The sequence below is a fragment of the Amblyomma mixtum genome, chromosome 10, assembly GCF_055824585.1.
Source record: "Amblyomma mixtum isolate Tamu chromosome 10, ASM5582458v1, whole genome shotgun sequence".
Classification (NCBI taxonomy): Eukaryota; Metazoa; Arthropoda; class Arachnida; order Ixodida; family Ixodidae; genus Amblyomma; species Amblyomma mixtum.
In genome coordinates this window covers 157,400,216-157,688,573 of record NC_143021.1, presented here as the reverse complement: position 1 = coordinate 157,688,573, position 288,358 = coordinate 157,400,216, and the positions used below count along the sequence as shown (strand labels likewise).

The window sequence follows — 288,358 nt, the reverse complement described above, 5'->3', positions numbered from 1 at the left end:
ACGCTTTTTGAGGAAAGGAAATGGGGCTGTAATTCTCTGTCATCTCGGTGGACCCCTGAGCCGCACCGTACAGGAAGGGAGAAAGTGTGAGTGAAAGAAGAAAGAGGGGCCGTAATGAAGCAAATGAAAATTGTATTTGAGGAAAGGAAATTACGCATTAACTGTCTCACATATCTGAGTAGACACTAGTCGAAAATTGTGTTTGAGGAAAGGAAGTTGCGGTAACTGTCTCACATATTTCGGTGGACACCCGTCAAAATTCGCGCGCGGTGACGTCACGACAATTTGGAGCAATCTGAAACGCGGACAATTACGCCTTGCTCGTCGGTAAATTGGTTTCTGAGGAAAGGAAATGTATCTGTCTCTCATATCTCAGTGGACACCTAAACCTCACCGTAACGGGAAGGGAGGAAGATGGGAGTGAACGAAGACACCGTATTCACTAGACGCACCTTTGTTCATTCCAAACCATCGTGCTGGCATGGCGGAGTGGAAGCGTGCTCGACTCGCACTCCGGAGACCGGGGTTCGATTCCCAAGCTCGGCAAATTTCTTACTTGGTTTTATTTATTTATCTGGTCGGACTAGAAAGGCTAATTACACTAATTAGTTAAGTAAGCAATTAACTAAACTCAAACTTACTTGGAGCATCACTATACGACCCCTTAATTGGTTGCATGGTTAGTAGCCAAAGTACAATTGGCCCCGATTGAAATTCGCGCACTGTGACGTGACGACCGTTTCGACCAACTGAAAAGCGTGACATTCTCTGTCGACAACTCCTGCTTACAACGATGAGGCATTAAAGGCTTCCGCCTTAAAAATCGGTTCTGTTGTAATCTGGTATATTTATTGAGTTTTTTCTAGTGAGAACAAGCGCATTAAGAGTGATGTGCATCATTATATGGCCGCTTATCCTTTGCAGGAACGTTAGACGTGAGACCAAGTTGGGTGCAGCGGCAATTATAAGAACCAAGGTGTTGGCAGAAGTCGGTGTAGTACGCGTGGGGTAGTGTGCTAGTTCAGTAACGTTGAAATCGTGGAACAGGTTTAAAAATTCTGAAAATTGCGGAGAACTCTGTTTCACAGCAAGGGACTCATTCGGCAACACAACATTCGAAAAATTGAAGTCCCCCAGTATAAACCAGGGCGACGTAAGGTATCTAAAGATATTTACGTCATGAAGTTTGTGGCAAAATGAAATAGAGGCTGCAGGTGGTCTACACCTGGAGCACGAAATAAACACACGGTTGGCGATGAGCACTCGTACGCACAAAGGTTCAAATGATGATACGAACGGCGATGATGTCTGACACAAGTGTATCTTTGATAGCGATGAAAACTCCGCTCCTGATCAGATGTGGCCGCCATATCGGTATAGGACGCAAGTGTTTTCATAATCCAGTGTTTCACTGCTTCCTATTTTTGCGGATAGCCACGTTTCCGCTATGATAAAAATATCAGCAGAACAGCAATCAGTGGATGACGAGAGAGCTACGTGTTTTTGTAGTGCGCTTCATGCTTTAGTGAAGAGTATTGATGAGTTTTGAGCTTTTGGGCACACAACAGACAGCTATGGAAAATTATTCTGCAGGGACACTGCAGACCCAGGCTGTAACATTTGAAGAAGGACGTTTAACCAGCAGTAAACGTAATTTTTTTTGCTAATGATTAGTTTGTTGTAGCGAAGTGTTGAGTTTCGTTTGCTAGTGTTTCCAAGGAGTTTCTTGCGCAACTGCCTAGTACTGTTGCAGAAATCCTCATCCACAGTTTCACCAGAGCCTTATAGCTCTCAGGAAAAGATACTCTCGTTAATCTTAAATTGCCGAGAACATAATGGCCCTTCTTCGTAGAAAACGATCCCAATCGGCGCGCTCGATATATAACCGTGTCTAGAACAGAAATATTTAGATGCAATGACAATGTTTCCCGAACTCGGGTTTCAGGCTCAGCCCAAGTCTCTGTGGAGCTATCAGAGCAGGTTATCTGTTTTTGACCGATCCGCAAGATGTTCAGTGCGGGAAATATGGAAACTATTCTCATTTTTTACTTCTTCCTTGGTTTCAGCCATAGGGGGCGAATTCTCAAAATTATCAATGAAACATTCTACCGAAGTCAGTTTAGTTGCTAAAACAGTCACTTTTTGAGCAAGCGCATCTAGTTTTTGTTTACGATCACCCAGTGCACCCATAACTTCAGCGCCTCTTGAGTCAAATTTAGATGAAAGGTTGATGATTGCTGCAAGCAGTTGGTTATACTGTGTACTGGGATCATTGAGATTGGATCTCTACATCGCCACAAACTAGCAACATTTTGTACGCTAGTACACAGTCATAAAAAAAAATTGCAGTAGCACACTTGGGCAACGCATAAGCAGCAAGCAAACACTGTTCGATTGCTTCCCAAACTATGATGGTTGTTAGTTACCAACCTGCATGTAGAACAGAAACGGGTTTGTGAGCTACGAACGGATTGCCGCCGCTCTCTAGTGCTCGCTAAAGGCGGAAGCCGGATTCTTGGTGCTTTTATATCCTTATGACGGGACTGCCGGTGTCGATGCCGCTGCCCAGCCGGTGACTGCAGGGACGTCGTTATCCAGCAAAGTGATGGACTGCATGTAGAACAGAGACGGGTTTGTGAGCGACTAACGCAATGCCGCCATTATTCCGTGCCCACTATATGAGGTATGAAGTCTGTTTAATTCTTACGGTCACTTTTGGGACTCTTCCACGTCCATTTCCTGTGCTCCGGTTGTCCGCAGAAGGTATTCGCGATCCGAAAATTATTTCTTGCTGCTAACTCTTCTAAAAACTCCCCCCTGCTATTCCTAAAGCCTATGCCATTGTTGCCCACTGCCTGGTCTCCTGCCTGCTTCTTGCGTACCTTGGCAGAGAAATCGCCAGCCAGTGCAGTGTACTGTTTTTTTTTGTTTGCTGACTGCCGATTCAACGACTTCATAGAACTTTTTGGTGATCTGTTCATCATGGGTAGACGTAGCCATGTAGTCCAATCACATTCAGTTTATACCCCTTTATAGGCTTAATTAAGACAACTTCCGCACTCTCGTAAATATGCGAATGCTTTTCCTTTCTACTGGCTTTTTGTGTGTTATTAGGTATGTTTTTTCGTTTCATTTTCTTCTACCGACGTATAAGTGGTGTTGCCTGCTTGCTTGCTTTATGTGCTAGTGTTTACTTGATGTCGACTGCATATGTGGAGTTACCCGGTTCCATTATCATCCGGCTGAGCAGTGCATTCTGTGACGGGGCCTCGTCACAGAATACATACGCATACATAAACATGCCTACAAAAAATTATGCGCATGATTGCAAAAAGAAAACTAGCTGCAAGAAAATACATGATTTAAAAAAGCGAAGCAATACAATAATTAGGAATACCAATACCAAAACGAATAAATTCACAAAAACAGTCGAAAAACGTTGCAAGTAAACACAAAGGTATGAAGTAGAACATTACCACTCGCAGAAACATTGAACGGGTACGATGGCAGAAGGCTATTAATAAAACAAAGTGCATACGAAAAAAAAAGGAACAGAGCTAAATACACAATATTCAAAGCGAAGTGAACGAATTCAGGCTATGGTAAACCATATTGTAATGACAACAGTGTCCTAAACTCATCAACGTCCATTTCCAGCTACAATATGTGGCGGTAGGTGGTTCCACTCCGACGATGTTTTTGGAATAAAGGAATTTATGCAGAAACGCCAACTTTCCGTGAGTGATCGATGCAGGATGAAACATATGTTGGTGTTGTGATCAAGGCATCTTTCAGAGTAGAGTTCATGGTGTAAATTTTAAAAAACAGACACAGACGGGACACTTTTCTGCGCAGAGCAAGAGGGGTTAACGATAAACTATTTTTTATTTCTGTGACATTGGAAGCACGATCATAGTTGCGCACAATAAAACGCGCTGCTCTATTCTGCACAGCTTCTAGTGCGTCGATAAGTGTGGTAGTGAAAGGGTCCCATACAGAGTTAGCGTATTCTAATTTTGAGCGCAAAAGTGACTTATACAGAAGAAGCTTGACAGGGGTTGGTGCTAAGTAAAAATTGCGCTTAAGGTATCCAAGCATGCGGTTAGCGGAAGCTATGATAGAGCTGACGTGTGCTTTCCAAGTTAGATCTGATGTTAGAATGACGCCGAGATATTTATAAGATTCCACGGGTGTAAGCAAGGAAGTAGAAATAGTGTAAGCAACGGGACTTGAATTTTCGCGACGGGAAAAGCGCATTACTTTGCATTTAGTCGTATTAAGAGTCATTTGCCATTGTGAACACCAGTTAGAGGTAGTGGTTAGGTCTGTCTGAAGTAATTCAACGTCATTCATATTTTTTATTTCGCCGTAAACGACACAATCGTCCGCAAAGAGTCCTACTGAAGATGTTACCTTGTTGTTACATTAAAGATGTTAGATGCCAAAATAATACACATATTAATGGTGGAAAAATGCAAAGCGTACAAGCTAGTTTGCTCAAATCACAGAAATACATAAGGGCCAATGACAAAAAATAGAAGAGTGTGAAAAAAACAGATATCAGAGGAGAAGCAGCATTCTTTATACAAAATAAACGAAGTTGCCTTAGAAGTGATTATTCGATGATAAATATGAATAGCAAACACAACATCGACAATACATAGAATAATAAAAGACAAGTACCAAGCGATTTACATTGCAAATCAGGCAATTATTTGTGACCGAAAAAAGTTTTTCAGTGAAATATAAGCATTAGACGTTGCTAAGACTCCACAAGCAATTTTATTCCAAATTTTTACCCCTTGATACTGGAAGCGGCGCTGGCCATAAGGCTGATTCACATGGTGCGATTGTTGCCGCAACGCAGTGCGATTTCCGCCGGTGTGCGACCGAAACGCGCGTCGTTCTCGTCGCAGGGCCACTGCGACCGAGTTTCAACAAGTTGGTCGCACTGCCGCAGCGTCGGTGCGATCGCAGCAATGGTCACAGTAGTCAGCCAATAGCAGCTCAGTGACATGACAGGAAATGACGGAAGGGAAACCGTCGAAATTTGGTGTCGGCGTTATTTTGACTAGTTTGCTCTACGGGCAGGTCCATAGCGAAAGAAACGGAGGCTAGAATGATCCCTTTGAATACTCGGTTGAATACTCGGTGTCAAAGATCACTCGCCGAAGGCCGACCCGCACGCAACACTTTGGTGACTTTGCGGCGAGATGCACATAGTTGCGTATCCGGTAACAAAGGCAAAAAAAAAGAATCTCGAAAACGTTTTATGGAACATTATAGTACACCACGGATCAATATAATTACCCATGATTACGAAATCAACGCCTGCCACGATGTTTTACATTGATTGCAGCCAAAGAATTTTTGGCCACTGAAAGGCCGCACCGACTGAAATCGTTGGCATGTGAAACGGCGGCTGCGATTACCGTCGCAACGACAGTGCGACCGGGCCGTATTTTTTCGTTCGCGTCGCGCCATGTGAAACAGCCAATAGTTGTTGCGAGATGTAGGGACCAGAAATCTTCCCTGTGCTGCTGAACGGCTGTTAGTTGGGGCTCTAGGGAATGTGTTCAAAGTCAAGGGGGAGGCGCCGGAGAGGACTCTTAGTACGAGTAGTGCAACGCGAAAATCTCTAAACTGCGATGCCGGCATTATTCAGTGTCTACAAAACAAAGGGCGAGAAGGCGTATTCGGCGTTGTGCAAGTCATTATTCTCAATTCCCGCTTCTGCAGGCGTAAAACAGGTTCAATATAAGAAATGTAAAGGAACCCCCATGATTCTATACAGTGAGTTAATTGGGACTTGAAAAAGCTAAAGCATATTATTTTTAGTGTGTGTATTTTTATTTCATTTTATTTTTTATTTTCAATACCCTAAAGGCCCAATGCGGGCTTTACATAGGGGGGGATTCATCAAAGAAAACAACAGATATACAACACAGAATACAAACGGCTGAAAACAGAAGTAAACAAGTTAAGAAGGCAGGTACAAGTTAATAAGGGGAAGGAAAAAAAAAGGCTAATATGAGGTATTTGAAAAAATGCACATGTAGCAAACCGCGCAAAAAATCAAGAAAAATCCCGGCTTCGAAAGTTACTAAACACAGCATCTAACATTTTGCGGAACGTTACGGCCAGCATACACACACACTGGAGCACACACACACACTATTTCGATATGTCGCCGAGATTTAGCCAGACCGAAACATGCATACTTTCCAATGGCGGCTTGTCCGGAGCTAGAGCTTAAAGTCAGGTGGGTATCGGGGGATCTGACCCCGATCAATATTGACACGATAACTGAGAACCCTCGTGCTTGAACCTGGGGAGTGCATGAATTCAAAGTAGGAACCATTTTCTATTCTTCTCGAGAGTGGTGGTCAGAACATTTATTCTCTATTGTATAAAAATTTTCAGTGCTTTTTTGTAAGAATAATTGGGATGTTTACGAAAACCGGAGACGGAGAAAGATAACAAGTAGGCAGCACTACACAAAGGCTGGAAAGAAAGGAAAAAGGCCTGCCCTCTCACCCCGAGTCAGTCCAGAGCTGGGCACTCAGCAGCTCCAAGGCTACACAAAAACAACGCATAACAACAACGAAAATTACTGTGGCAAAGCGACAAGATCACTTGTTTCAAGTCTGTGTGATAAACTGAACAAAGCAACGCCGTTTAAAATGATTTTTCCCCTTTGTGTGAAACGATATGTAATAGAGGCCGACCGCTGCCTTTTCTCTTTTCCTCCTTATTTCTCTCTCCACCTGTCCTCGAATCATTAGAGACCCCCTTTGCGGAGCCAAACTTTAAGCACAGCTTAGCACCCTCCGCTGCGTCGTAAGTCTGACCGTCGCCTTGGTGAGTAGCGTGGCTTTTTGGGCTTGTTGGTACATAGTTCCAATACACTGTAGCGCAGCGAAAGACGAGGACACAAAAGACGAGAGGCGAACACCCCGAGCGCTAACTTCCAACAAATTTTTTTCTCCTGAAGCATCACATTTATACGCCAGAAGACAGGTCTCACCTGTGCCAACAGTATCAATTCCTTGGAAAAGCGAGTTCTTTATCTGAGAGCAGAATGGAAGGTGTGCTTACACACGCGTCAGTTGTTCCGCAGCGGCTGGTAACAGGTAATTGGTTTAGTCATATAGGAAGTTTTGGCTATAGTTCTACACCACGGTGGTCAAATCCTGTTCTGGTGAGGGATCGCGTTGTCGGTTCTGGCCACTAAGATCAGGCCGCACCCTGGGCCTGGTTATAGAATTATATGAACACGGTTTTTTTTTAACTCGATAGAGCATTGCGCGGCACCGGGATTCGAGCCCCGGTCCTCTTGCACGCGAGACGGATGCTCTAACTGTACGCCAACGGTGGACTAGTGGAAGCTAACTTTGTTTAAGGTGAATATAGCGCCTCCCGCGTCGAAAACAATGTTATATGGCCGTGTGCAGGTGATATCGAGCAAATGAAGAAACAACTACTACAAAGTTTAATGCGAATGTAGTTAACTCCTCTATGAACCAAATAAAGTGTTCATTGCGTGGCGCATGTTATTAATAACATTCTGGAATTCTGTGCCTCATGATTCACCTCTCCTGTCTTCAACTGTTTGAGAGCGTATATCTGTCTGTATGGTTAGAAATGATGATTATTTATTACATACATGCATACATACACATATTCTTTATTTCTCTAAAATAGAAAAAGGCCCCTAGGCAAAAAGCTACTTCAGAGTAGCTTGATTAGGCCCGGGGCCCATTACAAGGCAGCAGGGCATACAGAATTCAGACATAATAAAGCACAGGATCAATTTGGATAAGCACTGCAATTTCGAACGCAAGAAAGACGAAACATGTAAGGTTTCTTTTACCAATTAAATCAAATTGAACTTGACACAATACGAAAGGCAAGAAGAACAATAAATGAAATCATAATCAGACATCTAGAACACAACGTTACTAAATAGTTCTAAGCGACCGACATAAGTACAAAATAAGATGTTCGCTATGAGATAATAGAAATAGGCAGGAGAAATTTTCTGTTTATGAGGAGACACAGTGAGGATGTACAAGCATGTACACAAACAATATTTAAGAGAGAAAACTGTCATCCTCTGTACGACTGAGAAAATTTCTCATAAAAACATTTCTTTTACAGCCGGCATTCTCACACCACCATTAATTTTTAAGTGTATTAGGAACTCGGAACTGCATCATTTGCCTCCCATAGTTTGTGCGAGCCTGAGGTACCGACCATTTGTTTCTTTGACGTGTATATCTGGGTCGGTCTATTTTTTCTAAGGATGCAAGTTTGAGGAGGAATGTACTGCGGTGGGAGGTCGTGGATTTCATAAGAAGCAGGACGTTGTACTCAAACATTTTGTTTACTGGTAGAATATTGTGTAGGACCCTCATGTAATACCCTCATGTAATACCCCTGACCAAGAGGCATTTGAGGTACTAATAATAAATAAATAAATAAATAAATAAATAAATAAATAAATAAATAAATAAATAAATAAATAAATAAATAAATAAATAAATAACGGTGGTGTATGTGTCATGTAATCGGCAGAGGAAATAATACGGGTGACTTTTTTCTGCAAGATGAGAATGTGTTTAAGATGTGTACGGGCTGCGGTCCCCCAGACTAAGTGGCAGTAGTTAATTTGAGAGTGAAATGCATGATATATCAGTTTCTTAATTGCTACAGGTAGTATATCGCGAGATCGACAGATGAGACCTACAGTTTTTGATAAGTTACTTGTAAGATATTGAATATGGTCAGACAACTTAAGATGTTCGTCAAAGATGACTCCTAGATTTTTGTGTTTGGTGACTACTTCAATGCTATGGGTGCCCAGAGTAAGTTACGTAAGTGCAGATACTGTGCGGTTTACTGAACGGAAGATTACTGCTTTAGATTTTGTGCTGTTAATTTTTAAGGAGTTCATATTGGACCAGTGCAGCACTTTTTCTAGAAGAGAATTTCCTTTCACAAGTAATTCACTTGCAGATAATCCCAAAAGAAACAAACTAATATCGTCGGCATAAATTACCAATTTTGCCATATCTGTAACCTGTGTCAGTTCATTAATATATAAAATGAAGAAAAAAGGACCGAATATACTTTCCTGAGGTACACCACAGTTAATATATTCAAAGGAAGAACACAAGTCGTTATGGTAACACACTGCTGGCGTTTATCAAGATGTGATGCCATCAGCTGTAATGCACTTCCCCTGACTCCATACTTTGGCAATTTGTCTTGTAGAATATGATGATTACTGCAGTCAAAGGCTTTGCTGATGTCAATAAATATGCCTAAGGTTAACCTTTTTTCTTCTCTATTTTGTGAAATGAGTTCTTTTTGTGTCAGCAGAGCAGATTCAGTTGATAGGCCTGGTCGAAAACCAAACTGGGAATCATCTATGAGGGAGCGTCCCAGCTAGAGGTGTTTTTTGGTGCCATAAACGTAGAAAAGAGTCCAGATGGGTCAGTAGGCTGAAGAAACAAGGAATTTCTTACTTGTTTTGCAATGCAGCGAGCCGCTTCTTTATTGTAAGCAGTGTTTGGCAGGTTGATGAAGTATATTGATTGAAGCGGTTCGCTAAGGCGGCACCCGTTGCTGGCGATCCATCAATGACAAGTTCACTGATGTTCTCATTTGTATTTGGGCAATTGATTACGTATTCACAGCGCTCCATAATAGTTTCTGATTGTCGCGCCTATTTTCCTGGAACAATTGTTGATAATAGCCTTTTCGGGCCCTTCGTAGTTCTGTATTCAGAGTTCGTAAACTTTTTAAAAACAACTATATCTTCTTTGTTCCTGCATAGTGCACAGTGCATAGTGTGCTTCTTTGTCTATGTGTCTTTCTATGGGGCATGTACTCTCACATAGTGTATTTGCTCTGTAACCTTGTCTATTTTTGTTATTATCGTTTCTTGTTGCGGTTTGTAACTTCACCATTGTTGCTGATCCTAAGGCGTAGTACTTACTAACAAATACATGCACCCTCTCCGGCTTGGACCGATTCGGTCTGCAGTGTTCTGTAAATAAAAATAAATAAATAAATAAATTGCTGCCGGTGCGGGGCTCTAGCATGCCCTCAACCTCCCTTCCTTCCCTGCGTCGACACTAAGGTGCCGACGGAAGAAGCCGCAACTTCTCACCGTCGCCTATGCGTTTCCTACGAAGAACTGGCCGGCGCCGCTAGAGTGCGCAACGCATTCCACAGGACGACAGTCGCCTCCTCGTGCAGGAAGAGCCGCGAAGAGATTTGCGTAGCTGGCGCGCACCACGGCGAAGCATCATCGCGCTCGTTGTCGGCGCAAAAGACAAAAGGCGCGAAATCGCCGGCGTTGCTGTCGGCAGCGGCGGGTCGTCACAAAACAATGCCGCGCTCGCCAACCATAACAACCATAATGGCCCGTTCCGAACGCCGGCATGCTGCTTTGTCTCGGACAAAAGGCAATCCCGTTATAATAAAAGTCGGCCATTGTGTGCGCGCCTCGCAGGCAGCTTTCTCACGCCTGAGAAAGTCCATCACGTGAATGCTGGGCGCCTTCGCCCGGCCGCGACTTATTTCGGGCGCTCAGGTCTAATTGGCCGCGCCGCCACCGCCGTTTTCTCCGCACTCGGAAGATTATCGGGAGAAACTGTGGCGCGCATCGCTTCCTGCGCACTTTGCCACAAGTACGCTGCAAAATGTGCGAAGAGAACACTCTCCCCTCAGGTGACATGCCTGCGAGGAGGACCGCATCCTGAAACATGTCCTGAGAAAGGGCAGGAAATTGAGCGAGTGTGTAAACTTTCGCTGTGGAAAAATTCAAGCGCTGGCAAAAAAAAAAACAATGACAGGAGGGACCACAAATAGCACACAGGTTGCCATGTTGCCGTGAAGAAACCGGGAAGACAAGTTGCAATGTTGCCGTGAAGGTGTTTCAATATATATCCATAAACCAACAAGAACCCAGAACAATCACAGGCCACTTGTCAGTCTTCCGGCGGAAAAACAACGTCCTATTTTTAGGAGCGAGTTTTACGGCTCCCGTTGGGCAGAAAACCCGGAGTCGTCGTCGTAGGCGACTTGAGCCAAAAATCCCCGAAGAACCAACCTAGGTGGGCAATCTATGTCACGTGACTTTGTGGCGTCATGACAACATGCCCACCGGATTGTGCGGAAACTGACCATCACGGGAGGTGGCAGTTAAAAATATGATTGGTCACTAGAATTGCCCAGGAGGAGCAACCTGGGTCGCAAAGCCCCGTAGATGGCAGCACTTGCCATCGAAGGGCCATCGCTTGACCTTGCAGCACTGCGCCAGAAGTGGTATGAGGACTGCCAGGGATCTATGTATGTAAATTCGAGAATGACCATTTCTGCATATTCGAGCTGTTTGCCATTAGGCATAACGAAAAAGGAAAGAAAGTTATAAAAAGGAGTGCAAACAAGCCTCGCTTAAAAAGCGGCAGAAGTCCGCGATAAAGCGATTATCTTGAGTCCACTTGCGATAGTCGTCTGCAACGTCCCATCGAAGGGCAACCTTTCTCAGGAAACGTCGTCTCACGGAAGCTGTAGCCGGGCAAGTCCACAGCAAGTGTTTTTCATCTCACTGGTCGGGCGCAGCACCACAATGGGGACACTTGTCTGTCACTTCGTAACGTTTGTCACGCCACCGATGACGCACAGAAGGAGTCAGAGCCGCTCCTGCCCGAATCCGGCGCACAGATACCTCCTCCTCCCGAGTGAGACTCCGGGGGAGAGGGTACGAACACGGAGGAATTAGACGCGTGTTCGCTGACGCAAAGACTGTTTATCGGAAACATGGGACAGGAACGGATCTGAGGGAAGAGGGGAAGGTGGCGGGATATCGGATGTGTCAAGGTGTGTCATTGCATCCACATGAATATTATGCGGATCCTGGGCATGCCCGCGAATCCAATGTATAAGCACAGGACAGAGGTATTTTGTGCAAAGTTGGTGAATGGATTGTGTAACTTGGAATGTGCGCCGGACAGCCTTAAGCTGCTTAAGGGCGGCAAGGGAGTCGGTGTAAATGTGAACAATATCGAAAGTAGGTACGAGTGGAAGGGAAGCAATGGCACTGTGTATCGCCTGAAGCTCCAAGGCAAGGGGGGAGCAAGTATCCGCGCTATATGTAGCGCGGGAGTTGAGATGAGGATGGGAGGGACTGTAAACTGCAGTAACTCCCTGCACTGCTGTGTGTGATGCATCGGTGTATATCATGCACCCTGAAGGAAGATGGGCGGCTGATATCGGCGTCGAAGCAAAGGGGCGATTGTCTGCGAGCTGACAGTATGACCATGGAGGAAGAGTCTGTAAACGATTAAGCTGAAGCGACATCTTGCGTGCTCTGTTTGCCTCACGCTGGTCGATAAGTTCACTCAATGTATTAAGTTGAGCGTACTCTTGCAGAATGGGTATGGGTGTGATACGAGGAAGATAAGTTATGGCGCGCCTAGCCTCCCGATTGATTGATTCAAGGGAGTCCCACTGTCGGCAGGTGAGGCGATGAAATTGCGCCTGGTACACTATCCGCGGCTGAAGGATGGAGCGCACGAGCTGACGGGGAGTATCAAAATGCGCTCCGCCAGAGTGCATAGCTATGCGTCGAATCTGACCGAGAGTAGCGTGAGCCGATTTGCGGGTCGCGTTTAGCCACGGAGTCCCAGTCCCAGATGTATGAAGTAGAAGACCTAGAACACGCACACTTTCTACTTGAGGAATTGGAGAATTATCTACCGTGAAGGTAAAAGGCTTTCCGTAAGCCACTTTTGTTTCCAATGCGAATGAAACAAGATTTATTACACGAGAGGGTCAGACCCAAAGGGGCTAGTCGTGATGTTAAGGCATCCAGCGCTTGCTGGAGCGCCGACTGTTGCACAGACGCATCTGGATGACAAGACCACAAGGTTATGTCGTCGGCGTACGCAAGGACGCGTACAGAAGGAATTTTCTCTATGGCTCGGACAAGAGGTATAAAAGTTACATTAAATAATGTGGGGGCGAGGACGGAGCCCTGGGGTACTCGCGGTTGGGTCCCTGGGCATTCAGGGATTGACGGCAATGAGCTGGCCCATCAGGTCGCCCGCGACACACTTTTCCGGGCACCGTTGATTCCCTGGCCCAAGCCCTCGGAGGACGGTGGGAGACTCACCCTTCGCCGCACCATAAAAGAGGTCTACCTCGAGGTCTACCCGACATGCTCGGCCTGTCGACTACTACTACTACTATGGGCGCTAACCACTACAGCTATCGGTTCGTACCGTTATGGCGGAGCTTAAGTGGCACTTCCACTATTTCATTTGACGATGTAAAAAATTGGCGGACGATTACAATCGTCGGTAATTTGAAATTTAACCGCAATTCTTCCCGGCTGGCAGGTGGCGCGTTACGCTTATAACTGGCCACGGGGATCCTCCCGTGGCGACCGCCTTCTGGGTGTTCATTCCTCCTCTCTCGCCATGGCAGGTGGCATTTCGCACTCGAACCGGCTACGCCGACAACGCCGACGAGAACGATGACGACTACGACGCGGAACGCAGGAACAGGCGCCTGAGAGCTGCGCTCTAAAAGTATATGTCCCTACCTGAAAAGCTAAGCGATGGGTGGCTCGGACATGAAGGCCCTGTTTTAGATACGTGAAAAGCTAGGAAAACATTGGAAAACACAATCGATTACTCTCGGCGCTGTGGCTCGACAAAGTGTGGCATTTTCGACTGGTTATGTGCGCTGGAGGGGTTGCTCTGCCTGCAAGCTTTTAAAAAGCACGTGTTTGGTTTGGTTTATTGGGGTTTAACGTCCCAATGTGACCGAGGCTATGACGGACGCCTTATTGAAGGGCTTCGAAATTTCGACCACCTGGGGTTATTTAACGTGCACTGACATCGCACAGTACACGGGCCTCTAGAATTTGGCCTCCATCGAAATTCGACCGCCGCAGACAGGATCGAACCCGCGTCTTTCGGGTCAGCAGCCGAGCATCATAACCACTGAGCACTGCGGCAGCCCAATACGTGAAGAACTTCTACGTCACAAGGATGGGTGCTGTCCGCTAAAATGGAAAACGAGTTTTGTTCCGACCCCAGTTACGGAACAAAACACTCGTTTTCGTGATTAGCGGAGAGCATTCGTCCTTGCTCGGCTGCAGCTGCGACAGTGGAACACCAAATTGCTCGAAGTGTCACCACAATAAAGCAGTTCGCAAGCCTTCGCATTCCTCTGAATAAAACATCAGTTGTCAGTAAGCGCTGTGTAACCGTCTAGTCGATTTTGGCTAGGGCTTCGATTGTTACACAATAAATGCGCTGATTTCTTGAAAATTTCAAGCTTACGAGGCAAATAAGATTGCTCTCCTTGTGTCTATCCCTCACCCTAGCAATTCAGAAAATATCGCAATTACGCCCGTAATCTTTATTATTCGCACTTTGTGTGCCTTTAAAAGGTGCACACACGGAAGACAAACGCGCTCGCCAGATTAGTATTTACCTTGCGCTCGGTTCGCGCAATGTCAGTGACGAACAACAGCCTCCGCTTAAATCAGGACTTAGTGCAGTCCTCTGGGTGCTACAGGTGAACTGGAGATCGAAGCTATCCTTTGGAGTTGAGTTGAGATGCTATAAGCTACAGGTGGGGTTAGCCTTGCGGTTTCTGCCGGCAATTGCTCCACCGTAGCGACAGCTACAATAACTAAACCACATAATCCGGCACCGAACTCGAAACACAAATAATAGTCACTCCTGCTGTCACTATATGGAGACTAGGTCCATGTCCAGTAAGTATCTTAGAAGAAGACGTCAAGCCTCCTTTCTACAGAATTGGCTCCCGCGTGGAAAAACATCCTGAAGGGAGCTTTGAGGGAGTCCTGCCTTCTTGAGAGAGCCGAATGAATGCACCTTTCCGCTTTGTAAAGAGTACAGTACATTAGAAATGTCCTATATCACCGCCCACACCACACGTTGAACATGATGGAGACGGCGCCAGGCCCGTCTTATACATCCACACAGGAGTACGAGCAGAGCCCGTGCATATGCGGTACAGTAAAGTTGCTTGGGATCTTTGGAGACCCTTGGTCACACATGGCTGGTTGGGTGAGCCCCACAAAGTGAAGCGACTCAACACTGTCTCTTTGAAGAGTCTTTTATCATCTTGAAGAACTTTTCTCAAATGATTCCCAGACAGCGATCTAGGGCGAGGCTGCCCGCAATCTCGTTGCCTATGACACCTGTATGCAAGGCCACCCATTGAAAGCGTATAGAGAAGCCTCTGCTGCTCAGATTATGCAACAAGTCCAGAGAGCTAAGACACAAAGCATAAGTAGGGAACCCACGCTCAGACCTTTGAAGGACAGATTTTGAATCCAAAAGGATAACAACATGTTGAGCCGTACAAGACCCTAGCTACTTGAGAGCCGCCTGAATGGCAACACTTTCGGCAGCTGTGGAGGACACGAGGTAAGTAAAGCGAACAGAGCAGGTACACTTCAAAGATGGAATGTTAAAAGCAGCACTTGCTCCCTTATGGTTGTCCACAGAGCTATCAGCAAAAAATTGAAGATGACGAGCATATTCGGACTCAATGCGGTCCAATACGAGCGACCGTGTTGCAGCCAAAGTAGAAGACCGCTTAGCGCGGAGATGAAGAATTATCAACGAAACGGCTAAGGCTCGCAAATGACCAAGGTTGTTCCAACCTCTTGCTCCGTCCTCGAACGTCAAGACCTAGCGAACCAAGGGTATTAAGTGCCATGTACACTCGAGACTCATCTCTTTCGAAGGCGCTGTAGAAGGGCTCACCCGGCTACCTTCTCTACCTTGTCTAGCGGCTGCCGCACCCTAATTTTACCATCACTGACAAAAGAGTGAAGGCATCGGAAGAGATGTCCCTGTATGCCTTTATTCTGCAAACTATGTAGTATTGAGTTGTGAAAGACGCTATCATAAGCCTTTGATACGACTAAGAAAATAGCTAGCGTTGAAAAGCCAAAAGCTGTTTGATGGTGAATGTGGTTTAGTGAGTTCAAGGCGCTAGATTGCGCGCTTAAATCTGGGCGGAGTCTAGTCAAACATATCAGCAGAGCCTTTCTGTCCTCTAACCACCAAGATAAGCGCTTACTTGCCATTTTCTCCATTAATTTAGCCACACACTACGTCAGTGATACAGGATGATACAAGGCCAAGTCCGTCACCTCTTTGCCAGCCTTTAGCACTGGGACAAAACAAGCCACCTTCCATGAAGTACAAACGACGCCAGTCTCCCACACTCAATTGAGATAGCTTAGGAGCATCTTTCTGTGTACTAGAGGCAGGTTATGCAGCATCTGGTTGGTGATGCTGCCAGAACCAGGTGCACATCGTCGCCACAGGCCGCTGAGCGCTGTCTGAAGCTCTCGAAGCGTGAAAGGGGCATCGATAACAGACGTCGACGTAGCTGTTACAGTACAGGCGTGAAGTCATGAACTGGCGCGCACAAACGCATCAGCAAATTCCCCTGCCAAGCATGCGAGAGGTTTCTGCTGGCGCAATGCAAGCGCTTCAAAAGGCTTCGTAGGGCGAGAGACACCAGCAAAAAAAAGTTCGAGGCTTATCAGTGTTAAGCCCCGTGGATGCGAAGCAGCCTTCATTTTGCATTCTTATTATTAACGTCCTTAGCTTTTGGAGGCATCTTGACCGCATACACGCCCGGCGCAAAGACGCTGGCGCGGTTGCGGGCACAGAGACTGACGCGACAGCGGGCGCGCGCCGCTTCATCCCTGGCGTGACGTCACATATCACGTGATGCAGCAATGGTGGCGCCGCCGACGCGTCGCGCGCGACGGCGCGAACCGAAGCGGGGAGGCCATGGAGGTGCCGGTGTGACGTCATCACGTGACGTCACATCATGTGATCTCACTTCAAGGTCAATGGTGGCCACCGCCGGGCGTCGCCCGAAGGCCCGAAACCTACGTTAGTATGCTTCGCATAAAACAGTCAATGTTGCGCAGAGGAATGCCCAATGCGACCTGTACAGACAGTTTGTTCGTATATCGTCGAATGGCAGAGTTAAGCCTATTGAATATCGGCTTCAAGGCTTTGTCGTCCTTTTTGCGTATCAGTGGCCGTTCCGCTTTTTGACGCGCTGCGCAATGGCTTCTGGGTTTTAAATCCGGAGTCAGGAAATGAGTAGGCAACCTGACCGCCGTGGTTGCTGCCATCTTACTGGAAATCATTTTTTCTATAACATCACCAGAAGCACTTGCTAGGTGCTCCCTGTATTTGTCCCAATCAGTAACGTGAATGATTGTAGAACCACGCATTCGGAAGTCTGCAGTAAACACAAAGATTAGATAATGGTCACTTCCCATGCGATCAATGGCCATGGACCACTTCGCACGGAGGTCGGGTGAATGCAGGGTTAGGCTGTGACTGTGGCTGGGGGCCGAAGGAAAGTAGGACTTCCGTCATTGGCCAAGCACAGGTCCAAACACTCGATAACTTCTACAAGTTTGCGTCCGCGTGAATCTGTGTTCCGATTATCCAGACAGAATGATGGGCGTTGAAGAAGCCGCCAATATTTCGGGGCTCTGGACAGCGGGCACAAAGCTGCTGTAGAAACAAATCCAATGGTAGCTTCTTACGCAGAGACACTGATGCAACAGAGAGAGTTCGGGAGGCGAAGTGTGTCCTCACAGCCGCTACCTCAATATTTACAGTGCAAAGATAACTGACGTTCAAAGCCACATGAGGAATCTGTCGGCGCATGTACAGCGCGGCACTTCCTGCAGGAAGAGACTTCATCCTCCATTTTTATGGCAGAAATATCTATTCAACCATCTCCCACTTGGCAAGCCAGCCTCCGAGAGGGCCGAAATGGGAAGACGTGTCTTCCAAAAATAATTTCAGCTCTGCTAAGCTAAATATAATTCCCGCGCAGTTCCAATGCATAATAAGCGGCACTTTTTGGTGGTTTTTAGTAGCACGAGGATGAAGACCAGCCATAATAGAGGGTAAAGTTCGCTTCGAAGGCGATAATCATGGGATCAAAGGAAAGCATCAACTGCAGAAAGTTCTTCAAGGTGCCAGGCTGCATCGCTGGGACATGTGACTTCAGGGCTTACAACAAATAGCGCAGAGGGTCATAGAGATACCGAATTTTGACTTCCTTATTTTGTTCTACGCACTGGCTCACAACTCTACAAAAGATGCTGACTGAGACGCGCTCTTCGCCACTGCACCTGTTTTCCTCTCTTCTTTTGAGGAAAGGGAATCTCCATGTTGCAGAGTCTGGCTGTGATCTAATCGCTGAGTAATGGAGACACTTTTTAAGGCGAAAGCCTTTAATGCCTCATACTGTCGTTAGCAGCCGTGTCGGCATGTGTGTCCGCGTTTTGGCGGGTGTCCACCCAGATATGAGAGACAGTTACTGCGTAATTTCCGTTCTCCAAATACAATTTTCAGTTTCTTCATTACGGCCCCTACTTCTCTTCTTTCACTCCCACTTCCTCCCGTCCTGTGCGGTGCGGTTCAGGTGTCCACAGAGATGACAGAGATTTACTGCGCCATTTCCTTTCCTCAAAAAGCGCTGCGTTCAAAGGGCAAGGTATCGCGCCGAACGGGTGGTGGCGTTCCGCGGACTGCCTGGCAGCGCTACAACACGCTGTCGCGTTCCACTCCTAAAGACGAAGCTTAAGCGTCATTAATTAGCAGTCAATTAGTGTTTAGTCATTAATCATTAATTAGTCATTATTTTTTATTTTTCATTACTTCGTCATAAATTATGTGTGACGTCATCTGTTGGTGACGTCATCAGTGCCACATTGGCAAAGTGGTGCGGAAAACGCTTTCGCCTCTACGAACTTGAGACAGTCAAAGTGCCCCCTGAATTTTTTGGTGGAGCAGATTGAATAACCGACTCACGCGCAGAAGTTTTTGCTGTGTTGCCCAGGTCGAAATTTCTTGTTACCGCACCACGAACTTCCGACTCCAACGCGGGGAACTCGTCACGTCCAGGTACCGGCTTCTGATTAGGTTGTGGTTTGGGGTCACTAATAAAGGACATTTTACAGTGAAAGGCACTGACACGGTAGGGGCACCCACTGAAACTCGGTGGGTGGTCACCTCCAAAATTCGGGCAAGCAAAATGTGCTTTGCAAGCTTTCAATTCGTGGGCGCCACCACACCTCTTGCAACGTTTGTCCTGGACGCAAACATTGCCAAAAGCGCTGGCACTTGAAGCATCGGGGAGGAGTTTCACTGAACTCGTTGAATGCATGTTTGGTAAATCCTAGGTAATTTTTTTTTCAGGCGCTCGGTGTTGGCAGAAAATGCTATAAAAATATAGTTTGTAGGCTTCACTGCTCATTCTTTTGTCGGAGAGATGTGAAGGCCTGAAAAAAAAAACTGCAATTTTGGAAACAAAAACGTTTTTTTTTCGTTTTTTTCAAACGAGAAAAAATGAAAAAAAAAACATCGAAAACTTCACAATGCAATTTCAAGGTTTTATGATTGCTTGCTTTAAGTTTAGGTTTTTGTTTTTCCTTTGAAAATCATTACAGCGTGCATCGTTGAACGATTGGAGAGCAGTCGCCATCGCCGGTGCTAGGCAGTGGTTTTAAAACGTTCGTGCTGCGAGTACGCGGGTTGAAGGCCAGGTCACATATAAGATCTAGGCTTGACTTAAAAACACACTGATACTTGAACTCACGGCTGAAGTAGACTGAAATGGCTGCAAATTCTACAGCGCGAGACACACGGCATAAATAACATAGCCTGCTGTGCACGTAAACGGTTTTAGCCAAATAGAAACCTAGCTTCTTCTTGGGTAGGACGGCTACACAGTAACACTTGAAACTCTGGCAATACTAAGCGAGATCAAGCGTGATCATGGAGGAACGTGGAGGAAGGAAAAAAAGAGGTGAGGCCCTTTCCACACAGCACCCTGGGAGAAAAGTGTGGAGGAAATCACGTGGTTTTTTCTCAATTGGGAGGCCATCTTACTCCGGCAGCTTAGCAACGGCGTTGTAGTTGCTGTTTACAAACCGGGCGATAGCAGACGGCCGCGGCGTAGCATTTGAGGTGCGGAGTAGGCGTGCTTTCCTCAACTGCTCGAGTTTCTTTTTGATCGTGCTCACAGGCTGACTTTGGCGCCGTTCACTCATATCTCAGGTGGAATTCGCTGCAGAACTCTCGTTGTTGCGTGCTTTGATTTCAACGTGTGCACGGGTATTTCGTCTACTGCGTCACTGCTCGGAGCCGTCGGGAGACCGCCGCTGCATTCGCGCTGTCCGTTCAACAGTGATTCAATACGGCGTGCGCTAGAGCGGTCGTCGGCGCATTGTGCGGACGTTTCGCGTCCTTTATGTGCAGTGTGTGTGTGCCATTCGCACTCCCGTTTACATCGGCAGTGAAACCTCGTTGCTGCCTATGCGTGTTCTTGCAACGCTCCAGCGATTGTCACTGACGTCGGTATAACTGTCATTTTCGTTTTTCGACGATTGCGCTTGTTTGAGCGGCGGGGGCCATGACATGGGCAGAGAGAGATATTGTAAAGGAAACAGCTGCGCTCGCATTGTTCTTAGTATACAGAAACTTTGTTACATGCCAGTTTGAAGCGTGTAACGTTTGAAGCGTCTAGCGAGCTGTAAGGGTTCGGTAGCGTTCGCGGGGGTCATCGGAACGCGGCTGGGGGTGCTCACAGCGAAGCGTCTCCTTTCTTGGAACGCGGCCGCTCGCGAACGCGCCGGCAGGTATACCCCACGAAACACAGAACGTCTTAGAAACGTCCTGAAAGAGCTCGGAATGGCTTCACATGTCTTGCGCTAGAATGAAACGTCTCATATACGTCGACGGCAAGATGTCTTTTGGAAACTTCTTTAAGACGCCCGTTTAAGACGTCCGCGCTTTCTGAAACGTCTAACTTAGGACTTTGTTACGTACACGGGCCAATACGTTCAGGGGATTGGCGAAAAGCTGCCACCATTGATTAAACATGATACAGATCATGGCAAGCGTTTTTAAGCTTCACGTTTTATTCCAAACCATGAATGAAACATGCAAGTGTGGCACAAAAACTGTTAGATTTCTGTGCCCTGCACCGATATTTGCACCTTTTTAAGAGCAGGCGCACCGGTGCAAAGTCCGCGCTTTGTGCTCAAACTCTGACAGCGCATTTTGTCATATGCAGTCCGAAATCACGTTTATCACGGTCCACATCGAGTACAACTAGCCCACCACTTGTAAAGCTGCACTAAAGTTACGCGAATCATGAAATTTGTTTCCTGTTGCGAACGCCTCTTCGTTCGGCCTCGGCTGGCCACGAGCAAGGAATGTTGCCGTCGCGCCATCGCCGCTATCGCCGTTTTCTTCCATGCTGTCTTCGCCATGTTGGAGCAGTCTGCTCAGTGCTCGGGGTACTCGCTGCTCGCACGCATTCTTCCCTCGCCACGGCCGGTCTCGAGAGCGACGCGCGCCTTTGCCTGCCTTCCCGTCATGCTTCCCGTCCTGAACGCCTCAGCTTGCTGCTTGGTGTCGCTCCGCTCGGTCGCGATACAGTCTACAGTCTACGTAAATTTAACTGTTTCAAGCAAAAATAAACCTTTTTGCAAGTTGTAAATGCTTAGCGTCACATAAAAGTATGATATGCAATTTGTGATTATTTTTATGTTGTTGCTTTGTTTCTTTTGTATTTTTGGAATGTAGTACTTCGTCTGGCCATTTGGCGTTGCGGTCGCTAGCGGTTCCTTGCTACGCGCGCGAAGTGGACGCTCGCAACGTTTTTCTGGCTCCTTTGTCTCGTGCTTGTGGGCGCTTCACACTGCTGTTTGCAGTTTTCCCGCCATTTCTTTTACTACCAGGACTGCGCAGAAAGGTGCACCTCGTTTTCAGCAAAAGTAAGTCACCTTCCATTTCTCTCGCGTGTTGAAAGCGTCACCCTTACTGCGGCTTGCCAATGCGCCTCATTCAACCGTCGGCTGAGCGTCCCAACGTTCGTAGAGTTTTGCGTCCCTCCTTTGATTTGAAAATCGGAAAGCTCTCTCAGCCAGTGTTTTCATACCAAAGTGTAACATTCGATGTTCGAAAACAGGGCGTTTCCAAGCGTTTGAGTTCTCGTTCAGTGGGTACCGCTGTGTTGCTCTTGCATCATCCTCTATGAGCTGCTTTCTTACGAAAGTCGTCCATAAATTGGAACCATAGAAAAATCAAGTGTCATCATTTGTGACATAGCTTCAAAGCGACCACGCTTTGTTTAAACACGGGTAGGAAAGGCACAAATTTTTTTGTACACATTGAAGTGTGCTCGGTTGCATCCCGGTAGGAATTTTATTGTTGCAAACCACTCTGTTCTGTCCTTACGAATGTTCGTATTCAACTCAATTTGATGACTACCAGTGGCACTCGGATTAAGAAGGCGTTGGTTATCATTATAATGGCGGAATAGAATGTGCAGTGCCCATTATCATGAAGTGATCATGAAACCCGTCGTGGTGGCTGTGTGGCTGTGCGTTCGTTTGCCGTTCGCAAGCTATCTGACGCCGACCGCGGCGGCCGCGCGTCGTTAAAGTCAAAATACAAAGACGCCTGTGTGCTGTCTTAAGTAAGCGCACGTTAGAGAACCCCTATTCGTCCAACTTAATCTGGAGCCCTCCACTACGGCGACCCTCGTTGCCCATATATCGCTTCTGGGCATTAAATCCCTCAATTTACAAGTAATCATGTGGCGGAAATTGTATTGGTCTCATGAAATCCAGTGACTGCATGCATAATATATTGTCGATGGCTTGTTTTGTTCCAGGTTTTCATGAAAATATGGAATAATACTTTGTCAGTTAACTATGATTACCTGATTTCTGTTTATTTGAGCAGGGCTGCCCTGAGCTATTTCATTTGCTGTTTGCACTTGTATATGTCTTGTTGCTAAAGATTATGGAATTGTTGTGTTTTGCCTTAGGTCTCCAGTTGGTTGTGAACTTAGAGAAAAAATAATGGAGTTGAGGGAACCGTGAAAATCCAGATGCATTACTGCATATACTTGTTGGACCTGTCAAGCGTTTGTTTCACTATGATAGCTACGACACTGAGGAAACCTACTCGGTGGTACTGCTCTGTATGTGTGTGCTGGCTGTTTGACAATGTAAGGAAGTAACCCCTTTTCAAGCAGGCCTCCTTGAATTTTTTCGTAAGCCATTGCAGTGTGCACAGCTGGCGCTGTCGATGAATTCACCCTGTACATTTCTTTTTAGGTAGAAGTTGTTCAACAGTGGTTTCCGGAGAACCTCCTGGCGTGCTCAACTTCTAGTTTCGGTAAGCACTTTTCACAGCTGACAGTGTTTTCCCCGTTCACTTCATGCTTTCTTGTATAGGTGCCGGCAGTTAGCAAAAATTTATTTCAAGAATTCTGTTCTTTGCTTGACCTGACCTGGTTTTGTCATTGCGGTGTGCACAGCTGGTGTTGTCGATGAATTCACCCTGTACATTTCTTTTTAGGTAGAAGTTGTTCAACAGTGGTTTCCAGAGAACCTCCTGGCCTGCTCAACTTCTGAAGTTTCGGTAAGCACTTTTCACAGCTGACAGTGTTTTCTCCCTTCACTTCATGCTTTCTTGTATAGGTGCCGGCAGTTAGCAAAAATCTATTTCACGAATTCTCTTGTTTGCTTGACCTGACCTTTTTGGTTTTGTTAGACCTGCTACAGTTTGCCAAATGAGCAAGTGCTTTAGTTAATTTCAAGGAAGGAATGGAAAAGAGAGAAGGCGGTAATTGCCTCCCGGGGCCAGAATGAAAACTGTGCCTATGTGGACCTGTCTGAATGAATTCCTGCATGAGCACAGGTATGCATGCCAGCAGATTATGAATACTGGAAACTTAACTTTACATTTGTTCGAGTTTTTTAGACAGTAATAACTGGAATACTGAAGGGAAAATAGCAGTGTCATTATGATGGCTCAGCTAAGAGAAGTCAAATATGTAAGCCTTTCAGAAATAACTGCGGTTTATAAAGCGAGGGCATTTCGACTGATCTCATCCAAGTTTCAAAAAGTAAAGCAAAATTTTCGTTATTTTATTCTTTCACTCTACTTAAAGCAGCACGCATAAGAATCATAAATGGAACACAGTATACAGTGTTCCATGGTATGAGAAGTAGTGCAAAACGGGACAAGGGACAGAGAGAATTTCACGTGTTAACTGATCCCAGTGTCTCGCCACGATTGAGCACTTATCCAAAAATTGCACACAACCACACTTCTTACAGTGCAAAACCAGATTACTGCCATCAAAAGTTTTAAAGTTAATTTTGTGTTCACGAAGCCTCTCATTCAAGCAACGGCCAGATTGACCAACATACCGCTTGCCACAAGAGAGTGGGATGTCATAAACAATGCCTTCAGTCCATTTCACGAATTTTTTCCTGTGATTAATGGTGCACTGCAGCTTTTGGGGACGTTTATCGGCGGGCAAAGTTTTTTTGGATAGCGCACCTATTTTTTTAGGGGCTGAAAAACATTCGCCCTGTCCGAATTTTCTTGAGATTTTGGGTCTGGCAATGAATGTAGGGAATGACGACAATTCTGCCTTTCTTTCTTTCTGAAGGTACAGACGGTAGTTGATCTTCCTGGTGCTTCTACAGTATGTCTTCAAAGACAAAAACACAGATATCAGCTGGGTAGCCTGCTTCACTGAACCTTGAGAGTTGTTCGTGACAGCTCTGGCTGATGAGGTGGGGGCATGACATTTGCAGGGCATTTTTGAAACAAAATAATGACGTTTTACGAGTTTAGAATGTGCAGCAGTGTAGGGGAGTGCAGGCTGAATATAGGTTATTTCAGTAACGACTGAAATAACCTACCTTCAGCCTGCACACCCTTACACTTCTGAACATTCGAAACACGTAAAATGAGGCATTATTACTTTATGTTTGAAAGATGAACTGGAAAAGTCATGCCCCCACCTCATCAGCCAGAGCTTTCACGAACAACTCGCAAGGTTCAGTGAAGCAGGCTACCCAGCTGATATCTGTTTTTCTGTCGCTGAAGGTGCACTGAAGAAGAAGCGCCAAGAAGATCAACTGCCGTCTGTGCCTTCAGAAAGAAAGAAAGGCAGGATTGCCATCATTCCCTACATTCATTGCCTGTCCCACAATCGCAAGAAAATTGGGACAAAGCGAATGTTTTTCAGCCCCTAAAAAAATAGGTGCGCTATCCAAATAAACTTTGCCCACCGATAAACATCCACAAAAGCTGCAGTGCACCATTAATCACAGGAAAAAATTCGTGAAATGTACTGAAGGCATTGTTTGACACCCCACTCTCTTGTGGCAAGCGGTATGTTGGTCAATCTGGTCGTTGCTTGAATGAGAATCTTCGTGAACACAAAAACAACTTGAAAACTTTTACTGGCAGTAATCTGGTTTTGCACTGTAAGGAGTGGGGTTGTGTGCCATCTTTGGAAAAGTGCTCGATCGTGGCCAGACACCGGAATCAGTGAACACGTGAAATTATTGAAGCAGCGCGTATCGCTGCTTTGGAAGATAAATGTGTCAGCAAGCAATCTGTCTCCCTGTCCAACAAAGAACTGCCCTTCTTAAACAATAGCTGAGTCGTACGTGTCCGTAGTTCCTCGTTCACCTGATTTTCATTTTTTCCAGGCGCATGCGCCTGTTTGCCCTCACGGTTCACGTTCCTCTTGATCGCGTGGGCACTGTCAGTCGGAAGTTAGCGCCTGTGTTGTGTGCGTCTTTCTCTGTCCCTTGTCCCATTTTGTGCTACCTCTCATACCATGGATCACCGTTACCGACTCGCCCAAGTTTCTACCCTTGTGAATGATATACAGTTATTAGTTGCTGGCTGTCTTGTGTATTTTTCGTCTGCTTACGTGCACTTAAGTGAGAAAAAAATATTGAGTGCTGAAAATTGACATTAATTTTTCTGTTCACCCAGTAACCATGGCTTTTTTATGCCCGCTGTGGAGTGCGCCTGCAAACATCTGTGTTGGAGTCATCATGGGAGACGGCCTGGTGCCTACTATGTATATGGCAGACAGCTGTCAACTGTTCCTGCCATGTGGCACTTTTTGTTTTCTTGAGGTATTTGTCATGTGTTTTGATTCAACGTCACTTTTTTTAATCCTACGAAGCAGGTATGTATTACTGAGGCAATAAAATGTTTTATTCTTGGATTGAAGCCATTTCTTGCTCTTTTTTTTGCGCTCAGAACAGATCCTGCATTAAGAACCAACTACATTGGCTTTTTTTTTCTTTAGTCTGAATTTTACTTGTAGTTCTACTATGAATGAATTTAATTAGCACAGTTTGCCTGCCCAAAGCTTTCATCTTGTAGTAAGCATTGCAAGACTCAGATTTGCACAATTTACTTATATTTACGCAGCAGCCAAAGTTAAAGGTGCTTTACGAAGAGCTCATCTTGATGTCTCACGAGCAATAAGAGCTCAGTTTGAGAACGTACAGGTCTCTTGCACGCTTGGGAGAAAAAATGTGTATTGATGGTGTATGAGAAAACTTGTTGCTGTGCTCTCTTATCCTTCTTGCCTCGCATTTGGCCAGTTGTCTACAGATTAAAGGAGTGTTTGCATTTAGCAGAAGTCTAGCTACCAGGCAGTCAATACATGAAATGATGCAGCAGTTTCTTTTGCACTCTTGATATGCAAAATTTTCTTTCAAAAGAAACTACTGTACTTCTATGAATTAATTACCTGGTACCTAGACTTCTGCTGAAGAAAATATACTTTTAGTCTGCAGACAACAAGCCAAATGTCAGACAAGAGGGGCAAGAGACAGCAAAGCAAGTTTTCGCACACCCTCAATGCACATTTTGTCTCCCAAGCATGTAAGATGTTCGTACTTTCTTCAGTTCTTATTGCTTGTGAGGCGTCAAGGACGGGCTCTTCGTGAAGTGCCTTTCATTGAACAGCATTACATTAGCCCCATTACAAAACACCTAAAATACATTGATATACAGCTAGGTAAGACCTCTATTAGCCAACTACTAGCACCGGATACCACAGCTACAGAAGAGCTAAAACACCTCTTTACAGCTAAACAAGGTATCAGCTAGAAGTCTACAAGATGTCATCAAAAACCTCTTGTAGCCGACAGATAGCGTTGCATTAGCCTAGGCTACAGGAGGTCTTCAACACTTTGGACGGCTATATAAAATCTTGGCTATGCTTCTATAAGACATCAAAACGACTTGGTGTAGATGACTTATAGATTTCTACAAGCACTTTTTGTGTTTCGTGGGACGGGTGTTCCCCCACCCGCGGTACTGATTCGCACACGTGCTGGCACGAATGTCTATTTGTGTTTGTTTTTATTTTGTGGTAGAGAGAGTGCTCTACCTTACGGAAGCTGGAGGGCTGGCCATGCCCTGGATGGACCAATCATGTTAAGAGCGCAACATGATTGGAAGCTACGGAATGTGGGCCGGGCCTTTAGGGCTTTAAAACTGTGCCCCGAAGCCGTAAGCGGGGTTCTGCGCTAAGGTGAGATGCTACGCATCTTCGGCCACGCCGAGTAGGGGCCTCCCCTAGTGTTTAGCCAGATCCACCTTTTTGTTGTTTGGTTTGTCCTTTTTGCTGCTTAATGTCTCTAGTGCCTTAACTTGTATCTATTGTAAATACTGTACATAAAATTTGAAGTGTTCGCCTTACCCCTGCGTCTCAACTCATCACGAGAGCGTCTCTGACGTGGCATCCCAGGTGCAGAGATCAAGCTTCAATCTTCAAGTTAGATAAACCGTCTCTGGCGGTGCACCCCTGGTGCGAGGAAGATAAAGAACCTGTGAAAATTTACTGGCGCAGTCGACAGGATCCTGCGGCCATCGGAAGACGGCGCAGGAAGAAGACAAGGCAGGGAGAAAGGTGACGACAAGGCGACAGGTCAGCGTTCGTGAACGGACCTGCGGAGACACGGCGGCAAGGACGCAAGGACCACGGCAGTAGTCCAGCGACGCGAGACTGCGTCCGGTCAAGGAAGCAGCGCGTCGGGAACTCGACGATCACCGGCGGCGGACCAGCGGCGTGCGACAGCTCATCGCAGTGTCCGGGGAAAGTGGCGGTGGACCCCGACGCCAAGGAGCTGGCAATGCGGATCGACGCATCGAAACCGTGAGTTTCCTTGGTCGCATTGTTCACGTCCCTGTGTTCGAGCCGATAGGACATCTGAGGGGTACGGAAGGCGGTATGGAGAGCTATCCAAGCCTGCCCTCACTTGATGTGAGGTACCAAGTGGAATTAGCGAAGGCGCGCTTAGCGTACTTTCAGGCTGAACTTGCGAAAGTGAATGGAGGAAGGGCGCCGCTGTGCGAGGAGAAACCTCAGGATGTTAAGTGCGTCTTGGAGGAATTAGAAGCAAAGCGCCAGCAGCTAGCGCTGGAGCTCGCTGAGCTCAAGGAGTCTAAGAGAGCTAGTGAACTAGTGAGGGACAACTACTCCGAGTCGCGAGAGGAGAGGCCACCTGTGCTGGAAGGTAAAGCGTTATGCTTGTCAAGCACAGGTCAAGAAAACAGCCGGGCAAAAGTACAAAGTGAGCCAGATTTCTGCGAAGCTAGAATCGCAGTTGAAAGTATCGTGACGGAACGCAGCGTCGCGGTAGTCGAGGCGGTGAACGCGCACTCCGACGATCCAGCTGCACAAGTTAGCTCAACCCCTAATGAGACCAGGGACGCGGACGCGAGTTCAGGATTGTTGGAAGTCACTCTGACAATTCCGAAAACGCAGTCCCAAGCAAGCTGTGAAAAAGAGCATTTCGTGCCGCAGGAAACGGTCGGTGAGGACAGACGTCAGATCGGCGAGCGAGTGAAAGGAGGAAGTCTGGCGTCGCCGCAACCGCACACTGTGTCGGGCATAGGGTATGAAGTGCCCCATAGCGTTGATAGTGGCAGGAGCGTTCCATCCGAGGCAAAGAACGAAGGTTGGCCTGATGGGCCGACGGGACCGAGCGCCACGCATTTGTTGAACGCACTCGACGTGTGTCCCACCAGGTCCTTGGAGGACAAGGAGATGCGTGGCGAGTTGCCACAAAACAAATTCGGATCAAGCGACTGCGAGAGAGCTCATGCAGCCTCAGACTATGCCACGAAGCCGGCAAGCGCCGATCAGGCACGGAGCAGCGGTTTCAAAGTTTGCTCGTGCAGTAAAGGTGCAAATGGCCCCAAGCGAAGCAGAGTAGCTGGAGGCAGGTGCATGGCTTCCACGCTGAAAGTCGACGCGAGGAACAGTATGTTCCGTGCTAGAGGTCGGCATATCAAGTGTAGCGAGACTGACTGTACTGCTATATTTGAACGGGCCAGGGGCTATGCTATTTACGCACCACGCGTGTCGTACTGGTGCGCCGGAGAGAGAGTGCTCTCAAGTGCGTCGCATGGTCAGAGATTTTCACCTATCGATGAACAGGACGTTTTTGATCCTGGAGGGCACCGTCTTTTCAGTTCACGCCCCGTTGTGGCGCCAGCCTAATGAGTGAGTTACCGTTTAGGCGTTAATTGTGTTACTGACAACACGTGGTGGCTCGAATGTACACAGGGACGTTCGGTGCGACTAAAGAGGCTCACGTGGGCATTGTGCGAGTGCTGTGAACGCTCCAGTCGCGAGTGTCTGTGTCTGTGTGCTCATTCGCGAGCAGGACGACGGCGTGCATGCAGGCGAACTGGGTGCAACGCACCAACTTGGACGCTGTGTTACGGCGCACGGCAGGCATGCCAGTGTGTGTATTTAAGTGTGCATTTTGCGTGATGTTGTGTTGGTGCCCGTGTGCATTTTGTTGTTTTTGGTTTTGTTCGTGCCAGTGTTTGTGTAGCTGCGGTATGTCACCCACAGGGTGGTTTTGTGACCCGTACCGATCCCTTTGTTAGAATTCTAAAAGTGGCATTTGAGCCCTTTGTAGAATCTTGGGAAGGGCGTGTAAGGGTTCGGTAGCGTTCGCGGGGGTCATCGGAACGCGGCTGGGGGTGCTCACAGCGAAGCGTCTCCTTTCTTGGAACGCGGCCGCTCGCGAACGCGCCGGCAGGTATACGGGTGTTCCCCCACCCGCGGTACTGATTCGCACACGTGCTGGCACGAATGTCTATTTGTGTTTGTTTTTATTTTGTGGTAGAGAGAGTGCTCTACCTTACGGAAGCTGGAGGGCTGGCCATGCCCTGGATGGACCAATCATGTTAAGAGCGCAACATGATTGGAAGCTACGGAATGTGGGCCGGGCCTTTAGGGCTTTAAAACTGGGCCCCGAAGCCGTAAGCGGGGTTCTGCGCTAAGGTGACATGCTACGCATCTTCGGCAACGCCGAGTAGGGGCCTCCCCTAGTGTTTAGCCAGATCCACCTTTTTGTTGTTTGGTTTGTCCTTTTTGCTGCTTAATGTCTCTAGTGTCTTAACTTGTATCTATTGTAAATACTGTACATAAAATTTGAAGTGTTCGCCTTACCCCTGCGTCTCAACTCATCACGAGAGCGTCTCTGACGTGGCATCCCAGGTGCAGAGATCAAGCTTCAATCTTCAAGTTAGATAAACCGTCTCTGGCGGGGCACCCCTGGTGCGAGGAAGATAAAGAACCTGTGAAAATTTACTCGAGCTATTTGCCTCTGGGACGTGCCGGGCTCAAGTGTATTCGTTCATATTGTAGCGTGCAACGCGAAATCGAACACCGGAGCACGAAAAACTGCGGCGGTCCCTCAGTGGTCCGAGAGCGCGAGCGAGAGCCAACTAACTTCTTTCTCTTCTAGTGCATGCACTGCTTCTGTCTCTTCGAATGCATGTATCAATATCGTGGCCAATTCTGTGCTTTTGGTCACGCGCTATGCTTAGACCGGTTTCCTGTAGCAGGTTTGCAATTGCTTTTCTAGCTGATGTCATGGTCAAGAAGTGCGAAAAAGGCGAAGCTCTAACTGAATTTGGAGGCCTTTTCTCACATGTGTTCATTGTGCCCATGTCCTGTGATAGTGTTATTTGTCGTAAAAAGTACGTGGTGAAATGAGGATCCGCATGTGCGCTGAATTTCATCGATGCCTGTGGTGGTCTTTGTGTTCAGGAAAGTAAAAACAGCGCTAAATGTTACACAAACCACACAGATAGACGGACAGCGTCCGTCCTGTCCATCTTTATGTGTGGTTTGTGTAAAATTTATGCTGTTTTTACTTTCCTGAACATAACGTCACACCAACTAGCCCAGCAAAAGGACCTGTGGTTATGTTGAAGAAAAATAATTTGATGCATTCATTACGTACAACAGATCGACTTTCATTGCCTGTATTGTCGATCACAAGTAAAGTGTGCTACTATGCAGTGACATTACAAGCTAGTATGTCACCAAGTAGAGAAAAGCGGAGCATACAGCTGCAGCTGTGCACATTAAATATGAAACACAGCATTTAAATGAGGCACAACACCATGAAACTTATACTGCAGCCACTGGGGACTCCTAAACTTCTAGAAGTCTGAAAAGCTACGGTCACATATATTATGCACAATACTAGATCTGCAGACGTGAAACATATGCGATGTTGCCATGCTACAAAAGGTGGATTTACGGAGGGGGCAGTCACATTTTAAACGTATATTTTCTGAACTTTTTTAATTGAGAAAAAGATGTTCAGAATGGTTGTCCTATGTAACATTTCAGTCTTTTGGAGGGAAGCGACGCCCCCACCCTCCATCCATAAATCCTCCCCTGCCGTCTACTATATGCACTTTGGCCCTCTCCGTTTCTGTCGCCTCTATGAATGGCTTTTGGAGTTGTGAATCAAAACTCATTGTTGGCACGGCCACCATTACAACACGTTATGATACTACATTTTGTGTTCAGGGTCAAGAACTCAAACTTATTAGTATATTTGCCCATCCTCACTGCTCTATGAGAAAGCATTCCTTGCATGGCCAGTCGCACGAAAACATGCAATGAAGATAAGTATGGCATTCAACACCAACAAAAAAATACTGCAGAGTTTTTCTAATCCTCACTGCTGCAAAAGAAGGCACTGTTGTCACTGCCAGCTTCCAAAACATACGCAATGGAGGCAGATTGCTACATTCAGCGACAAGAGCTGCAATAAAAGGCAGGTTGAACTCTAAGGTGGAGTGTGGTCATGCATGGCAGCATTGTTCACTGCTGAATCGAAAGCAGACACGTGCACACTTGAGTGACAAAGATTTATTAAAATATCTGTCTTAGCTACTAGCTCATTTCTCGGCCTTTACGTTTTTCATATCAGTGGCATGCACTGCTTTGCTGGTTTCGGACTGATGTAGTTGTAGACTTCGCGTGATATTTTGTTTACTTAGTAAATACGCAAAAACATGGAAGCATTGGTATCAGTTAACATGATTTTTAAGGTATACAAATATACATTCTTTTATTTTAAAGAATACATATTTCACTGTTCTAGACAGTGAGCTTTATCTAATGCACAATGGCATTCTCAATGGCAATGCAGTTATTATTTTTTGCGTTTGATCCCTCCGCAAATTCTATGAGGAGGCCGCGCTGCAACACGAGCCCACCCCAAACAAAATATCTGGCTACGCCACTGCCAGGGAAGCTTATAATCTCCGCCGTCAGAAAAAAAGAAAACGTAGCCAAAAGTGGCGACGGGTACTGCATGTCAAGATGGGTCACCGCAGTAATTGAAAGCGAAGGTCACTTCCCGCGCTTGCAGGAGTTGAGATAAGCATTTTTCCCGGCTGCTACTAATTGTGACCAGGGCCGAACAGTTGGAGACAGCAGGAATACGACGCAGTACGAAGCAGTAACTGGAAGTAGTCGCCTGTCTCATACGGGTATTTCTGCTTTATTGACTTTTCCGCTGACGAACACCAGCATAGTTCACCCTAAACTGGCAAGCAGCCAAGCGCCACTCGCGCAGGGGTCTGTTCCCATGCGGTAGCACGCTCCTTCGTTTGATTTGAAACGCGCGCGCAACGGCGCGGCGGCGAAATGTAAACAGAAGAGCCCGCCGGAGTAAGATGGCGCCGAGCTTGTTTCCGGCTTCACAAAATGTCACGTGACGGCGTCTCCTCTAAATTTTCCTCGGTACTCCTTCCTTCGCAAGATGCTGATGAAAACGTTTATTAAAGCCTTAGTTGAAGGGAAGGCTGATCGGGTCCCTAGTCCGGGACGCCGTTGGTGAAAGCCGCTGCCCGTGCTCTGGCGACGAGGGCTTGTCGAGGTCCGAGCTGTACAGGGCCGCCTCCCAGCCCTCCCGCGTTGGCTGATTTATGATCTCAATGCTGTCATTTTTCTGACAAGCCCATACCATGTGGTACAATTTTGCCTTCTGGCCACAAAATTTGCACTGTACCGAAAAGGACTCGGGCTCAATGGCGTGAAGCGTAGCTGGGTTATTGAAAGACATAGTTTGTAGCCTGCGAAGGTGACATTCCTCTGATTTACTGAGACCCTTAGCGGGCCTCGGGAGTGTCTGCCTTTCAAGGCGCAAATGTTGCAATATTTCTGAATATGTCGTTAGCGGAGAGGGGGAGCCAGAATCAGGAAGGGAGGACGTAGAAGGATGCCGGGGAAGAAAAGCTCGGGCCGAAGCGTGTGCGCGCTCGTTTCCTTCAACTCCCTGGTGACCTGGTACCCATATTAATTCCTTCCGTTCAGCTGAAATCCTACATTGACTAAGAATTTTGCAGGCTAGCGGCGTGATTCTGCCACGCATATAGTTTCTATAAGCCGCCTGGGAATCTGTAACTATGTATTTAGATTCGGAGTGCGTTGCAGCTAGGGCTATCGCTACTTCCTCCATAGCCTGTGTATCCCCGTTACGAACTGAAAGCCCGTCCACGACTTGCCTTTGGTGCACCACTGAGATTGTTGATATTCCTTGTACAGGACCCGCAGCGTCCACGAAGAAGGCTCCTTCTTTTGTTGAATAGCACTTGTTCATCTTCTTGCTCCTCGCCACTCGTCTAGCATGATGATGCTCCGTGTGCATGTTTTTGGGAAGCGGAAGCGTAAGGAATTTGCTCTTCTACTCTTTAGGTATATCTTGTCTCCCAGCCACTTGCTGCGGAAAGCTAATGTTTAAATCTTCTAAGACCTTGCGGCCGGTCGTAGTTGTGGCCAGTCGCACTACCTGGCTTCTAAGATGGGCGCTAATCAATTCATCAGCCGTGTTGTGTACCCCTAGTTTTAGTAGACGCTCCGTAGATGCTTTCATGGGTAGGCCGAGTGCCTTCTTATAAGCCGTTCGCAAGGAAACTCTATCGAGACGCTGTACACTGCGTTTAGGAGTAGTGCCATCTATGGGCTGATGTGCGAACGGCTCACATAGTAGTTCATGGCATCAGGCACAGAGGACGCCGCTAATCCATATGGCTTGAAAACCAGAATAAACTAAAAGTAACGACACCTCCTCCCTCCTCCTCCTATGCCAACGCTCCTTCTCTCGGCTCTCGCCGGGCGCCTATGGTGGCGGCACCTAGGCAGGGGGAAGCTAGCAGACGCTCCCAACGCTCGCCCTTTGGCGCGCAGTGGACCGCGCGTGCGTTTTCTACCATGGCTTCGTCCGGAATGAGATCGTGGAATGAAATATTAAAAAAATAGTTACAAACATAACTGCCCCGAGCAACGCTGCACTTTTTTTATCGAAATGTTTTGTACTGCGATCGATTCGATTGCGGTGCACGCGGTGGAGGTGGCCTGCGCAGTCGAGAATATCCTCAGATTGTTGGAAACAACGCTCGTGGTTATAGTGCAGTGGACCGCGCGCCCGTATCAGCTGTTCGCGTTTTCTGCCTTCGATGCAGACGCAATGAGATCATTTCATGGGAGATAAAAAATTATACTTACCCAAACAACGGCCGCTACCCACGTTGCACTGCTTAATCGGAACGTTTTGTGCTGCGATCGCTTTGATTGCGGTACACACGGTAGAAATCGCAAGCGCGAGCGAGCTCGCGGCACAGCAGTGAAGATCCTCGGAGTGTTGCCTTCGACCGGCGTCTTTTGCCAAATATTATTCAAAATTTAACTCCTCCAAGAGGAAGGTACGACATACGACTAGACGTGCGGCCGAGGCTTTATATGAACGGATGGCGGTGCATTGCTGGCATAATAATTCTTCCCTCAAATATATGTTTGCACGTGCAGTCGGCTTGCGCAGGCTCCTACAATTCTAAATTTTATTTTAAATGTATACTATTTTCCGGTGGTATTTTCTGATGCAGCAAAGCTTAGCAATTATTTGGGAGTTACTATACAGCCTGGACACCTCGCAGGCTAACGTTAAAAGGACCAGACTTACAGTAGCCCCTTACTGTGTGTAAATAGGTGAATACGATGCCGTATAGTTACGCACTGCGACACGGTTGTGACAAGAAGAATTTTTATGTAGTTCCTAGTTTGGGCTGAGTACAAACAGCCAGAAAAGCTTTTAACCGCTGCTTCGCACGCAGATACAGCGCTGCATGAACTACAAGGATGTTGTTTCTTTAAGTGACTGTTATCTTGGGTTAGCCTATGCAATAATGGCTTCTCAGAAGACATTGTCTGCATGACCTAGAAGGATGTTTTTTTAGTGACTGTTATCTTGGGTTAGCCTATGCAATAATGGCTTCTAAGAGGACATTGTCTGCATGACCTACAAGAATGTTGTTTTTTTAAGTGACTGTTATCTTGGGTTAGCCTATGCAATAATGGCTTCTAAGAGGACATTGTTCTCTCATGTAACTGACATGTATAACGCGCAGCAGCCTGAACTGCCGCAGTTAATTAATCGCTTTCGGTCGAAAGAACGGGGAAAAAAAAATCAAGAGCTGAAAAGCCAAAATTCGAATTTACTCAATCCTGTTCGAAGCAAAACGTTGTTCGGTTAGGAAGTTGCTTGACGAGACAATTGAAAGCACAAGCAAACGTATACGATTATGTTTTGCTGAGGTCCACGCTTGCATTCGCAAGTATTACGCACGCAGATATCCGGTATTCAGAGATAGTTCGGTTACTGTGCCTATGCACAGTTGCGACCGATTTTGATATGAACCCTGCCAGAACAAATTTAATGCGTACAGCAATGCGCGCAATATGAATGCTAGACGTGCGCCGCGAGCAGCATGAAGAGAGGAGGCTTCAGCAGCGAGAATCGACTTTTTGTATTTAGTCCGTGAGCGAAGGAGTCCAACTGCAGAGAGTGAGAGAGAAATTCCCCTCCCTACTCTGCGTAGAAAGGGGAATTTGGGAGATAAAGACATTCCATAGGTAACATCAATACTCGCCATTGCACCCTTAGTACCCATTTCATGGCCGCATTTTATCGTTTTTTTTTACCTCGTCCAACTGCAGCAAAACAAATACATCCAGTGATGCGCGCAACATGAAAGCCAGGTCTGCACCACGAGCAGCGTAAACGGCGGAGCTAAAACAACATGAAGGGCAGTTTTGAGTCGAGCCCGTGAACGAATCCGACTACAACCAAACCAATAGCCATGTAATGTGCGACATCAAAGCTACACCCGCAGAACCTAGCAGAGCCATCAGCGTGAGCGGCGGGGCTAAGACGATGAGAAGCATGGCGCTTTCGTAGCCCGCGAGTGAACGAATCCATCTACAGCCATGCCAAACGCCATGAACTGCGAAGAAAGACTGCAGTCGCTCGCGCGTCACACCAAATCCTTCGAAAAAAAAAACACGACTTACACCTGAAGAACGGCTGCTCACATTGTAAAGACAGGGATCGACTCATTATCAATAGTGTTGCTTTCGCAACAAAAAACGTTTTTTCTCCATGGCTGCTCAGCCAAAAAGCGCGCGCTAACCGGTGAGCGCGGCACCTTGGCCAATGGGAGGCTCTATTATCCGGGGGGGCGCACTAGGAGAGAAGGAGAGCCGGAAAGTTCTAAGCTTTTCTTTATCTTTGCTTAATTGAGGGGCTTTAGTATGGCTCAAAACCCCTTAAGATTGAAACCGTGATTGAAACTAGCGACCTCTTCTCCACTGTCGCGCTTTCCTCCTCGATCAACCAAGGTCGCCGGCTGTGCGCGCTGCGCACGGCACGCTTGGAAGGCCATCGCAACGCTCGGAGGCCTGATGCGTTCGCTTGCACTCGTGAGCGCGCCAAAGTTGGTGCTTTTTTGAAGCGAAAAGTTTCTTTAGGCTCGTCAGCACCGGGTCTGGCGTGCGCCGTGATCAATTTTAGCCACAGCTGCGCATGCGCGAAACCAAGCGACGTCACGCGGAGCGCAGGTGGCCGCTGCTGCCGCAGCCGTCGTCGCCGCTGCGCGCTTGACTCCGTCGTCTGAGCGTGGCCGCTTCTCCTCACCACAGTTTTACCCTTCGCCGCTGCCGCGCGGTCGCCGCCGCCGTCCCAAGAGGAGAAGGTTCTTTCGCAAGGCGCTGCGAGAACGCGTGAGCGACGGCGGCGGCCATAGAAGAGGCGGCCATCCTCGCCACCGTATGACCCTTCGCCGAAGCCGTGTGCAGTGCACATTTCAAAGGAGGAGTATTTAAGGCGCGCTTTCCCATAGAACAGGCGCAGACACTCGCCATGGAAGGAGAAGAAGAAGCAACAGTCGGACGGCGCAGAAACACCGATCCAGAAGTGGTAGCTTGGGAGTTGGCTGAAAAGCAGCGATAGCTTTTCGGTTATCCAGGCTAACTTATCCACAGCCACAGGCTAAGCTTATCCAGGCTAAGACCTTAGCTAAGCCAGAGCCATTTTTTTCGTGCTATGTTATTGAAAACGATTTACTTTACTGATTTATGTTCTTCAATATTTCGCGGCAGACTGAGGCTCCGCTAAATCTGGACTTAGCCTAGCGCTGCATTTTCGCCGAAATACTGTTTATGACGCTGTTATTTTGTAATCGAGCGAGGTAAAGGTTGCCTTTCTTTAGGTAAAGGTGTCGTTTCACGAGTGAAGTTTCAGAACCACGACAGTGACTGCCAAGTTCCCTGGAAATTTTCTTTAATGCGCGTTTTACGTTTTTTAATTTTCAGACCGAAAATTTTAAGCTTGTTTCCTCGGAGTGATGCACACGGCACGGCTTTATTGCCTGGCCAATTAAAATTTCACGGCTGGTTGAAAGAGAGTTTTAATTTTTAGTTTTTCTTTAACTTTTTTGACTAGTGCAGAAGTGAGCCTGGCCAACGGGCTTGGCTTAAAATTTCTGGGTGATCAGAAATGATGTAGCCATTCCGTGACTAAGTTAGCCTCACGAAAAGATTCATACTATCTTATAAACTATGTAGTTAAAGATTCTGATGTTATTTAGAACGCAGCATTATATGATAACAATTTAGCCTGTGACAAGTTAAATCTATCTCTAAAAGGCATCTTTTCTGTGACTCGCTGTTCAGTTGGCATTAGATCTCGGAATCGGTGTAGAGTTGCGCGCAGTCGTGACGGTCGAATGATCGCCTTAATTGCTCTAAAGATTAACATCACCTAGAGCTCTGGAGCACATGGGAGACAGATTGCCATATACGCTACGAAAATCGCCATATTTGCTATTTTGCGCCACGTGAGAAGGGCGCGTATTTAGAAGAAAAAAAAATGCGCTCTTCCAAAATCAAGGGGCTTCATTATGTCTCAGTTTGCCTCGCTAAAACGTTGGATGCTTGAGCGCTTGATAAGGTTAGGCGGCATGCACCATTTTAACACCGTGCTGCAATTGTTTCATGTCATTTTGTAAAGCAATGCTGTATTCACGATTACCAATGACGTTATAAACGTCGCAGTCGCCCACGAAAGTCGGAATTTCTATACTGTTTTTGTTGGGAGGTCATTTGTGTAGAAGAAGAGCAACAGCGGTGATAACTCTGAGCCATAGGACACCAGATGTTACGTCAGTATACAGCCAGAGTAGTAATGTATCCGTGTTGCGGCTTCTAGTGGTGGCTGCCGATACGGGGGCACCATGGCCGCTCGCTTGCATTGGAACGGAAGCCAAATTTATAATTAGCGATAGAAAAACAGCCATCTATAGTTCTGGAAAGTGTAGGATCTCGCCGGAAGCGGCAAGGATTCTGGACAGTGGACGGCTAAACTAAAAAATTAGCCTAGTTTGTACTCCCGCACACGTGTCCGTTCCTGGCAACGACCCGAGCTCTCTAGTTCCGAGTAGCGGTGGAGTCGCCCGACTGCCGGAGCATGGACGAGCGTCTGCAAAATTATGCGGAGATTGTTGAAAATTATAGGTTACAGAGGGGACTGGTGCCACCCACGGATAAAAGTCTAAACAATAGGCAGGCAATCGCATGGCGGCGCCTCCAAGCTGGGAACAGCGCAAACCCGTTTGGTTGGGTGGTAAACATTTATTAAAACAATCAAGGGGCCGAAAGCCCAGATCTAGGGATCGGCCAAGACTCCTTAGAATCTGGCAGCCTATAGAGCGAGACCGATGAGGGCTCGTTGGTCGTCCAGGGTAGAGGTGCGTAGACGAGCCTCCCAGGTATGTTGTGCGGGTGTTCGCATGTCTTGTCATGGACAAGACCCCGCCTCTTGGAAGGCAAGTATTTCTCGGCGATCTCTGTGTTGCAGAAGCTGTTGGAGGAGAGCTCGTTTACAGGTGAACCCCCGGTCTCGGCATATCATGTTCAGAGAGATGAGAAATGAAACGATTAGTGCAAGCACTTTGGGGCGAGAGGGACCCTCGACCACATAATCTGGGAATGCGCTAGCTCCCCAGGGGCTCAAGCAAATATAATTTGAAGAGAAGCCTGGGAAGCCCTGCTGCGGAGAGAGCCCCTGCTCCACAGCAACAAGCTATCCGCCTAGCAGAAGAAGCCGCGAGGAGTCAAGACCTCTTTGCCTGCTTCTAACCGCGGAGGTCCCGACCCCCATCACCCAGGTCTGCGTGACAGGGACGGGGACTAGGGGGCCTCCTTATCTGGTGGAAAATAAAGCTGGTATCATCATCATCAGAGTGGTAATGTTTGCGGGATTCGAAGTGTGGAAAGTCTGGGAAGTAGGTGATTACGCGGAACACGGTCAAAGGCCTTAGAATAATTGAGAAATATGGCATCTGTTTTTGAGTCGTCGCCCATGTATTCGAGGATATCGTGGGTGAATTCGACAAGCGGCGTTTCTCATGGGCTGCCACGGCGTGGTTCAAAAATAGCGCGTTCTGTGACGTAAGATTCAAAGAGAGTGACCGAGTGGCTGCACAAGGGTGTGTGATAGGCCTCTGGGCTTAGCGGCGCTTGCTGGGCGAAATTTGAAAATTGGTTTTTGAGGAAAGGAAATGAAGCAGTAACTCTCTCATACATCTCGGCGGACACCTGAATTGCGCCGTAAGGGAAGGGGAGGAAGGTGGGAGTAAAAGAAGAAAGAGAGAAAGAGGTGCCGTAGTGCAGGTCTCCGGAGTAATTTCAATTACCTGGGGATCTTTAACGTGCACTGACGTCGAGCAGCACATGGGTGCTGTTTGAGTTCCGCCTCCATCGAAACGCGGCCGGCAGGGTCGGGTTCGAACCGCACTGGCAGGGCGCTGGCTTGAATTCTGGTAATTATGCTGAAGTGTGCAGAGAACCTCACAGATTAAAGATGGGTGACTAAATATGTTGCTATTACATGTACGAGGATTTTGGGCGGGACGCTGGAGAGTAAAATGGATCGGTAGTGGGCGGTTTTGGATCGGTCGCCTGTACAGTAAATGGGAATGATTTTTGCCTGTTTCAATAGCGAAGTACTGTGTCATTATTGCTGGCAGAAAAACTCCCACCAGGTTGCTTGGCCTTACAAAAGCATTATTTTAGAGTTTGGTGTTTATTTGGTCGCAACCAGCATTAATTTTTATTTCTGGCATTGCAGTCAGCGATACGTCAGAAACAGGAGCGATATCAATGTTAGTAGATAAAAATTTCCTTTAATAATTTTCGCAAATTATTAGCCTCGAGCTGCTTGTCATCGCATTATTTTGATTTTACTGGAAGAGAACTTGCAGAATTTCCTAGGGTTTGACTGATATTGATAATAGATCAGATAAAAACAGTTGCTTTAGGGCTTTGATTTATTTGAAATATTTAGTTATATTAAGGCGATACCACTCCCATGGCCAGGAACTGTTAAATAGTCAAGTTCCGATTTCGAGGGCATTACATTAACTGTGAGACAACTGTAGAGTGCTATAAACATATCGGTGGGGAGGGTCTAATTTTCAGATGCCGATCAATGTCCTGCTTTTAGAGTTTGTCGTGGCCTCGTAACGAGTTGTTCAGACTGCCACAGAAATCCAATGGGATGCGTATTTGACAATAAAAGCACATATCTGCAAGTGTCCCGAGTAAGGATCAGCCAGTATATTGATTTGCTCTGATACAATTCTACGATGAGCGCGAAAATTCGGTTCGTACTCAACTTCCTGTTGGAAAAACGCGCTTGTGCAGAATTTCTTGGCACGTTAGCATTTCATCATCATCAGCTTGACTATGCCCACTGCAGGGCAAAGGCCTCTCCCATGTTTCTCCAATGAACCCAGTCGTTTGCCTGCTGCGGCCACCATGTCCTCCTATTTCTGCATTGGGTTTTTTCTTCCTAAGGAGGTATTTAAGACGATTCGTTGTTTAAATTACGGTTGATAAGGATGTTGAGACTGTGTGAAGTTGGCGGACTTAGCATTGGATTCTTTATACTTTCCTTCTGATGTTGAGAAATCCAGCCGCGAATGAATAAAGTTCATTTAAATGTGTTCAAGGTTTCGGTCAATTGTTGTTGTTGTTGTTGTTGTTGCGACTGAAGGAAGGATGAAAGGGAAAGTGCACGGGCCTGCCCACTGGCTCGGACTGAGCCACACTCGCTGCTACGTGCATATGGAAGAGAGTTGAAAGATGCGAGAAGAAAGATCGAAAGAGAAGGCGTGCGTCGCAACAACCGCGTCCGTCGAAGCGACAATGTCGGCTGTAACAGATAGCCCAACCTCCCGCATCTTGTGCCAAAGCTGACCCTTTTATAATCAGTGATCACCTTTTGGGCATAATCCCCTTTTGATGGGCAACAATACACATGATATCGTCATCATCATCATCATCAGTCTGACTACGGCCACTGCAGGGCAGAGGCCTCTCCCATATCTTTCCAATTAACCCTGTCATTTGCCAGTTGCGGCCACCGTATCCCCGCAAACTTCTTAATCTCATCCGTCCACCTAACTTTCTGCCGCCCCTAGCTACGCTTGCCGTCGCTTTGAATCCACTTTTTTACCCTTAAGGACCAGTGGTTATCTTTCCTTCGCATTACATGCCCTGCCCAAGCCCATTTCTTCCTCTTGATTTCAACTAGGATGTCATTAACCCGCGTTTGTTCCCTCACCCATACCATCCGATTCCGATCTCTTAACGTTACACCTACCATTTTTCTTTCCATAGCTCGCTGCGTTGTCCTTAACTTAAGCTGAACCTCCTTTGTTAGCCTCCAAGTTTCTGCCCCATAGGTGAGTACCGGTAAGATACAGCTGTTATATATTTTCTCCTGAAGGATATTGGTAAACTACTTCCAGCACCTCGCTACCAATTGCGAACTGCTGTTCCCTTGCTAGGCTGTTGAATATGATTTTGGTTTTCTGCATGTTAATTGTTAATGTTTTCCCTTTTAATGATTTCAGTGAGATGATAGTAAAAGATGCAGTTTATTATCTCCTGTAGTAGGACACGTTATTATTGACGTAGGTTAAAATTTAGAAGTTAATCAAATAATTGGTTTGCTTGGCTCGATGATGATTTCAGAAGGTCTGATAGTAGAGGCCACTTGATGGCAGGATAGCTGAAACATCCAGAAAGAAAGATGGAGCCGTCATGTAGCTTGCTGGGAATTGATGTTATGCGTTCTACTGCGCTGCCGGATGAAGAATCGTAGAGGGAGAACATCACCACTTTCAGGGCTCAAATTGGCAGTTTTGCAATAGATGAGATCATCATATTGGTAACATCATATTGGTAACATAGCCAGGTTAGAAAAAGTCCAAATGACCGCGGCTAGATTTATTTGCAACAAATATAAAAGAACTGACAGCCCGACAGAAATGATCAGGTATGTCGGCCTTGACACACTTAAATCCAGATGCAGTGAATATCGATTAAGGTACCTATACCTAATGTACAATAAACAGATCCTAACGAACAATCAATTTCATTACCGCTAACACATCGTACGCAAGCCCCGTTTTGATAATGTTAAATTGATTACAGTATGCCGCTCTGATTAACACGTTTAAATTTTCATTTTTTTTCTAGAACCATAAGCGAATGGAATAAATTGCCGAAACATATTGTTGATAGCCCTAGTGTTGATGCATTTATTGCAAATTTGAAGAAAATGCGTATGTCATGTTCTTGTACTCCTGTGTCCGATTTCATTTGCGTATGTTCATGCCCTGATGTGATGTAGTTGATGCGTATTGTGGGGTGTAACTTTTATTGTATATAATTTTTTGTGCTCACTCCTGCTTGGAGACACGCGACTCGCCAGTATTGTTAATAAATAAATAAATAAATAAAAACTGCAGAAAGGTCCCATATTTGAAGGTAAAAAAATTTGCGATATTTGATTCAGAAGTAGCTGCTAAGAAAAAACAAAGAATTCCATCTCTTATCTTTTATAATGCTTTCAATACTCGGTTTAGTTCTTGTTTCAGATAATAATGTGTGCATACAACTAGAGATACTCATTAAAAAGTAAGTGCTTTGTTTCACAGTTCGTGAACAATACACATGAAATACCACTAGGAAATACCTGTGCTCTTGTTAGCATTTTTTGTGCGCGAATAAGCCGTTCGGAATGTGTACCTGACGTGACTGGGCATCTTTTTAAACCCTTCCTTTATTTTTGTGCTTGATTTTTCTTTCACTTAGTGCGCTTCAGCTTGGTAATAGCACTGGCATGTTGACAAATTTGGCTTATTGCAAAGTATTCTGCATACATTTTGAGCCTTAAAGGTGCAGTGAAGACGCGGGAACTCGATCTACGCGTTCCGACCATTCTTAGAAACTTCGACTTATTGCCCTGAGTGTCCGATTTCCCTAATTAAATCGGATTAACGTCCGGCTCCCGTGTTTATTTTTTTCATTCTCCCCGTACGGTGGGCGGAGTCGACCAACGCGTGGAGTGCTTTTCAGTCAGCTCCGCGGAGGCTTTGCTTTATTTTGTTTTTTAGGTTTCCGTGAATAAATAGTTTCATTCGCAGATAATATAGCCGCAAAACAAACCCGAAGAAATAAAAATACGCGCAGTGTATTTGTTTTGGCGTATTACTACGGATTACTCAATAATGCACTCATCATCGTAGGAGATTTCAACGCCATGGACAGGAGTTGGGGATACTAGAAACAAGACATCAAGGGAAGAACATTAGTAGAGTAGCGGAATACTTTGGCTGCAGTCTAATCACAGATCCTGCGACCCCCACGAGAATTGGGAATAGCGTGAGCACGGACACATGCCTGAACCTCACCTTCGTAAGGAAGAGCAGGGAGTCACAGTGGGAAAAGATGATGGAAAATCTAGGCAGCGATCACTTTATTCTCCGGACACGAATAGCATCCGACACCATAAGACGCCAGATTGGACAGGCGAAAATCACTGACTGGAACGCGTTTCGCGGGGCTTGCAACAAATCTGAAGGCGATATACAATCACTGGAGGAATGGAGCGGCATGCTGAGAGAAACACGACAACGATGCACAAAAAGTCTAAGGAGAACGACAGCAACGCCCGAAGTAGACGCCCACATCCTCAGACTATGGGAAGCGAGACGCAGTCTCACCAAAAGATGGCGGAAGCAAAAACACAACAGGAAACTAAAACTAAAGATAGCAGAAATTACGGCAAAGGGGGAAGAATACGCGATGCAACTCGCGAAACAAAATGGGGAACAACTCAGCGACTCGCTTAGGGGAACGCTAGGCACGGCCAGAACCTGGAATCTCTTAAGAGCACTAATCGATCCGACCAAAATAAAATCAGAAAACAATAAAGCCATCCACAGGTTCATCCACTCCTTCGAGGGATCAGACATCGCCCTACTGGAGAAGGCATGAGAAAAATGTTTCGGCGATCACAACCCTCCGCGATACCAAGGAACGTATCGAGGAGCCGAAAACGAGAAACTCGACCGCCCCATAACTGTGGAAGAGGTTTACGCGGCCATAAGAAACACCACCAGAAACACGGCAGCCGGAGCAGACAGAATCGACAACGCCCTAATCCGCAACCTGAGCGATGACCTCATTCAAGAGCTCGTCAGCTTTCTGAACAAACATTGGGAGGCGGAGACGGTTCCCGAAGATTGGAAACACGCCGAAGTAATAATGATACCTAGACCTGGTAAAAAGCTACAAATTGAAAACCTCAGGCCCATATCCTCACGTCGTGCCTTGGCAAGCTTTACGAACGGGTTGTAACTTTAAGACTGCAAAATTACATGGAAGATAACGACTGGGTACCACATACCATGTTCGGCTTCAGAGCGAAGCTCTCGACGCAGGACGTTCTCCTTCAAATACAAGATGTCCTGCGAAACGTACCTCGGACGGGAGGAAATGTCATAATGGCACTGGACATCAAGGGGGCATTCGATAACGGCAGCCACAAAGCGATCCTTACTAGCCTAGGCAACGTGGATTGCGGACGCAGAATCCACGGCTTCGTCAAAGCCTTCCTCTCCGATAGAACTGCCACCATCGGCATAGGAGACCTTCGATCGGACAAAATTCGCACTCCAAACAAGGGAACACCCCAAGGGTCAGTTATCTCACCCCTACTCTTCAACATAGCTATGATAGGCCTAGCTCGAATACTAGAGAACATCGAAGGCATCAGACATGCAATGTATGCTGACGATAAAACAATATGGACAAACACGGGCTGTCTCGGAGAGAAGGAAGAAAGGCTACAGCAAGCGGCCTCTTGTGTAGAGCAATACCTCGCCGAAAGAGGACTCGCATGCTCGACGGAGAAATCGGAACTGCTGAGAGTCTGGAGAGGCAAGCAAAACCGGACCGTCCCAACCAACGAGAACCTAAAACTCAACGTCTACCTAGAAGGGACGCCCATACCCGAAAAGACAACAATAAGAATTTTGGGCATGTGGGTTCAATCCAACCAGCGCAGTACTCACACTTTTACCCTACTGAAAGCAACAACGCTACAAGTCGCAAGCATGATCACCAACAGGCGACATGGTATGCGTGAAGAGGACACACTAAAACTAGTCAGAAGCCTAGTAGTTAGTCGAATCACGTACAGCCTACCCTACCAGTGCCTCAACAAAAGCGAAATACAACAAGCGGATGCCCTGCTACGCAAAGCGTATAAGACAGCGCTCCGACTACCACGCAACACGTCTACAGAAAAACTCATGGCCCTGGGATTACATAACACCTTTGAGGAGCTACGAGAGGCGCAGCTTGAGTCGCAAAAATTCAGGCTGTGGCAAACAACGACTGGAAGAGCGCTCCTGCAGAGGCTCGGATACCGCGAGCAGATGCGAGAAATGTCGAGGACGGCAACGATGGCCGTCGAGCTTCGCAAGACCCTTAAGGTAGCGCCAATACCAAAAAAACATAGATCCCAACCTCCATCGAGGCGGAAGAGAAGCGAGGGCAGAATTCATCGAAAAAACATACGCTCCTCAAGCCACGACCGTGTATGCAGACGCATCTTGGAGAGGAGGAGACACCAAAATCGCTGTGGCGGCGGTTGTCGATTCGTCTTTACGCGAAATGATCAGCGCGTCTCTCCGAGGCTGCACAGCTGCAGAGTCCTAGGAAGTAGCTGTTGCTTTAGCTGTGGCGAAGGGCTATAGAACCGGGTGGTCGCTAACAATACTCACGCACTCTCAAACAGCCTGCCAAAATTACATGAATGGCAGGATAGGTCGTCACGCGCTGCGTATACTCCTCGCAGCGAGCGACAAAATTAAAAACCAGGAAGAACCAAACGACAAGATCCCACACAAAATTGTGTGGGTACCGGGGCACACGGGGGCGGCAGGGAACCTAGAGGCCGACAGGATAGCTCGAGGATACATGACTTTCCGAGCATCCGACGAGACCGCGGAACTCGCGCCAGCACCCAGGGAATACTCGGCCATACTACAAAACTATAGAGGCAGAAGAATGCGGTATCCCCCACCGCACAAATCTCTCAGCAGAGAGGAAGCTGTCACTTGGAGACAATTACAAACAGGCTGTTTCCCAAACCTACATACACTAAACAAAATGCACCCTACGATATTCGCGGACAAATGTCCCTGGTGCGACCAAGAATCTATTATATACCACATCACATGGGCCTGCCGAAACATAGACGTGGTCCCCAAAATACAAAACCCGAGTGCGGAGCAGTGGGAGAGACTGCTGTCCAGCGACCTATGTGAAGACCAACAACGTCTGGTACAGCGAGCTAAACAGGCGGCAGTGGCCAGCGGAGCCCTGGACTGAGGGCAACAGACCACTGATTAGAGGCGGATGACTTCGACAGAGAAGGCACCTGGGGGTAGAACCAAGACGTCTCTGAAGATGCCCCCAAACCGCAGGAAAAACCATAAGGGAAAATAAAGTTTTCCCTTCCTTCCTTCCACCTATAGCAGAGCGGCAAGCCTCGACGGAGCTGGCTGAAAGGCACTCCACGCGCTGGTCAATTCCGGCTACCGTACGGGGAGAATTAAAAAAAAAAGGCGGGAGCCGGACGTTAATCCGATTTAATTAGGGAAATGGGCCACACACGGCAATAAGTCGATGTTTTTAAGAATTCTCCGAACGTGTTGAGTGCTGACGCGCACTCTCTCCCCGGGCTATCTCCCTGTCCTTGGAAGGGTACTCCCAATCAGACAATCTGGCCATTACATTCAAACAAATCACCGATTACTACAAGGAGGAGCACCGGCGCTACCCGTTCCCTTGTAAGGGTCTGGATCGCGCTGACGAGGGGAGCGATCGCCGGCCGCGTCTCGAGCGGACGCGCCTCATTTCGGCTCCGACAATTTTCGTCCGGATTACCGAAAAATTCCCTACGACCGCGAAAATTTTGCTTGTGCTCGACGGTTAACATCACCCGGCACCCGAAGACATCGCTCTCGACCGGGTGGGCCAATTTTTGGGCCTTTTAGGCCCATTTATGTCTTCATCCCGTGGGAGCCCTAGCCAGGCCTAAAGCCAAGCAGCCTGTCTCCAGCGTTCTCCGCGGACGCCATGGCGGCCTCCGCTCGCCGCGGGTACGATCCCGAGACGATGGCATGGACTGAAGTCGTCGCAGAAGCCCCGTCTTCTCGTGAAACCTCCACTCCGACGCAGGAGATCGTGGATGAAGGCCTCTTCTCGTTGGTGGCACTTCGCAAACGCCAACAGCGCCTGAACACCTCGGCAGTGGACGGACCCTCCGTGAGTGCCCCTGCTTCTGTGCATCAAAATACTTCAAGTTCAAACCATCAGCTCTCGCAAACAGCTGGATCGACGAAATGGCGGCCTACCGCTATGCCTCGACTCCGCAAAGAAGACTTCACGATCGTCATCAAGCCCAGAATGACGGTCTCCCTAAAGACGGTTCTGCAGAACGGTGAGCTTGGTGCTTTGCTCTCCGCCTATGTTAATGCCTCCTCGGTGGACACTCTTAGTATCTGGCCCATCTGGGACCAGAATATCGTTATCGCCACCACTCAAGACGTGAATGCGGCGAACGCGCTCGCTCGTGAATTTACTCTGAAAGCTTCCAAAGGCTCCATCCCGATGGTCGGTCACGCCAAAGTCAACGGTGAAGTCTGCAGGGGGATCATTACCGTCCATGAGCAGGAAACTTCTACCACCCTGAAATCGAAAGTCCAGTGGCGCGGAGAAGAGATAGCCTTCATCCGCAAGCTGGGGAAGTCGACGATTGCCCTGCTCACCTTCGTAGGGCATAAAGTGCCACGTTACGTGCACTATAACAGCGTGGTGACCTTGGTACGCGAATACAAGCGGACTATTCCCGCGTGTTTCCGATGCGGCACCATCGGCCACCGTGTGGACTTATGCCCGGATCCTCAACGCAATCGCTGCGGACACTGCGGCCAAACGGTCGCAGTCCTCGAAGACGGCAACTTGGAGACCCACGAGTGCACCCCTTCCTGCATCGTCTGCGGTGGCGCCCACCTTACGGGCTCGCAAGACTGCAAAGCGAAATTCCCGTGGCTGCAACGACCGGCAAACCCAACCGGTCAACGAAAGCAGCGTCAGTGTGCAGTGCCTCCAGGAGCTGACACCACTCCAAAAGCTCCCCCGCCTGGCAACAAGCTGGTGCAAGGCACATCCGGACCAGCGCCACCGGCGGGCGCGTTGCCCGGGTGTGTCTCCAAGTACCCTCCATCAACAAGCCAAAAGTCGTCACGTGGTCCAGGCGCACCCGTATTCCAGAACGGAGATTTTCCGCCTCTCGAGGGCCGTCCGCTTGGCACACCAAAGAAGACATCACAGCCAAAGGTAGACAGCCGAGACGGGCCTCCTCCGTCCCCCCGAACTCCCCTACGTTCTTCCCCACCAACCCTTCCTCCTCCTCCCCCCCTTAACTCTTAGGTTGCGGACCTCCGCCGTGAGCTCGAGACTCTCCGGGCTCAAAATGCTCAACTCCAGGCCAAAATTCATGCGCTAGAAACGGCTCGGTCCTCCCCGCCTATTGCCCAGGCAGCTCCGGAACCGATGCAACAAGTGCCGGTGGACCCGACATCATCTAGCTCTGACGCGCGTTTCACCGCCCTCGAAAACGCCCTTGCCGCATTAGCGACTCAGATGTCAAATTTCGGCCAAATTCAAGAAAACCTGTTCAAGTCAGTCACGGCCACGGTTACGGCCACCGTGACGGCCAATATTAAGACGTGGCTGGAGTCAAACCCCAGGCTTCTACGCCGAATGGGGCCCGTCAAAGACGCAAACCGCCCATCAATATTCAACCGCCCCATCGATCTAACCGAACTCAAGGAAGAGCCGGAACCGATCCAGCCGCAGGTGACGGAACCTGTGCCGGCTCTCCAAGGCAGTCTCCCTTCAAATCAACATGGCTGCGTCCCCTCCCAACCAACACCCTAAAGGGCGCCGCCCCCCGCAAAGACAGCAAGTTTTTTCCCTTGTGCAATGGAATTGTCGGGGTTTCAAAAACAGGACCAAACGCGCCCACTTAAGGGCGTACATTGACAACCTTGAACACCCCGCCGCAGTCCTTGCGTTGCAAGAAACCGGAGTTGCGGTTAAGCTCACGGGCTATAACGCTTTTCAACGAGACCCGTTCACCTGTATCCTAGTCCATAAGGGTTACACAGCGCAGGAGGTTGATCTCGATCTAAATTTGGAATATTCGTACGTGATGGTCTCTGTCCTCCCCCTGCGGCGAACAGATAGCCCCGCACACATACTTAATATCTACTGCCCCCCGAAACTCAAAAACATAACTTTTTTTAACATCTTTAGCGCAGCGCTAAGGATCGCGGGTCGCGACCCCCTCATGATAGTGGGCGATTTTAACGCGCACTGTCCCATGTGGGGCTATTGCAAGGAAGAGACGCGTGGTCGTAAGTTGGCGGAACTTATATCTACGCTGGGCATCACTCTTCTAACCGACCCGGTCCACCCAACACGTGTAGGGAACTCTGTCACTCGGGACACTTGCCCCGACCTTACCCTCGTGAAACACATCCAACACGCAGAGTGGATCAACACCGAGGACACCCTCGGTAGCGACCACTGCATACTGAACACTGTCATTTACACTCGGCCCTTACGTCGCCCCCTTGCGCAAGCCAAACTTCCCGACTGGAACGCTTTCCGCCAGGCCCTCCCAGTAACTTCTCTCATGGAACAGGACTACTCCACTTGGGCACAAGGACTCATGCAAACACTCCGTTCGCACGAAAACCATATCCAGCTTACGGAGCGTGCACCTGACGTGGATAACCACCTGATGCACCTCTGGGAAGCTCGCCGCAGCCTCACTAAGCGATGGCGGCGGCAGAAACACAACCGTAAACTCCGCGCTCGCATCTCTGGCCTCACCCAGCAAGCTGCCGAGTATGCTGCCCAGCTCGCAGACACTAACTGGGTAGATCGATGCAACAGCGCAGCAAGACATATGTCCAGCCGCAACACTTGGCGGCTCTTCAGGACTCTCATAGACCCCACACAAACACGCTCGGAAACACAGAAACACATCAATCGCGCGATACACAACTTTCAAGGAAACACGAAGCAGCTAGCGAACACCTTGCGCTCACAATACCTCAATCAGGATCAAGACCCGCGTGGGCAGGATTATTCGTATGCAGGCTGCGACAATCCGGAACTGGATCAACTTTTCCAGCTTCACGACCTTCGCGCGGCTCTTGCCAAAATGCGCAGGGGGACGGCGCCCGGGAGGGATAAGGTCACAGTCAAATTATTGGCGAACCTTCCTGATCGGGCATACGAAACCCTACTCGAATATATTAACGCCATTTGGACCGGGGACACTTCGTTGCCACCGGATTGGAAGACATCATTGGTAACCTTTATCCCAAAGGCGGGGAAACCGGTTAACACAGACAACCTCCGGCCCATCTCCCTCACTTCATGCGTAGGAAAACTGATGGAAACGATGGTCCGTGACCGCCTCTCAGAATATCTCGAGAGCAAGAACTCGTTTGCCGACACCATGTTCGGTTTCCGACCCAGTAAGTCCGCACAAGACATCCTTTTACAGCTTCATCACGAGGTTCTCGAACCCATAGAACACCCACACAACGACAAAATAGTCCTAGCACTCGATCTCAAGGGTGCGTTTGACAATGTTAAACACGGCGTCATACTAAAACACCTTAGCGAGATTAACTGTGGTCCTCGTACATTCAATTACATCAAACATTTCTTAACAGACCGCTTGGCCTATATACGTATACAAGAGACCGAGTACGGCCCGTTTGAGATGGGAACGCGGCGCACACCACAAGGCGCTGTGTTGTCCCCGCTTCTCTTTAACATTGCTATGATGTATCTCCCGGCACAGCTGGCGGCTGTCGGCGGTGTTCAGCATGCGCTGTACGCCGATGACATCACCATCTGGGCCACTACGGGAAATATAGGAGAGATGGAGGAATGCCTGCAAGCAGCGGCGAGCATAGTTGACCACTATGCCACGTACTGCGGCCTCCAGTGCTCCCCGTCCAAGTCTGAATTTGTGCATATTCGATCTTCTCCGAAATGCAAAATCTCCGTTCAGCTTTCTCTCGCAAGCGGCCCCATCCGTGAAGCGAAGGAGCTACGAATACTCGGTCTCTTCATTAATCAATATCGTAAGGCAGACACAACACTTTCCAAACTCCGCAAAGTCGGCGACCAGGTGGGCCGAATGGTTCGCCGCGTTTCCAACAAACGAGGAGGGTTGCGAAGTAAGGATGCGATGCGGCTCGCGCATGCCTTCGTAACAAGTCGAGTACTGTACTCGACTCCTTACCTCCGCTTACGGAAACATGACGAAGATCACTTGCAGATTGTACTCCGCAAAATTTTCAAGAGCGTCCTCGACCTCCCGATATCCACTTCCAACGCGCGACTTCTCGCGTTGGGGGTGGTGAACACCTATCGAGAACTCCGCGAGGCGCATCTCGTTAACCAATACACGCGTCTCGCCCAGACCGTGTCCGGTCGCCGCCTCTTGGACCGGTTACATATCAGACATGATCACCATACCATGGAACGGGTTCGAGTGCCAGAACTGTGGAGAAGCGCCCTCTACGTTCGACCCCTTCCGACTAAGATGAACAAGGAGGACCATAATGGCCGGCGCCAGGCGCGGGCGAATGCCCTGCACCGCCACTATGGCTCAAAGAAACACGTCTTCTACGTCGACATTGCAGGCCCCTACCGCTCCAGGGGGGAATGGTACACGGCTGCAGTCATACACGAGGGAAAACAGGTGGACGGCCTCTCGTTCAGAGCGCCCAACTCAACGCATGCGGAGGAGGTGACGATCGCCCTCGCAGCCTCCCATCCCGACTCCTAAATTCATCCTCACAGACTCTCGAGGAGCCTGTCGTAACTTTGAGTTCGGTTGGATCACTCCACTCGCTCACCAAATTTTGCACTGCAGTACTCGCGACGGCGATCCAACTCATCGCTCAATCATATGGGTCCCCGGCCACCAAGGCATGCCAGGTAACGAAGCCGCCCATGAGGCAGCCCGCGCACTCACTCACCGGGCACCAGGCGTCCCTTGGGAGGAGCTTAACCCAGATCACAGCCCTCTCCTTTCTTTTAAAGAAATTACTGAGCACTATCGTGCCGAACACCGGCGATACCCAGTTCCTATGAAAGGACTGGGTAAAGCTGGCGAACGAATTCTCCTCAGGCTCTTTACAAACACCCTGCTGTGCCCGGCGGTTCTCAAGCACTTTAATCCTTCTTTTGACGGCCGCTGCTCATTCTGTGGGGAGGTGGCCGACACCTTCCACATGGTTTGGGCATGCAGAAAAAATCCTTCTCTCCCCCCAATCACCCCTTCCCCTACCCGAGAGGACTGGGAGGCGGCCCTACTCAGCTGCCAGGAACTATCGGCCCAGCAGGCCCTGGTTCGGCGGACTTGTGTAGCGGTCTCGACCAACGGGATCCCGGAATGAGGGACTCCGACTAGTATTGTAAGGGGTGAGACCCACTAGGGGCCTCCCCCCGAGCACCTCTCTGTACATTACCAAATAAATGCTTTTCTCCTCCTCCTCCTCCTGACGAGCGCCTCCTCATCAAAATTCTTACTAACACTGTACTGTGCCCGGTGGTGCTTAAACATTTCAATACATCCTTTGATGGCGCGTGCCAGTTCTGTGGGGAGGTGGCTGACACCTTCCACATGGTTTGGGCGTGTCAGTCAAACCCATATATCCCCCCCCAACCCCAACCCCACCAGAGAGGACTGGGAGGCGGCCCTGCTCGGCTGTCAGGACCTAAAGACCCAGAAGGACTTGGTTCACCGGACGCGGGCGGCGTTGCTTGCCAATGGGGCCCCGGAATAGGGGCTCCACCTAGTAGGGGGGGCGCTAGCATCGGTGACGGGAGCGGTCACATACCGCGTCGGCTCCGTGACAAATCGCAATCAATTGCGATACACCAACTTTTTCCCCTGCAAGCCTGGTATTATCGTCTCCAGGAACCTCAGCGGCACCCGTCTACACCACGTTTGTTAAGGTGGGGCCAATTTTCGACCACTTTTCGGTCATTTGAAGCTTTCGTCACGCCGCGGTGGTGCTAAGCCTAACGGCGCCGGGGCCTGCGATGGCCCCGGTCGGGGATCCCTCGGCTCTGGCGGCTCAAAATCAAGTCACCGGATACGACCCGCAGTCCTTGCAGATCGTAACAATGGATACCCATCAATCCGAGGATACGACTGAAGGCGAAGATCCTCTACCAACGGAGGACGACTACCTACAAGATATGATCCGCGTCTGGCGCGGAAAGAAGAACGCGGCAGCGGCATCGAGGGACGCTGGTGCTGGTGCCACCCAGCAACAGGCACCGGCTAGCTCTGCGCATACGCAGGGCGGGAGTGCGCTGAACGCAGCCTTGAAGAGCTCCAAGCAACTCCGGTGGCGGCCGCAGAACACGCCGCGCATTGAAAAAGATGACATCGTTGTTGTGCTGAAACCAAGAATCACGGTCGACCTCAAGGCAACGTTTGGTCCTGGACAAGCCGGCGCTGCAGTCCGCAGCATCCTCGGGGACGACGCAAATGCTGGACTTGCGGTGTGGCCCGTTTGGGACCAAAACGTCCTTGTATGTGCACTGAAATCAGTCGACGCCGCGGAGAAGCTACTCCGGGATATTGTGCTGCCGGTAGGGGAACGCGAGCTACCGTTCCGAGGACACCCTAAACTCTCCGGTGCGTTCTGTCGAGGCGTCGTGACTGTTTCGCCAGACGAAACGTCTGAAAGCGTTAAAAGAAAGCTCAGTGCGGAACAAAATGTGGTGTCTGTGCGCAAGCTAGGGGGAACCCCGGTTGCGGTGATCACCTTCGCGGGGACCAAGGTGCCACGGACGGTGTTGTACAGCTACGAACGGCTCCCTGTTCGCCTGTACAAGAAAACAGTGCCAGCATGCCACCGCTGTGGCACAGTGGGCCATCGGGCCGATGCGTGCCCGCGACCGCAGCCGGGACGCTGCAAACGCTGTGGAGTCCAGGTTCCCGATGCCACTCCTGACGGCCTGGCGGAACATGACTGTGTTCCGAGCTGCCTCATCTGCGGAGGTGGCCACCCTACCGGAGCTCCTGGCTGTGCTGGGCGGTTCCGGAAAGCCATCAAACCGAGCTCCCCATCCGGATCGAAACCGAAGACAAAGACGGGGCCCAAGCAGGCTCCTCCGCCCAAGGCCAAGAAAGCGCCAGCCGATCAGGAAATCAAGGCCAAACCCGGCACATCGAAACCTGTCAAGTCCGCGACCCAGGCGATGCCCCCGGTCCTCAACGCCAGGGACTTCCCGCCCTTGGCACCCGTCCAATCACAGGTGAGCAGTTGGAGTAGGGCAGTCTCTGGGCCCCCTACCCGTCCCTCCCCTACCCGTCCCTCCCCTACCGAAACCGCCCTACAGCAGCAGGTAGAGGAGCTCAGGCGCCAGAACCAAATTCTAGCGCGCAAAATTCAGGAATTAGAGGCCAAACAGGCCGGGTCATCCGAACCAATGCAAGAAGCTGAGCCAGATGACGAGGATGACGGATCATCCGTAACATCTTGCCTCACTAGCGTCTCGCGGCAGAGCGGGGACACGGTAGTTGGATCAGCTGGTCGCGTCGCCGGCCTAGAGGCACTGCAGCGCCAAACCGAGCAACTGGAGGAGCAAGTGGCGGCCCTCCCGAATCAAGTCATGTCAGCAGTCCGCGAGTCCTTCCAGGACATGTTCAAGGCAGCTTTAACGCAAGCACTTCCCGACCTTATGGCCCAGGTCACTGACTCGGTCCTTAAAGCCGTGCAGCACTGGGTCAGCACCCAAATTCAGAACGCCACTAGCTCCGATTCCCTTCACCTCAAACGTAAGACAGCCTCCCGCCAGGCAGCGAAGGAACACGGTTCAGGCTCGGCAGCTGTTGGGTCGGTGCGGCCTCTCGCTGGGGTTGCGCTGGCTCCCGGCCAGAGCTAGACCGCTCCCCCGTAAATAAATAGAACAACATGGCTAGCACATCTAATAGGAATGATAAAAACCTTGAAAAATTCCAAATCATTCAATGGAACTGCAGGGGTTTCAGGGCTTGGAAAAAACGGTCACACCTCCAGCTCTACCTGCAGTCCCTAGGTGACATGCCGGCACTCGTTGCCCTGCAGGAGCCCGACATAGATGCTAAATTATCAGGCTACAGCACCTTTCAGGGGGGCCCCTCTACGTACATCCTGGTGAATAAGGCTTACACCGGGGTTCAGGTCGACTTAGACTTGAGTACCGAGCAAGAATATACAATGGTCCGGGTACTGCCTCTCAGACACCGCGACCCGTCAATACATATCCTCAACATATACTGCCCTCCACATAAGCCGCGCGTAACTTTTAATGAAATATTCCTTCGCGCGATAAAAATGGCAGCCAAAGAGCCTCTAGTGATCGTTGGAGACTTCAATGCTCCCAGCCTTCATTGGGGCTACCACTTCGAACAGGCAAGAGGACGTAAGCTGGCGGAGCTCATCTCCACACTCAGCCTCACGTTGCTCACGGACCCGGCGTATCCCACCCGAGTGGGGAATTCGGTAACCCGCGACACGTGTCCAGACCTTTCTCTCGTCAAAAATGCTAGAGCGGCTGCTTGGGAGAACTTGGGAGATTCTCTAGGCAGCGATCACCTCCTTCTCCGGATTACACTCATGGCGAAGGCAGCGCGCAAAAAATGGGGTCAGGCCAAGCTGACCGATTGGCACAAATTCCGAAATCACACTATCCCTCCCGTACTATTTTCCGGCGGCTACGCGGAGTGGGCTAACCACATATACAACATTCAGAAACAACACGTCACAACACTACAAACCACCGAAGAGATCCCCGCAGTGGACACCCACCTCCTGCATTTGTGGGAGGCGCGCCGGAGCTTAACTAAACGTGGAAAAAGCAGAAAACTAATCGCAAATTACGCGACCGCATAGTCAAACTCACAGAGCAAGCTGCAGCGTATGCTGCCGAACTCTCAGATTCAAATTGGATAGCACGCTGCGACGCCGCAGCTAATCAGATGAGCTCGAAGGGGACGTGGCGTCTCTTTCGCAGTCTAATCGACCCCTCTCAAACGAGAGGGGAGACGCAAAAGCAGCTCCGGCGGGCTCTGCAAGGGTATCAAGGTACGACGGCGCAACTTGCGGACACTCTGTGCGACAGATATCTTTGTCGTACGGAGGACCCGCCTGGGCCTGAGTACATGTACTCTGGCAGGCCTAATGAAACACTTGATGCCCCTTTTGAGTTGCACGACCTTAAGGCGGCCTTAGCAAAAATGCGCCGGGGTACGGCTCCGGGACGGGATCACATAACAGTGAACCTGTTGGCGAACCTACCGGACTCAGCCTACCTCCATTTATTAGAATACATCAACCAGATCTGGGACGGTCGTCCACTCCCTCCCGAGTGGAAAACGTCACTTGTGACGTTTATCCTTAAAACAGGTAAGGCCGTGAATACGGACAACCTGAGGCCCATATCACTGACCTCATGTGCGGGCAAGCTTATGGAGACGATGGTTCGGGATCGCCTCTCTCCATACCTGGAGAGTAAGGGCTTCTTTGCAGTTACCATGTTCGGGTTTCGCCCCCACATGTCTGCACAGGATGTCCTTCTCCAGCTGCACAGGGATGTAATACGACCCACAACTATGCAACACAATGACAAAGCCATCCTCGCCCTTGATCTGAAAGGAGCTTTCGACAATGTTAAACACGGAAGCATCCTGGCCAACTTGAGTTCTACCGATTGTGGGGCTAGGGCCTACGCGTATGTAAGAAATTTCTTGACTAATCGCCAGGCCTTTCTTCGGATTGAGGGCGAGGAATACGGCCCTTACATGATGGGAACACGAGGTACACCTCAGGGAGCGGTGTTATCACCGCTCCTGTTCAACATAGCTATGATGCACCTCCCAAGCCAACTGGCCCGGGTGGAAGGCATTCAACACGCGTTGTATGCAGATGACATTACAATTTGGACCACTGAGGGGAGCCTTGGGGACATGGAGGCCCGCCTTCAGCAGGCCGCTTCCATAGTCGATGCGTATGCCATTGACTGTGGGCTCCAATGTGCTCCAGCGAAATCAGAGCTTTTGCATGTCAGAGCGAACCCAAAGGATAGGACAGCAATTCACATCTCTCTGTCAGGAGGTCCTATTAGAGAGGTGGAGGAGCTCCGTATTCTGGGCCTTTTCATTCACCACAGACTCAGACCGGACTCCACCATTCTGAAACTCAAGAGAGTAGGCGAACAGGTAGGGCGCATGATCCGCCGCGTTTCCAACAAGCGGGGCGGTCTGCGGGGCAGGGACGCGCTTCGGCTCGTCTATGCCTTCGTGACTAGCCGGATCCTCTACGCCGTGCCATATCTCCGCACTACTAAGCAAGACGAGGCGCGAATAGACGCTGTCATCCGCAAGGCAACTAAGCGAGCCCTGGATCTCCCGGTGACTACCTCTAATGCCAAACTCAAGGCATTGGGGGTGCTAAACTCCTACCAGGAGCTGCGGGAGGCCCACCTCGTGAACCAATACACGCGGCTCATGCAGACGGCCCCTGGGCGCCGCCTGCTAAACCGCTTACACATCCAACACGACTGCACTCCAGAGGAGGCGGAGCGTATCCCAGTACTGTGGCGCCATATGCTCTGGGTCTCCCCGCTCCCCCGTAACATGGACACCGACATGCACGTAAAGAGGCGACAAGCGCGGGCTCGGGCTCTTGAGAGACAACACGGCTCCCGACCCGGTGTATATTATGTAGACGTAGCAGGCCCATCGCCCACGGGATTTTACACGGCCGCTGTCGTTCACCAGGAAATGCACGTTGATGGACTCTCTTTTCGAGCCCCGAATTCAATGCGAGCCGAGGAAGTAGCGATAGCGCTTGCTGCCGCCCACGCCAATTCGAGAATCATCATTACGGACTCCCGAAAAGCATGTGATCATTACTTGGCAGGGGAGATCTCCCCCTTAGCTGCTTGCATTCTAAGACGGACTGCCACTGATCCAACACCCAAAAGAATCATTTGGGCTCCTGGCCACCAGGGCTTACGAGGTAATGAGGCCGCTGACGCGGCTGCCCGAGCGCTTACTCACCGGGCTCCTCATCCCAGCTCTTCTGGCTCGGAGACTAACCAGCCGCTGCTGCGATTCAAGGAAATTATAACGCATTATAGCGACATTCACCGCCTTTTCCCGGCCCCTGCAAAGGGGCTGAGTAAGACGGAGGAGCGAACTTTAAGGCGCCTGCAGACAGGTACTCTACTCTGTCCTGCAATCTTAAAACATTACGATCCTAACACGGATGGGCGATGCCCACACTGTGGGGAGACCGGTGATATCTTCCACATGGTGTGGGCATGTACTCAAAATCCCCCCCTCCCCCCTTCCCCTACCCCTTCCAGAGAGGCATGGGAGACTGCCCTTCTCAACTGCTCCTCGCTTGAGTCCCAAAGGGCTCTGGTGAAACGGGCTAGAGACGGGGCATTGTCATGCGGTGTCCCGGACTAGGGACGCCGACCATGTAGCGTGGCCACTCTGTGGCTCCCAAACTCTATTTCAGAAATTAAAAGTTTTCACCACCACCACCCACCTAGTATTGTTAGGGGAAAGGGCCAATAGGGCCTACCCCAATCACCTCTCTGTAAATATTTATTGCATTATAAATGTTTTTCACCACCACCACCACCCGAAAGACGCGGGGTCGATCCCGGCCGCGGCAGCTGATTTTCGATGAAGCCGAAATTCTAGAGGCCCGTGTGCTCTGCGGTAAGTGTACGTTAAAGAACCCAGGTGGTCGAAATTTCCGGTGCCCTTCACTACGGCGTCCCTCATAGCCTGAGTTGCTTCGGGATGTTAAACCCCAATAAAACCAAAACCGAACTATGAGCCTTAATATCCCCTTCGTGCAATTATACCGGATGGGATTACCAGTATAAGTGAATAAATAGCATATGATACGAAAAAAAATTGGCTGTGGCTTAGCTAAGCTTAAGCCTCGATATCTCGAAGCGAAAAACTGCGGCAAGGCGGAGGAGGAGCCGCGCGTGTAGTGAATACGGTGCTGTCTTAGAAGGTTGCTTTAGAGACATCTACTGTGGCGTGCGTTCCTCTCGGGTGTAAACCAAGATATGAGAGACAGGCATTTGCTTTCCTTAAATGCAATTTTCATTTCATTTCATTTTCCTGAAGGCCCTTACGGCGCGGTTTGGCTATCCACCGAGATATGAGAGAGGCAGGAGTCGTCTCCTTTCCTTAAAACCAACTCTCTTTTCAATTTCCTTTCCTTACGGCGTGGTTCGGGTGTCCACCGAGATATGAGAGGTTCCACATGCACTGCTTGTCTTATTTATTTTTTTATTTGTGCAGCGTGTGAAGTCACTCCTTTCGGGTGTACACCAAGATATGAGAGGCAGGCATATGCTTTCCTTAAAATCAATTTTCATTTCACTTCATTTTCCTTAAGGCCCTTACGGCTCGGTTCAAGGTATCAACCGAGATATGAGAGAGGCAGGCTTCGTTTCCTTTCCTTAAAACCAATTTTCTTTTCATTTTCCTTCCCTTACGGCGCGGTTCGGGTGTCCACCGTGACGCCAGGCAGTTCGCGCATGCGCACCTGTGGCTTTTTCTGACGATGGGGCCCACGCTAGCCTCGGTGTTGACTAGCCTAGTGAAGCTATTCGCTTCAAAACTTTCTTGTTGGTTGATGCTCCCTATGTGCTCAACTGTATAACCTTCGCTCGGCGTTACGCGCCATTAAGAAACGAGAGGTAGCGGTGAGGAGATTTAGTTGCACATCGGCAACTGAGACCATAAAGTAGTTGAGGAGGACGCAGGCAGTGGCCCGGCAAGTCGAAATTGCAGGACGCCCACTGGCATTTAAATTATGTGGTCATAATTCGTGCTGTCATCGTGGGCTGCGCATGGTGTTTCAGCACACTCTACGAGTGACCTACCCGATCTTACCAGCGGCAGATTGTAATGTTTTGCATTCGTACAAGGAAAGCAGTTTAGATACGAGTTACGAGGTTACATGGAAAACCAGACTCGCAGACGACAAGCACATACATGTACTACCCGCAACACTTAAACTTGGTTAGTACCATACATATCCAGTAACAACCAATGACACATGATACCTATGCGCTCCCATTGTTTCTGCAGAAGGAAGATTTTTCGTAGTCACATTACTGCTGTTTAATGTGCCAGCATTTTTTGCGTCGTTTTTTTTTGAGTTTCGCCACGCAGTGTATAACTCTGTGAGCTTTGCTTATTTGTTTGTACAGCCAACCAAATCTTTAGCTGGCGTGTGCGGCGACTCCTTATTCTGCGCTCCTGCTCCTTAGGACGAAGCAATGTTGCGGAAAGCTCAATATTAAGCACGGGCTCAATGAGCCTCTGCTTATATAGATGTGATATTTTCGCAAGTTTGCTCCGTGACAATGTGCAGGAGCACGGAAAACGGGGTCGTCAGGCACGCCAGCTAAAGATTTGGCCGGCTGTACTCTCTGATCTGTTGCAATTGTGCTACATCTTTGTACTAACGGGGACAAAGGTGGTATACTCCACGCACCGGGAGCCGGAGCAACGGAAAAGTGCGGAATTTTGGCGACCTAAAACACGAAACATTGAAACGAGCCAAGCGACATGCCTGCTGATAATAAAGGTCACGCACTGGCTGTCTCGATCCCAGATGCCACCGTGACGTCACGCATTTCTTGCAACGCAGTTGAACACCTCATACTCAAACGTGATGGTGTCCATCCGGATGTCGATGCAGGCACAGTCACTCTTACTGAGGCCCTAATGTTTAAAGATAACAATGTTCATGTAAATAAGTCTGCAGTGGAAGTTACCAAAACCGATTGGAGGATTGGTGGCTGAAAAGCAGAGATGTGGCATAAGGTTAGAATTGTAGGAAACCGTAGGTAAAGATGATGGCGAATCTTAATGAGAATTGCCAAAGCAGTAAACAACAAAAAATAATAAAGAAAGAAAAGCTGAGCATGGTGGCAATTGCCACCACCCCGTTCAAAGGGGGCGCTCCCATCCATCCATCCATCCATCCATCCACCTACCCACCCACCCCCACCCACCCACTTCACCCACCCACCCACCCACCCACCCACCCACCCACCCATCCATCCATCCATCCATCCATCCATCCATCCATCCATCCATCCATCCATCCATCCATCCATCCATCCATCCATCCATCCACCCACCCACCCACCCACCCACCCACCCATCCATCCACCCACCCACCCACCCATCCATCCATCCATCCATCCATCCATCCATCCATCCATCCATCCATCCATCCATCCATCCATCCATCCATCCATCCATCCATCCACCCATCCATCCATGCATCCATCCATCCATCCATCCATCCATCCATCCATCCATCCATCCATCCATCCATCCATCCATCCGTCCATCCGTCCATCCGTCCATCCGTCCATCCGTCCATCCGTCCGTCCGTCCGTCCGTCCGTCTCTCCATCCATCCATCCGTTGCTCTGGCTCCCGCCGCGTGGAGTATATCACTTATGTCCCTGATAGGACATCTGACTGAATGTCTGTGGATTGTCAACGATATAGTCGCGCAGCTTCTGCTGCCAGGCGGGTAGCGTATCGTTGTATGCTAAGGCATACAACGATACGCTGCCCCTCCCCGGACGCCTGCGTGCGGACCCGGGGGGGCATGTGTCTTCTTGTGGCGGAAATAAAGTTTCTTCACCACCATCTGTGGATTGTCCTTTGTTGGGAATGTCATGTATTGGGGCGGACAGCCCAGTCAAGCCCGTTTAGAGGTTTTGTTCCCGTTTTAAGGCATCTCTGGTGTTGGAACTAAATCAAATGAAGTGGATAAAGTTCGCGGCACATGCAATGTGTTCCGAATTACCCGAATCTGGCAGGATGTGAGCGTTAATTTCTTGCAGTTTACAGGGATAATTTCTTTACAAGAGCCAGCATTGCGCAAAGCTAAGGAAGGAAGTGCAGTTAAGATGTCCAGTCGTAAATGTGCGGATACTGTAAAAGGTAATAGGAAGAAGAAACATCTGAGTCACGAATGCAGTACTATGAAATGCAATGAATAGACTAGCGAAGGATCTGGGATGAATTCAAGTGTATGCGTCATTCCTAAATTTTAAGAAACGTCTACGCACGGGTAATTTCGCGTTTCCTCCCCATGGAGAGGCATTTTCATGAGGAACCTCAGCAGCACGACGCAGTAACTATTAAGCTATTGGCCTGGCACTTTTCAGGTACTCAGAGGGCAATCAGACGGGGGGGGGGGGCAATCAGGCTGGAGGCAACGAGTTGTGTCCATTTTATTTAGCTCGGATTTATTAAGGACACTTGTTGTGCTGAGTAAAAACACTTTTGGACATCAACTTGGCGACCTGAAAGCGTAGCATTTGTGTCTACAGTCAAAAAGTAATGCGTGTTTTAAAACAAATCAAAATTAGTATCTGAACAATGAAGCCATGCTGCATGCAACGAAGTGAAAAGAAAGCGAGCACAGTACTCGGCTTTTCTCGAAAGCAAGCGTCATTAAATTGACATAAAGAGACGAAGCAAATATGGAAATCATGTCCCTTGATGTCCCTTATGCCTCGTTAATGTGGCGCATGCAGCAAGCACTCGTTATTGGACGTCAAGAGGGACATCTTGGCTAACCACAACGCATAAAAAGAATTGCTCATAACGGAACATGTCCGGTTATGTGTTGTCCTGCGTTGAGAACCAAGTGTCACTGGAACTGGTGTCGGTGTCCAGATTTTCTGTTGCCAAGCTTTCCGCCCTGGCCTCCATAAGCTCAATGCTGGAAGCAGCAGACCCATTCGTCGACCCAGCAGCCGAAAGCTGAAACTTGCTCGGAAGCCTGCAAAGAGACACACAGCAAGATTACGGTTGCAGCACCCGCTTCGGTTCCGCCTGGTATCCGCACTGCGTTCGCCGTCGTTGTGTGGGAAGTATCTCACACTGAATCTTTGTGTGCGAAGGCGTACCGACTAAACTAAAACGGCACTATCTACACAAGGAATTTGATGCACCAAGCTAAACACATGTTCTTGTTCATAGCAATGCTGCATATAGTGATTGTTCAACTCTGATAATGTTTGTAATTGATCCATCACAAGGCCTTAGGGCTAAAGATCCAGATAACTACGCAGCAATTTCTGTAACAATTTCTGCGTGAATAAACTTTCTGATTCTGACTCTCAATTTGGGCTACGCCCTGAAAGGTTTGGTTTGGTTTATTGGGGTCTAATGTCCCAAAGCAACTCGGGCTATGAGGGACGCTGTAGTGAAGGGCTCCGGAAATTTCGGCCACCAGGGTTTTTTTAACGTGTGTGCGCGGACAACTTTGGCGCGAACGCATGTGCAAAAGCCATAGTAGCGAAACCGCAACAGCGTCGTTTCTCTTTTCTGAAACGCCATTAAAAAACCTCTTAAAATGTTTAAGCAACAACATTTTTTTAAAAACATATTTACTTTTAAAAGTGGGCCTGTTATGGACGAAATTTTAGTTTTTGTAGTGTTCAACACTTGGCCAACAGGAGAGCTAGCCACCTTTTATTTTGGGCAATCTTTGCATTTGCATGCTTTTCTGCTCATTTGTTGCAATCATTAGACAGGATATTGAATGTTAGGACATTCTTAATTAGCGAACAGCATTTATTTTGCGTTATCTTTTGGTCAAAAGTTGCGGTCCTGCAGTCGGTAGCTCACCGGCCCATGCTGCTTTGAGCGCCCATGGTGGATGAAGAGGTCTTGAAGGGGCTCCACGGAAAATCCTATAGACGGGGCGCCAGTTTTCCCTCTCGGTAATAGTAAGAAACTCTGGTTTTCACCGGTAACTATGTCTTCTGCAAAATCACATGTGCTACAGCTGAATTCCACATGTCGGTCGCTGAATAGACTCATGAAAGTTATCTCAGCGCATGCTGATACGCAGCACTCACTGGACTGCATTAAAGAGATATCAAAGCACAGTAGTAAGTTAAGCCAGACGGTTAGATTTTTTCACAGAGTGCGAAGATGGTTTTAACAAGACAGTACTAAAATAGGGATTAACAAAAATGTGTCGTCGGCCATAAAATTCGCCCATTAGATGGTACGAAGTGACCGAATCAGAACGAATAATTCTCGTTGCCTGGAGGACAGTGGCGTCACCAGGCCGGGAGTGACGTCACTTCTAGGAAAAAGTAATGTTTCCAGAAAGCAACGTGGCCTAGAAGAATTCTAGCGTGCACTTCACCTGAAAAAAAAAAACGGCTGAGGCTTAGCTAAGGTTAAGCCTAGTCAGATGCGAAGCATATTGATGGCTACGCTTGGTAATACATGGCTTTCCTTGGTTGACGTTCATCCCGATCTTCATCGGTCTCTGTGGCACGCTGAAGCTTTCGCTTCTCGTTCAAATCAGCCCTGCTTCTAGGCGGCATCCCAACACCTGGCCGCCTCGTAAGTGCCCGGAGAGCGAGGCAAGCTCAGCTTTATACCGCTGCTGTAGCGTCACGTGGTCAGCTGCAGCGCCTCTGATGTGGAGCCTCCACCGCCGCGGCCGACCGCGCGAGCCGGCAGCCCATCTCTCCTCTGCTGTGACGTCATGTTGTCACGTGGTCAGCCGCCGCGCCTCTGATGTGGAGCCTCCACCGCCGCGGCCGACCGCGCGAGCCGGCAGCCCATCTCTCCTCTGCTGTGACGTCATGTTGTCACGTGGTCAGCCGCCGCGCCTCTGATGTGGAGCCTCCACCGCCGCGGCCGACCGCGCGAGCCGGAAGCCCATCTCTCCTCTGCTGTGACGTCATGTTGTCACGTGGTCAGCCGCCGCGCCTCTGATGTGGAGCCTCCACCGCCGCGGCCGACCGCGCGAGCCGGCAGCCCATCTCTCCTCTGCTGTGACGTCATGTTGTCACGTGGTCAGCCGCCGCGCCTCTGATGTGGAGCCTCCACCGCCGCGGCCGACCGCGCGAGCCGGCAGCCCATCTCTCCTCTGCTGTGACGTCATGTTGTCACGTGGTCAGCCGCCGCGCCTCTGATGTGGAGCCTCCACCGCCGCGGCCGACCGCGCGAGCCGGAAGCCCATCTCTCCTCTGCTGTGACGTCATGTTGTCATGTGGTGTCACGTGGTCACGCTAAAGGTCAATGGCAGCTCCACCGCCGTGCTCGACGGGCTGTAGTGTAGCTCTAGTAATATGCTTCGCATAAAAAAGTCCCCGACCGGCTTCGTTGCTGGGACGTGGCATGCCCTCCTGCTGATATTAGTTGATATTAGCTGATATATATAGCCCATTAGATGGTGCGAAGTGACCGAATCAGAACGAATAATTCTCGTTGCCTGGAGGACAGTGGCGTCACCAGGCTGGGAGTGACGCCACTTCTTGGAAAAAGTAATGTTGCCAGAAAGGAACGTGGCCTAGAATAATTCTGGCGTGTTCTGCACCTGAAAAAAAAAGTCCCTGACCGGCTTCGTTGCTGGCACGTGGCATGCCCTCCTGCTGATATTAGTTGATATTAGCTGATATAAATAGCCCATTAGATGGTGCGAAGTGACCGAATCAGAACGAATAATTCTCGTTGCCTGGAGGACAGTGGCGTCACCAGGCTGGGAGTGACGTCACTTCTTGGAAAAAGTAATGTTGCCAGAAAGGAACGTGGCCTAGAATAATTCTAGCGTGTTCTGCACCTGAAAAAAAAAAGTCCCCGACCGGCTTCGTTGCTGGGACGTGGCATGCCCTCCTGCTGATATTAGTTGATATTAGCTGATATAAATAGCCCATTAGATGGTGCGAAGTGACCGAATCAGAACGAATAATTCTCGTTGCCTGGAGGACAGTGGCGTCACCAGGCTGGGAGTGACGTCACTTCTTGGAAAAAGTAATGTTGCCAGAAAGGAACGTGGCCTAGAATAATTCTAGCGTGTTCTGCACCTGAAAAAAAAAGTCCCCGACCGGCTTCGCTGCTGGGACGTGGCATGCCCTCCTGCTGATATTAGTTGAAATTAGCTGATATAATAGCCCATTAGATGGTGCGAAGTGACCGAATCAGAACGAATAATTCTCGTTGCCTGGAGGACAGTGGCGTCACCAGGCTGGGAGTGACGTCACTTCTTGGAAAAAGTAATGTTGCCAGAAAGGAACGTGGCCTAGAATAATTCTAGCGTGTTCTGCACCTGAAAAAAAAAGTCCCCGACCGGCTTCGTTGCTGGGACGTGGCATGCCCTCCTGCTGATATTAGTTGAAATTAGCTGATATAAATAGCCCATTAGATGGTGCGAAGTGACCGAATCAGAACGAATAATTCTCGTTGCCTGGAGGACAGTGGCGTCACCAGGCTGGGAGTGACGTCACTTCTTGGAAAAAGTAATGTTGCCAGAAAGGAACGTGGCCTAGAATAATTCTAGCGTGTTCTGCACCTGAGAAAAAAAAGTCCCCGACCGGCTTCGTTGCTGGGACGTGGCATGCCCTCCTGCTGATATTAGTTGAAATTAGCTGATATAATAGCCCATTAGATGGTGCGAAGTGACCGAATCAGAACGAATAATTCTCGTTGCCTGGAGGACAGTGGCGTCACCAGGCTGGGAGTGACGTCACTTCTTGGAAAAAGTAATGTTGCCAGAAAGGAAAGTGGCCTAGAATAATTCTAGCGTGTTCTGCACCTGAAAAAAAAAGTCCCCGACCGGCTTCGTTGCTGGGACGTGGCATGCCCTCCTGCTGATATTAGTTGATATTAGCTGATATAAATAGCCCATTACATGGTGCGAAGTGACCGAATCAGAACGAATAATTCTCGTTGCCTGGAGGACAGTGGCGTCACCAGGCTGGGAGTGACGTCACTTCTTGGAAAAAGTAATGTTGCCAGAAAGGAACGTGGCCTAGAATAATTCTAGCGTGTTCTGCACCTGAAAAAAAAAGTCCCCGACCGGCTTCGTTGCTGGGACGTGGCATGCCCTCCTGCTGATATTAGTTGATATTAGCTGATATAAATAGCCCATTAGATGGTGCGAAGTGACCGAATCAGAACGAATAATTCTCGTTGCCTGGAGGACAGTGGCGTCACCAGGCTGGGAGTGACGTCACTTCTTGGAAAAAGTAATGTTGCCAGAAAGGAACGTGGCCTAGAATAATTCTAGCGTGTTCTGCACCTGAAAAAAAAAGTCCCCGACCGGCTTCGTTGCTGGGACGTGGCATGCCCTCCTGCTGATATTAGTTGAAATTAGCTGATATAAATAGCCCATTAGATGGTGCGAAGTGACCGAATCAGAACGAATAATTCTCGTTGCTTGGAGGGCAGTGGCGTCACCAGGCTGGGAGTGACGTCACTTCTTGGAAAAAGTAATGTTGCCAAAAAGGAACGTGGCCTAGAATAATTCTAGCGTGTTCTGAACCTCAAAAAAAAAGTCTTCGACCGGCTTCGTTGTTGGGACGTGGCATGCCCTCCAGCTGATATTAGCTGAATAGATTTCCTTGCTGTGTAGCTAGGGGCAATTGAATGCAGTACCTAGGCAGGGAAAGCAGGGCGATGGGTCGCAAAATTAATACGGAAACTAATATGACAGAAGCCAACAGCCACAGAAACCAAGGGGCACAGGGGATTTTTAATTAATTTATTTATTTTGTGGTGTTGATCAATTTATAATATTACTGAATATCTTATCGCTTAAAGCTAATTGATCAATTAGCTTTAAGCGATAACACATTCAGTAATATTATAAATTGATCAACACCACAAAATAAATAAATTAATTAAAAATCCCCTGTGTTTCTTGGTTTCTGTGGCTGTTGGCTTCTCTCATATTTATAACGAGCCCCTCATTCCCCTTTCCTTGTCTGCTTAATACGGAAACTAATGTACAGTAAGCAGTTTGCAATAGGCACGGAAGCGTTGAAAAAGGTAAGATAGAACTAAGAGAATAAGAATGAGATGGACTCTGTCGAGCATGGCAGTTGATCAAGAAGAAAATATTGACGATTTAAGGGGCCTCACCTGATCCATTATGGCGGCGATAAACTCGTGCGTGCTTTTAGATGGAAACAAACACTTTTGAGTCTAACAATCAGTTTTTTCAGTGGTGTAACGGAATCAATGAGAAACAACAAATAAGTCGGTGTCTATATTTTGAAAACAGCCAGCGTGGAGGCGTAGCGGTAGATAGTCGACGTGCTCTTTGGGGAGTACTTAAAATCAATGACATCGATGACGAGGCACTCCGCGCATGGTTGAAGCGGGTGAAGGAGAATATTTAGCGAAACCCAGCGATGCCAGTTCGCTTAATGTCGAGCATAAAAAATATTTTGGCAGTATTTTGGCGCTGTCTTCTCGGAACAAAAGGCCGAACTCTGCCCGCTGTTTTTTGCCTGCAGCGTGTAATGGAGATAAAGCCGCCACGACGCCATTATTTTCGTTCAGTTGTTTTCGATTCCTATAATCAGCAAATCTGCCTAACTGGTAGAGCGCATTAGGCAACCGAGGTGCAAAAATAACCATAATAAAATGGAATTCCAGTGAAACCATATCAGCCACCTGCGTGGGTAGGGCACCCTACGTCACCGTACGCGCATGCCGTAAAAATTACGAGGAACTTTAGCGGCTAAAGTGCTGAAAGGCGAAAGCCTGAGTGCTGCATTCTGCTACGTGATTGTTCAGTGCACATTTTGTTGGTGCATTAATTAACTGCCAATTAATGACGCTTAAGCTTCGCCTTTAGGAGTGGAACGCGACAGCGTGTTGTAGCGCTGCCACGGTCCAAGGAACGCCGCCACCTGTTCGGCGCGATGCGTTGCCCTTTGAACGCAACGCTTTTTGAGGAAAGGCAATGGGGCTGTAATTCTCTGTCATCTCGGTGGACACCTGAGCCGCACCTTACAGGAAGGGAGGAAGTGTGAGTGAAAGAAGAAAGAGGGGCCGTAATGAAGAAAATGAAAATTGTATTTGAGGAAAGGAAATTACGCATTAACTGTCTCACATATCTCAGTAGACACTAGTCGAAAATTGTATTTGAGGAAAGGAAGTTGCGCAGTAACTGTCTCACATATTTTGGTGGACACCCGTCAAAATTCGCGCGCGGTGACGTCACGACAATTTGGGCCAATCTGAAACGCGGACAATTACGCCTTGCTCGTCGCTAAATTAGTTTCTGAGGAAAGGAAATGTATCAGTCTCTCATATCTCAGTGGACACCTAAACCTCACCGTAACGGGAAGGGAGGAAGATGGGAGTGAACGAAGACACCGTATTCACTAGACGCACCTTTGTTCATTCCAAACCATCGTGCTGACATGGCAGAGTGGTAACGTGCTCGAATCGCACTCCGGAGACCGGGGTTCGATTCCCAAGCTCGGCCAATTTCTTACTTGGTTTTATTTATTTATCTGGTCGGACTAGAAAGGTTAATTAGACTAATTGGTTAAGTAAGCAATTAACTACACTCAAACTTACTTGGAGCATCACTATACGACCCCTTTAATTGGTTGCATGGTTAGTAGCCAAAGTACAATTGGCCCCGATTGAAATTCGCGCACTGTGACGTTACGAGCATTTCGACCAATTGAAAAGCGTGACATTTCTGTCGACAGCTCCTGCTTACAACGATGAGGCATTAAAGGCTTCCGCCTTAATAAGGTTTCCAGGCAGAAATAGTCTCGCACAAAACTCTTCGAGCTTCAAACGTGCCCTTTTGGTATCTGTGTTCGGCGATGTTTTATTTATATCTATAGTGTCGCGTATTTGCGCCAGCCCTTCTAGTGAAATCACATTTTCAGGTATGTAGAGTAGGTGCCCCATAAGAACTGAGCTTTCGTGGACTTGCGAGTATTTGAATGCAGCAGGGGGCGACTTCATTTTCGTAAGCTCTGTGTATTGCTGGCATCGTAGCAAATAGGGAGAAAATAGTGTTTCGAAGCCGAAGGACGCATTTCTGCAATAAAGCACTAGGCACGGACAATGACAGCTCTTTACTATCTGTTTGCAGGTGTCAGTGGCCTATGGGGGAGAGCACGAACACGGCTCAGGACTACAAAGGCTAACCTGATGCCATGTCATGGCTCCAATCTGCCTCCCTCGTTTAACGCTCGAAGTCCAGCAACCCACCCGGCCAGCATCAACCACTCGTGGCTGAAAACGAGTACGAAGTCGTAAATCATTGAAATAGTTGTTATTCTGGGGGTGCGAAATGTCTCCCAAAATGCTGCATTTTTAAAGGTGGAAATAAATTACCGGTATTTGCACTGCAATGCTTCGTACATAGGTCTGGCACTAAATGTTGCCCTTTAAGCGATCTGCAAATTAGATGTCTGATGCAAAACATGCCGAATACAAAGTGGCTGCTGATAATCATGAATCTAGACATACCGAAGCGCCAAATGAGCAGAAAAGCGAGTAGAAATCGGTGCAAAAATATCAGCAAAGAAAAAAAAAACGGGAAGAGCAAAAGAACAGACGCAAACGAGCGCTGCCTAACAGCTGGTAACTGGAATTCGTATGTGTCTCCTCTCTTCTGTTCCTCTTTTTTGCCCTGTTTTCGTTCGCAGTGCTCGGTCACGAACTCGGCCAGCAACGTAGAATAATGCAGAAAGCACAATAATTCAGACTATGTGGTAGTGGTAGTAGCAGTACTGATTGAGCAAAAACAACAAAATAAGTAGTGGCAGTGGTGGCTCAGTGGTTATGCTGCTCGGCTGCTAAACCCGAAGGCTGGCGGGTTCAATTCCCGGCAGCGGCGGTCGCATTTGCTAGAGGCAAGTGCACCGTACGATATGAGTGCACGTTAAAGACAGCATGGTAGAGGAAATTATCCGGAGCCCTCCACTACGGCGCCTCCTGAGCAGCTTTGAAACGTTGAACTGCATAAAACTAAAACAATCAATACGTGAGGTACACTTTAGCTAGGCCCTAAAATATTGCCACGTATCATTGTAGTGTCCGTTCGTTCGCGCAAGGCCGCAGGAAAGGGGTGTGAACATTTTTGTTCGTGACGCGAGAAGCGACCGGACTAATCTCGATTGATCACAGCCATGCCGAGCTGCATCTACGTGTTTCTAGATTACTCTAGATGATCTTGACCTGTTATCTCGAAGCTTCTTTGCCGGCTTTAAATTGAACGATGCCGCGAGCAGCTGGTATTCGTAGTTCGACGACTGACGAGCACGTTTGTTGCTTACGCCGCCGCCGAGTGATTCAGTTCTTTTGCGGGCGCAAGTCAGCCCAAATAAAGAGCTTCGTTTGCAAGCCTTGTTGCTGTATTCCTGACCGCTGGACTGCCGTCACTACAACGTGACATCTGGTGGAGGTGCTGGGTAGCCTTTCATGTTCCGGACGCCCCCTACAAGTCGTGACGCCAGCCCTCTGAGTCATCTACCGCAGGTCCTGAGCCCAGTCCACCGCGCAAGCCGACGCCTGCAAGGGGACGCACCTGAGTTCGAGATTCTGCCGGACCCTACCCGGAAGCGAAAGCCAGCAGCAACGTCTACCATGAGCTTGCCCCAGACGATGACTCCAATCATTCTTCAGCAGCCCCGGGAGCCACCAACCTTCGACGCTTCGCCTGGCGCCGACCCCGAAGAATGGCTGGAACAGTTCGACCGTGTGGCTGTCTTCAACAACTGAGATGATGCCACTAAACTTAGGTACTATCAGCGTCAATTGAAACGCGAACAAGGCAATTGAAACGCGAACAGCAAAACTCGCAGATATTATACTAGGGAGGCAAAATAGATGAGCAGTTGATTTCCCCATCGAAGCCGAAAAGACCGCTCTTCTGAAATGTTAATAGGCCACGCCTGTATTTCACCTCCAACCGCTAATATGCTTGATTTTTTGTGCTCGCGTTTCAGCTGTTTTGTTCGCATTTCATTTGACGCTGATAGTACGTCTTCTTTGCCTTGGAGGGACCAGCAAGAATCTGGGTTGAGAATGAGGAAGCTAGCCTGACGAACTGGGAAACCTTCACGGAGAAGCTTCTGAATACCTTCACAAACGTCGTGCGAAAAGAGAGAGCCCAGCAGCTCCTTCAGTCTCGCATACAACACACAAACGAGACCGTTGTAGTCTACACTGAGGAGATGAAGCGTCTCTTCCGGCGGGCCGACGCAAACATGAAGAAGAGAAGGTGAAGTTGCTTATGCGAGGAGTTAAAGAGCAACTCTTTGCCGGCCTCGTCCGCAACCCCCCTAAAACCGTCGCGGAATTCGTAGAAGAGGCATCCACTATGGAAGAAACTCTTGATGCCCGAGCCCGCCAATATGACCGCCAGCAGCGCGTTTTCTCAGCAAACTGCCTGGACACCGCTAACAACGATAACCTGCGGGAGGTTATCCGTCAAGTTGTGCGAGAGGAGCTCCGACGATTGCTGCCAACGGGAATGCAGCCGCAGCTTCCATCGCTCACTGACGTCGTTTGGGACGAGGTTCAACAGGCCTTGGGTGTGACGCCGACACCCACGCAGCTTCGGCAGCCCCCAGCAATGACTTACGCCGCAGCTGTGCGCCGTCCTGCCCCTCGACGACGGGACCCAAGACCCTATTGCCCTCAGCCAGCTGCGCTGGACCGCCGCCCTCTCGCCCCAACCCGCCCGTCCTACGAGCGACGTGCACAGCCGAGGAAATGCGACGAGTGGAGAACACCCGACCAGCGCCGACCACTATGCTTCCACTGCGGCGAAGCCGGTCACATTCTCCGGTACTGCTCATACAGGAGAATGGGCATCCGAGGGTTCTCTTACGACGCCCCACGACCCCGACCCGGCCAGCGACCAGTCGAAATCGAATAGTTCTTGCGTCGGGAAGAATACTCAACGCCCAGCCGCCTATCACGTTCCCCGTCACCATCATCACCGCGCTTCGTATCCCCTAGCCAAGGCTACGCCGTGCGTGGACGCTCCCCCAGCCCCCGAAGGTTAAATTGAATAAAGCAGCATCTGGAGGTGAGGTTGCTTCTAAGCGCAAGGACAAAGATCCTACACCGACGACAACTCCGACAACTCCGACGACAACTCCGACGACAACTCCGACGACAACTCCGACGACAACTCCGACGACAACTCCGACGACAACTCCGACGACAACTCCGACGACACCTCTGACGACACCTCCGACGACACCTACGACGACAACTTCGACGACAACACCGACGACGACGACGACGCGGCCAGACTTGACACCTTTACCGCTGGCCATAGCAGTAACGTCGGAGTACGCCCACCGCAGTCTCACTGCCCGACAAAGCCGAGATCGTACACCGAAGACAACGTGCAATATGAAAACACGAGCAAGTGACCTTGAAGTTATGGTCGACGGTCACACGGTTACTGCCTTGGTGGACACCGGAGCTGACTACTCCGTCATGAGTGGGCCACACGCTGTCCGACTCAGGAAAGTAACAACTACTTGGGATGGCCCGCTGATCCGCACCGCAGGTGTCAACCTGATTACGCCGTCAGGACGCTGCACCGCGAGAGTTACTGTAAATGGGAGAACCTATGCTATAACCTTCCTGGTCCTACAGCAATGCTCGCGTGACGTGGATTTGGGAATGGACTTCCTGAATGAACATCGGGCGATCATCGACCTTCGATCTAAGTCGATCAAGCTTTCCACGGAGAACGCCATACCTGCTGCAACGAGCGCAACTCATCACGTTGCCTTAAACGTCCTCGACGAAGCATTGAGCGTGCCGCCCCGATCAAGTGTTCTCGCCTGCATAGGTACAGGAGACATCGAAACTGCGGAAGGCGTCATCGAGGGGAACACCCAGCTACTCCTGGATCGCGAACTGGTCGTCGCATGGGGTGTCGCCCAAATCCGAAATGGCCAAGCCCAGGTGTTGCTAACCAACTTCACCGAAGAATACCAGCATCTCAACAAAGGTACGACGATTCTTTTTCTCGACGAGCTGGCAGACATCAGAGACATATTTGCCCTCCCCGACCAGCCCGTAGAACCATCTGACCAAGGCCAGCAACCCAGATATGATATCAATCCAGCATTACCCCCGAGCAGACAAGACCAAATACACAGTCTGCTTCAAAGATACAGCGATTGCTTCTCATCGGCATCGAATGTGCGACAAACCCGGCTTGCCAAGCACCGCATTGTCACAGACGAACACGCCTGACCACTGCGGCAGAGCCCCTACCGCGTATCACCGCTGGAACGCCAAGCCATTCGCAAGCAAGTAGAGGAAATGCTACGTGACGACGTCATCCAGCCATCGAGGAGCCCCTGGGCAGCACCAGTCGTGCTAGTGAAAAAGAAAGACGGCACCCTTCGCTTCTGCGTCGATTACCGCCGCCTGAACAGCATTACGAAGAAGGATGTCTACCCCCTTCCTCGCATCGATGACACATTGGATCGGCTGTGCAATGCTAAGTACTTCTCATCGATGAACCTGAAGAGCGGCTACTGGCAAATTGAAGTCGACGAAAGAGATCACGAGAAGACTGCGTTCATCACACCAGACGGACTCTTCGAGTTCAAGGTAATGCCATTCGGCCTCTGCTCTGCCCCAGCGACGTTCCAGCGAGTAATGGATACGGTGCTCGCAGGCTTGAAGTGGCAAATTTGTCTAGTCTACTTAGATGACGTTGTTGTCTTCTCCACAAGCTTTGAAGACCACCTCAGAAGGCTTCGGATAGTGCTGGAAACAATCAAGTCTTCAGGCCTAACACTGAAACCAGAGAAGTGCCACTTCGCCTACGAGGAGCTGCTGTTCCTTGATCACGTCGTAAGCAAGGATGGAGTTCGCCCAGACCCTCAGAAGACGGCTGCGATCGCAGAGTTCCCACAGCCTAATGGTTGGTTGGTTTATGGGGTTTAACGTCCCAAAGCGACTAAGGCTATGAGCGACGCCGTAGTGGAGGGCTCCAGAAATTTCGACCACCTGGAGTTCTTAACGTGCACTGACATCGCACAGTACACGGGCCTCCAGAATTTCTCCTCCAAATAAATTCAACAACCGCGGCCGGGATCGAACCCGCGTCTTTCGGGACAGCAGCCGAGCACCATAACCACTGAGCCACCGCGGCGGCTACAGCCTAATGATAAGAAAGCGATACGCAAATTTCTTGGATTGTGCGCGTATTACCGGTGATTCGTCAAGAACTTTTCGCGCATCGCTGAGCCTTTGACCCAACTTTCCAAAGCGGACGTGCTTTTTGAATGGGAAATGCCGCAAGAGGAAGCTTTCAAAGAGCTAAAGCGCCGCTTACAGTCCCCTCCTGTGCTCGGGCACTTTGATGAAAACGTCGAAACCGAAATCCATATCAACGCATGCAGTGTGGGCTTAGGAGCGGTGCTCGTTCAGAAAAATGGTGGAGAGGAAAAAGTTATCGCGTACGCCAGCCGTTCACTGTCGAAAGCTGGAGCCATATAATGAACGCTAAAGGACTAGAAGTTTGCATTCTCCGTGTTTATTTTTATTTTAAAGCATCCAGACGATGCTTCTTTGGGAGGGGGGTAATGCCACGTATCATTGCAGTGTGCGTTCGTTCGCGCAAGGCCGCAGGAAAAGGGTGTTATCATTTGTGTTCGTGACGCGAGAAGCGACCGGACTAATCTCGATTGATAACAGCCATGCCGAGCTGCATCTACGTGCTTCCAGATTACTCTAGATGATCTTGACCTGTTATCTCGAAGTTTCCGTGCCGGCTTTAAATTGAACGATGCCGCGAGCAGCGGGTATTCGTAGTTCGACGACTGACGAGCACGTTTGTTGCTTACGCCGCCGTCGAGTGATTCAGTTCTTTTGCGGGCGCAAGTCAGCCCAAATAAAGAGCTTCGTTTGCAAGCCTTGTTGCTGTATTCCTGACCGCTGCACTGCCGTCACTACAACGTGACAATATGACGCGATAGTTTAAATGCCTGTTTTAGTAGGCGTAGTTTTAATAGCCTTGAGTGCTTTGCGTATTACTTCGGAGACATGAGAACTAGGCGGTACAGGCCACATCTTGTGCGCCATCATTCATCGCAGCGGCGTTGCGCCACGTGATTTAGTTTTGGTGACCGCCGCATGCCGGCGACAAAACACCAGCCGGTTGCATTATACTTTCTAGCCTGCCAAGCCAGCCGACCAATCCAGGAATACTAACCTGGGTATGATTAATTCATTTTTTTTTTGCTCACGGCCAATGCCTAAGACGCCAGATTATTAACGCGCGGAACGCGACCGTGGCGGTCGCGCTTCGATGGAGGCGATAGCACAGGAAAACTTTTAATGGAGGCGGAACGCACCCTTGTGCTGTGCGGTGTCAGGGTGGGGGCCGAAATTATTCCGGAGACCTCCACAACAGAAACTTCTCTCGTTTTTCTTTGTTTACCACCTTCCTCCCTTCCCTTTCGACGCGGTTCAAGTGTCCACTGTGTCCACTGAGATATGTGAGACAGATACTGGACCAATTGCTTTCCTCAGAAACCAATTTTCAGGTCAGTACTGATGTGAGCGGGGAAAAGAGGGAGTGGGGTGGTGGTACTCTATACAGAAGGTAATATAGGTATACTGTATGTGTAATCCACGCGCGTGCCGTCTCCGGTCGCTTATGAAATCCGTGCGGCACCTTGCACATGGATGGATGGATGGAAAAACTTTATTTTCGTCAGAGAGCATGTGTGGACGATTCCGTGTTAGATGGCCATCAACCCATGGCTGACGGCGACCTGGGTGGCCCACTCCACGGCCCTGGTCTGGACGACCGGGTCTGAGCTGGCCAACACGGCCTCCCACTGCTCGAGGGAAGGATCACGCATATAATATCCGCCGGTGGCGGTGCTATGCTGCAGCTCCATAATATGTAGTCATAGGTTGCCAATTCCTGACACCATTTGCACTCCGGCTGAATGTCCGGGTAGATTTTGCTCAACACGTATGGGTTGAAGAAAAATCTAGTCTGCAATCGTCGCCAGACGCGTTCCTGCGCCTTCAACAATTGCTTGTCCGGGGGTGGGTAAATCCTCCGCTCAAGTCTGAAATGGTTAGTAATGTCATAAAAGGATAGCAGCCCATCTCTCGTGGACCTTCCCGGGACGTCCGGCTCACCTACTCGGCTGACGAAACCTCGAGCATTCATGTAAGCCGTCTCGTTCCCAGAGTTCCCAGATTGTGCAGGTACCCAGCGGGTCCGGACGGGGTTACTAATAAAATGCTGAGAAACCTGGATTTCAAGTCAGTGGGGGAACTCACCCTGCACAAGAAGCCGGGGAAGAGTGCCCGCATGCATATCATTCACAATAGCACACGCGGGGAGTACAGACCATTTCGAGCGCCGTGGCAATGGCGGTACTGGTCACGACACGTTCTGTTGTTACGCATGGAACTTGTGGTACCCATGGCTCAGTGCCACAGACAGCACGTCATCCAGCGTCCACTGGGTGCCGACGAATGTATTTTAGTGAAACGCCACCGCATATGTCTAGCTAGTGGACTCTGAAGAGCGGCTAGGTAAAAGCCCAGCGTACAGTGCACCAGGGAAGATCAGCGCGGGAGCGATGCCCGCGCACTTTGTGGTTCCGGCGGCGCGGACCATGAGGGTTCGCAGTCGTCGCTAGCGGCCTCATTCCGGACCGCTGCGGGCAGCGTTTCAGCAGTGATTGGACACAGACAGAAAGGACACACACAGCGCTGACTTACAACTAAATTTATTCATGAAAAATACATGTATATATACATATGGCAAGATGCGCGAGATCCGGAAAACTGATAAAATGCGCAAAAAAAGTTGAAAAAACCTAATAACGTGTCGCGTGCTTTACCAAGTATGCCCGTTTTTTTTCAGATAGCTCAAGAGAAAGAGTGTTGACGCAAAGGTCACCCAGAGCTGATATCCTTTGGGCCTCAATTATTTCCCTCGTGGTTCGGTCCATGCGTCTTCTGAAAGTTGGCACTTGTGAAACCGGTTTACACACTTCCTGATTTTCTTCTGTGCATTCAGAGCAGTGAAGCGGCAGGTTGCGGTCTTTGGAGGTAGCCAAATCATTTTTATGTTCCCTTAATCTGTCGTTGAGGCAACGCCCTGTTTGTCCGACGTATATTTTTCCACAAGAAAGTGGAAGTTCATAAACTATCCCTTCAGTGCAATCTACATACCTGTTTTGATGATTTTTCTTGCATGCAATCGTTGGCTTTGTCGCGGGACTACTCATACTACTAAGGATGGAGAGCTTACACGGGGCGGAAAAGGCTACGCGAACGTTTTCAACTTTTTTTGCGCATTCTACCAGTTTGCCGCCTCTCGCTCATATTGCCATATGTATATATACATGTATTTTCATGAATAAATTTAGTTTTAAGTCAGCGCTGTGTATGTAGTTTCTATCTGTGTCCTTGTCTTTTGCGCTGCTTTAAAGAATCATGGTTCACCGACTAGCCTGCACGTCTACCCTTGTAAGTTTCAGCAGTGTCTGGCGTGAGTGGCTACGACACCGGCGGCTGCGTGATTTGTGTAGTGCTTAGGCATTGGAGTGGAGTGTCTTGTTGTTTCTTCCGAGCGAAACTTTTAGAATTGGCCCTCCGTTGCGGAGCCCGGTGCTACGGAGTTGTTCAGCTAGTGTGAACGCTGCCCCCTTTGCTGGGACCTCGGTGCAGGCGAACTTGTTTTCTTGTTCATTACTGTGTTGTTCTGTTAGACCCGCACTGAAACGGTGTTGTCAGTGATTCCGGTGTGTAACTCGTCGGGCGATACTTTGGCCGGAGAACTGAAGTTCCCCTTTACCCTCAAACCCGAGAAAGAAGTAAAAAACAAAAACCATTTCTCATCATTTTATGACGAACTCGTCGGTTTGAATTGCTCCTTAGAAAACATACATATGTGGACATCCTGGTTTTGTGTGATAGCACTTTTACACTAGCAATCCTCATAAAGCCGATGGGTCCCTCCTTTATTCCTACCCTTGATGAGCGGTTCAGGTGTCAACCGAGATATGTGAGACAGATACAGCGCCATTTCGTTTCCCAAAAGCCAATTTTCAATTTTCTCTGAAGCCTCGACATTCCACTCTTCACCTCTGAGATGACATGACCTTGGCAGAACTTGACTGTAGGTGAACCTGGGTGTGCTCTGGTGGAAGACAGGCTTGACCGATAGCATAGTCCCTTAAGGACTCTGCCTATAGTCACAAAATGGAATTAGCCCACCTCCAAGAATGGGGTTGGCCCATCCCAAAATTTGGGAGGCCCACTTCCTAAGATTTGAAAACACAGGCGACCTATGTACGGAATTGCGTGCTTAGCAGTACTAAACCGCCAGCCATTTTTGACATGTTTTTATCAAAACAAAACCTTCGAAATAACGAAATATAAATAGTTTCGTGTCGTTCCTTTGGTGCATAACAGACCTGGTTGCTTGTGCGCCATAAAAGCGAGCATAAAACAACGCTTCACGTTTCGGCGACAACTGCGTGGGTTCCACCGATGGAGGCGAAACGGAAGAGGCGCCCGTGTGCTGTGCCGAGTGTCTGTCCGCGCTTCGGCGAGCGCGGCTTCGGCCGCTTATCTGTTTTTTTCAGCAGCGTCCGCTCCGGCGGACGCAGTTGTTGCTGCGACGCGCGTCTTTTCTTTCCTTCTTCTCTTTTCTCTTATCGTTTAACTCTCCTCCATCTGCACGTGGCAGCGGTGGTGGCTCGGCTCGAGCCAGTAGGCAGGCCCGTGCAATTTCCTTTTCATCCTTCTCTCAGTCGCAACAACAACAACATGTCAGAGCACGTTAAAGATCCCCGGGTCGAAATTATTCTGGAGACCTCCACTACGGCACCTCTTTCTCTCTTTCGTCTTTCACTCCCCCCTTCCTCCCTTCTCTTACGGCGCGGTTCAGGTGTCCGCCGAGATATGTGAGACAGATACTGCGCCATTTCCTTTCCTCAAAAACCAATTTCAAAAACCAATTTAGCCGCCGCGGTGGCTCAGTGGTTATGGTGCTCGACTGCTGACCTAAAAGACGCGGGTTCGATCCCGGCCGCAGCGGCTAGAATTTCTTTGGAGGAGAAATTCTAGAGGCCCGTGTACTGTGCGATGTCAGTGCACGTTAAAGAACCCCAGGTGGTCGAAATTTCCGGAGCCCTCCACTACGGCGTCTCTCATAGCCTTAGTTGCTTTGGGACGTTAAACCCCATAAACCAGCCAAACCAACCAATCAAAAACCAATTTACCAATTTACCTGCGTGGGTTCCCACGAAGAAAGGTTGGCAACGTTCCAACAACTGACCTGCTGGGCGATGCCGGAATGAAGCCGTATTCGGCGCGCCTGATGCCAAGCACGATGAATGCAGCGATCAGCAGACTGACGGCGAGCACCAGGAACTGCAGAAGCGTTGTCGCGTTGCGATGCCTGCACGGGAGCTGCGTTGCGGGCGCTGCCCCGGGGTGCTCTCGAGTCTCGGGTGGTTTCGGCGGCCCCACGTCGCCTCGGCTGCAATGCCAGGTGACACTGGGGTGATCTACCTGGCTGCTAGCTGCGCCACCTGCAGGCACAGAAGCGAAAGCAGCCGTTGGCATCGGGGTCGAGCAGGTTCCTGCTTTTGATGGGGCCACAACGACAGGAATGTTAGATGGCGTCTTTAGATCAGTTTTACAGGCGATTCCTGCAGGAAACGGTCGTCCTTAGTAAGGTGGAAAGTTGGGCGAGTTGAATCTTATTCATGATGAAGTTAGCGCGAAAAACGAACACCGAAGTAGGAGAGAAGACACAACACGAGCGCTTTTTGGTCGTCCTTAGGTTGCCTGTGTGAGGCTGTATCTCTTAAAGGTGCACTGAAGAGGAATCTGAACTCGTTTTTTTACCGCGGGAACTCAATCTACACGTTCCGAACATCTTGGAAACTTCGAATTATTGTTCGGTGCGGCAGATTTTCCTTATTAAATCGGATTAAACGTCCCGGCCCCCGCCTTTTTTTTTTTTAACTCGCCGCAGACGGTAGGAGGAGTCAAGTAATGCGTGGAGTGCCTTTCAGGCAGTCGCTTGACGGCTTTGCTTTCGGTTATATTATGTTTTTTAGGTTGCCGTGAATAAATACACCCAGTCAGAGGCTACATAGCCGCAAACCAGGCTCACGGAAATAAAAATACGCTTGGACTCTTTGCTTTCGCCGATCGCTATGTATCACTCCGCCGATGGCAGAGCGGCAAGCCGCGACAGCAATGCCTCAGAGGTTAGTGGACTCCTTCTACCGTCTTCGGCGAGTTAAAAAAAGCGGAAGCCGGGGCGTTTAATCCTATTTAAATTATGGAAATCGGCCGCACAGGACAGCAGGTCGAAGTTTGTAAGCATGCTCGGAATGCATAGGTAGAGTTCCCGCGGTAAAAACACTAGTTCAGATGCCTCTTCTGTGCACATTTAACATAAAAGAAAAGGAAACTTGTATATAGCATTAGAGATTCCTCTCGCGCAAGTACTCCTCTTCTCTTGCCTAGGTTTTTTTTCACCCACCAACACGAACACCCGATTGCGGAGCAATGTAGGAGTCGGCTCACCAGCGGCGAGCTCGCGACCCAAAGGGCCTTAGTGCAGCACGCGAATGATGCAGCACGACTCAGTGGAGCCTTGGAATAGGGGCCCACCCTTGCTGACGAGAAGCCTCAAGTCGCCAGCGCCAGAGAAGACGACGGAGACTTCACAACCGCGAAACCCTTGAAAGATCCAATAAAGTTTTCACTCACTCACTCACTCACTCACTCACTCACTCACTCACTCACTCACTCACTCACTCACTCACTCACTCACTCACTCACTCACTCACTCACTCACTCACTCACTCACTCACTCACTCACTCACTCACTCACTCACTCACCCACTCACCCACTCACTCACTCACTCACTCACTCACTCACTCACTCACTCACTCACTCACTCACTCACTCACTCACTCACTCTACACGCCTGTACATGAAGGACTGCGATTGTGTACTTTACTTTTGGGCACCGTCTGCTGTACCTTGCACACAACCTTTGCTGCAAGAGTTAAGGCACGTCTATAAATGTCACACATATTGTCACTGACACCTTCAACGGGAGAAAGGCTGCTAACAATCCGCTGCGCAGGTTGTGGTGACGCCGCTAGGTCACGTGATCTTTCTCTACCAATCATTAATTTACTTTCTACCTGCCTCGTTGCGCAGGTTCTGATGACGTCACATCCCATGACCTCTTTTGACCAATTACAAATTTATTTTCCATTTGCTTTTTCATGGCACGGACGGAAAGACACCGGCTTTTCTCAAGAACAGTGCCTGTAATGCTGTGGCATTAGAAAAACAAAGTGGTGGTTGGAGATGTTGACATATTACAGCGTGTGGGGTTAGCGTCCCAAACTACACATGGGATCTGAAGGATGTCGTGGTGGATGACTTCGCATTAATCTCTACTACGTGGAGGTTCCTTAACTTTTACTGACATCGCACAGTACAGGACCATCTTTGCACTTCGTCTGCACAGAAATGCGTCCGCCGTGGCCGGGATTCGATGCGGCTCTTGTGTTCAGCAGCTGAAAGCCCTAGCCGCTAAGCGAACACCGAGGATGTTAGATTGTTAACTAAGGAAGAACTCACCTCTAGATTTATTGCACCACGCGCATTAAGTACGAGAAAATGACCCAGGCAAAAAGGACGAAAACAGATTGCAGTGAAACTAGGAGAGGAAGGTCGAAGAAGTGGGGAGGCAGGCTAAAGAGCTTACTTTCCGCTTCATTCTATTATTAGCGAATGCCCATGTTTGTGCTTTACTTTTGCATAGGGCATCACCCCCAGGGCGTTACACGATGTTTACAGGCTGCTCTCAGTCACTGCTGACATCATAGTACTCTGTAAAATATGTCTAGCATATTGCCTTCAATTAAAAACACGCCGGCTTCTTTGTTCGCGAATCTCTTAACTGCTCTTCACAGAGTTCCGAATCAGAATCAGGTTTTAGTTTCCATTAATCCATCACTGGATGAATTTCGGGGCTAAAAGCCAGACATGAGGCTGCACAAAGGCACAGCAACCACTTACACGGCAGCAGACGGGAATGGTTGCAGCAAAGGAAAGAAGAAAAAAGAGAGAAATTGAAAATAGAGTGAACATTTCGCAATGAAAACAATACACAAAACACATATGTGCATACAAGAACATACGCAACACATATTGTAAATAAAAAGTCGAAAGTAAACATCCGATAATATTTAATGTGGCAGTTTGAAATGAATTTATGTAGACCATAGCAAGGTTACTGTAATTTTACAAAATAGTTTTTACTGGTTTTGAAGTATAACCGACAGTGTTTATATATATATATATTTATTCACAGTGACGGGGACAGTGTGGAATAAAGGCTGTAGCTGTGGACGCTGTTTTTAATGTAGCCGAAAGGCTATTCTAATAAGAAAGCTTGGCTGTTATAACACTGCCTTTAAATGATTTCCTGCCTTTTTAAACTACAGAAATGGTTCCTCACAGCGCGTGTGCAAGAAAATGTGGCATAGACGAAAGGGCCCACATGGCAGATGCTGTGCATGAGCAGCCACAGCAGCACAGTGTAAACGGCCACCTGCTTTAATGCGCCGCGTTTTAAGCACGTTCGCACTGCTGTTGGGAAGGGATGCCGGAACATGGAAGGCCAATCGGCACCTCTATTTGCAGGGGAGGCAGAAAGAAAATATTATGAGTGAGGTTCAAGTTAAATTTCGATTAGGAACAGAAATGAGTGTACTTTGAAGTAGGCACTTAGTGTCACACAGGCGGTGGACAACTGTAGTTACACTGACCAAGAATTATTACGCAACCACCACTCTGCATCGCGTGAAGCGCCACAGCGACGGAACCCCGGAAAACGGGTTTCCATCGGCTGAACAAGTTGCGCAGATTATTGAGAAAGAAGGGGGAGAATAATTCGTTTGTACTTTTGGCGGAAACCTGAAAAGAATGCCTGGAGAAAAATGGATGCTTTTTAAGACTCAGCGAGGAAAGGTGCTGCTATTGTTTCTTTGAGAATGGGAAAAAGCATGCGCACATGTAACGGGATAAACATGGACTAATTCCGCCCTCTGCTTTCTTTAGTTGTTGCTGTTTTGCAGCCGCTAGAAAAGAATTCGCACGAACAAAGTAACAATTCCCACGTTACTAGAAGATTTCTTACCAAGCGTCCCCTTCGAAGCAACCTCAGCACTGTGCAGCAGAGACAGTAGTTGATCTGGGCGGAGTTCTTGACCGCTGCTTTTGCATTGTACAGACGGAGCGCTGTTCATACAGATGGGAGCGATGTTTGGCTGAAAATAGATGAAAAGCACTTACTCAGGGAGCCTTCCTCACTGGAATAGCAGCTAACTAGAATATCAGTGAATATGTGAACGGATGCCCGCCTACTTTGGAAATTTCCGATGGCTGAAAAATGGGAGCTGATACTTTTGTCAAGCGATCCTAAGCAATTGCGAGTGGGTACGTCACACGTTGGATGCTCTGCAACGAAAGCTGCTAGAAGTGGTTTGGGGACCCGCTCTTCTGGCAGAGTTTAGCGAATGCTCCGGGAGCGGCCAAGAATGCTATTCGCAGCACTGTGTGAATAATCATGCGCGAAGTATTTACGGCAGCGTTTGCGCGTGTGTTCTTTTAACACACAGACCAGCTAGCTCCCTTGAATACGAATTGTTAGTGATTGGGCTAGCTGGAACTTCATTTTTACGAGGGCTACACCGCGATTCGGATTTCTCTCTCGCAACGAATGCCCCTTTCTGCAGAACACTGCCGCTATGGCTTACGCTCTAATAAACAACGAAAACCATCCGGCAAATTTCCTTGGAAATACACATAAGAAAAACCACGACCTAAGTGAAAGGTATGCACAGGCGAGAGGAAAACACATGGAACGCACTGGATGCCAGTGGCACGGTAAAGTAGAAGTGATGCAGCACCGAACCGAGCCTGTGATACCACTCTCCTAGGGGCCGAAACTTGAAACCAAGGAGAGGGCTTAGTCGGGCTGGTTGGTTCATGTTGAATGGTACGGCAAAACAGCGCTGACGGACGGGACGGAAGAAGATGAGACAAACACATGCGCTGAGCTAACAACCAAATGGTTTATTGCTAAAGAGGGGGGCAATATAAAGCTAGAAGGGAAGAAAATGCGGATGAGATCGCCTTAATCAGTGATGATTTCCCGTATGTATGTCATGTCATATTCGTCCCGCATTTTCTTCTCTTCTATGTCTTATATTGCCCCCCTCTTTCGCAACAAACTATTTGGTTGTTAGTCAGCGCATGTGTCTGTCTCGTCTTCTTCCGTCCCGACCGTCCGCGCTGTTCTGCCGTACCATTCAACGAAACATGAAACTTCCTCCGGAGAAACAAGGCCACACATGAACTACCTCGTTGGGATAGAAACCGGATGCCATCACGTGACGTTTCCTAATGCGTTGGCATTACAAGTCCCAACGTGAGGAAAGGGGGCGTTGCAGTGTTGTGCATCAGCAGCGTGGATACCGAGACCATGCAGCTTGAGGCTGTGCATTATGATGATATACGTCAGCCTGGAATCTAGTTGAGAGCACATGCTTTTAATAATGCGGTAGTCGACGACGCGGTTTCATGTTCACGAATGGTCTTGCTACACGTGTAGAATGATACTGCAGCAAGGCACTATTTACTAAACTACGCGTATTACCACTCGATTTACTTCCTGAGAAAAAAACTGCTGAATGTGTCCATAAAATAGTAACAAACAACCTCCCGTTTGATATATCAATATTTAACATCCCGCCACTTCCAACACGAAGCCGCACGTACGGCAATTTTAACTTGCCAGTGAAAAGAAATGTATATGGTGAGCGTCTCCTAGAGTTTACAGGCGTAAAAATTTGGGATAACCTACCACATGACCTAAAGACTGCCTACAAGTTTTCCTCTCGAATAAAAAAATATTACCTTAATAAGAATGACACACTTTGAGTTCGTATTTTCATTTAATACTACACTTCTTAGATATCTGCCTGATATTAATGGCATGTAGCCAATACTGATATCATGATTTATATATAGATTTATACATTTGCGTCTATTATAAAAAAGCTTTGTAATTAAAAAGTGTGTGCCGAACTTTATTTATCCTCTTCTCGTGTGATGTACCCTTGTGATGTTTTGTTTGATCTGCAAGTTTTTAGTTTATATAATCTGTAATATATGTGTTTCTTTTGTTTATGGTCTTGCAAGTGTTGTGAGTGATGTATAGCTTTCTGTATACTAAATTACTCTGTCTTTATTTTGGTATATTATTGCCTCCGTGCTTGTATACCTTTTTCTATTGGACTCATTACTAGCCGTTGGCTATGGGTCCGAGCAGTGTCTGCGTATATTTGTATAGCAACAAAGAGCAATAAATAAATGAAAAAAAAACCAGGCTGAGGCATTACCCTGTCCGGCTCACGTCTCATACAAGCCCGCGATCGCCACGAGGATTTCGTACGGTGGGTCTGAGGGGCACGTTTACACGTGCACCGAGTACATCAGTTTGGCGGCTGCAGTAGCGCAGCCGATTGGTGTGGTCGAGTGTTTCGATAGCCCTGGCAACAATCGCCTTCAGAGCCCGGAATGCCAATCGGGCTGGACGCCGAGACAGAGATGCACTTGACTGCTCGCAGCGGTAGCATTAGGTCATCATCATCATCAGCCTGACTGCACCCATTGCAGGGCAAAGGCCGTTCCCATGTCTCCCCAATTAACCCTGTTCTTCGCCAGTTGCGGCCACTGTATCCCCGCAAACTTCATCTCATCCGCCCACCTAACTTTCTGCCGTCCTCTGCTACGTTTGCCTTCTCTTGGAATCCACTCCGTTACCCTTAAGGACCAGTGGTTATCTGTCCTTCGCATTACATGCCCTGCCCAAGCCCACTTCTTCCTCTTGATTTCAACTAGGATGTCATTAACCCGCGTTTGTTCCCTCACCCACTCCGCCCACTTCCGGTCTCTTAACGTCACACCTATCAATTTTCTTTCCATAGCTCGCTGAGCTGTCCTTAACTTAAGCTGAACCCTCTTTGTTAGCCTCCACGTTTCTGTCCCATAGGAGAGTACCGGTAAGATACAGCGGCAGCTGTTGTATACTTTTTTTTTAGGCGGCTACACGCAACCGCGGCAAGGGGCAAGAACGCCTTTCTAAAGCTGCACAGGAAAATTAAGCGCTGAAGCCCACCAAAAGGCGCGGCTAATAGCTTGCACGACCCGTGTAAGAACATGCGATAAATTTCGTCGGACGAAAGGGTATTGAGTTCGCTATGTCAGCTTCCTAGCGCATTCCACGTATCACATACACATATCCCCTACGTTCTCATTAAGAACGGTTTTGAAATCTGCCGCGTTGAGAAACTGATTTTTAAAGCATTGGTATATCTGCTGTTGAATCCATAGGCATTCCTGAATCTGATCTACGTATCCTGTTAGAACTGTTAAATATATTTGCTGCTTCCAGTCTATTTTCTAAATTAAGCGAAATGTCAAGTCCACCAGGTTTGTCCATCTCATTGGGTCAAAGCATTCGTGAGAGCTTTATTTCCTTTTTTTTCTACAGTGTGCTTGCTGGAAAAATTATTTACAAATACAGGTACGCACTGGACTCTCGAAGGAAGTCCAGTAACATCCGCTGGTGCCGTGGGAGCTTTCGACACGCGCCAAAGCATTTGGGGAGAACTGCTGAAGTTGTCATGTTTGCAACTTTTTGCACCTTATATTTTTTATTTCATAACATATGACTGCAGTATAGAGGTCCTGCCATCGGCTCACGCGCATGCTTAGAGTGAACAAAAGTGTTTTCACAGTGGCATGCTACTTTTCCAAACCGCGACAGCGCTTGAGAAAATATGTATGCCGTTGCATAATTTCGTCACGAAACAGGAATGAACTTTCCACTGAATTTTGTAGTGGTGGCCCATTCCGAATACGTCTTCCTCGCCCTGTAGAACACATTGATTCATTAGGCACTGTTTACAAAGAGTGATAACATTATTTTTGTATTTGTCAGGAAATTTATACGAGCTATCCCTGAACGCGACATTCAGGCGAAGTCTCAGTTTTCAACTCCAAACAACTGCGCAGCATATAATGATAGGCTGTCCTGAAGATACTTCGCTACGAAACATTAGGCAGTGCAAAGTGCTTTCTTTTGTTATTCCGCAGTATGGAGAGGCAGAGTGCGGCAAACCAGAAAGTTTCAGCTATTAACTGATGAACGAGGTCTGGTATACATCCTTCACCAGTTGCCTCAAAACCTGCGGGGCTGAACGAAGTCTATTAGGAAGGAGTCTATTTGGTCCAGCCTTTCTGTGTTTTGCCAATGGCTCAGTGTGTTTCATACGGTTTCCATATAAATAATACAAAATAATCACATTGTGACAGAACGTTTTGCTCATTGACATCCACCTACGCCCAGCCATGCGGCTACAAAGGAAAGCTAAACAGCTTTCTCAGAAACTTCGTAGCTCAAGAAAAAGTCCTCCTGGACTGGGGTTCGAACCCGGGACCACCACTTCACCGGAGCAGTCGCTGTACCAACTGAGCTAACCGGAACGGCAAGCTTATGGTAGGGCGAGAGCGAATTGACCAATAACTCGAAGTGGGAACAGTGTTGGTGAAAGGTTTAGTGGATTCCCCCAAGGTGGAGTAGATTTGTAATAAGGGAGTAATTAGTCCATCTTGGGTGGACTTCAATGATTAATTACTCCCTTATTACAAATCTGCTCCACCTTGGGGTATTCCCTTAAACATTTGACCAACGTTTTGCTATTGGGAATGTTCCCGGCGAAGGGCTTACCATTGTCTTGGCAGCCCGCGCGTTCACAGCCGGTGGCTCGTAAGCCACGGGTGCAGAGGCGGTCTGCGGCACCGGAAGGGCGCACTGTTCATCCTCGGTGGCGGGAGTTCTCGACGCGTCGCGTCCAGCCGGCTCGCTGGACGCGTATATCTTTTCCACCCTCAGTCGGCGGCTCGTCGGCACTGAGTCGGCGTACGGCACGGGCGGACTGCTTGCCGCCTCCCGCTGCTCACAGCCGGCAGCTCTCGCATCGTGAATGGGGCAATGGTGCGACGCAGCGCGCTTCTCGTCGATTCTCGCCACTCGCTTTCTTTCGGTGTCGCACGGTTCAGAGCGGCCGACGTGGCGATAGTGCTGATGTTGCTGCGTGTGGACCGGGCAGCCACGCTTCTGCATGCTCTGCGAGATGTGGGGAAATGGTTGCGTACCGCTTGTCTGATATCTAAGGTACTGCCTTTTGAACAAAGCCGCCAAATATTCGCTGGTACATTTCTTACTTGGGGCCCATCCGCAACATCCGCTTGTGTCCTGATATTATCGCATGGTGAACAGCACAAAAAATCTGGAGGCGGTATTTAAGCTTCGCCTTAAAGGTGAACTGAAGAGGAATCTGAACTCATCTTTTTGCCGCGGGAACTCGATCTATACGTTCCGAGCATTCTTAGAAACTGCGATTTATTGCCATGTGTGGCCAATTTCCCTAATTAAATCGAATTAACGTCCAACTCCCGCCTTTATTTTTTGAATTCTCCCCGTACGGTGGGCGGAGTCGACCAACGCGTGGAGTGCCTTTGAGCCAGCTCCACTGAGGCTTTGCTTTCGCTTTATTTTGATTTCTAGGTTTCCGTGAATAAATAGTTTCAATCGCAAAAAATATAGCCGCAAAATAAGCCCGAAGAAATAAAAATACGCGCGGACTCTTTGCTTCTACGGATTACTACGTATTACTCCGCCGATGGCAGAGCGGCCCGCCACGAGACTGGGTGAAAGGCACTCCACGCGTTGATCGACTCCGTCCACAGTACGTGGAGAATAAAAAAGAAAAGGCGGGAGCCGGACGTTAATTCGATTTAATTAGGGAGATCGGCCACACAGGGCAATATATCGAAGTTCCTAAGAATGCTCGGAACGTGTAGATTGAGTTCCCGCGACAGAAAGACGAGTTCAGATTCCTCTTTACTGCCCCTTTTGATGCCTAAGCGTTTAATATCAATACTCTGCGAGGAATTGGTCGTTCTCTACTTTGCATTCATAAAACCCTGGAGCTTCTGATACCACTGGTGGCGCAGTGGTGCAGCAGTTAAGCAATGCATCATTGCCCTGTGAGGGCAGGTGCTTGATCGATGGGGCTTGTGAGACCATGGTCGGTCCTGACCAGCAACCTCTCGCCATCAAGCACTAATTTTACTGACACTCGCCGCGGTGGGTAGCTTGCTCACAATCCGGTGGACTGGTTCTGATGAGGCCACAAGATCACGTGATCTAGGTGGCCAACCTAGTATCCAGATTGCTTCCTTGGTGATTTTGCGGGGGTTTTCGATGCTGGCCAATGACTGTGACGGCAACGCTGAGTCTACGACGACGACGACGACGACGGCTTTTCTTCGACACTAGCTCCTTTGCGCTGCAGCGTTAAAGGTTAGACAACAGGTGGAGGATGCACGACGAGCGCTGACTAGCAACTTACCCTAGTCCTTCTGTTTTTCGCGCCCCTGACCGCACAAGAATGCCTACGAAGCCGGCGAGCTAGGAATTCTTATTCATGCGTGCCGGTCGTGGCCTCAATATAAAAATCAAAGGTTTATTTTTTGCACTCCATGCAAAGAAATGCAGGGCACAGGGACAAGAAACCTTGTCAGAAGACAGCTTGACAAGGCCCCTGCGCCCTTACAAATTGCAGGCGTACGGTGCAACAAAATCATCGCTAAGGACTGAAACATCATGACATAATTACCACAATCAAAACGATACAAAGATTTAGTTGGTTTGATCTTAAGGAGTGATCGGTTGCTGACACATTTATTCAAAATTTAGCAGATACGCCTTAAGTTCGGCCGGTTTCACAAGGGGTTGCCTTCTGGCTTTCGGATAAATTTCATCGTTCACATCACACCTTAGGACATTCTGCGACTACTGGGGCCACAAAAGGCATAGAATGCATGACAGCATATGCCTTCACATATCTCACCCATGTTCCGTGGGTCTCCTTTATGGCCTTCGACCTAAACGTCCTGCCAAATATATTGGAGAGGAGGAATAACCGCAAACTTGACAGGACTGAAGAACGAGAAGAGGACAGGACGAGCGGTAACTAGCAACTGAAGTTTATTGAAAAAAGACATGTTGCAGCAAAGGTTGCATCTGCGCATAGCGTGCGCTATGCGCAGATGCAACCTTTGTTGCTACATGTCTTTTTTCAATAAACTTCAGTTGCTAGTTACCGCTCGTCCTGTCCTCTTCTCGTTATTCAGTCCTGTCAAGTTTGCGGTTATTCCTCCTCTCCAACATGTCAGACCAACTGGCCCAAAGCTTCCCGTTGTTGTGCCATATATATGCTCGCCTAATGCATTAATAGATCTTTTTTCACCACATTTATTGTGTTTCCGCGGCTAGGCATTCAGATGACAATATCGGGTGGTTAACTTGCGAAACAAGGCGCTACACTGACACACACAGTAAGACAAGACAGGCACAGGCGCCAGCATACTTTAGCCGCGCATCATAACTTACTGAATGCCAGGGGGAACCAGCCCAGCACTTCTTCGACGCTTTGCCGTATCCCCGACTTGAAAATGGCTGTAACCAGCAAGCGCCGTCAGCCCAAATGCAGCGTTGTCTCACTTGTTTGCGCCACCTAAACTTAGTCGCCTGATCAATCAGTATACTGACAAAACAATTGCGGACTGTTTTTCCATGAGCACATTGCGACATACTAGTCCTCTTATGCACGCGCAGTTGTGCGGAGGAGATTTAGCTAACTGCAGCTATGTAAACACTATTGTGAATTTAACACACTACGGTTGCGAAGTAATTTATTTCCGCCAAGATTTCGCAAGGAGCGCGTGGTTTCGCACTGGTTAAGCGAGGTTCCCACTTTGCTTCGCCTCTTAGTGCGTTTAACGCAGGTGTGGTGTCTGTCTGACATGGCGAAAGCGGTGGCTGCTTATAGGCAAAGTGAATTAATAAAAGCAGAACACGCGGAAATCCGCGTAAGTGCATAGAATGCAATAGAAAGCCAGAAATTGCCAACGTCGCTACCTCTAAGTTGGATGCGACAGGCAACCTTGCGTTTCCACATTCAGCATAAAAGCAGTTCGAGCCAATACGCGCGGTGAATAGTGCCTTAGTTTCGACCCCTTGTTTGCGTGTTAAAAATTTTTTTTCCTACGTGAGCCTTTTTCTTGCAGCTCGCATCCTTACACAAGAATGCTTTCCCATCTCTACGTGCGTGCCGGAAGTTGGACGACGGATTCACAATACCTCTATACAGCGGCTACTGAAATACGAAGCGATCTTGGCATAACGAAGCCGCCTCTTCATCTTCGGCGGCACAAAGCATGAAATGTGGTCGCAGGGGGTATTCTTAATGGTGATATTGCCTACTTCCGAAGGGTCGCTTGCTTGGCGAGTTAGCATATGACATTTGGTGGGCGAAAGGAGCGAATAATTCCCGTTAGCACACGCAAATGAAGAATCTTTAGAAAGCATGGCTGCTCTTACACAAGCCTTAATTGCCGATACAAGTGCACTATACGCTTATTTAATTCTCTGCAGTTGTACAACTGGTGACTTCCCTTGGCGCTTCCTTATGATGCTCACCACGCACGAACTCCAACAATTTCTAGTGCATTGCCCAAAGTAGCATTTTTGGAATTTTATGCTGCACTAAATAATGCCTTATAAGATATAGATAACTCTTTCAGGCATAGTTCGGCTGAGACATGAGCGCATGGGGTAGCCGGATACCGGTGCAGTAAGGGAAAAAAATGGCAGGTGGCTTAACATGGCTAATTGCGGAATTTTGAGCGGTAGCACTAGTTGCGGTGGCCACTGAAGGACCTTATATGCTACAGGCATTTGAGCTAAAGGCCTTTACTTTGAGCGCATATACTATGAAAGCCTCCACCCTTAAGGTCTGTACCATGTAGAGCAACATCCTAAAGGTTTTTACAATAAGGACTTTACCCCAAATACCTTTTGGTCAAGACCTAAAGGTCTTTGCCGAGGTGAAGGCCTGTCAGGTGTACGCATCTGGAATGTTGCCCACAAACCAGTGGGCAGCGCACCACGTGCCACAAAGCAGGCTTCAGCGACGTACGCACGTACAGTCGCGAGCAAAAAATATTAGCACAGATCACTGGCGATCAGAATTCGTATATCTCACCACGCGGCGCTGCGGTACGCAGACCTGCTTATCGGGCCGTTTCCATGTATTGCAGCCTAGGGGGGGACAGCAGGAAGTAAGCTTTATCAAGCGTGCACCACCCGAGCGTTGAAGTGCCGACGCTACATGACTGTGCATGCGGTATTTATTTTGGCTCGGTTATCAAGCAAAGATGGCTTCTTTTTATTACTGTTTTTTTATGTCCGCGATGGTTTGTCAAAAGGAACTCGCGGGAACAATAGCTGATAGCGCTGCTTTTAGCCAGTAATTTCGCTGGTCCGTGGCATTCCACTGAACCCCCTAATACTGTAGAATGGGAACGGCCCGGCACTCTCGTTATCAGCCTCTTCGCCACCCGCAGCGCCACGCGTTGTCATTCCGGCGCTCTGGTGTTCCGTGTCGTGTGCTAATCTTTTTTACCCGCGACTGTACGTACTTACGTGCGTAGGCCCGAAATCATACAATGCACCTGGTAGTGCTACTTCATTAAAATCAGGTGGCCCAGCTGCCACCTAAGACACGTGACCTTGGGACACCATCACAACCTGTTCACCGTCACAACTGGCAACCTGTCAACCGCCCATCGTGGCTGGTGGAAGTTAATGTTTGTTCGCCAGAAGTTCCTCGGCGCCAGGGGTGTACGAAGGCTACCAGAGATCTAGAATGTCAGGTACAGAATGGCCGTTCTGCGACGTGACAGGCGAAATGGACCCCAGGCCGCTGAAGGGAGCTATTAACAGTGTCGTGTCATACTCTTAAGGTGGAGCTCTAGTGTGTCCTCAAGTTTATAGTGCACGAATATACAGCCCCGTTCTTTTGTTGTCGCGACTGAATCGCCTCTGCGCAATAATTCTGTCCAGCTCGACGGGCGGGACAGCGACTGTACAGTCTCAGTGGTTTTAGAAGGGAGTGCGGCACCCAGAGAGAACTCACGACAGAGTTGAATTAACAGCCTTCACGTGAAAGTGAAGCAGGTGCGCAGATGACCTACGGAAAAAGCCATTTTCTCATTGGCTGTGGAAACACTTGATGAGGCTGGCCAACGTGCACCCATGTACTGCTACAATTCTCATACCCAGCAATTCTGGACAAAAGCAGTTTTCAGCGGGAAACCCTTTATGAACGCAATTTTTTCATGTAATGTAAGATTTCAATATATCAATCAATATATCCTATGATCACCTGACAGCAGCCTTCGTTTGGTTTGGTTTGGTTTATGGAGTTTAACGTCCCAAAGCGACTCAGGCTATGCAAGTACTTGATGCAGGGCTTGTTGGTTAATGTTACAATATTTTTAACGGCGCAAAAAAGGCACACACCGAGGAAAAGACAGAAACAAATGGATAGTAGGAGCGCCAACTACCAACAGAGTTTATTGCGGAAAACAGCTTCTTTTATACGCCAGTACACTATCATATGCCGAACAAGACAACAGGAAAACAACATTGTCACGATTTATCTACAGGCATGCTCATTATCACACCCAGCACAAGTCACAAAATTTGAGAACATGAAAAACATAATATCTACTATAACAATCTACAAATGACCGTATAAAAAATCCAGTTCCCGGGCGCTGAGCTTAACCGGCGAAGTGCTAATGCACATGGCCCCAGCTTTCTGTATGTGATCAGCCTCGACAATCTCTCTTTGAAACCGCTCGCTGCCTTTACCGATAAACTCGCTCCTTACCAGCACAGGTGCACATCCTTTACACTCTCTGCAGTGATCTGGGAAGTTCCCCCGCTCACTATTTTTTATGGTCCTTTTGTGCTCGCCAGCTCTTTCGTTGAAACACCGGCCAGTCTGGCCGATGTACACACTCCTGCACTTGAGCGGTATCTTATAAATGACACCGGACCTGCATTCAGTCACCGGCAACTTGCGCCTGATAGCGCATCTCGGCAGTTGTCATCATGGAGAAAACCTAGGCAAGCTTACATGGTGCTGAATACAGGAAGCTGTTTTCCGCGTATAAACTCTGTTGATAGTTGGCGTTCTTACTGTCTGTTTCTTTCTGTCTTTTCCTGTGTGTGTGCCTTTTTTGAGCCGTTAAAAATATTGCATCAGGCTATGAGAGACGTCGTATTGAACGGCTCCGAAACTTCGACCACCTGGGGTTCTTTAACGTGCACTGACGCCGCACAGTACACGGGACTCTAGAATTTCGGTTCCATAGAAATTCCACCGCCGTGGCCGGGATCGAACCAGCGTCTTTCGGGTCAGCAGTCGAGGGCCATAACCACTGAGCCACCGCGGCGGCGACAGCAGTCTTGTATTTTTTTTTTCGATTAGCGTTCTTGCTATCGTCAAGTGTTCCCCATTGGTTTTCTAAGGTTTTCTCAACTGTTCGATGCGATCGATAGAAACATTTAAAACAAAGTTTTGCTACATATCAGAATAATGGTCCATTACCGTCAATATTTTCATAACATTCTCTTACAATTTACCAATTTTCAAATTTTTTTTCGGTAAAAGCTGGACATGAAAAGTAAGCAGGCCCCCATCAAAGCTGCATTCTCGCCTGCCGCGTTTCATGAACCACTTAGTATTGAAGGTAAAGATAAATATCGCACTATTGATCACAAGGCAACTAGTAGGTTTGGTTTGGTTATCAGCGAGCAGCCTAGTTTAACTGCAAACACAAAAGACGATACAAAAACAAGCAAGAACGAAGAGGAGCACACATTCAGCTCCTGTGCGTACAAGATGCAGCGTTCTGAGGGACTGCGAAAAGCAAAATAAATCGACATTGTAACGGTACATGTCACTGGCAGCATGACCAATTTTCCGTGTTGCTGCCCCCTGTAATACCAGGCATGTTGAGTAGTGTTATGCATGCGCAGCTACCCGCTCTGCTTCAGCTAGCCCTGAGTGGTGGTCAGAGCTTATGGTTGTTTAAGAGTATGTCGGAACTAGCACAGCGACATGTATAAAGAAGGCCTTACCTTGCAAAGAATTTCAATAAGAGCAAAGTACTGAAACCACCTTCTTCTTTTTCGCCGATAATAGTTCATCATAGCGATGCGGATTGCCGTAGCGCAGACGTGGAGCAGCAATGCAGAATTTCCTTTATTATCAGGGATACTTTTTGTATTCGGCTAGTCGGCCACACAGCATACTGGCATAAAGTAAAATGACGATGGTGGCGAAAGGAAGAGAGGGGGCGATTTTGCGCTATAGAAGGTGCAAAAATTCGTTATTTTGCCGGCTGTGCGTACATTGTCCACATTTCCTAGTCACATTTGCGCTTCTAGCCCAGGCTCCCGTTTCTGAGGAAGTGTTTTCGCACGGAAGTCTACACCGGGGACATCCAAACAAAAGTTGCTCAACACATATTTCCGGTCTAGCGACAGCTGCTGGCAGCGGTTGGAAAAATTTATCGTTGCGATAGGCGTCAAAATCTGTATAGTTTCAGTGTCTTGGCATTAGAGCCGCATGAAAAGAAAACTGGTTGTTTGGTTTACGGGGTTTAACGTCCCAAAACAACTAAGGCTATGAGAGACGCCGTAGTGGAGCGCTCCGGAAATTTCGACCACCTGGGGTTATTTAACGTGCACTGACATCGCACAGTACACGGGCCTATAGAATTTCTCCTCCAAAGAAATTCAACCGCCGCGGCCGGGATTGAACCCGCGTCTTTCGAGTCAGGAGCCGAACACCATAACCACTGAGCCAACGCGGCGGCCGAAAAGAAAACTGTCAGTTACGTTAAGTTTTCCCGAAATCTGTGAGGTACATGTATGGAGACTGCACTACCTTGTGGTATCGTGGAACGTGGAGGAAAGTCCACTCAGTGTTGTTCGTGTTACTAATGACACACACAAACACACACACACACACACACACACACACACACACACACACACACACACACACACACACACACACACACACACACACACACACACACGCACGCACACGCACACGCACACGCACACACACACGCACACGCACACGCACACACGCACACGCACACACACACACACAAAATGCTCCTCTCTCAGACACACACACAAGCACACACGAACGTACACACACACACGCACAAAATACAAACACGCACGCGCACACACAGGCACACACGCACAAAGTTCTCCTCTCATCCTCTCGCCAACTTTTCTTGTCAAAGTATTAATCTCATACGAACTCGGACTCCGCCGGATTCCTCAGTATGGTCTGACACCACGAAATTTTGGGCAAGTTGGTTTCGCATGACGGTTAAACACACCATGGGTTAAACAAACGGTGGCACATGGATGCAGAAAAGAAAGGAAGCAGTAGTATAGTATATACTCTAAACACGAATACTGCTAGAGAAAGGAGTGCGCTAGAGGGCAGCTCACTATATTTTTACTCCTTTTTGTGTAGAGTAGTTGGTAACCCAGTTTGTTACAGTTGTTCATAATATAGTTTATTGGGGCGCCTTCGACTTGTCACTTAGATTTTCAGGCTCAGAGCACAAAGATCCGCACTGGGAATGTGAGGTTGAGGTCGCAAGCGGAATGAGCCGACCAGAAGCGTGTGGTGTGGGCTAGCTTACCAATTGTATCGTTGGCGCGGCGTCAACCAGAAAAAGGATTTATTGGCGTCCTGAATTGGGGCCTTCAAAAAACTGCACTTATACATGCATCCACGAGATGATTGATGGGAGGCCTTCTTCCTCTTATCATCATCTTCTTGATCAGCCTATCTACGCCCACTGCGAGAAAAGGCCTCTCCCATGTCTCTCCAATTAACACTGTCCTTCGCCAGCCACGGCCACCATATCCCCGCAAACTCCTTAATCTCATCCACCCAAATAACTTTCTACCGGCCCCCTGCTACGCTTGCCTTCTCTTGGAATCTACTCTGTTACGCCCACTACTGGGCAAAAGACTCTCCCATGCCTCTCAAATTAATCCTCTTTTTTGCCAGCTGCATCCACTTTGTCATCGAAAATTTCTTAATCTCATCCGCCCATTTTAACTTTCGGCCGCCCTCTGCTACGTTTGTCTTCCATTGAAGTTCACTACATTACCACTCAGGACCAGCGGTTATCTTGTCTTCGCATTGCATGCCCTGCCCAAGCCCATTTCTGCCTCTTGATTTCGACCAGGATGTCATTAAACTGCAATTGTTCCCTCACTTACTCCCGCCCGCTTCCGATCTTTTACAGCTACAGCTGCTGTATACTGTTCTTTTGAACGATATTGGCAAACTGCCATTTATGATCTGTGAGAACTTGGCATATGCGCTTCACGCCATTATTCTTATAGTTATTTCCCTCTCACGATCCGGATTAGCGGTGGCTACTTCTCTTAGTAGACATACTCTCTTACCACTTCCAACATCTCGTTACCAATTTTCAACTGCTGTTCCCTCGCGCAACTGTTGAACATTACTTTGGTCTTCTGCTTGTTAATTTTTAAGCCCACGGTTATTCTCTGCTTAACTCATTTATCATGCTTTGCAGTTCATCTCCTGGATGACTTAGCAATGCAATGCCATCAGCGAATCGCAGATTCCTTAGGTATTCTTCATTAACTATCTTCCCCAAGTCATCCCAATTCACGCCTCGGAACTCGAGCAAAAGTGATGTCGCAAGAATCTTAGAGTTAGAAATTTAGTTCATCATTGAATTTTTTCGCGCAATGACAATCCCGCAAAGACAAAATAAATATACGAGACGACAAAAACAAGAAGACAGGCCCGAAGTTAAAGATCAGCAGGCCGAAGCGAGGGAGACCGAAGACAAATGAGATAGAGGCCTTGGTGCTTTTGCTTTTATTTATCTTGAATGAACCACAAGGAACCCTCAAGAGACCAGCGTCAAACCTGACAAAGGGAGTTTTGCAACCTTTCTGTGTTAGTTATTTTGTTTTGTTGGTGGTATTTTGGCTCTGCTTTCACATCGTTCTCTTGTTTTGCGCTCACTCTGATTTTGCTGAGCTGTGTTATGTGCGCTGTGTGCTGTCGACACCTGATTTTCACTTGCGTGCTTTGTTTCAAACAATTCTTTAGACGTTGGTACGTATGGATATCCAAGTGGTATTCTCCTACGGCTGCTAAATAATTTATAATTTAATTTCTTCTTGACGATGTTTTGGTTTCATCAAGCCAGGAGTGGCTGTGATGTGCAGTTGAACTTTAGATAATGTCATGCATTAAAAAAAACGGGAATATAACTGCTGATATTTCATTTGTTGTAATTTAGCTCTTGAAGCAGGTTGGTTTATAGGCTGTAGTGAATTGGCTTTAGTAAAAAATCACATGTAGTTTAGAAGCAAGATATTGCTGAGTCTTACAATGAAATTTCATGAAGTTGGCTGGATAGGTGCCTGCAGAAACTCTGTGCGCGTATCCGCATAGCAAAAACTATGCAAAGAAGACTCACTATTGTTTTGTTCTATGACCCGAAGCTGACTTGCCAGTTCTACAGGCAGCGTTTTCGTTTTTCCGGTGCACGTCATGGTTTTGAATCGCCATGTTTCGCAGCTTTTTGGGCATTTTTGTCAAAGTTCTTGCTCTTTCGCTTTGTCTCTCTCGAAGTAAGATTTGGGTCAATAAGCAACACACGATTACGAGCTTGTGGTTGTGATTGGAAGTCAGATCAAACAAGGCTTTCTTGTGCACATGTGGTGTCCCTTTCTGGTTAGTGTTCTTGTTGCTCCAGCGTTTATTTCATCATGCACCAACTCGCCCCTCAGGCCTTTCTTCTGAAGCGCTTCCTCACTTTGCAGAATGTGATCTATAAGCGCCGGAAAGGTTGGGCCGCTGAGGATCCAAGGAATGTCTGTGCCGTCCCTACCAATCACATTCACTCATTTTTTTACCGTTTTAGGCCGTGTCTTTCGCAACACCAACACACTTGGTGATCCTGGAACTGCTTGATACATCCAGAGCTTTCTTTGCGTCTGCTGTGCGCTAATTTCTTGTCAGTAGTTTAGTTGCGTACATTTCGGATAATCCTACGCAATAATGAAAGAAAGGCAAAGCTTTGGCGCAAGCAACCACGCCAATATCACTTATTCAGGTTCCAGGATAGGCCGCCATATCTCCTTTTACCCTGTGTAGCCTCCTGCTCAAATAATTCCGTGCTGAGAACAAGAGAGCGCATACGTTCGTAAACTTTCCATACGAGGAGACGATCAGCCAGTTGTAATAAGCGAACCTTAAAACAGGACGCTTAAAACAGGACGCTTGACCGGTTTAACTGCAAAGTAGCAAATAAGCTTTCCCAAGCCCTTCCCGTTCACCAAGCCTCACGTTGCAGTTATGCAGGGTATTTCACCTAAGACTTTACAAACTCTTTAAAAGTAGCCTTTTTCAGTTAGAAGAACACTTTTTTTGGCATAGCATTGTCAGCGGTGTCGTAAATCCGAATACAGCTAAGACATGCTAACTAGCAGGTTGTTAACGAATATAACTTTTTTAACGTTTACTGTATGGCTCTTTAATTACTTTGAGTTATATAGCACACCATGGACCATGGTTAATATCCATATCAATGTTTAAAATTAACAAAACACGGTTACCCTGGGGGCTGTAACCACAGAAATTGTGGCTACATCATGCCAAAATACTTGCGCTTGCGAGGAGTTTGCAGGCAAAGCAACCTCTCCAGGGCGCGCAACACGTCGAAATAGACAAAATTTGTTGGGCCATAGCGCCGGGGGTAACCGCGTCCAGGCAACCAGGAAAGCAGGCTGCAGCAAGCTGGGCCAGAGGCAACAACGAAGACGACAACAGAAGGAAACAGCCACCGCGCTACGTTCAGCCGCATTCCTATTTTCAGTCACTAATCTGTCAGTATTTGATTAGTTAAATCAAATCTCCAAATCTGCATTCTTTTTCTTTTTTGAAAAACGCTATGAGCACACATGGCAGTCGCCGCCTCTGTCTTGGCCAACCCGCAGTGGGTGCGCGCCATTATCTTCTTGAGGACAACAACAACGGCGCCACGTAGCGGCTGTCGGCCGATGGTAGCGCCGTTCTTGGGAGCGGCAGCGTGATTCCCGAAGCCGCTTCAACCACCGGCTCGCTGTGCCCGGCGCAGATGGTGGGCGCTCCCTCGGTCGCCTCACCCTTCCGGGAAGAATTTCCGAGGCACTGGGGCTGAGGATGTGCGCCGCCGTCGCTACCGAGGCCGCGGATGCGTCCAAACTGAACACCATGGTCACCGTCTGCGTGTCAGCGAGGACGCTCTTCACCGGCGCGGGGAAGGAGACGGCGTTTCCTCCGGGAGCCCGATCCCGCGTAATGGCCGGCTTGAGGGAGAACAGGAAGACCCGCCAGGACTGCGACGTGGTCTTCAAGGCTGCCGACGGACCAGTGATCTGGGCTCATCGGTTTGTCCTGGCAGCCACGTGAGTTGTCGCAGTTATTCCTGCCGGGATCGCCTTCTAGACTTTCGCGCGCAAAGCTTCAGGGTTGAATTCGCAGATTCAGTTTCAACAGCGAACAGATGACGTCCCAATTAGTGATGCATTGAATGTGCATTAAGAATGAAGTAAGGGCCACCTTGTGTGTGTGTTGTTTATACGGTCAGTGTCTTTCGCACGTTCTATAACGGACACTATAAGAGTTCATTACAGACTGATCTAGAGCATTCAGAATTGATGGACGCAAAGCTTTAGGGTTGAATTTGAAGATTCAGTTTCAACAGCCAGCAGATGACGTCCCAATCTGTGATGCATTGAATGTGTATTAAGAATGAAGTAAGGGCCACTTTCTATGTGTGTTGTTTATACGGTCAGTGTATTTCGCACGTTCTATAACGGACAGTATCAGAGTCCATTACAGACCGATCTATAGCATTCAGAATTGATTGATTAAGCATGCGCTATTCACACGTAGAGCTTCATTTACATATTGACTTGCATTCACACTCAGTTTATTTATTCAATATCAACGGAGGGGAGTCAAAAAGAAAATTGAAGCAAGTTCACTTGATTGTGTTGGAGCCCGCGTTTTTAATCGTCGCCTTTATTGTTAATCCAAAAAGGACCGCTCGTTCAATTCGTAGTGAATTACGCGAATTTCGCACAACACCTAAAGACGAATTGCGACCGTTCGACATTTTGTTTGCAGTTGTAGTCCGGTAGAATGGTAAAAATGCCAGCGCATGTTCCAGAAGCCTTACTTCTTTATCTATGGGCACAAAAGTACATCTTGAGAAGAAAATTCTAGTTTGCTTAAAAAGCTTGCATATCATTCATTCATTCATCTTTATTCCACATCTTTACAGAGGTCTGGAGCACAGACAAAAAGCTGAAGAAGACAGCTTGACGGGGTCTGTGCCCCTTAACAATTCATGTCCGTAATGACACGTAGAAATGATATTTGGCATCGTCAGTTGCAAATTTGTAATTGTGGGTTCCTAAGTGGACACAGGCCACCACCCACCGCGGGTTCGAGCTTCGCGCGAGCCAAGGGCCCCGATCAGCCGTCACCACACACACACTGGGACACCGATGCAGTGCACTCAGCCTCCGCTGGGAGGAGAGCGATTCGCCGCAAAGAAATAGGCCTCCAAGTTCACAAAGGAGACGTTTATTCACGTCGTCCTTCAGCAGTACACACGCACTCAATCGTCACGCCGTCCCGGGGGCGCGCGAGGAGCAAGGCTCCGCTGCGCGCACGAAGCGACTCGAGTAATGCGCACCGCTAGCACGCCGCTGCAGGAGAATGTCCCCGCGGCAGTGCTGTGATCTCTCGTGTCGACCGTTGGGCCGGTTGCGAGAGAGAGTGGGCATTCAACGCAAGGTACGCCTGTCAGAGGTCGCTGGACCCCGCTGGACAGGCTCGAGCCGCTGCAGGTCAGAGGACACGTGCGGGCGAGCTCGAGTAAGCACTGGTCCGAACGGCAAAGGCCGGCACGGACAAACAGTAACGTACGCACCTTACGCTGTCTCGGAGGGATCCCTCTCTCTGGGCCCCGCTCGGACGGTCGCGGGATGCGCGGCCGCCAAAACGGGTCCCGGATTCCCGCCAAAAGGCGCAAATGGCAAAGGCCCTTGGGGAGCCGGGGCGGAGCTGTGGCTAAATGACAGTGATTAGTCACCCAGCCGCCTCTCCACCGCCTGAGGCGGGAGCAAGGGAAAGAGGAGAAACAACACGGGCGGCCGGCACAGCCGCGCAAAGGCGACGGCGGAAAGCCAGATTCCCACAAATTCAGAACATAAAAAGTCACGACTGAAATCAAATGAACAAATCTGTTATTTATAAGACAAACAATTCACAATGTACTAGTAAAAACATTCTCGGTAATGATACAAGGCAGATACATGGATAATAGCTAAGCAAAACAAACAGAGGACGACAGCCCGAAAGCACTGGTGAATACAGGATAACAAAGCGAGCAATAAGACCGTTGGGAAAAACAAGAGAAAGTGACACGTTGATTAAAGTTTAAAATGTGTAGGAAAAGACGTAGACTTTCTTCTAGGTTTGCTTTTAGCTAACTGAATTTTTGTTTGTAGATTGCGAATATTCAATAGGGACGGCAATCTCACGCGCAATGACTGAGTTCCATAGTTTGTGCGCACTAATGGAATGTGCCAGATTTCATGGTAACGTGTTTCATAAACATGATTTCTCATCAGGTTCGATAATGTTGCAATAAAATTATTTCCTTGGTTTCTTGTTTTAAAGTATCGGTTGAGTAATGTGTCAGTATACAGAAAGTGAACTGGACGGATTTTCAGATTGTCAAAGAGGGGTTCTGTATGAGCATCATTTGAGGAGTCCGAAATGACGCGCACTGACTTTTTCTAGAGGAACAAAAGCTTGTTCATGTTAGAGGCAGTGGTAGTCGCCCAAATCAGATGACAATAGCTAGTGTGCGAAAGGATGAGTGAGTTATAAATAACTAATTTTATTCTGGTCGATAAAAAGGAACGTAAATTGGTTAGTACTCCAACTACTTTGGAATTTTTGTTAGGCACCATGTCGCCATGTGAATTCCAAGGTAAATGCTCCTCGAATATGACCCCAAGACTTGTGAAGGAATGGACGATGTCGAAGACTTATGTTCCGATGATTAGATTACCAGTAACGGACACGTTCTGATTTTTTGCCCTGAAGAGAATAGCTTTGGTTTTATTAGTGTTGATTGTTAATGAGTTTACAGCGCTCCATTTGTGCAATTTTAACAATGTAAGGTTTGCTCGGTCGAATAAGCCCACCGGAGTAGCTGAAGTACAAAATATGGTAGTACCATCGGCGTAAATAACATATGTAGCTGATTGATCAATAGATGTTATGTCGTTAATGTAAATATTAAACAGCAATGGGCGGAGGGTACTCCCTTGAGGCACCCCGCTGTTAATTTGCCTGATTTCAGATATGTGAGTATTAATGTGCACTCTTTGTTGGCGATACTGGAGATAACTTTTCAGTAAACTTAGGAATACCGCTCGAAATCCGTACAATTCAAGTTTCCTTAGTAATGTAGTATGATTTAAGCGATCAAAAGCCTTCGAGAAATCAATAAATACACCTAGAGTTAGTAATTTGCTTTCTATATCATGCAGAATGAGTTCTTTTTGAGTTAGAAGTGCTAATTCAGTTGAAAGTCCCTTTCTAAATCCTAACTGAGATTTAACTAGTATGTTATACTTTTCACAAAATTCAGTCATCCTGTTAATTAACTCTTCTGATCCCTTTGAAAAAACTGGAAGAATAGAAATCGGTCTGTAATTGGTTAGGCTATGTTTATCGCCGCCTTTGAAAAGAACTCTCACTTTTGCTATCTGCATACCTTTAGGGAATATGTCATGTGTGAAGGAAAGGTTGTACACGTGCTGAAGGATGGGACTGATAATGTATATGACGTATTTGACGGGGCGCATCTGTAAGTCATCCCAGTCGCATGATTTTTTTTTGAACGTCTTTATTTATGCATTTAGTAGGCCGATACCTTGCGGCAGAACTAAGGTGCTTCAAGGAGGTTGGGGTGGGGGAGTGGTTAAGGGTGAGGGTGAGGTGGACGTGAGGGTGAAGGTCGGAATGCGGGTAGGGGACCGGTGTCCGTTTCTTCCTCGAGGTAGTGTCGTCCCGAGGTCGGCTCCGCGAAGTAATTGCCTGGCCCTTCATCTTCGTTGAAGTAAGAAAGAAAAGTTCGCCAGAGCCGGAGTGCGTCTGATGGCCCGATGTGCGATGGCGGATCGACCCATTCCTGCAGGGTTCCAGGTCGAAGCCCGTCCAGGGACTTGAGTGCTCTCTCCCGTACTGCGTCAAATGTAGGGCAGCTCCACAGGAGATGTTCGGCCGTGCCTCTGGCAGGGCACGTCGGGCACTGAGGAGTCGGGTATGAGCGCGGGTTTATGAGGTGCAACATCGCTGGTGATAGAAGCTGGCCGGTCTGGGCTCGGCGAAGGGGCACTGCCTCCACTCTCCGGAATGCGCTATGTGGACGGCGATATAGTTGCTCAGGGTTGGCCAAGTGCTGCAGTATGCTGCGACGATAGCGTTGTGCGCGATGCCATGTCTCCGCCCTATCCATATGGGGCGACGACGGGTGCGCAACGTCATCAGGGGGCCAAGAAGCGGAAACGAATGTGGATCCAGGCAAAGGTGCGGAAAGAGCTGCTGCGCGCGCTGCCTGGTGTGCCTTTTCATTTCCAGTGATTCCTTCACGTGCAGGAATCCATTTCATAATTAAAGTGTAGCCCTCCTCTCGCAGCTGGGCGACGGGCTTCTGTTCGAATAGTGTTAAGAACGGCATAGTCAGCTCCCTCTGCGCGGCAGGCGGTGTACGCTGCTTGTGAATCTGTCTAAACATGGTAGGTGCAAGGAGCCGGATCTTGCCTTTCTAGTATTCGAGTAATGACAAGCCGTATGGCAATGAGTTCGAGATTGGTGACGGTGTATTCCTCGGAAAGCCGTTGAACTGCAGAGGTATCTGACACAGAGTCGTGACAAGCTATAGCGGCGCAGTGTTGAAACTGAGCGGTGTCTGTGTATAGTTGGATGGCTCCTTCCTGGGATAGCGTGTATGATGCCTTCTCGTGTCGTTTGGCGGCAGCTTTGCGCCTTTGAGGATTAGCCGAACTCACATTCTTTGGTAATGCATACCATCTACTAAGTCGATCAGTTCTCATGGTGGGGCAGCGGACGAAAGTGGCTCTAGATTGTCAACGTTGTAGCTTAATGCCCGCAGGATCTGTCGGCCAGCCGCCGTTGTGGAGAGACGGACTCGCTTGGCTAGCGATTGCTGCTTTGCGAGATCCTCCAGGGCATTGATTTTGCTGCATGCGTGTAGGTTCACTACTGGGCAGTACTGCGGCAGTCCAGTAACCAGGCGCATCGCCCTGCGATTGATTCGCTGAAGCTGAAGGCGTTGGGTTGCGTTAAGCCGCATGTACGAATATGCGTACAGGATTTTCGATGTTATGAGTGCCAAGGTAATCTGACGGAGCCCCACCTCCTTGATTCCCCATCCACGTGCAGAGACGCGGCGCATAAGGTGTAAAGCCTGATGACAGCTATGCATCGTGTTATGAAGCCAGCTTTTGGCTCCTCCATCCTCGTCAATAAGCATACCGAGTATACGGATTGTTTCCGGCAGATAACTGAGTGCCCTAAATGAAGAGAGATAAGTTTGCGTTCGGCCTCGGCTCGTACCCGCGAACCGTTTAAGACAACCACATACTCGGTTTTTTCCGGAGAGGTTTCCATTCCACACTTCTTGATGTATTCATGGACGGCATTAAGGCCTATCTGTAGGGCTAGTTCTTGCTCTGCAGGGGACCCAGAGTTAGTCCACAACGTTATATCGTCCGCATACACGGCAAAATTAGGACGGGGTATCGACGACAGCATTGGCGGAGACCTGACATAGCCATGTTAAAAAGAGCCGGCGATATGATAGCGCCTTGGGGGACACCTGTTTGGTTATGTTGCCTTTCACCCTGAGTATCTCCAACCATTACTGAGAAAGTTCTTTCTGCAAGAAAGGCTTTCACGAAGCGGTAGAGGTTGCCGCCTATCCCCACTTCCTGGAGCCGGTGAAGTATGGTCGAGTGGGGCACGGAATCAAACGCCTTTTTGACGTTTACCCCAACAACCACTCGGAGCTGTGCGCTGCTAGGGTATGCGAGAACGTCGTTATAAAGCCTTCTGAGAATGTCTTGGGCACAGAGCCCTCGACGAAAACCTAGTTGCATAGGAGACAGGACGTTATACTTCTCTAAGTACCATTGAAGTCTTCTTAGAGCTATATGTTCCATGACCTTACAAAGGTTGGACGTCAGCGATATCGGCCTGAGGTCTTGTAATGTTCGACTTGGCTTGCCAGGTTTTGGAATTGGTATTACCACTGACTTCTTCCAGGCAGGAGGAAGATCACCGTTGGCCCAGTATTCGTTCATCTTTTTCAACAGGGCAACTTTATGTGACTTGGGAAGGTTCAAAAGTGTAGAGTAGCGTATATCATCCGGCCCTGGGCGCTATTGTGATTGGAGTTATACAGAGCTGCCTCCAGTTCGTCTAATGTGAAGGGAACCTCGTAATCGTTTGATGTACCTGATAGGGGGTCCGCAGGCAAGGCATCTGCATTTTTAGGTTGGGGAAAAAATATCTTCCCTGCTTGTATAGCTAACTTCGCCGGGGAGACATTCAATTTTAAGGCCATGCATTGGGCAGGGGAAATTGGCTTCTTGCGTCCAAGGATGCCTCGAAATATGTGCCAGGCCTTAGATAAGTTAGCTGCTCCATTGAGTGAGTGGCACAGCAGCTGCCAGTCTTGGAGAGCGAGGGGCAGAGTATACTTCTCAACTTCTTGACTGATGCGATTGAGAGTACGCCTCCGATGGGGTGTCCGGCCTGATCGGCAATACGCCTTGAGAGCACAAAGCCTACGATTCCACAGACTCAAAAGGTTGGAGTCCGGCTTTGGGCCATCAAACTTGACTGAAAGCTTCTTTGTAGCTTTCTTCTTTGCATCGTTGATCTGAGTAATGAGCTCGCCTAATCCTGTGGGAACGTTCACCGTACCGAGCATCCTACGGAAATCGTCCCATGAGACGTGCTCCTCTATTCGACGGCGTTGTTGCCGCTGTAATGACTTTCGCCCTCGAGGGGCCCATGAGGCCACCACGGGATAATGATCACTGCCCATGACATCATCAGCCCGCGACCATAGGATCTCACTGGGATGAGACACTAGTGTCAAGTCTGGGGAAGTGTCTTGTTGACCTTTGTGCTGGCCAAGGCGAGTGGGTAGCGTTAGGTCGTTGGCCATGGTCAGTTTCGCTTTGACAATTTGCTGCCAAAGGTGCCTTCCCCTAGCATCTGAGTGGTGATAACCCCAGCTGGTGTGCATAGCGTTAAAATCACCCCCAACTACAGCGCGATCTTGGGGATATATCCTTAAGAAGTGTTCTAAGAAAGACATATCCACTCGATATGTCGTAGTACCGAATGATCTCGCATAAATTGAAAAAACTAAGGCTTGTTGGTCGCCATCCAAGCTAAGGCGTACTCCCGCTACCTCCTGCGTCTGCGTCCACCACGTGGAAGTATCTAGTTCAGTGTGGGCAGTGGGCGACATAACAAGAACGCTCAGATCGCGATCCTGGCCCGGGACGTCGGTGCTCGATGGAAGGGGTGCAGTAAGGTTTGTACCCTATTAGATTGGCCTTATTAATGCCAGTCTCCTGAAGCAGGATAGCTAGAGGAGGCGTTGGCATGATGGACAGTCTCCTCTGAAGTTCCGCTTGTTTGCGACGGATTCCCCGGCAGTTCCATTGAAAGAACCATGTAGGAGAGTCCGAAGCAAAAATGTCATGTGGTTTCGAGCTAATTCCTGCCATTATTAAACTGAAAGGTACGCGGAAGTGAAGATGATGTGTGCCCAATTTCGGGCTCTTGATTCGGAGAAACCTGTGACATGCCCAAGAGTGGGAGCATTCGCTTGATCACCTCGGCAGTGACTTGTTCGATAATGCGCGTGAGCTGGTTTTCATCTAAGTGTAGCGTACGCGAACGATCTTTTGCAAGATTCGTTTGCGCGCCGCTTTGCGTATCACGGAGAGTTTCAGCGTAAACGCGATGTATGCGCGCTTGCTTTGGTGCCGTCGCGGTATGCTCAAAAACTGTGGTTAGAGATGAGGTGTCATTCCTTTGACTATTGCTCTAGATTGTGTGGAGGGCTTGTGCGTGCCTTGCCGTTTAGTTTTATGTTCGCTGTCTCGCATCTTCGGCAACGGCTGACTTTGTAGTGGAGGGAAGTCCTGATTAACAAGCACAAATGTATTCGAGGCTGACTGCTGTGTACTGACAGGGCTCTTGAGCGCCGTCGTCGACACCGTTTGGTTCCCACGTAGAATATCGGCTTATTGTTTGTGTTCTTTTCGTCGCGATACTCGGATACGACGGAAAATGCCATTCCTCAAGGTTTTTGTCGCCTGCCGCCGAGCAGGGCACTTTTGGTCTGTGGCTACGTGGGGACCTTTGAAATGGCGGCATAGTGGCTCTGTAGGACAAACCTCGAGGTTTTCATGTGCAAGGCGACCGCAGTACGAGCATCGACGTCGGTCGACTAGTGGACACGAAATTGCCCTGTGTCCGATTTTGTGACAGGTCTCACATATGATAGACTTCGGGTGATAAGGTGTCACCGGAAGGAGTATGCTGTACAGATGAATTTTTCGGGGAAGTCTGGAGCCCTCAAACGTGATTAGAGCTGCTCCGTTCTTGCCCATGGGCCTGGCGTTTATTACCCTGCACGAGTAGCACGTGAGGTTTGCCATGAGCTGTTCACTTGTTAACTCGTTGGCCGGATAAATGACCCCGCGGATCTGGCCGGGGCGTATGGTTTCGAAAGCTTGGATAGGTGTCTCCTTTTCAGAAATTAGGAGAGACTGCAGTCGAATAAGATGGTCTTTGGCATGCATTTGCGATATGTCGACAGCAAACTGATTGCTTCGTTCAATAGGCCGTACTTGAAAGCTAGAGTGAAAAGGAATTTTTCGAAGCTCATCGACAACAGCTTCGTGTAGCCAGTGTGCGGGGAGTGTCCCTAGTTGTCCAGGTGAGGTTAGCTTAATTATCACAGTGTATTTAACACTGATTAGATCGGCGGCTGTGGCCTTGTTGTTTCGCCTAACAGGCTGCCAATCATCTTCAGGATGTTCATTATCAGCCTAGTGATTGATTCTGCCCATCGCGGTGAATATGGACGCTGAGGCAGAGCCTAGCGATCGATAATGCGCATCCGTGAAGCGAGCATTATAGCTATCTGCGAGTGGCCATGTTTTACGCCGTGTCATTTGTTCTCAAAGAGTGCTTTCTTGGGCCATCCGCGAGGTGCCTGACCCCATCCTAGGTTGCTTAGCAAATTTCGAAAACGGAAAAGTGCAAGATCCTACCTCAGAAGGGGTGCTTCCCGGCTTGTTTTCCGTGGAAAGAACAGAGAATGGGTTGGAGACAGGTATCGTCGCAACCACTTGAATGGCTTCGTCATCCGCCATGCTTTCGTCGGCGCCGAGCACGGCGTCAGGCTGGGCCGCGTTATCCGCTGCAAAGCGATGTTACCGCGGCGTCTTGCCGAGGCTGCTGCGAAGCCATGTTGGCGGCTTCGGCGGTAGGCGTATCCGATGCATCCGGATGGTTTCCTAGGGTAGTATTTGACGCGGAAGCGTTGAAACCGTCGTCCACAGGTGGCGAGGAACACGATGGGGGTGGCCCATTCACTTTTGGGAGCCTAGCCCAAAAACGTCCGGGCCAAAATGCTTCAAAAAGTCGGAGCGATGAGAACGTGCGTCTGGTCGAGACGGCTGCTTGCAGCGCCCTCGCCAACGAAGCTCTTTATTTGGGCTGACTTGCGCCCGCAAAAGAACTGAATCACTCCGCGGCGGCTTAAGCAACAAATGTGCACGTCAGTCGTCGAACTACGAATCCCCCCGCATGATTTGCTGTTGTTGAAGGTGAGAAACGTGTCGCAAATTTCTTCAGAGTTAGTTGGTTTTAAAAACGCGCTGTCACAGGAGGAGTATTTAATGTTTTTTAGGCTCCGTGAATCGTGGGAATCAGTCACCAGGGTGGTGAAGAATTCGTTGAAAGCGTTAGCCAGTGATGATCCCGATGATGGTGTGCCATTTAACCCCAAGCCTTCTAGGCTTTGTGAATTTCTGCCGTCTCGACCAAGAACCCTATTAAGTCTTCGCCATGCAGCGTCACTACGTTTCATAACTACAGTGTTAAAAAGGTTGTGAAGGTAATTTCTTTTGCTTTGTCTTAAAAAGTTTGTGTCTGTTTCTGAAAGCCTTAAAAGCGCGCCGGTCTTCAGGATCCTTTGTTTCAATAAAGCGTTTGAAAAGAGCGTCCTTTTTTTAATTAGTTTTAAAGAATGGTTCGTTATCCATGGTTTACGAGTCTTTTTATTGTTTGTTGCTTTGCGGGAAAAAGTTTTGTTAAAAGCTAACTTAAATAATGTCAGAAAAGTGTGGTAAGCAGTGTCCGGGTGCGATTTGTTGTAGACTTGTTCCCACCTGATTTGAGATATTTCATTGCGGAACTGTTCCAGAGTAAATGGGTTAATATCCTGATATGACATGTCACGCGTTGCCAGGAATGATTATTGTGTTAATTTGTGGTCAGTAATGAGAAATATTGGCAAGTGATCGCTGATGAGGGCGCCAATGGCGCCAGAATGATGTTTCTCGTTGTGTATATTTGTTAAAAATACGGCTCACAATGTTTCAGAATGTTCATGAATTCGGGTGGGCCTGTTAATGGTGTTAATACAGGTGTTGGCTTCGAGTATTGTGATGAGGTCTGATCGAGCTTTTGAGGTATGAAACATATTAATATTAATATCGCCTCCTAATACAAGGTTGCAATTGTTATAATTAACCCATTCTAAAAAAATTATCCAGAAATGAAAGAAAATTTGGTATACTGCCAGATGGTGGCCGGTACAGAACGAAAAAGATGTTTGTTAAGAAATGACCGTCATGATTTCGAAATCTGAAGTTGTTTGTGTGTATTTTTCTATTTTTTCTGTTGATAAGGTCTTTTTTGCCATGAGCAGCACACCGCTTCCCCTACTAGAAGGACGGTTAAGATAATGGCTGTCATACTCTGACAACTTAAAAACTTCATGTTCATACGGGTACCAAGTTTCAGAAAACATGATGACATCAAAAGAAAAACCAGAGGAAGAAAGCAAAGCATACAGAACGTCCTCCTTATTGCGAGCAGATCGAGCGTTAAGGGGAAAAATCTGCCTCTCCAGTAGTCGGGAGTAGAGTAAGCATGAAATGTTTACGGGCATAAAACATTGGTTGTAGATGGTACTAGTCAAAATCTTGAAATGGGTCTATACTCCGTTTCACACATCAGGTGCAACGCTGTCAAAGCTAGCGCTCCTTTTTGCGCAACCTGCATCCGTGACACAAAATAGTGCGTTGCTTGTGGTGAGCGGAAAATAACAAATGCTTTGCTGCCAGGCTTCGTGAATAATACTTTTGCCATCAGCGTGGCAAAAAACGCAGCTATTGCGAGCGAATCGATCGAGATCTGTGATTTTGTATTTTGCGCTTGTCGCATTTCTCCATTTCACGTTCTCGCTTTCTCCGCAACCCTGGCCGTGTTTACTCTTTCCGTCCGGCTCCCTTTCACTTTTGAGAAAATGGCGTCCTGCTCAGCGGCCGCGGCCACCTCTCCTGTACGCATTTTCGCGAAGGTTCGTGCATCCAAGCTGTCAAGGCACTCCCGTACCAGGATCCGTTTTCCGGAGAAGTCTGTTCGGGAAGTACTGAGTGCTGTGAACGAGGACACCGGAGTATCTCCCCGTACCGTTGCCAAAATCAAGGCGGAGCGTCTGCGTTGGCTTTTGGCGTCTCCGAAAAGACCTCGCAACGTGAAGATTTCAAGCTCGCGAACAGTCAAGAATGAAAGCTTCACAGTCCATGCCATCCGTCTGAAAGTGCACAGTATGTACGCGAAGAGGGAAGTCCCAACACTGGACAGTGTGCTAAAGGCTGTAAATGAGGACGACGACCTGCCGAACTTCAAGAAAACGACGTTGTGGAGGTTGATGAAGGATATCGGATTCACATTTGAAAAAAGAAAACGGAACCTTCTGCTGATCGAGCGAAGTCACATCATTGCCTGGCGTCGCAAGTGCCTGCGGGCGATCAATGCATTCGGAGAACAGGGCAGGTACTAATCGTTCCTTGCTTATTTTCTTACGCAGCACGTTTAGACTGGCATCAAGCGTTTAGCTTGATGTTAGCTTTGCAACCTCGTAGTCGTAACAGTGATTGCTGCTTGAGAATGACACATTTAAAGGAAATCGTAATAACCACGTTGCTGTTGCGGACCTTCTGCGCAGAGGTGACATTTCACGGCCAGTTTTGCGCTACGTATGGGTGGGGCACGTGTCTGCATGGGTCAGATTTAATCGCTAAACCCGAATTGGTGCGGCAAGCAAAAACAACAGAACTGCCAAAAATGTCGTAGCACCGCAAAGGGTAGTGCCATCTCATATTCACTGTTAGGAACGAATAAACACCCGCCGTACACTGCCCGTTGCTCCAGTGGAGCGAGTTACTGGCGCTACTGCTGCGAACATTGGGAATTTTTGTTCGCAGTCGCCACAAGTGAAGAGATTTCAAATGTTACCGAATTAGTCAAGTAACCCATCCAAACATACAGTGAATATAAACTGGCTACCAAATGCCGCCTGGGCGCGAAATATTGTTACATTAGGCGGTGCACAATCCCGAGCAAGGGAGCAATAAATCCGAGATAATTCTTTTTCTCGATTGTCTTTGAGCGGCTATTTGTGAGACAGTGGTCAGCAGTGTGTTTGTTGCAGTGCGTTGCCTGCTTACATGCTGCAGTATGTTTGTTTACTTAATAGCATTAACTCGTGCACTCGGTTGTTTCGCATTTACAGGTGCATCATCTGCCTAGATGAAACCTGGGTCAACGTAGGGCACACAAAAGAATACTGCCACCGTACAAACCATTCAGTGGCGCCGTACCGCGGCCGAACTGTTTAAGCTAGGATTGGCCAAGCCTTGGGCACTCCAGGTGCTCGAAGAACGTCTTCCTCCTCGCTCGAGCTGCCTGCTGGCTGGCACGCCCACCTCGTCTACTTAGAACCTGGTCTGTTTCTTCAACCATTTGTCGGTGACATATTTGGTGGAGGTGCGGGGTAGCGTCCGATGTACTCCGACTGCGAGGACTCTCTCGACACCTGTTCTCCACGCGTGGACACAACACCCGTCCACAAAGCGAGCCGCCGCCTGCGAGGCCTACAACCAGAGTTCGGCCAACTGGAAGCGCCGGTAAGAGCGGTGAGAGCAATGACATAAACCGTGGCTAGCCAGACAACACAGCGTTCCGAGAATGCCCCGCCATTCGTCCTTCACGCATCTCGGTCGCCGCCACCGTTCCACGGGGACAGGTTCGAGGACGTAGAAGACTGGTTGGCCAACTTTGACCGAGTGGCAGGTTTCAATGAATGGGATGGCGAGCGCAAATTGCGCAATGTATACTTTGCGCTGCAGGACTCGGCCAAAACATGGTTCGAGAACCACGAAGCTTCCTTTACCACCTGGGAGGCTTTTCGCCGAGAACTCCTAGCGACGTTTACCACCAGCGAAAGAAAAGAAAAGGCTGAAATCGCCCTGCACTCGAGGTCCCAGCAGTCCAACGAGAGCGTCGTGATGTTCATCGAGGACATGACGCGACTTTTCAATCGGGCCGACCCTGCTATGCCAGAGGCGAAGAAGGTGCGCCACTTAATGCGCGGCGTAAAAGAACAGCTATTTGCCGGACTGGTGCGTGACCCGCCAAGAACAGTGGCCGACTTCACAAGGGAGGCAACGAGTATCGAGCGCTCTCTGCAGGAACGGGGCACGCGCTACGGACGTGAAGCTACTGTAGCAGCCGCTACCCAGTACACGCCTACGTCGCTGCCCGCCGAGGAGCTTCGAGAGCTTCTAAGAAGCGTTGTGCGCGAGGAATTGGCCAAACTTCGTTTTGAAGCTCCACAGGCCAATGTCGCTGCCGTAACCGACGTGGTCCGTGACGAAATCCGACGAGCTGTGCAGCCGCCCCCAGCTCCACACCCGGCGCCGCCCTCTGTTATGACGTACAGCGAGGCACTACGAAGTCCTGGGACAGCGAGGCAAGCCTTTTCCCCCGTCGTTCCCATGCCAGTGCCATCTCTGCAGTACCCAAGCGCAGCAGTACCATCTGTGCCGCAGGAGTACAGGCCCCCCATGAGCAAAGCCCACGTGTGGCGAACGCCAAACAATCGGCCGCTCTGTTACCACTGCGGGGAGCCCGGCCACATCCTCCGTCACTGCCTCTACCGGAGAATGGGTTTAAGGGTTTTCACCTGACGCACCTCGACCGCGCTACGGTGAAAGACCACGGGATATCGAGCTGTACCTGGCTGATAACGTGCAGTCCTCCACCCCGCAGCGGCGTCAATCCCGATCGCCATCCCCAAGGCGGTTCTCTTCGCCCGGCCGCCCGTCGTCCTCTGGCCAGTTCAGAGGTGCGTCCCCTCGTCGGGAAAACTGAAGACGGCGTCCTCCGGGGGTAGGGCCGCCGCTACTGAACCGTGTCAAGAGCCTCCATCCGAAGATTGGCCGCGACGCTACGACCAACGACGACCTGACCCGACGACCTCAACGACGCGCTGTTACCGACTGGTTTCTGCCGAAATTCCGGTATCCGCCGACAACCACGAGGTTACCGCCCTAGTGGATACCGGCGCCGATTTTTCTGTAATGAGCAGTCGGTTAGCCACGGCCCTGAGGAAGGTTCTGACCCCTTGGTCTGGGCCGCAGATCCGAACAGCTGGTGGCCACGTCGTAACTCCGATCGGTGTCTGCACTTCACGAATCCAGATCCGCGGAGTTACTTTCCCTGGTTGCTTTGCTGTGTTACCCGAGTGCTCCAAGGACCTCATACTCGGTTTGGATTTTCTTCGGGAGTACGGTGCCGTTATCAATCTGCAGGAGCTAATCGTGTCGTTTTCCACTCAAGGCCCTGTCGACGACGATACCGAGCCACGCAGGGCTAAGCTATGCGTCTGTGACGACCAGGTACTAATCCCGTCAAGAGCCAGCATGTTTGTCACCGTAGAGTGCGATAACAGCCCCAGCACTCGTGGCATCGCTGAAACCAACATCTCGCTGCTCCTTGGTCGGCAAGTCTGTGTAGCTCGCGGAATTATTGAATTGAACAGTGGGCGAACCGAACTTCTGGTGACCAATTTTGGTTCTGAGCCTCACTGTTTGCCCGGCAAAACAGCTATTGCGTATTTCGAAGAACTTTGTGAATTCGCGGGACAGCACGCGTTGTCCGAAATCCCGGCATCAGTGGAGGCACCGACCACTCCCATAAAGTCCGACGTCAACCCGAACCTCCCGTCTCATCAGAAACGCTGCCTGGAGAGCATTATCGAATCTTTCCGCGACTGTTTTGCATCGACCTCTAAAGTTAGGCAGACTCCGCTCACAAAGCATCGCATTATTGTTGACGCAAACCAGCGACCGTTATACCAGCCGCCTTATCGGGTCTCTTCGAAGGAACGTGACGCTATTCGCCGGCAAGTTCAAGAAATGCTCCAGGACGACGTGATACAGCCGTCGACGAGCCCGTGGGCATCGCCTGTTGTTCTTGTGGCGAAGAAGGATGGAACCCTACGGTTCTGTGTTGATTACAGGCGTCTAAACAAAGTCACCAAAAAGGACGTTTATCCTCTGCCGCGGATTGATGACTCCCTGGACCGGCTACGCCACGCCACGTATTTCTCGTCACTAGATTTACGTAGTGGCTATTGGCAGATCGAGGTAGATGAACGCGACCGGGAAAAGACCGCCTTTATTACACCGGATGGTCTGTACGAATTCCGGGTGCTCCCTTTCGGATTGTGCTCGGCTCCTGCTACCTTCCAGCGGATGATGGACACCGTGCTTGCCGACCTAAAATGGCAGTCCTGCCTCGTCTACCTGGATGACATTGTCATCTTCTCCGCTACGTTCGAAGAGCACCTGAGGCGCCTGCGCGCCGTGTTCGCCGCAATTCGTTCGGCCGGTCTTTCCCTCAAGCCCGAAAAGTGTCACTTTGCTTTCCAGGAGTTGAAGTTTCTGGGCCACATCGTGAGCGCTAAGGGGGTAAGCCCTGATACCGATAAGACTGCCGCCGTCGCTGCTTTTCCCATGCCAACCGATAAGCGAAGTGTGCGCCGCTTTCTGGGCCTCTGCGCCTATTATCGGCGTTTTGTGCGGAACTTCTCCCAGATTGCTGAGCCCCTCATCCGCCTCACGAAAGATGCCGAACGTTCTTCTGGGGCCAGGAGCAACAACAGGCCTTCGAAAACCTCCGCACTCGTCTGCAAAGTACGCCCATCCTTGGCCACTTCGACGAGTCAGCCGACACTGAACTGCACACAGACGCCAGCAACATCGGCCTCGGTGCGGTCCTTGTGCAGTGGCAGGATGGTCTCGAACGCGTAATCGCATACGCAAGCCGCACCTTGTCACGCTCGCAGGCGAACTATTCCACCACTGAAAAGGAATGCCTGGCAATTGTGTGGGCAGTGACCAAATTTCGCCCGTACTTATACGGCCTCCCTTTTAGAGTCGTCAGTGATCACCATTCGCTGTGCTGGCTGGCGAACCTCAAAGATCCCTGGAGGCGGCTTGCACGCTGGAGCCTTCGCCTTCAAGAATTCGACGTCACCATCGTCTATAAGTCCGGCAGGAAGCACAGTGATGCCGACTGTCTGTCTCGTGCTCCTGTTGAGGACAACGGAGCTGATCCCGACACCGATTTTGTTTTTCTCGGCGCCATTTCCACGTCCGTCCTCGCTCAACACCAAAGAGACGACATTGAACTACGGCCTCTCATTGAGTATCTTGAAGGAAGCGCTGAGTCCCCACCGCGAATCTTCTCACGTGGACTGTCGTCGTTCTGTTTGCGCGATGGCGTTCTGTATAAGAAAAACTACCACCCGACGGAAGCTGTCTATCTGCTCGTCGTACCCGCGGCCTTGCGCGACGAAGTCCTGCAGGCGTGCCATGATGACCCATCTTCTGGTCACCTGGGTTTTTCGCGCACGTTGGCGCGTATACGCCAGAAGTACTACTGGCCCCGGGTTGCTGCAGTTGTACAGCGTTACGTCAGAACTTGTCGCGAGTGCCAACGTCGCAAGACGCCACCGACTAAGCCAGCCGGACTACTGCAGCCTATTGATCCGCCACAAGCCGCCTTCCACCAAGTTGGCATGGACTTACTCGGCCCATTTCAACTGTCCTCGCTGGGTAACCGCTACATTGTGGTCGCCACCGACTACCTCACCCGGTACTGTGAAACTAAAGCTCTCCCTCGTGGCACCGCTGACGAAATTGCGAACTTTTTCGGTCAAAACATTGTGCTTCGTCACGGTGCACCGACCATCGTTGTAACTGACAGAGGAACTGCGTTCACCTCGGCCCTTACGCAGGAGGTTATGCGCCTTAGCGGCACCTGTCACCGCAAAACAACCGCTTACCACCCTCAAACGAACGGACTCACCGAACGGCTCAACAAGACGATCGACGACATGATCTCCATGTATGTTGACGCAGACCACCGGAACTGGGACGCCATACTTCCTTACGTAACATTCGCCTATAACACTGCTCTGCAAGAAACGACGCGCTTCACTCCATTTCGTTTAGTGCCGTACCGTACCGTACCGTTCGGCCGTACCGCGGCCGAACTGTTTAAGCTAGGATTGGCCAAGCCTTGGGCACTTCAGGTGCTCGAAGAACGTCTTCCTCCTCGCTCGAGCTGCCTGCTGGCTGGCACGCCCACCTCGTCTACTTAGAACCTGGTCTGTTTCTTCAACCATTTGTCGGTGACAATACGTCTGGCAGGACAAGACTGTGAAGTCATCTCAGGATGCTTTCCTGAAAGGTTTAACAACGGAATTGGCAGCGCCTTCAGGGAAGGGAGCCACTGGCTGTTTCCAGAATAAACCATTTCTCGCAAACACTGCAGGTTCAACATTCTTCATTGTCCTGCTCATTTATAGAATATTTTTTCCGAGCGTTGTACAACTTTTTCTGCATTCTTACTTGACGCTCCCACAGCTTGGAACTCTTTTTACCTGGCTGCATGAAAATCCTCTCTGAGCAGCTTCTGCTCTTCTAGGTGAGCAGCGAAATAGAGACAAGCTGACTTGTCTCTGTATTGCCTTCATATACGTTTGTGCACGACAGAAAATCTGTAACTCTTGAGGCAGTACTATTTTCTTTCACTGTGTGAATCAACACTATGTTCTAAATTTAACACAACACAGGAAACAGGCCATATCGAGGTGGTGTGTGTAAAAATATTCTGACCATCAGTTTAAATATTCTGCTCTTCTTCCGCATATAATAGCCAAGTTATAGAGCTATCTTCAATGACAAAGGAAAACGCGCTTTGCTTAAAAACGAAAGATACTTTAACAAAAACAAAAGAATTGCAGATATGCACAAGAATGTTGCGCATACACAGTCAGAAAATAGGCGATTAAGAAGTCTAGATTATGTTTTCTGCGCTCCTGTATTATAAATTCTAAACCAGCATTCTAATTTAACAGAAATCTTGCTTCTCAACTTTGCGATCAGTAAAAAATAACTGCTCTCGCCAAGTCCTTCGGGCTACTGTACACCGCAGTGCCAATGTCGGTCCCAGACTCTTTTGGCGAAGACTGGATCAGCCGCTAACCGGTTGCTCAGAACAATTCATAACATGCCAGATACCTAAAGAGAGGCCTACAAGAGAGTGGGTTCCTCGGCAACAGCGAAATCGAAAGTTGCAGACGGCCACTTGTTAATCGGGCCACGGCGGAGCACTCAACACTATGCTGATTATTAAACCCGACGAATGAACGTCATCTTTCGCTCAAATCTCTAGCGTGCATCTAAAAAGTATAGTCACAGTGCTGCAGAATCGGGAAGAAAACCGCCACTGCTGACCAAAAGCCGGTGCGAGCTCATTGACAACGAATTTCAGACAGCTGACATTAACGCGGTATGCATCAAATGAACAGATGCATGCAGTTTTTTTGAGAACATGACATAATATTCAAGCGATTGTGAACAAAAGAAGATTTCTTTATCAAAGTCACGCGAAATACGAGCGAGGCGTTCCGAATGCAGATTAGAATACTAGTATTTAATATATAACAATATAATAGACATCAACAATCATAATTTCATTAACCCTCACAAAATACGCACAAGCTCGCGTTTTGATAACGGGAAAATGATTCGTGAATATAGCTCCCTAAACGATACCTTTAAGTATTCATTTTTTCCGAGAACCATACGCGCTTGGAATAAATTACCTATGAATATTGTCGACACTCCCAGTGCACAAGAGTTCGTTACAAACCTGAAAATGCTGGGGTGAAGTTGTACTTGTATTCTTGTATTGTTTCTTGTATTCATGTATTCTTGATTCTTGTATTTCTTTTTTTTTGTGTCCACTCCTGCTTGGAGTCAGACGACTCTGCAGTATTCCCATATAAATAAAAAAAGTACATCTTGCGGTGAAAAAAAATAATAAAAAGAATGTGCGAACACAAAAACTTTCACCACGCGGGATTTGAACCGATGCACCCCCAATGCGGCCTGTCGACACTCCGGGGCGAGACCACACGGCCACAGAACAGCGCGGAGTGATACAACTCTCTTGATTTTGTTTTGAGGACTACTTCCGTAGCCTTGACAGCGTTGCACATGATGTATGAAACGGAGTATAGTGTTCACCACACCACACCACACTCTTCTTGTTGCGTCGAAGCGATCGCCTGCAGTAGTGCGGGCTTAGGTAGGCAGCCGCGAACCGTGGCAGCCTGGTCGCTTTCGGGAGCGGCCGCATAATCATGGCGTTGTCGGCAGCGGCGAGCAGCCTTCTGCTATGGCGTATCACTCTCAAAGCGATCGCTTTCCGCAAGACGCTTCCTCCCTCCCCTTCATCAGGCTCCATTGCTCGGCTTAAACAGCTGTGATGGTGGCGGCATTGAAATGCAGGACGATGCAGAAGCGTACGCGAACACGACGAGACGCAGGCCTGACAAGAATGTATAAGCAGCGCGTTCTAATACTCCGCGAGCGTGTATACATCTGCCTGCAAAAGGGGCAAACGTCATGAGCTGAAGGCCCAGCGGCCGGTCTTTTACATGCGTGAGTGTGGAACCGCAGCGCCATCCTTAGGGACGGCGCGGAAGCGGCACCCCACGGCCCTCTCTCGTAGAGTCTCGATAAATCTCGTACGGTGCCCGGATGCTCTCGTTTCAGTGCCCGGATGAGTGGAATTCAGTGCCCGGGTGTTGGCTCTCGGTCTCGGCGTGACGTCACCACACTGCCGACAACGGGACCTAAAAGCATTTCATGCTTAAAAAAGGATGTGCTGTTTTTAGTATTATTTGTCCGATGCAGTTTTGTTACGTCATATGGCATTAACAAGCAGCTGGGCATGACTGTCAAACAGCAAAGGTGGCTGAGGAGCGTCTTTCAGTCTTATTGAATCTTTTCTAAATCCTCGATACTGGTTACACGAAGCACACGCTATGTATCTGTTTTCCTGGCAAGGATTTTTCCGTCTTTTGTCCACGCGCATTTCCCCCCCCCCTTGTCCTTTTTGCGAGCGACAGTCCAGCTGAGCAGTTCTTTCAGAGCCATACACAAGTGTTCATTGACATAGATCAGAGAATCACCAGTGAACCCAAGGTCTGAATGGAGGACCTGATTCTTCCGGGCTTTCTCAAGGACAGCGTTGCGCTTTCCACGTGTGCGAAATTGCACAACGACATTAGGACAGCCGCCATCCTTCTTGGGCACACGGTGGCAAGCGTCCATGTCATCCTCACTGATTGGTTCCTGGATGACGTCCCCCAGCTTCAATAGCAGAGCTGGGAGGCTTTCGCCGTCCACCAGCGGAGTGCCTTTGAGCTCAAGGTTACGGTTCCTCGAGTACTGCTCTAGATTTGTAAGCCTTTGCTCTTAGTCTATAGCCAATTTTCTAAGCTGACTGCACTCCTCAGACAAACAGGCGTTTTCCTTTTCTAGTGACACATTTTCTTTCTCAATCTTTGTGCAGCGCTTGGCCATTACATCAAATTGCACACTGAAAAAGTCGATCGACGACTTCAGTTACTTGAACTTCTTTCTTAGTTCCTTCTCGATTGTACTTTTCATGTCGCGCATTTCCTGCCTAAACGTTTTTAGCGCTTTTGCGATATCCGGCGACGTTGCAGCAATGGACACAAACAGTTGACAGTAGCAGCAGCAACAGACTACAACTTGGCGTGAAAACAGTGAAAACAAAGGGCGTACCGCCAGCCTGGGTTTAAAAGTGAAGAACGTCACAGTTGTGTTGGTTGCCGCTGCCGCTGCCAAAATGAGATGCAGATGCAGGCTGGGCCAGCTTTTAATAGGCGACGGTGGCACATCAGCAACCAAGTTGGCAGCACACGTGCAAGGGAACGGCGATTCAGTAGCGCGGTGATGTAGTAGCGGCCTTGCGATGAACAGTCAGGATGAGGGCTAGATGAATTCCTGTTCCGGTAGATACCTGGGTTTAAAAGTGAAGAACGTAACAGTTGTTTCGGTTGCCGCTGCCGCTGCCAAAATAATCCTGACTACACAGTTTATGTCGGAAATATCGTGTCTGCATCCTTAGCTGAATGTAAGAGCAATGCCCACTGTCAGCGCGTGGAACTGATGCACATCGGAAGTATCCATTGAATACTGTAAAAGTTTCAAGAGGTATTCATTCGATGGGTACACGTGATTCTGTCTGTCACTTCCGCACACCGCACAGCCGAGCACAGTCTTTCCCTTTAGCTGCAAGGACGTCTGTGACATATTCAGCGGGTTCCGCATCTTCGTCCGATCAATCCAGCGGTTTATCATCAGTTTCACCTTTCTCTCATTGCTCACTCTCACGAAAACGTTATCGAAGCGCTTATCACAGGAGGAAACAACATAAATTCTATACAGGCTTGACTGTAAGCGCTCTTTATAAATAGCGGAATAAAAATTGCGGGGGACACTTAAGCTCCACCTGTAGCATATGACGTCATAGTGCTAATTAGTTAATTTCCATATATGCGGAAGTGGCCATTTTCAACTTTGCATTAAGAGGTGCAGCGATTAATAGATGCACCATTGCCCTGCGATGGCAGGCGCTGCCCCCAGTGGGGCCAGTGAGACCCAGGTTTTGCGTTCGTGAAAAACCTCTCCCAATCAATTAACAATTTAACTACGACTTCCCACGGTGGTCAGTTTGCCCACAATCCGGTGGGCAGGTTGTGATGACGCCACAAGGGACCGAGGTTACCCGCCTAGGTTGCTTCTCCAAGGGGTGGCCATCCGGGCAATCCTACGCCATGTATTTTTCCCTCACAACGCCGACTGCGACGCTGACAGCGCCTACAGCGGGTTTTCTGTGCAACGGGGCATTTAACACTACCGCCTTAAAATGTGTTAAAACCGAACCAAATTGTAGGCAACGTCTCTATAAGGTGCCTCTGTCTTCGGCCTCGTATTCGGTAACTTCGATGCTGTGTCTATCAGAACACCGCCAGTAGACAGCTTTCAGTAGGCAGCTGGCCCATGTCTCACAGGCCATGCTCTTGTAACACAAAAAGGAGAAGTGCTGCCACAAAATTAATCAATTTCGACGTACTGCCCACGCAAACATTTCTGCAGGAGCGTCGCTGGGCAAAATCTGTTCGGGTAGCTTTTCAGCGAAAAATGCAGTGTCTCGAGCTGCAGAAGAAAAAAAACATTTTGATGCTTGCTGTACTAGCACCGGCATTGAATCGACGAATGATATAATATCGTGGTGGCGCATTGTTTCTGCCTGTCGCGTCTCACTACCTCCAACTCTGCAGCTACTCTGGTTGCGACAACCTATACACCGCGGCGCTTACCGGTGATAAGACACCGCAGCAGCCGGATTGGGTGCCACCCATTCGGGTTATCCTCAGCGACCTGACGAGCGACATGCTCGAGGTGCTCGTCGACTTCGCCTACTGCGCGCCCCTGCACGAACACGTCGGACTTCACAACGTCAGCCTGGTGCTCGAGTTGGCCGAAAAGCACAACGTAAGTCGGGAGCCATTAGGAACTCATAGAAAACTTCAGTGCTGACTGGGAGCTGTTGCTGAGACGGGAAGGGCTGCCTGAGAAAGGACAACGATAAATGGTTAGAAACGAAGGACACTGACGCTAGATGTGATTGCCGTCTACATATAGGCCATGCCAAGTGGAGAATGTGATAGTACCAACATGAGCAGATTATCGCTCCACTGTAGAGAATAGGCGTGGTTGTACAGACCGCATCGTGCGCAGAACACCATTACCGTGCTTCCAATGCCATGAATAAGCCCGACGTGAATGCTGGATGGAGTGTTGGACAAGACAGTTGTTGCTGCAGCGGGTCAGGTGCCTCCAGTTCTAAATTATAAGGCAAAAGAGATAATCAAAGTGTAGGACCGAAAGGCAGTTTTCGGCCACCTGCGGATCTTTAACGTGCACTGACATCGCACAGCACACGGGCGCCTTTTTGCGTTTCAATGAAGGCGAAACGCAAAAAGGCGCCCGTGTGCTGTGCGATGTCAGTGCACATTAACGATCTCCAGGTGATCGAATACATTCCAGAGATACGTGAGACAGTTAATGCGCCATTTCCTTCTCTCAAAATCAGTTTTCAAAGAGAGCTCCTAAGTGTCAACATCACTGGAAGTGTGCCTATGTCGAGATTTAGCTACGCTACGCGCCAGCGTGACCTGGGAGATGGCGTCCCGAGCGTAAGCAGTGGTGGGGGCTGAAGAAGGCGGCAAGAGTGTGTCCAAAGGCAAGGTGGGATGCCTACCAAACAAAAGGTAGAAAGGAGAATAGCCTGTTCTGTCATGAAGGGAAGAGTTATATGCAAATGTCACATAAGGCAAGGCTGCGTCCCAATCTCGGTGGTCTGGCGATACGTACATGGCTAACATGTCGGTGAGCGTGCGGTTGAACCTTTCCGTAAGCCCATTGGTTTGTGGGTGGTAAGCTGTCGCGAGCTGGTGCTGCGTTTCACACGAACGAAGAATGTCGTGAACTACTCTGGATAGAAAATAACGACCGCGGTCGGTGAGCAGTTGACGAGGGGCGCCGTGGTGAAGGATGACGTCTTGCAGAAAAAAATCGGCAACATCGGTAGCGCAGCTGGACGGCAAAGCACGCGTGATGGCGTACCGAGTCGTATAATCAGTTGCGACAGCGATCCACTTGTTGCCAGAGAGGGACGTCGGAAAAGGCCCAAGAAGGTCGAGGCCAACACGGTGAAAAGGTTCCGGAGGTGTGTCGATGGGTTGCAGAAGACCGGCAGGCAAAGTGGAGGGCCTTTTCCGACGTTGACACAGGTCGCAAGCGGCGACGTAACGCTTGACGGAACGATAGAGACCAGGCCAAAAGAAGCGATGTCGCACCCGAGCGTACGTGCGGGACACGCCAAGGTGACCGGCTGTCGGCAAATCGTGCAGTTCTTCAAGGACAGAAGAGCGTAGACGTTGGGGTATAACGAGCAGGAGCGGAGGGCCATCGGAGCGTAGGTTTCGGCGATACAAAATGCCGTTCTGGAGCACATAAATGTTCAGAGAGGGAGATCGGTTTGCAGAACGGATGCCATCAAAAGTAGGTCGTAAAGATGAGTCGTGGCGCTGTTCGTTGGCAATATCGGCAAGATCAGAGATAGCTAAGAGGCAGGGCAGCGTCTCAGCGTCCTCTAGGTCAGGTGGTTCCACAGGGTATCGGGATAAACAGTCAGCGTCCTGGTGATGGCGCCCTGACTTGTACACGACGGAGTATGAGTATTCTTGGAGGCGCAAAGCCCAGCGACCAAGGCGACCGGTGGGATCTTTTAGTGAAGACAGCCAACAGAGAGCGTGGTGATCAGTGACAACAGCGGATGAACGGCCGAACAGGTAGGGTCTGAATTTAGCTACTGCCCAGACAAGGGCAAGACACTCGCGCTCAGTAATGGTGTAATTTTGCTCTGCGGCTGAAAGTAGGCGGCTGGCATAAGCGATGACTCGATCTTGACCCTGTTGACGTTGGGCTAGCACGGCGCCGATGCCATATCCGGAGGCGTCGGTGCGAACCTCTGTGGGAGACGACGAGTCAAAATGTGCTAAGATGGGCGCAGTGGTCAGCAAATGGACGAGGGATGAAAATGAGTTCTCTTGAGCAGGGCCCGAGGTAAAGGGTGTGTCGTTCTTCAGAAGATCGGTGAGGGGACGAGCGATGCCGGCGAAATCTTTGATAAAACGGCGAAAATATGAGCACAAGCCGACAAAGCTGCGCACATCTTTCGACGACCTTGGAAGAGGAAAGTCCTTCACAGCTTGAATTTTGATGGGATATGGGCGTACACCAGAAGCGTCAACGAGGTGTCCGAGGATAGTGAGTTGGCGACGACCGAACTTCCATTTCGATGAGTTCAGCTGAAGTCCGGCGTTACGAAACACTGTCAGAATATTGGAGAGGCACTCGAGGTGCGTGGCAAAAGTAGGCGAGAAAACCACAACATCGTCTAGGTAACAAAGGCAAGTGGACCATTTAAAACCGCGAAGAAGGGAGTCCATCATTCGTTCGAAGGTAGCCGGGGCGTTACAGAGACCGAACGGCATGACTTTAAACTGGTATAAGCCATCACGCGTCACGAAAGCGGTCTTCTCGCGGTCCTTTTCACCAACGGCAATTTGCCAGTACCCCGATCGAAGATCAATTGAAGAGAAATATTTGGCGCCGTGGAGGCAATCTAATGCATCATCGATCCTTGGGAGTGGATATACGTCTTTTTTTGTGATGCGGTTGAGGTGCCGATAATCAACGCAGAAGCGCCAGCTGCCGTCCTTCTTTTTCACCAGGACGACTGGTGAAGCCCAAGGACTTGACGAGGGCTCGATGATGTCTTTTGCGAGCATCTTGTCCACTTCTTGATTTATGACGGTGCGTTCGGCGCTGGACACTCGGTACGGACGTCTGCGGAGAGGAGCGGAATCACCAGTGTTTATGCGATGCGTCACCGCATAGGTCCGAGCCAAAACACGGCTATCAAAGTCGAAGATGTCGCGGAAAGATGATAAGAGGTACCTAAGATCGCGAGCTTGCATCGGCGGTAGGTCAGAAGCGATGATGTTGGCGTAGTCGTCGGTGGGTTCTCTGTTGATGGGGCCGCAGGCAACCGGCATTGCTGAGTGGAAGGTAAGCAGCTGTCCACCACTGATATCACACATTCGGCAGCAGGGCACAGCGTGGCGAGTGAGATGCCTTGCGGGAGCGGTTGGATGGATGAACCAAAGTTCAGGACCGGAAGGTACGCTCGGTTGGCCGGCATTGTAAATACAGTGTGTGGAAGCGCAATGCTGCGCGTCAGGGCGACGTCAAGTTCCGGAGTGACTACGTAGTGACCATCAGGTACCGGGGGAACATATGAGAAAGAAATGTAAGTTGCGGCTTGAGGCGGTAGACGGACAAAGTCGACAGCACAAAGACGGTGTATAACTCGGGACGGCGACTCAGCAGAAAGAGGAAGGTGAAGCTGAACAACATTAGTGGCGCAGTCAATGAGGACTGAATGCTCAGACAGGAAGTCGAGGCCAAGAATGACTTCATGAGGGCACTTGTCCAGAACAGAGAACAGAACGAATGTATGGCGGCCGGATATGGTCACACGGGCTGTGCATAGTCCAACAACAGGAGGCGTTCCGCCGTCGGCAACGCGGAGAACGGCTTTGGGTGCAGGGGTCAGTACATTTCGGAGGCGGCGTCGGAGGGTTGAACTCATGACGGATACGTGCGCGCCTGTACCGACCAGGGCTCTCACAGGCACTCCATCGACATGAATGGCGAGCAAATTATGGTGTGCGCGAAGGACTAATCGAGGATTTTGGGACTGGGGCTGTACTGCAGCATCACCTCCAGACACTGCAGCGTCTAGTTTTCCGCTTGCAAGCGTCCGTAGGGGCCAGGAGAGGAGCGACGGCGTTGGGGCGAACGAGACTGTCGACGCAGCGGGGACGGTGAGCGGCTGGAGCGGGGAATCTGGCCGTCGACTGTAGCACTGTGCTGGGCTGGAGGGGGCGTGTAGTGGCTGGGCTGTTCGTCGTCGCGGTGGGAGCTGAGAGGACGGTATGTGCTGCGACGGGACCAATAATTTCGACAGTGGCGGGAGATGTGGCCAATGCGGTGGCACTGGAAACAAATGGGCCTGTCGTCGGTTGTCCGCCAGTCGTTAGGGTTTCGCCGACGTGGAGTGAAGTGAAGGTCGTCCAGGAGCAATCGCAGTGACTTCGGGTGGTGGTGAAGACCGTACGGGGCTGACGGGCTGGAAACCAAGGTTTGCAAGCTCTTAGCGGACGACAGCTTGTACCAGAGAGATGGTAGGCAAGCGGTTGTCGCCATCATGTAGATGCAGGGGGGGGGGGGGGGGGCAGGGGACATAGCTTCGAGCTCGCGTCGGATGATGCGGGTCACATTTTCTGGGGGCGCTGGAGTTTCCCGGTGTCGCAGGTCTTCACATGAGGAAGTCGCAGCCGTGTTGGGGAGGCGTGTGCACGGTTGGCTAATACGCCTGCTTTTGGCTTCCTCGAAGCGTCGACATTCCTTAATAATTCAGTCGACTGTAGTGCAGTTCTTGTATACGAGCAAGTTGAAGGCATCGTCGGCGATGCCCTTCAACACGTGGCCGACTTTGTCAGACTCGGGCATGTTGGCGTCAACTTTGTGACAGAGGGCCAGCACATCTTGAATGTACGACACATAGGACTCCGTAGATGTTTGAGCTCGGGAGGCGAGGTCCTTCTTAGCGGCAAGCTTTCGGCCGAGCGGCCGTCCAAACAATTCGCGTAGTTTCACTTTGCACACGTCCCAGCTGGTCAGATGGTCTTCGTGGGTCTCATACCAGACCCGGGCGGTGTCTTTTAGGTAGAATATTACATTTGCGAGCTTAAGTGTCGGATCCCAGCGGTTGTATGTACTCACTCGTTCATACATGTTGATCCAGTCGTCGACGTCAGTGTTGTCGGTACCGGAAAATGTCCCAGGGTCACGAGGGGGAGAAAGAACGAGTGATGTCATGGCCGGGGCTGAGGTTTGCTGGATGGCGTCTTGAGTCATGATGAGTGAAGGCAACTGGCGGCCGCTTCGGAGCTCCGTCGTCGGTAGACGTAGGGGAAATCCGCACCTCCACCAAATATGTTGCGGGAAAGAATATATTTACAAATATTTACAAATAGCAAAGAACAGCTACGAGCGGCACCGAGAACACAGTCCGAACTTCGCTGTCGTCTTCTACTCTCTCCATTCGTGCCAGCGCTCTTTGTCGTCGTCGTCTATCCGCTTCAATATTGATGCTTTTACTGTGGCCGCAGAGCCACCGCGGTGGCTCAGTGGGTTCGGCGCTCGGCTGCTGACCCGAAAGACGGGGGTTCGATCCTGACCGCGGCGGTTGGATTTCTTTGGAGTCGAAATTCTAGAGCCCCGTGTACTGTGCGATGTCAGCGCACGTTAAAAAACCCCAGGTGGTCGACATTTCCGAAGCCCTTCACTATGGCGTCTCTCATAGACTGAGTCGCTTTACGACGTTAAACCCCATAAACCAAACCAAACCTTTAATTTGGCCGCAGAATTTGTAATGACCACCGTTTTTGAGGATCCTGCTGTTGAGAGATCGCGGTAAAGAGTTGACTGAGTCAGTGCGAGAAGCCACTTTGAGGAGTGGTGAAAACGCTAAGCCAGATTTGGTACAATGTTCCAGCGATACTGAAACCTTCCACATGAGCCACTTCGTCGAATAATAGGAATATAAAGTGCGTACGATATAAAAAGTTTTTTCAAACCTTGACGCGTTTTTGTTTTCCCGTGTCATTTTCATCCGTTTTCAAAGCAATTTGTATAGCACTATCACTTTGGGCAGCATTCATTTTGAGCTCTGCCTAACATCCACTATTAAGTGCAAAGGTATGCATGCAATTACACTTAGAGGGAGTGCACGCTTGTCCCGTATTTCCTTCTGTTTCCGAGAACCATTGCGATTCTGCTAAGCCAGCAGAAGTGTGTGCCCTCCTCTGGAGTACACAAACTGTTCTCTAGTCAGAAACCGAAAAAAATTATTTATTACCCATCACGTCCGCTGTAACGCGGTTAACCAGCGGTAGGTTGCCCATAGTACGCGTCTGTAATTTACGTAATTGTTTGTTTTAGGGGGGGGGGGGGGTTGCAGCGAGTAGCTTATAATATGAAAAAATCTTGGAGATATTTAATTACATTTTGTGTGCTGAGAATGCGATAGCGAACGCAATACGCTTAGCCTGCGTCTCCTCCGTTATTGCTGCTCGCCGCACGCGCTGACCCTTTGCAGCCGCCGACGATACATGAACGGGGGCATACTTCCCTAGTCACCTTCTCGACTTGCGTGAATTTGCTTCTACGGTAGACACATGCGGCTTTGATTCTGGCTCCATTCGAGCCGTGACACGCGGAGCTGTCTAGTCACGTCGGCACACAAGCAGGCGTAGCTATTACCAAGCCCGTCACCATGCACGACCTTGCCACGTGACCAGCACGCCCACCAAATGCCAGCATACGTGCAAACTCGGCCATGTCAGGTGGTGTAATGACGCCGCCCCCCCCCCCCCCCCCCAGCGAGCAATCATCCCTCGGCCATGTCACGTCCCTGTGACATCATCACTGCCTCTACCAATCAGTGTATCGCATTACTAATGATGACAGGTCTTTTCTTCGCGATGAGGCTCTAATGCGACAGTTGTTGGCACAGACTTGAACCTGTAGTCGAGCAATGCGTTCGGACTTGACCATTCGTTACTTGTTCGGCCCGCCCGCTGTAGGTTTTTGTCCTTGCCTCCTCTACGTGCCGCGCTCATGACACGACGCTCGGCCTCGTCTATAGAGGCAGCAAATATGCAGTCATTACGACGACATAAAGCGACTAAAAACTAGCTGGTGGGTGACTTGTTGGAGACATGGAGGTAGCCAGTAAGGTTGACGGTTCCCCTATGTGGATATATTGAAAACTTGAACTTGTTTTAACAAAGTTGAAACGCCCACGCGATGTCTCCGTTATAGCCTTTGCGTCGTTACAGTTGTAGGAGACCTTGCCCGCAACTGTCGCTTTTAAAGAGGCTTACGTGACACGTTGCACACATAGGACAATCTAGCTAGCGATTTCTCTGCCGCCGATGTGTGTTCAGGGAGCATTCACCACGCGCACTGAGTACCTCCGGAGGGGCGAATGAGGTACACGAACGGAATACGTCAGTTCTAGCTAATGTGCACCTTTTTTATTGCGAAAGCAATACTACTCCCAAGAGCGGCCTTTCGCGTAGCGGCGGCCGGTAGCCCCGTTTGAACTTTAGATGACCTGTGACGTCATATCAGGGTGAGAGATGGGATACCAAGTCGAGTCGTGGAGCAGCGGCGGCCGGTAGCCACGCGTGACGTTTAGAATGACTTCCGACGTCATGCCATGCCTAGTGACATCATTACGTGACGTCATACCGGGGTGACAGATGGGCGACCAAGTCGAGTGGTCGCGCAGCGGCGGCCAGTAGCCACGCGTGACCTTTAGAATGACCTCCGACCTCATGCGATGCCTAGTGACGTCATAACGTGACGTCATACAAGGGTGAGAGATGGGCTACCAAGTCGAGTCGTCGCGCAGCGGCGGCCGGTAGCCACGCGTGACCTTTAGACGCGGCGCGCCGCGTTCCTTCCGTCAGAGACGCTGCGCTCGCTTTCGCAATCTACCAGGCTTAACCAAAGCTAAGCCCCCGCCAATCTTTTTTACACAGGTCATACGTCATAGAGCTGAGTGCCTAAAAATGGCCCTTGGAACTATAATGTCACGAAGGAGGGCAAGGGCCTTGATTAGGAAGTAAATGTCAAGGCCCAGTGGCAACATCAACAAACCATTTGTAAAGGGCTCACAAATGCTTGAAGGACAAGGGATCTATGCATCTTTCTAATTACTTTCAAAACGTGGGTAACAACGGTGCCGCTAATTCTGGACAGCATGCTCAAAGCTACGTCAAGTCCTTCGTTATTCTATACTTTGCGCCCGGTGCAGATACTGTATGGCCGCCTTCTGCCAACAGAAAACGTCTTGAGGAATTGTTTTCTATAGCTGTCACTAACCTTGGCTTTGGGAAACCAGCAGGATGTCGATGTCGTCAAGGGTACCGCGTACACTGCAAAAAAATTGAAAGCACGCTACCGGCTGCTAACACAAACTATACCGCGGATGGCACGCCCGAAACCTCACCTTGCTTGCCGCGGGCCCTTTGCTGGAAAAAGGAGGTTGGAAGGTGGGGGAACTTCACTGACATTGGAAACTCTCAAGGGGAGCATAGCTCAGCGTTGGATTCGTGCCGCCTTGCGCGACATCATAAGATCATACACTAGGCCCCTAAGCCGCTGCTGTCTCCCTGTCCCTCCCTTCTTTTATTCGATCTCTCTGTCTACACGTTGTCCCTTTATTTACACTGGCAGCAGCTCAGGTGCTTAAGTACGTAAGAGCAGATGACGCGGTGGGCAAAAATCTTTTCCTTCATTTTTGCATTCCTCAATTAATAACCCCAGACTCGCAAGCTGGCTGCGTGTACCCCGGGTTCGGCGGAGATGGTGCGCCGCCCTAAACATTTTTTCCCGCCAGAGCCATAGCATCGTCGGTCCGATGCATCATACTCGGCTGGCTATGAACGGGAAAAATTTTATCTTTTTATCAATTATCTTCTTTTAATACCGACAGTTTCGAACGGAGGACCGTCCTTCCTCAGGGTATACACACGAATCTCCCGTATACCCTGTACCGCATACCCTGAGGAAGGACGGTCCTCCATTCGAAACTGTCGGTACTATATGAAGATAATTGCAGAGTTGTGACCCCTTCTTGTTTTTATATATATATAATAAGTTGGGGAAGTCACATTGAAAAACTTAACAGATTTATTCAACGTTTCGACCAGTCGCTGGTCGAAAGTTGAATAAATATATGTTAAGTTTTTCAATGTGACTTCCCCAACTTAATAAATTTTTAATCAGTTGCCTTGAAGATTTTGTTATCCCTTATATATATATATATATATATATATATATATATATATATATATATATATATATAGTAAACTATGAAAGTCACATTGAAAAACAGAACAGATTTATTCAACGTTTCGACCAAGGACTGGTCCTTTACGAGACTGATCATAGAGTGCATGAACATGCCTTCTTGTAGCATTGAGCTTAGCACACAGAGGGCCTGGAAAATAAAAATAGAACATAAAAAACTTTAGGGCAAAGAGGAACACAGAACACAGGGAGGAGCGAAGGCGCCACTTGAAAAAGGTGAAAGAGGGAGGCGGGCCTCGGCGGGCACGCGGCTAGTTCGAGAAAAAAAAGCGTGAGGGGAGTTAACAAAAGAGAAGTGTCCGCCAATTGTGCGCGACTGTAGCGCTTCTGGCCGCGCCAGTGTGGGCCCGCGCGACTCCAGAAGATCAAACAAACAAGATCGCACAAAAAACAAAATGCGGTGAAATTCCTCGCCACAAGTTTCGACATAGTTATGAAGCTCGCAGACAAAGGTGGCGCAATTGTCGTGATGAATACCCGAGACTACAATAATGAGGCAGAACAGATTCTAAGCAACAAATTTTTCTATAAAGATGTAGGTTTTGACCCTACTTGACATTTCAAACACCTGGTCCAAACCATTCTAGAAAACCTCGTAAAGGAGAAAAATAACTGATCATATCACCAAGTCCTTTTTTTCGTTGTGCCCCATCCCAGGCAGGTTCTACCTTCTGCCAAAAATAGATACGGAAAATTATCCAGGACAATCAATTATTTCCTAAATAGGAACCACTTCAGGAAATATTGCTAGTTTCATCGACAGCAGAACTAGAAACATACCACCAACTTTTCCTCTTTTTGTCACCGACACAACTCATTTTCATTTTGAAATAATTGATCTGTTCATTCCAGAAAACAGCATACTCGTTACCCTCGATGTCGTGTCCTTATACACCAACATACCTTACTCGTATGGGATTAGGGCAGTCGTTTACACTTAGAGGTTACCAAGTTGAAAGGGTAGTGGACGTCACGACCCTTGAAACACTGCTGCATTTGATGCTATAAATGAATAACTTTGAAATTGATGGCGACCACTATGAGCAAATTAGTGGCGCATCAATGGCCACAAAAGTTGGTCCTTATTATGTCAATATATTTATGGTCATTCTTGAATACCTAGGGAACTGTCTCTTCAGACCCCCTTTTTATACGAGGTTTATAAATGGCATATTTCTTATATGGTTGCATGGTGAAGAAGAGCTGCTCAAATTCGTCGCTAACGTTAATAATGCTCACAGGAGCATCTCTTTCTCACACGTAGTCATCCTTTTCGATCAGCTTTCTGGATGTGAAACTTCAGATCTCGCAAAACCAGCCTGTCACTTCCGTGTTTAGGAAGCCAACGGACAGGCACTTATGCTTGCATTTCGAAAGTAGCCACGTAAAACATTGCACGAAAGGAATACCATACAGTCAGGCTTTAAGATTTAAATGCACATGCTCCTGTGAAGAGGGCTTCGCTTCTAACTTGCAGACACTCCGCAAGGATTTGCTCCGACGGCGCTACCCGAAGCCTATGATCGCCGATACCTTGGAAAAAGCTTCAGCACAAAACCGCCGTACAATCCTAAAGTAAGACAAGCTAGATTTGAACACTTTCGCTTCACAAGTCACCGTGGTTGTACAGTAAATCAAAATGACTTGTGAAGCGAAGGTGTTCAAATCTAGCTTGTTTTGCTCTAGGATTGTACGGCGGTTTTCCGCTGCAGGTATTCAAACACGCAATGTCTCATATCTGTGTGAAAAGCACGTATTCGTGCTTAACTCGACGAGATACATCGATTTAGAGGAAAACAAGCTAGATTTGAACACCATCGTTTGACAAGACCTCGTGGATGTAAACTCAAAAACGCAAAATCACAGATCTGCGTGAAAAGCTCGTATTCGTGCTTAAACCAGGACTGCGCAAACAAACTTCCCAACTAATCTAATATTAACCTACTTTCCACCAGCCCCGAATGTTAACGCTATTTTCAGAATGCGACACATCGTTCTCGTTCAGAGCGACAAAATGAAGCGCTTGCTTCCCCAACCACGTCGTTTCGTATACCGGAGGGCAAGAAATATCAAAGATGCCGTAACGTCCTCGAAACTAGACAACCGGAAGTCAGGGTGCACACCTTGCAATAAACCGCGCTGTAAACTTATCCGGTGATCAATAAGGTCACAAAACCTCGTAGCACAGCGTCGTCTTTGTCATTCAAAATTCGAGGAGACTTCAACTGTGACACCAGCAACGTAGTCTACCTACTTGAGTGCGATGTGGGCCATGCTCGGTATATTGGGCAAACTGAAACTCCTTTCCGCTTGAGAACAAATAACCACAGAGCGCACATACGATCATTGCCAGATCTGCCTCTTTCAAGGCAGGTAACGGCAAAGGCGTTTGAAAACTCCAAGGCCATCATACTGCAATCCGGCTTGCAGACACATTACAACACTGAAGCTTGTGAATAGTATCTAATATTTTAATTTAACACCTTGTTTTCTGGCATTAATCAGAGGGCTGGCAAACTTTCCTGCCTTACCTGGTTGCCTCTTTTTTTTCCCATGTTCGTGTTTCGCTTTTTTTTTCCTATTTTCGTGTCTGATGTTATTTTAACTCTGTATAAATTTCGTGTTCTTTTCATGTATTTGACTTGTACGGCATTCTTTACCGATATTACTTTTTTCCTTCTGTATATTCCTTTTTTCATTTGCCCCCCCCCCCCTCACCCAATGCTCTTCCTTCTGTATATTCCTTTTTTCATTTGCCCCCCCCCCCCTCACCCAATGCTCTTCGGGGCCTGTGAGGTACTAATAAATAAATAAATAAATAAATAAATAAATAAAATCTGCCTGCAATGTTTTGGTTTGTTTTCTTTTTCTTGTGAACTCCTTTGCAGCCAAACGATTGTTTTTTGAATCTACTATGATGACAGTTGTGTAACAACTTCTTCCGTAATAAACACTTTCATTTCTAGTCGAGTTATTGAAATTATTCTTGTGGCTAAAGACTAATTCTGTGACGCACGTCTATAATGTGTAATCATCCCATTATTATCGTTTTGTTGTTGCCGATCACTGCGTTTCGGTAAAACTCCATTTTTAGGACAATTTTCCCCACTCTTGTACTGCATATGGATTTTTTGTGCGCCTCTATGGTTTGGTGTGTCATTTGTATTTATTTTAGCAATGTTGTTATGTTGTTGCAAAGCGCTGTTCCGTGGGATGAAATTTGTCTTTTCGGGACACACTGGCATGTTTTTAAGTTCATTTCCCCGCAATCGCCTGCTAAAAAATGCTACAACAGGACACATTTTTGTGTGTACCCTGTGTATTCGTGTCGCCAGTGTAGATTTTTTTTTTCGGCCATCGCAGTGCCATTGTCTCTCTTTATTACTTATTTTTGCATTTCTGTAAACGAGCCTTTCCGTGCTGTCCTCGTATGGGCCCCTCATCTGGCTTTAGCTACTCACGTGACACCGTGTGCAGTCTTAGGGCAGCCGCAACCTGTGCGTCCTCGTTGTGCTATCTTCTCGAGTCGGGCGGCGCCACACAGACGCGGCCAGAGGTGCTACAGACGGGCACAATTGGTGGACGCTTCCCTTCTTTCCCACACTTTTTTCTCTAGAAGTTGCCGCGTGCCGGCCCCACCCAGCCTCTTTCTTTCACCTCTTTCACGCTGCGCACTTGCCCCCCCCCCCCCCCCCCCCCACACACACACCATCTTGACATCGGTATTTGGTGTCTCCGCTGTGTTACGCTATTGCCGTTAGTTTTTTCTTTTGTTTTCTCTTTTCCATTTATTTCATTTTTATTTTTCAAGCCCTCTGTGTGCCAAATTCAAAGCTATAAGTCGCGTCCATGCACTGTGTGACCATTCTTGAGACACACTATAGTCGGATACAACTTAAGAACGAAGCGGCTTCCCCCCCCCCCCCCCCTCAAAGAACCCCCCTCCAGCTAATGGCGTCGGCCAATTCTCAAGAACCTGCAAGGGTGACAATGCAGGGAACGGTACAACAGTGGAGAGAGGGGTCTATCCCCGACTATGGAGGGAGAGGACTATCCCCTTTCATCTGCCACTCCCTGCATTGTCACGCTAGCTGGACAATGAGAATTGGCCGACGCCATTGGCTAGAAGGGGGGTCCTTTGACGGGGAAAAGCGGCTTCGTTCTTAAGTTGTATCCGACTATAAGTCACTGGTCGGAACATTGAATAAATCTGTTGTGTCAATGTGACTTCCCCAACATATTTAATCAGTGCCTTGAAATATTTGATGTCTTATATAAATATATATATATATATATATATATATATATATATATATATATATATATATATATATATATATAAGACATTGTTCCGCTTTGTCCTGTGTAACCCGCTCCCCTCTGTTGTGCCGCTGGCTTTGAGGGTAGAGTAGTTAATAAATAAATAAATGTATAAATATATATATATAAATAAATAACATATTTTTAGAGCAATGGCTGTTGTGCAGTGCTCTTGGTAATTTTTTAAATCGGCAAGGTGTAATTTTAATGACGCTGTTTAATAAGTGTGTGTTCAAATAAGAACGGTTACTTAGAATTAATAAGCATTTGTTTTCAACCAAATATTTATATCTGATGGGGAAATGTAGCAAGGAAAAAGTAATCAAGTCTAGGTTTGAGTGAATCGCTGTATTTTGCTTCTAAAAAAAAACTAACACTACAGAAGGTAGAACACGACTTGCAAATTAAAAAGTTTGGATCCCCACAGAACGAAAAATTAGTGCAAAAAAGATGCAAGGTCATCCAAAGTTAATTATATGCAATCATATATTCTTTTAGAAGATCAAGAAACTTCTTAGGCTTTAAGAACTTTGCCCCGAAAAACCGCATACAATTATTAAAGAGTAATACACTTTAGATTGGTGGTTGCCCATGGAATAATATGACGTGAAAGAGAAAGAACTCAAGAATGAAAATTTTCCACACTAATTATGGTTCTTTTAACTGCAACCTGGATAAATGTGTAGAGCTAAACTTGTTAATTTCTTTTATTGCGTGTTTCAACTTCCTGGAATTGGAATATCGCTTAAATGTAGCCAAATTGAAATGATATATAAAGGAAGTCATGATCGCCCGTTTTTTTTAAATTTACCTTGAAAACTCTTGTTACCTGTTTGTTCCAGAGGAGGAAATAAACATTGAATTATATTGGTTGTAATCAATAAAACTAATGCCTTATGGAGACCATATCTCGTTCACTTTGCATTACTGGATATTGTCCATTGAGAAAAGGGACGTTCACGGATTCGACTTTCAACTGAATGCATTTCGCTGCATGGTCCTGGGCAGAATTAGAGACTTTTACAAATAACTGGGAAGCTTGCCTTACTTATTATTCCAGTTTCAGTTACTTTCAAGATTAATAAGTTTCTCTTTTTGTCTGCTGTTTCAGGGTATCGGTAATTCCAGTAAAAAAAACAGGAAATCGTCCTTTTGGAGCTTATAGTCTTAAATGGTCCCTTATCATTTCTTCATTGCGTTATTATCTGTGTAAATATTTTTTATTGTTTTAACACGCAATTTACATCACTGCAGAACCTCTTGGGAGGATTTCGTTCATGCGTTTTAGAACGCAAAATTTGTTAGGCATGCTGGACGTTGCCTTAACGATAGACCTCCAAAGCGCACGACGCTGTTGGTACTTCTTAGGGCTCAAGTTCGATTAGGCCATTGTTTATTTTTCGCTTTAGAATTACCAAAAACGCTGTTCTAAGCACAGGAGAGATCACTGAAGCTTCAAGAAATTTTCGCTCGGGAGGTGTCTGTGTCAGCGCTGCATCGATCCAGTTAGATCGCAAAAAGGTGTTTTTCTGATTAAGGGTTTCGTCAGAATATTTGTCATTGGTGAGCTTACTTTTAATTTACTTCTAGGCAGTAAACAAGAAGACGTCTAATTTACTCTCAGAGCCTTTGTGCTCTTTTTTCTGTGCTTCTGCTATGACTATTTTCTGCACTTCCCAGTCTATGCGATGATCTCGGGGACTACATATGAAATTTTTTCCAATGTTTCATTCTGCAGATACCGAAGATTCGCGACCACTGCATCGAGATGCTAGAGCGGAACTTGGAGCCTGATTCGTGCATCGGGACCTACCACCTGGCCGTCAGCAAAGGATATGCTTCTCTTGCGGCAGAAGCCTATCTCTACCTCGTTCGAAACTTTAATGAGGTGCGAAGTTCAGGGTACGCCATGAGCATTGCAGGGATTCCAACACTCGCCGAAAATGTTTATAATACACAAAGCAGTACTATCACGTTTGTGAAAGAACAAGGTTAACGGGAGTAACTGCCCTTACTAGCCTGTAGGAGAGGTCAGGCAATCAAGCCGCCTGCTACCGAATGGCTTGTCTAATTTGCTTGAGTGAAATTACTTGTTTCATTTATTAGCCATAGTTGGAGTTAATACATGCTGATACTAGTGAAACTAAGATTCCTTAAGACCAGCACAAGTGTCGTCTATGGGCGGAATTGCTGCAGGAGAGTATTGCTAATTTGGTGATCAACGAAATGCCAACCATTTCACGTTGGCATACCTGGAACATACCTTGCTCTTCTATCTGTGGGCAAAGTTATTTTTGCCTGCTCTTCCTTCCCGATGCCTGCTCTTCCTTCCTTCCCGAGTCTGGTGATTCAAAGAATTAGTATTTCGTTCAAAAGTGGGTGAATTGCTGAGTTCGAGACAAGATATTATTGGTTTTTGCAGTGCCGTGAAAGCATAATTGCAGGAGCGATACATACATAACTTGCGCAAAAAGTGCGTGAGCTAAAAATACGGACAAATATCACTAACCAGAAACCCACCATTCGAGAACTGACGTTTTGTATGTGGCTCACTGGTTAAGGCGTTCGTCTACCGAGCCGGAGTACCGGGTTCGAACCCGACCGCGGCGGCCGCGTTTCGATGGCGGCGAAACGCAAGAGGCACCCGTGTGCTCTACAATGTCAGTGCACATTAAAGATCCCCAGGTGGTCGAAATTATTCCGGAGACCTCCACTACAGCCCCTCTTTCTTCTTTCACTCCCACCTTCCTTCCTTCCCTTACGGCGCGGTTCAGGTGTCCGCCGAGATATGTGAGACAGATACTGCGCCAATTCCTTTCCTCACATACCAATTTACCAATTTAATAATTAATTCACGCAGCCTGCATCCGGTGGCTCCACCAGAGGCTTTCTCTGTTCGGTGGTGCACTTGTGGACGTTTTCTCTTTTTAAATTTATTTTAATGGGTTCGGATGAACTGTGTCTCTACACGCGGAAATGGCTGTCACTAGTGGCCTCCTGAGATATAAATTACGCTCGACCAAGGTTGCTCTTTCCAAGCGACCGTTTCGAGGCCAATCATTGGTATAACTGCCACCTGGGCAGTGAGGCATAACGCGTGAAGCGGTGGGAACCTTGCGACTTCATCACAACCTGCCCACCGTGGTAGTTAAATTAATCGCTTATGGCGAGAGGTTAAGAGCAAACTTGGTCTCACAAGCAAGCGGCCTCGGCTCACCTGCCGAGGCAGCGGTGTGTCGCTTCGCCGGTGTACCAATGCGGCAGCAGTGGTCTGAGCGACCTAGGAACGCAGAGAATGTCCCATATAGGGGCATTAACCCATTGGCACTCCCGCGTCAAAAGCGGAGTTGCAAGGCAATGAGAAGCAATATAAAAATGTTCACATCATGATTATCCATCATCATCATTTATTGTACCCTTAAAGGTCCCGTCTGGGACATTACATAAGATGAGGGGGGGGGGGGGGAGATAGTGGTGTGACGCGATCATACAAAAGCATGTGAACATAAAAAAGCAGACCGAAATAACAAGAATAACAATTTTGACGTCCAATTAACGTCAGGCAAACCAAATAATAAAAAATATGGGACATACAAAGCAGTAGAATAAAAAATGTAACCTTAAAATGCGCTCAAAATAAATAAGTGGAAAATTAGTAGTAGAGGATAACGCAATGACACAAGCAGTTCAAATTGCAGGCAGAACATTGCAGGGAAGTAGCTATAGATGGTTCAAGTGGTCTGTTATTAGCTGCCTAAATCTGGTGGGATTAGTTTCGATGACAACGTTTTCAGGAAGGTTGTTCCATTCTTCTATGGCGATGGGAAGGAAATACTTGTTGAAAGCGTTGGATGAGCCGTGCAACCGCTGAATGCTGAGGGAGTTGTGTAATCGGCGAGATGAGCGTAAGGGAGCATGTAACGAAGTTTGGCATGGTGCAGGGGACTTAAAATATAATGTAAAAGATAAAGAATTGATATTTTTTGCGGAGTGCTAATGATTCAAGGCCGAGGGACGATTTTAGGTGAGTAACGCATTCAAAAGATGCACCGTGTATCTTCCAAGAGTATTGCTGTAAAAGACGACTGCTCACCAGCATGCAACGAAGTGTACTGTTAAAACATGTCTGGAAGGAACGCCTTCTTTTATGATGAAAAGAAAGGCACAGGAAAAACTGGAGGGACACTTGAGCATTGCCTTAAGGGTATGACGCGATAGCGAGAATTGGTTAATGGCCATATATGCGGGATATTTCATTCTCTTCTTCGCATTCATCGATCGCTGGGAGTGGAGGAGCGGTTGAGCAATGCGCCACTGCCCCTACGGTGGGGCTTGTGAGAACCAGGTTGCTCTTCCCGAACAGCTTCTTGGGACCGGTGACTAATTTGACTGCCGCCTCTCACGGTGGTGAGTTTGCACACAATCCGTTGGGCAGGTTCGGATGACGTCACAAGATCACATGACCTAGGTGGCCCACATGATACCTACGTTGCTTCTGTGGAGAATTTTTGGCATATTTTTCTGTAACGCGGAATTCTTCAGGCTCACGCGTTAAAATTGCACTCAAAGTTATAACCTGCTCCTTAGCTTGACGGAAAGCATGAAGGAATGTAACGCAGAAAACGTTTACAGCTTTTGACAAACCTTGCACATATAATTGCCATACACATGCACAATTGCCTCTTATTTTGTTAAATAACTGAAACTGAAATGGCCAAAAACTTAAAACCAATGGGCGTATACTTTTCACAAAACTTGACATGGAATCATTACGTGAACTATATTATTAATAAACTATCTAGGACAACCGACATTATGCGCCGCCACTGCCACTTCTTCCCAACCTCTGTTAATATACTCCTATATAATTCGTTATTTTCGTCTTTATTAAGTTACGCGTTTCTTGTGTGGTCAACAACAACAGCTGGAAATATTGGTAAACTTTCCGTCTTACAAAAAATTCAGGGGGCACTTTGGTCCTCTAAAGTGCTGCATGGCGAAAGTGTTTCCTGGCGCAGGGTGTTTTCTTTTCATGTTTGCATTTTTTGTAATTTATTTTATGTTTTGTTTCTTTTGTAATTTTTTATATTTTCTTTTCTTTTATTAATTTAATGTTATTTGATTGATGAAACCCATGCATTCACTAAATGCACCTTTATTCATGCCCTAGCCCTTAACCTTCGTGGCGGAGTGGTAGCGTCTCCATTTCAAATGCCAAAGGCCATGGTTTGATTCCCAGTCTCGATAGCGTTTTCTTTTTAAGTAGTGACGCCGTAACGCGGACACATTTGCTAACATTCCTTGGTCACGGCAGTGTATGAGGTATTAAAGGCTTTCGCTTTGAAAAGAGCTTTACACGTAGCCTGTAAAGTCTCTGATCGCTCTCCTCTCACACTGCAGGTTTATTCAAGAAGCACCACATATTTCAGGTTTTCTCAATGTATGACTACAAGCTATGGCGTATGTATAAGCTCTGTTTACTGAAAAATAATGATGTCATAACAAGCTTAGCATGGTTAGCGGAAAACATCCCTCTTTATAATGTTCATTCCTGTTCATAACATCCTGAAGTGTGGTACGCCGCCAAATGCAGAAGCAGTTATGGACATCATATGCAGAAATTTCTATACCCCACAGTTCTAAATCGCCTATTAAAAGAAACTGACATTGATATATCTGGTATATCACCAAAAGAACTGCGTGAAATGTTTGTATTGCCACGTATCATTGTAGCGTCCGTTCGTTCACGCAAGGCCGCAGAAAAGGGGTATTATCATTTTTGTTCGTGACGCGAGAAGCGACCGGTCTAATCTCGATTGTTCAGAGCCATGAACAGCTGCATCTACGTGTTTCCAGATTACTCTAGATGATCTCGACCTGTTATCTCGAAGTTTCCTTGCCGGCTTTAAATTGAACGATGCCGCGAGCAGCGGGCATTCGTAGTTCGACGACTGAGGAGCACGTTTGTTGCTTCCGCCGCCGAGTAATTCAGTTCTTTTGCGGGCGCAAGTCAGCCCAAATAAAGAGCTTCGTTTCCAAGACTCCTTGGTGTCTTCCTGACCGCTGGACTGGCGTCACTACAGCGTGACATCTGGTGGAGATGCTGGGTAGCCTTCTATGTACCGGACACCCCCAGCAAGTCGTGACGCCAGCCCTCTGAGTCATTCAGCGGAGGACCTGACTCCAGTACACCGCGCAAGCCGACGTCTGCTAGGCGACGCACCTGAGTTCGGCACTCTGCCGGACCCTGCCCGGAAGCGAAAGCAAGTAGCAACGTCCACCATGAGCTTGCCCCAGACGACCACTCCAATCATTCTGCAGCAGCCCCGGGTGCCACCAACCTTCGACACTACGCCTGGCGCCGAGCCCGAAGAATGGCTGGAGCAGTTCGACCGTGTGGCTGTCTTTAACAACTGGGACGATGCCGTGAAATTTAGGTACGCCTTCTTCGCCCTGGAGGGACCAGCAAGAGTCTGGATCGAGAATGAGGAAGCCAGCCTTGCCAACTGGGAAACCTTCAAGGAGCAGCTTCTGAAGACCTTCACAAATGTCGTGCGAAAGGAGAGAGCACAGCAGCTGCTACAGTCTCGCATACAACACCCAAACGAGACCGTTGCAGTGTAGACTGAGGAGATGAAGCGTCTCTTCCGGCGTGCCGACATGCGGCCTACTAAATGCAGAAATAAAGACGTTTAAAAAAAAAAAAAAAAAAAAACATGAAGGAAGAAGAGAAGGTGAAGTTGCTTATCCGAGGAGTTAAAGAGCAACTCTTTGCAGGCTTCGTCCGCAACCCACCGAAAACCGTCGCGGAATTCTTAGAAGAGGCATCCACGATGGAAAAAACCCTTGAGGCCCGAGCCCGTCAGTATGACCGCCAGCATCGCTTTTTGTCATCAAGCTGCCTGAACACCGTTAACAGCGATAACCTGCGGGAGGTTATACGTCAAGTTGTGCGAGATTGCTGCCAACGGGAACGCAGCCGCAACTTTCATCGCTCACTGACGTCATCCGGGACGAGGTTCAACAGGCCTTGGGTGTGACGCCGACACCCGCGCAGCCTCTGCAGCCCCCAGCCATGACTTACGCCGCAGCTGTGCGTCGTCCGGCCCCTCAACGACGGGACCCAAGCCCCTATCGCCCTCAGCCAGCTGCGTTGGACCGCCGCACACTCGCCCCAACCCGCCCGTCCTACGAGCGACGCGCGCAGCCGAGGAAATGCGACGAGTGGAGAACTGCCGACCAGCGCCGCCCACGATGCTTCCAGTGCGGCGAAGCCGCTCACATTCTCCGGTACTGCCCATGCAGGAAAATGGGCATCCGAGGGTTTTCTTACGACGCTCCACGACCCCGACCCTGCCAGCGACCAGTCGAAATCGAGGAGTATTTGCGTCGGGAAGAATGCTCACCGCCCAGCCGCCTATCACGTTTCCCGTCGCCATCGTCAGCGCTCTTTGTATCCCCTAGCCGAGGCTACGCAGTGCGTGGACGCTCCCCCAGCCCCCGAAGGTTAAACTGAATAAAGCAGCCTCTGGAGGTGAGGTTGCTTCCGAGCGCAAGCACAAAGATCCTCCGTCGACGAAAACCCAAATCCATGCCTCAACTGCAACACCGACGACAACACCGACGACAACACCGACGACAACACCGACGACAACACCGACGACAACACCGACGAAAACACCGACGACAACACCGACGACAACACCGACGAAAACACCGACGACAACACCGACGACAACACCGACGACAACACCGACGACAACACCAACAACAACACCGACGACAACACCGACAACGACGGCGACGACGACGACGCGGCCATACTTGTAACTTTTACCGCTGCCCAGTGAAGCAACGTCGGAGTACGCCCACCGCAGCCTCACTACTCGACGAAGCCGAGATTGGACACCGAAGACAACGTACAACGACAGCGACAACGAGCCCCCGTCGACGCAGGACCGGAAGAGGAAGACAGCGACGCTTTCTTAGGACCGGTAAGCGCCAGCGGTTTCGCGCAGCAGCAGCGCTCGGATCCTGAGTTGCAAAGCCTAGTTGATTATCTGAAAGGCAAGACCGCATCGCCTCCCCGAGGGTTCAAGCGCCAACTATCGTCCTTCGTCTTTCACAATAATGTCCTCCTGAAGAAGAACTTCGCGCCCAACAGGACAGTGCATCTTCTTGTCGTGCCCGAAAATCTCAGGCAAGAAATTATGCAGGCATATCTTGATGAGCCGACTGCAGGGCATCTCGGGATTGCTCGCACGCTGCACCATATCCACGAGAAGTACTATTGGCCGCGGCTAGCTACCGACGTTTCCCATTACGTGAAAACGTGCCGTGGGTGTCAGAGACGCAAAACGCCTCCGACTAGACCAGGCGGACTCCTGAACCCCATACCACCGTCAACTAAGCCCTTTCTGCAAGTGGGGATGGACCTCCTCGGCCCCTTTCCGACTTCATCATCAGGTAACAAGTGGATCATCGTGGCCACCGACTACATGACCCGCTACGCCGAAGCAAAACCGTTGCCTAGTGGTACCGCAACAGAAGTTGGAAAATTTTTTGTCGAACAAATTCTCCTGCGACACAGCGCCCCCGAAGTGCTCATCACAGACAGAGGAACGGCATTTACAGCGGAGCTGACGCAAACCATTTTAAGCTACAGCCAGACAAGCCATCGGAGGACAACTGCCTATCATCCACAATGCAACGGACTCACAGAGCGTCTGAACAAGACCATCGCAGACATGCTGTCCATGTACATCGACGCCGAACACAAGACGTGGGACTCCATTCTGCCCTACGTGATCTTCGCCTATAATACTGCCGTCCAGGAGACAACCAGGTTTACCCCATTCCAGCTGGTATAGGGCAGGAAGCCCACGAGAACACTCGACGCAATCCTCCCGCACGTTTCCGACAAAGACAACCTCGACGTCGCCGCCTACCTTCATCGCGCCGAGGAAGCCCGAAGACTTGCGCGGCTTCGCATTCAGGACCAGCAGCACACCGACGCCCGACGCTACAATCTGCGCCGGCGAGACACGCATTACAAGCCAGGTGATCGTGTTTGGATATGGACGCCAGTTCGCCGCCGTGGATTGAGTGAAAAGTTGCTGAGACGCTACTTTGGCCCGTACAGGGTTCTCCGTCGCATCGGTGACCTCGACTATGAAGTCATCCCCGACGGCACGACAGCATCTCAGCGACGCCGCACACGTCCGGAAGTCGTACATGTCGTACGCCTGAAGCCATATTATGAACGCTAAAGGACTCGAAGTTTGCATTCTCGTGTTTATTTTCATTTTAAAGCATCGAGACGATGCTTCTTTGGGAGGGGGGTAATGCCACGTATCATTGTAGCGTCCGTTCGTTCGCGCAAGGCCGCAGAAAAGGGGTATTATCATTTTGTTCGTGACGCGAGAAGCGACCGGTCTAATCTCGATTGTTCACAGCCATGAACAGCTGCATCTACGTGTTTCCAGATTACTCTAGATGATCTCGACCTATTATCTCATAGTTTCCTTGCCGGCTTTAAATTGAACCATGCCGCGAGCAGCGAGAATTCATAGTTCGATGACTGAGGAGCACGTTTGTTGCTTACGCCGCCGCCGAGTAATTCAGTTCTTTTGCGGGCGCAAGTCAGCCCAAATAAAGAGCTTCGTTTACAAGACTTCTTCGTGTCTTCCGGACCGCTGGACTGGCGTCACTACAACGTGACAGTATAATGATGCCATACAGTGACTTTCTTTTTGCCTGATGTTTTCCAGTTTCTAGCGATTTTGCTTAACGGATGTATGCGTTTTGTCGAAGTGCATTGTCCTTTCTTAGCCGCATGCTCCTATGCTGCCCCGTGTGCCAGGGGGTCAGGGCTGCTCAAGTTGTTTCTCACAGCTTTTACCTGCCCTCCTCGCAACTTTTTGTTGCGGAATAAAATTTGATTTGATTTGATTTGAAAGTTTGCCGTAGGAAATCCGCCTGACCGTCGTCGAATGGTGTAGCGATGGCCCATTGCGTACCAAAAATTTTCTAATTTGTATCCAATATCAACTATTAAGGCCGTTTTTCTCTCTGCATCAGCTTATAAACTCAATAAACCCGGGAGATTTTCGTTCCTGATATTTTCTGCATCCCTGCGGAAATTCGTTTTCCACCAGATTTAGCCCCTAAAATTTCCTGTAAAAGGAGTAATTTCCTGAATAGAACATCACTGAGAAGGAGTGTTTCCGATCGAAGCCACTCGTTTTCGGACTTGTTCATTGATTGTCTTCAAAATCCCATTAATGTAGCCTCTGTTGCAGACTAAAATATTCTTGTTTTCTTGCCTGCGACACGAAGAGATATAAATCTCTCTTTGAATGAGGCGTACCGTGTCTGATGTTTTCAGTTTTTTTATATATTCTATTGATTGATGACACAAGTACTATATTTTATTTGAAACTGAGCAGAAAGCACTACATTACTATGTACCTGAAATATTATTTGGGTTGAAAATAGCCTACATAATTCCTCCGTGACCGTAATGTGGCCCACTATTTCCCGGTGGTATTCTGTTTCTGTTTCAGTGCTTTTATTTTTGTAAAAAAGTTGAGAACTTTCAAACCATCCACATTTTTCAGTACCTCGCATCTGGTCACGACAGATATTTCTTAAATATGAGGCTGGCTTTGTCTACGCAGTTTTAGTAGAGACCTAAAGAACTGTCAGGAATCTTATCCTTTTTACAGATATCAAATGGTTGGAGTGAAAGTATGAAATGCTTCTTAGGATTTGTGTTACACTGCCAACAAACTAATTTTGGGACTTTAATGTTGAGGTGTAAAAGCGGCATTTTATAGATTATTGTAGCTCCTGCTTGAAAACAAGCCCAGCGTGGACGCTTCGAAAGGCATTGAATTTGTCCTCATCGACATCCAGCCTAAAGAGATAAATAATTATGGATGCCACTACAAAAATAATGAATGGATAGTTATTCTTCCGATGGTGGCCGGACAGATGTGAGGGAAACCTGCATTTCGGGAACCTATGCAAACACTGCTATCCTGATGGTCCAATGTTTAGGGCCATCCCCCAGGGTGGTATAAATTTTGGTTTAGGTTTATTGGTTTATTGGGATTTAACGTCCGAAAGCAACTCAGGCTATGAGGGACGCCGTAGTGAAGGGGTCCGGAAATTTCGATCACCTGGGGATCTTTAACGTGCACTGACATCGCACAGTAGATGGGCCTCTAGAATTTCGTCTTCATCAAAATTCGGCCGCCGCAGCCGGAATCGAACCCGCGTCTTTGGGGTCAGGAGCCGAGCGCCGTAACCACTGAGCCAATGCAGTGGGTGGTATAAATTTTCATTAAGGGAGCAATTACTCATTGACATCCACCCAAGCGCAGCAATACGGCTACAGAGGAAACCTACGCAGCTTCAAGGGAAAGATCGCAGCTAGAGAAATTCATCTTGGTTGGGGTTTCGATCCCGGGACCACCGCTTCTCCGGAGCTATGCTTCTAGCAACATCACGCCCATTTCGCGTTATTCATGAATTTGCGCTCGCCCTACCATATGCTAGCCGTCCCGGTAAGCTCATTTGGTAGAGGCACTGCTCCCTTGAAGCGGTGGTCAAGGGTTCGAACCCCGGACAACGAGAAATATTTCTTTGCCTTCAACGTTTCTGTTAAAGGTGCTTAGCTTTCCTTTGTAGTTTTGCGCTTCGGTGGATGCCGATGAGTTAATGCTTCCTTATTGCTTGCATCCTGAATGTAGGGTTTGCTCTCAGATGCAGTATTGTCCGTGATGTTAATAATTACAGCCCACGGAATATGCCCTTCGCTCTCTGAAGTGAGCCTCAGCTACGGCGTTTTAATTTGTAAAATAGCCTTCTGTCTTCTTGTATGCTGTGTAATAGGTGGTATGCGTAGAACATGGGCTGATTACCTGCAGCAAAGTGAGGGACCAGACTGTGGCTTCTGATTTCAACGAAATTGGACCGCGCGTTTTGTGTCCTCAAATAATCCAGTGGAGAGCAGGTGCCCAACTGGAAACGACGTCACTTTCGTCTGTCACTTGTTTTATCCTTAGATGATTGTCAATTGAGGCACTGTTTTCTCGTGTGGATGTGGTGTTTAGAGCTTTGGCCAAATTCTTGTCAATGAGTATTCAGGTTTCAATTCGAAGGTGAAGGCATCAGGACCATGTCATCTTGTGATACACGGGATAATAAATTCAACCCCCCCCCCCCCCCCCCCCCAGCCATGTCGCATTCAGCGCAGGCGAAGCTGACTTTGCTAGAACTGCGGTTCCAAACAAGTGCAACGCGATGTATGCATTCGCTGAAGATGAAGTGCAGGTTTTATTCTGGCGATTTGCAGAGCGCCTTTCCTGTAAGGGCTACTTTATCCAGCCCAGGCTCAGAGCCTGGGCTTCACAGAGAACCAACTGCCCTTAATAAGAAACTTCTGTTCTCATAGATAGGTTCAATTCGCCAAAGAAATGAACTGGCGTCTTCCTGTGTTCTTATTTGTTTTTATGAAAGCCTTTATTGCTTTATAGCTTGAGCACTCTAAATGCCGCAAAAGCTTCGTGTAGTAACCTAAACGTTCCTTCCTCTAGCGGGACTGGAGAGCGGTCGCGCAGCGTGTCTTGCTTTCTAGTCGCCTTCCATCTTTGGACTTGTCTGAACGTTGTTTCAAATTAACTTCAGCTGCCGCAGTACAAGGGAGGTAACACGCATACAGGAACCTCGACAGTAAGGAGGCAAAGACATCTGAATCAATGAGTTGTCTGAGACAGCCGATCTACAAGGCTTCCTTTCAAAAGTGCTGTCTTCGTACCCTGTCTGGTTTGAAGGAAGACGCTTGAGGGACGAGCGTAAGAAGGCAACAAGGCGAGTAGGAGTACCTGATGGACGGAAGCGCTAAACTATCAAGTTTTATTTCAGAAGGCAGAGACAATTTTTTTATGGAGTTTTCTGTCGGATCCCGGGACGTAGAAAGATCAGCAAGAACTATTTTGATGTGAGAACATATCACAATGCCAAAAAAACCGGAAAAGCCACGTCACAAGTAGAAATTTTTGTTTTGAGCGGATAGAAGGGAAAGAAGCACTGGTCTGAAAAATTTGAGAAGCTGTTTTTTCTGGCACACTAAGGCAAAAAAAAAAGTTCCTACGTTTCATGAGGACCAGGATAGACAGCTAAACATTGTTTGTTGGTCTGTGAGTTCTCTAGAGTGCATAGATGTGTGTTTTGTAAAAAAAAAATGCAGATGAAATAGCGCCGCCTGCTTTTCTGTGGAAGGAAAGACTTATTTTTATGCATACGGTCTGCGGTTCCAAAGCCATATTGGCATCATTTAAAGGGCAACTGCACCACTTTTTGAGAATTTCGCTATATTCAACGATTCAATATAGGCTGTACGTAAAGCATGCCAAGCATTTTTGCAATACCATTTAAAGCGACGTAATCGACAATTACGTGACTAATTCTTCTCCTCACTGCACCAGAAAAGTGCGGGGAAGTTTAGCGTCACGTCATGGAAGTTATGATTTCAAGTTATCGCTGCCGTCAGCCATGCCATGCCGTGCTTCGTTGGATGCTGCCAAACAACACTCGGCGGGATTGGCTTTGGTGTTGTTTGTTTGTTCCTTCGAAGCAGGCGGTTGTTCGTTGAAAATGTGCTGATACTTGTCATAACGTTATCTTTCGCATCCCACTTGGCATTCTAAGCTGCGGGGAATCTTGAAGGGCATCGCGATTTTAATCGGCGATCACGTCATTTAAAACGTTAGCCGAAAAGGACTCCGCATGCTTTACCTGCCAGTTTAACACATTAGAGTTTTAAGGTCATCGATTTCTAAAACCTATGCAGTTGCCCTTTAAGAAGGAAATATAAGAAGGTAGATAATTTTCTGCCACTTTTCGATTTTATAAAATCAATTTTCGTTAACTCGATTGTGGACCCTTACAGTTTTAGATATATAGAAGCTTTAGAAAGATATGTAGACGCTCTCATTTTATTCATGATACAAAACGATACATCTCTTCTACTTTGCCCAGACGTGGAAGAACGACAGCCAGTTCCACTCCCTAACGCCCGATGAGATGCGCACCATCTTGGCAGACAACCGGCTGTACGCGCCCAGTGAGGTAGACGACGTGTTCCGGGCCATCCTCAAGTGGATCGCAGCCGATGCTCCCGAAAGAAGGAAATACTTGGTCCAGTATCTCCCATTCTTGCGATTTGTACAGTGCACTGTCAGGTGAGTGCTGCGATGGGATCAGTTGATGTGAAAGTCGTGTGTCGGTGGAGCCCAAGACAGTGCCAATAATTTTGTCAGCACCGGCTGCTGAATAAAACAACGTTATGAAATTGCGGCGAAAGTGCAGAGATTGCTCTTAATGCCGATAAATGCTGGCATGAAAACTAAAACACAATTTGGCAGAGGAAGCCCTGTGAACGAGGACAGAAGGATGCTTTTTCGGTACTCTGGGCTGCTGGCTTTTACAGACATCGTGACCCGCATTACGGGGCAGTCAAATATTTTTGTACATATTGCGCACTACTCTAGGTTTGTAGAGCGCGAAATACGGGACTTGAAATGACAGCACAAGCGCTGCACTCTCAGATGAACTTTTGTTGGAGTGGACGGAGAATGGAGCCGCAGCAAGCAGCAACGCAACCTTAAAAGATGAAATAAAACACGACACGACGACAGCCGTGGTTAAAAAATAAGACTCGCGTGTGGTTACCTGACCGATAGCTCACTGACATATTCGTCACCTTGTCATATATTACGCATATTATCAAAGACTTCGCGGTCATCGGATTAAATTGAATGTCAAAATGACGTGCTTAGAATGAATGGGTGTTGATCATTGCTTAGAATGATTGGGTGTTGATACAGTTGATGAAAAAGTTTCAATCCCGAACATTTTTTCCCCCTGTCATTACAGCGTAGACTAATATTGGTCATTCAAGCGTTCGGCAAGGGGGTGTGCTGGAAAATGTTTATTTCGGCACAATCACTCGCGCCATTCGCCCGAAATGCCTGAAGGTATGTGGCAACGTGTATGCTTCATCAGCTGGAAGCATTTACAGGCGGCTGGGACGTGAGGCACTGCTACAATAATTTTAATGCGACACCATATAGGTTGTCGCCTCACAAAAAATTCCCGGCTTCTCTGCCAAGATGCTCCGTTCGTGATCGAGATAGGATGCATGAGCTTGTGACGTCATCGCAGCAGGCCCACCGGGTTATGAGCTACCTGCTCCCGTGACAATGAAATTAATTGAAATAAGTAGTTAGAAAACCAGCGGAAAGGACGCGCTCACAACGAGAAGTACACAGGACAACGCTAGAAACACAACTGCAAATTCTTTACTTGGTGAATCGCCGACATCAGAACAGGGCGCACATGCGCGAGAGCAACCACAGACGTTAACAGAACAGCAAACCCAAAATTGATTAAGCGACCGAAGAAAGCATGTGGCAACCTATGTCCCATTCACGAAACTGTACTGTTTGTGGTTGCTCTCGCGCATGTGCGCCCTGTTCTGATGTTGGCGATTCACGAAGTAAAGAATTTTCAGTTGTGTTTCCAGCGTTGTCCTGTGTACTTCTCCTCCTTGTGAACGCGTCCTTTCCGCTGGTTTTCCACTAACCATGCACCAACTGGCCCAAAAAGCTACGCGTCTTCAATAATTAAAATAAGTTCAATTCAGTTGGCACTTCCTCACGGTGGGGCTTCGAGGAGCCTTACTGGAGCTCATAAAGAGCAACTTTTGTCTCACATGCCTCAAGGGTGTCTGTTCGATGCAGCCACATACCGCGGTAGTGGCGCATCGCTAAACCACTGCACCCTTGCGCAAGGAAGGGGTGTGCGGACTCCCCGCGATCTATGAATGTGACAGTAAGGGTCGTCACACCATCGACAACACGTGACCATCAATGAAGCAATAATAGGACAAATGATAAATTTGAAAATCTTAGGAGTCGGTTCAGCCCTGAAAATTGCAAAGGACCAGAAAATTTTTGAAGCAGGCCCTCCCCAGAAAATAGATTAATGCATTAACACCTCTTTTTGGGATAGTTGGTGCATACTTGAATTAGAGAAGAAATACTGCCAAACCATGCGCATTACAAGAAAGGAACGAGGACGAGACACAAGCGCTAACAAACAAGTGAAATTTTATTGAAGCGAGGGGAAAGAAAGGTGACACGAAGGAGAAAGTGAACAAAGGCAACCACCTGGGAAAGCGGAAACAGGCAGGCAGCCAAAAAATTTTCGTGATTTTAGAATCTTGGAATATCATTGAAATCGGAATTTTATTTTTGGATTATCGAAAAATCCTAGAGCCTACAGCTAAAGGCAGACACCACTGTCTGACGGGGCTGTGGGTACCACGTAAAGATACAAAATACAGATACGTGTACAGCAACACTGTGGGAAAATTTTTAGAAAATGATCAATATATCAGTACAAAACAGGAATCAATGCCTGCAATAACCTCTTGAGGAACGTATTAAATAACGAAGCACCAAGGACATCAAACATAACGCCTCTAGCCAATGAGGCAATTGGAACAAATGTCAAGTACCAACATTTGAAGCAAGGTAAAGTCTAAGAACACGTGTAAATGAAGGAACAGTTTTAAAATCCTGAGATAACATGTGGAAGCCAACAGTGCCACGCTAGCGCCCTCTTGTCTGTGTCGTTCTTGCTTAGTGTTCTGGTGTTTTTGGTGCGTTGATTCAATATCTAAAAAATAAAGTACCAACTGGCCCAACGTTCTACCTTGCTGAACATCATAAGGTGTAAATGAAAGGCAGGTTATTGACAAGAACCGAAACAACATAGGAGGTCATCTGCGTACCATGGTTGTATTGTATTGCGAGGGGTCACATAACGTATGTATCTGAGGTAGGGTGCCTCATGCTTTATGAAGGTTGCACTAAAAAAATCAGGTTTGTTTTTATTTACTTGTACGAACAGAAATCATGTCTTCGAAACGATGTATTTTTGAATTAAGGAATAAAGTCAATGTATGATCTTGAGTCCACAGAAAATAAATTGCGGCATCCCCTTATTTGCGAAGTAGGCAATATACAAAATTTTGCTGTAACGTATTGCGTTTCGCAGATCCGAATTCACCTTGTTACTCGTTTCTTGTACTCTTCAAAGTCCTTCTTTACTCGTGTTTTCGTGTCAAACGAAAAGCCGCAAAGTCCCATTCACCTGTACAGGCAGTGCCGGAGAATGTGGCTGGGGTCACCACAGTGCGGGGCCCTAAGAGGTCGGTTTCCTTGGCTGAGCTTCCAACATTGGTGGGCGGCAAGCGACTGGAATTCTAGAGCGGTGCACAGGGCTTTTCGCACAGACTAGCTGGACGCCTTTGGCTGCGCACCGCGGGGGTGTAATTCATGGCCTTGGGTTCCATGGCCGTCGGTCTCGGGGTATCAAGTGCCTGTGGCAGTTCTTCTCGTACTATATGCATGAGAGCCGCTTCTTAAGGTGGCGGGGAAAACGACAGCAGTCGTCGCAAATATTCCCGGACGATTTCGTGGTCTTTCCGCAAGTTCTCTCTGGTGGTGGCCGCCAAGTCAGGGTGGTTGTCGGGGAAGACGTGTAGCTGGCGGACATGCCTGCGAGCTCTGACATCTAAGGTCCTTTCTATGGTGGCCGCTTCCGTGGTGTTAGACGGTGGTCTTCGGTGGTCTGCCGACCAGACCGACGAAGAGAGGCAGCTAACCACCTCGCATTTTCTTAGAACCCATCTCCTCCTCTTCGGTCAGAATGGTATCGGCGCGTCGAAAAATCCGTTTCATTTCTTCAACATACGCACGCATGGTCTCATTTTGACGTTGAATTGTTGACTGCTGTATAACATATGCCCTTTCTTTCCGGATGACGCTACTCAACATCCCCCCTAGCTATTTCTTCAAAGTTTTCTAGGCCTTGAGGTTAAGCTGGTGGTTTTCAGACCACGTTCTAGAAGGCCGTCCAATGCAAAGTGAACGTTTCGAAGGTTGGCGTTGTCGTCCCTGGCGTTAAGTGCGGCCACACCGCCGTACCCGTCGAACCATTATTCGAAATCCTCGTGTAGTTGTACATGAAAAGTCGGCGGCTCATAAAGGTGGCGAAGCACAACCGACGTTGACTGTGCACCAAGGTCCATCTTGGGGGCTGCAAGCCAGCACCTCCACCAGATCTCTCGTAGTGGTGACAGCAGTCCCGCGAGCAGGAAGACAGCGAAAAGGCTTCCAAACGAAACTGTTTATTGGGCTGCCTCGCGCCCGCACACACCTGAATGACTCGGAGGCGGCGTACCAGCAAAGCGCGCTCGGCGGCCGTCGAACAAAATGCCCGCCGTTCTCGGCCGCGCTCAGTTTGAAGCTACAACGAGAATTCTAGATACGGTGAGCAAAGTAACCACTACAAACAATGCGGAAGCAGTCGCGCGCAGCCGCAATCAATCTAGATAAGTCTGGTCGCATGTCGCGTCACAAATAAAGTGATGACGCGTAGTGGCGGCTTTGAGCGTGAACAAACAAAGAGGACAAAAATTTCGCGAGGATATCGCAGCTAATGAGGTTCGCTTTTAAATTATATAACACGCCCACACTGGTGGTACTTCTATCATTCCCTGTGAAATCCCGCACCCGGCCGTGCTATTCCAGAGCATCTGCAGGGTGACCCTGGCAAATGCCACTTAGACAACGTCTTTACATTTCTTCCTCTCTAATCCAAGGTGGCTCAGTGTTTATGGTGCTCGGCTGCTGGCCCGAAAGAGGCGAGCTCGATCCCGGCCACGGTAGTCGAATTTCGATGGGGGCGTAATGCTAGAGGCTCATGTACTGTGCGTTGTTAGTGCACGTTAAAGAATCCCAGGAGGTCGAAATTTTCGGAGCCCTCCGCTACGGCGTTCCTCATAGCGTGGGTCGTTTTTGGATGCTAAACCACGATAAAACTATAAAATCATTTCTTCCTCTGAACGTGACCGACGTTACAAGCGTGGTCGGCGCCTTCGTCACTGCTCCAGCGGTAGCAGAATTTGCTATCGATTACCTGAGCGATTGACTATCGAATTTGAAAAGCTGAAATTGTCAAGTTCTTGTTTCCTCTCGAGGTCGAAAAAAAGCACCGTTTCCTCTTATTGATAGTTCGTGCGGTTAAATGCAGCCTCGTTCGTTTCCCCGGAATTTGCAGGAACTATAGACTGCAGTAAGTGGTTCGCGCAGACATCCGTTACTCTCGCAGATGGTAAGAAGTTTCTCTGACATACATTTGTTCCTCACATTGAGCAACGCGATGCGGCTGAACCGCAAAAGAGAATGTGAAACGACTGTTACTGTTACGGTCAGGTGTATTACCCGGAAGGCGTCAATATTGTCACCTAGTTGTGACTGCAGTCCGGCAAACAGGAAAACAGCGAGGATGTCTTCGAAACGCAACTCTTTATTTGGGCTGACTTGCGCCCGCAAAGAACTGAATCACCCGGCCGCGGCGTAGCAACAAGCGTGCTCGGCGGTCGTCGAACAGAATGCGGTCTTCTGGCGATCTCGTTCATTGACCTCAATTTGCCAGTAGCCGCGCTTGAGGCCCATCGATGAGAAATACCTGGCGTCCCAGAGCCGGTCCAGTGTGTCATCGATGCGAGGGAGCGCGTAGACGTCCTTCTTTTTGATGTTCAAGCGCCGGTAATCAACGCAGAATTGAAGTGCACCGTCTTTCTTCCTCACTAGAACAACAGGGGCCGCCCAGGGGCTCTTTGAAGGCTGAAAACGTCGTCGCGCAGCATTTCTTCCACTTGGTCCCTGATGGCTTGTCGTTCTCGCGGCGACACTCGGTAGGGGCTCTGGCGGACAGGTCGGGCGTGCTGGTCGGTTGTAATGCGATGCTTGGCAATCGGCCTTTGTCGGACCTTCGGCGATGACGAGAAGCACTCGCTGTAGCTTCGAAGGATATTGCAGATCTGATCATGTTTGTTCCGGGTCAGGGCTGGGTTTATGTCGAAAGTGGGCGAGTTCTCTTGGTCAGGCGAATCTTTAACGGATGGGCCGGAGAGCGCGAAGAAGTCTCGTACATCGGATATTTCGTCGAGGAATGCAATCGTCGTTCCTCTGTTAACGTGCCGGTATTCCTCGCTGAAGTTAGTCAGCAGTACGTCGACTTTTCCTTTGCGCAAATCTGCGATGCCTCTTGCGATGCCGACTCCTCGGTCGAGAAGCAACTGCATGTTCCCCTCGCTTATGGCTTCAGTGTTATTCGCTTCCGTGGCGCCTACGGTGATGATGGCGCTTGAGTGGGGTGGGACACTCACTTGGTCCTCCAGGACACTAAGCGCAACGTGATCTTCCGGAGCTCTCATCGATGGGATGGCCTCGTCCGTGGAAAGTGTGATCATCTTGGATCGCAGGTCGATGATCGCCTGATGCTCATTAAGGAAATCCATGCCCAAGACCACTTCGCGGGAACATTGCCGTATTACTGCGAAGGTCGTGGGATAGGTATGTCCCTTGAGAGTCACTCGCGCTGTGCATCGTCCTGATGGCGTAATGAAGTGGCCTCCTGCGGTGCGAATTTGTACGCCGTCCCAAGCGGTCGTTACTTTCCTCAGCTGCGCAGCGAATGGTCCACTCATCACCGAATAATCGGCTTCCGTGTCGACTAGAGCGGTGACTTTCCGGCCGTCGATAACTACTTCTAAGTCGGATGTCCTGGCTCTGGAGTTGCACGTCGTCCTCGGCGTCGGGTCACGGCTTCGTCGGATATGTGAATCGTGGGTGGGGCGTGTGGTCGAAGCTTTTCTTGGCGGCGGCGTCATTTTGAAGGTGGTTCGCATCGTGGTCGAGGTTGTCTTTGTATGCGGCGTCGTAGTGGGCGCGGCGTCTTTCTTCCTCACTAGAACAACAGGTGGAGCCCAGGGGCTCTTTGAAGGCTGAATAACGCCATCGCGCAGAATTATGGAAAAAACTCTTGCCGGAGAAACATTGCATCAGAACGCAAACAAAGAAGGAACAACAAAGGGCGCATCATGGCACCTACTTGCAACTGACATTTTATTCAAATCACCACTTCTGTAAGTACACGCCAGCCAGCAGCTTCGAAACAATTACGAAGCAAAAGAAACAGTGGAACACAAGCCACAAAACCCGGCCACAGGTATAGAGATACGCATTAACTATCGTGCAACATAACAAAACATAGATCATGAGGATGAAAAGGATTTTCATGATCCCACATTAGGAGATATAAAGCTCTAACACAAATGCGGTGAGAAAACGTGCATGAGGACAGTGTCTATTTTGCAATAAAATAAGCAACTTATTTGTTTTTGTTTTCCACAAAGAGAGTGCAGTAGAAAGGCTCTATAGGCTGTAGCTTTTAAAGTACTTGGTTTGATTAAAATTAAGCCACTGTTCTCATTAAACAACAGCAGTGAGTATTTTCCCTGCTTGTGCATGGAATTTTTAATTATTTCTTAATTATTCAGACAGCACTTATCAAAGAAAGAAGCTTACGTCCAACGCTATGAAAGAACTATTTGCCTGACAAGTACAAGTATCACTAGAAGGCAGGTAGAAGAATTTTTATAATTAATATAGGAACCGGCTGCCCTGTTTGAGCAAAAGCATTAAGTCTGAATTGACAAAGAGCATTTCCGTCATTCCCACTGAGCATGTTATTTTCGTAGATATGGACATTCTGAAGGACGCGCAGAACGAAAGTGCACAAAAAGATAGAAGAGCATCACGCACCAGGCAGGTTATGACCAAACCTCTCACTGCTTAACATTACCATGGGTCGGCGTTTCTGGCCTGATGTGCACACGCATGTGCGTGTGGGCTCCGGCCATTTCTCCCATTTTGACCGGCTTTTGACCTTCCGCCGAGTGTTATTGTGTCTCCCTGAGTTCATGAAGGTTCCCGGCACCTGCCCAGCCTATTTTCGGGACCGGCACTCCGTTTTCGTGACCTGCATGGACACTTCTTTCCACCGAGCCCAGCGCCAACCTCGCTAAGCCTACCGCCGCTGGCGATAGGCTCCGCTTCGCAGCCTGGCCCAGTGCTTCGCCAAGCATAAACGTCGTCACTGTGGAGGGGGAGGATCTGGGCCACTGAAGAGTATATACCCACGGACTGGACCTACTCAGCCCACTGCTACGAACGGGGCTCCGCCGCTTCATCATCTTCGAAACGCACTCCCAAGCCACCGCCTTCCGCGTCCGCACAGCATACCGCGTCCCAACAGCTACCTTCGTCCACGTCACGTAAGATATCTTGTTGCACTCCGTAGCTGCCACGTCTTCCTCTTGAAGACCTTAAAGTCATCATTCGCCCTCGCGGGGGCTCAATCTGCGTGCCTGGGGAGAGAACGCTCTTCGCAGATCAATCACCTCAAGCCTTGTTTGACGTACTTCGACACCACACAGGACCACCTTCGGGTGAATTTCGTTCACAACACCCTCACCTTTAGCACCCCGAACCAGGACCGCACCACCATTTATACGAAGCTCCAAGCAATTATGCTGAGTACGACACGCTACCCAGTTGCCACCTATTTGGCCCCACCAGGCGCATACGTCCGATGTATCATTCACCACCAATACGTGGATGAGACCCAGGTGGAAATCATGGAGTACTTGTTACCCAGGAATTCAGAACACTGCATTCTCTACGCCCGCCGTTGAGGCAAGACCCAATCTATTGTCGTAACCTTCGTAGGGACAAAGGTCCCCGCCAAGTCTACTACGCCGGCAGTGCTGTGCGCTGCTACATCTTCAAGAACAAGGTGAAAGCCTGCCTTAACTGTCGTAAAACGGGACACCGAGAGGACGTTTTCCCACCTCCGAAGCTCTCCAAGTGTCCTCATTGAGGAGCTCGCGACCCTGACGAGGCCCATGAATGCCCCCCTCCACTTGTGTAGTTTGTTCTGGACCTCAGACAGGTTCCTCCAAGTGTAAACGCCACTACAAAGTGCCTCCTGCCGTACTGAAACGCCAGCTACAAGCTGCAAACTCAGACAGTGCCTCCACTTCCCATCGTTCCCGATCCCGGATTCGTCGCCAAGGGGCTGAGAACACCTCGGCCAAAGTGGATTCCAGCCGCTCCTCCTCCTCTTACCGGTGGTCCAGCCGGAATCGCTCCCGGTCCTTCCCACCCCTGGACTCGAAGTCGTCTCCTCACCGAGTGGCCCCCACAAAAAGTCAAGTTAGCTGGGCAGTTGCGGCTTCTTACTCTCAGCAATTTCAGTCCCGCGATTCAGACCTCCAAGCCCTGCGCGACAAGATAACAGCCTTTAAAGCTAACAACCATAAACTCCAACAAAGAAACGCTTATTTAAAGCGTCCACCCTCTGCACCCAATTCACCACCTCAAACAAGTCCCACTCAATCACTTCAACCTGTTCCCACCATCTCACCTCAGGCGCCCCCATTTACTCCTCCGCAACCCAAAGATACTACCTCCAGTCCTCCCTCTTAAGTGGAAAGCTACCTCTCTCTCAGAACGCTACGTTAATTTTGCCGACCTTGAGGAATTTAAGGCTCGCCTAGAGAGAAAAGTAGAGGGTAAAATTGATGCTAAGATCGAAGCGAAAATTGCTGACTTCACCCGACAAATCCAACAGCAAATGCTCCATTTCCAACAACAAATGCAGCAGCAAATCCAACAACAACATAACACCCTCATACAACAAATCCAAACACACATCGCAGGCCTTGAAGCTAAGGGAGACACAACGAGCGCCCTCCACACGACGCGGGTTAAACAATACGGTCGCTTGCCGCACGTTCCAACCCTCCAACCCATCTTAGCTACACCCACTTTTCACCACGGCGATCCGCCACCTACTTAATGTGTGGCAAACTGCAGAAGGTTTCGCCGCAAGCGAGGCAACCTGCAGCAGTATGTCCAAAATTCGGATATCCCCGTGATATCATCGCCCTCCAGGAAACTCATAGACCAATGAAACTACCTGACTATAAACCATGCTCCCCCCTAGATATCACCGCTCCCGTCACCGCTATTTTGATTCAACGCAACCTGCCGGCAGCCCAACACTTCTTAGATGACGTTGGCGTAGATTGCGTCTTGCTCGAGCTCCTCCCGCGTAAAAGGGGCGACCGAAGCCTCTTCATTCTTAACCTTTATAGATCTCCGAAAAACAGAAGACACTTCACTCCCCCTTCTTTCCCGTGTCAGCAAGCTCGCGCACCATTCTGGTCTCATAATTGTAGGAGATTTCAATTCCCACCACCCCGCTTAGTTTACCGCACTGCCAACTGATAGAGTAACAACATGTGGTTACGAGGACAGGAACTGGGATTCACCCTTGTTACTGACCCTCACACTCCCACCCGCATAGGAAACAGCGTGTCTGTTGACACTTCACCTGATCTAACATTCTGCAAAAACGTGCGGATCGATCGGTGGCTCAACACTGGGGATACCCTCGGCAGCGCAACCACTATCTTCTCGCGACCACCCTCAGCATGTCCCCGTTCCGCCGGAGAGATCGCCCGACCCTAATCACGGATTGGGACAAGTTTCGTTCCCTACGTGCTCAGAACGCCCCTACCCGGATTAATAACCTGGGCGAGTGGATCTCCGACCCCCAGGCAAATGTCTCTGCTACTACTAACGAATCAGCCACCACGGCTGATCAGTCTAATACAGACAGCCGTGTCCTCCACCTATGGCAGGCCCGCGAAAGCATGCAAAGCGGCTAGAAAACACATCGCCACAATAGAACGCTTCGGCGTCGAATAGGTCACATACTCGACAAGCTTGGAATACGCTTCGAAACGACCGTTGCCCACAAGGCCCAGCTTCCGTACCACACCCGCAGTAACCTTATCGTTACCCCTCTCTCTAAATACATGCACCCAGAGCATCATCTGACTCACCGCAAGGGCAGGGCTAAGTCTCGGCACAAAAATTATGTAACAGATCGAACAACGGCCTACGTCGACGCCACCGAATACCCCGATCGCGATGCTATTTCGCTCCCGGTTGTAAACTACTGTGGACGGCCGCTGGTTGCGTGCTCCATTCCCGTCAGATCACCTGAAGAGGCTGAGGAGGCGGCCATAGCCTTGGCGATGGTCTCCACCTCTCCAAAAACCATCCTCAGCGACTCTAAATCTGCGATTCATAATTTCGCCAAAGGCCGGGTCTCCCCTGCCACCCTATCTTTCCTATGCTCCACCAACCTCCAACTCCGCCCGATCCAAGTGATCTGGGCCCCTGCGCGCTCATCCCATCCAGGGAACGAGGCGGCCCACGTGCGATGTCAGTGCACGTTAAAGAACCCCAGGTGGTCGAAATTTCCGGAGCCCTCCACTACGGCGTCTCTCATAGCCTTAGTCGCTTTGGGACGTGAAACCACATAAACCAACCAACCAACCAACCAACCAACCAACCAACCACAATTATGCCCGAGGATTCGTCTACCGGGATGTGGTGTCACCCGTCCTGCGGACGGCGAGAGGTCGTATGCTTACATTTCATAACGTAACGATGCACTACCGCTCAGGTCGGCTTCTATATCCTCCCGCACATAATTCTCTCACCAAACCCGAAGAGGGTGGGCGGAGGCAACCTCGTGATATATGCCCGCATACACCCTGGGGTCTACTCCCCTTCCTGTCAAATATGGGGCCAACATGGCACTATTTTCCACATACTCTGGGCTTGCCCTCGGGACCCCCCTCCTAGAGGTTTGCAGCTTCCGAATCCCGACCAATGAGAGGCCGCATTTCTCAGTTCCGACTCGGACACACAAATCTGGGTTCTGACAAGAGCCCTAGAAGTCGCCGAACGCCACGGGCTTATGGCCATTTGATGGGGCTATAACCCCACACCATCTGCTACTTTTGTCGGCGGAAATAAAGTTTATCCTCCTCCTCCTCAACATTACCATCGTCAGTCTCAGTTATCGCAGCGACGTGCTTTATTCACGTTTCACATTCACGACAGTGAACATATACTCACGAATTTTGGATATGCCAGCACAACACACGGTCTAACACAACGAATTGATGATCGCAGTAGACACTGTTGCATCTAGTGGCATGCCAGAGAAATATCCAAGTAGGTTTTTGAAGCCGCGAGTGGTACACACAATGTGCAGAAGGCAAAACGCTTGCCTATAACTCGTCTAGGGCTTGTTTTGGGCTGAATATGGGACATCTCGCGATAGCGTTTGGCTAAAAAAGGTCTGGATGTCTGGGCTAAAAAAGGCCTGCACCACCTTCAGCTTCTGCCTCTTATTAAGCCTAATTGCGATAGCTACCACCCTCTCGTTAATGCTATGAAACTCCTCTATATTGCCAGCTATAGCCTGATTGATGAGGAATCCCATACCTAGTTCTCGTCTGTCTGCTAATTCCGATAGCACAGTATACGCCTCATCTTTGGTTTGGTTTGGTTTGGTTTATTGGGGTTTAACGTCCCGAAGCGACTGAGGCTATGAGAGACGCCGTAGTGAAGGGCTCCGGAAATTTCGGCCACCTGGGGTTCTTTAACGTGCACTGACATCGCACCGCACACGGGCCTCTATAATTTCGCCTTCAAGAAATTCATCCGCCGCGGCCGGGATCGAACCCGCGTCTTTCGGGCCAGCAGCCGAGCGCCGTAATCACTGAGCCACCGCGGCGGGGCGCCTCATCTTTCCTCCTAACCTCGCTAAGTCTTATGACATCCCAATTAATACCCACTAGTTCCTCGAATACCACTGCTAGGCTAGGCTTACTGCATAAGGTTCTAGCGTTAAACGTCAGGTCCAGTTTCTAAGGGTGGCTTGTCAGGATGCAGATATTCACTTGACTTTCTTACGTTAAAAAAGCCCAGACACCTATTTTCGCTCCATATTTTCTTCATTTAAATGACGCGTTAGCCATTCAAAGGCATTAAAATAGCCGACTAGGACGAAGAAATAACTTCTGATTCCATGCTTTCTTGATGCTTTTTTCTTTTTCGGTTTCAACAGCCGAATGGTAAGTCTGACGTGTAGTTCATGTTCAGGGAACGTAAGCCATGAAAAAAAAAGCAAAATATAGTCCCTGACTCGAAGTTTTAATTACCACAAAACCTAAACCAGCCTGCTTTGAGAAGACAGACCTTTGGGCTAGTTGGTTGCGCTCGTGTTGTCCAAGTCTCTTCTCTGTCCGTGTTTTTTTGCGCTTGTACGTGTGTGCTGCTTTGAGAGCTGGAATGACAATAAACAGGCATCAGCATTTATATTCCCGTTTTTTTTTCATGCTTCATGGGGCCCACACATCAACTATAAGTAACAGCCACCGTTCTGCTGATTAAAAGGAAACCTATAGAGCACCAGGAATAAATTCAATTGTAAGTTATTTAGTTACTTAGCGTCGTAAAAGAATACAATGCGATGAGCCATGTGTAATAAAGTGTAAAGCGTCATTATAAAGAAGAGAACACACAACCAAAAATTTGGTGTCTATACCCCTTTAAGGCTCCCAGGATTCCGGTTATTACGTAAGGAGTGGATTACATATGTTGAAGACTCTGTGCTCAAGTAAACACGTAAATACACGTATGTTCACTGGTAAATGTGGGAGTTATATTATTAAATGTGCTTGTTATTAAATGTGCTTGGGAAAGCGATTTCGACACTATTGCCCGGAAGGCCGTTCCAGTCCGAGGCTGAAAAAATGACTTGCGAAATGCAGTGAAGGCGATGATGAATGCCGAGAGAAATGGGTTTTTGAGGGTAGATTTAGGGCGCCAGATCAAGTGAGCTGGAAAAACGTATGAAGTAAACAGGTACTTGCGCTTGGACGACGGAAAGGCATCGTTTTTAGGCCAGATGGCGCTTGTAATGATGATACGCTGACGTATAAATAGCATGAAGGCTTGATTCTAGCCACTCTATTTTCACAGACTCCAAGAAAATCCTTACATGTATTTGGTTAGGGTTCCAAACGCAGAGGCACATCCGTTTTGATCGGACAAGTGATTTGTATGCTCGCAACATTCAGTCTCGTGGCGCATGGCGTAGCGGCCGTTTGAAGAATCCACGACTTTGCACCCGCCGCTGGGTCACGGGTATGTTCACTGCCTTGCCCAGGTGCTCTGCAGCCGCTGGGGAGTGAGGGTTAATTTTCTTTTCTTCAAATTTAAACATATGTCTATCTGTGTATTCGTCTAAAAAGTTAGCGCTGTTTAAATTTGAACGAAAGAAAATGCGTCACCAACTAGCCCAGCAACGTGTTTTACTGAGGGTTAATTGTTCTGTTCATATAGGAGGCTTTGGCCAAGTCCTACGTCTGAGTGGCCAAATCCTGTTCTGGTGAGGAACTGCGTTGTCGTTTCTGGTCACCCAGTTGTTGCCGCATCCTATGCCTAGTAATGCAATTCCATCGTCACGCGGAGTTCTTTTTTAATCTGGCGAAGAACGGTTGGCAGGGGGATTCGAACGTCGGTCCTCTAGCACGCGAGGTGGATGCTGTACGTCTACGCCATCGCTGCGCTGCAAATTTTATCACATCATCATGAGCCTGAATACTCCCACTGCAGGGTAAAGGGCTTACACGTCTCTCCAATTAACCCTGACCTTTGACCGCTGCGGCCAACGTATCCCCGCAAACTTCTTAATCTCATCCGCCCACCTAACTTTCTGCCGTTTCCTGCTACGCTTGCCTTCTCTTTTAATCAACTCCGTTACTCATAAGAACCAGCGGTTATCTTGCCTTTGCAATACAGGCGTTGCCCAAGCGCATTTCGTCCTTTTGATTTCGACTCATTGTAATTAAACCACGTTTGTTCCCTCAACCATTCTGCCCGCTCCCGGTCTCGTAATGGTACACCTATCATTTTTCTTTTCGTAGATCGAAGAAGCAAACGGATTTTTACAGTTTCTCGGAGACGACTCGGTAGCCTTAATTGCCAAATGTTTTAATGTTCTCTCTAAAATTGGCTTAACGAGATTTAACTAATACTCTGGGCCGCACCTTAAAACAAGCATTCTGGGTGCCGCATTTGACGCGCCTCGCAGGCTTCGAGCCGGTGGCCACAGTAGATATAGGAAACTAAGAGCTTTCATGCTCCAGTTGCTTTATAACCGGACAAGGTTGAATACAATACAAAGAAAGCTCCGCTTTTTCTTCCAGCCTTCCTTGGCTTTGTCGTTAGTAGCACAACATTTTACAGCATGATAATGTATATAGCGGAGAGAGAGAGAGAGAGAGAGAAAACTTTTATTGCTCTTTCAAGAGATTCGCGGAGATGAAGACTTCTTGGTCGTCCTGCTTGGGCGCTGGCGACTTGAGTCTTCGATATAGCGGAAGAAAATTATGTCATCACATTGCGGTGGTTTGTGTCTTCGTGCTTGAATCTTCGTGCTGACTACTGAACGCAACCTATTTATCTCTTTCCTTTTTTCTTGCGCAGAGACTGGGAGAAAGTGGTCACCGATCCGTCTGTGCAGGCAGATGTAGACTGCCTCAAGGTCCTGAGTGAGATCCACCAGGTAGGTTACTCATCCGAGCGCACGTAATGGCCTCTGTCTGAAAATCGTTCAGTGCGCAAGCACTTGCTGCGGCCGTTCTGGCCAACTAGCCGCATTTAGCCTCATTAAGCTGTTTTGTGCTTTCCTGAAGCCTACTTTGTGGTAGGCTGCCCACCGGGTAGTGGGGCATTCTGCTTATATATACAACTGCTGCAGGGAAGGCACTATGAACGAGAAGTATTATACTTATAGACTGACACGCATCATATTATGTTATTAAGCGTGCGTCAGTCTACTTTGTAATATATCTGAGGCTAAAAACAGCGCAAACGGGGACGAAGCAGAGAGAGGGACACGACGCTATCAACCAAGTTTTGCTATCAACCAAGTGCTTCGTCCCGTTTGCGCTGTTTTTAGCCTCAGATCATGCATCAACCAGCCCAAATTTTCACCCTTTGTAATATATATATATTACAAAGGGTGGAAATGTGCTCTGTGGCTGTTGGCTTCTGTCATATATATATATATATATATATATATATATATATATGTATAAGGGATAACAAAATCTTCAAGGCAACTGATTAAAAATATAATAAGTTGGGGAAGTCACATTGAAAAACTTAACAGATTTATTCAACGTTTCGACCAGGGACTGGTCTTTTTCAAGAATCTTGAAAAAGACCAGTCCCTGGTCGAAACGTTGAATAAATCTGTTAAGTTTTTCAATGTGACTTCCCCAACTTATTATATATATATGTATATATATATATATATATATATATATATATATATATATATATATATATATATATATATATATATATAAACGTAATGCGGTTGACACACGGTAGAAAAACAACAACTTTATTCTAACGTTTCGACCAGGGTCTGGCCTTCGTCAGAGTGATATAGCAGGCACATAGCAGGCCAGACCCTGGTCGAAACGTTAGAATAAAGTTGTTGTTTTTCTACCGTGTGTCAACCGAATTACGTTTATGTTCTACCGGATCCATCCGATCTTCACCACCTTCTTTTATATATATATATATATATATATATATATATATATATGTGACAGAAGCCAACAGCCACAGAAACCAAGGAGCACAGGGGATTTTTTTTTTATTTATTTATTTATTTGGTGGTGTTGATCGATTTAGAATATTAGTGAATATGTTATCGCTTAAAGCTAATTGATTAGAAAAGCAGAAGAAAAAACAACCACATGCCGCCGGTGGGATCCGAACCCACGACCTCCGAATTACGCGTCCGGTGCTCTACCTCTGAGGTACGGCGACGGCGGTCAAATCTTCTGCTTTCGGGGGTATTTATATTTACAAGTAACCTAACCTTGAGAGTGTTCATCAGCGCCACCCACGTTCATAAGCGGCGGACGTAGAACGTCCTGAGTTACCGCAGGTGTGACGTAGAACGTCATCGAACGGAGAGGGTGGAAGCTGCGTGAGAACCCTCTTATGCTTCCTATGGCGTCAAGGCTGCCAGAACCGAGGCCCTCGCTAAGCAATTAAGCAAACAAGGGAAGGGGCATGAGGGGCTCGTTATAAATATGACAGAAGCCAACAGCCACAGAAACCAAGGAGCACAGGGGATTTTTTTTATATGCGAAAGCATGAAGTACTTGACTGCTTACAAGAATATATAACGAAGTATACGCTTCGTTAAAGGAAACATATTTATTCGACTCGACGTTTCGATCGGATGGCCAATCTTCTTCAGGTGTGATTTTACATTGTTAATGCATCCCCTTTTATAGGGGTGGGCTCATAACAGGTAAGTGGGAAACACAAAGCACATAGCAGAAAAATACGCATAAAAATTATTAGAGGCAGTGCGACCCACACACACAAATATTAATTTTATTATGTAAGCTTACATTTTTTAACATTCCTTCCAATACTTCCCCTCAACCGGGCGTGGGTGCATTATGGCTGGGTGCGAAGAAAAAGCACTACTTTAAAGGTTTTCTTTTACCTATTTCAATTTTCTTTCGAGGTTTCTTCCTTGCTCTTTTCATTTTCTCGTTTTTTTTCTGTTGTCTTCTCTCTCTGTTGCAGGGTCAGATTTTATTTTTTTTATTTTTTATTTTTTTGCTCTCGCGGCCAGGAGAAGGAACAAGTTTTCGCATTTTTCTACGAAAGTTGTTGCACGGCCACGCACCTGTCGAGCACCTCCGAGCTGGACACGCCTGTCTATAAGCAATCCTGTGGTGCTTACAAAGCAGAGGCCGCATCTGGACGTTGTATTTTCTTACTGAGTACCTGTTCCTCGCCTCTCTCTCTCTCTCTTGTTTTTTGAGTGTGTGTGGATCGCACTGCCTCTAATAATTTTTTATGCGTATTTTTCTGCTATGTGCTTTGTGCTTCCCACTTACCTGCTCTGTGCTCACCCCTATAAAAGGGGATGCATTAACAATGTAAAATCACTCCTGAAGAAGATCGGTCTTCCGATCTAAATGTCGAGTCGAATAAATATGTTTCCTTTAACGAAGCGTATACGTCGCTATATATATATATATATATATATATATATATATATATATATATATATATATATATATATATATATATATATTTATTATTTGAACATACTGTTAGTCCCTTCTTGGGACTGTTACAGGAGTGGATTTATAAATAACAAGATGCAAGTTAACAACACAATATATATATATATATATATATATATATATATATATATATATATATTGGCGCTTGTCCACGGGAGCGCGCCGACGATGAAGCTGAAGTGTGCGTGTGTCGGTCGACGAAGAGGAAGTGTGTGTGTGGCTCGGTCAGCGAGTCAGCCATCTTGTGAGTTCTCTGCTGTGCGCTGAGCTTTGCTGAAACTGCGAGCTTTGCCAGTCCTGTATTCGTTACATTTTTGATGGAGGTGCTGGGCACTTTCCAACATCTACGTGCCCCGAAGGCTGTCTGTAAACCCGGATTTGACTCCGATTCATCGCAGTGCGAGCCGCCGACACCAAGGTCAGTCACCAGAGTTCGGCCCGTTATTCCCTAAGACCAGGGCTCCAGCCGCGACGCACAGGACTGACGCGGCAGCTAAGGCTAACAACGGAGACGCGGCAGCTATGGCTAACAACGGAAACTCAGCTGCTCATTTCCTGGTCCTCCAGCCGCGAACGCCGCCGACCTTCCATGGCGAAGTGTTTGAGGACGCGGAGGAGTGGCTTGACCAGTTCGAACCCGTTGCCAGGTACAACGGCTGGGATGCGGAGCGGAAACTCCACAATGGTTACTTCGCTCTTGGCGACTCGGCGCGGACGTGGTACGAGAACCACGAGACAACGTTTCCTTCTTGGGAACGGTTCCGTAGCCAGTTGCTGGAGACCTACGTCAACACCGTCCGTCGGGAACGAACTGAGTCGGCGCTGCAGTCAAGGAACCAGCGACCCAATGAGAGCGTCGCAATGTATTATGAGGACATGACACGACTGTTCAGAACGGCGGATCCAAACATGGCCGAGGACAAGAAAGTGCGCCACCTGATGCGCGGGATAAAAGAAGAACTGTTCGCTGGGCTTGTGCGAAACCCACCTAACACCAATTCGGAATTTCTATCGGAGGCCACTACCGTCGAAAAGACACTGCAACGACGCGCCCGCTATTACAATCGCGCCGTGAACAACGTATCTACTGCCGACTTTGCGCCAGTCTCCAGCGACTCCGCTGACACCCTGCGGGAGCTGGTTCTATCTATCGTCAAAGAAGAGCTGCACAAAATGCACCTCTCTGCCCCGTCGCAGCCGCAGTGTCCGTCGTTAGCACAAATTTTCCGAGAGGAAGTGCAGCAGGCGGTCCCTGAACCTGTTGCCCCTGCTGCCCTTACACCGACGCCCCCGCGCCAGACGTACGCGTCGGTACTCCGGCAGAACTGCGACCTCACCCCTTGGAGCGCAAGCCCATCTGCTTTCCAGCCGCGGCCCCCGTCTGTCCCTGTGTTGGCCGAACCGAGGCTGCGGAAGACGGACGTGTGGCGGGCACCTGGCCAGCGGCCCATTTGTTACCACTGCGGTGAGGCTGGCCATACCTTGCGATGGTGCCCTTATCGCCGAGCTGGAATTCGTGAATTTCATCCGAGAGTCCCCTGTCCGCTCAATGGGGAACGGCCCCGCGAAATTGAGGAGCACCTGTCAACGCGCCGGGATCACACTGATTTCCCTCGCCCTGACTACCGCCCACAAACCTCTACCCGCTATCGTTCGCCAAGTCCCCGTCCTTCGACAAGCCGTTTCAGCCGCTCATCGAGCCCTCGCCGTGGAAACTAGACCCAGCGGCCTGCGGAGGTAATGCCGCTGACGAGCGAACAGCCGAACATCCTCCATCGCGTTCCCGACCAGACGACGGCTATCAGACGAGGACACGTAACCATCACAAAGAATGTGCAGCCTCGGACTTACTGGTCGATATCGACGATTTAGCAGTTACGGCATTGGTTGACACTGGAGCGGACTATTCGGTCATGAGCAACGAGCTAGCAAAGGAACTGAGGAAAGTTTTAACCGCGTGCACTGGGCCTCAGATTCGCACAGCTGGTGGGCACCTAATCACCCCTGTTGGCCGGTGTACGGGGAGAGTTACAATCGACGGATTTGTTTGTTTGTGACTTTGTTGTCCTACCTCACTGTTCGCGCGATGTCATCCTCGGACTGGACTTTTTACAAGCTAACGACCCCGTTATCAACTAAAAAGATCCGCGCGTGACGTTTTCGCCGACGAAAGGAATTGAAAGAGCCGACGCAGACGACTCCAGGATGCCCGCCCTGCGTGTTGCTGCTGATGACGTGACGGTGCCTCCGCGGTGCAGCATGATGGTCCCCGTGCAAAGTGACTCGCCCGGTGATCGAGACGTTATGACAGAGAGAAACGTCAGCCTTCTACTCGAGAAAGGAATCTGCGCTGCAAGAGGGCTTGTTCGCTTACGGGATCGCTATGCGACACTCTTGCTCACCAACTTCGGAACCGAGTTCCAGCCCATTGAGAAAGGAACGGCCGTCGCATACGTTACCGACTTCGTTGAGCCCGCAGAAATATGTGCTCTGGAGTTACCGTCGCCGGACGGACGTGATGCAGCAGCCGTTCTGTCTACAGTGGACATTAATCCCGGCTTGTCGGTGGGTCAGAAGCAGCGCTTGTTAGAGCTCCTTCACGATTTCTCAGAGTGCTTCGCCATGACATCAAAGGTAGGGCGCATCCCGGTAGCCAAACACCGCATCATCGTCAACGAGGAGACAAGCAACATATCCCAACACCCGTACAGAGTGTCGCCGATGGAATGGGAGGCTATACGATCCCAAATGCAAGAAATGCTTGCAGACGACGTAGTCCAGCCATCCACGAGCCCCTCGGTTTCGCCTGTTGTATTGGTGAAGAAAAACGATAACACCTTGCGATTCTGCGTCGATTATCTGAAGTTAAATCGTGTCACGAAACGTGACGTTTACCCCCTTCCACGTATCAATGACGCCTTGGATCGACTGCGTGATGCTAAATATTTTTCTTTACTCGACCTTAAGAATGGCTAATGGCAGATCGGAAGTGGACGAAAGGGACAGAGAGAAGACAGCGTTCGTGACACCTCACGGCCTTTATGAATTCAAAGTGCTACCCTTTGGACTCTGTTCTGCGCCAGCAACCTTCCAATGCATGATGGACACCATTCTTTCTGGGCTGAAATTGTAGACATGCCTAGTGTACCTTGATGATGTTGTCATTTTTTGCTCATAGCTTCGAGGAACACCTCAACCGGATGCGAATCCGTTCGGCACAGTTGACGATAAAGCCACAAAAGTGTCACTTCGGTTTCGAATAGCTCAGTTTTCTTGGTCACGTGATAAGCGCTGACGAAGTCCGTCCTGACCCGGAGAAGACTGCCGCTGTGGCACCGTTCCCGCGCCCAACTGACAAAAAGTCCGTTCGTAGGTTTCTGGGCCTCTGTGCCTACTACAGACGTTTCATTGAAAACTTTTACACAATAGCCGAGCCCCTTACAATGCTTACTAGAGACAATGTGACAGAAGCCAACAATGTCTCTTTTGTGTGGCACGAGGATCAGGAAGCTGCTTTCAACGAGCTACGCAGCCACCTGCAAACTGTCCCAATACTCGCCCATTTTGATGAACGAGCTGCCACTGAAATTCATACTGACGCCAGCAATGTTGGTCTCGGCGCTATTCTCGTTCAGTGGCAGGACGGCAACGAGAAAGTCATAGCGTACGCCAGCCGCTCCCTCTCGAAAGCAGAAGCAAACTGCTCTACCACAGAGAAGGAATGCCTTGAGGTAGTGTGGGCGATTAGCAAGTTTCGACCATATCTCTATGGTCGCCTGTTTCGAGCTGTAAGTGACCATCATTCGTTATGCTGGCTAGCCAACCTCAGAGACCCTTCGGGACGGCTTGCGAGACGGAGCCTTCGGCTCCAGGAATACGCCATCACGGTAGTCTACAAGTCCGGCCGTAAGCACAACGACGCCGATTGTTTGTCACGTGCACGTGCCGTAGTTGCTCCGGCCGACACGAAGGACGACTTCCCGTTTTTTGCTCTCGTCACGTCGTCCGATATGGCCCGGCGTCAACGGGCTGGCTCAGAGTTGCGTTCGCTCATCGAGCATCTGGAGGGCCGCGCTGTTCCTGTCGCTGTTCCGCGGCTTTTCGTTCGAGGTTTGGGTTTAGTCTCCGAGATGGCGTCCTTTACAAGAGGAACTTCGCGCATAACACGGAAACCTTTCTTCTGGTTGTGCCATGCGAACTGCGTCCAGAAATCTTGCACGCCTGCCACGACGAGCCATCAGCTGGCCATTTGGGTGTTACCCGGATGTTTGCCCGCATTCGTGCGAAGTATTACTGGCCAAAGCTGCTCTCATCAGTCCAGCAATATTTGAGGACCTGCCGTGACTGCCAGCGACGAAAGACACCACCAGTTAAACCTGCAGGGCTTCTCCAGCCCATCCCACCGCCTACAACCCCTTTCCAACAAGTGGGCATCGACTTGCTGGGCCTATTTCCATTGTATTCCTCTGGGAACAAATGGATTGTTGTGGTGACGGACTACTTAACGCGCTACGCCGAGACACAGGCGCTTCCCCACGCTAGTGCTGCAGAAGTGGCTCAGTTTTTTATGACATCCATTGTCTTGCGTCACGGTGCGCCATCAGTCGTCATCACGGACCGTGGAACCGCCTTTACGGCGGCATTAATGCGATCTCTCTTAAAGCTCACCCACACCAGTCACAGGAAAATAAGTCTTATCATCCACAAACTAACTGCTTGACTGAACGCCTCAACCGGACGCTTGCAGATATGCTTGCTATTTATGTCGCCGTTGAGCATCACACGTGGGACGAAGTTCTTCCTTATGCAACCTTCGCCTACAATAGGGCAGAACAGGGGAGTACCCGTCTTACACCTTTCCAGCTGGTCTACGGACGGCGTGTCACTACCATGCTGGATGCTATGCTACCCGCTGGTCATGACGACGCAGACATCGGCACCTATGCTGACGTTGACACATTCATCCAGCGGGCTGAAGACGCCCGCCAACTCGCAAGGTGCCGGATTCGACATCAACAACTCGACGCCGGTCGCTACAACCTCCGACACAGCCCGGGGATTCTGTGTGGATATGGGCGCCTGTGCGCCGCCGCGGACTCTCCGAAAAGCTACTTCGACGCTACTTCGGTCCGTACGAGGTGGTTCGTCGTGTTAGTGACGTCACTTATCAAGTTGTCCCGCGGGACACGACCTCCTTACCACGTCGGCGCCATCCGACCGAGACTGTCCACGTGGTGCGCATGAAGCCCTACCACGACAGTAACCCACCATTTTACCAGCTTAACAGCTCTCCGTGTTCTCTGTCCTCCGCCCTGTATACCGAACATCACCTTTTCCCTGCGTGCTCGTTCCCGGCGTCGAGCCGACGCCTTGATGGAGGCGGTAATGGCGCGTGTTCACGGCAGCGCGCCGACGATGAAGCCGAGGTAAAGTGAGCAAGAAGTAGTCAGATTAACACAGCTTGCACATTTTGGAAAATTAGCGTAGACAACACATTTTTAAACAGTACTGAGAACACAAATCTCGGCATAGATGATTTTGAATCTTGGTATTCTGAAAGAGGAGTTTGAGCCGTGTTACACTGTTTCTTTTCGTTAATGGTCCGCTTTTGTTAAGAGCTCTCTGTCACTGAACTACATCCAAATCTATTGATAAATGAAGCCAGGAGCTTTTATTTGCAGAATTTCTCTCTGGTTTGTGTAAGTTTTAGTTAAAGGGTCCCAAGTAGCATATTCATAGTGTAGTCACAGGTGAATTTCAGTTTTGTATGCGAGTAGGCTGAGAGAAGAAGGAGAAAGTCTTAAAGCTCTCTTCAGAAAGGACGACTAGCGATTAGCATAAGCTGTTGCATAGGGGGTGTGGTTTGTCGAAATGAGGTCATTAGTGATCAAAGAATCGAGATACTTTTAACCTGTTAGTTCGAAGAGCAGTATGTTATTAGCAGAATATGGAAGCTTCAGTTTACGCATCTTGTGATTAATAAACATGAAAAAAGTTTTCTGAATGTTAATCCACATCTGCCAAGTTTTGCATCAGGCCACGACTTGTCTCAAACCACCAATCAGTAGCTCCTCATCCGTGGTGTTGTCTATTTCGGAGTGCAGTGCGCAGTAATCAGCATAAAGCTTAACCTTAACGGGAGTATTATTCAGCATATCATTAATAAACCAAAGGAGTAGAAGAGGCACACGTACAGAGCCCTGGGGAACGCAAGAGTCTACTGAAAGTCTCTCTGAATGGTGATCATTGAAAGCAACAAATTGTTCCCGGTCCTCAAGGTAGGCGGTAAGCCAGGTATTTAATCGAGAATTCCTTAGTCTTGCTTAATTTGGGAAGTAGTTTTTTGTATAATGGAATAATGGAATTTAGTGGGCGAGTTGGTTTTCCATCTTGACATCGAAAGCGCTCCAAAGGACAAGGACGACAGAAAAGGAAAGACATACAAAGCGCTTACTTTCAACTGATTTTATTTCATGCGAAAAACAACTTTATACTCATGGTAATCACCTGCGCATGCTTAAAAGAACATTACCAACGAGTGATTGCTAGCACGTTCTTTCAGACAACCGGCATGCCCGATGTAAGATAGGACATCTGTTTATCCGACAACAAAATTGATGGAGCGCTTACGCAATCATCGCCCGCTCGTACTATCTCAAGAGCCTCCACAATCTCTCTCGTTATTTGACATCTACTTTTAAAAAGTGTCTTACACCTGTGAAAATCGGGACGGCAGCCTTCCTTGCTTTTCTTGCTTTTCCATTTGCACTTCAGACAATGGATACTCAAGTGCCCACCTCTTTTGTTTTCCACGTTGTAACTATGCTTTCCTAACCTCTCATTTATGCATCTTCCCGTCTGTCCTATATAATATTTGCCAAATGTCAAGGGCACCCTGTACACGACGCCTTCTACGCATCTTACAAATGGCTTTTGGTGCCTCATTGTGCAAGCGGCCTTTCCCTGGTTTCCAGAAGTGCTTTTCTTGCAGTTTTTTGTGAGATCCTTTGTCGAAAGCCTCTGAAAAGTTCATAAAGATACCGTCAATTTCTTGACCATCGTTAATTGCTCTAGCACAGTCATGCACTGTTAGAACCAACTGAGTACAAGTAGAGCAGCCTTTTCGAATACCATGTTGGTGCTTTGTAAAAATCTTGCATTTGTCCAGGAATTCTGAAATATGATTATGAATGATGTGTTCCAGAAGTTTGCATACAGTAGATGTTGAAAAATAGAGCGGTAGTTTTGAATGCAGTTTTTTTTCCTGTTTTGTGTAGTGCTTTCACTGGCTGTCCTCCAGTCGCTCCACACCTGTCCCTCGCACAAATATCCTGTTCACAGGATGTGCAGGTACTTTGACATCCATTCTCAAAAATACGCTTGGAATTTTGGCAGCCATAAAATTTTTAGTGTCGAAATTTAAAGCACATTTAATATACCTGATTCACTTATTTTATCATTGGGTATAGGCGGCACAAACAATTCAAAAGGGAGCATTACGGCATCATAATTAGTTGAGAGACTTAAATATTTATTAAATGCATTTGCGATTTTTCTGATATCGTGAGCTGTCTCACTATTCACATTAAATACATCACATTCCCTGGATGTGGGAGATATAGAACGCCAAAAATTTTCAGGAGCTGCTGTCATGAATCTAGGCAGTATTTCTCCATAACAGCGCTGTTAATCGCCTAGTACTTGACTTCTCAGTAGTTAGGAGACGTCATTTTTTTTTTTTCACCGAGTGTGCTCCTTGGATTTTAATTTTTTTCTTTACGATTTCAATTGTCCTTGGGGCCGTAATGCCGCCCGTGAGATACAGGGGTTCTTTTCTTTATCGTTACCAGAGGGGGAAACGTTCAGAGCACTCTTTCACTAAATTTTTAATCTGCACAAAAGCAAATGCACATCATCTGTCCATCTTGAAAACGCATCAAAGTTAGGCGAAAGAGTCTCAAGAGTTGGCACAGCATCAGCTTGAAAAAAAGTTTCGATAGGATGAAAGTTTAGGTTTCTTAGCTATAGCGGAGCCTGCAGTGATGAGAAGTATAGCTTTGAGGTTTGATATTCTTCTACTGTCAGTCAATTTGTTTGCGCAGTTATTGATCCGTTAACAAAAAAGAGGTCAAGCACTAATTTAGAATTGCCCTGAAGACTGGTATTTTCTTCTACAATTTGTAATAAGTTGAACGCAAAAGCTATGTTAAATATAGCTTCAACCTGGCGATCACTCTTTTGAATTGAAAAATTAAACCAGTCTACTTCAGGAATATTAAAATCCCCTTATTATCGATTATCATGTTTAACGTTCACGCACAAATATTGTTTCAGTTCACGCAATACGGCAACGGTGGAGTTGGTGGGCTTGTAATAATATATAAGATAGCATATGCAGATATAATAATATAATATAAAACATATACAGATAATTATATATATATATATATATATATATATATATATATATATATATATATATATATATATATAATATAAAACAATATATCTATACAAAAATACACTTGACAGTGAACATATCTTGCATTGTAAAAATTGGCAGGGATGATTTAAGCATATTGCTGACGCCTCCACCTTTACAACTGCGGTCTTTTTGGAACAAACTTTAGCCAGTGGGAACGTGCTCACTGTCATACACTGTACTGGTAAGCCAAGTTTATTTCAAAACTGGTATTTCAAGCTCATCCAAAGCAGAAGAGCCTCCTTCTAAATTGCCTTGTTTAGGACACTTCTGCAATTAACATTTAGAATTTTCAGGGTCTGAGATTTCTCAGTCCGGAGTCAGTTTGATTTATTTCTCAGTGTAAACTATGAAGCTTTTGTTTCATCCCAATCAAACAGCACGCTATCATCGCTTAGCTTATCAGAGATTAGATCTGCCTTGGTGCCCTGTTTTCTCTCTTCTTCAGAGCTTTTCCACAACTGTTCCTATTTTCCGAACTCATTTAGAAAACTCTTCAGCTAATGGCATTCCGGTGTTTTTGAGCTTATAGCATGATCGCAATAATGACATTTTTTTCATGGAAGTCGAGCAGTTTCTGTGCTTCGCGCATGACGGCCTCAGTTACCTATGTGCCATAAAACCCAACACAACAAAACGAGCAGCACCAAAAGTATTTGTCGCGCCTTGTTTCTTTCCTTTTTACCCATCCTTTGGCATCTGTGGCCACCACTCACTGCTAAAACTTGTTTTTCAAGAAAAACACCAACCGTCAATTTCTTTTCCCGCTCATCGCTAAGCTCTTACGCCGTAAATGATCAGTTTATTTCTTCTGCCTCTGTTTTCTAAATAGTCTCTCTGGTTCCTAAGGTAACTGAGCTGCTCCTGAAGATCCGATATTGGATTCCATGTCTTTTATCTCTGCGGCTAAGACATTTGGGCTCGGCAAGCGCTCGTCAATATCATCAATTCGCACAGTTAAATCGGAAAGTTTGCTCACACTTATGTTTTGAGATGCTTGCAGACCCTCCATTGTTGAATTATTCTTGCTCTAGACTTCTAGCAATTCCGATAGCATTTCTTCCTTAGCCGGGCCAGAATTTGCTTCAAAATTGCCACATGACGGAGTACATTTTGATAATGCAATCACGCAAGCAAGCAAATGCTGAATACATAGAGGGCAGGGTAGCAGCACTAGAAAGCGATCGTCAATCATATCTCAATGTGCAGATTTAGAATCTCTAAATTATATCGCAAAACAAAAATGATTGCCTAACATGTTTCCTCGTTTGCTGTTGCCAAACGCAGGGTTCCCATGGCAACTCTCTCTGGGTTGATTTCTTTTGCTGTCGCCATAGTGTCATCCGTTCACGAGAACCACGCAACGCTTGAGCATTTGTCCGCATTAGGTGTACTGTCTGCATTCCACTATTCCTTCTTTCACGGTAACCACCATCCGCTTGCACATTCGTCCCATTTCGTTATACTGTCTGCCTCCCACTGTACTTTTTATGCGGAAGGTTATCGTCGTCCAGGTCGTCTTCTAATGCTGTCACCATAGTGTCATCCTTTCACGCCAACTGCGATAGCGCAGCAAGTCGGCTGACACGGCCACATGTGTATCTGTTGTGACCATCTCTGAGCGTGAACCGTGCGACGTCCCCTATCGGTATGTATGTACGCCTGCTTGGAATAAAGCTGATCCATTTCCCTGGCATGTCTTGGTCCTGATGTTATAACACCAACCACGCCCCACATGCGCATTCGTCCGCTCAAGTCATGCTGTCCGCCTTCCACTGTATCTAAACTGAGGATTGCTTCTGTGGCAACCCCTCTTCGGGTCACCTTTTTACGCTGTCGCCATAGCTTCCATTTACAGTAACCACCATCCGCATGCTTATCCGTCCACTTTCCTTATACTGTCTGGCTTTCACTGTATTTACCACGACAACCCACTCCGGAAGGCTTTCTGTTGTTATCGCCATAATGTCCTCGTGCGACGCCAACCACGCTTCGCTGGCGCATTCATCCGCTTAAGTCACACTACCTGCGTTCCACTGTATCTACCTTGCGGATAGCTTCTGTAGCAACCCCACCCCGTGTTGCCTTCTTACGCTGTCGCCATGCCTTCCCTCTTTCACGGTAACCCCCATACGCTTGCGAATTCGTCCGCTTACGTTAAACTGCTTGCTTTCCTTTGGCTTTACTGTGCGGAGAGTTTTCGTGGCAACGCTCTAAGGGTGGCTTTCCTATGTTGTCGCCATAGTGTCCTCCTTTCTTGGCAGCCATGCCTTCCACTGTATCTTACTTGAGGACTGAAACGTTAAAATTCGGTAGCCGATATGAAGATGGCAAAATTCCTGTGTAACTTATGAACGTTCACACGAAAGAAATTCAAAACGTGCATTACAGAGCAGAGCTTGCTAATAAATAAAAAGGATGCAGACTGTAGCCCTGGCCAAAATTGAGAGGTTGGTGCCTTTCCATTTCCCAGCTCTGTCGCGTGCGTCTCTAGTTTGTTCTTTCCAATAGTCCTCGCTTTCGCGATAAGCATCGAGCGGAACACCTTAATATTTGCCTGGGGTCGTCGCCCACGGTTCGTTGGCGAAATGGCTCGGGTGGGATGGCCACCATCAATGCCAGAGTGCATGGCACGTATACCAGTTAACCCCGCTACCGATGACTTCGCTGAACTCGCGTGCACACCCGACAGCCTCTCTTATGCAACCCTGATCAACTGTGAAAACAGCAACGTAATCTGCATGAGCTAGCAGCTTAACTTCAGCTGCTTGTAACCTAAAGCCAATAATAATATTGTTTTCTATTCTTTTCATACAAAGCGTTTCGATATTTGTACAAAATAAGAGAGGGCTGAAGGGGCAGCACTGACGCACCCAACGCTGCACGTTACTGTGGTCCCCAGACTCTTGTTAACCCTCAATCTTGTGCATTTTCGGTTTGGTTTATGGGGTTTAACGTCCCAAAGTGACTAAGGCTATGAGAGACGCCGTAGTGAAGGTCTCCGGAAATTTCGACCACCTAGGTTTCTCCAACGTGCGCTGACATCGCACAGTACAAGGGCCTCTAGAATTTCGCCTCCGTCGAAATTCGACCGCCGCGGCCGGGATCGAACCCGCGTCTTTCGGGACAGCAGCCGAGTGCCATAACCACTGAGGCAACGCGGCGGCTTTGTCGTGCAGTTTCGATACGCCAGGGCTACACCCTCACGGATAACTAACCAACATTCACATGGTCTAAAACGGAAAACAAAATTTCACAAGAAAAAAAATCAAACGCCTTTTCCAGATCAATCTTAAACATGGCCACTCGCCCATTAATGTCATCGCAGCTTTCAAGTATACTGCGCGCTTTATGAATGTTTGAAAAAATTGAATGACCTTTTACTCCACATGTCTGGTGGCGTCCAGCAATATCCGAGATCACTGTCTGTAGTCTTCGCGCCGATACCTTCATAAATATTTTGTAGCCATATTAGTGAGTGCTATCGGTCGATATGGGGTAACCAATTTTAGTTTCTCTATTTTTTCAGGACCAGGTGGACTCAGTGCAGCATTTATAAATAATTTAATCATGAAATTGCGCCGGTGTTGTGTAATGTTTTAGCGAGGGCTATAGAATAAACGTATTGCCTCTGTCCTTTGCCACTTCCAACATTGAACGCATACCTAACACGCTACGAAGGCTTGTTGGTTCGAGGCGAATAAAAGTGGACCTAGTGATTGCGTAGTGGTATTTAAATTCCTGAAGCATCTTTGTGCTCTGATGCGTACATGAGCGAGACCCTGGGTGTGCTGCAACACGCTATCACGTTCCACTCTTCAAGGCGAAGCTTAGACGTCCTCCTATTTTCTTTTTTGCTGAGCTGTTTCTTCATACCAATTTATTTTAATAGCAGGGAAAAACGCGGGGTTTCGGTTATCGTACACTACTGTGACAGTGCGTTTACGAGAATAATGTGTCTTGTTCTGGCAATACTGCAACTGAACAAAATCAGGGCCACATACGCTGCCACGGCGTCATGTCTACAGGTTGGTAATTCAGTGCGCATTCTTCCCTTGAAAGGAAACCCATTATACTTAGTGGCATGGGACGGGGCACTTTATATTTCAGTCGTTTTTTAGTCCCACCATTACTCTGTGTGCTTGAGACGAAATGGTGGGAGTGACGCTGCCGCAACATATTATATTTCTGAAGCAGTGCACCTATGAGGAGCATCAGCCAGGAAAACCGGCGTTCTTGGATATCGACCTAAAGTGATTTCTATGGCGCAAGAGAAGGTGATTAAGTACCGAAATAACTGTAAGGAAGCCACTTTTGGCCAGCCTGCACTCTTGATCGGAGAGTTTCAATGCATTGAAAACCGTGGGTGTCGGCAGCGAGGTACGGTGGCACAAAAAAAAGAACGCAGCGAGTATTCCGTGGCTGATGAGAAGGAACGCCAGTGCGTCTCTTGCATGTGGGAACTTGTTTGCTTGGGTTTCAGTAAAGTTATGATGGCTCTTTTCCTTTGTACCAGGGGTGTGCCGTCAGAGATGGTTTGTTGGCTTCAAAGTTCCTTGGACATGAGGTGTCCCGTCGGTGATGCTGTAATGACGGCTTGCAACGGCGGGAAGTGACGAGAAAATGAACTGAAGCATATATAAAGGAGCTTTACGAAATGTACAGCATAGTAAAGAGAGTGAAAAATAAGGTGGAGCTGGCTAAGAGAAAAATCTTTCCTCCTCGGCAGACCTTGTGGAATTTTTGGGGTCTAGCCTTGCGCCCCCGCACTGCCACACCACGGATGCACCGTTTCCGCTAGCTAACCGCGGAGGGGTTCGCGCTAGAGGAAACAAAGGTACGGACGACAGCGTGAACACTGATACGCTTTTTATTACACTTGCAATGAATACATAGAGCAGTCCAGCTAGCTAAAACACATCAACGAGGCGTTCCTCTGAATAGAAGGCTAACGTAAGTAGGGTTTCCGACCTACCGGCCGGGGAAGGGGCGCTACATCGGAGGTATCGGCGGCGAACGTTTGTACGCGCCGAGAATGGTGGCCGGGGTTTCCCGTGCGCGCCGCATTCTTTGGGCAAAGCCGTCCCCGAACATTTGCTGGAGGAGGTGAGGAGAGCGCGCGTGTGCTGCGCTCGCTTCGCTGCCTGGAACCAGAAGTCCAGCGGCAAGGCATAAACAGATCTCCGTGCGCCTGCCGCGGAAGGTGACGAGAGCGTGCGGCTGCAAACCGCTCGTGTTGCTGCCCGGATTCCGAAGAGACTCTCAACGGCTCTGCGGAGCTTCGCGTAGCCTTCGTGGGGGCGCTCCCGCCGCTCCTCTGCTTTCCCCATGAGAAGAAACTTCCCTCCTCGCCCATCCGGGGCTGTCCTTACGCACGATGAAGGTGGCCGCCCGCGTCGAAACGAAAGGGTGGTGCGGGTAGAAATAGGTTTTCCACTTCACTCTCTCCTTAAATGTTGACCTACGGTTGAACTCATCCATGGGAGTCATCGACGCAGTTTCCACGAGCGCTGCGGTGACCACTGCAGGACCACTCGTACAGGCGGGTTGGCAGAATCGTCCGATGAGCAGCAAGGTCACCGGGTACCGCTCTTTGTCCAGCGGCACGCACCCAAAATTAGCGTGCCGGGAGGGTGTTGTTCCTGTCTGCTCGCCTTTCTTGGAAGGCAAGGGGATGGCCTTCGCTCTCGTAGCCTCTGCAAACTGCTCGACGGAGACTTCGTAGCTTGCGATGACTCACAGTCACAGGGCAGCAGGCGGGGACTAAGACAATGGACAGCAGGCCGGGGCAGCTTCTCTCGAAATTTGCATATTGCTCCCACGATCTCCAAAATTTTGAATCAAAGGCAATTGAGACTACGCAAACTGACCATTTGGTAAAATGTGGAGCAATGCGAGTGCCAAACAATTTTATCCGCCACCGCCCAAGCGCTCGGTTCATTGGAATGTAGCTGGCTCTCTTCGGTCGAAGCGCATTCGCGGCTCGCTTTCTGGCATGATGATGCGAAGCTCAGTTGAACTGCATTGGCGGCTCTGGTTGCGCGAAATTATCATGATAAATTAGCTTCGCAGCCGAAAATAAAATACGAAGTTCGTTTAACACAGTTAGCTTTCAGTAGTTGAGCCAGACTTCTCGGCTCTAGCGAGGTAAATATAAAACGAGCAAACACGTTTGCGCGTGCTAGTGCCACGGTACGGCCGTTTCCTCCAAAAAGCGACAGGCACTACCGGAGAACCTTCGGCCTACTCGCTCTGACACTTGCCGGTGCCAACAAAGGGCCAAGGACAACGGCTAGAACACACCGCTGCGAAGAGATACGTTTCTGCCATGGTGACCCTACTCACTCGCTGCTATACCAGCAACTTCTGAGCGAACGACGCCCACCGGTTCCCGCAGTGTCGGAGCGCCCCGTTGCTTTTCCTGCAATCCTGGCTGCACTACAAGCCAGCAGATTACGGCACCTGGCTCCCAGAGCCAAAGAGACAAAACGGAGATTATTTACAAGTATATACAACAAAAATCGGGCCACCTGTCAGGCTTTCGCATTCACTCGCTTCTGGTTTGCTGTTCTCCGTGGTCTCGCTCTCCATGTGCGGACCTCGTAAGTTCACCTTCCAAAGGTGTATCGATGAAGCACTCTACAAAAGCGTAGCATGCACGGCAATTGCCTCCTGCTTCTGTTCCGCTCATATCACTGTCAGGAAAGTATATTAGCCTTGCTAGCAACTCCGACTTTGGGTCAGGCCTAATGGTGTTTAAGTCCGGGCGGGCATTTCATGAACCCAATTGAGTGTTGTCGCGTGTCGCAAGAGCTTGCCCGACGTTGGGCGCCATTGCGGAATTATCGGGGTCTAGCCTTCCGCCCCCGCACTCCCACACCGCTGATGGAGCGTTTCCGCTAGCTAACCGCGGAGGGTTCGTGCTCGAGGGAACCAAGGGGTGGGACGACATAGCGTGAACACTCACATGCTATTTATTACACTTGCAATGAATACATAGAGCAGGCCAGCTGGCTACTACACATCAACGAGGCGTTCCTCGGAAATAGAAGGCTAACGTAAGAATGGTTTGCGACTTGCAGGCTAGGGCTGGGGCGCTACTTTGGGGGTATCGGCGGCGAACATTTGTACGCGCCGACAATGGCGGCGGGGTTTTCCCGTGCGCGTCGGATTCTTGTGGGCAAAGCCATCGCCGAACATTTGCTGGGGAAGGTGAGGAGAGCGCGCGTTTGCTGCGCTCCCTTTGCTGCCTGGAGCCAGAGGTCCAGCGGCAAGGCGCTAACAGAGAGCGTGCGGCTGCAACCGCTCGTGTTGCTGGCCGGATCCCGAAGAGACTCTCAACGGCTCTGTGGAGCTCCGCGTAACCTTCGAGGGGGGCTCCCGTCGCTCGTCCGCTTCCCCCATGAGGAGAAACTTCCCTCCTCGCCCAGCAGGGGGCTGTCCTGACGCACGATGAAGGTGGCCGCTCGCGTCGAAACGAATGGGGTGGGGAACAGGTTTTCCACAAGCTGAAGATCAAAACCTAGCCTAGAACAACAGATTGGGCTCCCGGGTTTGCTTTTAAACATTCGGGAGTTCATCTGACATTCACGAAGCATCCAATAGCAGCAATTCTAGAGGCAATTGGTTCCTTCGTGAGTGCTGCCGCCTTCAACTTTGACGACCCATTGATATCTCTTCCCCAAAGCAGAAAATCGAAAAACGTCATCAAATTATTTACATAATGCAATGCACAGAGCGATCTGCACAAAAGCGATTGTATCTCCGAATCGCGCGTCCGGCCATACAACTTTAGTAGTGCGCACAACATCCTCTCTCAGGAAAAAAAAACGACTTAATCCGGACTCCGGAGACAATTTCTGCATGGATAAATCTGGCGCCTTCCTAGAACAAATTCAGATATGACTTCTCGCCGTTCCCACGCTTAGGACATTACAGTAAGCCGTAATGGACACTGTCGTACAATCTCCCCGTTGGGAGTAGGGGGATGGGGCGGGGTCTAAGTTACGCTCCTCTGCGGCCGGCGGTTTCGTGAAGTACGGTGAGCGATCGAGGGAAGCTGTTCGGCTTGCATGATACAAGGTCAATCGCCTACAGGCCTTCTGACGTGGTGCCTGTCTCCCCAGTGGCAGCTGGTGTTGTCCGACAATCCGTCGCCCACGTATAGCTACTTGTCAGCCACCGTTCCTACATGGGCCATTGATGCGACGGAGCTCTGTATATGCCCCCACTGTCCAACACACCTCATGCTGGCTCACTGACCTTAACCGCTGCCCTTGGCTGTCTCTAAAATTGGGAATGGTGAGTATATTACCGACCGAGGCCTGCACCAAGATGTCGTGTGCGTGACCGTCGATATCGGGCATAAGGCTACAATTTTGAGTCAAGACTAGAAATAAATCACAGAGCTGTATGAAGTGTAGCGCTAGGTGTCACAGGAAAACAACAAACCAGGCAGTACAGAAGGGTCTGTGCTTGTACATCCTTCGATGCACGCAAAGCTTAGAGCACAATATTATATAAGCAGAATACCCGAGGAAATTATAGGGTAACAGGCTGCTTTCCTTACTGAAACGCTGAGCCGTGAGCTCTGTGTGATCCTCTGAGGCGTTGCTCCTGCTTCTATACTTGTCTTCGTGGTCTTTTGACTGTAGTCGCGTTCTCCGACGCTGGTCTAGTTCATTACGATACCTCCACGCTGACAAGAGACATCTTGGCGACTGACAGGGCTTAAAAGAACAAATGGATCATTGTACGGTTTGAGGGCCTCAACATAAACAGTTTCGCGGCCGCGGCGACGATGGTCCGAAGGAGATGTGACGGGCTCGACAATAAAGTTGACTGGGGAGGTTGTTGAACAACACGGTAAGGGCCGTGGTAGCATCAAAGCAAGCTTCATGGATAAACCAGGAGTGGTGGAGGGACCCAGAGCCAAATGAGAGAGTGAGGTGGATATGATGGGGCAGGGTCGGTGAATTTGCGGCTGTTTCTGGTGCTCCTGGTGCTGAGTGCTGAATGAGCGGGCAAGCTGGAGGCACTCTTCGGCATACATACGGGCGGCGCAAAGGGGAGTAGTTGCAGAGAAGTCACGGCTGTAGCGGATAATAGTGTCCATACTAGACATGGCATCACTGCCATAAAGGAAGAAAAAGGAGAGAAACCTGTCGTAGTCTGCGTTGCCGTATAATAGGCATGCGTGACGAAGGGAAAGACTTAGTCCCAGCTTCAGTGAGGAGAATCAACGTACTATCAGCGTCAAATGAAACGCGAACAAAAGAACTGGAACGCGAGCACAAGAAATCAAGCATATTAGAGGCTGGAGGTGAAATACAGGCGTGGCCTATTAACATTTCAGAATAGCGGTCTTTTCGGCTTCGATGGGAAAATGAACTGCTCATATACAGGGTGTTTCACCTAAGACTTTCTGCAATTTTTAAAAATAAGCTATTTGAATTAGATGCGCGCTTTTTCTGGCATAGCATTGTCAGTGGTGTAGTACATCATAATGCAGCTAAGACGTGCTAACTAGCAGGCTTGTTAACCAATATTTAATAGTTAACTTTTAAACTATTACCGTTGGGCTCCTTAATTATTGAGAGGCATGTAGCCCACGGTAAGTGATGCCCATATCCGTTTTTAGAATTTCGAGAACGTGATTATCCTCGGCGCTGTGGCCCAACAAATTTTGGCTATTTCGACGAGTTACGTGCACTGGAGAGGTTGCTTTGCCTGCAAGCTTCTCAAACCGCATGTATTTTGGCGCGATGTAGGCGAAATGTGTTGGGCCACAGCGCCGAGGATAATCGCGTTCTCGAAATTCTAAAAACGGATATGGGCTTCACTTACTGTGGGCTACATGCCTCTCAAAAATTAAGGAGCCCAACGGTAATAGTTTAAAAGTTAACTATTAAATATTGGTTAACAACCCTGCTAGTTAGCACGTCTTAGCTGCATTATGATGTACTACACCACTGACAATACTATGCCAGAAAAAGCGCGCATCTAATTCAAATAGCTTATTTTTAAAAATTGCAGAAAGTCTTAGGTGAAACACCCTGTATTTTACCTCCCTAGTATAATATCTGCGAGTTGTGCTGTTCGAGTTTCAATTGGCTTGTTCGCTTTTCAATTGACGCTGATAATACATGAGGAGCATGTGGCTGAGAGTGCGAATGAAGCGCTTGGTAATTCCCTTAGTTTCAGGGTGGTACGCTGTAGGGGACCAATGAAGGATGTCGCATTTCTTAAGCAGAGCTTCAACGGCATCCAAAAGGAAAGCACGCCCCGATCATTTATCAGTTCTTGGGGGTGCCGTTGTTGAAGATGTTGAACGCTGAATGATGCAACATCGTCGGCTGAGGCACAGAGCAGGGGCGACGTTTTCACGTAACATTTCATATGATCTACGGCGACGATCACCCAGCGATTTTTCGCTGCAGTGGTCCGAAGTGGATCATGAATGGTCGGCCAGGGCAAGACAACGGCTGCAGTAGGGCGGTTGTGTAGCGAGGAGGGTCCTTACGGCGTTGGCAGGCGGATCATGAGCGTATGATGGGACGAACAAAGCGGCACATACAACACCACTAGTACCGTAGGCGCAGGTGAGCGTATGTCTTCAACACACCGGCGTGCGCGCATTGGGGGTCAGAGAGAAATGAAGCACAGATGACGGCACCGAGGTGTGGAGGAATGCCGAGGAGCCCTTTTTGCCCCTCGAGGAGGTAGCTGCATGCGGTGGTCTAGAACTACATCGCGGAGAGGAAAGTGTTGTGCTTTACGGTGAAGCACACGAGACAGAGGACGCCGAGAGGGCGTAGACAAGAAGGTGAGGATGGCGGCAATCCACGTATCCTTCCGCTGCTCGGCAGGCATATCAGCGACGTCAAGATAAAGTAAAGGCACAGACAACTATCTAGCGGCAATGACATGGGAGCGGTGAACGTGAAACGGCGTTCGCGTCGGAATGCTTGCATCCATACCGATAAATGACATGGGTGTCGCACTCCTGGAGACGTCAGAGAGATCCTTGAGAGAGGACAACCATCAGAGGTTGCGTCCGTGACGACGTATAAAGGCCGACCGTATACGTGCGGGCGAAATTTGCCCATAGCCCAAATGATGGTTTGACATTCTTTCTCAGCCACAGAATAGTTAGATTGCGCTTAAGTTAGCGTGCTGCTGGCGTAAGCAACAGCATATTCCGGAAATCTCAATTTTCCTTGGGCTAGAACAGGGCCCAGTCCAACTCCGCAAGCATTCGTGTGAATTTCTGTCGGTGCGTCGGGGTCGAAACGGCGAAGGATCGATGGCGAAACAAAGAGATGACGTAAGGTGTTGAATACGGCGTCACAAGCGGTTTACCATCATGAGACGGTCTCGCTGCAGGAGAGAAGCTTATTTAAAGGGGCAATGACGAACGCGAAAGTCTGTATGAACAAAAGCCGAAAAACTTCAGAGTTCTTTCGAGGTAGTCGGCTTGGAGAAATCAAGAGCAGAGCGAAGTTTCGCAGGATCAGGAAGAACGTCATCTTTAGAGACCAGATAGCCTAAAATCGGGACTTTTTACAAGCTCAGCTGGAGCCCCGCGTCTGCAAGGCACGTTAGAACGCGCTCAAAAGAGGTGGTATGGGAAAGAAAATCTATAAAAAAAAAACGACAATATCATCGCGATAACAGACATGTCTCCCATTTGAGCCTGCTCAGAATATTGTCCACCATTCGCTCTAATGTGGCTGGAGCATTGCACAGGCCGAACGGCATCACTTGTTATTTATTTAGCTTATTTTACCCTCAAGGCCTGGGGCATTACAGAGGGGAGTGGATGAGTTGAATAAATACACCGCAAAAAGGGGAATACGAAGCAGACAAGTCAATGATTTACATATACTATGCTGGCTAATGCGATTCTAAAATGAATGTCTTCAATGCCGGTAATCGATCCGGGAAGGTGGTTCCATTCTTTGGATGTTAGGGGAATGAAGGTGTCGCTGCATGCTTTTGTCCTGAATGGTGAAATGTGTGATTGGTCCAGACGAGATGATATGTACGAAGGCGAAAGAATCAGTGCGCTACGAATTTTAGGACAACTATGAAAAAAATTATGGAGTAAGCAAATGGGAGAAAATTTCAGACGAGAAGCTAATGAAGGTACGTTTAACGTACGTTTCATTGCTCATATACTTGCAGTACGATGATAGATATGCCGGGTCAAAAGAAAGGAGATATTCTGGACAAGCTCCAGGAATATGTTAGCACAGATGGGGTCCTAAATGGATGCAGCATATTCTAGTTTTCTACGGATGACTGTCTTGTACAGCAGGACTTAAGTAAGCTGGGGGCAGAAAAAAAAATGTGCGAAGATAACCAAGCATGGGATTAGCGTTGTTGATTATGGTGTTAATGTGAAGGGACCAAGTAAGAGTAGAAGGATTTCGATGCCGAGATAACAATAGGAAGTAACAGGTTCGAGAGCTCTGTTATTTAGGGAATAGAGGCGGAAACTAGAGGAATTTCTAGAGCCACGTAGGGCTTTGCATTAAAACGTATTTTAGGTCCATTTTCCACAAATCAAACCAATTATTAATAGCATCCATATCATGTTGCAAGGCATTAGTATCATCCGAACTGCTATTTGCAGGAAGGAAAACGCAATCATCTGAAAATAAATGGGTGTTTAAAGATACACAGTCAGGTAGGCGATTAAAGTATATTAAGAACACCAAAGTACCCACCACAGAGCTCCGAAGCGCACCAGAGCCAACAGGACGTAAGGAGGAGCTTCGATTGTTGGCTAATACAAACTGGGAATAGTTTATAAGAAATTGTTCAAGCCAAATTAGGAGATTAGGTTCGAGATTTAATTTGGATATCTTGAAGAGAAGGCATCGATGACAAACGCTTTCAAAAGTTTTCTTAAAATCAAGAAATAGGCAGTCAACTATTGAACCTTTATCAATCATAATGTGTAGATTTTGAGTGAATTATGCTAGTGGTATTTTGCATGGTCGAGGTTTTCGAAAGCCGTGCTGAGCGTTGCTGAAGAGCAAGTTAGTTTCCAGAATGTTAGCGATATGGTAGAGCAGGATGTGCTCTAGGAATTTGCAGGGGATACCACTACTACCGCTACAATTGGTTTTAACACTAAGATGTTGCCAAACCTGGTTCATTTCATTCCGTTAAATGTACTTGACAAGCACTCCTCTAATAATCCCGGATAGGATGGGCAGTATTTGTAAATAAATAAAAAATTTATAAATAAATCGCGGCAGTTGAGAGGTGATTTTCTGCTGCCTGATTTGCGGACCGTAACCACCTTTCCGAGCTTCTAGTCAGCAGGAAGATTGCAGGAGTCGATGGACTGCTTCAAAATGCTAAAAAGCATAAGTGATGAGTAGGTATGGGTGCTTTTAAAACATTTGCGGTTAATTAGGTCAGGGCCAGGGCTAAATGATATTTTAAGGTTGTCAATTAGATTCATGATACCACTAGGACCAATGCAGACGGCGCAGCATCGGGTACGCATGTGACTCAAAGGGTGGTAGTGCTGTGACAGGAAGAAGAAGAAGGTTATTGCTGAAAGTTCTGTTCAAGACCTCAGGGCATTCTGCATCCAGTATAGGTTGACCGTCAGGATCTATTAAGTGAATTGTGTCAACTTTCTTTGGGTTAATTGTGTGCCAGAACTTTTGTGGATCATTAGTAAGCATGGAGGATAAGGCGTTATTGAGAAAATTACTTTTGGCGTTGTTGAGAGCGGTTACATATTCGTTATTGGCTGCCGTATAGACTCCCCACCGGGCTTCTGAAGGGGGTCGTTAAGCGTTACGAAACAAGCGTTTTTTTCTTTTTAGATAATGTTCTGAGCTTAAGGTTATACCAAGGTGCGTTCGAGCTGCAAGAAATGTTTCGTAGAGAAATTTACTTATCGATTACTTGTTGGATCTGATACTGCAGACGTTCCAATTATTTTCTACAGAGCGGTTTTCGAAACCATCCAGGAAGACGCCTGGTAATAGATACAGCTCGTTGTTAATTACCTCGAAATTAGCTTTGTTGTAACCCCTGATCACTTTAGTTATCCTGTTAGCTTCAAGGGATGGGGCAAAGATGTCAGAATGAATAGCTAAAGATCACTTATCCCGGGCATGTATGTTACATGTAAGACGATATCGAGGCGCGATGTAAGTATTAAATCCAAGGTGTTAGCGGTAGCGTCGGTTAACCTGGTTGGCTGTGCGACTAACTGAGAGTACGAGAAAACTGAACAAATATTAAAAAAAAATCATTACTAACAGAACAGAACGGAATGAGAATAGGCGGAATGGAAAACCAAAAAATGTTTGGGAAATTGAAGTCACCGAGTGAGGAAATATCAGCGTGTTATTTATTTTTATTTATTTATTCAGTACTGCAGGCCTTTACGGCCCATGTCGGATGTAGGCGCTGTTAATAGCATCGTGTAACTGTTCGCTGAAGTTTGATGTGAAAACAGAGGGGCGATAACATAGACCAAGGAATATTTTACGGTAGTGAATTTCGACGCATGCCCAGATGGTTTCAAGGTTGGTATCAATGTGGATTAGATATGACTCAATTGTTTTAGAAATAGCGAACAGTCCACAGTCGCTTCTGGCGTTGCGTGCGGTCGCAACGGAAAACAGAAAAATGCAATAAATCAATTTATAGTTTGCTGCCGCGAATGCTGAGTGCGACGATGTCGGCGTACATGTGTCAGTAAGAGAATGCAAAGAGTCGCGCTTGTTAATAATGCTTCTTATATTAGCTTGCAAGACAAATACGCGTATGCGGCGCGTCGGTGACGATTTCCTACTCGCCCTTTCGTATACCTAGGGCGTGTTATTGACGGCGTGTGAAGTATCTTGCGAAACATCCCGCGAGGAGCCGGCCCGTGGTCCGAGACTGGGCTGTAAGTCAGGTGGTGGTGGTGGAGCAAAAATAGGAGGTCTAGTGGCATATGCGATCGGAGCGAACGGTCGATGCGTCTGAGCCACGACTTCAGCATAGGTGAGTGGCGCAGTAACAGAAAGCTGATGAGTCAGTGGTAGGACTTAATGACCTGGTCCTGAATGACTTGGACTAGTGTTCGCCCGAAAGACGGCAGAGATTGGCAGCAGAACAGGAGGGGTTCCGAACGTGAGGGATAAGAGACAGCTGGAGAGCGAGTCCTTCACGGGTGAAGGCTTTGTCCTGCTGCAGGTACTCTGACTGGTCTGAAGGTGGAGCTCCAAGGGCCAATTCAGCAAGTGCCTCACCAGCCTCGTCGGATCGGCGCGTAGAAGCACGTCGCTTCAGTAATTCGTCTTAGCTTTGGCAAAGCCGGATGAGATCGGCGACGGAGGTGGGATTCTTTCCCAAGCGTATTTGAAAACCATCATCGGGGATTCCCTGGACGATGTTGTTCACCTTTTCTGTCTCCGGCATGGACGGGTTTACATGCTTGCAAAAGTCAACAATGTCTTCGATATAGCTTGTGAAAGATTCGCCAGTTTGTCGAGCGCGGGCACGGAGAAGTTGTTCGGTGTGAAGCTCCCTCACTGCGTGGCGGCTATAAACGTCCGCAAAGCTCCGCAAGGGAGGACCACGTCGGGATGGCAGCTTCGTGGTTGAGGAACCAAAGATTGGCAATGCCCGTGAGGTAAAAGAGCACATTGCTCAAACTGACAGGATCGTCCCAACTGTTGTAATTGCTAACGCGCACGTATGAGGCCAGCGAGGCATCGACGTCGTGGTCATCGGTACTAGTGAAGATATCGGTGCTGTTGTGCACAGGAGCAGAGAATGGTTGGAGTGTAACTTTTGGACGGGTTAGTTGGAACATCGTCTTGAAAGAATGTCGTACGCCAAAAAAGGACGAAACAGGAAGGAAGCATAGAACAGGAAACACGCGCAACTTCCAACTTTAATAACAGGAAAGGTATCCAGGCGCTCTTTTATAGCCGCTTAGCTGCATTGAGCTGCATAACCGCTGAGCTGGACGGTTTCGTTTAGATGCCCGTTGCAAAGTCCGCTTGCATCCTTCAATTGGTTTTATGATTGTTAAGATCTTAGCGTTGGTTCTTATCCTTATTCATAATCTTTCAACCTGTGCTGCCATTCACACTCGCAAGTGTTAACAACCCTGCTTTTTGTAATAGCGAACTCCCTATGACTTGTTGTGCTGTTATCACTCGTCCACCACCGCATTTCTTTTTAGTTTTTTTGGCTATGTTCACGCACCCTCATGCAGCTCAGCGGCTATAAAAGAGCGCCTGGATACCTCTCCTGTTATTAAAGATGGAAGTTGCGCCTCTTTCCCTTGCTACGTTTCCTTCCTGTTTCGTCCTTTTTTTGGCGTACGACATTCTGTCAAAAAAATGGTTCGAGGGACGGGCGGTGATGTCTGGCTGGCATCGTGTTGCATCGAGGCTGGTGAGAGTAACCTACGGTTGCGGAGTTCCAGGATGAGGACAAGGATCAGGAGCGAGCTCCACCAAATGTGATACGTGGTTCAGTCCCTGGGCTTCCTTGCTGAAACGCTCCAGCCGTAACCTCTGTGTGATTCTCTGAGGCACTGCCCCTGCATTCACTGCCTTCGTCGTCTTTGAAGGCGAAAGCCTTTAATGCCTATCGTTGTCGACAGAAGGTTGTCAGCAGGTGTCATGCTTTTCTAGACTGACCAGAAAAGAAAAGTATTTTTGCACGATGGGATTTAAACCACCATCCTGCCGTTCTGCAGCCGTGCGTGCTAATGGCTACGCTACTTCCTGCCAACGCATATGTAGTTCTCCTTGTCTAGGACGCTGGAGAGTGTTTGCAGAAAGGCGTCGAATCAGACAGATGCCTCCCAAAACGCCCTCCAATGTCTCCAGCATTTAAGATTCACAAACAATGGCGGACTTAACATTTTAACCACACTTCAATGACAATCGACAGCACCGCGCTAAACACTTTCGCCTCACCGCACTTTAGGTCAACAAAGTGCCCCCCCGGAATTTTTTGACTGTGGTTGTGTTCTGTTACGCCGGTCTAGTCCATTACGCAAGGCTATCGCAATTAATGCAGTAGTATATTTTCTATTGCGAGCCTTATTCTATTCGTCGCAAAGACTGCACTCGATAACATCGCTTGATGAATAGCAATACAATCCATATGGTGGCCACTGTCAACTGTTCTGCAACTGTCTCTTCCCTCCGCAGACGCTGTCCAGACATTCGATGGTGGTGGGAGAGTGCGCAAGAGTGGACCTGTCGGCGGAGACTTGGCTGACACCGCGCGTGCCCAAGGATATCGTCTTCCTTTTCGGTGGTTGGTCGGACAGGAGGCTGGGAAACAGGATGCACACATTCAACTGCCGCACCAGGAAATGGCGTCTTTTGGGGAATCAGCCCACCGCTCCCAGGTACACGCACTCGCTCATGCATGGGCGGACGACATCTACTGTCTTATCGCCGAAATTCGTGTGGAAACTGAGCGCAGGGTTATATCGAAAATCGCTGACAATATGGACAGACCACAAAAACCTTCACACGCAACCACAAGCGCACTCCTACGGAGAAAATCCTCGTACGTTTTTCCCTCTTGCATAAACAATCAATATGCCAATGAGTCCCGCGTTCTCTATATATTCTTGGATCATGCTGGTTGAAATTATAGAACAATGAAAAAAGAAGATGCCAGTTCTGGGTAAGCCAACACTTGTCTTTGAAAGCAGGTAAGCCATTAAAAGTCTCACCAATAGAAACTTCCGCAGCGAAGTATTCGTGATGTTCTAATCTCAGTTACAAGTCTGGGTCCGTAGAGTGTTCAGTGCTATGCCTGACAAGTAGCGTTCTTGCAAGTGAAAGCAAAATCCAAGGCCAGCAAAAGTACAGCTGAATATGAAGTGGTTTCAAAAGCATGAGCATATGAGCGACTATATTTTATATTATCAGTATTCAAAGTTAGTCACAATCCCTTGCTTTTCATTTTTCAAAGTGACATGGAAACGCTTTGTGCCAGCCTTGATGTTCACAACGTCCTATTACAGAGCAGCGTTAGTTTTTTCTAGGCGTGGCTATGACGATTATTTATATATATGTAAAACAGCGCTAGACACGGGACGAAGGAAGAACAACACAGCACAAGGCGCTGTGTTGCTGTGTTGTTCCTCCTTCGTCCCGTGTCTAGCGCTGTTTTACTTGTATATGATGACCCACTTGCTCAAGCCTCCGCCTTAACTATTATTTATGCGACCGGGGAAGGAAGGTGAGAAATCACCTTATTTGCACAGAATTCGGCGCTGAGTCAGTCGGTCGCTCATCGATTTGGCCCCACCTAAATTATATAACAGCTCTATCTTGCCGCATGGGAGAAAAGCGTAGAGACTTGCGAAAAGGGTTCAAGTTAAGTTAAGGACAGCGCAGCGAGCTATAGAAAGAAAAATGATAGGTGTAGCGTTATGAGACAGCAAGAGGGAAGAGTGGGTGAGATATCAAAAGCAGGTCAAGGACATCTTAGTCGAAGTCAAAGAGGAAGAATTGCGCTTGGGCAGAGCATGTAATACGAAGGCAGGATAACCGCTGTTCCTTAAGAGTGACGGACTAAATTCCAAGAGAATGGAAGCGAAGCAGGGGGTGGCAGAAAGTTGGGTGGGCGGACGAGATTAAGAAGTTTCCGAGGATAGGGTGGTTAGAGCTGGGATAGGACAGGATTAATTAGAGAGAGATGGGAGAGGCCTTTGTCCCGTAGTGGGCGTAATCAGGCTGCTGCTGGTGATGATCTCGTTATGCCGACACCATCAAGGCACGCCAGAAGGATGCGGAGGAGTGTGAAAGTAGAGGGATAGAATAGCGACAGCAGGCGAAGAGCGTTGAATATTATAGATATTAGAATGCTGTCGGCCCATGGCTGGTCTGAAAGGAGGCGTTGCACGTAAAGAGAGAGGCATAGGTAACGAAGGCATTTCTCTGTAGACAAGAAAGAATCTGCTATTGACCTGCGGTGAGGTCAGGATTCCACGCAGTGGGTGATTGCGTGAGGTGCAGTGTGAAGCTGACTTAACTATTATTTTGTATTCACAAAATACGGCGCACAGTGAGTCGGTGGGCTCTGCGACCACTGTCTCTTCTAAAGCGTTCCATTCACGCGCAGCTCGCGGGAAAAGCGAAAAACTGTATGTGTTACTAGCCCATTAGTAATCTGCAGTGTGAACTAATGCTTGTGCCGGGTTTCCGTGTCAGCGATTCGGTGCGCATAATCATCTTTCGAGTAAAGGCTGCCTGGGCGTCACCATACTGCTCGCTTGGTTGTTGTGTGCGCCTGTGTAGGCACAGTGGAATCGGCAGCGAAATAAGTCTGCAACGGCGCGGAGAGGAGGCGCTTCGGAATCCTCCCCACCCAATGGAAAGCCCTATTTTGTTTACACAGAAAGCGCGCAGCTTTTCGCTGCGCAGTCTTGAGACTTGCCACTTGTTTCTGGGTGAATGGAAACCCCGCCACGTTCGCACTTTCTCAGATCGGACGTATCATCGTCACAGAACCCAAAAAGATGGCTTCACACCGACTAACGAACGGCCCGTTTTAGGAACGTTAACTTTCTTATCGCTTGGTTTGTCACGTGCTGTACATAAGTCGACTAGAATAGATGTGATGATAATACGACGACCAAGTACCTCCACTCAGTGCCAGTGTTAAGGCAGTACCGCTGTAGCCGTACGAACAACTAAGTTTGGATCTCTTTTTGTTACGGACATTAAAAATATTTCATTATGTTTGGGGGCCATAAGACAATTTGTACAAGATGGGGCTATCAAATCAAAAGCCTTGCTAAAAGTTATTTGACCTTGTCAGTTTTGTACTTCACTATATAGGATGCAGTCGTCTGCGAAGAACAATCTTCGATGGTGTCTGACTAGTTATGTTTTTATTTACAAAATGAACAGAATAATGGCTACTACGAAGCCATGGGGTACACCACAAATGACTGTAACAATTGCGGAAGTGTGTGCACCGAACTGGCGGCAGTCGTATAAAGGTATATGCAGGAAAAAGAAAAATGCAGAGTAAAAGTTGGTAAGGCAGGGTCAAGGTTATCTGCAATAGAATGGAAAAGGGAAGGGTGACACAGGAATTTCAGTTGGATCGATATCAAAGCTGGTAGCCTTGCAAACAAAGCCGTCGAGTTTGAGCACCCTTTGTTGCAGTACAGCCCACTGTAAGGAGATAGCGCCACCCAGCGTCAATTGTGTGGCAGAAGAGAAGCACGAGGAGCGCGTGCGGAGGGGTACGCCGGGACAGGTGGAAGAGGATTACGTGAAAGAGAAGAGAAGAGCGCGGCGGGCGACGGACGTGGACGAGTTCTGCTGGCTCCCCGAGTTCCGGGCTTGGGCCTCAGCCGCAGACGTCCGGGCCACCAGACCTGGACATCCATCGTCGAGAGCCTCAACCACCAGGCGCAGGCGCCACTCTTCTCCGTCCATCCGTCAGCTGCTCCACACAGGCCGCCTCTGGTGCCTACGTGGCCTTTCCGGGATACCAGACCTGGGAACCGTGCTGGGAGCCCACAGACGCTGACGCTGCGGTAGCGTTGCATCGACATTGGAACGCCCAGAGACTCCCTGACTGCCCGACACCCAGCCAGTCCTCCCCGCTCGTTGCTCGAATGAGAGACAAGTAGTGTGACTTTCCTTTTTGACTTTCTTTTTCCTGTATTTTTCGTGGTGGTGGTGGTGGTGAAAGCATTTATCAAATCATAGGGAGAGGTGTTGGGGGTCGTGACCTGAAGGGTCACGCCCTTACAACCACTAGATGGGATGCCTAGACAGGTACCCCATTGGCGTTTGCCGCAGCCCGGGCGCGCTGCGTTAAGGCCCTTTGGGCCTCGAGGGTGCAGCAACCGGACAGGGTCGCCTCCCAGTCCTCTCGGGTGGGGTTTGGGATAGGGGGTAGGGATGGGTTCTGCTGGCAGGCCCACACCATGTGGTAAGTGTCAGACACCTCCCCACAGTGTGAGCACCGCCCGTCGAATGGAGGATCGAAATGTTTCAGAGTTGCCGGGCACAAAATCGCGTTGGTGAGCAGGCGCAGGAGTACCCGCTCGTTGACCTTCCCCAGCCCTTTGCACGGGGTGGGAAGAGTTTGGTGCGTGGATTTGTAATACTCGACAGAATTAAAAACCGGGAAGAACAAAACGACAAGATCCGACACAAAATTGTGTGGGTACCGGGGCACACGGGGGTGGCAGGGAACCGAGAGGCCGACAGGATAGCTCGAGGATACATTACTTTCCGAGCTTCCGACGAGACCGCGGAACTCGCGCCAGCACCCATGGAATACTCGGCCATACTACAAAACTATAGAGGCAGAAGAATGCGATATCCCCCACCGCACAAATCTCTCAGCAGAGAGGAAGCTGTCACTTGGAGACAATTACAAACAGGCTCTTTCCCAAACCTACATATACTAAACAAAATGCACCCTACGATATACACGAACAAATTTCCCTGGTGCGACGAAAAACCTACACTATACCACATCACATGGGCCTGCCAAAACATAGACGTGGTCCCCAAAATACAAAACCCGAGTGCGGAGCAGTGGGAGACTCTGCTGTCCAGCGACCGCTGCGAAGACCAACAAGGTCTGGTACAGCGAGCTCAACGGGCGGCAGTGGCCAGCGGAGCCCTGGACTGAGGGCAACCGACCACTGATTAGAGGCGGACGACTTCGACAGAGAAGGCTCCTGGGGGTAGAACCAAGACGTCTCTGAAGGTGTTCCCAAACCGCAGGAAAAACCATTAGTGTAAATAAAGTTTTCCCTTCCCTTCCCTTGTAATACTCGCATATTTCTTTAAAAGTATAAATCGGATTGAAATCAGTGTCCTGGTCGGCGTCGGGTCCCGTGGGAAATGCCCGGAGAGAGAGCGCGCGGGCGGCGGCGTCGGCTGCCTCATTTCCGTGGACGCCTTGGTGACCTGGAGCCCAAACGAGAGATCGGTGCTCGCGATCCGAGTCTCGGCTACAATTTTGGTAAATGCAATAAGCTAGGGGAGTAACCCACCCTTGCGTGACGTTACGGCAAGCCCCTCGCGAGTCGGTGATTATGTATTTGGAGGAGGTGTGAGAGGCTGCCAAAACGATGGCAACCTCTTCTGCGTGAATTGCTGAGTGGGCCTTGAAAGTAAGGGCGTCTACTGTTTTACCCTCGTGGACAACCGCGGCCGTGTACCATCCCCTGGGGTCCGGGCCGGACGCGTCCACGTAGAAGACTCCTGGTTTGCTCCGAAAATGGCGGTCCAAGGCTTCCGCCCGCGCCAGGCGCCTGCCATTATGATCCTCTTTGGACATATTGGTGGGGTGAGGCCGCACGTGGAGGGCGCGTCTCCAGTGTACGGGAAGGCGGCATCTCTCCTCTGTGAATTGAGTGTGCTGGATGTGAAGTCGGGCTAAAAGGCGGCGACCCGACCCTGTCTTTGTGAGACGAGTGTATTGGTTGTTGAGGTGGGCCTCCCGAAGCTCCCTAAAAGTGTTAACCATCCCCAGTGCCAAAAGGCGGCTGGTAGGGGTAGAGACCGGGAGGTCCAGCGCTCGTTTCATGATTTTGCGGAGGATGACCTCGAGGGCATCCTCCTCCTGTTTCCGCAGGTGGAGATAGGGAGTCGAATGCAAGATTCGACTGGTCACGAATGCGTTCTCCAGCCGCAAGGCGTCTTTGCATCGTAACCCACCGCGCTTGTTGGAAACCCGGCGGACCATGCGGCCCACCTGGTCCCCCACCTGCCGGAGCTTGGCGAGTGTTGTGTCGCAGCGTCACTGGTTGTGTATGAAAAGTCCGAGGACTCTGATTTCCTTGGATTCGCGAATGGGACCGCTTTGCAACGAGAGATTGATTTGGGTCGTGCATGTGCGCGAGGGACGCAAATGCACGAATTCCGATTTCTGCGGGGAGCATTGCAGACCACAGTCTCGAGCATAGCGGTCCACTATGCTGGCGGCCGTTTGCAGGCTGGTCTCCATATCCCCCAGGCGCCCTTGCGTAGCCCAGATGGTGACGTCGTCGGCGTACAGCGCGTGCTGTACCCCTTCGACCGCACCCAGTAGGGCGGGTAGGCGCATCATGGCAATGTTGAATAGCAGAGGGGACAGCACCGCGCCTTGTGGAGTCCCCCTCGTGCCGAGCAGGAAAGGTCCGTGCTCTTCGTCCTGCATTCTGATGTAGGATAGTCTGTCCGTGAGAAATTGTTGAACGTAATTGAAGGTATTGGTGCCGCAGTGAGTTTGACTCAAGTGTGTGAGTATGATCTCGTGAGTTACGTTATTGAACGCTCCTTTCAGGTCGAGCGCAAGGACTATTTTGTCGTTTTGGGGGTGTGTAATGGGGTTCAAGATTTCGCGGTCGAGTTGGAGCAGGACATCCTGTGCGGATCTATGTGGGCGAAATCCGAACATTGTGTCCGCGAAGGTGTTGTGTTGTTCGAGGTACTCGGACAGCCGATCCCGCACCATCGTCTCCATGAATTTGCCCACACACGAGGTGAGAGAGATGGGGCGGAGGTTGTCCGTGTCGATCGGTTTTCCGGCCTTCGGGATGAAGGTGACAAGGGCCGTTTTCCAGTCAATGGGGAGCGGGGTTTCCCCCGTCCATATCGCATTGATGTATTCTAGAAGGCACTGGTATGCTGAATCAGGAAGGTTCGCCAAAAGTTTGACGGTGACCTTGTCCCGGCCCGGCGTGGTGCCCCTCTTCATTTTGGCCAGACCCGCCCGCAGATCGTGAAGCTGGAAAGGCTTATCCAACTCCGAGTTTTCTCTGCCAGCGTAGAAGTAGGCCGATCTGCGGACGTCCTGAGTTGTGCACAGGTAGCGATCCCGGAGCGCCTGTGCCAACTGCGTTGTATTTCCTTAGCACTTTGTTCTGTTCCCCCGTGTGTTTTTCCCGTGTGTTGTTGCGTTGCTCTCTTGTTCCTTTCCTTTTTTCACGCCCATACTGAAATTGGTTTCCTTTCCTATAAAAGCCGCCTCGTTTATTGTTTGTACTTTTGTGTTTGTGTAAAATACAACCTGCAATCTCCCACGATCCTCACAAATTTGGCGTCCACTACGACAGGACGAGGTCGGTTTTTATTTCTTTGCCTGGTGTGTTAATTTAGGAACAGTATGAGCGCTTCAGATTTGGTTGCTTTAGGCGAGCGCATGGGCTTGTGCGGCGCGGAGTTACAAGCGTGGGTGGAGGACGAGCTTCGTAAGGCACGGGAAGAGAGAGCCGCTGAGCGTGAAGCTACGAAGTAGAAATTAGAGTTAGAGCGTGAAGCTACGAAGCAGAAATTAGAGTTAGAGCGTGAAGCTACGAAGGAGAAATTGGATTTAGAGGCACGGAATTTAGAGACGGAGAAACAGAAATTGGAGTTAGAGGTGCGGAACTTGCCGCTACAAATAAGGCTCATGGAGGGTGGCGCAAATCCTCCAAGTGACCGTGGAGAGCGTAGCGTCGCACCGGCCAGCTCCATTAACCCGCACGCACTCATACCACAGTATAATGAGGCACGGGATGACCTCGATGCCTACTTAAAGAGGTTTGAGCATGTGGCCACGGGGCAGGGCTGGCCAAAAGAAAAGTGGGCAACGGCGTTGAGCTTGTGCCTTGGCGGCGAAGCACTTAGGGTCTTCGGTCGGCTCTCACCTGAGGATTCCGTGGACTATGACAAAGCGAAGCTTGCCTTGCTTCAGAGGTTTAGGTTCACCGCGGAAGGGTACCGAGAGAAGTTTCGCCAGAGCAAGCCCCAGGATGGTGAAACGGCCTCGCAATATGCTGCCAGGTTGTTTAGTTTCTTTGACCGTTGGGTCGAGATGCGGGGAGAAGGCCGCACTTTTGAGGTAGTTCGTGAGATGGTCGTGAGCGAACAATTCCTGAACAACTGTCATTACCGTTTAGCCCTTTTCTTACGTGAGCGGGAGGGCAAGACAGTTTGCAAGCTGGCGGATGCTGCTGATCATTTTCTCGAAGCACAGCGGCAAAATAACTTGTTGTTCTTTAAAGAGCAGGGGGAGCATACGTTAAATAAGGCCAAGGACGAGGTTTCGGGTTCACAATCCCGCCTTCGGTGTTTTCTTTGCGAGAAGACTGGGCACAAGGCGTCGGATTGTCGGGCGAGGCCGAAGCAATTGTATTGCACTTGGTGCCGCGAGGTAGGACATGATGCCCAGTCATGCAAAGCTAAGAGACCAGGAGACCGTGAGGAGTCCGCCTGTTGCATGACACCTCGATATTCGCATCCAGATAACCCTGCAGAGGTAACGCGCGTAGAGGGCCAGTTGGGGGAGATGGTCTGTCCTTCCAACCCTGTGGAAACTGCTATGCCCGTGGGGCACGGCGAGGTGTTCGGCCAGCCTGGTTCGGTATTACGAGATACGGGCAGCACCGGCATTGTTGTGCGCGAGTCCCTTGTACCGGCAGCGGCACTTACAGGGAAAAAGGCTACATTATTCTTGGCCAATGGGACCCGTGTAGAAGTTCCGGAAGCGGAGGTGGTGATTTCTTCACCATACTTTTCGGGTAAGGCCATCGCGCGGTGCTTGTCTACACCCCTGTACGACATCATAATAGGCAATGTCCCTGGCGCTAAACCTCCATTCTCGGTCGACCCGCCAGTTCTAACTGATCAGGCAGTTTCTCTTGCCATGACGAGTTCGGTCGATGTTCCTTCCCTTACGGTGACAGCAAAGGTTTCAGAGAGTAGTAAAAGCCCCACTCTGAACACACTCCACTTGTCACGGCCGGAGTTTCGCCTCAAACAGGGAGAAGACCCGACCTTAGAGGTGTGTCGCAGGAAGTTGGGGCAAATATTTCGTGGCAAGGGACAGACCGCCCACTCTTTTGACACAGATGACGGTGTTCTTTTCCGAACAAACCAAGTGTGTCCTGGCCGAGTCGTTGAGCAAGCGGTGGTACCGAAGGGCTTACGCACGCAAGTTCTTAAGTTGGCGCATAAGAGTGCATTATCCGGCCATCAAGGAATACGGCAAACAATAGCTAGGGTGCTCAGTGAGTTTTACTGGCCCTGTGTACAGGCTGACATTAAGAGTTATGTCAGATCGTGTGATATGTGTCAACGGACTGTGTCGAATGCAAGGGAGAACAGAGTGAATAACATCGTAGGACGGGAACATGTAAAATCATGGCGGAGACCGAGGTCGGTTTGGAGAAAACGGTTTCACAAAAGAAAACGGAAGTACTAGCTGAAAGAGTTCTCGCGAGGGTGAAGTGGTTTGATGTGAACAATGGAATACGGAAGAATGGAGCCCACCCCTGTTCTTGTTGGAATTGTTTTTGTTTGTTCATGTTTGTTTTTGAGTGTCGGCTATCTACTTTTTATGCCTTCCGTGTTTCTTCGCCCTCTATGGACGCTTTACGTTGACATTTCATATACTCTCTGTGCTGTGTGTGCGAATGTCTGTGGACGCTTCGAGCACTGACAGCCATCTATTATGTGTGGCGTGTAGTGTGCGCGCTGTGGTGTGGTGTTCTGTGGTGCGATCGTCGAACGCGTCTGGGGTCGCTCTCCTGAAGTTGAGTTCTTTCCCTTGGAAGGAAGGAAGGAAGGAAAAACTTTATTTTACTCTAGTCCTTTTTCCTGCGGTTTGGGAGCATCTTCAGAGACGTTTTCTCCTTGATTTTACCCCCAGGAGTCTTCTCTGTCGAAGTCGTCCGCCTCTAATCAGTGGTCGGTTGCCCTCAGTCCAGGGCTCCGCTGGCCACTGCCGCCCGTTGAGCTCGCTGTACCAGACCTTCTTGGTCTTCACAGCGGTCGCGATCGTGGTGTGGTGTTCGGTGGTGCGATCGTCGAACGCGTCTGGGGTCGCTCTCCTGAAGTTGAGTTCTTTCCCTTGGAAAAAACTTCCGAAGAGGGGGCCTTCTGTAAGGAGATAGCGCCATCCAGCGTCAATTGTGTGGCAGAAGAGAAGCACGAGGAGCGCGTGCGGAGGGGAACGCGGGGCAGGTCGAAGAGGATTACGTGGCAGAGAAGAGAAGAGCGCTGTGGGCGACGGACGTGGACGAGTTCTGCTGGCTCCCCGAGTTCCGGGCTTGGGCCTCAGCTGCAGACGTCCGGGCCACCAGACCTGGACATCCATCGTCGAGAGCCTCAACCACCAGGCCCAGGCGCCACTCTTCTCCGTCCATCCGTCAGCTGCTCCACACAGGCCGCCTCTGGTGCCTACGTGGCCTTTCCGGGATACCAGACCTGGGAACCGTGCTGGGAGCCCACAGACGCTGACGCTGCGGTAGCGTTGCATCGACATTGGAACGCCCAGAGACTCCCTGACTGCCCGACACCCAGCCAGTCCTCCCCGCTCGTTGCTCGAATGAGAGACAAGTAGTGTGACTTTCCTTTTTGACTTTCTTTTTCCTGTATTTTTCGTAAGCACTTTGTTCTGTTCCCCCGTGTGTTTTTCCCGTGTGTTGATGCGTTGCTCTCTTGTTCCTTTCCTTTTTTCACGCCCATACTGAAATTGGTTTCCTTTCCTATAAAAGCCGCCTCGTTTATTGTTTGTACTTTTGTGTTTGTGTAAAATACAACCTGCAATCTCCCACGATCCTCACACCCACATGCCGTCATGGTGACAGCAACTTGGCTACGCCCCGAAATAAAAGACTGAACTAATCCGTCCAAGTAGATGGTCTGGAAGGCATCCGAGTTATAGCATGGTCCGCAAGGAACGTGAGACAGGCGGTGGAGGCGTAGGAGTTGTGTGTAAAGTTGGCATTGAGCTGATTGTTTTAGATGACTTTCCTAACACTGAATGTATTCGGCGCAAAACACTGTTTTGAGGCTGTCCTTTTGTTGTTTTTTTAAGCATGAAATGCTTTTAGCCCCCGTTGTCGGCAGTGTGGTGACGTCACGCCGAGACCGAGAGCCATCATCCGGGCACTGAAATGCACTCATCCGGGCACTGAAATCCAGTCATCCGGGCTCTGAAACGAGAACATCCGGGCACCGTACGAGACTTAACGAGATTTAACGAGACTCTCTAAGCCCTCCTTCGCGACCGGCATGCAAACGCCGGTTGGTCTCCAAAGGAGTCACAAAAAATAATGGCTGCCAGTGCCTTCTCAATGTTTATCAAGATATCAGTCGCTGTGCGTTTAATAATGCACGGAATTATAATTTCCGATTTCTAATAACGCGTGCAAAAACCACATAAATGCCACGATACACTTCGTTGTCATACGTGATCTTTTAGGGGCTTCGCGCATCGAAGCAAAGCTGCGCAGGCGCACTGGGGCCCGGGGGAGAAGCGCTGCGTTCAAAGGGCAAGGTATCGCGCCGAACGCGTGGTAGCGTTCCTGCCTTCCATTACGGTGTAGTTCGGGTGTCCACCGAGATGGCAGAGAATTACTGCGCCATTTCCTTTCCTCAAAAAACCTTGCGTTCAAATGGCAAGGCATCGCGCTGAACGGGTGGTGGCGTTCCTCCCTTCCTGTACGGTGCGGTTCGGGTGTCCACCGAGATGACATTAGGCCCGTAAACATTTCATGCTTACTCTACTCTCGGTTACGGGAGAGGCAGACATTTTTTTTTATAATGCGGTTTGAAAACGTTCTTCCATATAGAGCCGTCTGACCTCTTGTACATTCTTTGTGACTGTCCTGCCTACAGCGCCGAAAGGCAGTCTCTCAGCCGTGCGCTGGAACGTCTAGATCCCGCCCACTGTCGGAAATTTTAAGATTGTCGGCCATTGGCATCGTCGGCGGTGAAGGCCTCCAAGGCACTGCTCCGCTTCTTGCGAAATTCTGGCCTGCACGATAGGCTGTGACTTTAACGAACGCTGACTTTTCATAGTGACTTCCTTTTTTGTTATCGGAGCTATCTATTGACCTCCAAACGCTCTTCTTTCTTACTTAGAATCTCTGCAGGACTATGCGTGAAACAATGTTCCTCTTAGCACCACTGTCATTACTGCAGGAGATTTTAATTTACCGGGAATAGATTGGGCTGATCTTGCAGAGGGCACAATACATATTACGCATTGTGAAGCCTTCTTAAACGCCGCTTTCAGTTACGACCTCAAGCAAATGCTTCGCAGAAACACTAGGAGTGTTCAAAGCTCAGAAATCATACTCGACCTTCTGTTCATTTCCAGCAATGCAACAGAATGCAACGTCTCGGTCAAAGGCGGTCTTTCCGATCATAAACTAGTTTTGCTTTGTTTAAAAGAAACCATGCTTACAAAGAATTGCAAGCTACCAACTATCAAGAGATTATTTTAATGCAGATGATGTTATCATTTTGGACTATTGAGATCCCATTGGGCTCGTTGGATGGGGCGACTAACGTCTACATCTTGTGGAACAAATTTAAGAATTCGGTCAATTACTGTTTGCAAAACTTCGTGCCAAAACGAACCAGGACAGTAAGAAAGAGCAACCCTTGGAGTTGTCACAAAATATTTAAAGTGAAAGCAAAAATAACACGCAGAAGAGGAGTAAAGAAAGAAACAATGGAAATTTCGCAGCTTTCCCAAACCTTTAAGCGTATGCTCCAGAATACAAAAAGACACTTTTCCTCGCAGACATCACCTAAATTTATGATTCACCGCAACGTTTTTTGGCGCCGCCTTGCCCCATTGCACGAAAATAAACAACATGGCAGTGTTGCCGAGAATATAATTACCCACGATAGGGAAATTCCTGAAAGATATAATGAATATTTTCATTCAGTGCTCACTCCGCTGGTGCCATATTCGACCGACCTTTAAAAGAAACGCACCGAAGGGATATTGTTTATGCTTGAAATCGTTTCGCTGAAGAAGAAATATTTCCACTACTGCTTAACATAGATACAAAAATATCGGCCGGATCTCATGGCATCTCAAATGCATTTTTTAAACATTATGTCGAATGGGGACCTAAATGTCACTTTATCATCTTTAAGGCGTCCCTAGAGCAGAACTAATTGCCATCAGATTGCCTGACTGCCACAGTTACTCCAATCCATATATCCTGTGAAAGACACAGCATCGAAAAATATAGGCATATTTCAATTACTTCCACGTGTGCAAGATTATCGAACAAGTAACATCGGAACGCTTGTTTAATTGGAGAATGTTAATATCTTTGTGTCTCACTACCACGGTTTTAGCCAGAAATTTTCAACAGTTATTCAACTCACCGAATCCATACATGATTTTTCTGGTGTGCTTAACGAGAAAGAGAAGTTAGGTGCTGTTTGCCTCGATTTCTAAATAGCGTCTAACCACGGTGAACACTTAGAACTTCTTAATTAACTGCTCAGTTTTGGCGTTAACACTTATATCATCAAAAGGACTAAATCATAATTAGTATAACTCAGATTGTGGAAGTAAACGGTGTGAAATCCGCAATTTTACCTGTAACGGCAAGAGCCCCTCAGGGATCTGTGCTACGCCTCGCCAGTAAAACTAGAATGGTTCATTTCTTAGCACGAGGAGTGCGACGTGAGAGACGGTTTGTAGACTTGATGGCTTGTTGCACTTCAGGTGGCCCGGCGGTGACGCTGTAATGACGACTTGCAACGACGGCAACTAACAAGAAAATGAGGTGAAGTTAATATACTGGAGAGTTACGCAATGTACTCGATATTAAACAGAGCGAAAAATAAGCTGATCTGGCTACTAGGGAAATGTTTCCTTCTTGGCAGTGCCGAAGATGCAGAGCATTAAACCTAGCTTAAAACGACGGATTGAGCACCCGCGATTGGTTTTAAACCCTCGGGAGTACATCTCAGATTCAGGAAGCATCCAATTACAGCAAGCCTCTACACGGTTCCTTGCTGCGTGCAACTCCCTTCAACTTTAGCAGCATTAATAACTCTTCCCCCAAAAAACACAAAATCCAAAAAAGGTCATGAGATTAGTTAGAATATTTGACGCGCAGAGCGATCTCCGCAAACACGATTGGCTGGCCGATTAACGCGCCCCGCCTTAGAATTTTGATAATGCACTCGAAACCCTCATGCAAGTTAAAAATATCACTGTGCACAGACCTCACAGTCCCATTCTTCAAAGGTCAATGAGGCGCCTCCTTAGAAAAAATTCAGTTATGCCCAGTTGTGGTTCCGATGCTTACCATATTACGATTAACCGGAAGGATCACTGTCGTGCTGTCTCTTGGAGGAGGAGGGGGGGGGGGGTGTTCTTTGTTGCGGCCCGTAGCGAGCTCTGCTGTCCGCCGCCGTGCAATTTTAACGAAACTTACGGGCCGGCGACTTTGACCGACGGCGCGGCGGGAGGAAAGGTGGTCCTACCGACGCGTTTGCCTTGCCATGGAGTCCGGCTATGGTTCAATCCCTTGCATTTTGCCGTCTGAATTCGCTCTAAGCTGCCTTTACCGTCTGAATGCGTGGCATTTGACGCCGCCGCCTAGCGTGGCTAACGCTCACCCGCCGCACATTGTTATCGGACTCAAGCACTGACCCAGCCGTCTTTCGGCTGCCTGTCTGAGTGCCGTTCGGCTTTAGGTCATTTAGTGACCCGACCGGGCCTTCTGTAAGTCGGTCCGATGACTTAGAACGATGACGGTCCGTGTCTGAGATCACTGTTATGGGTGCACTCTCGACCTGTACTTCTGATGCAGAGTTACCACTGTGCGCCTTAGTGGCCGCTGCAAGTGCTTCCCAAACGAAGCTTTGCTTTCGCACTGACAACTCCTTCCCTGTACTGCCCTTACTAACATTGTCCGCCGTTTCTCGCGACTTTCCTGACAAATTTTGTTTTTGGCCTCTGCAAATCTTCACCTGCGGCTGCCTTCTGATACTGAGATACTTCGCTCGATTGGTGGATCACTGCATCTACGCCCTCGAGATCATCGCACTTGAGTAAAATTTGAGAATCATCCGGATTCTTCCAGGCATTTCTAACTTGACATCATAACAGTTATCTGAATTCAACGGTTCACCTTCACTGCCGGCTGCCTGCGATGGTTGCACGGATCTCATCCGGCTTACTGCAGGTCATAAGTTCTTGCCGTTGTCTCGCTCTTCGACGACCACCAACGAAACATGAGGCAACTTGGCACACGCCACCATGGCGTTTTCTAAGCCATCATGGCATTTCTTAGGGATGCTTTTTTCACTACCCATGTTACAAGATTTTCCAGCTCCCAGTTAACTTTCTTTTCTTGCGCTTACTTCACACACCCTGTCAATACCTATCAGAGGCGGCGCAACCTCTGGCTTTATGTCTGTTGTTTTTGCACCACCCGGCCTACTGCCCCGCATACCCTTACTAGCATCCGATCCACGATTCCTAATAGGCCGATCAATCCCAGGGAGCTCATGTCATTGATTGAAGCCTTTGAGTTTTTAGCCGCTGCAGTTCAGCCTGCAGCTCCCTCAATCACGACGCTCTCCTCCCAAAACTGAGCCCTTTTCCATGAAGTTCTCCTAGTGATATTTCTCGTTGTCTCGGTCACCTATGGCTGACTGCGTTGAACTATAAATTGGCTCCTGCGTTCCTGCCTTATACACATGCTCAGAAAAATTAATTAGGTGAAAGGTGAGACCGGATAAGCTGATCCTTTCTGTGCTAAACCTCACTGTCCCGTGGTGGGCGCTGCGGTTCCTCTTTAAGCTGGCCACTTGCGATCAGCTCTTGTTTTCCCTTCGGCCTCATCGACTTTCACAAATCTATAGGAAATGACGTCCGTTGACTACTCTCCGATGACTAGGCATTGCTCGCCGCCACTTTACGTCTTCTATCCTACCACCTTTGTCACCTACGCTGCTAGTACAGAAAGCCTGTCGCTGCTCGCGGTCGATAAGCTGCTGCTCACCGTCCGGATTCTCTGCAGGCCACAAGTGCTTGGCTTGTTGTTGCTGGTACGTTGCCTCTTCCTTCCGTTCTCTTTCTCCTGTGCTGTCTTCCGATAGCAACATGATCCTTGCTGACTGCGCCAGTAACGTTAGGGTGACCTGTCGGGGACGGTATAATGAGGACTTGAAACTATGGCGATTAAGACAGAATGAATTGACGTGTATATACAGGAGATTTACAAAATGTAGGGCATATTAAACAGAGTGACAACTAATATAGAAATGACTAACAGTGAAATCTTTCTTCCACGGCACAGCCGAAGATGCAGAGCTTCTAAACCTAGCGCAGAATGACGGATTCGGCTCCTGGGCTTGGTTTTAAACGGGAGTCCGTCTCATATCCAGCAACCACCTAATAGCAGCAATCCTCAACACGACCGGTTTCTTTCTGCGAGCAACCCACTTCAACCTTAATAGTATTATTAACTGCTCCGTATACTGCTGCGTACAAGTATTATTAAGTGCTAAATCAGTGCTGATGGGGATGGATATCATTCAGCTCAACGAACTCTGGAGTGGGTTTCAACTTATGTGTTCCAAGATCTGCGCGAAGTAGATGTGAGAGAAATCGGCCTATAATTTCAATGGGAACTGTTATCTTCCGATCTGTCGACAGGTACTATATTTAAAATTTCATTTTCATATTTTGCTGGAAGGCACTCTTCTCTGATTGCTTTATTGAACAGAAGGCATATGTATATGTCCATAAGCTCAGCATAACGTTTCTGGGAGCAGCTCGCGATTCCGTGCCGGGCAGGGCTGTTTTTATTCTCTGAGTTTAGTGAGAACACTCCTGCTTCAGTGATGACTGTTGTGCCCAGCGTATCGTTTTGATCTGTATTTTCTCTCATGAAAGCATGCGTAATGCCATTCCCAGGGTGTCACGAAGCGGGAACACGCCACCAATCGTCTCCACACTCTCTATTGCCGATTAAGGGGAAAAGGGACAAACATCTGCACTCAAGTGCCAGATTTAAAGCACGTCCTAGTGGCTAACCGGCGATATAGGTCCACGCCTGACAAACCGATGACCGGAGACATGACCCTGCAGTAGGGGAGAAGAGTTAAAAGAATTTTACTAACTGAGCGGATCAACAGTAGCAGCCATGAGCACAAGACTGAAGAAAGTAATTTTAGCTTTGGCATACAGCATCCGCTATGACATGTGAGAGAAAATGTAAATACAAGGAACTTTTGAAGGAAAGAATTCAGGATAGCGTTCGGAAATAGGCGTCAGTAGCGTGGCTTTTTGGGCTTGTTGGTACATACTTCAAAGACACTGTAGCGCAGCAAAAGACGAGGACACAAGAAACGAGAGACGAACACCACGAGCGCTCGTGGTGTTCGTCTCTCGTTTCTTGTGTCCTCGTCTTTTGCTGCGCTACAGTGTCTTTGAAATAGGCGTCAGGCTGTCTCAAGTCACTGAAGTCGCTACTCGCCGGCCAGACACTTCGCGACGAGCCGACCACCTCTCGGCTGACACTTCACACACAGGCGCGGTCAGGCAGCACACCGTCACTTCCAAGTTCTCCACTTCCACTACTCCTCTGCATTCCACAGTCCTCCCTTTTCCCATTGCGTCCCTCTCTCTCCTACCGTCCCCGAACACTAAGGAGACCGGGTCCGACAGAGGCTGCGACGAAATGTAAACTACCGCACAGAAATCATATTGGGTACAGCGCTAAGAAAGCACGGAGCGAGAACACAACACAGGCACAGCGTTCAGGAACTGCACGCTTCCGTGGTTTTCGATGCCGTCACTCCCAGTTTCGAGTAGCGCAGCATGCGGCAGAGACTAGTAGAGGTCCATAACTTCAATGGAAAACAGGTTCATGACAGCGGTACACTATGCCTGCAGGAATTCGGACACAGTCACGGTATTCCTAACGAGGTAGGGACCTGCGCCCTACCTAGTCTTCGTAGGCAATCGTTCAAGTAAACGCCAAGCGGTTTTTGTCAGGTGCAGCGCTCACTAACAATCACACGGAAAGGCACCCTTCTTTATGTGTTTTGGCATTGAAGAAGGCGTCGAGGCAGAGTTTTTCGCCGCCGTTCTTTATCGACGTTGCTGTCTAGTTAGGTCGGCTTCTTCACACTTCCTCAAGGCTTCGGCCTTCGCGTTTCCCCGGACGCACCTTGACCTGAGGAAAGTTGCTAAGAATAGCTTCTTTCGCCTTGTAGCTGTAGTCCTCCGAACTCAAAACCGCAAATTCACCTTCCTTATCAGGCTGGAAAAGCTTTATGCCTGCAGATTTTAGTGAAGCCACTGTCCCCGGAACGTCAATGCGTGGTCCACACGTGGAACGGAAGGGCAAAAATTCCGCACCTTCCAGAATGCATCGGTCAGCTTTAGGCTTCGTCTTCGCATTTGAGGCAGTCCATCGCACCAGGGAATATCTGTCTTATCGACCTTTGGTTCGGTGCAGAATTTCGGCCCTCGCTCGAGGGTGTTCAGGACATCCGGGGGCAATTTGACGCCACCTATCTTGTGAACCTCTTGTAGGGCGGGTGGTGCTGCACGCTTTCTTGGTAGCGAAAGGAGCAACCATTGCCAAGTGAACTCGGTAGTGTGGTCGGTGATTTGAAGTTCTTGGTGCAACCTACTGGGGTAGCCTGCTGGCTGGTAGACTTGGCTGCAGGCAATGAACAGGCATTCTTCGAAAAGCCACACCTGTCACCAAGCATTCGACCGCAGAATGCGGCACAGGCGCAAACCATGTCCGCGTGAAGGAGGGAGAGGGACTACGAGAAGGGCTCACACAGCGCATTTGTTGTGTTCTCGTTCCGTCCTGTGTTAGCGCTGTTCCCAATATGATCGTAAACCAACAAGCACAGCTCTCCACTCTTCAGAAGCACAGAAATGTCTCGCGGCGAGCAACCGGCCCGCTAGTACCCGAGCTTGAATTCCGCGAACAAATTATCATTGGCACAATCACTGCATTCTCACAGTTTTAGACTAGACACAGATAAATGTGTGTGTATGTGGGGAGGGGGGGTGGGGCTTGGGACGCAATCCTTGCTGCCGGGCTGAACCGTCGCTGGTGAAAATCGCAATGGACGGGAATCTTGTTTCATGGGATTAAATGCAAATTGGAAGAATGCGTTAAACTTTTTAGGCTGTTTGCTCTCTTCCATCAGTGAAAATTGTTTTGGAAGCTTATCTCCGTGACTGGGTAAGCGCTAGAATTTCTGCAGCTAGTGATTGATAAAATGCTCAGCGTTACACTGCAAAATCGTCTGGCTACTTTTGTTTGTTTCTTTTAGCAGTCTTGTTAATTAATTTTTCTTGGCAGCGGTTTGTTGCTTGGCATTAATTGTTGGATAGTCCCACCCTTTTATTTTTGCGTTTTGAACGAATTACTTCGCGGGTTCCAACGAATGGTGCTTACCTGTGAAGTTTTGTTTATTTGTGCACAAACTGCCTCAGGCAGTGCATAAAATGTGTCTTCAACTGTAACCAGATTACACTGATGCTGACTGAGCCTCACAGAACAGTACACAGAAGTCATAGTACTCGTGGCGGAGATAGAGAAAGGCACAAAATGACGCAGAAAAACACCCGCCGTATCTCTGAATGAGATGGTATATCTGGTCTTGTGTGTGCCCTGGCAGCGCTATGTTGATGTGGAGGATAAACGCATTATCTTGGGAGAGCGGATCTCTTCCGGATGAGTCTTTGAGGGCGAAGGGATCTCGTATGCTGGTGATTTTATGGAGAAAGGGAATAGTCGGGTCTTTATTCCTCGGTCTAGACGCAACTCCGTGTTCCCCTTGACGATGGCTTCCATGTTCTTGGCATATGCGACACCTTCGGTCACCATGATGTTTCAGCACAGTGGGACGCTTTGTTCATCGGGGACACTCAGGGAAAGGTGATTCTCCGTGGCTGCCACCGAAGGCGTGACTACGTTCGTCGAAAGCGTGACGAGTTTGAATCGAAGGTCGATGATCGTTTGATGCTCACTGAGGAAATCCCCGTCCAGTATCACGTAGCGGAAACTTTGCTGCAGCGCTGAAAATATCGGAGGATAGGTATGTCCGTTCACAGTCAATGGCGCTGTGCATCGTCCCAATCGCCTAATGAGGTGGCCTCCTGTAGTGCGGATTTGTGTGCTGTCGTCAAGCTGTCGTCACATTGCCGAGCTGCGCGGACAATGTTCCGTTCATCATCGAACAATCGGCTCCTCTTTCCACTAGAGCGGTTATGCTGCGGCCGTCGATAGCCACTTCTAATTCGGATGTCCTGGCTCTGGCGTTTCACGTCGTTCTCGGCGCCGAGTAGGTGAATTGTGAGTAGGGCGTGCCTTCGGGGCTTCTCTGGACGGCGGCATTCTTCCAAAGTCTGATCGTCTCGTGGTCGACCTCATGCTTGTACGCTGTGTCAGTGTAGTGGGTGCGGCGCCTTATTGAGGCGTGGTAGGGGGAGGATATTCGTCGATTCTTTTGCAGTCAACCTGACCTTCGCAGGTTGCCTTGTTTAGTTTCCTCTACGGTGGCTAGAAGACCATCCGCGCACAACGGCTGCGTAGCTGCGCACGCCATGGGCAACGGGACAGATGGCTTGAGGGCGTGCACTCCCACCTACAAGGCACGTCATCGACTTCCTATGGCAGTTTGCCGGGCGCGGTCGGGGAGCGTCAGTGGCGAAACCGCGTGGGCCGATGCGTCTGTACGGCAATGATGAAGAATGTAGCCAGCATAACCACAATAAAAGCTCATTGGGCGGACGCCATGAGTCTTCCACTCGTATTTCCTAGAGCCGGTGCGTCGCTCAAGGGGGGCGTACGGGAGCTAGGGGGCTTCGTTCTGCGATATCTGGTTCCCATCCAAGAGGTCTTGGAGGGTCTGTTCGGGGCGCAGCAATGCGTGGTGCAGCGGCGTACGTCATGGCTTCAGCTGTAGTTGTAGTCGGCAATGACAGGCAGCCGGGAGCATGTTGCGCTTCTTTGCGGACGATGTCCGTGCTTATCACTGCATGGGGCTGGTGGGAAAATGGCAGCATCCGGCGCAGCTGTTCCCGAACAATTTGGCGTATTGCATCCCACAGGTTACCCCCATTGTAGTTGTATCATCTAAGGAGCTTGTCGACAGAAACTGAAATGGTCAATTGAACTGCCGAGACCGGGCGTCAATGGTCTCCTCAACTCTGAAAACTGCTTCCACGAATTCAGCAATGGATTGTGGAGGATTTAGGATCAGTCCAGTGAATAGGTGCTCCTTCACGCCACGCATCAGAAAGGCGACCTGCTGGTCTTCGGTCATTTCTGAGTTGGCACTCTTGCAAAGGCGTTTTATCTCCTCTGCGTATCAATGACCAATTTCATTTCGCTTCTGGATGCGCATCTGGAGCATCAATTCGGCTCTTTCCTCGCAGAGGATGTTAGCAAATGTATTGAAGAGTGCTTTCTTAAATTGTTCCCGTGTTGCAGGGAATTCTCATTATTCTTCAACCATGTTCGGGTGACGCCATCCAGGACAAAGAAGACGTACGGCACTTTGGTCTGATCATCTCGCCTGTTGAACGTTGCCACGCACTCAAACTGGGCCAACCGTTCTTACACGTCTCCATGAGGTAGTGTGTAGAAAGTTGGCAGTTATCGGGGCTGTTGGAATACGAGCCATGCGGACTGAGTTGCAGGCTTTATCTTTGCAACCATGGCGGGTTGACGTTGCAGCAACTCCACCAGATGTCACGTAGTGGGGACGGCAGTCCGGCAGTGAGGAAGAGAGCAAAGAGGGCTTCCAAAAGAACTGTTGATTGGGCTCGCTTGCGCCCACAAGAAACTCAATGACCCGGCGACGGCAGTAGAAAAAAACGTGCTCGGCGGTCGTGGAACAGAATGGCCACCTCTCTAGGCAATGCTCAGAATAAAGTGACGACGAACTTTTTAGATACTGCGAGCAAAGTAACCGCAACACTCCGGAGCAACATAGAACGGCCCCACCTGGGTGTGATGAATCGAGATACACCTGATCGCGTCTTGCACCACAAACAGCGCGATAAAGCCGTGTGCCGGCAGCTTTGAAGAATGAACAAACAACCATTAGAAGCTTTGCTTTAATATATAGCATGACAGCCAATAGTTTAAATTGAAATTTCAGTGAATCAATAGTACGCACAAAGCCATACCGTGGTCAGATAACCATTAAATGATATCTATAGTCGCTTAAGAAAACAAATGGCCTGGCTTAGCTTATGGTTAAGCCTAGGATGCGAAGCATAGTTTTGCGGTCTGGTGAGCCGCCCTCTCCCTGGCCGTCATCTCGCTGCTCAACTGACTTAACGAGTGCGTCGCCTTTTATACAATTGCGTGACGTCAGTATCTCCTAGCGGTAGGAGCGGGAGTTAGGCCACCGGCGGAGGCTGCGCGTCCGCAAGCGAGCGCACGAGGCCCCAGCTTTCACAGCTGTTGTGACGTCATATCACGTGGTGCGCCCATGAAGGTCAAATGGTAGCTACGCGGCCGTGCGCGGCGCAGCAAGGAAGAGCTCAGTTGTGCGGCTAATATGCTTCGCATAAAAATGGCCTAGCTTAGCTTATGGTTAAGCCTAGGGTGCGAAGCATAGTTTTGCGGTCTGGCGAGCCGCCCTCTCCCTGGCCGACATCTCGCTTCTCAACTGACTCAACGAGTGCGTCGCCTTTTGCGTGACGTCAGTACCTCCTAGCGGTAGGAGCGTGAGTTAGGCCGCCGGCGGAGGCTGCGCGTCCGCAAGCGAGCGCACGAGGCCCCAGCTTTCACAGCTGTTGTGACGTCATATCACGTGGTGCGCCGATCAAGGTCAAGTGGTAGCTACGCGGCCGTGCGCGGCGCAGCAAGGAAGAGCTCGGTTGTGCGGCTAATATGCTTCGCATAGTAAGTCCTAAGGTAAAGCTTGAGTTCTCGTGCATACACGGGTACGTTTAAAACAATTTGGGTGTGGTTGAAGGTAAGCAGGAAACTGAGCAAGGTAATGTTTGCTACATTGAATGGGCTCGAACAGCTCTGGTTCCTGTCCAGGAGGTTGAAGTCTCCATCCATTATTATGGCGCTTCCCAATATATGCTCATGCATGTCCTATAGAATGTTTTCAAGACTAAACGCTTCAGCTGGGGGAGGGGGGGGGGGGGGAGGGGGTGTAGAGGCGCCCCCTGCGAAAGTACATGCATGGCCCAGGCTTACAGAATCCTACACCAGACCACTTCTATCCACTTGGAACATCAGGAGCTACTGAGCAGCTTATGTTTTGCCTCAGGAACAAAGCAACAACACTGACTCTAGTTGCCTTATCTTCCCGAACAGTTGTACAACCCGGAAGAGAGACTCCTATGTTTCTTATATCGGAGTTCATACATGTCCCAGTCCCGCAAGTGACATTTCCCGGTACTGTAAGAGTGAATTTTGTTTTTCAGGAGTGCCCAACGTTGATAAGCGTTGGGGTTGACGGCTGTTTCGAATTCGCGTGGCTGGTCCATCGTCCATGCTTTCGTTTTTCGGCTCACACTATCTCATTTGGTTTGTTCGTCCCAGGTGTACAAGCGGGAATTTAAGCAATTTTACTTCGTAGGACATACATTTTCTTTTTCAGGTCATGATGCACTTGCGTTCTTTCCCAAAACTTCTTCGCAGCTTTCCTTTTTGCTCGCGAAAAATTGTAGCTAATTGATGCCTCATTTCTTTTAGCGTTTTGCAATTGCAGAGTATGTTGGCTTTGTCCCTGTAGCCAAAAAATTACGGAGGGCACTTACAACCATTTACGAGCTTTGAATGCCGAAGCATTCTTTTGAATTTTTGTTTTCTTGTTAACGTTACTTTTGTTCTTTCTCTTAAATTATATTGACACATATTCACTAGCACAGAGTCATAAGGCAACGCATTTACTGCTTTTCCAGGTTTGTTCTGGACTATCCAGAATAACATGTTGAAATGAGCAGCGGCGCAACAAGGACACTAACAAGTGTGTTAGTTAGCGGCCAAGAGTGAGGAACCTTTCGATGCCAGTCATTTCTACTCCTAACTTGTCTTCAAAGATTGTTTTCTCAACACCAATGGAGAGCTTCGTGCGTCTCATTTTCGTGTTGCCTAACAGCTTACACGACAAGATTGGATCAGCAACCTAATTTATCTGACTCGTGGACCTTTTTAGTCGATTTCGCGACCTTTTGTTTTCATTTTGCCAATTCCTTCAAACTTGTCTGGGCTTGTTAGTAGATTTCACATGAATCGCATAAAACAGCACAGCGCAATATAGACCGGGCTAAAGAAGCGGACAGACCCAAGCGCTGACTTACGACTGATGGTTTTACTGCTAAGATGGCGCAATAAACAGGAGAACTTAGACACACTCAACACATGGCATTGCATCACAGATTGAGTGCGTCAACAAAACAGGAAGAAAGAAGGAAAGAGGTAAAACCTGCACTATGGTCACTTAGCCGCGGAGATACTCAATTTCTTTTTGAGCGAGCCCAAGACATGGTTTGCTCACGCACGTTTCTTGCTCTTGATGGAACCAGGAACGCTTAAAATATTTCCCGCGTGCGCTGGCCTCTCTGCTTGCACAAAATGGTTGTCCTACTGAAAGCTGGAGGCATCTGCACTTAAGCCAATGTAAGGCAAGATTAGTTTTTGGGTGTGGTGCCAAGGGGCTTTCATGTGCTCTTAAGCGGCCATTCACGTATCTCCCTGTTTGTCCGATATAGCAATGTCCAGTGAATAGCTAAGTTTTTTACACTACATCGTTTCGGCATGGCACATGAAGGAATTCATGATTCTTCTCAGATTCTGCAGGTGGCGGTCTTTCACAGTTGACTCTCTTGGAAAGGCGCTGGAATTTGTTAGGAGCGGAAGAGGAGGCTCACACACGGGCTTTCCCGGCTATTCTTTTCAAGTTGTGCGATACCTTATGTACATAAGATACTACCGCAAAAATACGGCTTTCCACATCTTTACGGGAGGCACGTTTTGTTGGCGCACTCAATCAGCGATGCAATGCCACGTATTGATTGCGTTTAGGTTCTATTTATTACGCCATCTTAGCAATACAACCGTAAGTCGTAAGTCAGCGCTTGTGTCTGTCCGCTTCTTTAGTCCTGTCTATTTTGCGCTGTGCCTTATACTGCTTCCCTCAAGCTTTTTATCTGTTTCCTCTGGATTCTGTTTCATCGGCGTTCTTTCCTTCCCCTCCTGAGTGTCCTTTGGAACCACTTCAAACTGCTCCGCAAGCGTTACGTCCTCCGGCCTAGGATAAGTACCAATATCTCCCGCTAGTAGCAACACGAATCGCAAGAAATCCAAGATGTCACAAAAACATTCAAGCAAACGGTGTCTCTTCTGGTATTGTGCTCCCCGTTTATCTTAAGACAATAAAACCTCTACTTTGCTTTGCTTGGTGTCCTTGTGCTATGTTTTTATGTTGTTATGTAGCATTTATGAAACATGGCAAAAAATACCTAGAAAGAAAACGTCGTACACATGTAACTTTCTTCGGCCCTTTTATGTGTTATGTGTTCTATACCTAAACAGGGAACAAGAATATCGAGCAACACGACTGATGAGCGTCCTTCTTCGCTCACTCAGTACCTGGACTTCCTCGGTGCATTATGGCGTTTACCCCTGTCAATGGACATTCCGTTTCTCCCATCACAGGGCCTACCACGGCATGGCGGTGCTAAACTCCTGCATCTACGTCGTGGGCGGCTGTATCAGCAGCACCGAGAGCTCCCACTCTGTCGCGTGCTTCGACGTCAACCGCAACCAGTGGACCCAGAAGGCGAGCATGGCATTCGCCCGTAAGGAGTTCTGCTTGGCTGTTCTCCAGGCAAGCTTCTGCTCGTTGGATGGCCACGGGCACTAAAACGCATTTGTTCTCTATTGATCTCGTTTTAACGCTGAGAGGTTTTTAACGGAGCCTCCTCTTACCCTAAACAACCATCATTGCTTGCCTTTTCTAACTCTAGAACTTCTTCATTAGTCCTCTTAGAGGTTGCATCATGGTCTGATATTCTGTCTTCCCACACGTTAAGTGAGCTAATTACTTCTCAGTTATGTGGTGAGGGAGTAATTGCTCGTTGACATCCACAGAACAGCAGCCTTACGGCCACTAATGAAAGCTATGCAGCTTCCAAAGAAGCATCGTAGTGAACGGAAAACTGGTCCTAGGCCGAAGTTCACACCCGAGACCACCGCTTCAGCAGAGCAGTCGCTCTACGAACTGAGCTAAAGGCTAGCCGAAACGGCTAGCCTTTCACTAACATAATTACCGTAATCCCGTCTTGGAACCTGCTAACAGTGTATTATACTTGCTTCAGCTTCATTTTAAGTGGTTTGAAATCTGTGTTGTAATTCTTTTGGTCTTTTAAAATTTGTTCTTAAAATATTAGTGTCAGAACTATAGTTAGAGTCAGAATTGATCCTCGGGTTAGTTCTACTTTATCGGACGACAGTGGCACGAATTTAATTACATCTGTGCAAATAATCAATGCTTAGGCAAAAAATCGAGAGGTTGGTAGCACCATCAAGACAACAGAGCCGTCCTGAAAAGGTATTTTTATCACCAACCCGGAAAAAAAATAACCCGGGGAAAAAATGGATGAGAAGGCACTACTAAGTCCACCAAAGCCACGGCCCACGACGATCCTCGTAGTAAAGCTTCCTGACATACTTCTGTTGGCGTTGCCGCTTCGGTCAGCTGGTATGAAATTGAACGATGGTGACTGTGTTCCGTCGATTATATTCCTATCATTTAACAATACGTTTTGCTGGGCAAGTTGTGGACCAGCGCAAAACCGACAATGGACCAAGGAAAGAGAAGACGACACGGGCGCTGACGACACAGACGACACAGCGCCCGTGTCGTCTTCTCTTTCCTTCGTCCATTGTTCGTTTTGCGCTGGTCCACAATATGGATATTCCTATCAATTTAGCGGTCCTCATGATCCAAAGTGGTCGCTCATCGGCAAACATGCGAAGCATCTCTACCGAGGAGCTAGCTGACGACATGGCAATCTGGGCAACCAACAAGACTCAATCTGAGAAGAACAGCGCTGGCAAGCAACGAACGTGGGCAAGGAGGACGCAACTGCGCTAACTGAACCCATTAGTTCGAAATGCAGCCGATCCGCCCGTTCATAACGACAGAGAAACTAAGGGAATGATACGCACGCAAAGTTATCAAAGGTCAAAATTTGAAGAACCAAAAGCTACGCCATCATTTCTTTATCGTCACCAAGAAAAAGTAACGGAGCCGGAAAAAGCAAAAAAAAAAAGGGGGGGGGGGGGGGACAGATGCCGGAAAGAAGCCAAAAAAAGAGCATAATAAAACCCATCTAAGCCGATGTTGATTAAATCGCGCAGTTCGTTTTATCTTCTCTGATTATTCGCGTCATACCAGCATAACAGCCTTGAAGAAACGCGCTGATCTTCAGGATCTATGTCTCCGTCTTAAAGCTGCACGTTTATCACTTTTTCACAAACTGTATCATCACACAATTACTCCACAATGAATTTTTTGGCCTTCTTCCATTTTTGACCTCCACTCACATCCATTTAAAGTTAAGCGCTTGTCATGTCGTACATCAAACTATGCGCATTCATTCGTACCTCGTAATGTAACTTACTAGAATGCTGTGACTTCACATGTTGCTACCTTCCCTGATGCAGATAAATTTTATAATTTATTAGCTGCCACTACCTCTGCTTAAATTTTTGGGTACATTTTTAACTTACCAGCGCATTTGGTTTCTGTGTTGTGTTTTGTTATTTATGATTCTCGTTTTATTTTCATGCCGTTGTTTTTGAGATATTGTATAACTTGTATTCACGTTACTGTCTGCTGCTCTGTTCAAGTTTTTTTTTTCCTGTTTTGTTTCAATGCTTAGTTTTGTTTTTTGTATTTTTCTTGCAATGACTCATATGTCTTCATCTGTTTTGTGGTCGTTTCTTGAAATTGAGGTTTATTTGTTTACGCTTTTTTACATGTATGAACCCCCCCCCCCCCCCCTATGCAGTACCCTCAAACAGATGGGCCTTATTGCATTTTGTATAAACAAATAAATAAATAAAAGCCAACTAACAACACAGCTACAAGAGGGACAAAAGTTCGAAGCAATAAAGAAGCAGCGTAGCAAAAGCCGTAATGAAATTCAATAAATGACGCGGCTAAAGAAATGACAGGAAAAAAGGCTAAAAACAATCAAAACTACAAAAAGAACAGGAATACCCTGTGAAGGAAGTCAACAGATGACACGGCTAAAAGTTGGCCATCACGTTCATCAGGAAAACCTGTAGGCGATCAAACCTTTGATGAGATAGATGTGTTTAGAGGAAATTAAGACGAGCGAGATTGTAAAAGGTGGGCAGGAGAAAACATTGCCGGCAATATCCAATAAGATGCCCCGTATTATTTGAGGCAGAAAGGAATAAGAATACTTTTGCTGAGAGGGAAACTGTCGGTGTGCTCACGCACTCATCTTTTATGTTGTTGAAAGTGGCTGCTTGTATGATGTTTTCGGAAGGTTGGTTTTTGTTCTTAGGCAAAATTTCTTTCCTCGAGTTCGGGGATATGCAGCGGCAGGGACTGCAGGCTCTACAATGAATGGCCATATTACCAGACTGATTATCGGCATTGGCTTTCGTAACAATGTGTTCTAGAAAGTTTGTGGCCCAGCACGCCTGCTGGACCTTCGAACCAATGGCCAGTAAGCCACTCTTATCTTGTGAGTCAGCGCATTCAATAGTAGTAAAAATAAAATAGTCCAGGCCACATTTAGCAATCCGTTACTCATATCCAGCTAGCCCATTATTGAGAGAGACACTATACTTAACTCTAGGTACCCGGTCTTACTCCTGTCCTCGATTAAGAAACCAGACGAGGTAGGAACCACACCTCAAGGAGATGTGCGGTTCGCAACAAACAGTGGATGTAAGGCTCTACGTCCACCAGGCCTCATAATTTAAAAAAAATAGGAAAAAGGGCAGGGAGAGACGCCATTTGCTCTCCTGCTCACCCTCTTTCTAGACTTTGCAGGCGGGTCAGTAGATAGTAGATCGGGTGAAGAACGTCCAGAATGCACAACTAAGCATCGGGGTCCATTCGTAATTCGTAAAGTGCTGAAAGTAAAAAGTCTGGTGATTTGCCAATTCACCATCCAGAATCCCTGTCCCTTCCACCGCCTCTTCCAAACTTCATGACAGCAGAAACTTTAGCTGGGAAGAAAAATCAGCTCCCCTAAAAAGTCATAGAAGTCGCTACTTTCAACAAGCTAAAAGATTAATTCGTTACCATATTGTGGCCCCTTTAGAGAAAGACTATTTATTTACTCTTATTTATAATTTATAGAAACCCCAAGGCCCTATTTACGAGGGTATTAAGAGGGTAACAAACATGCTAAGATGACAGGGGATATCTCTCATGACAAACTGAACAGTAACCAAAACAAGAAAAGCGGAACAAATGATCGGGCAACAAGTATCAAAATATGGCGGAGCTACAGCAGGCAAACTGAACATGACGTTAACATAATAAACACCACGAAAAATAAAAATCAAACGCATTGCGGTGAACAGAACTAGAAAAAAATTACATGTTTCCTTTTTTAAAAGTTCATGAAATAATTTAGGATTGATTCCGGTTGCGGCTGTAGAAGGCAGCCAGTTTGAGTCCATGACAGTTTTGGGATGAAATTGTTAGCAGAAGTTTAGGTATAGCGTGTGCTGCGTTTGATATTGAAATTACGCTCACGAGGTGTGTAGACTGCTGAGAACGAGAGAAAGAAATCGTCGTGATGCAACGGCTGATGACAAATTTTTTGAAAAAGTGTGAAGCGAGCAAGTTTGCGACGATGGGAAAGGTTATCAAGTTCAGTACGAGCTTTTAAAGCCGTGAAGCTAAGGAAGCGTGAGTGATCTGAAAAAATGAAAGGAGCAGAGGGTGTTCCAACTATTCGATGTTACCTATGACGTAGACTTGATCTGTGTCCCATATTTGGCTGAAGTGTACTCGATTTCCGGAAGAATTGAGGTAGTATAAGCAAGTTCTTGCAACTGCGCAGAAACAGGGGGAAGGTTTCGTCTTAGGAGGCCAGGAGAATGGTTAGTAGTATCTAGAATCAAGTCAATGTGATAATTCTAGGTTAATCCGGAGTGAAGGTGAACTGCTAAATGCTTGTAAGTGGAAGCTGTCTCCGGAGTTATGTCATTAGCAGTTGATGAGGTTGGGATGCGGCAAGAATTTATTGCAAATGAGACGAGCTTTGTCTTAGAGTAATTCAGGGTCATTAGCCACGATGAGCACCAAATGTTCCTTTGATCAAGGGCAGTTCGCACAGATTTCCGGTCAGTGGCACTCTTAGTGGCTCGATCACAACGGAGTCGGCAGCAAACTGTCTAATTTGAGAAAGTAATTACGTAAATCATTGATAAATATTAGAAATGAAAAGGACCAAACAACTCATCTGTGGCGCACCAGCTGTGACTTGAGCCATTGAATAGTTGAAACCGTTAACAGAAGTGAAGTGAACGCAAGATGGAGGAAGTGTTTAATCCATGCTAAAACGTAAGAGTTGTAAGCCAGGAATGCTCTCCAGCCTAAGTAGACTAAAACGCTAACTCTTGTCCGGCGTAGCCATGGCAGTGGCTACAGTATGCCTACCTGAAAGCGGCCAGGGCAGCTATGCCATTGCACCCATCGTTAAGAGCTGCCAAGGGCAGCCGTAATTTACCCTCCCGAGAGGACCCGGGTGTCAGTCACATCATGTTATCCGTCGTCAAAAGAGAACTTCCTGGCGAGCGGTTTCCCTACCCCACATGGCCTTGCATGTAGCCTTGGCCTTCCACTGACGTGGAATGTGCGACCACCTGCAATGTGTGGGAACACAAGTCCCTCATGCAACCACCTGCAGCTCTCGTACAACCACCTGCAGACAATGGGAATGCCACTCGCGCTGCCTGTGCGACACAGATGGAATCCCCCTCATCCTCAAGCTCATTACATGTTGCAAAAGGATTTGCCGGTTTATTTGGTTCATGTCTGAATTAAACAGTTAACTGCGCGAAAGGGTAAGGACACCAGGGAGGCACTTTCACGACACTTAGAAGCGCAGACCGCGACTGACATTTGGCTACTGCAATCAAACTTGCACAAGAAATCGCCGCATCCTGTCTTGCTTGGGCATAAAGGAAAGAGCCCGTGGTACGAGAAATATGTTGCAAAAGAATTTGCCGGTATAGTTAGTTCATTTCTCAAATTTCTTGTGCGATCTGTGCGATCTGAAATCTCTTGGTGGTCTCTTGTGCAAGTTTGATTGCGGTAGCCACATGTCAGACGCGGTCTGCGCTTCTAAGTGTCGTGAATGTGTCTCCCTGGTGTCCTAACTTTTTCGCGCAGTTAACTCTTCATTTCATTACATGACTTGGGCGTGCCCACTGGTGAGAGAGTGTGTGATTAGTAGAAGTGAACTTTTCGGGGCACGCCTTCTGCGGCAGGCCCGGCCCCCATCCAGCGATTTTAGGGAAGGAAGACCCTATTAAACTCGGCAGCAAGTGCTGCTGGGGGACTCCCGCTTGCGACCCCCTCTCATCTATATTTCCGTCACCTAAGACGCTGCCTTTAACTGAGAGGCATTCTCAGTTGCTTATTTGTACATCATGTAAATACCTGTAAAAGCTTTTCTTTGTCTCCTCGTAACCCCCGTCTCCGACTTCCTCGTCCCCTTTCCGGCCCGACCATGCTACCTGATCACGACAGGGTTTATACTCATGTGTGGTAACATGAGAAGTAGTTTATGGTGGGGGTCCCAATGAAATGCATCGGAAAATAGGGAAGCAAAACATCGACTTGGAACCCGGCGTCTAAAAAAGCAAATAAGTCGTTAGTAAATCCAGCGAGTTGAGTGCCACAACAAAATTCTTCTGGAAACCTTGCTGATATTTCAATACAATGTCACCTTTAAGGTAATGAAAACTTTAATGTTTTCCGTGTTCAACCAGCTTGGAGAGCGTATAAGTCAACGAAATGAGTATATAGTTTAGAGGATCAGAGCGCATGCCAGAATTGAAAATGTGTATGACTTGGCTACTCGACGATCCTGAGGGTATAACATCTTCACTGATCACTATTCTAAATCCGCGCTTCTCCTCATAAGACCGAAATCTGCAGCTAATTCGCCCATTCAAATCACTTTACAAGGAACCCCTATCCCCGTCACCCCCACCCTCCGTATCCTTGGCCTTTACTTGCAGGATTCCGGACGCAACGATCATACCCTTAAAACACTCAAGGCCTCCACGCAATCCGTGTTGCAACTTCTACGCCGCGTATCCTCCCTGCACAAAGGTTTAGACGAAGCGGATAGCATGAAAGTAGTGCATGCTTTTACACTTAGCCGCATTTTATACGCCACCCCATATCTTAAGCTGAACCGCATAGAAACAGAGCGAGTGAACGCCATGATTCGTCTAGCAACCAAGGCAGCCTTAAACCTACCCCGCAGCACTAGCACAGCCAAGCTCCTTGAATTAGGTATGCATAACACCATTCAGGAACTAGTAGACGCGCACCTTCAGACACAGTATCTAAGACTTGCCGCGAGCGCAACTGGCAGGCATATTCTCGCGTCCCTTCGCATCAACATTCCCGCTAATCAGACATCCCTTATAGCTATTCCTCGACACATTCATACCCCCCTCGTTGTGAAACCCCTTCCCCGGAACATTCATCCCCAATACCACATCCCTCGCCGCATGGCTCGCGCTAAGGCCCTACACAAGTATTACGGACAAGCCCAGGACGCCATTTGGGTAGACGCCGCGTGCACAATTCATGAAGCTGTAGCAGTTGGTTACAATCCAGCCCTAGCACAGCCCCTCACACACCGCCTTCCCTCGGGCTGTACGTCTGAGGAGGCAGAGGAAACCGCCATCGCCCTAGCCCTTGTACATTCCAATGCAAACTACATCTTTAGCGACTCCAAAACGGCTCTGTTCAACTTCGCGAGAGGCAGGATTCACGCCCCTGCTTGGAAGTTGTTGAACACCCCCTCCAAAAACTTACCACGCAGGGTAGAGCTCCAGTGGGTGCCGGCTCACTCTGGGAATCCAGGAAACGAGGCTGCCGATAAATTGGCCCGAGGTTTGATTTGCCGGGCTCAGGACGGCCTCGGTCCAGGTTTCTCGAGAGAGCGGGCGCATGCAGAGCTCACGCAAATGCCCCGCTTGGACCGTCGGACTTACCCTCCTCCACACCCCTCTCTTACCCATTCCCAACAGATCCTCTGGAGACGCCTCCAGACCCGCTCTCTCTCATCCCCTCAGCTGCTATCTCTCTACTGTGGCACCTCCCCTGCATGCACCCTGTGCGGCGACCCTCACGCCACACTCTCCCACATCCTTTTCGGCTGCCCTGCTGATCCTCCCCCGCAGGGACAGCCCGCGTTATCAAGTTGGGAGGACTGGGAGGTCGTGCTCTCGTCTCCGGACCCGCCATCGCAGCTTGCTGCGGTGCTTCGGGGTGCCGACGTCATGGACAAACACCGCATGAACGTTACGACGTAGAGTGGGACCGTGCGGTGGTCCAGGGACCCAAGGGGGGTCTAAACACACTTGCCATGATAAAGTTTTTCTCTCTCTCTCTTCACTGATACTAGCTTCACTGATCACTATTGGGACACGAACTCTGCTGGTGGTGGGACTAACGGCGACAAAGGTGGAGGAAGTGGCTGACCGGCAACAATAGGAGGAGGAGCCTTCTGCGTCGCCTGCATGAAAACAGCTTGCATGAATTCCTTTAATTAGGATTCAGCGAACCCAAATTATGTCTTTAGGGAAATGTAATGAAAAACCGCTGGGTTCCGAATGCTTTCTGCCTTGATATGATATTCTGATTTTTTTGTTAACCGACATCTACAGTGTGCTACGGGATCACCGCGCGACGCGGCACGCTGAGCGCAGCGATGGGGTAAAGTTCACCCCCCAAGTCAGAACGCATATGGCCCGCTTGCAGGAGGACCACGACCATGGTCTCGCTCCGGCCGGTGCTCAGTTTACACGCGGCCTACACAATCCGTACACAAGGAAAATTAAGGAAAGTGGAAAAGCCGTAACATAAACTCCGTCTATGGTAAACATTGGAACTCCTCCGTTTAATATATTTTACTTTTACATGTGTAGATGCGACGCGAAACATGCGATGTGTTATCGCCATTTCACCGTAGTGGTTCTTGCCTCGGCTAGAATCTGCACACAGACAATGTCCTCGAGTAACCGTGAACTTGGTTTGCGTGACGCCGAAAGAAGCACTGTGCGGTTCCGAGCTCGGCGCTCTACATAGTCGTTTCTGTACATAAAGCTTATGCCCCTTCAACGTCAAATAAGTTCCTGTCTTTCCTGAAAGACATGTAGAGGCGCAGAATTTGGTAAAGCGAAAATGCCCACCTTTACTCATACGGTCAACGCTCTCTTTTGAGTATTTGCTCCTGGTGCTGCTAATGACAGCACAAAAAATATTCTCTTCTTCCTAACCCGGACATGCAAATATTATTATAATGCTTCTTAATAGGTTATGATGTTTGTTTATTGTTTGGCTGGCTTCTTTGAGAACATACAGGGGGAGGTTATAAACGCACATAAAACGGCAACATGCTTCGCAAGTTTTCTGTGCCTGGCTAACCCTTAACTCGCTGTCAGGAAGCGTAGCTTTGACGCGCACCGTGTGTAGATGCTCCGTAACACATCGATAATCGTTTTGCTTTTTCGCTTTGACTCTGTCTTATTTCGTCACCGCAGGGGTTTATCTACGCCATGGGTGGCCGAGGAGATGAATACACAGAAATGGACACTGTCGAGCGGTACGATGCCAAGTCAAACAGATGGTGCCAGGTGGCCTCCATGACCGGCGCGCGGAGCTGTGCCTCTGCTACAGTTGCTCGGGGACGCATATACGTGTGAGAGCAATCACTTGCTTTGTGTCACAAGACTGCAGGTGCTGGAAAATTGTGTAACAAGGTACCCATGTGGGCTAGTTAGTGTTCATCAGACATAGCTTCACCAGGGAAAGCACGAGACACCAGGAAAAGAAGAACACAGGACAACGCTGGACACAGCGTTGTCCTGTGCTCTTCTTTTCCTGGTGTCTCGTGTTTTCGCTGGTGAAGCTATGTTTGATGCAAATGATGTAAATTCTGCAGGCGAGGTAGAGGATTAAAGCATTGTTTTTGCTGGCATGATGGTCACGATGCGTAAAGAGCTATAAAGACCAATCGCTGGGCGCCGCTCTTTGAAACGGCTGCTGTTGTGATCAGAAAGTTGCTCGAAGTCTACGGTTGGCCGTGCAGCAGTTCGGTGACTAAATGTGTTGCTTAAAGCTTATTAGGAGCTTAGTTGTCTTCATGATAAGCCCACATTTTCAAGTATAATTTTAAAACTGTAATATTGCTGCTGCGCGCCTGGTGTTAGTGAACAGTCCCACGCCGAATAGGGCAGGAAAAAAATACCGGATGAGCATCATGGACAAGGAACGATTACGTTCTGGACGCCGCAGTTCAAAAATGTTTCGGTAGGTTTGCATGCATCTGATATGCTCTCTAGTGCTACTGGCATTTCAGGGGCGGGCCGTATCCGTAGCTGTAAACGGTAATACTTGATAACTCTTCCACCTCAGCCACGCTTTTCATACTTGGGGGTGTCGCCTCAATGGCATTGGTTATTATGTGTGACCAAAACGCTAGTTAGCGCCCTGTCTAGAGCAGCGCTAAAGCCTCTCCATTGGCATTTGCTGCGGCCTCTATTGCAACTGTCGCGGCGTCATCCCAGCGATTGCCTTAATCTTACTGGCACAGGGATTCTCTGCAGGCCAGGCTACGTTTTCTTTTTTTGGGAGAGGGAAGCAGCGCGAGAGACAAGCACGGGGAAAGAAATGACTCCTCAAGTGGTGACAGCTGCAAACTGAATCACTTTATCATATTTGCGACAGCTATTTGTCCCGCCTAAGGCATGAAAGACGGCGAGTTGAGAGGCACCATGGGCTGAACAAAGTAAAATGAAAAGCAACTGTTCGCATGGGCATCGCGGCTGCTGCTTTTGGTTTCTTCGCAACGTGATGCTTTTAATCTTGCATTTTTTTGTTCCTTAATCACTGTATATTGCAGTAGCTAAGGGCCGCTACAGTTGGGCGAAGTGAGTCTTGTCTGTCTTCCTAGTCTGTTGCACTAATTTTTCTCGACGAAAATTAACTAACAAGCCGAGATTGCAAGTCGCGAGGTAATCTCCTCAGCACATGCCGAGTCCTGCTCTATTACTCAACTCTTTATTAATTTTAACGGGCAGATCATCCTCACAGTACATCTCTGTTATATGCTGCGCTCTTTTGGCTCTTCAGATTATCACTTGTGCAGGTTCCTTTTCATAGCGGGCTGCGTGGTTTTTCTTTTATTTCAACCTTTTCTGTGAGCCTCTCTATCGTGGTCTGATAGATGATTGTAAGATCGGTCGTAACTGCTTAGCTACTTCTGGTTTCAACGCCAGAACAAACTGCTTTGCTTGCAGTTGCACAGTTGCGCAGTTCGCAGGCGGCCAGTAACAGTAACCATGTGAAAGTGAATAAGGCGCAGAATCCTTGATAATACGCGTGCGCCAATCAAATAGACGAAACCAGGTAAAAAAAAGAAGAGGTGAACCTCCTGTATTAGGAACTTCTTTCTGTTTCGTTGGTCACAAACACTTTCGGGCCTGCTGGCATTGAAAGTCACGGTTTATTTAGGTGAATGTTTGTCTAAAATGCCGGTGTACCGTTATTGTTTCCATAACAACTTTGGCACCTGACATAGTTGATGTTCTGACCCTTTCTCAGCGTCGGCGGCGTTTTTCGAATCCGGGATCTGGATACCGTGGAGTGCTACGACCCTTCAACGGACGCATGGAGCCGGGTGCTCACGATGTCCATTCCCCGTCGCTATGCCCAGGTGGTGGCCTACCGGGACGTAATCTATGTCATCGGGGGCTACAGATCTTACTCTTGGCTCTCCTCGAGTACGGCTTTTCTGTCGTTTATCAAAACCAAAAGTTGGGCGAGTTGGTGAACGTTCAGGATGAATAGCTTGAAAGGAGTACGTACTACTTGCGCGAAAGACGGGACGAAAACGAGGAAACACAAACGACATTTGCAATGCGCAACTTACAACTGGTTTATTTCATAGAGAGCTACACAGTTTTAATTGAGGATGAATAGCGCGAAGGAAGCACGAAGGACTCGCAGGACGACGCAGACAAGCGCTAACTCGCAGCTCTCTCTCTTTTCTCTCGTTAATAATACGCATTAATTGCCTGCTTGAACTAATGTGCCAATACTCATCGTGGTCTCCAGTGGGGCTAAGAGGAGGTGAGTGTGGATATAAGATATGTCGAAATGCAGACAGACAATGATTTATTTGACGTGCCGACTCTGTTTGCTTCTGTGCACCTAGTGTTGCGGCACATACGCTCTAGAGTACATCGTCACTGACAGCAGGCACCTCATTTCGTCCTCTCTTTCACTTCCTTATCTCTTATCGGCCATGGCTAATCCTCGCACTATTTTCACTTATAGGACTAAATATTCACCTCGCTAGAAATCGCATAGACGAGTGGTAAGGAATAGCACTGAAGTCTCGTTGGATCAAAAACCCGGTTGGCGGTCGCTTTCGTTACCCGTTAGAATTTGTTAAATGATTGTGCAAAATTGTAATACAATTGGATTTCGATTAGAATTGAAATCTGTTCGAAACGGGGTTCCCGACTTGTGTGGTCAAATACTATAGAGCGAGATCATATTTGGTTGCCATTCAAAAGTACGCTGCTGAAGCTGTTCCGCCGCCCATCCACCACCATCTATCGTCGCTCCGCTTACGTACGCCGACGTCGTCGCACAATCGCCACCCCTGTCTCCACCCCGTTGATATACGGGGACGTCGTTGCCAGTCCTCGACCGCCTAGCTACTCTTAGCCTCCAGTATCTGAGCGAGTGGCGGCCGCTTATCTTCTATTGGAATAGCGGCCTGAGGGGCGAGTTGGTGCATGATGAAATGAACGGCGGCGCAACAAGGACACTATGCGCATGTAGTGTCCCTTTCTTGTTAGTGTCCTTGTTGTACCGCCGTTCATTTAATCTTCTATTGGCTGCCCGAGTCAGCAATCCCTGGCGCACCTTCGACAACTGACCTATTTGCTACACTTGCGGCCTGCATGGTCATGTGGCACGGCTTTGCCGTCGTCGTCTCCCAGCCTCCATGCCACATTGTCAAGCTCCCGCTTGCTGGTGTTCCATGAGTCAGTACTCCGGGAATGCTGAGCCGCCGTCCAGTCGTCCTTTTTCTCCTGACCGTTCGGCCCTTTCTAGACACCGTTCATTTTCGCCGAAGCGCCGCTCCGGCTCTCCTATGCGACGTCGGCCCAATACTACTCAGGAGGAAAACTAAGCGCCGTAGTTACTGTGGCGAGATGTCCCCGTCAAACTTTCCAAGGTCTCGCATACCGCCTTCTAATCTGACCAAAGTTTCTACCGAGGACGTTTCTGTGATGGTGCTTGTGGACACAGGGGCTGCGATTTCAGTTACGGGCGAAAAGTTTTGTCGCTCGTTAAAGAAGGTAAAGACGCCGATTGCTGGACAATCGCTATGCGTGGCCAGCCCTGAGCAGATTAAGCCCTCCACTGTGCGTGTCGCTCGGGTTTTGATTCAGGACTCCCTCTACACGATAGAGTTCGTCGCGCTGCCTTCCTGCTCGCATGCTGTTAATCTGGGCTGGGATTTCCTTTCCCACCATGAAGCTTGTATCGTATGTCCTCGAGCTGAAGTCGGATTTTCCTCTGTGCCGAATCTTTTGCCGCACGCTACTCCCTCTGTTGCTTAGGTTGAAGCTCTCGCTGCCGAAGGCATCAACATTCCCCCTTGCTCTTCCGTTCTTCACATCTCTTGCGAGTCTCTCCGCACCGACAGTCTTCTTTACTTCATCTCATACCTTTCTGCACTGCAAGTGCCTTCCACTGGCATACACCGTACTGACTATGTTCGCTTTCCTCTCGATACTTTTTTGTCACTGACCCTTTTTCCAAAGTTATGATGCCCTGAAGAAATAGCAGGCCGCTACTCGCCGTTCCGGCGTGCATGACGAGTTGCTTCCCGCGCCGGCTGATCGAAGTCTCGCTTCTGACCCCTACGCATTGCTGCCCGAGATCAAAGGATTTACGTGGGAAGAGCTGGCCCGCCAACTGTCATTGCCTGCGTCTGGAAACCCTGCGCCATCATCCCTCGATTCCATGCTTCAACTCGCTATCCAGGGGCAGGTCGCTGCTGTTTTGCCCTCCAGCCCTCGGCTTCCACCATTCACCGCCCCATTCACTTACGCCGCTGTTGCCGCTAGACGATGGCGCCCCGACGTTTACGTAACTCACCCAACCGTCGCGCATCCGCCATCACCACCAGCACCTACCCGTCGTTACCGGCCGCCTCGCCACGCCGTCATGAACCCAAGGCACACCCCGGACAACGAACCCATCTGCTATGCCTGTGGGTTTCGAGGTCATGCTGCATGGCTCTGCACGCCCGTTCTGCTACGATCACACGCCTCCTTCACCACCTCTTTCCTCCAGCCCCTCTGCGGACACCTCCCATCTTCACCAGCGTAATTACTCGTCACACCGGTCGCCTTTTCCTCATTGCTGATCCCTCCCACAACATAAAGTGAAGACGTCTGTATCGAACTTAAGTTTCCGCACTGCCAGCTCACAGCGCATCCAACAGGACATTTGGTACGTCGCGGAATTTCTCGGGCTGTACGTGAATGTACGTGATGTAACTCACTGGAGGACTGCGCACGCGACTCAAGGTGTTAGTGGGCTGCGAGCTTTGAAGCATCTCGAGGTCCGAAGAGAGCGTGAAGCTTTTCTTTGAAGATGTCCCAACTCGTTAATTCGTCCTCATGGATGCCGTACCATTGCCTCGCTGTACCAGACATATAGAAAATGACGTTTGCCAGCATTACGGTAGGGTCCAACCTGTTATGGGTGCTGACAAGTTCGTACATCGAGATCCATCTGTCGAAGTTTTCAGTTGAAGCACCGGAAAAGATGTCGGGGTCACGGGGATGAGCCACGACCATGATGTACTGGCAGTGGGAGTTCGCGAGTCGCCGGGCTGCATCATTGTAGTGGTCTCGGTGTAGCGACCGCTGCGAAGCTCCGTGATGAAATAGGCCAGAACGAGGGGAAGGGAAAAGTCCTCACCTCGACCAAGATGTTACGTGGCAGGAGGCGTACACACCACGCAGAACACTGGTACACTCACATCGGTCACAAAAACATTGTGCGATGTCAGTGCACGTTGAAGAACCCCAGGTGGTCGAAATTTCCGGAGCCCTCCACTACGGCGTCTCTCATAGCCTTAGTCGCTTTGGGACGTTAAACCCCATAAACCAAACCAAACCAAAAACATCGGTCGCAAGGGCGCACCGGATGCCAAAGCAGAGGCCACTGCACAGGATTAGGAGGCCGAGCACGCGCCAAGCGCCCTCACACTTCGTCTGCCTGATCTTCGATAAGTCGACCCGTAGCAATATAATTCTGGGCTGTGACTATCTCACCATTCACCATGCGATCATTCATTGTGCCCGTGTCAGCATTTAAATTTCTTTGTTCTGTCTCTCCCTTCTCCCCCCCCCATGCGTTGGCTGTGACGACCTTTCCTGTCTCCAGATAGCTGCAATCGATTCGCCTGCTGCTGCGCCAAGCCTCCACTGTGTTTCCGTTTTTTCTCCCTCTATTAATGCGATCTTTTGGCCGGCCTAACGCGGTGAGCTCGTTGAATTACTTCAGCGTTTCCGTCAGTCCTTTGACTTCCCACTTACATAACTGGGCCGCACAGCCGTCGTCACTCGCTGCATCGGCACCGGCACGTATGGCACTTTGCGGCAGCTCCCGTATCACGTGTCGCCCGATGAACAAGACGTAAGTACCAAACAAGTGGATTCCATGCTTCATTGCGGCGTCATCCAGCCTTCCCAAAGCCCATACGGCTCCCCCGTTGTGCTCACGCAGAAGAAGGACGAATCCATTCGCTTTTGTGTTGATTACCGACGCCGGAACGCGATTACACGCGAAGATGTGTATCCACTTTCCGAACAGACGATGCCCTCGATATCCTGCAAGGCGCGGAATTTTTTTTCCTGCCATTCGGCCGTTGCCATGTCGTTCGGCCTGTGCAATGGGCCGTCCACATTCGAGCGCATGATGCATGCTGTTCTCAGCGGACTCAAGTGGTACAGGTGTCTGTGTTATCTGGAAAATGTTGCCTTCTTTTCTAAAGAGTTTTTGTCTGTCCCACCTGGTCCGCCTCGAGCGTGTCCTGCATTATCTGACCGACGCCGGCTAGCAACTGAGAAAATGTTGCTTCGCTGCTCGGCTGGCTTGCTGCTCGGCAGCTTACCGTCTTGGGCCACGTCGTCACAAAAAAAGACGTTCTTCCCTATCCTGCCACACTTCGTGCCGTCACCGAGTTCCCACGAGCCGCTACACCTAAAGAGCTGGGTAGCTTTTTAGGCCTATGCTCTCAATTCTTCGAGAACCTAGCGCGAAAAGACACGAACAACACAGAAGTGGACAGGACAGGGCATAGCGCCTGTCCTGTCCACTTTTCTGTCGTCCCTGTCCTTTTTGCGCCATGTTTTCGAAGAACTGTTACCAACTAGCCCAAACCAAGCTACTTTTACTCTCAATTCCGCCGGTTCGTCCAGAATTTCGCTTCCATCCTTTCTCCTCTGACTGAGCTGCTTGTCGGCGACCCCTTCGTCTCGGACACGTGCCTGTGATACCGCCTCTTTCACGCTTCGGAGCCTTCTGGTCTTTCCTTCGATCCTTCGGCATTTTGACCCCAGTCAGCAGACAGAAATTCACTCTGACGCCAGCAGCGTGGGCCTCAACGTTGTTCTTGCCTAACAAAACCCGGCTTCACCGAAGAAGTTGTTGCGTATGCCAGCCGCACTTTGACCAAAGACGAAAAGAATTATTCCATAGCGGAAAAAGAGTGCTTGGCGATCATGTGGGCTTTTGGAAGTTCCGACCTTAAATATATGTAAGGTCACTCATTCTCTGTTGTTATTCATCACCATGATCACCATGCCCACTGCTGGTTGTCTCCGCTCAAGACACCTCTGCCTGCCTTGCTCGTTGGGCGCTGCGTTTACAAGAATATAAAATTGAAGTCGATCGCTCTGGCCGTAAGGATACCGAAGCCGACGCCCTATTCCGCTCACCTCTCTCCTGTAACTCCACCTCCATATCTCTGGGTACCAGTGACTCATTTTCCTTAGACATTGCCCACATGCCTTTTCATTAACGCCAGGACCCCTGGCTCGCTTCTCTCTTTGCTTTTCTATCTACAGCATCTGCATCTCCACCGTCAAGCCTGACACTTTACTATACGGGACGGCCTCCTTTAAAGCCGCAGCTTCCTTCCCGATGGGCCCAATTGGCTCCTTGTCATTCCTGGGCATGTACGTTCCGACATATGCGCCTCTTTCCGCGCCGACCCCCAATGCTTACTCATGGATATTGATTCGATTTATTTTTCTCCTTTTCATGGTTTGACCTCCCACTCAGCTGAAGGTCAGGACTAGGATCCCGGAGATAGAAGCACGAGGTCCCGTAGTGAAGCTTTCGCTTCAAAACCCCTCCTCGCCGTCCCACCGCTCTGCTGCAGCCCATGTCCGGCCCCAGGTGTTCATTTCGACCTCCTCGGCATCCAGCTATACGGTCCCCTTCCCATCACTACGGCTGGCCACCGGTGAGCCATTTTGGCGGTAGATAACCCAACCAGCTACGTAGAAGCGTCATCCTTGCAATCCGCGTCTGCGCAAGTAGTTGCGTCTTTGATGCTGCTTATGCGCCAGGGTCCATGGTTCCCCTAAGGAACTTCTCAGTGACCGCGGTCGTGTCTTCCTCTCCGACACCGTCGAAGGAGTGTTCCGACAATGCCGCATTGTTCCCAGCTCTACAACGGCCTATCACTCTAAAACAAATGACATGCATGAACGTTTCAATACGGGCGTCGAGCGACATGCTGGCCATGCTCATGTTGCCTTTGACCAATCAGGCTGGGACCTCATTGCCCAATTTGTAACGTAACCTTAGAACACTGCCACACAGAGCACAACGGGCTTCTCTCCTTTCTTCCTTCCTTACGACCGGGAGCAAACCTGTACCATAGATACCATCCTTGCGTACCGCCCTGATGTGTCCGAGTCCGTGACCTTTACTCAAGCCCCGCCGCGGTGGCTCAGTGGTTATGGCGTTCGGCTACGGGCCCGAAAGACGCCGGTTCGATCCCGGGCGCGGCGGCTGAATTTCGATGGAGGTGAAACTCTAGAGGCCCATGTACTGTGCGATGTCATTGCACGTTAAACAACTCCAGGCGGTCGAAATTTCCGGAGCGCTTCACTACGGCCTCCCTCATAGCCTGAGTCGCTTTGGAACGTTAAACCCTAATAAACCAAGCCAAACCTTTCTCAAGCAGCCGCATATGCTGAAGAAAGCCGCCAGCTTATTCGATCGCATACCACCGAGGACCAGAATCGCCACAAGCCCCTTCGAGCCCCCGCTAGTCCTGTTCCATCATGTACTCCATCTCACCCGTGTGGCTTTGGGTTCGGACAAACGGTCGCGGCCTCTCCACGAAATTCCTTTAGAAGTATCAAGGCACGTATCGTGTTAACTGCCAGACCTCTCCGGTGCAGTGTAATAAAATTTGCACCCTTAAGAGAGCATTTCCGTTCTATAACTCACACCCTTGCATCTTCTCAAAAGGGTGAAGGTATGCTCATGGAATCGTTACACTTGAACCCCTTTTTTTTCTGACTACCCCAAAAGGGTGCAAAGTATGCTTGTATCACCCATAGTAAGGTTTTCATAAAATTTTTGAATGCCTTAAAGCAGCAAACACAGGAATACACGGAGACAGAAAGAGCGCCTTAGGCGCTCTTTCTATCTCCGTGTTTTTCTGTGTGTGTCCCTTTGCGCCACTGAAAAATTTTATGATGAACCAACTAGCTCAACAGCAAGTACTTCTCTATAGAAAAGGGTTGGATCGCTAGAGTTGCATCCTTTTTCCGACTACTTTAAAGTTTCATAGGTGCTTTAAAAGGCACAAATTATTTGTTTTTGGAAGAGGGGGTGGGGGGCGCACTCGTGCAGGGAATCTAAACATTTCCTAAGAAAAGCTGCCGCCTACGTATCGAACTTTGCACTACAGTTATGTCATTCCCAACAATAATTGTAACACCCAGATGTGTCTTTCGCGGTGTTTCTGAAAATCCTTGCTGTGGAGTCACATTTCTGATGTCTGCATGATGTTCACGGCGTAATTTTGCTGAATATAGTGTTACGGGGTAGTTGTTCGAACATATTGTTCGATCCTTCACTCAAGACCATCGCCATTTCGCCGTCTGTTCGTCACCGATCGGGACGATCGCTCGGAGGCCCCGGGTAGTGTGACGAAGACGAAGCTGGCAGTGGCGCGGGACGGAGCGCCCGCGCTAGGCCAGCGGCCATTAAATCATCTCATAGCCATCGTTCACCACGCCTCATTCTTCGGCTGGTCACCGCGTTACAATATTAAGGAAATAAAGAAAGACCGTGCTAATGAGGGGCAGCTTTGAGCAAACCCGCTCGCACAGCAACACGGGGCTATAACGTATCACATATTTCTGCCAAAGGAACACAAACATGTATAAGCTTAAGTGGAATGAGTAATGCAAAGCTACTCAGAGGACAGAGTTTAACACAGAAGAAACCACTGCTGCGCCCAATACTTACTTGCCATAACGCTTATTCCTTCCCTAAATTCATAAATGTCAGTTCAGCGAACTCCTATTTGGATTCAGTGATGCTTAGCACTTCAGCTAAACTAATTAACTTGATTGTCACATTATGGGGGCGGAAATTGCATCATGGCTGCAGCTGTCCTTCAATGGAAAGCTAGAATAGCTCCCATCATTTTAAAAGCACGCTTGATTAACCTTCTGCAATGTTCTTCAACAAGTTAAAGAACACCGTACGTTTAAGCACGCTTGCACCCGAAGGAGCTGCTACACCCTTGCATCCATACACTTTTCAAGGCTGCATAGGTGCATCAAAGGTTCTAATGTGGTCAGCGGACCCATTTTTTTTTAATTTTAAAATTGGCAGTGGCATAACTGAGCTATGCCAGGATATACGTAGCGAGAGGCAAAGCCAAAGGGATTGTTAGTAAAGTCTGCTTCGAACGTTCGAGTCGCACTCGCACATTCACTCGTCTAATCACGTGCTCGGTTGCGCCGCGGGCCTTCACGTCGCCCTCCAACGCCGCATCGCGTTCTAGCGAGGCCAGGGCACGCCGCTCCGCGTCCCGACGCCGTCTCTTGGCCAGGTGCTCCTCTCTCTGCTCCGGCGTCTCAGCCTCCTTGTCCATATACCAAGTCATCAACTGGCGCCGGTTACAAACTTACACCTTTGCATACCCGGCCCTCTGGAGTCTTATGTACCCAGGGCAATTTTCAGACAAATGCGCAAACTGCGAATTTAGGGCCACCTTGGGCCACATACTATGGGAATGTCCTCATGCCCCCCGGGAGGGACGAGGTATGAACACGAAAGACGAATGGGAGACCTTACTACTGAGCTCCGACCCGTCGACTCAGCTACAACTGAGTCGAGTTTATTGCCCCACTCTATTGCTGTATACACTGTAAGGGGGCGGAGAATTTTTCAAGCCGCAAATGTACGGCTTTTTCCTCCGCCTCCTTCCACTTCTTTGTGGAGAATAAAACTTATATGTATGTGTGTATGTAACTACAGAGGTGCGCTCCAGTAGACGGTGGGGACCATGGTACTTGGCTAGAAATTTTGAGGAGGGACCGGGAGTTCCTGAAGAGATCCAGACCCACACAAGTGCGCCAGAGGAGTAGTTCGGTGAGGTTTGGTCTCGGTCAAGACGGGAGCGCTGGCGGCACTGAGTGTCAGTCGTGAGTGAGCGGGCGATTTGGCAGCAGACTTTGGCATGTTGCGCGGCTTCGGAAACAGGCCGATATTCGGATTCATCCGGGTGGTAAGGGAGAATTGTGTCGATATATTAGCAGAGGGTTGGCGGCCGTAAAGGAGAAAGGAAGGAGAGAAGCCGGTGGTGGACTGCGTAGCGGTATTGTACGCATAAAGGCCGATTCACACAACGGTCCGTTCGCCCGCGGCCCACGCATCACGTGTTCATGCGTCAGCACATCTAGAGGCGCGCTGACCAGTACGCGGGCCGGCAGCGCGCCTCTCAATGTGGTGACGCAAGAACACGGTCGCGCCAGTTTTATGTAACATTTATCTCGCATCCATCGAGAATATTTTGGCATCACTAACTGAGGACAGAACTGTCGTAAAGTTTTTAGATATGTTGATGAATTTTAGGAATAATAAACAGACACGACCAAGGCCGCTTTGAGGAAACTGCCATGGATATCGTAGAACTGCTCGTACATGGCAAGGGGCTCAATTTCACATATGAGCTTCCCGCGCAAGACTGCCTCCAACGTTCGGAACTTAACATTAAGCTTGGGGAGAGAAGTGTTTGCGGGCGCCACCTTCCTAAAGCCAAGAAGGATTTTCTACCATTTGATTCTGCCCACTCAAAAACTGCTAAGAGTGCTATATGGAATCAGCACCCCTCAAGCCATGCTCTCACATGATGCGGGTGAGCTTCCAGGGTGAGGGAAATAGAGTGCGTAAAGCACGGTTCCTTGACCACGTCTTGGCAGCCGCGACCGAGGCACTGATGCACAAACTGAAAGGTTGGCTAAGGGGACAACGCCGGGAAGAAGATTTCGACAAAGCGAAAGCAGTGGTGATAGCGCACATTTATAAGCTGTCCCCGAATCACAAAAGTGTGGGCAACAAGTACGGAGTTCCTATGGTCTCCGCCCCCCGCAAATTGGGCAAGATGTGCAACAAGGCTAGCAGCGGTGCTAAAGCAACATTTGGATGTAGAAAGGAGCACACAAAGCCCTACGTATGATGTGCCACGGCAGTGGTCTACTAGATCCCTCTTACATGTGGCAGGGTATACGTCGTTCAGACTGGACGCAGCTTGAGCGAACGGGCTGTGAAACACTACAATCATTAGGAAACGCATCAGATTGGTTTGGAAACCTGCCCGCCCATTGCCGCTCTTCCATCAATAAAAGTGAGAAAGAATTTGAGAGCCACTACCTGGGGAGAAAAAAATTCTAGAGAGAAGTAAAGATGGATTATCTCGCGTATTGGCAGAAGCCTTTTTTATCAGAGAGGTGACGCGTGCATAAGCACCACTTTTATCTCCCAGTGAGCAAGTGAATATGAATGGCTAAAAAATACGCGATAATGAATAGTTTTCTTCTATGGTGATTTTTGCTTTTTTGCCATAATGCGTTCACCTTCGTCGGGCTATATAGATACAACATGTGGCCTTCAATAAACAGGGCTGGAATCAGCGCCCGTCCCGTCCGTCTTTCTCACTGGTTTGTGTTAACTTTTGCGCTGATTTTACCTCTTATTAGACAATGCTCCACCAGCTAGCCCCGCCAGATTTATTGTGCAACCAAAAAAAATTGCTAGATCATGTGTTTAGCCTGGCTGACTCATGGTTTTGCTTTTCTGGGTAGTCGGAACGTCTGGCGACGGTATCACTACGACAGTAGTATTGGCTGATGAAGATGAGTGCGTGCAACTCATATTGCGAGAGTGTGCTGCCGTTTAACATGAGGTGTGATCGACTGCGGCGATATCATAGTGATCTCGTTCAGGGGGCAGCGGATCTGATATGTACGCTCACCCGCTGGTTGGAACCCTATTTATGGCGACATTTTACTTATTGAGCCGAGAGCATTACTTGGGCCTGTGCGAAAAGGCCGCCGTAGGCAGAAGGCCGTGGCAGGCATGCGGGCGGAAACATGTGGCATAGACCTCGCACACGAGTGACCTCACCAACATCAATGCGACTCTTCCCGTCCGAAAAGTGCGTCAGTTTTCGCGATGAAATGACACAGGTTTGGGGGCGCCTCTCCTCCTCTCTGGTCGCGCGATAAATGCCCCTCACTAGGATAACAAAGCAGACCATGCTCCACATGGGAGCGGCTGGTCCCTTCCTGCGCATGCAATGGACGAGATGTCACTGTCCCGCCTTACTTGATGTGGTACATGTAATCAGTGGCGTGTCGCGTTCCTGAGACACGGTAGGAAACACGGTGCGCCACTGTAGAATTCATGGAAATGCGTTTAAAGATTAGAAAAAAAATTAAAGTGCCCTCCGGCGCCGTCCGTTGGCGAGACAGCAAAGCGCGGCCGGAGGCGGCAGTTAACTGCTGATGAAGCACACGGCCAACGAAACGCAGCGAAACGTGGGAAGAGAGCTGCTCCAGCGAAACAACGTTCATACCCCAAGTTCCCGACAACTCATGGACACACTCAGCGACAAGTATAAATGCTCTCGCATTTGCACATTGTAAGAATTGCTTAGGTGAATATAATCTTTTTTGAAGGTGAATTCAAGGGTAAGCTTCAGCGATAAACCGCCTTTCGCAGCTTTGGTGGTCAAGTAGAGCTTTCCCTCTAAAAAAAATGTGTCTTCAATCTGCATTCTTCTTTCCAGTGGAGATGTTGGACCTGCGGAGGGCCCGCTCGGCAGAGCTGCCAAGCATGGCCATACCGAAGGCCTTCTTTGCAGCCGTGCTGCTCGAAGGATACATCTACGCAATCGGAGGAGGCAAAGGTATGGCTGTGTACAGTTCTGCCATCTGCATAAAAGCACTCACTTTCATCCACGCTCAGCTCGCTCTGCTGGTGGCCTAAGCTGATGCCGAATCGAGTGGTTAAGCTAACCATTAACCTATCCTGATGGAAGCCAGCAGTCACAAAAGCCAAAAAGCATAGACGATGTCTTTTTTTTTAATTTGTAGTTGTTCAGCAATGCGAGATTAATAAAAAGGAGAAGAAAGAACCAACCAAACGCCGCCGGTGGGATCTGAACCACCTCTTTCCATTACCTATCCTGGGGTTTTACAAACAGTGCCAGTGGTGTGTCGCACGATTGGCCTTTCTGAAAACCGAGCTGATTTTGCAGAAAAAAACTTGGCGGGGGATAGCAAGTTTCTGACATGAGGGTAAATAACGTGTTAGATTATTTTTGAACACCTACTTCTGAGACAAATGGAACGATATGTGATTGTGCCTTTCTTCGGGACTGGAACGATCATGCCGACTTTCCAGTGCTTAGGGACCCTGCCGGTTGATCGTTACTGCTGAAATATGTGTGCTAAGATTTCGCTAGTTACGTGTTTAGTGTTTTTCAATACTTTTGTGTTGATGCCGTTAATGCCTGCAGACGACGTCAGTTTAATGAATCAATTATTTCTTCAATGCCGTGAGGTGCAAAGTGATAGGAGCCACGTTAGGATGATATGCGCGGTTAGCATCGGGTTCATGAGTAAACACTGCGCTGAAGGCAGGGTTTAGAGAATACTCGATCAGCAACACAGAAATACTGGTGCTCTTGAGCGTTTCGGGTCCTTCAGAATTGTTTAGAATCGCTCCGGATTAATGATGGCAGTGTCGATGAGAAGAAACCTTTTGAATTCTTCAGTAACTTGCGGAAAGCATTTAATGTCAAACGGTACGTTTGCCATGCATGTCAGCTGTTTGATTTTCGCAGTTCTTAAATACCGCTTTGTTTTTTTTTCGCTTAAGAGCGGACATAAAGCACGGTAATGAAGGGCGGTCACAAATCTTTTTGACGGTGATGTACTCTATAATGTTCTGGATTTTAGTTTTGAGATGGACCGGTTTAATTCTACTGAGCGTCCTTCAAACCCTGAAAGAAATTAATTGCAGAAGTTGTTCAGTACTGCGTTCATAGGTCCAGCGGTTAGGAAGACACCAGAAATACTTGCAAACGAAGCTCTTTATTTGGGCTGACTTGCGCCCGCATAAGAGCTGAACACTCGGTGGCGGCGTAAGCAGCAAGCGTCCTCGTCAATCGTCGAACTACGAATACCCGCTGCTCGCGGCATCGTTCAATTTAAAGCCGGCAAGGAAACTTCGAGATAACAGGTCGAGATCATCTAGACTAATCTGAAAACACGTAGATGCAGCTCTTCATGGCTGTGATCAATCGAGATAAGTCCGGTCGGTTCTCGCGTCTCGAACAAAAATGATAACACCCCTTTCCTGCTGCCTTGCGCGAACGAACGGGCACTACAATGATACGCGGCTTTACCCCCCTCTCAAAGAAGCGTCGCCTTGACGCTTCAAAAATGAAAAATAAATACGGAGAATGTAAACATCGAGTCCGTTAGCGTTCATAGTAAGGTTTAAGGCGTACGAAATGTACGACTTCCGGGCGTGTGCGTCGTCGTTGAGAAGCAGTAGTGCCGTCGGGGATGACTTCATAGTCGAGGTCACCGATGCGACTGAAAACCCTGTATAGGCCAAAGTAGCGTCGAAGCAACTTTTCACTCAATCCACGGTGGCGAATTGGCGTCCAAATCCAAACACGATCACGTGGCTTGTAATTCGTGTCTCGTCGGCGCAGATTGTAGCGTCGGGCGTCGGTGTGCTGGTGGTCTTGAATGCGAAGCCGCGCAAGTCTGCGGGCTTCCTGGGCGCGATGAAGGCAGGCGGCGACGTCGAGGTTGTCTTCGTCTGAAACGTGCGGGATCATTGCGTCGAGTGTTGTCGTGGGCTTCCTGCCGTATACCAGCTGGAATGGGGTAAACCTGGTTATCTGCTGGACGGCCTTATTATACAGGGTGTTTCACCTAAGACTTTCTGCAATTTTTAAAAATAAGCTATTTGAATTAGATGTGCGCTTTTTCTGGCATAGCATTGTCAGTGGTGTAGTACATCATAATGTAGCTAAGACGTGCTAACTAGCAGGCTTGTTAACCAATATTTAATATTAACTTTTAAACTATTACCGTTGGGCTCTTTAATTATTGAGAGGCATGTAACCCACCGTAAGTGATGTCCATATCCGTTTTTAGAATTTCGAGAACGCGATTATCCTCGGCGCTGTGGCCCAACAAATTTCGCCTACATCGCGCCAAAATACATGCGGTTTGAGAAGCTTGCAGGCAAAGCAACCTCTCCAGTGGACGTAACTCGTCGAAATAGCCAAAATTTGTTGGGCCACAGCGCCGAGGATAATCGCGTTCTCGAAATTCTAAAAACGGATATGGACATCACTTACGGTGGGCTACATGCCTCTCAATAATTAAGGAGCTCAAAGGTAATAGTTTAAAAGTTAACTATTAAATATTGGTTAACAAGCCTGCTAGTTAGCACGTCTTAGCGGCATTATGATGTACTACACCACTGACAATACTATGCCAGAAAAAGCGCGCATCTAATTCAAATAGCTTATTTTTAAAAATTGCAGAAAGTCTTAGGTGAAACACCCTGTATACGAAGATCACGTAGGGCAGAATGGAGTCCCACGTCTTGTGTTCGGCGTCGATGTACATGGAGAGCATGTCTGCGATGATCTTGTTCAGACGCTCTGTGAGTCCGTTAGTTTGCGGATGATAGGCAGTCGTCCTCCGATGGCTTGTCTGGCTGTAGCTTAAAATGGCTTGCGTCAGCTCCGCTGTAAACGCCGTTCCTCTGTCTGTGATGAGCACTTCCGGGGCGCCGTGTCGCAGGAGAATTTGTTCGACAAATAATCTTGCGACTTCTGTTGCGGTATCACTAGGCAACGCTTTTGCTTCGGCGTAGCGGGTCATGTAGTCGGTGGCCACGATGATCCACTTGTTTCCTGATGAAGAGGTCGGAAAGGGGCCGAGGAGGTCCATCCCTATTTGCTGAAAGGGCTTAGTTGGCGGTGGCATGGGGTTCAGGAGTCCGGCTGGTCTAGTCGGAGGCGTTTTGCGTCGCTGACACTCACGGCACGTTTTCACGTAATGGGAAACGTCGGTAGCTAGCCGCGGCCAATAGTACTTCTCCTGGATGCGGTGCAACGTGCTAGAAATCCGAGATGTCCTGCAGTCGGCTCACATGACATGCCTGCATAATTTCTTGCCCGAGATTTTTGGGCACGGCAAGGAGATGCACTGTCCTGTTCGGCGCGAAGTTCTTCTTCAGGAGGACATTATTGTGAAGGACGAAGGACGACAGTTGCCGCTTGAACCCTCGGGGAGGCGATGCGGTCTTTCCTTTCAGATAAGCAACTACCTATAGGCTTTGCAACTCAGGATCCGAGCGCTGCTGCTGCGCGAAACTGCTGGCGCTTACCGGTCCTAAAAAAGCGTCATCGTCTTCCTCTTCCGGTGCTGCGTCGACGGGGGCTCGGGACAAGCAGTCCGCGTCGGAATGCTTAGGGCCACATTTGTAGACTACAGTCATGTCGAATTCTTGAAGGCGCAGGCTCCAACGAGCAAGGCGGCCGGAGGGATGTTTCAAACTGGCTAGCCAGCACAGAGCATGGTGATCGCTCACAACCTTGAATGGTCGTCCGTACAGGTAGGGGAGAAATTTCGACGTAGCCCAAATAATGGCGAAACATTCTTTCTCGGTGGTCGAATAGTTTACCTCGGCTTTCGACAGTGAATGGCTAGCGTACGCGATAACTTTCTCCTGTCTTCCATTTTTCTGAACGAGGACCGCTCCTAAGCCCACACTGCTTGTATCGGTATGGATTTCGGCTTCGCCGTTTTCATCAAAGTGCCCGAGCACAGGAGGGGACTGTAAGCGGCGCTTCAGCTCTTTGAAAGCTTCCTCTTGCGGCCTTTCCCATTTAAGGGCACGTCAGCCTTGGTAAGTTGGGTCAAAGGTTCAGCGATGTGCGAAAAGTTCTTCACGAATCGCCGGTAATAAGCGCACTATCCAAGGAATCTGCGTATAGCTTTCTTGTCATTAGGCTGTGAAAACTCTGCGATCGCAGCCGTCTTCTGAGGGTCGGGGCGAACTCCATCCTTGCTTACGACGTGACCAAGGAACAGCAGCTCCTCGTAGGCGAAGTGGCACTTCTCTGGGTTCAGTGTTCGGCCTGAAGACTTGATTGTTTCCAGCACTATCCGAAGCCTTGTGAGGTGGTCTTCAAAGCTTGAGGAGAAGACAACAACGTCATCTAGTAAGACTAGGCAAATTTGCCACTTCAAGCCTGCGAGCACCGTATCCATTACTCGCTGGAACGTCGCTGGGGCAGAGCAGAGGCCGAATAGCATCACCTTGAACTCGAAGAGTCCGTCTGGCGTGATGAACGCAGTCTGCTCGCGATCTCTTTTGTCGACTTCAATTTGCCAGTACCCGCTCTTCAGGTCCATCGATGAGAAGTACTTAGCGTTGCATAGCCGATCCAATGTGTCGTTGATGCGGGGGAGGGGGTAGACATCCTTCTTCGTAATGCTGTTCAGGCGGCGGTAATCGACGCAAAATTGAAGGGTGCCGTCTTTCTTTTTCACTAGGACGACTGGAGCTGCCCAAGGGCTCCTCGATGGCTGGATGACGTTGTCACGAAGCATTTCCTCAACTTGCTTGCGGATAGCTTGGCGTTCTAGCGGCGACACGCGGTAGGGGCTCTGTCGCAAGGGTCGGGCGTGTTCGTCTGTGACAATGCGGTGCTTGGCAAGCCGGGTTCGTCGTACATTCGATGCTGATGAGAAGCAATCGCTGTACTTTTGAAGAAGACTGCGTATTTGGTCTTTTCTGCTCTGTGGTAATGCTGGGTTGATATCAAACGTTGGTTGATGGCCTTGGTCAGATGGTTCTACGGGTTTGTGGGGTAGGGCAAATATGTCTCTGATGTCTGCCAGCTCGTCGAGGAAAGCGATCGTCGTACCTTTGTTTAGATGCCGGTATTCTTCGGTGAAGTTCGTTAGCAGCACCTGGGCTTGGCCATTTCGGATTTGGGCGACTCCCCTTGCGACGCCCAGTCCTCGATCAAGGAGTAACTGGGTGTTCCCCTCGACCACGCCTTCGGCAGTTCAGACGTCTCCTGTACCTATGCAGGCGACGACACTTAATCGGGGCGGCACGCGCAGTGCTTCGTCGGGGACGTTTAAGGCAACGCGATGAGTCGCTGTAGTCGCTGCAGATATGGCTTTGTCCGTGGAATGTTTGATCGACTTGGATCGAAGGTCGATGATCGCCCGATGTTCATTCAGAAAGTCCATTCTCAAAATCACGTCTCGCGAACATTTCTTTAGGACCAGGAAGGTTATAGCATAGGTTTGCCCATTTACTGTCACTCTCGCGGTGCAGCGTCCTGACGGCGTAATAAGGTTACCCCCTGCGTTGCGGATCAGCGGGCCATCCCAAGTTGTTGTCACTTTCCTTAGTCGGAGAGCGAATGGCCCGCTCATGACGGAGTGAGTAGTCAGCTCCCGTGTCGACGAAGGCAGTAACCGCGTGACCGTCGACCGTAACTTAAAGTACACTTGTTCGCGTTCTTGTCTTGCACGTTGTCTTTGGTGTCCGATCTGGGCTTCGTCGGGTAGCGAGGCTGTGGTGGGCGTATTCTGACGTTCCTGCTATGGGCAACGGTAAAGGCGTCAAGTCTGGACGCGTTGTCGTCGTCGTCGGTGTTGTCGTCAAAGTTGTCGTCGTAGGTGTCGTCGGAGGTGTCGGAGTTGTCGTCGGACTTGTCGTCGGTGGAGGATCTTTGTATTTGCGCTTAGAAGCAACCTCACCTCCAGAGGCTGCTTTATTCAGTTTAACCTTCGGGGGCTGGGAAAGCGTCCACGCACGGCGTAACCTCGGTTAGAAGATACAAAGCGTGGTGACGATGGCGACGAGGAATGTGATAGGCGGCTCGGCGATGAGCATTCTTCCCGACGCAAAAACTCTTCCATTTCGACTGGTCGCTGGCCGGGTCGGGGTCGTGGGGCGTCGTAAGAGAACCCTCGGATGCCCAGTCTTCTGTATGGGCAGTGCCGGAGGACGTGACCGGCTTCGCCACAGTGGAAGCATAGTGGACGGCGCTGGTCGGGAGTTCTCCACTCGTCGGATTTCGTCGTCTGTGTGCGGCGGTCGTAGGGCGGGCGGGTTGGGGCGAGAAGGCGGCGGTCCAACGCAGCTGGCTGAGGGCGATAGGGGCTTGGGTCCCGTCGTCGAGGTGCAGGACGGCGCACAGCTGCGGCGTAAGTCATGGCTGGAGGCTCCAGAGGCTGTGTGGTGGTCGGCGTCACACCCAAGGCCTGTTGAACCTCGTCCCGGATGGCGTCTGTGAGCGATGAAAGCTGCGGCTGCGTGCCCGTTGGCAGCAATCGACGGAGCTCCTCTCGCACAACTTGACGGATAACCTCCCGCAGGTTATCGTTGTTAGCGGTGTCCAGGCAGTTTGCTGACAAAATGCGCTGCTGGCGGTCATACTGGCGGGCTCTGGCATCAAGAGTTTTTTCCATAGTGGATGCCTCTTCCACGAATTCCGCGACGGTTTTCGGTGGGTTCCGTACGAGGCCCGCAAAGAGTTGCTCTTTAACTCCTCGCATAAGCAGCTTGACCTTTTCTTCTTCCTTCATGCTCGAGTCGGCACGCCGGAAGAGACGCTTCATCTCCTCAGTGTATACTGCAACGGTCTCGTTTGGGTGTTGTATGCGAGACTGTAGCAGCTGCTGGGCTCTCTCCTTTCTCACGACGTTTGTGAAGGTCTTGAGGAACTGCTCCTTGAAGGTTTCCCAATCCGTAAGGTTAGCTTCCTCATTCTCAAACCAGATTCTTGCTGGTCCCTCCAAGGCGAAGAAGACGTACCTAATTGTTGTTGTTAAAGACAGCCACACGGTCGAACTGTTCCAGCCATTCTTCGGGGTCGGCTCCAGGCGAAGCGTCGAAGGTTGGTGGTAACCGGTGCTGCTGAAGAATGATTGGAGTCGTCGTCTGGGGCAAGCTCATGGTGGACGTTGCTACTGGTTTTCGCTTGCGGGTAGGGTCCGGCAGAATCCCGAACTCAGGTGCGTCCCCTAGCAGGCGTCGGCTTGCGTGGTGGACTGGAGTCAGGTCTTGCGGTGAATGACTCAGAGGGCTCGCGTCACGACTTGTAGGGGGTGTCCGGAACATGAAAGGCTACCCAGCACCTCCACCAGATGTCACGTTGTAGTGACGGCAGTCCAGCGATCAGGAAGACACCAGAAAGACTTGCAAACGAAGCTCTTTATTTGGGCTGACTTGTGCCCGCAAAAGAACTGAACACTCGATGGCGGCGTAAGCAACAAGCGTGCTCGTCAATCGTCGAACTACGAATACCCGCTGCTCACGGCATCGTTCAATTTAAAGCCGGCAAGGAAACTTCGAGATAACAGGTCGAGATCATCTAGACTAATCTGGAAACAGGTAGATGCAGCTCTTCATGGCTGTGATCAATCGAGATAAGTCGGGTCGCTTCTCGCGTCACGAACAAAAATGATAACACCCCTTTCCTGCTGCCTTGCGCGAACGAACAGGCACTACAATGATACGCGGCAATATGGCGATATAAGATTAGTGCTGGCGTTTTGTCGTTTCAACACGCACCGAAAATTTCAGCGCATTGCTCTGTGGTCGCTGACAGCGTCTAGATACTTTGGGTGGATGGACTGTCGGGATAGGATGTTAGTATGGATCGAGTATGTTGGTAACGCGGTTGGTCTGTCTGGTTAGCAAATTTACCATTTGTAATAATCCAAATGCTGGGCCCTTGTGAACAAAATGGCTCTCGATGGTTTCCTTTGATGGCACAGAAACAAGGTCAAACGATGTGATGGACGGAAAACTGAAATCGTCAAACTTAAGAATGAGGGCGCTTGGAAATGGGGAAGTTACAGCTTACAGGGCACCGTGAAACTCGGCAACAAAAGTATTGTTAATGTCTGGGAGTGCTACCAAACTCCGAGGATTAAATGTGAGGGAGCAGCATTAGACTTCACAAATATGACTTCGAGTGGAAATTACTGGGCCGCGAGTGCAGGAAGAGAGGGATAAGCACCTATATGGACGCCCTCTCTTCGCCGGGTGATGAGATTGCATCTAAATGAATCGTAATCAGGTATGATTAGGTATGAGGAATCAGGTATCAGGTATGACCGTAATCAGGTAAGGTATAGCACTTACCGGTTTCGGTAAGTACTATACGGTTAGCGTCGAATGTGATGATAAGACTGTTTAATGCGTTACCCTTTGGCAAAAGCCTTCTAATGTTGATGACGAGGAATGATATTTCACTACAGTTTGAGGACGAGCTGACGTGGATTACTATGGCTTGTATTCCATCACCTTTTAGGTTTCGTTATCAACCTATAGATTTTGTCACCAACTTTTAAAACATCGCGCCGTAGTTTGCAAGGGATATTTCAGGATATGGCGAATTGTAGAAGGTGTGTTCGGGCAGAACGTGTTCCATGGGAGAAATTCTAGGGGATACTAACGCTAGATCGCTTGCAGTTTTGCTAACTCCAAGAACGGCTTCTTTATCTTTAAAATGCAGGAATTCGACAATTACGAGCCTTTTCTTTTCGTCTTAATACTGCCCAAGCCTAGGCGCGTGTTCGATGTCACGTGGCTGGACGGCAATTTCCATGTGTGATGAGGAAAACTTGATACATTCTATTCAGATTGCGCCTATGTTTAACTTTCATCGTCGGTCAGACAAAAAAGAGCAAATTTTGAAGGCACGCCCTGTCTTGAGCATCGTTAAGGCGGCTTGTCAAAGCAGCTACCTGCTTCGAATTGCTCCCGGGGAGCTGCTGAACAGCTTGGATGTCATCCTAGATTTCGGCGAATATGTTCCATTCTTTGTGAATATTTGTGAGCCTTTCTTATAGGTCGGTAAAAATTTCGTCATTCTTTAGGAATTTTGTTTTTATGGACCTTATTTCGCTTTACAATGTTGATTAACCTGCTCTTAGTTCTTGAAAGCCTGTGATTAGTTCGCAGGAAGCTTCGGTAGCAGATTATTGGTTACAAGGTGCCTAATTCGCAGAGCTTTCTCGGGTGTTGTGGCCAGGACCGGGTTTCTCCTCAATTCGTAAGTAAATTCAAAATAATGCGACCGCAGTTCAGGACAGTCATGCAACAACAATGAGGGATCAGCAGCACGATAGCAAGGTGCCGTGGCTGGAAGGGTGCGTAAACAGGGCGTAATGTTTTTTTACCTGCAACGAAAAAGGCGCGGTCACGGTGAAGGCTCGCCATAGCTGACGTGCAGCCGAGCCCATTGTAAGGGTTGACCACCGAGGAACAGTTCTTATGTGGCGCTCGAAGCGCCGTTGGTGGCGTGATGGCAAGAAGCTGTCCGCCAGATATGCGCACCTCGCGGGGAAACGCTGGATCGGAAGGCACGGGGCACTGACACGGCCACTGGTGCCAGCCGAAACGCATAGCCGCCGCCAATCGCCACTGCGTGTACTCCCCCTCTGTCTTCCTGCGTGGCGGCGACCGCGCGATGGCGCGCGGTGTTCACCGGTTGCCGAAGCGCCGGTTCGGCATCAACGAATCACGGCGCGTGCATGCCAAGCCGAAACCAAGATCCGCGCCACTTGACTCGCTAGGAGCGTTAGTGGCATCTGTCAGTCGCTGCTGTCTTCGCCGCGCAACGTTCCTACGCGCCCACGCGCTGCCTCCAGCGACCTCCCGATAACTTAATTGCTCTTTTCGCTCATCCTCAAATGCAAGCAGTGCGGCGGCAAGCAGAGCGCCGTATCGGTGGCGGCGAATCTCGATATGTGCACCGCTCGAGCAGAAATGCATAGCCGCCGTAACGCGTCCCACGGCTGTGAAAACCTCGCGAAATACTGGCATAGACCTCGTATTTGAGAACCAGGCATTGGTGCAGCACGTCGAACATATATCCATCTATTTCTCCGACCACAAATCTTCCTTAATGACAATAACTGTTAGTAGGGTGTTTCTTTACTTTCTGCTGGAGCTTGAGCTCAGCAGGAAAGTCAGCGTGAATCCAACATCTACAGGCAAGAGAAGTTTACGGATTGGGAAAAATTCAGAGTTATGAGAGAAGAACATGAGCACAGCGACATAAGGACGACAACGCCACTTGAGCACATAGAAAGAGCAACGAAGGAGGTCCAAGTAGATAACTCCCAAGATAAAATGAACAGCCGGCTCTTCAACATGTACAAAAGGAAGCAACAGCTAACCAGCTTAAACGCTTAAGGTGGAAGAGAAGCCTAAGGAGGGAAATAGCGCGACACAACGTAGAATAGGTACGCACTAATGTAAATTCTCCGAAATGGGATAATGGACGCGAAGAAATGGAGAAGAGCATGCGAAAATGCAGCACATAGCAATTGCTTAAATTTCTTACAGACCCAGAAAAATCTCTGACGGCTATGAGAACTTAGCAAATAAAAGGTAGGTACAAGTTTAGTGGCACAGATGAACAACTTATTGACACGCTGAAGTTACTGTATATTGCTCCCCCTGGGACCACTAAATATGAGGACTTTAACGGACAACGAAATGAAGGTCTGGATGCCCCCATATTAACAGGCGAAGTCAGAATGGAACTACTGAAGCTGAAAGGAGAGTCAGCCCCGGGGCTCGACAGAGTAGATAACAGAATGCTGGGAAACCTGGATGCGGAATCGATAAATAGCCTCACTAGGTATCTCAACCAAGTGTTGAAGGAAGGAGCAGTCCTCGAAGAGTGGAAAAAGGCTAAGGTCACGCTTATACGCAAACAGGGTAAACCTCCGAGTTTGGAGAGCTTGAGGCCTATCTCACTAACATCATGTGTAGGGAAACTGCTTGAGAAGGTCATCCAAACCAGATTGACCAAGTATATGGAGGATAATGGCCTCTGCAAGAAGCAATGGTAGGATTTAGGCTTGGATTTAGGCCCAGGATACAATGCTAAGACTATATGAGGACATAGTAGATCAGCTAGACCTCGGCAACCTGAAAGCGATCTTGGGTATAGACCTTAAGAAAGCCTTCGACAATGTTAACCATTATGCCATCCACGATGGACTAAATGAGATAAGCGTAGGAAAAAACAACTACAACTACATTAGATCGTTCCGAAGTGACAAGACCGCTATCATCTCATTTCAGGGCATTACGTACGAAGTGTTCCTCATGGAATGTAGAGGCACCCGTAAGGGGCTGTCCTCTCCCCATTTCTCTGTAATCTGGTAATTTATTTATTTGAAAATACTGCAGCCCCATTCTAGGGGCTATAGCAGGGACCTTCCCCACAAGCTTAGAGAGATAGGAGGCTTAAGTATCAGCCTTTACGCAGATGATGTAAAGGTTCGGCTAAAGAAAAGGAAGTGAATCAGAAATGCACGAATAGCTGCAGAAGGCAGCGCAATCGAAACGAGCATGCGAAATGCGCAAGCCTCAGTTGCTTTCCGCCAAAAATCGGAGCAATTTCTATAACGAGCAAGCACAGTCAAAGGATCCCGGGAATCGAGGTTACACTTGAAAATAGAACGATACAAAATGACGAGGAAATAAGGATCAAATGCATGTAAATTTACAGAACATGGAAAAACAAAGCTACGCTGGGTGAGCTCACTGCGAAATCTGAACTTGTCGTCACAGTCTTTAGAAAGGTGTCTAGAAGGGGGGAAGGAGTGTCAGAGCCCCGCAAACTAAGACTCACACTGGCCTTCATGGTTAGCAGGATATGCTACGCCACCCCATTCCTGAAAATAAACAAGACCGAAAAAAAGGAATTAGATACAAACATCAGGAAATGCGTCAAACGAGCGCTATGGTTGCACTTTTGCACGTTTAACGATACACTGGAGAAAATGACCCTGCATAACAGTTGGAGAGAACTGGCTGAAGTGGTTAGAACATCGCATATCGAAATGCAAACATCCACGCTCGCAGGCAGAAAAGACCTAGAGCTAGCGCAATGGGTAATCGTAGATAAAACACTGAACACTAGAACAGAGCTGGGAAGAGAAATAATAGAGCATCTTATTATCTCTCCCATACCCAGAAACATAAGTCCCATTCAAGACAGAGGCAGAAGGAAAAGCAGGGTCGCACAGATAGGTGGATGTCTTTCGCTCATTGATTGACCACGTTCTCCGATATATAGTCTTTCTGACAAGATCATTGAAGCATGTAGATAGTATTAGAACCACGGGCAAGTCTTTATATCAAAGGTGAAATCGCTTGCCGCACTCGAACAGTGGTGTCGCTTTGTCAATGCTTGCATGTCTTGCATGTACCTTAGGTTGATTCTAAAGGCGGCGCAAAAGGGACAAGGACAACGAAGGGACACGAAAAGAGCAGTACAGGGGCCAGCCCCATTGCAGATAGGTCGAGAGTATGAATTACTGTCAGCGATGTTTTCTTATGAAGCCAGCATGTACTAGGATATGTCTCAGATGTGTTACGTCTGCATATTACCCTTGGTGCGTCGGAAAATATTTTCTTATGACTATCGTTGCTACTCAAAATGGAGTGGTATATCCGCAGAGAAATGTTTGTTTGGAAGGGTGCTCGAGTTTTTCGTTATAATTGCAAGGGGCTGCTCACTATTACCTTAGTTCGTTTTTCAAGTACGTCGCCTCGTTTCAGAGCCGTTACTTGTTGGAAAGCGTTATTAAGGCGTTTTTTTTTATTTAGTGAATGGAGGTGTTTGAAATAGTCGTTTTCGTCAGAACATATTCTTTTAAGGCGCGTTGCCTGTCTTAGAAATATGGCTTGCTTACAGTGTCTCGGATTATGGCTAGTAAAATCTGATTATTGCTGTCGTTCTGCAGGCTTCCTCTAGAGTGCGGACTTAAGCTGGCTATCTTCCAAAGTGAAAGCTGGTGTTGAGAAAATTGACCTGCGTTTTGGAGTAGTAGGATGTAAATTTAATGTGATAGTGAAATGAATTAATAAGCGCGACGAAAGCTTTGAGTCTCAGACCCTCATTATCGCATCATAAAAACGTCGTCTGTGTGATGCAGGTGCATTTGTAGTTTTTGTAAAAATTAATTTAAGATTTTACTCCAGTAACCCCATAAAAATGTTTGCATAAGTCGGTGCGGAGAGTGAGTGTGTCCATGCTTGTTCCCAATACTTGAGCTTAAAGATAAGAACCAAACTCAAAATAGTTAAGAGTTTCAATTGAAGTAGCTTTATAGTATAGCCTTCATTTTCATAAGCCCTTCAGTGGCTTTTGAATTATAGCGTTCCAGAGCTCGTCGGCCCCGTGTACAAAGCAGCGACAAGTTTAACCTTATCCGGTGTTTGTAATTCAACACTTGTCATGTTAATTTCTTAAAAGGGGCGACTGAAATATAAATAAAACTTTCGTTTCCATTGGCCTCCTCTGCTCCAGCAGCAAAGGTGCCTGGAACGTCGGTAGAGCGGTACGACATCAGAACCGGGAGCTGGTCTGGGGCTGAAGACATCCCCACCCGCTGTCAAGCTGCTACCGCCTGCGTAGTGCACAACGTGGAGAATCCAGGTGATCACCACGCCGCAGTAGTGCGCACGCGACTGACTGCAGGCTGACTGACGCGCTAGGGTGGATAGCTTAAGAGAGGTGAATCGCTTGGCTGACGGTTGCATAGGAAAGCTCGCAGCCCCACGTGGACAGCAGTTATGTAGTGTGTTGAAGTATTCACTAATATTTGCTCCACCAAAAATGTCTGCGGTAGCTGGAGCGAAAGATGGAAAACTGAGCAGACAAGGCAGTTTGTTGCATGTGACACGTGAAATAGTGAAATAAAAGCTTCTTCTTTAAAACAAAAACTTAGGACAAAGCTTGCACTAACAACAAAAAGGCACGAATTAAAATAAGATTGATACTTACTTTTGGGATTTTAGTGGGCTTTTCAACATACAATATAAAAACGATTTTACCGAGTCGAGATATTATATATCAAGGCACATTTCTTTTATTTTTCTTCTGCCATCATGGCAACGCATCAGTGCAAAGGTTTCTTAGTGAAGTTATCAGTCATGAAGGTAAGTCCCATGAAGAAACAGCGTTGAAATATTCTGGAGGATATCAAGATATTTGATGTGCTAGAGTGGAGATGGTATTGTTCGGAAACATATATATAGGTTGTTCTTCTATCCGTTTTTAATATTGGTCATTCAAGACTTGAATTTTTTACACCACACACTTTGGACCTTGTGCTATGGTTTGTCTCGTTTTCTACGACTGGTATTTTCATATTAGATAGTTCGTGTAAGAATTCACGGCGTACTAAGTGGTTTGATTACTGAAAAAAAATTTGCTACACCATAGTGCTTTCTGATATTTTCACGTATATGTTGACTTTTCACGTGCGCACATTACTACTCTCAGGAACGTGTCGGCAGTGTGTGTAAATAATTTTCTAGCAGCTACGGATACAGAGAAACGAGATTACTCCATGAAAAAAAAAATTAAGTTAAGGAACTTCTTTATGTATGCGCTGGTAAGTTATGCACGCTGCGATGAAATGGAAACATTTGACGAGCAGCATAAGACGCGATTTGCAACAGCGTATTTGCAACGGAACACTTGAAACACGTTGCTGTGTGTTCTTGCCATCCGCCCTTTTCTAAAGCGAATGCTTTACTACGCCATGTTCCGCGGGTTCACCGACTCCGTTGCTTTGACCTTCAACGACCTTCAGCCGCTGCGCAACTGCGCTGGCACGACCGTGTGACTAGCCACGTCCCTCGCCGCGGTGGTTCCGCTGTCGGCTCGCGCGCTCTCCGCCGCTATATCTGAAGCCGCCGCGCATGCGCTTTCCCGCTCTCAGACCGCGTGACTCGTCGCTCGCTTGGCCGCGGTTGAAAGAGGAGCCCATTGCTCGCATAGGCAGTGTACGCATTGCCATGAATCGCAGCGAAGCTGTGCCATCTCGGAAGGTTGCGCAGAGGACCTTGCAACGTCGTCAGCAAGCGACGTCTGACAAACCCGCAGATTTCGCCCGCTTTCGCTTTGTGTAATTTAGGTTCGGAAGAGTGAAAGTGAAGCGTGAAGCATTAAAGTGAAGAGTGAAGCAACTTTTTAAAAAAAATCTCATTATCGCTTTTTCTGTGAGTGCATTTTAAAACCTTTGCTTTTTATTTCTCCCTTCAGGTCACTGGATATGACAAGCAACCATATCGCCTTTTTGTAGCAAAAATTATGGAAACCATACTGGTACCTCGGCCAGCACTTACTTACGTTTATACAGCTCCCTGCAATTAGTGTTACTCCGAATGAAGACGAGCGCTTACGTAAATACTGGAAAAGAATCCGCCACTAACAAAATCTACCAAGTGTCTTGCATTTTTGAGCCCGTGGCCTCCAATAAAGCATTCATCTAAAAGTGCTTCCAAGGTGGATATCGTGCGCGTCGCTCGGGTCACCCTACGTATAGATGGAGTGCCACATGTTTGTGCGTCTGTTTGTGGTTGTGTATGTGTGTTTTGGCTCCGTGACGGAACTGTCAAATTCGACAGGAGAACAATGAGACGATCGCAGCCGCTACTGACGACAGTGCTGGTCAGCGTGCTCGGCGATGCATAAAGACGTCTTCGAGGAGCGCAGTGTTTCATGAAACCGGGAGGCAGCTTTCTTTTTGTCGATATCTACTCCTATGCGAGATAGAAAGGCACCCGTGTGCTGTGGGATGTTAGGGCACGTTACTGATGTCCAGGTGTTGGAAATCATTTCAGAGACCACCACTACGGCACCTCTTCCTTTCTCCTATCACTCCCTCCTTTATCCCTTTCTTTACGGAGTAGTGCGGGTGTCCATCGTGATATGTGAGACAGTTACTGCGCCATTTTCTTTAATCAAAACCAGTTCTCCGGCACCTATGCGCTACCGCTTGCGGGAAGCTACGGGTCGTCTACCCTGCGCCCTTTTGCCCGGACTCTAAGGATGTTGCCTTTTGCGTCGTTCCTGGATGGCTTATCGTCAACACATCTGTTCCGGCGACAGCTTCTCAGGTGACAGTGACCGCTCTTTGGCGCACATCACTCTGAAGTGAGGAGCTCGTGGACACTCGGGAGGCGCTTTTTGTGGGGAAAGCTGTGTTCGTTCGCCGACTCTGCATGCGAAATTGAAAATTTGTTTTTGAGGAAAGGAAAACGCGCAGTATCTGTATAACAACACGCTGGTCGTCCGAACCGCGCCTTAAGGGAGGGAGGAAGGCGGCAGTGAAAGAAGAAAGAGAGAAAGCGGTGCCGTAGTAGAGGGCTCCGGAATAAATTCGACCACCTGGAGATCTGAATGGGCACTGACATCGCACAGCAGACGGGCGCCTTTTTGCGTTTCGCCTCCATCGAAACGTGGCCACCTCGGCCTGGTTCGAAGTCACAAAGGTTTGGATTACTAAAATTTAATAGCTCTGCTTCGGCGACGGGTTTCGGCAAAACTGTACCTACTGTGTTTGTCTCTATGGAGTCTGTAAATATGCCGAATATTGGGAAAACGGGAGCCAAGCTAGTGAAGAGTGCAATTACTTTTGTAGTATTTTATGAGGAACACTTATTTCTTTTTCCATACCTTCGATCGGCTCTTTCATTCTTTATTTAAGCTTTAATTGATAGGGCGTTTGGGAATTTACCCAATCGGCTGTTAGCCCCACAGAGAGTGGAGACATAATTATAAAAGGCTGTTATGTGGCAATCAAAGTCTAGTTTCGTCAGGTCTATCTGCGAAGCTGACCTAAGTGAAGCTTTTTTCTTTTTGTTCTTTTGTTTTAATATTGCTTCGAGTGTAAATAAGCAGTTCACTTTCCCATAGTTTCATTCGAGTAATGTGATAGAGAAAGTCGAACATGGAAGGCGTTCTGTTTTTTTTTGCTATCAACTTTATTTCTCTCTCAATAACATCCAGATATGAAAGGTCATAGCTATCGATTTTGTTTAGTTGCGAATATAGTACCACATTCACAGCTTCTTAAATTATAGATAACGACACCGCGAGTGAAAACATTGCAGGCTCGCTGGACCCGTATTTGTGTGTTGACACATATATTGTAGAGCGGAAACTGGCACCGGTTAAGCCCTCAACTGGCCCTCCTGACTGGACAGGCCGTTTCTTATCATGATACTGCCTTTTGGCTTAGCTGTTTTTTTATTTTCAATTTAACTGTCTCCAGTGGCCCCGATGCGGTTCACGACATAATAGTTCTGAAGAATTACCGCACCAATGAATGCCATTTTTTATCTTTGTTCGTAGGTATTTCATTTCAATCTTTGTTTATAGCAAAGGAGAACTACGGTCTGGAAATCGGTAGAGTATCTTCTTCTGGTTTATAGACGCTTTACAGCGCCGTATCATGGGGGCTGCTATCTTTGATCACGTGATCACGCCGCCAACACACGCCTCCTGAGTGCTCGGCGTGCGCCCCGTCGCGAAGGCTGCTGCGTCTGAAGGTTCGGTTTCGACAGGGAGTGTTTCGGCTCATACGGTTGTAATGGACTGAGAAGACGACACTAAGGTTTGGCCAAAGCTTCGAAGGACATGTGAGTACCCTTATTTTATCACTTCAGGCGTGAAAACGAGGTCGGTCTTCACGTCGCGGAGAGCCGCTGAGCTACCTCTCCTTGCAGCCAACAGATGGATAGCCTGAATGCTTGTCTTTGCATGCGCTAAAGGCACTGCTTAGCTTTTTTTTATTGTTATTATCCAAAACGGCAAGGTTTAATGCTCCTGCGGCCGCGCAGGTCGTTGTCCTACTTTGTACCTGCGTGCGGACACTACTTTAAAACGCGCACATGCACATCGTACGCATTTGCTTACGGCCTGTTAAGGGTGGTTATGAAACCTAAGTATTTTCTACTGGTTTGTTAAAAACAGAAAACCGACAACAATAAATAGACGCGCAAAGGTTGACTATCATGTTAGCAGTACCGTGCATCAAGCAGCCTTCACAAGCTGGCGTGCAATCGTTTCGAAGGGTTCCGCGATGTAATTGCTGTGCCGCGCGCATAGCAACACGTTCATACTACACGAATTTCACAATTGCGTCAGCCTCACACAAACAGTTGTGGTACGCTCCACGCTCAATATGTGGACGTGGAAATGCTGGAGACCTCGTTGGTTGTAATTAATCAGCTTCACTCTGAGCGTGCGGGGTCACATTTAGTGACGGTCTCGCATGGACCGCCAGCAAGTGACAACCTCCCAGCACAGCAGCCGTAAACCAAATGCTTTACTCCTATTGTGGTCCACGAAAACCGCGCTACTTGGAGCGAAGTTCAACAATAGCACCAAGACGGCGTGTAATACAAGGACTGACGGTAAGCGCTGTACGCTCGCACGGCTGTGCAGTGCATAATCAGTAGCGGTATGTAGAAGAGTAAGTCGTGTTTTTTTTTTCGTTCCTAATTCGACCTCGGGCGCTCCATTTACTCCTATACACCATAACTTACGAGCAGTGGGGTCTCAGCACAGTGTACAGCAACTGAAAGCACGAAGTGACGGTTTCGGTGGTGGAACAGCTTCTTCATGCGGCTGTGTTGTGCACTACCTTCACAGATTTGGCAAGATCGAAGACTTTCTATATTGGCTATCTAGCAATGGCGAACGTGTTTCTTGTGTTCGTCCGTTCAGAAAGGGAGCATGACGAACCGGCACGGAGATTGGCATCGCCTCCTTGTGCGGTTCGGTTCCTTGAGGCTCGCAAACGATCGCATCCCGCACATTTAACTTTCTGTCGCAGTTCTTGCAATCGACAGCACAGCACATATTTCCTTCGCCTTTTCACATCGTAGAAAGAACGCATTCGGCAAGCCTCTGACGATATTTATGCTGCTGCGTCGAGGCGTACACTACGGCGACATACGAGGCCCGTAGTGGTGCAGTTTTCCGAGCGCACGTATCGCGCCCACTAGTCTTAAACGGAAGAACTGCGTGCTGTAAACGGTCTGTATGGTGGCCGTGACGGCCATGAATTAGAAAGAGGCGTAACAATTTTGTATCCGGTCGGGGAGTTCAGCTGGTGTTAAAGTATTATTGGATCTTTGTCAGAGACATTAAAATTTTATTCGCACTAAGTTATTGTAGTCACTGGAATAAGTGTTTGTAGTTCCTATGTAGGGGTTAGGCCGTTGAGCCTTCCTTGAGGTCTAGGCCGTGAACTCCGAGCTTGGGATATCGCACACCACGCGTGACCGTTCTCACAGCCCTGCAGCGGAAATGCTAACCAGGACACAAAACAGAAAAGGACGATTTGCCCGGGGCCAAACGTTTATTGGGTTCTCCCAAAATCGCTGGCTGCTGGATGTTTGATCTTCGGCCCTGCCTTCTGGCTTGGTCGTGAGGCGGACGGGCCAAGACGACGACAAAGAGGGCAAATGGGGCGTATACACCTGACGTCCTATCACTGTCGCGGCTCGCCGTTTAAGTCCAGGCGGGTATTCCATGAACCGAACTGATTGTCGTCCCTTGTCCCAAGAGCTTGCCACGCGGTGGGCGGCCATTGTGGAAATATGGGGGGACAGCCTTCCGCCCCGCACTTACACTCCCCGGATGCCGCTTTCCCGCTCGATAACCGCACAGCGTTTCGTGCTCGAGGGAACAAAGGGAGGGACGACAAAGCGTGAACACTCACATGCTATTTATTACACTTGAAGTTACTAACACAGAGCGGGCCAGCTAGTTACAGAACATCAAGGAGGCATTCCTTGGAAATAGAGGACTACCGTAAGAAGGTCTTCCGGCTTACCGGCTGGGGCAAGGGCGCGACTTCGGAAGTGTCGGCGACGTACGTTTGTACGCACGAACAATGGCGGCCGGGTCTTCCCTTGCGCGTCGCATTCTTGGCGAAAAGCCATCCCCCAGCATTTGCTGGGGCACGTGACGAGAGCGCGCGTTTGCTGCGCTCGCTTCGCTACCTGTAACCAGAAGTACAGCGACAAGGCGCGACAGATCTCCGAGCGCCTGCCGCGAAAGTTGACGAGAGCGTGCGGCTGCAACCGCTGGTGACGCTGGCCGGATCCCGAAGAGACCTTCACCGGCTCCGCGGAGCTCCGCATAGCCTTTGAGGCGGCGCTACCGTCGCTGCGTCCGCTTTCCCCTTCAGGGAGACTTCCCTCCTCGCCATGACGGTGCTGTCTTGACGTATGGTGATGAAGATGGTCGGCCATGGGGAAACGAAGGGGGCGAAACAGGTTTCCCACATCTATTCCTCCTTAAATGTTGGCCTACGGTTGAAATCATCCTTGGAGGCCATCGACGAAATGTCCATGAGCGCGGCGGTGACGACTGCAGGGCCGCTCGTACAGGCGGGTTACCAGGGTCATACGATGAGCAGCAAGGTCACCGGGTACACCTCCTTGTCTAGCGGCAAGCACCCAAAATTAGCGTGCCGGGAGGGTGTTGTTCCTGTCTGCTCGTCTTTTTTGGAAGGCCGGGAGATTGTCTCCCCTCTCGTAGCCGCTGGAAACTGCTGGCTGGAGGCTCCGCAGCTGAGAATGACTCACAGCCGCAGGTCAGCAGGCAAGGGCGCCGACAAAGAACAGCAGGTCAGGGCGGCTTCTCTGCAACTCTGCGTATCGATTCTACGATGTCTAAAAGCTTAATTAAAGTCAATGGAGACAGTGCAAAAGGACCGTTTGGTAAAATATGCGACAATGCGAAAACCAAACAATTTTATCCGGCATCACCCAAACGCTCGGTTCATTTGAACATAGCGGGTTGTCTTAAGTTGAAGCGCATTCGCAGTTCGCCTTTCGGCATGGTGACATTTAGTTCAGTTGAACTGCATTAGCGTCACTGGATTCGCGAAGTTACCAATTCGCTTCGCAGCCGAAAATAACCAAGTTCGTTTTAACAAAGTCAGCTTTCTGTAGTTGAGCGAGACTTCTCGGCTCTGGCGATGTCAATATAAAACAAGGAAACACGTTTGCGCTTGCCTGTGCCACGGTACGGCTGTTTCCTCCCAAAAGCGACAGGCGGCACCCGAAGAACCCGAAAGCGGCACCCGAAAGGGCCTACTCGCTGTGACTTTTACCGGTGCCAACAAAGGGCCAAGGACAAGAGCTAGAACACACCGCTAGGAAGAGAGATGTTTCTGCCATGGTGACCCTACTCGCTCGCTGCTTTACCAGCAACTTCTGAGCAAACGACGCCCATCACTTCCCGCAGTGTCGGAGCACCCGATGCTTTTCCTTCCATCCTGGCTGATATAATAGCCAGCAGGTTACGGCACCCGGCTCTCAGAACCAAGGATATAGAATGGAGAATATTTACAACTATTTACAAGGAAAATCAAGTGACCCTTCTGAAAATCGAGGCACGCATTCACTAGCTTCTGGCTTGCTGTTCTCCGTGGACGGTTCGATCTCGCTGTCCATGTGTGGACCTCGTACGTTCACCTTCCAAAGGTATACCGATGAAGTGATCATCAAGATCGTAGCATGCACCGCAATTACCTCGTGCTGCTATTCGGCTGATATCAATGTCAAGAAAGCACATCTTTGCTAGAAACTACGAAATCGGGTCAGGCCTCACCCTGTATAAGCCCGAGCGGGCATTCCATTAACCGAACTAAGTATCGGCCCTTGTTCCAAGAGCTTGCCCCACTTCGGGCGCCATTTGTGTTTGTTCTTACTAGGCCGTTGAGCCTCCTTTGAAGTCTAGGCCATGAACTCCGAGCTCCCGGTATCGCACACCACGCGCGGCCGTTTTCACGACGGCACAGAGGAAATGCGATCGAGAACACAACACAGAACAGGACGATTTTCCCGGAGCCAAACGTTTGTTGTGTTCGCCCAAAATCGCTGGCTGCTGGATCTTCGACCCTTGCCGTATGGCTTGGTCGTGCGGCTGACGGGGCAAGATGACAACAAAGAGGGCAAATGGGACGTATTTATCTAACGTCCTCTTGCTGTAGCGGCTCGCTGTTTAAGACAGGGCGGGCATAAACCGAACTGAGTGTCGTCCCTTGTCCTAAGAGCTTGCCACACGTTGGGCTGCCATTGTGAAAATTGGGGGGACATCCTTCCGCCCCGCACTTCCACTACCCAGATACAGCGTTCCCGCTCGCTAACCGCGGAGGGTTTCGTGCTCTAGGGAATGAAGGGAGAGACGACAGAGCGTGAACACTCCTATGCTGTTTATTGCACTTGCAATACACAGATCGGGCCAGCTAGCTACAGAACATCAAAGAGGCATTCCTCGGAAATAGGAGGCTACGTAAGAAGGGCTTCCGACGTACCCGCTGGTGCTGGGGCGCGACTTCGGAAGTATCGGCGACGAACGTTTGTACGCGCCGACAGTGGCGGCCGGGTCTACAGTGCGCGCCGTATTGTTGGTGCAAAGCCATCCCCGAGCATTTGCTAGGGCACGTGAGGAGAGCGCGCGTTTGCTGCGCTCGCTTCGCTGCCTGGACCCAGAAGTCCAGCGGCGTGGCGCGACAGATCTTCATGCTCCTGCCGCGGAAGGTGACGCAAGCGTGCGGCTGCAACCTCTCGCGACGCTGGCCGGATCTCGAAGAGAATCTCACCGGCTCTGCGGAGCCCCGCGTAGCCTTCGAGGTGGCGCTCCCGTCACTGCTTCTGCTTCCCCCATGAGGGAGTCTTCTGTACTCGCACAACCGGCGCTGTCTTGACGCACAGTGATGAAGATGGACGGCCTTGCCGTAACAAAGGGGGGGGGGGGGGGGACAGGTTTTTTACATCTATCATTTCTACATCATTTTTACATCATTTATCATAGTAGATTTACTATCAGAGAAACCAGACAGTCTCAGAAGCGCGTTTGGAAAGTCTATGCTCAGACCGGTCAAAACATATTAATCGATCTGCTTTGATAGCCTCGTACTAATCATTGTTAGACGTAATTTCTGTTCAGCTTTCTTGTCATCGTTGGGTGGCGATTGAACAATATTGATGACGTGGTCATTTATCCCCGCAAAGTGAGTGAGCAAGGCAAGATGACCTAGTAGAGATGCAGCCAATGATCAACGCTAGAGGTGTATGCATTCTTTCTATTTTGCCCGGATATAAGCTGCGAAAATTCTAGCGTTAGACACGAGTTGAGTGTCGCTTTCGATTCATCTGATAACTGTATGTTCTTGATCAAATAATATAATTTAGATGAAGGTACAAGGAACTAGATTTGACGTCCGCGTTTAAGATCAGCGCGAGTAAAGTGGAACACCAGGAGCTAGCGAGTGGAGAAGACATGCGAACATGACGAATTCTGGATGAACTCCTCCTCGCCTTAACACGTCTTTTGGGAGTAGACTTTCGGGAATGAACTAGTGTGCCTGTTACGAACCATAAAGCGTGTCAGAGGAAGTCGCACGCGACCGTGAAGTAGCGAGGGTCCCAGAGGAAAAAACGTTTTCTAAAAAAAATCTCAGCAAGGCGACCTTGCCAGCGAAATCCATGCCTAGCCCCGGAATTCCTGCGTGAGCCGCACGCTAAAACACACGCATGATAGGCGGAAGTCAGTGGCGACGGGCTCTCCGAGCGGGCATTTGTGGTGCCTAGTAGCGGGAACAACGCCTCGAGCATCCAGGCAATCTCTGATGGCCTACAACCCTCAGCCGCGCCACAGCCCCAGAACGGAGCGCAGACTGTTTAATCATACGGGCTCGTAACGGTGCATATGTATAAGGAACACAATAAGGAAAAAGATAACAAATTAGACACAGCGATGATCTTTCTTTTTCCTAATTGTATTCGCGCTCCTGATATATATGAATCGCAACCAACTAGCCCCGCAGACCGTTTTTGGCAACGGCGGTTTATTGCAATTGGCGGATTTGGAAACATTGGTCTGCCGGCAGCAGGGGCTACAAACGTGCGTCAGTGATGTCTTCTACGCCGTCAGCTAAGGCTACAACATGAGCGAAGACGGTAGCTAAGGTGATAACGGGAGCTTAGACGGCCACAATGTGCTCGTTGAAAGTGATGGTGGTTAAGTAGCGCAGGCGGGTGGTGGTTCATTGGGGCCACGTGCTATAATGGGTGAACTGACGGCAATTTCCTCGCTGGCGTCCCAGAACCCTCCTCGCAGCGCCGCCCGTCCTCCTCCTGTTTTTCTCCATTCTCCTCTTTTTTTCTTTCACGGCTGTTGCGCTCTTCGGTCTATTCCTCCGGCGAGTCTGCCTCCGCGCACCGCCGCCGCGAATCTGCGCGTCTTCTGGACCGCGGCCTGGTCAGCGCGCCTCTCAATGTGCTGACGCATGAACACGTAGGTGGTGGCGGAAACGTTTATTGCCAATGATGTAAATCGTAGGGGCGCCTGGTTTGCCGCAAAAGTTTGCATGATGACGAGAATTGGTCTGGGTATCGGGCATGCAGCAGTATTGGGTATTAGAGCAGTCCGGGTTTGTAGTTGTCGCCAATGTGCAGCCTGCGCTATGGTGAGGGACGGAGCGGGGGGTGCATATTCCCTTCGTTTGTCTCGGTAATACGAGAGAATATCACGGAAGAAGACCAGGTAGTGCGCGAGCCGGCCGCCCTAGAAGCTTGCCAGGAGCAGAACAGCTGTGAAAGAAAATACGAGCAGAATCGCAATCCTTTAATGTCTCATACTGTCGTGAGCAGGGAATGCTAGCAAGTGCGTTCGAGTTCCGGCGAAGAAAAAAAAAAACTTTATTGAGACTGGGAATCGAACCAGGGCGTTTGGCGCTTCAAAGGTAGTCGCTGCCATTGCGCAACGAACACGGTTTGAGCAAGAGTAGTCAGATCTAGTGAGCGCGCGGGTTTCGTGAGTGAAATAAAACAAATGAAAAAATTGCGAGTATGAAAAGAAACAAAAATATAAGAAATTAGATCATAAAACACGAAACATATTAGAGAAAAGGCACATCTAGTGAACGCACGGGTTTCGTGAGTGAAAGAAAACAAATAAAAAAATGCAAATATGAAAAGAAACAAAATAATAAAGAAATTAAACTATAAAACATGAAAAATATTAAAGAACACAGACCGCGTGGTCCAGAAAACGCGCAGATTCGCGGTGGCGGTGCGCGGAGGCAGACTCGCCGGAGGAATAGACCGAAGAGCGCAACAGCCGTGAAAGAAAAAAAGAGGAGAACGGAGAAAAACAGGAGGAGGGGGGGCGGCGCTGCGAGGAGGGTTCTGGGACGCCAGTGAGGAAATTGCCGAACTGACAGCCCAACAGCGAGCCCACCAAAGACAGCTCAACGAGCCCACTTCCCAGCAGTGTAGGAATTAGGTCCCTCATCGACAGCAGAAGCGCGCGGATATAGCCATATAATGGCCTGCAGTCGCGTTCTCTAAACAGGGTTCTGCATACAAGTTCACTTCTGCCCTATAGCAGCATCAGTAGATGACACCTGATGGGATGTAGGACTGGCTAATATACAACAGGTAAGAGAATGAACCGAGTGCCACGCGTCCCAAGATAGACTCCCAAGAAGAGTAAACACCCCCCCCCCCCCCTCGTAGCAAAAACGGGGCTCTGAATTTCGGGCCCTTGTGGGCCCGGCATGGCAGCCCATGGGGGCGCGGCGTGGGATATGGGTGGGATTTGCAACTCGGCATCGCGCGGGACCCACAACAGCAGCCCAGTGGGCTTGCTACATACTACCAGCAGGGGACCGCTATGGTCTGCATGCATAAATAAGATAAAGGGGGCTTTCCTCTGTCCGTTGTGGGACCCAGGTGGGCAGTAATGGGCTTCTGAGAGGTGACATGCAGGGGATAAGGTGACAGTGCAGTGGGAACCCACATGGGCTACCCCATGCCAGGCCCAGATGGGCTAACCCATTGCTGCCCACACGGGCTAACCCATATCTGGCCCACATGGGCTTACACGTGCCAGGCCCACAGGCAAAACCTACTTTCGCTTCTCAATCAGTTTTCAATTCAATTCAATATTTATTTCTCATGTACACATGATAAGGGTCGAGGGAAAAGAGCCAGTAAATGTGGCTTGACATTGCCCTCGGCGCCTACATTGCAGGGCGGCAGGCAACATGCAAATTGCGTATACAATTAACATCGCAAAAATGAAAACAATGGTTGTCAAAAACAGTTGGCGCATCATTAGAAAAACAATAAGGAATGAAGCGCACACAAAAATGATATCAAAAAGCAACAGAAAAGTGCACTTCGTAGAAAAACAGGTCTTTGGTTCTTCAAGTCAGGTCAACACTTTATAGAACGAAAGAGATAAAGCAGCAGTGAAAGCATGGTGAAATCTAAAATTTGCAAATCGTTGCGGGATGCTCGTGATACATTAACTTTTGCAGCAGGAAACTTATTTAAATGATGGGGAAACATGTTTTCTAGGCTATATGTACCATATACGAGTACTGCGCGGCATGTTCGACTATTCCACAGTTCACTGTGTTTGCTAGGGTAAACTTGTACGTTTAGCGGAAGGTGCGCCGTGTGACGCAAGTAATTCGCATTTTCTTTTATGTCCTTCTTACAACTTTCAGCCAGATTAACATTATACATTTCAGATTCTTTTACAGCATTGAACTGGCAGAATAAATGGCATGTGTTTATATCAGAACCAACGTTTAGTATTGCACATAGAGCCTTCTTTGAAACGTAAAACTTGTTTGTATTAGTACATGTAGTTGTTACCCAAACTATGTGCACATAGCTTACTTGGGACATATAGAGCGAATTATACCGGAGGAGTTTAACTTTCCATGGAAGTAAGTGGCGATGCCGGTTAATGATACTGTGACGCGAGAAAGCTTACAGATAACAGCGTTAAATGATGGTCCCTGCTTAGTTGGCTGTTAAAGTTTACCACTAATATCTTAATATTGTCTACAACCTCTAACTCTTCCAAACCTAGCTTAAGATCGCATGGTAAAATAATGATTTTATGTGTGGTGTGAATATACTAGCATTAGTTTTAGTTGCATTAATTTTCAACTGATTATTAAGGAACTATTGATGGAGTGTAGTTAGTGTCTATTTGCGTCGTTTATCTCATCTTCACATGCGCTTGATGTAAAGGACAGTGAGACGTCGTCTGCACAAATAACACACTTCGCATGCAGGCATTGATTAAAGACATCCTTTATATATGAATTAAAAAGAAGTGGTCCAAGGATACTTCCCTGAGGTACGCCAGCAGTTACTTTATTTACTGATAATCGGCAGCTATTAATACCAACAAAGTGAAAGTGGTGCGGAAGATATGACGCAAGAAACATATGAACGCGACACCTGAAGCCGTACTCGAACAGTGTTGCCAAAAGTATATTATGACTGATGTAGTCGAAAGCCTGCGAAAAATCAATAAAAACACTATGGGCAAGTGTCTTTTCCTCGAAACGCTGTAAGATATACTCTTTTTGGCTTAGCAACGCTGTCTCTGTAGATTTATCTTCGATGAAACCAAACTGCGAATCTGTTATTATTTGGCATTTGTCACAAAAACATGATATTCTGGTGTTGATAATTCTTTCAAGTCCTTAAGAACAGAATGGCAGCATGGAAACTGGCCTCAAATTTGAAACGCAAAGTTGATATCCTTTCTTATAGAAAGCTGTCACTTTAGCAATTTGCATGCGCCGTGGGAACACTCTCGATTCAAAACCTAAATTAAATATGTGTGCTAAAATTGGGGCTAGAATATTTAACACATGCTTCACAGGCCGCATCAGCAAATCATCCGCACGTGGCATCTGCTGTTCTTCATGTTCATGAACGGAGAGAATACTTCAGAACATGTAGTTGGACTTAGATACATAGAATCACTCAAGAATCACTACTTTGCCTGATGCGAGCATCATATGACATGTTTCACGAAGTTTGGTATTCTCGTGTGACGACATATTGATTAAACGCCTCTGCTAGTTCCTGCCCATTTAAACCTTGTCCTTGAATAACTATTTCTTAAGGAGAGGTATCTGCGGTGTGCGTAAAACAGCGTTTTTAATCTGGTTCCAAGACTTTCGGGAATCACCATGGCATGATTTGAATTTACCCTAGTAATACGAATCCCTAGCACAACTTAGCTTTTTGTTTGCGTCTCTCATAGCCTCAGTCGCTTTGGGACGTTAAGCCCCAATAAACCAAACCAAACCAAACCAAACTTTTTGTTTAGCTTATTTCTAAGGACTTTGTATCTTGCTAACAGTTCAGGATCGCGTGTATAATGAAGTCTTGGTACTTTTTTTCTTTACAGTGTATCTGCTTGAGCAATTGTGCGACGATCGCTCCCCCGCCCCATTTCTTCTCCCGATTAGAGACGCCGATTGCTATGCGTCGCTGTCATTCTTCCCTCGACTGGGGCACACTCGGTGCATGTCATCTGTTGCCAATCGGCCCAGAAGCACGAGCTCTGATGCAGGGCAGGAGAGGTATATTGGACTGTCGCAGATATTAAGCGCCAGCATAAGGAGCTCGTTCTGCTGAAATCCCGGTGTCGCCCGTCGTCAGTTTATTTATTTATTTATTTATTTATTTATTTGTTTATTTATTTATTTATTTATTTATTTATTTATTTATTTATTTATTTATTTATTTATTTATTTATTTATTTATTTATTTATTTATTTATTTATTTATTTATACATACTGCAGCGCAATTATATGCGCTATGGCAGGAGTGGGAAAAACAAGCAAAATACGCAACAAAGGTAACAAAATACAACAAAATGTACAGAGTGAGCACAATAAAGTTCAAAACACACAAAAAAGTATCAAACAAGAAAGGAACTGTTAATGATACGGTAGGAATATTCAAGTATTGCGCGTCTTCGATGGCAGTTATAAAACTTTGAACTGAAGATGAACGAATGGACCCAGGTAGGAAATTCCAAGCTTTTATTGAACGGGGAAAAAAACTGAATTTGAGCAAACTATAGTACGTGCAAATTACGGTACCAAATTTAGCTCGTGATGACTGCTTGCTGCTGATAAAGGTGAAAAGTTAATGTAGTGGTTATCTGAAAGCCTTACCGAGGAATTGGCGATGCAATGTAAGAATTTTAGTGATTCAGTGTGGCGACGGGCGGAGAGCGTAGTTAAATTCAATGAAAGAAGTGTAGAAGAGGGTGAGAAATCGCGATCATAACGATGACATATAAAACGCACAGCTTTTTTGTGTACTGCTTCTAACATGTTAATTTCAAACTGCTTGCACGGGTTCCAAACTAAAGCTACAAGAACAAGAACTACAAGAAGAGGGCGGATTAAAGTTTGATACAGCAGTAACTTTGTGTCTTTTGGTGAATTGGGTAACGTGCGTCGTAGATAACCTAGTTTTTTAGTGCTTTATTACATACGTAATCAATGTGATTAGACCATGACATGTTATGCGTGAATATGATACCAAGATATTTATACAGAGAAACCCTATCCACCGCACGGCCATTGAAAGAGTAATTAAAAAGGAAAACGGAAGACTTGTTCCAAAAAGACATGAGGACGGTTTTATCAAAATTAATTCACATTTGCCAGGTGCTACACCAACTACAAAACCTATTAACTGACTGTTGCCGATGACGATGATCATTAGGGCCATTAATTGCTTCGTATAAAACAGTCATCAGCGTAAAGAGGAATGTTAGGAGAAATGTTATGTGGCAAGTCATTTATATTGCCACACTCTACCGGCGCCCCCGTGCGGTCTGTCTTCGACCTTTGTCGCGCGCCGGACTTCGTCCTCTTCTGCTCGGTGCTAGGGTCGCCCGGCTGCGCTCCGCCCAGTGTGCTCGCCAGGGATAGAACGTTCTACCGGCGCCCGTGACATTTCGGTGGAGGTGCTGGGTACCTTCAGCAGCAACGAACGGAGGGAGCGTGCTGAATTGGCCTTGCAATCGAGAGCGCAGCAGCCAAATGAGAGCGTGGCGATGTTCGTGGAGGACATGACCCGGCTTTTCAACCGCGCTGATCCTTCGATGTCGGAAGCCAAGAAGGTGCGCCATTTGATGCGGGGAGTGAAGGAGCAATTGTTCGTTGGGCTCGTGCGCGGTCCTCCGGCTACAGTCGCCGATTTTGCAAAGGAAGCGGCAGGCATGGAGCGCGCCCTGCAACAGCGGTTTGCGCACTACGGCCGTCCATCAAACATCACTGCTGTGGAGTGCCACATGCCGAATCCCGGGGATGAGAACACCTCCCTCCGAGAGCTCATCAGGAGCATCGTTCGCGAAGAGCTGCAGAAGCTTCGCTCTGTGGAGCAGCCTCCTAGTGTGACTGCCATCTAGGATGCTGTCCGTGACGAGATACGCCGCACGGTGCAGCCCATTCCACCTCCCCAACCGCCAACGCCCTATGTGATGACATACAGCGAGGCATTGCGAAGTTCTGCGCCACCACCGCCGGCGTTCTACTCTCCTGCCCCTACCGCGCCGGCCCGCCGATTCCCGTATACGGCAGCGCTGCCAGACGACCGCCCACCCGTCACGAAGGCAAACATGTGGCGCACGCCGAACAACAGGCCCTTGTGCTTCCACTGCGGCGAAGCAGGCCACATCCGTCGTTACTGCCCGTACCGCCGGATTGGCCTGCGCGGCTTTTTGCCAGACGCACCCCTGCCACGCTTTGGTGAACGACCCCGCGAGATCGATCAGTACCTAGCGGCCAACGTCCCACCTGCACCCACTGCCCAACGTCAGTCCAGGTCACGGTCGCCTCGACGGTTGTCTTCACCAGCCCGCCAGTCCTACGTCCGGCAGTCCTCCAGCCCGCGCCGGGAAAGCTGAGGACGCGACCCCCGGAGGTAGGGCCGCCGTCACTGGACATAATGACGAACATCCTCCGCTCACCGACGTTAGCATGCGACCCGACCTCCGACCCCACGCCGCTACGACCTTTCGACGCCCAGAGACGCCTTCGCTTGACGCTTCAATTGGACAATGTGAACGACCCTTACGTCCGACGACTTTTCGACGAACAGAGACGTCTCCGCTTGACACACCAACTCGACCGCGAGAATGATCCCCAAGTCCGACCTCCCCCACACAGCGTTTTTCCGAAGGTGACCAAGCTTAGGCTGAAATCTCGATCATCGTTGATGGCCGCCGCGTGACTGCTCTCGTAGGTACCGGCGCCGACTTCTCCTTCATGAGTCGTGGTCTGGCGACTGTCCTGAGGAAAGTCCTGACACCTTGGCCTGGAACGCACATCCGGACAGCTGGAGGCCATCTGGTGACACCGCTTGGTGTCTTCACCGCTAGAATGGAGATTTGCGGTGTAACCTTCATTGCCTGCTTCGCTGTGTTGGCTCATTGCTCGAAGGACCTCATTCTCGGGTTTGATTTTCTTCGAGAACACGGTGCGATAATCAACCTCCGCGAACTTGTCGTGACGTTCTCACCTCAGTGTGCCATAGTCGGCAGCAGCGAGCCCGACAGGCCTGTTTTTCGCGTGTGTGATGAGAATGTCACGCTACCACCACGCTCCAGTTTGTTTATTACGGTGGAATGCTCCAACCCACGCTCGCCTCACGGGATTGCGGAAGGTAACCTGTCGTTACTGCTGAGTCAACAAGTCTGCGTTGCGCGGGGTGTTACTTCCCTCCGCGGAATGCGAACGCAGCTTTTTGTTACCAACTTTAGCGCCGAATACCGCCACTTGCCGCAAGCAACAGCCATAGCCTATTTCGATGAAATTAGTGACTCAGTCTCCCACTGCGCCTTGTCCCTCAACGATACCCATGAATCGACGTCTGACGCCCCCGTTCTGACTGACGTGAACCCCGACCTAACCGCCGATCAGAAACACCGCCTCCACATGATCCTCGACTCTTTTCGTGACTGCTTTGCGACCACTTCTAACGTTCGGCAAACATCGGTCGCTAAACACCGCATTGTAGTTGATGAAGGCGAGAGGCCTATACAACACCACCACTATCGAGTGTCTGCGAAAGAACGGGAGGTGATTCGGAGGCAGGTTGAGGAAATGCTCCGCGACGAGATTATCCAGCCGTCAACAAGCCCGTGGGCTTCGCCCGTTGTGCTGGTCGTCAAGAAGGATGGCACTCTCCGATTCTGCGTCGACTATCGTCGCCTCAACAAGATTACTAAAAAGGACGTTTATCCGTTGCCCCGAATTGATGACTCATTCGATCGCCTGCGTCATGGCCGGTACTTTTCCTCTCTTGATCTACGCAGTGGGTACTGGCAGATCGAAGTCGATGAACGTGACCGTGAAAAGACCGCGTTCATAACCCCCGACGGTTGGTACGAGTTCAAGGTTCTCCCCTTTGGCCTGTGTACCGCTCCTGCCACCTTTCAAAGAATGATGTACACTGTCCTGGTTGGCCTGAAATGGCAGTCGTGTCTCGTCTATCTTGATGATGTGGTTATTTTCGCTGCGACCTACGAAGAACATCTCAAACGCTTGAGTGCAGTATTGACGGCAATCCGATCAGCCGGTCTGTCCCTAAAACCCGAAAAATGCCACTTCGCGTACCAACGGCTGAAGTTTTTGGGCCATGTTGTGACACCTGAGGGCGTCAGCCCCGACCCCGACAAGACGGCCGCTGTAGCTGCGTTTCCGACTCCCACTGATAAGCGAGCTGTGCGCCGGTTTCTTGGCCTTTGCGCATATTACAGACGCTTCGTGCGAGACTTCTCCAGGCTGGCTGAGCATCTCACACGGCTGACAAAAGACGATCAGCCTTTCGTCTGGGCACAGGAACAGCAGGACGCCTTCGAAAAGCTCCGCGAACGCCTACAAACAACGCCCATTCTTGCCCATTTTGACGAGGAGGCGGACACGGAACTTTACACCGATGCCAGCAACATTGGCCTCGGTGCAGTCCTCGTCCAGTGGCAAGATGGTGTTGAGCGCGTGATTGCTTACGGCAGCCGCACGCTGTCACGGTCCGAGGCAAATTACTCAACCACTGAAAAGGAGTGCCTAGCTGTTGTGTGGGCGATAACGAAGTTCCGGCCCTACATGTATGGTCGCCCGTTTCGGGTCGTGAGTGACCACCACTCACTGTGTTGGCTCGCGAATCTTAAAGACCCCTCGGGCCGGCTAGCTCGTTGGAGCCTTCGCTTGCAAGAATTTGACGTTACAGTTGTCTACAAGTCGGGCAACAAACACAGCGATGCAGACTGCTTGTTCCGTGCTCCTACTCCGTCCAGCTCTGGTGACCTCGAAGTTGACCCTCTATTTATTGGTGCTCTGACCACGTCCGCCCTCGCTCAACAACAGAGAGACGACACGGAATTGCGCCCACTCATCGATTATCTCGAGGGTACCGCCTCGTCACCACCTCGTCTATTCGCGCGTGGCTTGTCGTCGTTTTGCTTGCGGGATGGCGTCCTCTACAAACGAAATTACGGCCCGACGGACTCTGGTTACCTGCTCGTGGTTCCAACGGCGCTCCGCACTGACGTTTTGCAGGCGTGCCACGACGAGCTTCCTTCCGGCCACCTCGGATTTTCTCGAACGATGGCACGAGTTCGTCACCGTTATTACTGGCCCAGGCTTTCTGCGGCTGTCAAGCGTTATGTGCGCACTTGCCGCGAGTGTCAACGTCGGAAGAAACCACCTTTCAAGCCGGCTGGCTTGCTCCAACCCATTGCTCCGCCTAGAATTCCTTTCCACCAAGTCGGCATGGACTTACTGGGCCCATTTCCCACGTCATCATTGGGTAACCGGTATATTGTGGTTGCCACCGACTACCTCACCCGGTATTGTGAGACGAAAGCCCTTCCCCGCGGGACTGCTGCTGAAATTGCTGACTTTTTCATCATCAGCATAGTCCTCCGCCATGGCGCCCCTTCTGTTGTTTTAACTGACCGAGGCTCAGCGTTCACGTCCACGCTTACTCAGGAAGTTATGCGGCTCAGTGGCACAAGTCATCGTAAGACCACAGCTTACCATCCTCAAACCAACGGCCTAACCGAGCGCCTCAATAAGACTATCGCTGATATGATTTCTATGTACGTCGACGATGACCACAAGAACTGGGACGCAATACTTCCGTACGTCACGTTTGCCTACAACACTGCCCTTCAAGAGAAGACGGGGTTCACGCCATTTCGTTTGGTACACGGTCGTGAAGTCGTGACTATGTTGGACACGGTGTTGTTGCCCGATATTGCGCACCCATCCGTTGCCGACGCTGATGCATTCGTTCGCCATGCAGAAGCTGCCCGCCGGCTGGCTCGGCGACGAACCTGCGTGCGGCAAGAAGTCGATGCTCACCGCTATAACCTTCGTCATCGCGAAGTCATTTTCCAGCCTGGCGATCAAGTGTGGGTTTGGAGCCCCATCCGTCTGCGCGGTCGCTCCGAGAAGCTTTTGCGCCGTTACTTCGGCCCCTACGAGGTACTCCGCAAACTCAGCGACGTTACGTATGAAGTGCGCCCGCAAGGGAGTGTTCGTTCTTCAAGACGCCCGCCGACATCCGAAATTGTGCACGTCGAGAGACTCACGCCATACCATGCCCGCTAGAACAACTCTCTCCACGTTCAGTGCCTGGGACTCTGCTCACGCACACACGTGGCTCCCCCTCAATCTCAGCCATCGAGTCGATGCCTTTCCAGAGGGGAGGGGCAATGCCACACTCTACCGGCGCCCCCGTGCGGTCTGTCTTCGACCTTTGTCGCGCGCCGGACTTCGTCCTCTTCTGCTCGGTGCTAGGGTCGGCCGCCTGCGCTCCGCCCAGTGTGCTCGCCAGGGATAGAACGTTCTACCGGCGCCCGTGACAATATATATTAAAAAGAGTAGCGGTCCATGGACGAAGCCTTGAGGCACTCCTTACGTCACATCAACACTAGCGGAATGAGAAGAATTATAAGATACGAACTGGGAACGGGAGGAGAGAAAGCTAGAAATCCAATCAACCTAGTGAGGATTGTTTAGTACAGCATTTAGTTTAGCAAGAAGTTTGGAATGTAAAACAGTATCGAACGCTTTCGAGAAACCGATAAAAATGGCATCAACTTAATTGCCGATATCGAGGTTAAGTAATATATCATGAGTGAATTCTGTTAATTGTGTTACCGTACTAAAAGCGCGCCTTAACCCATGCTGAAAGTTAGATAGCAAATTATTGTACTCAAGAAAAAGCATGATGTGTTTATGAATGACGTGTTCCAACATTTTGCATGACTGTGATGTCAAAGAAACCGGTCTATAGTTAGACAAACACTGCCTATCACCAGATTTATAAAGAGGGAGCACTTTGGCTATTTTCCATGAAGAAAGGACAGTAGCAGATGATAAGGACTTATTGAATATGATGGACAGGTATTTCAATGACCACAAGGAGTAACGAGCCAGGAACGCATTGTATATTCCATTTGGACCGGTACATTTCTTAACGTCGAGTTTTAATACAGGATTTAGGATGCCATCAGGGTTCACCAGAACATCACTGAATGCTAGAGAAGAAATTATGTTGGTGAGTGGTGGAATGACATTGCTATCGGGAACGAACACTGAGTGAAAATATTTGTTGAAAGCATCTGATATTACTGCCGGCTCACTGATGACGTCATTATCTAATCTGAACGAAGTGGCTGAAGTATCGCGAGGTAAGATGAATGACCTAAATTTTCGGGGATTTGTTCTTAACAGAACGCGCAGATGGACACGAAAGAAGAAATCTTTGGCCATATGCAACTTAAGATTAAGTTCTTCTTTCACCTTGTGATATCTCTCCAAGGTTATGGGATCGTTGCTTCTTCTAGAACGCCTTAGCCTACGAACGCGACGAGATAAATGCAAGATGTCTGGAATCGTCGAAGGAACATTAGTATTTTTTTCTTAGTTTTAATAGGAACAAAGCGTTGGACACAATCGTTGACAAGACATTCAAAGTAATTAACGAGAAAATTTACGTCTTGGCTTGCTGAGAAAGCAAAGAACGTATCGAAATGATCAGCTAAAACATCAATGATGGAATTGTCATCAGCACGAGTGAAGTCAGGAAAAGTAGTAAACAAATTGGGTGATTTGGAGATTGGACAAGAGATTGAAACCAACACGCCTTTGTGGTATTACAGCCCATCAATTACTTCGCAAGAGAAGGAATTTTGGGCCAAAGTAGCGCTTAGAAAAACTAAGCCGAGAATGGAATTCAGCCTAGTAGCACTAGATACAACCTGAGTTAGTCGGAACAATAAGGGAATGTTTATTAGTTCTCTACAAATTACAATGTCACGACCAAATGCAGACAACGATGGCCAGTGGATGCCAGGAGTGTTGAAGTCTCCCATGCAGATAAATGTTGATGAAGTAATGTCGATCTAGCTCATGAAATTTGCGACCGCTTGAAGGATATCAACGGAAGAGCCAGGTGGACGATAAATCACACTAATTAGAATACTATAATTGTTTAGATAAACTTTGCACCACAAGGATTCTGTGTCAGGGAGAGAAGGCAAAACTGAGAATCGCAAATTCTATCTGATCAGCAATGCCACACCACCACCAGTACTGCAACTCCTATTGGAAAAAATCCCACAACTCCTGTCACTAGAAACAGAAAAAGAAAATTGCGTGCATTTGGGTTCAAACCGTGCCACACTGCGTCACGTGGGCACGCAACGCGTGTGCCACGAGGAGTTTTTTTTATTTTATTGCCCGTAGGCCACGAAGGGTCGTTGATTCAAGGGTGTTTCAGGGGCAGCCAGTGTACACGTTGTGGGGTGTATGACTTAGTAACTTGTGCTTGGAATGCGTTGTGATCTTACAGTAATGAGAAAAGAAATTAATGTGTTAATTATGCGTGAGAACTTGCACGAACGAATAGGTGGTGTTACGGTGCTTCATTGTACTGAAACAGATGGTGTGTATGTGCATGAAGTAGTGTACTATGCCGTGCACTGTAACCTAGATAGCGGTTGATGGTTGGTAAGCGCGAACTGAGATTGTAATCGACGATCAAGATCGGCAATGTGATTTTGGATGGGTAATGTCTAAGAAAGAAGAAAGAAAAGGAAAAAAAAGAGGAAAAGGAAGAGAAGGCGGTACCGAAAATCTCAAAGAGCGTAAGTTCTACGTCACATAATTTAAAACAAAATAATGCGCACGAAAGATTACAGGACGAACGATAAGACACGGACAAGCGAGGCGTCACCTGAGGCCTAACCCTGTCCATGGGTAGTGCTCAGCATTGTGAATGTACCTCACCCATTTGAATCGATAATGTTTTGCAAATCTGTATCGTAACATTGTTCCACTACTGTTGTGTAAATAGGGTGCCGCTATAAAATTTAGCTCGGACAATTAGAATGTTTGCGTGGTCTGCCTCCGTTATTTACGGCACATTCCGCAGGATCGATGCAAGGTGTTTGTTCAGGGCTCTGATCCACTCCCTCTCAGGACGCTTCTTCCTGATTGCTCTTGTACGTACCATATGCCTCTGTAAAAAAAGAATTCAAACCATAAAACTAATTCCAGTAAAGTGACCATGACGGACAATAAAATTACCGCATTTCCCGGTGTATAAGACGCAGCCTTGTATAGGACGCACCCGCCATATATGCAGGCCCTCATTGAAAAATTTGGTATATAAGACGCACCCATGTATAAGACGCACCCCAGTTAGGCTAGTGAAGCTTAATTAAACATGCTTGCGTGACCATCGCGAAATGCACCGTACCTGTGAAAGTGATCGAAAAAGGCAACATTAGCGCTATACCCGCCCACATTTTAGCAAAAAATAAAGAAATAAAAACGAATGAACTCTCCTTATGTCCATAATAACATCTTTTTTTTTTTTACTTAAAACCTTCGAAGACTGCATCTTCGGATGCGCTATCAGAAAGTTCGCCCATTTCTGGAAGCAACGCAGCTGAAACATTCTCTTCGCGCTACGTACGTACTACGTACACGGAGCAAACAAAGTTGCAAAGGGTGAATGAAAAAGAACGCCGCCTTGTCTTGACAATGGCGAGAAACGCGATTGTAGCCATTGTTTGGCATTTGACATTGCTTTTGCTTGGGGCCTCCGAAACGGCCATGTGTTTGTGATCCCGAAAGTCATTATCCCCGTTTCATGATAAAGTTCACTTAAAAATGTTGCACGCGGTGGTCCCAGTATTCGAGTATTAACCGTGTCACAACCGCATAATTGGTAGTGATATTTTTTCGGTGAAAAAAGCTTGAACATGAATCTCAGTAATTTATGAACACGCAAAAAAAGAACAATTCACGTATAAGCCACACCCTTGTATAGGACGCACCAGCAAGATTTTAGAAAAAAAGGCGCGTCCTATACACCAGAAAATACGGTAGGTATGTAGGTTTGTGCTTTTTTTGTCCCTCTACGCTGCACCATCTACAAATGGCTAGTTTAAAAAAGACGCTGAACTCTGAAAGTTTCTGTTGACGCCGACCATATAACCGAGGCGGAGACAGTAGTCAGTCAATATAGTGATTTCAAGTGCGTACTTACGTGCGAGCAACATGACGTCGCCGTCATAAAATCCTTCTTCGCCATTGTGGCCTCCACCACTCAAACGTGAGTAAATGTTATTGTTCACCACTCACGCCTTTCGGAGCGAACTCCTTCATCACGAGACAGGGTAAATAGGGTTCCACCATCCTTGCACCCAAAGTACGTGTATGATGGCGTTGTCATCTTCGATCATGGATTGATTAAGAAAACACGCGAAAATGCGCAGAACACTGCATGACACAAAGTGAACGAGGACGAGCGAGTGTCAGCACGTGTTTTCGCGGCTCCCTTCGTCGCCTCATACTCAGCCGAACCGCAGTAGAGAAGAAAATCCTGTCCCAAAGCAACGCGGGAAAGACGGGGGAGTAGTTCTGCATGGCGTCGACGCGCAGTGACTGGACACAGTGAACAAGTCTTAGGGTCAAAGCCTCCTCGCCACTTCATGGAAGCGACCTTTGTGGCGGTGGGCGGGAGAGCGGCTTAAAATGTTAGGTAGCGGGTTGTAGAGCACCTCCTCTCTATTTCGGAGTGGAGGCCCGGGAGGGACAGGACAGAGACACGGAGGAGCCCTCGAGGAAGGAACAAAGACCGACAGCAAAACCGGCGATAAGCAGGTTTTGTGTTTTCGAACAGACCCAGGAAAAGCTTCTATTAGGGACGCCCGCACTTCACCATCATATAGCCCCATCTTCTAAGCTCACGAACTGCATGCAGCGTATGCTCGGTCCTTTCATAGCCGACTTAGGGTACAGGCGGAGAACACGTGGGAATACCAAATGTGTCCATGTCCAGCCCATGAGGCAGATGCTGCTCAGACAGCCTAAATTTCACTCCTGTAACGCTTCGACGGCGAAGTCCAAAGTTTAGCCATTGTATTTTCAACACGACACCCATGTAGGCTGAAGGTGGGAATACTAGCCCTTTGCCCATACAAAACCACTACAGCTTCTTCAGGGTGATGTACGGGCAGCCCCTTTTGGAGTTATCGCACTTCATTATAATAGAGCCCTCATATTTGCCTGAAAGTATCTATAGTGGGACCTAGGTTGGCTGCCCAGTCTATGCCCATGCCTAGCCGACGAGGCTCCCACTCAGGCATGAAGTGGGCAGCCCAAGCGTTTTGGGCCAGCGCAGCACCCATCGGAGGCTGATGTATATGTTTTTTTGCATTCAGCCGCCAGCCCTCATTGCCCAAGTTGGGCCCGCCTGGGCCTGTTACCTTGTGGCACTGGGGTCTGCCTTGCGTGCTCCGATATTTTCTTTGGTTCATGGCCGTATGCCAGTCCAGCTTAAAAACTGCTTCAGTAGGTAGGGAAATAAGTAATTTAAGTCAGTATGTGGCTGATTGGGTGAGTATATAAGCCGTTAAGTAAGCAGGGAAGCAAACAAGTAAGGAAAGGAAGTGATTGGTTTATGGTTTATGCGGGTTTACCTTCCCAAAGCGACTCATGCTGTGTGCGATGGCGTAGTGAAATTCTCCAGAAATTGCGACCACCTGGGGTTCCTTGAGCATGTATAAGTGTAAGTAAGCGAGTTAGTGAGCGAGTAGTGGATGATTGAGTGAGTAAGTATTAAGAAGCAAGCAAGGAGTAAGCAAGAAAGTAAAAATTTTTTCTATGTGCGTGATAGAATCTCAGAGATAAGTGGGTGGGCGTCCAGACTAAAAAATGTCGACAGAAATGTTCCTCCCAGCGAGATTTTTCTGCCATGCGAAAAATTCGCAAAAGGCGACAAAGGCGCTTGTCAAAGGATCTCTCGCGTGACCAACTCCTCTCAGGCCTTCTATCGCGTCACATAGGTTTCATTTATTGCTTCAGTTTGCTACCCCATATGGCTAGTATATGCTGCCAAATCAAGTGCACCTTAAGATCTTGTTTCCAGCCCTTTGTGATTCAGAATATATGTCTTTACCAACCTTCTAAAAAAATGAACCTTCTCAATAAACGGTTCGCAGACAGCTCTGCTCAGTTTTACAGAATGAACAATCACGGCAAAATATACCTATAATTATCAGCAGCCTGACAATTATCACTGCAGAACAAAGGCCCCTCCCATACCTCTCCAAGTAACGCTGTCTTCTGCCAGCTGTGCCCATCTTAGCCCCGCAAACTTCTTTATCTCATCCGCCCACCTAACTTTCTAACAGTTGCATTCTCTTCGTATGCAGTCCTTTACACTTAACAACCATCGGTTACCTTGCATTCGCATTACATGCCCTGCCTACGCCCTGCCCATGCCCAAACGTCCTAGATTTCGTCTACAGTGTCTTTAAAGAAGTGTTGTTTTATGACACCCTCCGGCCGCTTCCGGTGTCTCAATGTTACACCTATCATTTTCCTTTCTATAGCTCTATGCGTGGTTTTGGCCAAATAGCTGTCTATTATATACTTTTCTGCTGAAGGATACTGGTATACTGCAATTCATGATCTGAGAAAACCAGCCTAATGCGCTCGACCCCATTGTTATTCTTGTAGTTATTTGGCTTTTGTTATTCTGATCTGCGGTCACTACTTTCCCCAAGTAGACGTGTTCTCTTACCGCCTCCAGCGCACGCTCCCGATTATAAACTGGTGTTCTTTGGCGAAACTGTTCGAGATTAGTTTGGTTTTCTGCATAATAGTTTTAGACCCACCGTTCTGCTCTGTCTGTCGGAGTTATCAATTATGCTTTGCAGTTCATCTACTGAGTGGCTCACCAAGGCAATGTCATCAGCGAATCGCAGATTACTATGGTGTTCTCTATAAACCCTTTTCCCCTATTGTTCCCAATCAAAGCTGAATAGCTCTTGTCAGCAAGCCGTGACTAGCAATTGCGAGATCGTGTCTTCCTGCCTGACATCCTTCCTTATTGGAGTTTTATTGCAGGCTTTATGGTTTGGTTTGGTTTATGGGGTTTAACGTCCCAAAGCGACTCAGGCTATGAGGGACGCCGTAGTGAAGGGCTCCGGAAATTTCGGCCACCTGGGGTTCTTTAACGTGCACTGACATCGCACAGTACACGGGCCTCTAGAATTTCGCCTCCATGGAAATTCACCCATCGCGGCCGGGATCGAACCCGCGTCTTTCGGGTCAGCAGCCGAGCACCTAAACCACTGAGCCACCGCGACGGCACAGGCTTTATGTAGGAGTATGGTGGCTGAAGAGCCGTTGTATATAAATATATATTCCAGTATTTTTACGTAGGCCTCCTCTGTAGCCTTATTCTGTAATACCTGCATGACTGCTGAGGTGTATCCTGAGTCAAATCATTTTTTATAATCTATGAACGCTATATATAGGGGCTGGTTACGTTCTGGGCATTTCTCTTTGACGTGAGTGATAGATTGAACATGGTCTACTGTGGTGTATGATCATTTGGTAGATTGGAGTTTATGGCTCTCCTGAGTATTAAAAAGGCTGTGCGCTAAAAAGACGTTCACATGAAAAAGGAGACGACAGGAAAGAAGCGGACTTCTTTACGCTTCTTTCCTGTCGTCTCCTTTTTGCTGTGAACGTCTTTTTAGCGCACAGCCTTTTAAATATGAATATGTACCAACTAGCCCGTCAAAAAGTCTTACTCCTGAATATTAGCGATTAGCTTTGTAAGTATTTTGTAGGCAACGGAGAGTAAGCTAATCACTCTGTGATTTTTCAAACCCTTGACGTCTCCTTTCTTATGGATTGAGAAATTAGCGTTCTTTCAAGCTTTTCGTACGCTGGAAATGATGATGTTTGAAATTCAGGGTGGCTCGATTTTTTAGCCCAATCTCTCCACCGTCCGTCGACATATGTGCGGTTACCTGATCCTCTACGGCTGCTTTCCCTCTTTTGGTAATGATTTCCCCATCTTGAATAATGAATGGCATGATTATCGCAAAGTGTTTTACATACACTTTGAGCCTTCATGCCCTCTTCGTGCAGTAACCTCGGATGAGAGGGCCACTTTCTTGATGAAGAAATGTTATAGCGCAAAAAAAGACACGAACAAGAGAGGCGAAACACACACACAAGCACTAACTGCCAACTGGATTTATTCGTCGAAAGCCACACCTTTTATAGGCCGAAGGATCGTCACGGAAAAGATTACAAAAAAAACAAAAACAAGGGTTGTGTCAGATTCATCAAATCGCGAGCGCATGCGCGGGTATGCAAGGGCGTCACACTTCCATTTATCTTCCCATCGAATCAAGAGGTAGCCGCAATAAAAAAGTCAATCTCAGCCTGTAACAGAGATAAAGAAGGTTCGCTGATGCTCTCGCTGCCAAGTTTCTTTATGTGGTAGGCTTCTAGGCTTATCCGTGCTGTCCTGTCTTTACTTCAACCAAGAACCTTTGTCTCTTCAAACCGGGCCACACATGCTCCACAATTACTTACATGTGCAACAAGATGCTTGTAGCTATCGTTTTTGTTTTCTAAATTTAGCGCGTGTTGCCCTAGACGGTCGTTAACACAACGTCCAGTTTGGCCTACATAAAACTTTCCACAAGACAAGGGAATGGAATAAACCACTCCAGTGGAACACCGTACGAACTGCTTCTGATGCTTTTTGATGCTATAGTTTCATATATGCTTATCATATGAAAGATCTCCTTGTTGCTGTTCCGAGCTCCACGTGGATTGACCCGGTCAACCTGTGCTTGTCATTACGCGCTTTTAGACGTATGGGTGGTAGTTCTTAGGGGGTGTAATGGCACAGGGGTAATTCTCGTCAGACGATAGATAAGGAGGTCAGAGGCAGTGTTTAGGGTTTGGAGATATATCAAAACGCCCGCCAGCATTAAAATTATGCAGCTATAACTCATCCTGAGATATTTGGCTAGGCTTGGCGTTTCAGTACACTCTAGGAAGGACCCACCTATTCTTACCAGCTGCAAAGTCAGAGCATGTTTTATATTCGAAAAAAGACTGCTTATTTAGATATCAGTTACGAGGTCGCATGAAAAAGTATACTCGCAAACGACACCCCTATAGTACATGCAATGCTTAACCTTGAATAAAAGCATTTCATGCTTAATACCACGGGCACCCAGTAACTATAGATGCCAGATGATACACAATGCGCTGCCAT

At 48.6% G+C, this 288,358-nt stretch overlaps 1 protein-coding gene and 1 long non-coding RNA gene across 2 annotated transcripts; both read left to right on the top strand.

Moving 5' to 3' along the window:
* Positions 1–21,665: 21,665 nt before the first annotated feature.
* Positions 21,666–26,115, top strand: LOC149327464 (uncharacterized). The gene is made up of 4 exons (XR_016286320.1): positions 21,666–21,895; positions 23,246–23,306; positions 23,490–23,552; positions 25,938–26,115. It is a non-coding gene; the product is annotated as an uncharacterized LOC149327464 (long non-coding RNA).
* A 76,248-nt stretch (positions 26,116–102,363) lies between these two features.
* LOC149327463 (kelch-like protein 10) lies at positions 102,364–258,564 on the top strand. The gene is made up of 11 exons (XM_089564890.1): positions 102,364–102,608; positions 125,153–125,366; positions 140,509–140,658; positions 152,817–153,019; positions 168,179–168,257; positions 196,501–196,703; positions 221,754–221,925; positions 230,886–231,043; positions 232,948–233,126; positions 244,769–244,888; positions 258,392–258,564. Exons 1-11 carry the CDS (start codon positions 102,364–102,366, stop codon positions 258,562–258,564), a joined length of 1,896 nt encoding a protein of 631 aa, XP_089421016.1.
* The last annotated feature ends 29,794 nt before the right edge of the window (positions 258,565–288,358 follow it).

Coding starts and splice junctions, on each gene's coding strand:
- LOC149327463 (XM_089564890.1), top strand. CDS start 102,364: ATGTGCGCCGCCGTCGCTACCGAGGCCGCGGATGCGTCCAAACTGAAC. Junction 233,127..244,768: donor TTACTCTTGGCTCTCCTCGA/GTACGGCTTTTC, acceptor TCTTCTTTCCAG/TGGAGATGTTGGACCTGCGG. Junction 244,889..258,391: donor CGCAATCGGAGGAGGCAAAG/GTATGGCTGTGT, acceptor CTGCTCCAGCAG/CAAAGGTGCCTGGAACGTCG.